Source organism: Taudactylus pleione, unplaced genomic scaffold (assembly GCF_031769625.1).
Source record: "Taudactylus pleione unplaced genomic scaffold, aTauple2 ptg000040l, whole genome shotgun sequence".
In the NCBI taxonomy this organism is placed as follows: domain Eukaryota; kingdom Metazoa; phylum Chordata; class Amphibia; order Anura; family Myobatrachidae; genus Taudactylus; species Taudactylus pleione.
Genome location: NW_028284442.1, coordinates 28319904 through 28550037, shown reverse-complemented (window position 1 = coordinate 28550037; position 230134 = coordinate 28319904). Strand labels below are relative to the sequence as shown.

Here is a 230134-nt window from a genome sequence, read left to right as displayed (position 1 = left end):
GGCAGAGTCTGGTTACCTGAAGGATGATCAGCAAGTAAAGCACACTGAAAGAGGCAGTGTTGTCATTCATAGAGACACATGAGATGCAACTATATTTACATATCTATATAGTCATATTCTGCGTATTGCATTACGAGGTGATTTCCTCATTGGTATGCACCATCTTTTTTCGTTTTAGGAAGGCACTACCCCCAAAGGCAGCTAGCTCCTATAGTGGTACTGCCCCCTAAGGCAGCTAGCTCCTATAGTGGTACAGCCCCCAAAGGCAGCTAGCTCCTATAGTGGTACAGCCCCCAAAGGCACCTAGCTCCTATAGTGGTACAGCCCCCAAAGGCACCTAGCTCCTATAGTGGTACAGCCCCCAAAGGCAGCTAGCTCCTATAGTGGTACAGCCCCCAAAGGCACCTAGCTCCTATAGTGGTACAGCCCCCAAAGGCACCTAGCTCCTATAGTGGTACTGCCCACAAAGGCAGCTAGCTCCTATAGTGGTAATGCCCCCAAAGGCAACTAGCTACTATAGTGGTACAGCCCCCAAAGGCACCTAGCTCCTATAGTGGTACAGCCCCCAAAGGCACCTAGCTCCTATAGTGGTACTGCCCACAAAGGCAGCTAGCTCCTATAGTGGTAATGCCCCCAAAGGCAACTAGCTACTATAGTGGTACTGCCCACAATGGCAGCTAGCTTCTATAGTGGTACTGCCCACAAAGGCAGCTAGCTTCTATAGTGGTACTGCCCACAAAGGCAGCTAGCTTCTATAGTGGTACTGCCCACAATGGCAGCTAGCTTCTATAGTGGTACTGCCCACAAAGGCAGCTAGCTACTATAGTGGTACTGCCCACAATGCATTGAAAGCCTGAGTAAATGGTTTGTGTTAGCAGCAGCAGCACAAATCTTCTGCTGTACTCCTAACATGCAGGGTACTTTACTCAAACCTTAAGCAACTGCACTTAATTGCTGAATATGTGCATCATCACTACTTACAAACATTTCTGTTCCAGTAGGCATTAAGGCACACATCCACTAGATGATTAAATTGAGTGATTGAACTATATAGTTATCATTCAATCGTTTGATAATCGTTTGCACATCTTTTAAAAAAAATGGCTAAAACAACCAGCGAAGCGCGCTCCTGCTGTTCGTGTAAACATCTATCATCGGGCAAATATGTTGTACAACCTGACTATAACGTCAGGTTCAGCATGTTTGCAGATGACTGATGTGCCTACACTGAATGACTGCTCGCTCAGTGTAGGCTCATCACAGACTGTAATCGTGCAGTCGTTTGTCAATGTAGTAATCGTGCAGACGTTTTCATGTCTTTAAGTGGATTTGTGCCTTTGGTCTGATTACCTCCACCAGTCAAGATTGGTGTCAGAGTATATATTTGTTTTCGGTCTAGTGAATTTTGCAATCTACAATTAAACTGCATTTGGTTTATTTGGTTTCATTTGCGATTTGAAATAAGTGAATACTTTTTTATGTTGTCAACCGTACAAGTTGTAGATAATAGTTTTTTAAAACATAAATGACCTATGGAAATTTATATGTAATTTGCAGTTGGACCCGAGAATGTGCACAGAACACCCTTAGTATAGTAAAACCCAACATTTCCAATGTCTAAAGATGGAGACTTTAAATTTGTTGCAGTGATACATTGTTCATAACGATGGGCACACTATATGGTAACCCATTTTTGGGTATATATTTAAATAAGACACAACTATGCACAGGTAAAATAACAGGGATAACTGACTTAGCAATATACAGGACATATGCTATTATAGATTTAGAAGCCAAACAGTCACTTTTGGGAGCCAGAGCAGGGTAGTCACTCAAACATAATAGACTGGAGGATATTAATTGTACTTGCTAACACATTGATATTGTATGTTAAATACGACCTTCAATAAATCTTTCCCAAATATTGTACGGAGAAAGACAAACTTGGCTATAAATGGTACATGCAGTTGTATATAATGTATAAAACTACATTATAGGCTGAATGAATGGCTTGAATCTTCCAATTACCATAAAGGAGCAATGTAGATAAAAGATTGCACTCTTTATCTCTCAGTTCCATATCTGCCCACACAAATACCTACACTGGCTCCCTCAGACCTCCAGGATCCAATTCAAATTACCAACATCTACAAAGTCCTCAACCACCCCTTCATAAATCTCTGGTCAAAATGCCCCCTCCCCTTCTAATGGCTACCTCTGACCTTTACCTGGTATCGTCTCTGGTAACCGACTCAGATCCCGCTTCAAACTTCTCCTTTGCCACTACCCACTTATGTAATGCCCTACCATGCCCGATCCCTATTCTCATCCATGTTACCCACACCAATGCAACTTCATAATCGTCACAATCTCTACTATAAGGGGCCCATTTATCATTGTATATTTGAGGTATAATCTCCCAAAAAAAACAGTTTTGTCTTGTTTTTGTTTTTTGGGTTTTTGTTGTTGTTTTTTTTTTTTTTGGGGGGGGGGGTAAGGTTTAGGGACAACCGGGGGAGATTAGCCTAACCCCCCTGCGGAGGGTTAGGCTAGGGGAAGGGAGGGTTAGTGTTGGGTACCTCTCCAGGATGGTTAGGTTTAGGGTGCAGGAGGGGGGGCTAGGGTTAGGCACCACTAAGGAAGGGATAGGGTACTTACCAGCCCCAGTCGGGATGTAGAACCTTCGGTCTTCTGTTGTCGGTATTTCATCCGGCGGCTAATCGGACACCGGCATTACATACCGATTCCATTTAGTCTACCTTGTTGATCCCCTGTTCTATGTATGTCCTGTTGTGCCCTACTGCCCGGCACTAGGGCACCTAACAAATCAGTGGTAATTGTAATTTTAAAAATGAAGAGGGCTAGAAAGCAAAAACATGTAAACCTGTTGAAAAAATTTATAAATGAAATACCAGATGCATGGAGAGCAAACCCCAAAATATGTACACAATGCTCACTGAAAATAGATAAGCCTCTCATAGCTGCAGTACAGGATGATACAAACCTTTATTAACCAAACTGCCTGTACTGTAGCTCTTGGAGGTTTGTTTTTAATTTTTTAATTATAATAATTTATCCTTCTCACTGAGCACTGTCCACTTGGGACGGGTTGTGGACACATTCTAGTGCTAGGCTGTTCTTTACATCACTCCGCGCCCCACAGCTATTCATGGCTGCACATATGGTACCTGTTCAACGTTGCTCTGATACGAAATTTTACTTTGTGAAGTGACAGCCCTCAAATCAGGACTGTCCTACCTATATCTGGACGGTTGGGAGGTGTCACCATCCATCAAATATGCAGTTTAAATGTTACAGATCAGTTCCCTATAATAAGTAACTATATCGTCTAAATGACGCCATACAAGTGGTCTGCATACACTATTATAAGGGTCTGTAATTACATTAAGACATGCTGAAGTACTCTGGAATTGTCAATGTAATAACATTGGTATCTGCACAGATACAGTATGATACTGATTGATTTGAAGGGCGATGGGGGTTCCGCCTTCCCAGATAACCTCCATAGGTTTTACAGCATTGGTTTTTGATTATTATTAGTCGTAGTTTTTGGCTGGTGAACCCATATATCACATGCAGCCTCTTAATGTACAGACATTCCTCACTTAATGACCGAGTTCCGTTCCTACGATTAGGTAGTTAAACAAATTGGTCACTAAACGAGGAACCAGGAGGTAATAATTTTTATGCATTCTGAATAAAGAAAATGTCTAAAGGAAACTTGATACTGTAACTGTTTTACTTTGCATAACTTACATACTGTACAGTACAATTAAAGTTATTAAAAAAAATACATTTAGATTAACATTTTAGTCATTGCAGTATGGGTTCCAGCTGGTCAGAGTGCTGGTTGTAAGTCCGAACGGTTGTTAACTGAGTAGGCTGTTAAGTGAGGAATGTCTGTATTTACAAGGACAGCGTTACAATATTATCCAGCAGATGGCAGCACTATCAAAATAATTACAGTAAGGTCGCTTGGGGTCTATTTACTAAGCAGTGTTAGGAGACAGAGTGAAAAGTGATAAAGGTGCCAGCCAATCAGTTCCCAACTCATTTTCAAACACAGCCTGTGAGATGACAGTTGGGAGCTGATTGGCTGGCATCTTATCACTTTCTTATCACTTTTCACTCTGTCTCCTAACACTGCTTGGTAAATAGACCCCTTAAAAAAAGACACTTATTTTAAATTGGATATGACCGCATTAGCTGAAATGTTTTTTTTATGGAGCTATTATAAAAGAATATATACTGTATATACCAATCCTGTATATAATTAGCCAGGTTTTACAAGTAAATATATTGCACCTAATTTTCCATTTCCATAAATGTTTCTAATGTTGCAATATGATACTCTTCACTCTGCAGTATATTACTAGTGATTAGTGAAAACACTTATCTCATGCACATGGCTGGTATACATGATTGCAAAAAACAATGTAAGAAGGGGTAGGAAGTGTCCCAGTTGTCCATAGCTGACATCGTCCTGGTCCTGGTCAACATTCAGAATGGCCTGAAACGTTTGTGTAGTTGTCAAGTTTACCTAATGCTCAAGCACAAGGTCTAGGGTTCAAATAGGTCATGTAGAGTAAGATGACCTCAAGAACATACCTATCACTTAACTACTGAGTGTACAGGATAGATGTCCTTACTCTACATGATGGAATTTAGCGCCCTCCAACGGCATAGATCTATTATCGGGTGCTAGATTCCTTTCACCTCTCCTTACTCTGCATGATGTAGCATGTAAAATCTATTTATAAAAGAAGTATTTTACATGTCTAGTAGTAATGTCATGTTCTGGATTTTAATATCCTAGTTTGGCAAGTAAGCTTGTAGGTGGTCTCTGGGTAGGCTACAAGGTCTAAATCTACAAACCCATAAGTCGTCTTTAATCTTGCCGATTCACCTCTGTTTATCCTGGCACTGTACAGGTTTTGGATTGTGCATATGAGCATAGGGACCCATAATCTATTGTGCATTATATGTATTGTCCAACTAGACCTGCGCCCATGTCCAGCATTCAACACCAATTTTGAAGTCCAATCAAATTACCCAATGAGGATCCTATTTTAGTGTTTTCTCCTTGTGTGATATCATTTCTAATGAAACCTTCATACAGTACAACTTGCCTTTAATATATTTTTTTCTGACTGATGTCACAGAGCATCTAACAAAGCTCATTCAAGCACCAAACTATAAATTGCCAAGAAAAGAATGTACAACGTAGCTTCAATGATAGTAACATGTAACAATGATATCAACATTGAGATATTGAACTGAATATTATAGAAAAGGCAAATGATTTAAATTGTTATACGAACACTGAAACCAAAATGAACACTTCTGATATGTTGTAAATAGAAATACGCTGCCCATAAGTTCATATCCTGGTCTGCCAGACCACATTGTAAGAAAGCCAATTGCCTATGAAATTGATTGTGTCCCGCTTTAAATGCAACACATGTGACTGCCTTTATCCAGTCAGAAACCTCTGTGAATGTACTTTTCCTGTCACTAGCAGAACGTGAATAGCTGTTATCTGTGGCACCCAACGTTCAGGTTGCCCCACTACTTTCTGCTCCAGGTAAAATCGGCTACAGCATTGTGGAGACCAATAAGGGCTTAAGGGGGAGATGTATTAACCGCCAAAGTGGCATCAACGCACGTTATGTGCGCTGATACTGCTTCTCCCCCATGTATGATTGGGGGTCTGGGCAGTAAATGACAGGGGTGCTATGCATTTTCGGCACTGCTATCTACAAGATAGTAGCGCCGATAGCCTGGGCTATGTATGAATGGTCAGTTTGCCTGATCGCTCTGCCTGCTGTGACAGCTGCAACCTGGCAATGCACTATCCCCACAGCAAGGACATCACTGTCCTTGCTGCAGGGGCTGCCGACTCTAGGGCTGCACGCGGGATCGGCCGATGAGATGTTAATACATCTCATCGTTAGTGTTTTCTGCTTTGCCTCGGTAAAGAGGCGAAGCAGGAAGCGATATAACGGCACGTTAAGTGTTGCTATAATATATCTGCTCCCTAAGAGCGCTATCACATTCTGAAATGCACCAACAAACCGGCGGAGAGCTGCCTACATGTTTTCCCTACACGTGCTCTAGGCTAATTCTATAAAGCACTAATGGTTCAATAATATAATTGGATACAATGTGCTGCACAACACCCCGCAATGTTTGGTTGTGTACCTATTTGCTTATTACAGTAGGATGGGCATCGTTAGGTTTCCTGTGCACCGCTATGGGGTGTAAGGAGACACTGGCGATGTTACTGGCCACAATGTGCCATCTCGGAAAGGCACATCTCAGCCTAGCAACTTATTGAATTGCCTCCTAGGACTGTTCTTGTACATGGCAACCAGAGCTGTGTTTAAGTGTTATTACAAAATGTAGTCAAAAGTTTGACTATTGTAATGTTGACACCACAATGTTGACAGTTAATGATGTTCACATTGTTGAAGTGCTGCATTCAATATTTTAACATTCTCAGAATGTCGACATGTGAAATGTTGACATTGTCAGAATGTCGACATTAGGATTAGACTTTAGAGGGAGGGGTAGGAATAAGGGGAGAAGTACTCACCGGAATGCTGCAGCATGCGATGTCGCACCCGGAAGTGACGGTCATATGACTGCTGGGAACCGGAAGCTGTGCTGGGATTGCAGCCTTCGGGAGCAGGTAAGTCACCATTGGGCCACCAGGGACGATATGTCGACATTCTAACATGTTGACATTTCATCGCTGTCTATATGGTCAAGGTCGACATATATCACACCCTGCAGGTCACGTTCATACATGAATAGTATAGGAGCTTGTCAATCCAATGTCCTCCATTATTTATCAAAACCCAATTCTGGATCTACATTTGACAGATATGTGTATAAATATCAGATTTCATGTTTCACTGAATCTAGAAGATAATATGCAGGGTACAAACAAACATGACCTATTTCTGCACAAATCCAATCCTAAAAGCTAATGCATACCTTCCAACAATCCTAATTTTGGTGGGTGGGGGGACCCACAGTTGGTATTTTCAGCATGACTTGCTGTAAGTTGACAGGAATGTGCATAGTGACTGGTGCAGCACGCAGAGTTGGCAGGTGCCTGTGGTGTTTTAGGAGGGAGAAACGTGCCTACATTATGCTATGGCCATGCCCTTGTTTTACAATTCAGAGTTTATAATATTTGGAGATACCTGTATGCTAACGTTCCAGCTTCAGAGAAAATGATGCTGGATAAGACAATGAACTAAAACATGACATCAAAAGCAACCATGCAATGCTTACAGGGATAAAAAAAACTACGGTTTTAGAACAGGCCACAGGCCTGAATATTTATTATAAATCTCTGGGGAGATCTCAAACATGGTGTGCATGCAAGAAGACAAGAATAATTCCTAACTAGAAAAGGTCGGCCAGGATGACTGGCCGAATAATTCCTAACTAGAAAAGGTCGGCCAGGATGACTGGCCGACTGGCCGACCTGTACATTACTATAGAACAGGCCTGGCCAACCTGTGGCTCTCCAGCTGTTGTGAAACTACAAGTCCCAGCATGCCACAGTTTTGCTATTAGTGAATGCTAAAACTGTGGCAGGGCATACAGGGATTTGTCATTTCACAACAGCTGGAGAGCTACAGGTTGGCCCGGCTTGCTATAGAAAGAATGTCTGCGTTATCCTGGACTTCTGGGAGTAAACTAGCCTCCCACATAATATGATTTGTGGTGAAACGCGTCATTGTGGCCCTTCTTCCCACTGCTCAATGGCACAATTGCGATGTTGAGGTGAGAAGCACGCTCATGAGATGCAATTCAAAGTGTGTCACTAACAAAAACCTCCTACATTTCCCCCCTGGAATGTTGGAAAGGATGTCTTAGCTGGCTAGCAGGAATGAATGGAAGCTATGAATTCTGCCACAAGAAGCGTTACAAAGTAATGACTAATGCTGGCCATACACTCTGCAATTATCGGGACGATCCGCCCGATATCGGCGGATCGCCGCGATAATTGCAGCGTGTATGCGGGCGACCGAGGGTTAAATATTGCTCGGTCGGGCATGCTGGATTGTCCAGCATGCCCGTCCGATGCGATATTTACCCGGGAAACTGTCGGCCGCATCGGGCAGTGTATGCACAGCGCGGCCGACAGACAGACATTTCCTGTGTTCCTTCCTACGGAAGGAACAGGGAAATGTCTCCTCCCCCGGGGCCGGAGCGCGGATGTCGGGCTATACACTGTGAGATTTCTCTCACAGTGTATGCCGGCGACATCTGCGGCTGGCAGGCAGCCAGATAAAATGTCTGTCGGTCTGACAGACATTTTATCTGGCAGTGTATGCCCAGCATAACAGAGAGCCTAAACATTTTGCGGCTGTCCTGGTCACTGTTTTATTTTTATCTGTTAAATTAAAATAAATATGATAAATAGTAATTGTGCAGAAAGATGTCATGTTTGAATTAGACACTTTCCCATTTTTTAGACTCAGTGACACATGCAATTTTCCCAAATAAATAGAGGGAGCAGCTAGCCGGCGGAGATGCAGATGCAGCCAGGTCATAGCGACTCACAGACAAGGCAGAGAGCATCAAGTGCTGGAGATCCTATCATACCCTGGGCAGTGCTGTATCTCTTCACTGTCTCCCATATCCCAAATTACATTTTACTACACCAATAACAGCAGTACCTAAGATGCTCCACTTCAACTGATTTGATAGTTGATCAGCAGTTGTCTATAAATACTATAATGGGAGCAGGACAGAGAACCTGAGAAAAGCCAGTGCTAGTGAGATGTCCTTCTACCCAATATATATCCTGCTTGCCCACTTGCAATGTCTTTGTGTAAAATAATAGAACGTCACATATGTGTTCTAAGTTAAGTTCTTATTGCATTGAGGTCGTGAGTGGATCTCATCCCTCGGCAACAGCTTCTCTGTTCTCCTGAGAAAGTTCAAGATGGAAAGAGGAAAAGACCAAGCAGACAGAAAAGATAAGGGCTCAGGTCCCTTAGGGAACGGAAAGTTAAAGGTTCAGGTCCAACAAGCCAAGGAATACAAGGAGGCGCAGGAACATCTTACAGGTTTTACTCTCATTGAGTCGTTCCTAAATCTTGAACATCATGTGGATCTTTCTATTTTTCCCCAAGAGGAGGAGTGCCATCTAGGCTGTTCTCGGAGCCCACTGACGAGTCCCGGGAGGACCGGCCTTGCAAGAAGCGAATGATCTTCTCAACAGTTGCATCCTGGTACTCGTGGGACCACCTGGTAAGAAAAATGTGCATAGTTATCTATTGGAAAGATCCTGATCACAAAATTACTTTTAATAGTTGATCGGAAACATTTTTGGTTTTGCCATCGCTGATCACACAAGTGACATTAGGTCTACCATTTCCAACTCTATTTCCATTCAGATTTCATTCTGTCTGACCAGGGACGCAAATAGGGCGGGGCTAGAGGTGCACCGGGCGCCGGATTTGAGGGGGTGTTGAAGGGCTGACTCAGCACACGCAGACCCCGCAGTGGCTTGGGGGCTGCAGATTTCATGTGGAATAGCCGTCCGCATGGAATCTGCTGAAAACAGCCCTCCAAAAATGGCTGCCGCCTAGGAGGAGACATATGCTAGAGGTCCTACTGGAGCTCTAGTGTATGTTAGGCCAGTGCATAGTACATAGCGTTCCCGCATGTGTCGGGAATGCTGGCGCTGCCGGGAGAAGATGCAGATAGCTGCATCTTCTCCCGTGAACCCCAGGCAATGAGCGTAAAACCCCTGACAACAAGCATGGAACCCAGAGCATGAGACCCCTGGCAACGAGCATGAAACCCCTGCCAACGAACATGAGACCCCCGGCAACGAGCATGAAACCCCTGCTAATGCGCATGAAACCCCTGACAACGGGCAGGTAATTTAAAAGTAATTAGAAGCCTTACTGTGGGGCATAAAATGGTGTCAGGGGCAAATATGTAAGTGGCACTTTGGTAATAGGCATTACAGTGTGTGGCATAATGTGTAATGGGCATTATGGTGTGTGGAATTTATTATTATTATTATCCTTTATTTATATGGCGCCACAAGGGTTCCGCAGCGCCTTACATAGTACATAAACATAGTGCACAAACATAGTACATAGACATAGTACATAGACAGTTGAGCAGAACAAGAAAACAGTGTCATACAGTTTAAGACAATGCAATACAAGTACATGGTATATAAACACTGCTGCAACAGACGCAGGATGGCAAAAGTCACGGGTTAGGTGCTTTTGAGTATAGAGCAGATAATATAAGTAAAGAAAGGATAAGCACAAGAGGAAAGAGGGCCCTGCTCGTGAGAGCTTACATTCTAGAGGGGATGGGCAAACAGACAGGGGTGACACAGATGGGGTAGACAGTGAGCATGGGACAGAGGGTTAGGATGACAGATGGGTGGATTCCTATTTTTACAGTATGTGTGGAAGTCATTTGAATTAAGATTTATGCCACTGACATTCTACTTTAAGAGGCAGTTTTTGTAGGTGTCTGTGGAAAGCCATGGCTGTTATATCAGTTTACGTGAAGTCTGACGGGTAGCTGAAGCCACTTCATGAAGGGCTATTTAGAGAGTTTGGTTAACGTATAAACCAGCAGTCATAGGTAAATGTAGAAATTGGTAAAAGTAGTTATTGTAAAGAGATGTTCAGATGTAAAATAATAAGTTGTGATCAAGTGTGAATTCTATAAGGCACATTTATTGATTTGGAGGGTGATGGGAGACATGTGAGGTTTGCAGGATATTTATTCCATAGTATATCCGCTGTCCGTGTGTGGGGCCTGGATTTGGTGATATGTCACCAGATAATAAAAGCAGAAGAATGGAGAAGTAGATATAGTTGTAGGTGTGTAAATAATTTATATAGTGATACAATGAGGCTGTAATAGTCAATTTTTGATGAAAAGAAATCTCATTAGTTTTTAGAGGAGGTGAGTGACTCAATAGGGGGGCAGTGTGCCCAGAGAGGGGAGATGCAGGGAGAGTTAGGGATGTTATGTCCTTAGAGAAAATACAAAGGAGGGAGTTGAAAAAAAGAAATGTGTAGTACATGGTGAGTACATGGAATAATGTAAATCACTATACCAGGGACGTTTGATTAGTGCACTGCCTTATGGAGGAGCTAGGACAAAATCCAGGTACGGGAAGGGAGAGGGCGCAAAATTACTGCCTTGCCCCGGGTGACAGATATCCTAGTTTTGGTCTGGTCCTGGTTTGACTATGGAATTTTTCCACTGTCCAATTCTTAATTGCATGACCCAATGCTTGTAGTGTCACATTAACTTCCTGCGCTGAACTTGTTTCCACTGATGACCCAGTCAATTTATTTTCTTTCATCCATGCACAGTTTTTTTAAGTTCAGACTAGAGGACTTATCAATAAGATCTGCATATTGCTTGAATAGACATCTAATAGTATAATCAGGATGGAGATTCGGTATCTAGAAGTACCATAGGGATACTTTTCAGTGTGTACGCCACAGGAATTGTTATTGGGCCACTAGGCTAAAGTTTTTTGTACTATACTGGTCAGTTATCAACAGCGAATTGAGAGGAGATGGTATTAGCACTGAGGGTCAAATGTGAGTAACTGAACATTCAATTTAATATTTTGCCAAGCCTAATAATAATCCTTATACAGTATTATATGGGGGATGATTTTTCCCACAGACTATGTGATATTGGGCTAATTGCCTGGTTTTAGCTGAGATATGGCAGAGGGTTAGACTCTCCCCTGCTACTAACTGTGATACTTGCAATCTACTGATGAAAGGAGTTATCTAAAAGAACCTTATGTTTAAGAAATTAAAAGTGGCACTGATGCCTTGCTAGAGTAATGGCTTTATATAAAAATCCCTACACCCGGGTTAAATTAAATGGAGTACTATCTGCCCTATTTCCAATTTTAAATGGGACTAAACATTAGTCTCCCTTGATTTTTATACTGACTATGGAAGCCTTGGCATGGGATGCAATGTTAAATTGGGGCCATGGAATATAAATTAGCTCTTTTTGCTGATGATTTATTAGTGATCATCTCCAATCCAGTGGTTTCGCTACCTAATTTATCTATGGAATTTAAGAAGTTTGGTGTTCTGGCAAACTTTAAAATCAATTATTCAAAATCCATGTCTCTCAATTTAAATGCCACCGACTCTATGATTTAAGCCCCGCGGTCGACCTTCTCATTTAATTGGCATCTGGTTCACATTCAATATTTGGGCATTAAGTTGATGAAGAATGTTAAGAGTTTATTTCAGGCCAATTTTACTCACCTATTACGTACAGTGGGTAAAAATCTTCAGATTTGGCAACCAAAGAATTTTTGTTGGATAAGGAGAGTAAATATTGTCACGATGGATGTCTTACCTAGAATTTTATATTGTTTACAAACACTTCCTATATGGATCCCATCATCCTTTTTTAGAGACTTACAGAAATTAGTGAGAGATTTCATTTGGTTTGGCAGGAAACCCAGATTTCACCATGACAACCTATATAAGGCTAAGGTAAACGGGGGGCTCCAATTACCCAACTTCCTACACTATTATCAGGTGGTTCATTTAAACAGAGCCGTCCATTGGTCCAAATTTAATTCTGATAAGAATTGGGTTTCGGTTGAGGACCATTCTAGCCCTATCCCAGTAGAAGTTCTACCCTGGGATCCAGTTATATCATTGATTGGCCTTTCAACTATGCCCGCTTTTTGGAAGAAATTGAGGGTCCAAATTCTTGATCTCCCTGACCCTTCTCCTTTAACCTCCCCTTTACATAACTCTGAATTCCCTCCGGGTATAGATGACCGTTCTTTCCGACTCTGGAATTCTCTCGGGATTTTAAGGTTAAGTCAGTTGGGTTACTCTGGAAGAGTCCATTCTTTTCCAGAGTTGAGAGAAGAACTGGGCCTTTCTCAGTCAGAATACTGGTCCAATATTCAACTAATGTCCTATGTTAGGAAGATTAATACACATGGTGTTTTGATTAGAGATTTGATGCCCTTTGAAAAGTTGTATTCCCAAAAGGAAACTATGCGCCACTCCATCTTTATCATTTATAAGATGCTTATAGATAATGCTTTTGTCTCTTTACCTAAACTTACAAATGCTTGGCACTATAACCTAAATATGCGGGTTTACTGAACATCAATGGTTTAAGGCTTTCCAATACTCTCATGTTTCATCCCAGAGTGTATCAGTTATTGAGACACAATATATGGTTATTACCAAATGATATTAGTGTCCCAGTGTATTAAATAAAATGTTCCCATGTCTTTCCAATATTTGTTGGAGGTGCAATGGAGTTGAGTTCTCCTCTTCATATATAGTGGCTTCGTTCTTCATTGACCTCTTTTTGGAAACAGGTCATCCACATTACTAAAGATATCATAGAGAAGGGGGCACCTGATGGACCAGAGTTCTGGATTTTGAATATGATATGAATGATATCTTGGCCTATGTCCGAGTATACAAATTCATAGGAATAATGCAGCTAAGGCATTTATACCAGTTAAATGGGGATCCGTGTCACCCCCGACCATCATAGATTGGTTGAGCCGTCTAGATATGTATATGTTTATGGAAGGAATTTCTCTGTCTGCAACGGATCGCCTTTCAACTTTTATAGCCACGTGGTTTTACTGGTTAGAATTTAAAGAATCTGCCCAATATAAAGCCTTAATGGTCTAATCTGATTATTATAGTGTGCCTTTCAGTTAGGTAATTGTTATTCTGTTGGAGACCTGAGACCCCCAACCCCTCCTTCATCCCTCTTCCCTTCTCCCCCTCTCTATTCCTTTTTCTCTTTTTATTTTTTGTCGTTTTCTATGTTTTCTTCTCTATTTTGTATTTGGTTTATAATAATATTATAGTGAAAATCTGGCTGTATTGTGGTTGAATATTTGTATACATTTGACATACAGTAAATGTGAATGTTTTTGATATGTACGTCCTTAAATAAAAGAATATATATATAAAAAGTGGCTTACTTGATGCCATTGAACTTTAACACTGCTCTCATGTCTTCAGGGAGTGTCATTGGATCTGGCCATTCAAACTTATCTGTGACTGGCACAATGTTCTTACCACAATTTAAGGCGGTGACAATTTCCTAAAATGAAGAAAAACTAGTAAGAGCCACCTGTTTAGACATGTACTTCATTCATAAGGGATAGGGAGTAACAGGGAACCCAGGGGCAGTACTTTATTCTTGTGTTATAGCAAATCAGTTGATGTTGGTCAGTGTATTAGGACAGGTCCACTGCACAACATGCATACAGGTCACTATAAGGACACACGGAGGGTTTAATTTACTGTATAGCAATTTCTTTAAAACTGTGTTCAATTTAATGACTATAAGTTATTGGTTTGCAGGCACAAACCATCGCTACTACGCTCTACCTATATATGTACATTGGCTATGAAATCTATTCACCCCTTTGGTAGTTTTCACAATTTATTTTCTTACATCATGGAAGCAAAATGGCTTTATTCATAAACTATTGCCACCATGCAATACACAATTCTAACTTTAAAGCTTTTTTTTTTTAATTACGGAAAAACAAACAATTGATTACATAAGTAATCACCTTATCTGCCCAGATACACATAAGTACATTCTGGGGCAATCATGTTTTTAGAAGTCATGTAATTAATTCAGTTGATTTAAAACCACACTAAAATGAAGCATAAAGCACGGCGTGTTTCACACTACATGTTAGTGCCGCTTTAAATTTTCACCTCAAACCCGACGAGAAGCAGAGGCTCACAAAAGCTGCCGCTTAGTAAATATTGTTCTTCCTGAGTATATTTACAATTTTTCAATTGAAATACAATTTGTGTGTTAAGTTCCAGTTGGCTAGTGCATTTCCAAGTAAGAGTTCATCATGAAGATCATTTAAAGGAAATCGGAGTAAGGGCCTGATTCAGAGCTGGGTGCTCTGACAGAGCGCTCGCTCTGAATCAGGGCCGGCCTTCTGTTTTTTTAGAGCGGCCTCCTGGCCGCTCGCATAGCTGTGGGTGACCACCCACAGCTATAGCGAGCGGCCAGCAAGATGATCGCGATGGTCAAGACCATCGTGACCATCGGGCTTGCGACAAGACCCTTGTGGTAGGGTCTCGTTGCTGCAAGCCCAAGAGAGATTTCGGCTCAAACAGAGCCGAAATCTCTCCCACTGACATCACTCGTGATGTCAGTGGGGCCAGCCCCAAACGGAGGCGTTCACATGGGAACGCCTCCATTTGGGCAGCCACTCCCCCAGCCCGCCCACCAAAAGGGGCGTGCTGTCACTCAACATCGACAGCACGCCCCCTTTGGTACGAGACCCGGAGTGACGGATTGCCCGTCGCTATCCGGGTCTCGCGCATGCGCACTGGGCCACCATCGACCCGCTCGCGAGCGTGTCTGAATCAGGCCCTAAGTCAGCTGAAAGGCAAAGGGGAGGAGAATTGTTTGCAGTTAATAAATGTTGCCACCAAGCCGGCACCTGCAGGGTAAATGGCAGGCACGGCGGCTATACCTGCAGAGCACTTGCCAGAGAGAACGTGGAGGAGGAGTGCAGGGGAAATCATGGCACCCTCCAACCAATCCTGAAGTGCACTGGAGAAACCAACTAGAGCACTAGAGAGGGAGAGAAGAAGGTTCAGACTAAAATTGCAAAAAAGGTTTCAGACTAAGGCTCGTATTCAATTAATTCGCACCCGCAATACTTTTTCGCATGCCAGACTTTTTTACTATATCGCGTATTTTAGCTGCAGAAACTTATCGTGCGCGCCCCCGCTATTCACCGTATTCAATTCCAAAACACGCAAAAATACAACCCGGTGAATGCAAACCAGGCGCAAAGTTCTGTCAGAATTGGGGAAATCCGCCTGACACCCCCTAAAAGATGCACTAACATTGGGGATCAATGTACATGCCCCCGAATAGCCCTAATAAAGCTAAAGTCGCTAAAGTAAAGTAAAAAAAACAACTTAAAAAACGCACCTGCAATCCAAAAAACACCTCACCAATATTTGCAGTCCCCCAAGAAGTCTATTTTGCTAGTTTTTAAGTTTGGACCCCCACTTTGCACTTTTTCAAAGTGCTTTTTTTGGGGTGTTCCACACTTTTTTTTAGGGGTTTTTTGATAGTTATCCTTTGGGGGACTGTCCCAAGGGTGCTGAGTGGTTTCCCCGCCTTTGCACCCCAAACTAGGGATTTTGCACTTCTTTTTACCACCTATTCAGAGGCGTGTATGCGAAAAGTGTTTGCAATTGAATACGGCGATACTTTTCCGACAGGCGAAAAGTCGCAATAAGCGATACTTTTCGCGGATCTCGGCTTTTTGCATCTAATTGAATACGGGCCTAAGGATGGCAGTGCCAATGGCAGTACCTCTTTTGCCATTTTAGTCTGAACCTCTTTCTCATTCTCTGATGGCATCAATCACTGGTGTATGGGTGATTCCAATCCCTAACTCCCGCAATTATGAGTCTGGGCACTAGGGGTCATAGCAGTGTATGTTGGAGGAGACTAACACATGCTCCTCTAGTCCCTGTTTTTTAGCCTGACGTGACTGAGAGCAAGATCTAGAACACAGGTTCTCAAAGTCGGTCCTCAGGACCCCAAACAGTGCATGTTTTCCAGGTCTCCTCACAGAATCACAAGTTGAATAATTAGTTCCGCCTGTGAATCTTTTAAAATGTGTCAGTGAGTAATGAGTACACCTGTGCAGCTGCTGGGTGACCTGGAAAACGTGACCTGTGTGGGGTCCTGAGGACCGAGTTTGAGAACCACTGATCTAGAAGACAGGACTTGGAGCCATTTTTGAGGACTAGACTGAGGATCAGAGAAATCCTAGAAGGACCACAGACGAAAGTGGATCAGGACTTATGTAAGTAGATTTTAACATTGTATTTTATATTGTGACGTTGTAGGTGTATTTATACATGATTGACTTCACTTGTATTCACTTTTATTTCACACAGTTTTATTAAGTTGAAATAATTTGTGTGTGTAAGTAAATTGTAATCTGGATGTAACCGAGGGGTCCCAGATCCGTATTATGACTCGGGCCCCATGGGGTCTTAACCCAGCTCTGTTAGGGAGGCCACCATCCATGGCAATTCTAACAGAGATACAGTCTTCTGTGGCAGAGATGTGACATTCACTTCCACCTGTCTTATTTACCTTGTGCACCCAATCCTTGCAGTCCTTGTCCTCCATGCACTTATCCAAAGATCCAGCAGAGAGGACCAGGACAAAGTTTCTAGCGCTGATCACACTCTGAATCAATTTATCCTCAAACTTCCCGGCCTCCAGCTTCTCCACGTCAATAAATGCAGTAAAGCCGTGCAGATACAAATGTACTTTGAGGAGACTGTCAGAATACCAGGTATTATGATTAGATGCAACCAAACAGAACATCAGAAGGAAAAGGCAGATATCATACAAACCCAGTGTAGCCAAACGCAATCCTCACAAAGCAATATTGTGTGTCTGGAAAGCAGCCTGAGAGACCATATATAGAACAATTTAGATTATGACAGTAAATGCACATTGGTTTCTATATTGCATAGAAACCAATGTACATTACTGTCGTAAACTAAATTGTACTATATAAGGTCTCTCAGGCTGCTTTCCAGATAAGACATAGACTATGTACAACACTAACCTTTCTGCACAGTACTTTGGAGAGCGGTTGTCGAAAATACTTATTCAGAAATGAATGATTGCTGATGTCATGCCCTGATCCCTGACAGAATACAGATGTGACAGTCTATGTAATGGGTCGCAGTGACATACCTGGCCAGCTGTGATCCTGTGCTCCGTCGGTAACTGATAAACACATCAGGGCCATCATAACTTGATTTACCTGCACTGCATGGCAGAGGTGAGTGCAGCATCTCTGGGATGACCAAGAAAGACAAGTTATTGCACAATGCCATAATATGCGCAACACAGGATACTTTTCCACGGCTTGATCAGAGAAACAAGATATGAAGTAGACAGGAATAGAACAACATGTAGACAGTCAAGAGTATTTAAATATTAAAAGCATCACAGAGTATTTCAACTGCATGTCCATGTATATGCACGGCTGTCATGGGTGGGGCTAAACCAACATAAAGTTACCTAAGTACCTGAATATTACCGACAGCAAAGTTATGTCAGCCTCCTGTTAAACTCATGGTAGCCTTTATTAAAGCATCTATTTCCTTGCAAAGAGCAACAATAAGGAAGCCCAGAGGTTCCCAAACACAGACCTCAGGGCACCCCAACAAGTTTTAGAGCTATCCATGGTTGAGCACAGGTGGTTAAAACAAACTGAGGTTCTAATTAAGTCACCTGTGGTCAACCATGGATATTCTTAAAACCTGGACTGTTAGGGTGTATTGAGGATCGAATTTGGGAACTTCTGATATAGCCTATCAATCAATGAGTCACATCACTGAGTCAATACTGTTATATACTAGTAAACAAATACTGACCTATTGCTCCTACAATCAATGTTTAAGGACTTCAGAAAAAGAACCGGAATAGGGATCATATTACAGATGGATGGCTGTTTCGTTTAACTCCTTGGGAATGCTGGGTGAAGACAATCTAGGACAGTATCTATATATCTAGGACACTAATCTATATAATAGTGGGTGACTACAAGTTTCAAGATAAACCATAAGATGTTATCTGACCTTGCACACATACGTTATCTTCCAAGCTGAAGCTATGTAAAAGTTCATACACACAGTCAAATTTTTCTTCAGATCTGAACGATAATGATTTTAAAAATCGTTCATATCTGAAGGAAAATCTGACATATCTGACATGTTTGTCAGATGAACGATGAACGATGCGCGTTCCCGCTTGTCAGATAACGATATCTGACATCTGATGTGTTTGCAGTCAGATTTGGACGATTCCATTCATTTTAATGCAGTCAAAAATCGTTCGTAGTTCAAATCGTTGTAAAATCGTTCATCAAATCGTTCAGATCGTTCATCTGACACATCTGACAAATCTGACCGTGTGTATGCACCTTTAAGGTGCATAAACACGGTCAGATTTTTCCTTCAGATCTGAACGATAACGATTTAAAAAATCGTTCAGTCGTTCATATCTGAAGGAAAATCTGACATATCTGTCAGATGAACGTTTTGAACGATGCGCGTTCCCGATGGTCAGATAACGATATCTGACATCTGATGTGTTTGCAGTCAGACTTGGACGATTTCCATTCATTTTAATGCAGTCAAAAATCGTTCAAATCGTTCATCTGACAGATCTGACCGTGTGTATGCTCCATTACAGTTATAAAATAATTGTCTTGACCGTAAAAAAAAAAGGATAATAACAAACAGCACGAAACATGATGCTGACAATGCGTAATGCAGAGACATGAGACATAAAAAGTGAGCAGGCACAAATCTAGCACACTGTAATGAATAATTACTGGGCTGTACAGGACATGATATCTTATGTCTACACTGTCTACAGGTAATTGAATGTGATGCTGCCTGCCAGACCATGAAGATTACCAGAGCTGTAACTAGACTTTTTGGTGCCCTGTGCCAGAAAGAGCTTTGGCGAACCCCTCATTTTTCAAATAGGGACATAACACACCCGAAAAAGGGGAATGGCCGCATGGGGAAGGGCCGGGGAAGAGATGGGGGAGGCCAGGAGATGCTGGGGATGAAATAAGAGGAAGCTACAATTGAGAATGATAATAAACAGATAATTGACAGACCTGAACAGCGCCCCTTGTCCTGCGGTGCCCTGTGCCATGGCACAGGCCGCAGTACCCTAGCTACAGCCCTGAAGATGACATCTTGTACTGTAACTAGCAATGCTGGAACCTGCACATTATGTAAAGCAGTTGTGCAGACTAGTGGTGCATTTCGGGGTTGATTCTGAGTCAGACGGATCTCTGTACATGGATGTAAATGGCGAGTTACTGCATACAGTGCATTGACCAGATGCAAATCTACAGTGTTTGCATTTCTCCATTCTATTCTGAGTGGGGTGGAACTTGGTCGGATCCATCTTTCCTTGATATAGGGCGTTCCAGGGCATGAGCTGGGTGGTGACAATGCAATTGTTGTGGGTGTATCGTGGGAGTGTAGCTACGCTCTGTGCCTGTTTCTGACTGATCTCTTGCACCTAGCATGGGCCTGGTGCTAGTGCATATACTAATGGTGACTGTTGCGTTGGCCGGCGTAAAACCAATGAGCGGCAGCTTGCAGACGCACGGACCCCCACATTAGCCCTATGGATTCATGCATTAGCATAAGGTAGTAAGTCAGGCCTCCATGGCTGCCATCCCGGAGCGTCAGAACGATTTTATGTTGGGGGAGGGGGGACATTATATCATTTAATTATATAATTAGAAAGCTATTTTCTGTTAACGAAATCCATGTATTTGGGTTAAAAATATCACCTGCCTGTGACTGCAGGTGGGAACTGATACATTGGGTTTATTTACACATCACAAAAAGACTGAAGTGCAGAGCCAAATCCTCTTTACTTAGAAGTCCACCAAAGTGCATCAATTTACAGAGCTGGATGGCAGGAGGGGGACCAAAACACTACACCGGTTCATGGGGAGAAGTGAGGGTATTAAATAGTAAGTTCTGCGGAGCATCACACAAAACATTCCACTGAAATGAGATTAAGGATCTGAGGGGCACATTTTTAGGGGCATTCCTAATTGTGCTGAGGGGAGTACCAGCATTTCCACTCAGATTACGCACAGCCCTGTGCTCGTAGTCATTGGGTATGATCCTATACATTACTGGGAAGAATTTTGTGCCTTTCATTTGCCCATTTTAAAACAAACCTTCAAACACACAAACATGCCATATGTAGGGGTACATTTACTAAAGTGCTGGTTTATAGAAGTGGAGATGTTGCCCATAGCAACCAATCAGATTCTAATAGGGATGTGCAGGCTCGGTTAGTTTGGGTTTTCCCGCCAAATTCGGATTTTCCCCGCCAAAACTCGGGTCTTTTTGGGTTTTTTAACCAGGAAAGATGACATTTTGCCTCTTTCTGAAACCTGATTTTTGGCGGGGAAAAAAAAAATTTGGTAAATGAGGTATATTGTCTTTATAATTTTGTTAACCAGATTACCATCAGGTTTTCATATGGCCAAACTGCATGAAATCTGTTTGATAACCGGCTCTTCCTTTATAATGCAGTAGTGTATGGTATGTTATATTACCATTATAATATAGCATTTTATAATTGACAAAATGGCATCAACAGTATCTTTCAAATTACATTCTGATTTTGTTCCTGAATCAAAGGCAGGCAGAATAGTTCTTGGCGGCTGGCAAAGGACTCACCTCTTGCTGCTGACAGAATACGGACTCGGTGAAAACCTGTCGTAATTTGACAATCCTTCTCCAGCTGCTGCTCAGTCACATGATGCAGGAAATTGCGGTCAATGCCACAGGTTACCAGATTATAGGTATACTGCCTGAACCGTGGCTCTACGCTACCGAGCCAGTCAGATAGATTACTGCGATCGCACGTTGAGTAGTTAGCAAAAGTCTTCAACTCCACCAATTCTCGCATGAACCTATAAAAGAGAAGAGCTGTGGCCTTTCAAGGTGCACAGTATACATAGACAGGACTAGTCTCTGTAAATTGCTTTCATTTACAGGTACATCCATAGCCAGGTCTGCATTTATAATTACACTGTACACAGTACAATTTACTATAAGACAAACGCAGACTCCGCAATATTAGCCACACCCACTATCACTATCTTCACCCAATCATTTCCATTTTGTTCTAAGTTAGCCCACACTGACATATAGTAAGAGCCCAATCAGGTTATCCACAGGTTCTCAAACTCGGTCCTGAGGACCCCAAACAGTGCATGTTTTCCAGGTCTCCTCACAAGTGAAATAATTAGCTCCACCTGTGGATCTTTTAAATGTGTCAGTGAGTAATGAGTACACCTGTGCACCTGCTAGGTGACCTGCAAAACGTGACCTGTGTGGGGTCCTGAGGACCGAGTTTGAGAACCACTGAGGTAATCTATAAATATGTTCATTTTATTTTACTTTAACTATAAATAATCTGGACAAGAGCACACAGACATTACTCTAGAATATGTTCATTTAGGTTGCAATAGCATTTGTTTTAATTAAATACAAATTATAATTAACCATCATGTTTTTAACACAACTCTTTTATTTTAGCATTATTCTAGCATAATTTATTTAATTTTTAGAAATGTGGTATTTCTCCTTCATCCAATGAGGGACACTGGAACACTAGCTATACCCCGTGCCCTGTATCTCCCATGGAATCACAGCAAATTGGGGACACTGGGGTATAGCTAGTGTTCCAGTGTCCCCCATGGAATCAGCTAAAAGGATTTTACACAGTATGTACAAAATGACATTTTGTCTCAGGCAAAATAAATCAGATAAGTACATAAAATAAAAATAAAAAAACTTTAAAAACATATATAGCTGGGATAATTCTGGCGTGACCAAGGTGTCAGGATCCATCTCCAGCTTGGCTACACATAGCAGACACCAAATGAGATGGATCAATGGCCAAATAGATTTACAGTCATGACAAGACATTATCTGATTGGGTTTGGGCATCAAGCCATGAATGAGTTGATATTTTCATCCAAAGCACTCCTACTGATGCAGAATGAAGTGGTATGTATTCTACTGGCACATTTAAAATCTAACAAACCTATAACTGGCTTACAATGTGCCTGCTCATTAATATATTTTTTCCTGTTAGACCAAAAGTCTAATGTGTATGTAGCAATCACTCAACTCTTGTCTCACAATCACATAATAAGATTAATACCTAAATTGTGTGTACAGGTATACCTAAATTGTATATTAATCTCATTGCTCATGCCTGCAAGTGTGCATTCTTAAGAGATTCCAGCTGCACTCATACAAAACATAGAGGTAAGCGTTATTTTAATTTTTCAATCACGAACTCCCTTACACTTTTCAGTTAATGAAAATATTGAAAAAAATCTTATTCATTTCAAAGCATGTTTCAGCCCCAGTGGCGTAATTAGGGTATTTGGAGCCCAGGGCAAAGTTAAAAATGGAGCCCCACCCCACAAGTAGGTGTGCGCTCTGAAAAAGAGGGTATGGCTACATGTCACAAGGGGCGTGGCCACATGGCACGATGCCACATGTCACAAGGGACATGGCCATTGGAAATTGGGGCGTGGCAACATGACACACCACCGTTTCCCGTCACTTCCTTTCCATTCCATGTGCACCTTAATGCCCCTCTTGCAATGACCACTGTAATAGTGCCCCTTATGCAATGTCCCCAGTAGCAGTGCACCCTTATACAGTGCCCCCAGTAGTGCACCCTTATACAGTCTCCCTTATTGCAGTGCCCCCAGTAATGCACCCTTATACAGTGCCTCCAGTAGTACCACTTATACGGTATGCCCAGTAATGCCCCTTATACAGTGCTGCTAGTAGTGGTCCACCTATGTAGTGCCCCCAGTAGTGGTCCCCCCTATGCAGTGCTCCCAGTAGTGCCTCTTATGCAGTGTCCCCAGTAGTGGTCTCCCCCTATGCAGTGCCCCTTATACAGTACCCCAGTAGTAGTCTTCCCTATGTAGTGCACCCAGTAGTTGTCCCACCTAAGCAGTGCTCCCAGTAGTGGTCCACCCTATGCAGTGTCCCTTATACAGTACCCCCAGTAGTGGTCGCCATTATACAGTGCTCCCAGTAGTGGTCCCCCTTATACAGTGCCTCAGTAGTAGTCCCCCCTGTGTAGTGGTCCCCCTTATGCGGTGCCTCTTACCTTTTAGTGGTCTCATAACTATAGTGCCCCCAGTAGTAGTCCCCACTATGCAGTGCCCACAGTAGTGGTCCCATCTATTCAGTGCCCCCAGTAGTAGTACCTCTTATATAGTGCCCCAAGTAGTAGTCCCCCCTATGCAGTGTTCCTTATATAGTGTCCCGAGTAGTGGTCCCCCCTATACAGTGCCCCTTATATAATGCCCCCAGTAGTGCCCCTTATAAAGTACCCCCCGTACTGGTCCCCCCTGTGCAGTGCCCCTTATATAATGTCCCCAGTAGTGGTCCCCCCCTAAGCAGTGCCCCTTATATAGTGCCTCCAGTAGTAGTCCCGCCCAATGTAGTGCCTCCTGTAGTAGTCCCGCCCAATGTAGTGCCTCCTGTAGTAGTCCCCTCCAGCAGTGCCAAAGACAAACATGTTGAAAAAAAAACAGTTACCTGAATCCCCCCTTCTGCTCCTGCACCCGCCGCCGACGTCCACTCCTCCGTCCTCCCAGGCTGGCCCGCTCTGCATTATGGGAGAGACGTCATGACGTCTCTCCCATCACCCACTGCTGGAGCAGGAATATGGAGCTCATGAGTAAGCTCAAGCCCGGCTCCAGCAGTGGGCGCAGCGCAGCAGTCAATGAGAGTCTGTCTTACTCTCATTGGCTGACTGCCAAAACAAACACACTGCCGCCGGGTAGTACGAGTGTACTAGCCGGCGGCTATGTCAAGTACTGTGAAGTGCGGACTGCACTCTGGGCCTGATTCAGAGCCGGACGCTCTGAACGAGCGCCCGCTCTGAATCAGGGCGTTTTTTTTTTTTTTTTTTGTGCAACCTCCTGGACGCTCGCATAGCTGTGGGTTACCACCCACAGCTTATGCGAGCGTCCATGATGATGGTTGACCATCGCGACAATCGGGCTTTCGACGAGACCCTTGCGGTAGGGTCTCGTTGCCGCAAGCCCTGGAGTGATTTTGGCTCTACCAGAGACAAAATCACTCCCTCTGACATCACTAGTGATGTCAGTGGGGCCGGACCCAGACGGTAGGCGTTCCCATGGGCTGGGCAGCCACGCCCCCGGCATGCCCACCAAAGGGGGCGTGCTGTCACTCACCATCGACAGCACACCCCCTTTGATGCGAGACCTGGAGCGACGGCTTCCCCGTCGCTCGCCGGGTCTCGCGCATGCGCACGACGGAGCTCCCTCCGTCGTGCACATGCGCACTTGGGCACCAATCGACCCGCTTGCGAGCATACAGCGCTCGCGAGCGGGTCTGAATGAGACCCTCTGTGCGGTCCGCACTACACTGACCACCCGTGTCCTGGACCGCGGTCGGCAGCGCCGCCGGCCCGATGGCGCTCAGGGCATGAGCACGACCCTCCCCCCTAGTTACGCCACTGTTCAGCCCACTCCCATAACTCAACATTATAATCTGGTCCAGTGAACAATAAAAACAGAATTCCCTATCTAACATATACATATAGCTCTAAATATATGTTAATGATGCGTTATTTGGATCAACCTGTGTGCTGGTTTTAGTGGTCTCATAACTATCTCTCTCTTATAATTGTGTACTTTTAATTGTTTTATAATCTACATGAGGGTCTTCGATCCCTTAATTAATTTTACATCTACAGGCAACATTTGGGACCACAGTGGGCCAGACACTGACCTCTTACGAGTGATGCTGGAGGTCATACCCAAATCTTCCTTCAGATCTGATTCAATCAGCCTCAGTAGCAGGTCACCATCAATCTGATGTTCCTGTTATAACCGTCACAGTGTTACGTGATGAAATTACAGTAGAGAGTACAGACATCTATGTGACACTTTCACAGCTTACCAAAAATACACCAGAATATTTGTTAAAGCCGATCTGCTGAAGCCAGTTTTGTACCTCCAATGGCTTCCAGTTAGGTACGGAACGTGCAATGCGGGATGGGACCTCTCCGCCCATCATCTGGAGGGCTTTTTTGGCCAGGGAGGAAACGGTACAATCTGCAGAATAACACACAATGCGTCTCAGGCTTTGTGTGGCTCCAATTTCATTGAACACCTAGAAGACAGGAAAAGGCATACAATATAGGCCAGTGTTATTAGGTGTCGATTCTATGCTAGTCAACATCTAATTAGCATCATGTGTGCATTATATAAAGCAAGATTAATATTATATATAGTTATTCTATATCATGCAATACAGAACTGTAGGTCTCTAAAGCATGACAAACTGGTAGGTTCCAGAAGTGACAGCTACTGTACCGTTCAATGTGGATGAATGCCAGGTGATGCAAATCTGGACACATTGGGGAATCAGAAAATGAGTGATACACACTAGTAGGCAATCTGCTAAGTATCAGCACTGCGCTAATGCATACTAGGGAGAATAAAGCACAAGCTTCCATTCATCTACCTTACATTTGGTTACATGGATAGAACCCTTCTCAGAACAATCAGGACATGGCATTTTTCTCTCGGTTTGTAAATGAATGCTCACTCTTCACTTTGACTAAATCCTGATGATAGACATCATAGCATATGGGCTCGCATATGGGAAGTACAGGTATATAGAAAGTAAGGTAGGTCTATTTATGCTTAATTGATTGGGGTTCAATGTAGGAGCCAAGGAATGAGCAGATCAGCAGGAGGTGGGCATTATAAGGGTGGGTGTAAGGTCATTTGTATGTCAGACCTCTATGTATTATACGGAGGATGCACCTACATTATATCATAGTCTGGATGGACCTGGGGCCCATATTTCTCCATCTTCAATCCCCCTCATGTCAGAAGCTGGCTATACCACTACCTGCAGTTGGGATGGGTATGGGATGCCAGCTCTCAGGATCCCGGCGGTCAGAATCCTGATGCCGGCATCCGGACAGGGTTAGGATACCGACACCTGTCGGTAGGTATCCTAACCCTCCCCCTCTCCCTACCTTAACCCTCCCTCCCCGGTGCCTGAACCTACCCCCCCCCCCACTAGTGCCTAAACCTAACCTCCTCGTACCCTAAACCTAACCCTCCCCCCTTAGTGCCTAACCCTAATTGCCCCCTAGTGCCTAACATTTAAGCTAACTAGTATGACAGGGGGAGTGAGTGAATCAGGAATACGCTGACTACCATGGATGAGACCAGTAAGGCATTTATTTTACGGTGCCTTGCTGGACTTTTGTTTTGCTTCCTCTGGATCAACACAATTAGACTTGAGGAAATCTAGAACTTGATAACTGACGCGCTTTACACTCACAGTAACTATATATATATATAGTTGATATGCCTTTGATAAAACATCAAAATATGGAAACATTATAATAAATATTAACAGATCTGCAGTAACTCTAAATGGTATATCTGATGGTTACGAGGTTAAGGGTAAATATGATTCACCTTTGTGTTCTTGTGCTCGGATTTTATAGCAGCCTCCACACACAAGTAGAAGGCAGCGATACATTGGGCTTCTAACCGGGAGCTGTCCAAAAGTGGCACAAGACGCTGCAGGTCCCCGGCTGTCCTTCCCTGTGTGTTGTCACTGTTGTCCAAAAGTGAGCGGGCATATTCCTGAGGGTCCAAGGTAGAGATAAAGGGTTCAACTAATGCCAGCGTTCCCGACCTCTCAACCTCTTTCTCGATTTCCTTGTTTGTTGCTAGTACAGTGATTGCAAGACAAGCATTAAAGCGAATCTGCTCGTCTTCTTTCGAAAAGACTAAAGGGAACAACCACTCAGCTGCTCTCTTTTCAATCATCAGACGCTGGTTGGAAGGTCCACTGTACATAGCGCAGTTTGCCAGGGCCATAGCACAGTGTCGCAGAACCACTGGGTCTGTCCAACGGCACCAGAAGAGTATGGAGTCCAGTCCTCCATCACAAATAAGCTGTTTGCAGGTTTCTTCAGAGTGTTTGAACATGTGCTCAAGAACGCCTGAGAGGCTAGGGGCTAATTTTGGGTCATCTCTTTCTCTCGCAATGTTTAGGATCACTCCCAGACCAACACGAGCAATGCGATCTCTGTGAATAGAGTTATGCAAAAGCGATACAATGAGAACATGCCAGGTATAGATGATCTGATGGGCCAATGTATAGAAATAATGAAATATATTTGTGACTTGCAATATATCCATCACGTCACTAAGCTCTGTAAAACATGAAGTGCAACTACAATGGCGAATAGATAAATCACACAAAACACTGTTTTTCTGTTGTTGTTTTTTGTAGGAGATTTGTACATCTTTTTATACAGAAAAACTATGTAATATCCATTTCAGGCTAATTGTTACTGTTTGCCTGTTTGATGTGAGCACCCAAACACATTGGCAGTTTTGGTTTTCAGACTCATTTGGTCCATAACTGACTATGGGGGTCATTCAGACCCGCTCGTGAGCGGCAGTACGCTCGCAAGCGGGTCGATGTTCCCCCACTGCGCATGCGCACGACGGAGGGAGCTCCGTCGTGCGCATGCGCGAGACCCGGCGAGCGACGGGCTCTCCATCGCTCCGGGTCTCACACCAAAGGGGGCGTGCTGTCGATGTTGATTGACAGCACGCCCCCTTTGGTGGGCGTGCCTGCCAGACGGAGGCGTTCCCATGGGAACGCCTACCGTCTGAAGCCGGCCCCACTGACATCACTAGTGTAGCACAAGGTATAATCATCACCAGCATGTAATTCATCAAGCTACTTAGATTAATTGAACATAAAATATTGTTTCGTAACATTTCGGAACAAAAAAAAAGAGTGAAAGTAAATATGCAACAAAGTAATAAATGAAAAAATAAATGAAGACTAACACAATAATACACAAGCTGTTCTCTGCTTACAAACCTTTTTTTAATTACATTATCAAATTATTTTCTATAGATTTTTTACACCTGTTTGCAGAAGAACAAACGAGCAGGGGCGTAAAATCGGCCTGGCTTGGGGACACCGGCAGAGGGAGCGCGGGTGCAACCATGAGGATTGGAGCGCTGAGGGCGGGCCAGGTAGCTGCTTGCTAGTGTGGCTTTTTGGAGACTCACGCCAAGACCTGCAGGCAGCCGCCCTGAGCTCTTGAGAGAGACAGTGGCGCCACCATCATTTTCATGTGGTGCCTGTGGCGAGTCAATCAGAGCTCGTAAGGGTCATTACTGTGAAATAATGTGTAAGGGGTATTAAGGTGGCTTAATGTGTAAATGGCATTATGGTGGCTTAATGTGTAAGGGACATTACTGTCGCATAATATGCTGTAAAGGGCATTACTGTGTGGCATAATATGTTGTAAGGAGCATTACTGTGTGGCATAATGGATTATAATAAGAGAGAGGGTAAGACCTTACCTTTGTTATCTCTATTTCTACGAAATCCATAGGTATCCACAGGAGACCTTGGGGTATAGGCTGATGACGTCAGTCGTCGAGCACCTCAACAGTTAAATTTTTGCTCCCAGGATGCAACGGGTCCCTCTCCTATACCCCGCCCCCATGCCAAGGCACCTCAATTTCGTAAAAGCCAATGGCCAGAGGAGGAGAAGAAATAACTTCTGGAACACACAAGTATCACATTCTCACATACAGAAGGAGACGGAAAAACCGGTGACCAGAACATAGCCCATCTGCAGCACAGGTGCGACAGGGTTTGGAGTCCTGTGGATCCCTATGGACTACGTAGAAATAGAGATAACAAAGGTAAGGTCTTACCATATCTATTATTTTCTACTGCAGGGTCCATAGGGCACCACAGGAGACCTTGGGGATGTCCCCAAGCAGTCTCCTTAAGGGTGGGGACGCTCCTGTGCAGAGAGAAGAATCCGCCGCCTGAAGGAGGCATCCTGAGAGGCAAAGATATCGAATGCATAATACCTTAGGAATGTATGGACAGTAGACCAAGTGGCTACCTTACACAGCTGAACAGCTGAGGCGTCACGATGAGCTGCCCACGAGGGACCCACAGACCGAGTAGAGTGAGCTCTGACAGAGGACAGAACAGGAAGGCCCTCATGAATGTAAGCCTCTGATATTGCCAGGCGAATCCAGCCTGCCAACGTCTGTTTAGTGGCAGGCTATCCCTTCTTTCGGAAACCAAAAAGGACAAACAATGAGTCCGACTTCCGAAATGAGTTGGTACGGTCCACTTCGGTCTTGAGAACCCATACCACTTCCAAGGAGGCCTCACCAGCTGAGAGGTCTGGGGAGTTAAAGGCTGGCACTACAATTTCCTCATTAATGTGGAAGTTGGATACCACCTTAGGTAGGAAACCAGGGCGAGTACGAAGAACCGCCCTGTCCCTATGAAAAATCAGAAAGGGAGGACGACATGAAAGAGCCTCCAAATCTGATACATTTCTGGCCGAAGCAATGGCCAGAAGAAACACAGTTTTAATAGTAAGCCATTTCAAATCCACGGAGCACAGTGTTTCAAATGGCAGTCCTTGTAGAGCCCTAAGGACCACAGTCAAATCCCACGGAGCCACCGGTGGGATAAAAGGAGGTTGGATGCGAAGCACCCCTTGCATAAAGATGTGTACATCCGAAAGGGTAGCAATCCTACGGTGAAACAGAACTGACAGGGCAGATACATGCACCTTCAGAGAAGCAAGGTGAAGACCATGATCTAAGCCCGCCTGTAGAAATGCTAAAATCCTGGACAATCCAAATGTCTGAGGATTATAACCTCTGGGTCGACAGCATTCAAAGAATGTGTGCCACACTCTGTGATAAATCCTCGCAAAAGCAGGCTTGCGAGCTCTGAGCATGGTGTTTACCACCGAGCTGGGAAAACCCCAGGAACTCAGGAGGGCAGTCTCAATAGCCACGCCATCATAGACAGATGACTCAGGTCCGGGTAGTGGCAAGGACCTTGGGACAACAGGTCCGGATGTTGAGGCAACAGCATGCTTTTGCTAGCCAAAACCCCCAGGCACCCGCCGCGATCCCTGGTGCCGCACCAGCATCTCGGCACCGGCGGGGTGTCGGAGTGGCAGCATGGGCGTCCTCCGGACAGCCCATGCTGACCACTCTGAAGAAGAAAACTATTTTCAGGGGCTGTCCACGCAACCCCCCTTGAAGGGACCCGACTCCGTGCTGAGCACCTACGAAATTGAGGTGCCTTGGCATGGGGGCGGAGTATAGGAGAGGGACCCGGTGCATCCTGGGAACACAAATTTAACTGTTGAGGTGCTCAACGACTGACGTCGTCAGCCTATACTCCAAGGTCTCCTGTGGAGCCCTATGGACCCTGCAGTAGAAAAGGGGCATTATTGTGTGGCATAATATGTTGTAAGGGGCATTACTGTGTCACAAAACCACTCACCTTCTTCGGAAGGCGTGCACAGAAAAAAAAATTTTTTTTGGAGGAGGGTTATCAGAAACTTTTTTGGCAGGGAGGAGCAAAATTTATAGTTTCGCCACACTCCCAAGCACATTAATGGAATGCTCCAAATTTGACCAGTCAGCTCCCCATTTGGTAATTTAAACACACTATTGTGAAATAACTACAGTGCTTTGTGAGTCTTCACTGCACTAGGCTAAATATACCATGGGATGCCCTTATCTGCCTATTGATCAGTCAAACTCTTTGTCCATAAAGTCACCACCTTCCCACACACACAATTAACACTATTAAGTTTGCAAACACAGACTTATACTGTAGATGCAGGCTGTGGTTTTGTAATCATGAATTACTGCCCACAGGTATCAAACACACCTCAGACGCAGCAACAACCTCATGGCTGCAAAAATAATCAGAATAAAAGCTCAATGAATTCAACTCATTTGGAGAAACAGACAATTGACTCATTTAGGGCATATTTATTAAACAATATTTGTGGGGTACCCCCCGAAAAACACCCATTATTGGGGACAACCCGCAAATATTAAGTATCGTCTAGATTTACCATGGAGGGCCCGCTGCCATCTCTCCATTACCGACCGCACCACAGCTCCCATACTGTAAATTTCTATGTGGGACTGATAGGGTGTCGGATTTACCAAGCTTGGCCCCAGTATGAAGACGGCTGTGCATGCAAAACGCAATCTGGAGCCAAACCATCTCGGCTCTTATAGGAGACCCTGTCCCTGCATGTGGTTTTTGACACATTCCTGCAAATGCTAATTTCTTATGACCACAAATCGCGGCCATAACAAATTACAGCTCATCAGGTCTAAAACCCAATAATTGATACATATGCCCTGAAATAACAAGGATAAATGAGAATGCACACATTTTCCCAGGACTCTGGCACACAGTGATCTCAGAGCTGCACTAGACCCCACTGCTGAATTTATAACCATTGGAAAAAAACAGAACAAAGTGAGCCCTGTAAATAGTGGATATCGTGTAGCTTGGATGTACTTTGGAAACAATAGCTCATAGTCAGTGAAAAGGAAGTGAGCCCGTCTGTCTGAGAGCTCAGTACATACTGTGCCCGTGAGCATGATGCATACTAAGAAGCAATAACAAATCAATACTGCAGGTTGTACCATAATAAACTGTGATTGCACACCTTGAGATATGTTTACATACCCTTTAAAACAATTGCAGCACACAGCTAGGCATAGTACTACTAAAGTACACACATGGTGGTTTCATTTATCATACAGGTGTAACAGGTAATCCTTATATATAAGAACTTTAATTATGTTACACACTCCAAAAATAGTAAGTGGTGCATGTTTATTGGGTATATATATTAATCAAACAAAAGGCAACAAAGTGCACACCTGTCCCCTGAAATGTCACAATCTGATACTGTATGTACTAAATATATGTATATATGCACACACATTATATATATATATATATATATATATATTTTATATATATATATATATATATATAAAGTCAGAAATCCACTGCACTCGCCACTCCCAGATTTGGAGTGCAGACCTGCACTCGCCATTCCCAGGAATGGGGTGCAAGTGGCTTATTTTTATATATATATATATATATATATATATATATATATATATATATATTATGATATGGTAAGAACTTACCCTTGTTATCTCTATTTCTACGCAGTCCATAGGGTTCCACAGGATACCTTGGGGTATAGGTGATGACGTCAGGCATCGGGCACCATAGAGTTAAGTTTTCAGTCCTTCCAGGATGCACTAGGGTCCCCCTCCTATACCCCTCCCCCGAGCCAAGACATCTCAGTTAGTTACCAAGCCATAGGCCGGAGGAGGAGAAGGAAGAGAGAGAAAAAAGATCTGGACACACACAAGAATCACATTCTCACCAGAGGGAGACGGAAAAACCGGTGACCAGAGTAAAGCCCATCTGCAGCACAGGTGCAACAGGGCGGGAGTCCTGTGGAACCCTATGGACTTCGTAGAAATAGAGATAACAAGGGTAAGTTCTTACCATATCTCATATTTTCTACTTCAGGGTCCATAGGGTATCCACAGGATACCTTGGGGATGTCCCAAAGCAGTATCCTTTAAGGGTGGGGACGCTCCTGTGCTGAAAGGAGAATCCGCCGCCCGAAGGAAGCATCCTGAGAGGCGAAGGTGTCAAACCTGTAATACCTCACGAAGGTATGGACAGAGGACCACGTAGCAGCCTTGCAGATCTGGACTGCAGAGGCACCACGTCGAGCTGCCCACGAAGGACCCACAGACCTAGTGGAATGAGCCTTCACAGAAGGAGGAACCGGCAGGCCTACATGAAGATAAGCTTCAGAAATAGCCATACGGATCCAGGCTGCCAAAGTTTGCTTTGAAGCAGGCCAACCCTTTTTACGGAAGCCATAGAGGACAAACAAGGCGCCCGACTTCCTAAACGAAGAAGTGCGGTCAACATATAAGTCCTTAAGGCCAGCACAACATCCAAAGTGGCCTCACCCACTGAAAGGCCAGGTGAGTTAAAGGCCGGAACAACTATTTCCTCGTTAACATGAAACTGGGAAACAACTTTGGGAAGAAATTCAGGACGAGTGCGCAGCACTGCCCTGTTCCCATGAAAAATCAAGAAAGGGGGTCTACAAGAGAGAGCCCCTAAATCAGAAACACGTCTGGCCGAAGCTATGGCCAGAAGGAAAACAGTCTTAGCTGTTAGCCATTTAAGATCCACTGAGCCCAGTGGTTCAAACGGCGGTCCTTGGAGAGCCCCCAGGACCACAGTCAAGTCCCAAGGCGCCACAGGTGGAACAAAAGGCGGCTGAATACGCAGAACGCCCTGCATAAAGGTGCGTACATCTGGGATTGTAGCAATCCTACGGTGAAACCAGACAGACAGGGCAGAAACCTGCACCTTCAAAGAAGCAAGGCGAAGCCCATGGTCCAGTCCCGCCTGTAGGAAGGCGAGTACCCGAGACAGACGAAACTCCCGGGGTGCATAACCTCTCGGTCGACACCACTGGAAGAACGTATGCCACACACGATGGTATATTCTCGCGGAAGACGGTTTCCGAGCTCTTAGCATGGTCCGCACTACAGAGCTGGAAAACCCCCTGGACCTTAAGATGGCCGTCTCAACAGCCACGCCGTCAAAGACAGCCGAGTCAGGTCCGGGTGAAGACAAGGACCCTGGGACAGAAGGTCCGGACTTAGCGGCAACCGCAGAGGACTGTCCACGGACAGACCCTGAAGATCTGAGAACCAGTGCCGTCTGGGCCATGCGGGAGCTATCAACAGGAGCGTCCCTCCTTCCTGTTTGAATTTCCGGATTACCCGTGGAAGAAGGGAAACCGGAGGAAAGAGATAAGCAAACCGGAACGTCCACTGGACGGACAGAGCATCCACCAGAGACGCCTCTTCGTCTCTTGTGTGAGACCCGTACACCGGCAACTTGCTGTTGTGCCGGGACGCCATGAGGTCGATCTCTGGAAGACCCCACCTGTCCACCAGCAGTTGAAAAACGTCCGGGCGCAGGGACCACTCCCCCGGATGAACGTCCTGGCGACTGAGAAAGTCGCCCTTCCAGTTTAGCACTCCCGGGATGAAGACCGCTGATATGGCCGGAAGATTGCGCTCCGCCCATACATATATATATATATATATTATGATATGGTAAGAACTTACCCTTGTTATCTCTATTTCTACGCAGTCCATAGGGTTCCACAGGATACCTTGGGGTATAGGTGATGACGTCAGGCATCGGGCACCATAGAGTTAAGTTTTCAGTCCTTCCAGGATGCACTAGGGTCCCCCTCCTATACCCCTCCCCCGAGCCAAGACATCTCAGTTAGTTACCAAGCCATAGGCCGGAGGAGGAGAAGGAAGAGAGAGAAAAAAGATCTGGACACACACAAGAATCACATTCTCACCAGAGGGAGACGGAAAAACCGGTGACCAGAGTAAAGCCCATCTGCAGCACAGGTGCGACAGGGCGGGAGTCCTGTGGAACCCTATGGACTTCGTAGAAATAGAGATAACAAGGGTAAGTTCTTACCATATCTCATATTTTCTACTTCAGGGTCCATAGGGTATCCACAGGATACCTTGGGGATGTCCCAAAGCAGTATCCTTTAAGGGTGGGGACGCTCCTGTGCTGAAAGGAGAATCCGCCGCCCGAAGGAAGCATCCTGAGAGGCGAAGGTGTCAAACCTGTAATACCTCACGAAGGTATGGACAGAGGACCACGTAGCAGCCTTGCAGATCTGGACTGCAGAGGCACCACGTCGAGCTGCCCACGAAGGACCCACAGACCTAGTGGAATGAGCCTTCACAGAAGGAGGAACCGGCAGGCCTACATGAAGATAAGCTTCAGAAATAGCCATACGGATCCAGGCTGCCAAAGTTTGCTTTGAAGCAGGCCAACCCTTTTTACGGAAGCCATAGAGGACAAACAAGGCGCCCGACTTCCTAAACGAAGAAGTGCGGTCAACATATAAGTCCTTAAGGCCAGCACAACATCCAAAGTGGCCTCACCCACTGAAAGGCCAGGTGAGTTAAAGGCCGGAACAACTATTTCCTCGTTAACATGAAACTGGGAAACAACTTTGGGAAGAAATTCAGGACGAGTGCGCAGCACTGCCCTGTTCCCATGAAAAATCAAGAAAGGGGGTCTACAAGAGAGAGCCCCTAAATCAGAAACACGTCTGGCCGAAGCTATGGCCAGAAGGAAAACAGTCTTAGCTGTTAGCCATTTAAGATCCACTGAGCCCAGTGGTTCAAACGGCGGTCCTTGGAGAGCCCCCAGGACCACAGTCAAGTCCCAAGGCGCCACAGGTGGAACAAAAGGCGGCTGAATACGCAGAACGCCCTGCATAAAGGTGCGTACATCTGGGATTGTAGCAATCCTACGGTGAAACCAGACAGACAGGGCAGAAACCTGCACCTTCAAAGAAGCAAGGCGAAGCCCATGGTCCAGTCCCGCCTGTAGGAAGGCGAGTACCCGAGACAGACGAAACTCCCGGGGTGCATAACCTCTCGGTCGACACCACTGGAAGAACGTATGCCACACACGATGGTATATTCTCGCGGAAGACGGTTTCCGAGCTCTTAGCATGGTCCGCACTACAGAGCTGGAAAACCCCCTGGACCTTAAGATGGCCGTCTCAACAGCCACGCCGTCAAAGACAGCCGAGTCAGGTCCGGGTGAAGACAAGGACCCTGGGACAGAAGGTCCGGACTTAGCGGCAACCGCAGAGGACTGTCCACGGACAGACCCTGAAGATCTGAGAACCAGTGCCGTCTGGGCCATGCGGGAGCTATCAACAGGAGCGTCCCTCCTTCCTGTTTGAATTTCCGGATTACCCGTGGAAGAAGGGAAACCGGAGGAAAGAGATAAGCAAACCGGAACGTCCACTGGACGGACAGAGCATCCACCAGAGACGCCTCTTCGTCTCTTGTGTGAGACCCGTACACCGGCAACTTGCTGTTGTGCCGGGACGCCATGAGGTCGATCTCTGGAAGACCCCACCTGTCCACCAGCAGTTGAAAAACGTCCGGGCGCAGGGACCACTCCCCCGGATGAACGTCCTGGCGACTGAGAAAGTCGCCCTTCCAGTTTAGCACTCCCGGGATGAAGACCGCTGATATGGCCGGAAGATTGCGCTCCGCCCATACCAGGATCCGAGACACCTCTACGAGAGCCGCCCGACTTCGGGTTCCTCCTTGATGGTTTATGTAGGCCACGGTGGTAGCGTTGTCCGACTGGACCTGCACTGGGCGACCCTGGAGAACCCGATGTGCCTGCTGGAGAGCATTGAAAACCGCTCTGAGTTCCAAGATGTTTATTGGAAGCTCCGCTTCCACCTGCCCTGGAACAAGTGTGGACCCGAAACTGCTCCCCAGCCCCGAAGACTGGCGTCCGTTGTCAACAGGACCCAATTCGCCACCCAGAACGGACAACCCCTGTTGAGATGGGTCATCTGCAACCACCAGGCAAGGGACAGACGAACCTCCGGAGTGAGCTCTATCGACTGGGATTTCAGAGACTGAGGCTGTCCATTCCATTTGGACAGGATCAGGTGCTGCAGAGGTCTTGAGTGAAACTGGGCATATACCACCATGTCGAATACTGACACCATGGGGCCCAGTAACCTCATCGCCGAGTGCAGAGACACCCGGCGGCTCTGCAGACAACTGCGTACCCTCGACTGTAAGGCAGCGATCTTTTCCCCCGTCACAAAGATCCTTTGCTGTCCCGAGTCCAATAAGGCTCCGAGGTGCAGAATCCGCTGAGATGGGATCAGGGTGGACTTCTGCCAGTTTATCAACCAGCCGTGCCGTTGCAGTAGCGCAATGGTCAGGTCCAAGTGTCGGAGAAGGAGCTCCGGAGATCCTGCCACTAAGAGAAGGTCGTCCAAGTACGGCAACATGCGGACCCCCTGCAGCCGCAGGGAAGCCGCCATGACCGCCATCACCTTGGTGAAAACACGTGGTGCTGTCGCCAGGCCAAAAGGTAACGCCCGGAACTGGAAGTGGTCGCTGCGGATTGCAAACCTGAGGAACTGCTGATGGCGCAAAAGAATAGGGACATGCAGGTAAGCGTCCTGTATGTCCAATGACACCATGTAGTCCCCAGGTTCCAGCACCAGAATGATGGACCATAGGGTCTCCATCCGAAACTTCGGTACCTGCAAAGATTTGTTGAGAGCTTTGAGCTTGAGAATCGGACGAAACGACCCATTGGGTTTCTGCACCAAAAAGAGATTGGAATAGAAACCCTGGCCCCTCTGGGAGAATGGAACAGGCACTATGACTCCAGCCTGGAGCATAGTGTGCAAAACCTTCCGCAGCTCCGTGGCTTTGTTCCGGTCTGATGGTAGACCCGTGGTGAAGAATCGAGCCGGGGGTCTGTGCCGGAAGGAGAGGGCATACCCGTGTGAGACCACCTCGAGAACCCAAATTCTTGTGTGTGTCCAGATCTTTTTTCTCTCTCTTCCTTCTCCTCCGGCCTATGGCTTGGTAACTAACTGAGATGCCTTGGCTCGGGGGCGGGGTCTGTCGTGGTGACCGACCAACACCGGGCGAACTGCAGCAGGCGGCCTCCCACTTTGGGATCCCCCAAAGGGAGGCCCGGACCGTCAGGCAGCAGGCGTGTCATCTGGCTTAGGGGCCGGATGTCTGGTACTCCAGGCCTGCTTCCGGGGCTTGGACGATTTTTTGGGGCCAGCCTGACGGGGAAAAGACTGTGCTTTAGGCCTACCCTGGGCCCTGTAAGCCCGAAAGGACGATGTACCTGAACCAGAAGGAACAGCAGCCGACGGGAGACATGCTGATTTAGCTGCCGCCAGCGTGGCTATAATCTAGTCCAGGTCGGACCGAAGAGAACCTCTCCGTTAAAAGACAATGCCTCCAAACCCTTTTTGGAATCAGCATCCGCCTTCCAGGATCGCAACCACAAAGTGCGACGAGCAGCCACCGCTGCCGAAGAAATTCGAGACGCCAGGGTACTAATATCTAAGGCCGCTTCGTTGATATAAGTGGCCGAATCCCGGAGATTGCCTATCAACTCCGCCTGCTCAGCCGAACAGTCGGGATCGAAGGACGCCTCCAACATATCAGCCCAGCGCTCCATAGCCCTGGCGACCCAGCAAATGGCCATAGCTGGCCATGCTGCCCCCCCTGCAAGGGAATAGACGGACTTCAGGCAGATCTCTACCTTGCGGTCCGTAGCAGCCTTAAGGGAGGACATGGATGGCATGGGTAACGTGGCACTACAGACAAGGCGTGTCACATGAGAATCCACCTGTGGAGGTGATTCCCACTTAGCAAAATAATTGTCCGCAAACGGATACGCCACTGCTAAACGCCTTTGAGGCTGATATCGTTTGCCTGGCTGTTTCCACGCTTCCTCTAGGTGGTCAACTAATTGTCCCGAAAGAGGAAACACTGTGGCATCTCCTTTAACCTCTTTGAAAAAGGCGTATTTGGACTTAGATACCGGAGGTTCCTCATCCTCAAAAACTAAAGCAGTCCGGACTGCACGAATAAGGCCAGGTATATATACCTTAGACTTAGGGTCCGACTCTCTAGGACGAGGAGGTTCCTGGTCAGAAAGATCCAGAATCTCCCCATCATCGGACGTCCCGTCGTCATCCTCATAAGGAGCGGACTGAGACGCCACCGGCCGCTTGTGGGGCCGCATCACAGACTCCCCCTGCAACATGTCTGACAACTGCTGTACAGAGCTTGTTAACGAATTAACCCACGCAGGCTCATGAGAGACCTAAGGAGGGGAAATAGGGAGACCGTGGGGTACCATTAATTGTCTCGGGAAACCCTGCATGGGTGACGACACCACTGACTGCTGGGACAATCCCATCTGAGTGAATGGAGGCTGCGGAGCTAACTGGCCCACGAGGGTTGTAAGCGCCTTGGCGAAACAAGCCCAGGGCGGCTCCTGTACCGGTGCTGTGACCATAATAGGTTGCGCCAATAAATAACACGGACGGCATAGCCCTTCCGCGCTACCCTCCCCCTCCGCTATAGGTGCCTTGCACGTAGCACACCGAAGCTGTACAGGGAAATCACTCTCAGACATAATGGTAAATATGTGACCCCTCTCAACAATACTTGTTCGTATAGAGAGAGACCACCCTGCAGCACCGCACCACAAGGGCTTTAGCAGAAAGACAGGGACAGTAATAAGGCTGACAGTAATAGAAGTAAAGTACAGGCAGCAGCGCTAGCACAGTCACATACAATGCAAAGAAAAATCAATTCCTGCACTATCAGCGCTGATTCTCAACTACCCAGACACAGAGTCTGGTAGGACACAGCACTGCATACACAGACCTGTACCAAATCGGAGGAGAGGTATGCGGGGGGACCCAGGCCACGATGCCTCCGATTCCAGGCTTCCAGCAGCTTTCACCATGCGGTTGCGAAGATGGCCGCCGAGGAGCTTAGAGGAGGCTGGCCTGGGGGAGGAGCGCTGCCACAGGGCCAGTCGGCGTGTGCAGAGAGGGCTGTGTGCAGCAGGGGAGGCGCCGGCTGTGAGACAGGGAAGGCGCGCTCCCCTGGCATGCATTTAACCCCCGGGACGCCGCAGCGCTACCGCTCTGCTGCGGTCCGCTGTCCCAGGGGGGTAGTGGAAGCGCAGGTTATATACCTGGCTCCACGCTGCAGCCAGTCCCCAGGGAGCCCCCTGCCTGGGGACTCTGGACCATGTAACAGCGGGGACCCACCGCGGGACCCCGCTGCTTACCTTGCTGTCCCCCTTGATTCCGGCCATGGTCCTGAACATCTGGGGTCACCGCTAGCTGTGACCCCAGATGCCTACCAGCATCCCCGGATCAGTACCGGCGTTCTGGTACCGGCGGGGGTGTAGGGAAGACAGCATGGACGTCAGGACTGACTGTCCATGCTGTACTTCCAGATGTGCAGCCACAGCTGCTTGAAGAAAACTTCAGGGGCTCTTCTTAGCCCCCACTCCAACAGGTGCACCCGACTCCGGCCGGGCACCAAACTAAACTGAGATGCCTTGGTTCGGGGGCGGGGTATAGGAGGGGAACCCTAGTGCATCCTGGGAGGACTGAGAACTTAACTCTATGGTGCCCGATGCCTGACGTCATCACCTATACCCCAAAGTATCCTGTGGATACCCTATGGACCCTGAAGTAGAAATATATATATATAAATTATTTGTCCGTAACATGTATGTTATTAACTTGTAAATTAGATGATATAGTTATCGAACTACTTGCATAGCAAGTACAGTAGCATCCTCTATGTGTCATAAGTTGCATTAGATCAGAGGGCCTGATTCAGAGCCGGACGCTATTTGCGGACGGTCGTTCTGAAAAAGGGGCCGGATATTTAAATTAAGCGCTCGCTCTTTGCGGTCTGTTGACGCCTCTATGTCTGAACGAGCGAACAAAACATGCGCTCGCTATTTTGAAAAAACGTCCCCTGGCCGCTCGCATCATACGTCATCTCCGCTATTTATTAGATTAATCGAGTACATCGAACGGTGTATGAACTGCTCGCTATTCTTGTGGTAGTATTTTCCTACCGCAATCATGCAAGCAGTTCAGACTAAAAGACAACCAAGTGACGTGGTCGATGACGCTGCTTTGTTAATTATGCACACCCTTAAAACGCCCGTTTTGACCGTTGGCACGCCTGCGTTCGGATCTCCACTCCCCGTTTTAAAGCACCTTCCCCTGTTACCACCCACAAACGCCTCATTCTGTCACTCAAATTAGCAGGCATTCGCTATTTTGCGAGCACACGAATTCTGACCGCACTGACTGGTTGGCGCATGCGCATTAAGACCCATACGCATGCGCAGATGTGCGAACATCGCTCGGAGCGAACGAGCGGCCGCTTACGAGCGGCTCTGAATCAGGCCCAGAGTCTGGTCAGTGTACTCTCATGTGACTTTCCAGTGTCTTTGCTGTAAGATATCAGTGCTAAATACTTAATTTTCTATTTGTGAAACATTTGTTCAAACTTTGATGCTGGTCGGTAAATCTGGTTGGCTGATGATCGGAGTGTGTGACTATGTGGTCATTGGTCATCAACAATATACGGGAGTCCTTGTTAGCTGTACAATCTGGCTCACTTTGTGTGCGACGCTCAAAATATTGGTCCTACAAATTATGCCGCTTATCCAGAGTTTGTGACTGGGTCACCACCCAGCTTGGCCATACACGTTGTTAAATGTCATGATTTCATAATAAACTGGGCTACAAATAATAACCTTCCTTTTATTTAATTAATGTTGAAGTTAGATGGATAATACAAATTTTTTAAAAAGTGTCAGTTCAATACTCAATAATTACCCAGTAAGATGGGTACATCACAGCACCCAGCACATCACAAACAATAATTATATAATCTTAAAATAGAGACAATGTTGTCACAGGGACAGTGCCAGGGATTCAGAGATGGACGGAATAGCACATACGCACACCCGCAGCTGTCCAATTCCAACCATTTAAAATACAAATGCAGAAGGAGGTATCACACGCATTTGCGTGATCCCAGCGCTGCGACCAAGGTCGCAGCCTGGGGATCCCCATCGGAACAATCGTGACCATCGGTCGCAATTGTTGCCGATGTTTCTTCGGCCAGGCTGCGGGAGCTAAAGCATCCCGCAGCCGGGCCAGGTCCTGGCAGCTTGCCAGGCCAGGAAGTCTGCGTGCACAGGGGCGATGCACCCCGTTTCTGTGAGCGCTGCCAGGGAACACCCCACTCAGCTTCCCAAATGCCGCAGCCTGTCAATCAGACTGCGGCTGGCAGACACTGCGAGCGGACTCACAGTCGGAGGGCTGCACATGCGCAGTACACCTCCTGTGTACTGTGCGCAGTCCTCCCACCATCGGAAATGTGCGCTAACCATCGGGTTAGCAAACATCTCTGAATCACTGTGCGTAAGTGATGCAGGGAGGACTACAGAAGCCTTCCACCGTGCCTGCCAAACTGTGTATTAGAGCAGATGCCGGTGTTTGATCTCCCACGGCCGTGGGGTGGAGTTGGGGGTCGGGAGGCCACAGTCAGGCTGCTGTAACAGGAAAAACAAATCCTGTCTACAGCAGTATAGCTGCAAGCACATGCTGTGGGCCTACTTTGATTGGCGGCCTTGAGCTGAAGCTCCACCCGCCCCATTGTTAATCCGGCCTTGCACAGGGAGTAATCCTACAAACAAACTGGATTCAAAAACATAGGTCTTGACTAAATTCATCATCTTGGAGTTTAGATGTCCTCTGCATGAGGCATATTCAATTGGGGGCGAGAATAGGAAAAATCCTGTACCTGCATGTGCGGATTTTTTTCTATTCAATTAGGTGCAAGTTTGTTTGTTTTTTTGAGCGCTGGGAGATTTTTTCCTCGCACCTCCAGAGCAAGCCTGATTGTTCCTAAAATCATTAATTTTAGGAAAAATCAGCGGGACTTGCTCTGGGACCCCGGTGGCATTCCCCCTGAGGACTGATTAAGCAATTGGCAGTAGTGGGTGTGAGTGTGTGTGTGACCCCCAGTGTGTGTGCCCCTCCCAGTGTAGTGTGTGCCCGCCCGTAATGGGCGCTGGGAGAACTACATCTCCCAGCAGCCCTTGCTATTTTTATACATTTTTAAAGAAATCCAAAACCGAACTAAAACACTTGAGGTTGGTTTTGCCAAAACCAAAACACAACGAAGATTTAGAACCAAAACACAGGGGTCTGCACACATCTCTGGTTCATGAGCTACAAAAATGCAACTAGGTTTAACCATATTGACTGGGACAGAACTTCAGTGTCTGGGCCCCATGGCAAAACTGTGAAGGGACTTTCTATGCACATCATTAAGTCATACCTGACCCACCACAATATCTATTCTACCCTCAGACAATATCCAATAGGTCAGAGCAGTTATGTCTAGAAATAGGTTGGAGCATACATGCCTACTCTCCCGGGAATCGCGGGAGGCTCCCGATTTTTCGGGTAACCTCCCGCGATCCCGGAAGAGTAGGCAATCTCCCGCATCCCGCCCACTTCCTAGTGAAGTGGGCAGGATGGGGAGATTTTACCTAAAATTATCGGGTCCGTCGGGAAGGGGCGGGGCTAAATTAGGCAAATCGCGTCATTTAGCCCCGCCCCCTCCTCACGGACCCGCGAATCACGGGGGGTTTCTGTAAAGGGGGCGGGGCCTAATTCCGTCTATCGTCTGGCCCCGCCCCCCGAAGAGGAGAGCAGCAGGTCCCCTCCTGCTGCTCCCGGAAAGCTGCCCAGCAAAGTAGGTAAGTATGGGTTGGAGCGTGTCTCTATGGCACACTTGGGGGATGTACATGTCATAGTAGGTGAGGCCAAACCCTCCCCTTGTGGGACTGGCCCACTGAAATTGGGATAGTTGGGAGGTATATACTCATACTGAAGCTCACATAGGCATCTCTGGGCTCTGCATATCCCCCACCATTCACCCCCTGCTTCATAACTTGTTTTAATATAATGCCCATATATATGCCCCTGTATGTGTAGAGCCTATATAATTGCCCATAAGGAAATGCCTGACCAGGCTGGAGAATGTTACATGATAACTTAACTAATGTGAGAACACATTAAGGACAGGACAATTCACAGATAATCTTTGCTTATTGGGCCTATTCCCTGAATCATTTTATGGGAGATTGAAAAAAGCTCTTGAGCTGTAATTGTGTGTTAACGGCTATGGAATGAATAGCGAGTATAACTGTAAAGTACACTGATGGTGTCTGAGGCACTGCATTGTGTGTTTTCTTCTTGCTGTACTTTTTCTATCTCAAGGAAAGTGCTGATGTATTATATATCATTTATCCACTTATAGGCCTGCAGTAATGTAATGGTGAAACCGCTGTAATAGAAATCTATGCTCAGCACACAGGGACTCATATCCTATCAGCCACATAAACTTTTCAAACGAAAAAAAAATGGCTTTTAACATGATTTTTGCCCGATGGTCACTATCGGGCTATCCAATTAGAGTACCCTTTTTTTTCCAAGAAAAATTACCCGTTTTCGTCCAAAAACATACAGGATCTGTGAAACCTGTGTGTTTTCTCGATAGCGGCAACAAAAACAGGCCTGATTTCGGGGATTTTGTTTCGCCTGTCTGAGGCAGGTGAAATCCCTGATAAGTGCGACTAATAGGAGATCAGCCAGAGACTGTAAATAACTAATACAGTGATACTCCCCTCAGAAAAACAAACAGGCTATTGTACCCTGGGCAATGCTGACCGTGAAACAAGGTACAGACCAGTAGCAACTTTGACTGAAGCTGCTTTTTAAAAAGCAAGTATGACCAGAGTCGGACTGGCCCACGGGGGTACAGGGGAAGTCCCTGGTGGGCCCCACTGCCTGAGGGCCCCACCTCCTCTTCTCATGTCAGGTTTCAGACAGTGCACGTGAATTATACATTGTTTTTCTATTACAGGGTCAGGTGTCTGGTAGAGCAGGAACATGGATGAACAGACCATAATATCCATGTTGTCTCCACACTATGTCCTCTATAATGGTTGGCCATGCCTCTGCAGAGACTAGCCACACCCTTTAAGCATGGGCCCCTACCACTGCCTTCCCCCTGTGGGCTCTTCATGCCCCAGTCCGACATTATATACAGTCAGGTGCATAAATATTGGGACATTGACAGAAATTTCATATTTTGGCCTCTATTCACCACCACAATGGCTTTGAAATGAAACAAACAAGATGTGCTTTAACTGCAGACTTTCAGATTTAATTTGAGGGTAACTACATCCAAATCAGGTGAACGGTGTAGGAATTACAACGGTTTCTATATGTGCCTCCCACTTTTTAAGGGGCCAAAAGTAATGGGACAAACTAAACAATCCTAACTCTAACTTTCACTTTTTAATACTTTGTTGCAAATCCTTTGTTGCAGCCTGAAGTCTGGAACGCATAGACATCACCAGATGCTGGGTTTCATCCCAGGTGATGCTCTGCCAGGCCTCTACTACAAATGTCTTGCTCAATCGGATTCAGGTCAGGGGATTGACTTGGCCATTGCATAACATTCCACTTTTTAGCCTTAAAAAACTCTTTGGTTCTTTTGCAGTATGCTTCGGGTCATTGTCCATCTGCACTGTGAAGCGCCGTCCAATGAGTTCTGAAGCATTTGACTGAATATGAACATATAATATTGCCCGAAACACTTCAGAACTCATTCTGCTGCTTTTGCCAGCAGTCACATCATCAATACAAGGGAACCAGTTCCATTGGCAGCCATACATGCCCACGCCATGACACTACCACCACCATGCTTCAATGATGAGGTGGTATGTTTTGGATCATGAACAGTTCCTTTCCTTCTCCATACTCTTCTCTTCCCATCACTCTGGTACAAGTTGATCTTTGTCTCATCTGTCCATAGGATGTTGTTCCAGAACTGTAATGGCTTTTTTAGATGTTGTTTGGCAAACTCTAATCTGGTCTTCCTGTTTTTGTGGCTCACCAATGGTTTACATCTTGTGGTGAACCCTCTATATTCACTCTTGTGAAGTCTTCTCTTGATTGTTGACTTTGACACATATACACCTACCTCCTGGAGAGTGTTCTTGATTTGGCCAACTGAAATAATTCTTCTATCATCCACCTCAGTTGTTTTCCGTGGTCGTCCGGGTCTTTTGGTGTTGCTGAGCTCTCCGGTGCATTCTTTTTTTTAAGAATGTTCCAAACAGTTGATTTGGCCACACCTAATGTTTTTGCTATCTCTCTGATGGGTTTGTTTTGATTTTTCAGCCTAATGATGGCTTGCTTCACTGATAGTGACAGCTCTTTGGATCTCATATTGACAGTCGACAGCAACTAATTCCAAATGCAAATGTCACACCTAGAATCAACACCAGACCATTTACCTGCTTAATTGATAATGAAATAACGAGGGAATAGCCCAAACCTGTCCATGAAATAGCTTTTGAGTTGATTGTCCCATTACTTTTGGCCCCTTAAAATGTGGGAGGCACATATAGAAACCGTTGTAATTCCTACACCGTTCACCTGATTTGGATGTAATTACCCTCAAATTACATCTGAAAGTCTGCAGTTAAAGCACATTTTGTTTGTTTCATTTTAAAGCCATTGTGGTGGTGAATAGAGGCCAAAATATGAAAATTCTGTCAATGTCCCAATATTTATGCACCTGATTGTATGACATTAATACATCTAAAAGGATGTGTATTACTGAGCTGAATAGTGTACACCAAAAAATTGGAGTGTTTATACATAACAAAACATGGCCACCCTGCTCTGGGATGTAGTTAAAATACCGACAGCCGGGATGCTCTCTGTTGAAATCCTGGCGTCGGAATCCAGACCCAGGACTAAACTACACACCAACGCCGGAATCCTGTCAGACAGCATCCCAATCAGGGGCTGCTGCGGCCATTTTCCCGGTGATCTGCACATGAGCTATAGACTCTGGGCACACTCTAGTCCACAAAGTCTATAAGTGCGGCGCTGGCCGCGCACCGCTCAGTTCGCTGCCGGCCGCCGGACAGAGAGGAGGGGGCCCGTGACGAAGACTGCATAAGGGACCCTTCCTCTCTAGAAATGCCCCTGATCCCAATCGAAGATAAGCGGGATGCCCTTAGCTGTTAGCCGCAGGGGGCGGGACGGTTAGCATTAGCCTGTCATTTAACCCCTTGCCGGGATTAGATAGTCGGGAAGCCGACGGTCGGGATTCCATCAGTTGGCTTCCCGATTGCTTCCCCCTTCCCAGATCCCTCCCACTTCATAGTGAAGCAGGCAAGATGGGGAGGAAAATGTTGGTAATCTGTGATGAAGGGACGGGGCGAAAAAGATGCAATTCTATTATAATTGTCTCATTTCAACCATGCCCCCTCTTATCAGACCGAGATTACCAGTATTTTACAACACCTAATGACGCAAATAGCCCAGGCCCGCCACCAACAGCTGCTACCTGCATCTCCTATTCAAGCTTCTCCGGTAAAGGAGATTATAAAAGTGGTAAGCATGCCTTGGACTGCTTGGGTCTGTTTGCCATTTATTCTTGCATAGTTCGAGTTCTGGTGTCTCAAATATTTATCATGCCAGTGACTGTCCCAGAATAAGCCTCTTTTACTGTGTGCACAAGACCTAGGGTCAACCAAGTACCGGGGAGCAGATTCAGCTCTAAAGAAAAGGGGGGTGCTGTCGACGAATACCACGACTAGCCAGGTTCTAAAGGTTCATTCTGGTATTTAGCATCTGGCACCACAAATGAAGCCGAGCAAAATACTTGAGGCATGATGCAAATTATAATATTAGTAGAAGAAATACCCCCACATCTAACAGCTGAATTTATTTGTTGCTGTTATTACTACTACTACAACTACTACTTCTACTACTACGTCTACTACTACTTCTACTACAACTACTAATAATAATAATGATTTGAATATAAACCAATATTTTAGTTAAGAAAACTTTTGATTCGGTCTTTAAGTGCATATTTATCTTTTTTTTCATTGTAAATATTGAATTATTCCTTTGTAATGATACTTATGCTGGCCATACACGCTGCAATTATTGGGACGATCCACCCAATATCGGCGGATCGCCGCGATAATTGTAGCGTGGGGGGCGACCGAGGGTTAAATATTGCTCGGTCGGGCATGCTGGATTGTCCAGCATGCCCGTCTGATGCAATATTTTCCAGTAAACTGTCGGCCGCATCGGGCAGTGTATGCCCAGCGCAGCCGACAGACAGACATTTCCTGTGCTCCTTCCTATGGAAGGAACAGGGAAATGTCTCCTCCCCCGGGGGCGGAGCGCGGATGTCGGGCTATACACTGTGAGATTTCTCTCACAGTGTATGCCGCGGACATCTGCGGCTGGCAGCCGGCCAGATAAAATGTCTGTCGGTCTGACAGACATTTTATCTGGCAGTGTTTGCCCAGCATAACACCTATCTGTAAATAATACATATTTAATGTTTTTTAAAGCACCAAAAGCTCAGAAAATATTGTTTTCACCTTCAGATGACTTTAGTGTACTAGTGTACATGTGCCTTCCTGCAACTCTTACTAGCTGCATTGTTTGTCACCAAGAACTTTACTTTATCTAAGTAGTATTTGTCTTTATTGTATTTGGACAGGACGCAGCTAAACTCTGCAAACTAGATAAAGTAGTGTCCACAGAACAGTTTTGTCGCTCAGGAATTTAGGGGCCCATTTATCAAAGTTAATTTGAGGTAAATTCCCCGAAAACACCTGTTTTCGAGGGTTTACCTCAAATATTAAGTATCCCCCGAATATATGAAAGAGGAACCGCAGCAGGTATCTCCGATACCTGCTGCGATCCCTCCATTGCCGCCCGCAGCCGCCTCCCCCATATGGGGGATGCGATGCTGCCAAATGTATCATTCCCGATATTGACCCCAGCAGCTAACGCTATCTGAAGATAGCGTTAGCCGCTGTAGTCTATGGGGACTTACCGCATTTCAGCCGGCGGAGGGATCTCCCAGATCCCTCCGCCGGCAATGGGCGCCGCTCATATGCAGTCCGCGGGACTGCGCATGCGCAGCAGTCCCGCATGCACTCCAGCCACATTGCAGGGACCCTGCATGTACCAGTACATACATTCAGCCGGTATGATCGCATTTTGCAATGAGATCATGGGCGGTACTGGATGCCCTGTTCAAAATGCGAACATTAATAAATGGGCCCCATAGTATGAAGTGTGCCTAAAGTCATAGATTAAGCATAACGATACGTGGTGGGAGGCATGGTACATCCGCTGCAAACAAGGGACCTGATTCAGTAAGGATCGCTATTGCAATTACGCACGCAATCGGGCGATTGTTGCATTCTGCACATGTGTATGCATCACAGTGCGCGTGTGCAAACACTCCACTGCGATCGGAACTGTGATCGCAGTGACTACGCAGACCCATCGCAGAGTGATTGACAGGAAGCACCATTTGGGGGTGGTGACAGGGGGGTGGTCGTCGAAACGCAGGCGTGCCAGTACGTTTGAACGCTGTTGCAGCAGCGTGCATAAATTAGCCACTGATGGCCTACGCACTGCGTGCGATGAGGTTAGCAATTTCTGAGTAAGGTCAGCCCTTGTGCAAGTGTGCGTGAGGCTCCGTTTGTACTCGATGTTGCCGATTGGTTCGCAGTCTTGCTAAGTATTATGGATGTGTGTAAGGTAAGGGGGCATCATTATGCTAGACTGCATATGGTATTGCGATTGCAATCATTAGCATATTTTCGCAGTGAGACTGCATGCTTAATCGCTATTGCGATCACAATAGTGATCCTTGCTGAATCAGGCCCAGAGTTTATGTTGTATGTGAGCAATAATATAAACATGTGTTCTAGTGTATGCAATATAAACAGAAATATCTGGATTCATTATAAATATTTAACGATTTCATGGACTGAATATATCACCTCAGTCGCCTATGAAACTGTCACATATTTGAAATGGATTGGTACATTTCTGTTTATATATTGCGTTCAGTATATAACACATTCATTACTGCACATGAAAAAGGGAAACCCCTCCGAACTGTGGTACAATAAACCATCTCTGAAGAGCCTTGGGAATCTATGCTGTCTCTGGGGTGTGTTATCTCTTAGTTATCACATTCACTATTTCAGAAAGTAACACATGCAATAAATGAAGATAATATAATAAAATAGATGGCATTTCAAACATCCAAGCACTGTCATAGTTGTTCCTCAAGTGTGAATTACATTTGATACCCGCCTTCCCCCGCACAGCCTTTTAAATATTGTTATAACTCTCCTTTAAAAATAATGGAGCTGAATAACTTAACAGAGTTAAAATGGGGCTGATGCACTAATCTAATGTGAGCTGGGCAGTAATTGTCAGCAATTACCTGTTTTCTGACACCAGGATCTGTTCCAGAAGCTGACATGCCTGATATTTCACCTCATTCTCAGTTGATTGAAGAAAACTTAATAGCAAGTCCAAGGCCCCCTCAAGTCTGATTGTATCACACAAGCCCTGGGCGACCTCTCTTCCCAGTGCTGGCATTACCCACGCCTCTTCCACAATTTGAAAAATTTCGGAGATAGTGTCACAGATACTCTTTGCACACATGGCTTGTTTCAGCTTAGAGATAGCAACATGAAGATCGGGCAGGGCCCTATCCAAAGCCATCTGCACATCTATGGCAACCCCGGGGGACACCTGCTGGACTCTGCTTGGTCCCCCAGAAGTCTGCCACCAGCACATATTGTTCACATATCCCGGCACGACCAGGCGCTCGCTGCTGAACATGCTGATGAATCTGCAGAGTTTATAGGCTGAGATGAGGAGGGTGAGGACCATGGGTCCTCCTATAGCATCTCTGAGTTGTCAGGATTGTTGCTGAGCACTCTATACAACCTGCAGATAAAGACAAATATAGGCTGGTCAGGTGAGAACATGCAATGCCTGGCTGTGCACCATGATCAAATACACCGTTTTCATTCTGTCACCTACAGGAATCTAACATTAACTCAAGGTGACAAAGTGACTTAAACATTTTACAAATGATAAGCCAGATGTATAATCGACAAAGGTGGGGGAAGAGGGTTTATTATATGCAGTTATAGCTTTCATTGTTTCCATAAACAAGGGTGAAAGAAATAGGTTTATATATACTCTACCAGAACTTACTGCTGCAAATGCACCATCCAAAACAACCCCTGCCCTTTACAAAGGAAAGCCTACACCGAATACAGGTGATTCCCAAACTTAAAGACAATCTTAAACTAATCTGTACTAGTCAGAAACATGCAATGACATTAATAGTTACAGTGCTGCAGTTCCAATGAATAGTCTGCTCTCCAAAAAACCTGTGCAGCTCCAAAGAATCAAATAATAAAAAAACAATCCCAGTCCCTGTGTGTATGGTCGGGACCTCCTCTGGCGTCTCCTGCTGCCCCCTCTCTACCTGTCTGCTTCCTCTTCTGTTGTCTCTGAATTCGCAGCATCTTACCAAGGCACTCAGCCGCAGGGTGACGTCACCGCCTCCCGGCCCCACCCCTTGGCAACATTCTGATCCCGTCTCCCTGGCGACAACATCCTCTTCTGCTTTTTTCAGCCATAGTCCCCGCAGCAACTCTGAGGGGCGTGATGAGTTCCCGGCCATGTCCAATCAGCGCGTCCTGTAATATGGGCGGAAGTGAAGCGGCTCTGGGTGCCATCGGCAGACACGCGCTGCCCACACTGTCTGTGTACTTTCCATGTTATCATCAGTGCAATGCTTGTCAGGAACAAAGAGAATCACAGGGACATCCTCCTGGGGTTTATAATCGCTCAGCTTTAGAATGCAGCCTTTGTAACTGAAAGTGCACTAGCTATGCAATTAGCCTATGAGTCCTGGCTGCAGTTTTGCATTTTCTATTTGCACCCGGATATATATTTACATCAATAAATATAATGTATGTGGTGTGTGTATTTATATTTGCAAGATTTATGCGTGTTAGCGACGGGGTTACCTGCAATTATAGAGAACACAAAAATCGGCACTATATTATCAAAGCTACCATCTTACTGGAGAACAGACTGTGCTGTTGGTACCCTGATGACACATCCTGCACAATAATAAACCATATTGGATTTCTGTGCAGCTATTTAAAGATTGCCGAGTCATTCTGCTATATGGTGAGCCATATGCAGTACCATGTGTTGTCAGTCTCACATTGGTTACCACCCTTATGATGACTTAGGTTATAGGATCATGCTATTTTCTCCATAGACTATACGCATAAAATTTGAATTTCTACTTAATAATTCACTTCTGGCTAAAATGGCCTCATAACTTGGAACAAGCATAATATGATTGTTTCAAGGTAAAATATTAAAAGGGAGGTGGATGCTGACAAATATAATTTATGTCTGCTCAGCGTCATCTTCATCCACCCATTTAAATATAGCCAATGTGCCAGATAATATACAGTCTATGAATACATTGTAACTCTATGTACTGACCAAACATACAGTATAATAAATCAGTGTCTTCCCTTTGAAAAGTTTACAAGCTGTGAAGTGGACACATTAATAATGTGTTAAGTTATATCTTTATCTTCACTGTCTTCTTTCTATTGAGTGTTGGTGCCCTTTCATGATCTCTGTGAAGCAGCGCTGTATGTAGATCTCAATGTCTCTGATCAATACATGATGATGTTATCTTGCTCGTTTAGGGCATTAGGTGAAAGCCGGACCAGACCAGAATCCGGAACGTAATATTTCATATTTTTAAAGTTGTTTTTTTAAATTACATGTAATAAAAACACTAGAAAAGGATTTTTTTGCGACCAACATGGCTGCTTGCCTCAGTAAAATTGTGAATAAACTGTACAACTGTACAAATGTTTTTAATGAAAAAGAATAAAACAATATTAACAATAAATTATCAACAAGTTTTATCATTCACGATAAATATGGTGCAGTATGATATATGGTGTTTCTGGCACAGATTTGAATAGGAGAATAAACACATGCTGTAAGCGCAAATTGAGGTCCTGGCCCCATCAATTTGCACTTATAGCATGTGTTTATTGACCTACTTCAAACTGCCTTAATAGAATTAGGGGCCCATTTACCATTCAATATTTGAGGTAAAATCTTCGAAAACACACGTTTTACCTCAAATACTAAGTATCCCCCGGAAGTATGAAGGAGGGACCGCAACAGGTATCTCCGATACCTGCTGTGATCCCTCCATTGCCGCTGGCAGCCGCCTCCCCTATAGGTTTCTGTGGGGGATGTGATGCTGCCAAATGTACCAAAATCCGTAATGCAAAGCATTCCCGATATTGGCCCCTGCGGCTAACGCCATTGAAGATAGCGGTAGCCGTTGTAGTCTATAGGCATTTACCGCATATCAGCCAGCGGAGGGATCTCCCAGATCCCTCCGCCGGCAATGGGCGCCGCTCATGTGCAGTCCGTGGGACTGTGCATGGGCAGCAGCCGCGAATGCACTCCGGCCACATCGCAGGAACGGGCTCCTTTTGGAGCCCGTCACCCTGCATGTGTCGGTTAATACATCCGGCTGCTATGATCGCATTTTGCAATGCGATCATGGGCGGTACTGCATATCCTGATCGCATTGCAAAATGCAATCATTAATAAATGGGCACCTTAGTGAGCAGCCAATAGCGCTCTGGTTGGAGAAAGATGTATTGCAACAACATCAATGTGCTTTTTTTACCCTTAATTTGAAATACCCCAGTTTAAGGGATAGATTACAGACATAAATAAGGGAAATACACTTTATTACATAAGTGTGAAGCATACAAAAATATTAAAAAAAAAAAAAAAAAAAGCTAATTTTCTGCATAATGTCTGGCACTGTTCTAAAAGCAAAAGGTTTTGGTATAAAGTGTATAACTTTATTGTTCAAATTACTGGAATCAAATTACTCGAATAAGTATTAAAACTTTATAATATGGCCTATTTCAGATATTTTATTATGTTTCAAATTCATGTAATAATAATAATATGGGCTACACATTTTGTATTTCAGTTGAAACTTTTTGTACATTTTCAACTTATCTATTCTGTTATATTGCAAGCGGTATTTCCTGCTCTATAAACCATTTGTCAACAGAATATATTTATATATTTCTCTGATGCATGTAACTCAGAAGTCAATAAAATTATTTAAAAAACAAAAACAAAAGATATAATAGATAGGTGTGGACAATTGGATCAAATGGCTCATACCATATGAGGATAGTGGTGCGAGCAGCTGATGGTGAACCAGCCTTAAATAAGGATTGCAGACGAGTTAGCATCACACCACATGGCTTGCCTGGTAAGAAGTTCTTAATGGAGAAGATTCTGTCCATATACCATATAGCACCATAGTTATCGGAAATGATAAAACTTGTTGATGACTGGGGAACACTTCACAGATTGTAAAAATCTGGACTCTCATCTGCCTCTAATAAGGCTGAGTATATAGTGGATGGGGAGCAGGTTGTATTGAGGTGGGTGTGGGAGCAGGTTAGGTGATGAGGTGGATGGTTAGGTGGATGTGGGAGTATTGTGTGATGGGGGAGCAGTGGTGCTGGTTTCAGGCCATGCCAGGCATGTATCAGATGCAAGGAGGCAGCTTTTCCCCTGAAATATCTCACAAGGCGCTCGGATTGGACTTGCTGGTCAGTGTCCTGGTGTCTCAGTGCACTGATCACATAAGTCCCAAAATGATCAAGGTGTTTTTACAAGGCTTCCTGAGCTTGCTTAATAAACACATCCTCTTGCTCCTGGTTGCAGGGCCGTAGCTAGGGTGGTGCACTCTGTGCCACCGTACAGAGGGCCTGATTCAGACCCGGTCGCAAGCGCTGAGTGCTCGCAACCGGGTCGATGGTGGCCCAGAGCGCATGTGCACGACGGAGCCGGGCACTCCGTAGCTCCGGGTCTCGCACCAAAGGGGGCGTGCTGTCGATGTTGAGTGACAGCACGCCCCTTTTGGTGGGTGGGCTGGGGGAGTGGCTGCCCAAACGGAGGCGTTCCCATGTGAACACCTCCATTTGGGGCTGGCCCCACTGACCTCACGAGTGATGTCAGTGAGAGAGATTTCGGCTCTGTTAGAGCCGAAATCTCTCTGGTGCTTGCGGCCATGAGACCCTACCACAAGGGTCTCGTCGCAAGCCCGATGGTCACGATGGTCTTGACCATCGCGACCATCAATCTGGCCTCTCGCTATAGCTGTGGGTGGTCATCCACAGCTGTGCGAGCGGCCAGGAGGCCGCACAAAAAAAAAAAAAAAACCACCCTGATTCAGAGCGAGCACTCTTTCAGAGCATCCGGCTCTGAATCAGGGTCAGAGCGCAACTGCCCTGAGGGTGGAACACCAGCCGCCCACCTCATTTTCTCTCTAGTAATTTTGCTGGAGCTGGGCGGACGCCGTTTAAAGCCCGATGCGCAGGAGGACAGTTAACAGCCACAAGTAGTAAAAATCAGACAGTAGTGATAATTTCTTGGCACTCAAATATACTTGAAAAAATGTTAAAATAAAATTATAGGCATTTTATTTTAGACATAAACAGCATAAAACATATAAAATCCACAGATAATAAAGTGCTATGTAGTCCTGGGTGTTAAAACATAGTCCTGAATAATATTGCACAAAATCCAAAGTGCTAGTTTAGATAAACATGAAATGAAATACAGGATCCTACCCAGCAGAGAATGTGGAGCCACAGGATGTTGTTAAAATACAGGGTACATCCGGATTACCCTGTATAGGCAAAAATGCCGCGAACCGGAAGTGCGCGGCCGTCAACTTCCGGTTTGAGGTCCATGTGCTTCAGCGTGTATACCGGAAGTGCGTCATCCCTCCTACCTAAATAAAAATAAAATGCCTATAATTTTATTTTAACATTTTTTCAAGTATATTTGAGCGCCAAGAAATTATCACTACTGTCTGATTTTTACTACTTTATGTTGTGGGATTTGGGAATCCCACATTGTGTTTAATTTCACCGGCAGACTCTGAGCATTTTGTGCGCTAAGAGGAGTTCTATATTATTATAGATCTAGTTAACAGCCACAGCCTTTGACTCCCCCCCTACATGTGACAGAGTGTGACTCACTCAGTCTGAGTCTCCGGCGCCGCCTCCTGAGTCCCGTAAAGTGCAACAAGCCCTGTATCTATTGGGACGGGTGAGACGTCATTACGTCTCTCTGCCCAATGCTCCCTACAGTTCAGTGGGTGAAGTCTCTCTGCGTAGGAGTTGCTGGTGTTGGGTGGGTCAGGCAGGGAGCTGCGCGCTGCGGCTGCACTGTGTGGACACCAGGACACTGCCAGGTGAGGTCTGGTCCACTGTGTTGTTAACACTGTTACAGACAGGGGCGGGCAGAGAGGCAACGTTGTGGCATAATATGTAAGTGGGAGAGATGTACTGTGTGGTATAATATGTAAGGGAAGAGGGGAGGAGTTGTACTGTGTGTCATAATATGTAATGGAGAAGGGGGGGAGTTGTACTCTGTGGCATAATGTGTAAGGGTGGAGGGGGGAGTTACACTGTGTAGCATATTATGTAAAGGAGGAGGGGGGAGTTGTACTGTGTGGCATAATATGTAAGGGAGGAGGGGGAGAGTTGTACTATGTGGAATAATATGTAAGGGAGGAGGGGGAGAGTTGTACTGTGTGGCATAATATGTAAGGGGGGAGTTGTACTGTGTGGAATAATATGTAAGGGAGGAGGGGGAGAGTTGTACTATGTGGCATAATATGTAAGGGAGAGGGGAGGAGTTGTACTGTGTGGAATAATATGTAAGGTAGGAGGGGGGGGTTGTACTGTGTGCCATAATGTGTAAGGGAGAGGGGAGGAGTTGTACTGTGGAATAATGTGTAAGGGAGGAGGGGGAGAGTTGTACACACCTCCTCTCATGCCAACTGGTTACTTCCTCCCACTCCCGCCTCCAAGACTTTGCCCGTGCCGCTCCCCACCTCTGGAACTCTCTCCCTCTCCCCATCAGACTCTCCACCTCTCTACAATCCTTCAAACGGGCTCTCAAGGCACACTACTTCATCAATGCTTTCTAGCTCTCATCCTAACTTGCTACTACATGCTCCTTCCTCCCTGTCTTCCCCATCTGTATCATGCCCATCTGTCTGCCCCTCCCCTTGAGAATGTAAGCTCTTGCGAGCGGTACCCTATACCCTCTTGTGCTTCTCCTTACTATATGCTCATCTACTTCTTACTCACCACTAAGACACCTAACACTTGGTGCCTATGCTTTGCTGCTTATGTGGGTGCTATGGCCACCTATGTATCAATGTATATTATCCATGTCCTTGTCCTTCATTGTATTGTATTTTACTGTAAGTCACTTTTTGGTTATGTACCTTGTAAGGTGCTGCGGAACACTTGTGGCGCCATATAAATAAACAATAATAATAATAATAATAATACTGTGTGGGATAATATGTAAGGGAGGAGGGGGAGAGTTGTACTATGTGGCATAATATGTAAGGGAGGAGGGGTAGAGTTGTACTGTGTGGAATAATATGTAAGGGAGGAGGGGGGAGTTGTAATGTGTGGAATAATATGTAAGGGAGGAGGGGGGAGTTGTAATGTGTGGAATAATATGTAAGGGAGGAGGGGGGGAGTTGTACTGTGTGGAATAATATGTAAGGGAGGAGGGGGGGAGTTGTACTGTGTGGAATAATATGTAAGGGAGGAGGGAGAGAGTTGTACTGTGTGGAATAATATGTAAGGGAGGACGGGGGGAGTTGTACTGTGTGGAATAATATGTAAGGGAGGAGGGAGAGAGTTGCACTGTGTGGAATAATATGTAAGGGAGGAGGGGGGGAGTTGTACTGTGTGGAATAATATGTAAGGGAGGAGGGGGAGAGTTGTACTGTGTGGAATAATATGTAAGGGAGGAGGGGGAGAGTTGTACTGTGTGGCATAATATGTAAGGGAGGAGGGGTAGAGTTGTACTGTGTGGAATAATATGTAAGGGAGGAGGGGGATTGTTGTACTGTGTGGAATAATATGCAAGGGAGGAGGGGGAGAGTTGTACTGTGTGGAATAATATGTAAGGGAGGAGGGGGAGAGTTGTACTATGTGGCATAATATGTAAGGGAGGAGGGGGAGAGTTGTACTGTGTGGAATAATATGTAAGGGAGGGGGGGGGAGTTGTAATGTGTGGAATAATATGTAAGGGAGGAGGGGGGAGTTGTAATGTGTGGAATAATATGTAAGGGAGGAGGGGGGGAGTTGTACTGTGTGGAATAATATGTAAGGGAGGAGGGGGGGAGTTGTACTGTGTGGCATTATATATGTAAGGGAGGAGGGGGAGAGTTGTACTGTGTGGAATAATATGTAAGGGAGGAGGGGGGAGTTGTACTGTGTAGAATAATATGTAAGGGAAGAGGGGGAGAGTTGTACTGTGTGGCATAATATGTAAGGGAGGAGGGGGAGAGTTGTACTGTGTGGCATAATGTGTAAGGGAGGAGGGGGAGAGTTGTACTGTGTGGAATAATATGTAAGGGAGGAGGGGGAGAGTTGTACTGTGTGGCATAATTTGTAAAGGGGGAGGGGGAGAGTTGTACTATGTGGCATAATGTGTAAGGGAGGAGGGGGGGAGTTGTACTGTGTGGCATAATATGTAAGGGAGAGGGGAGGAGTTGTACTGTGTGGCATAATGTGTAAGGGAGAGGGATAGGAGTTGTACTGTGTGGCATAATATGTAAGGGAGAGGGGAGGAGTTGTACTGTGTGGCATAATGTGTAAGGGAGAGGGATAGGAGTTGTACTGTGTGGCATAATATGTAAGGGAGGAGGGGGGAGTTGTACTATGTGGCATAATGTGTAAGGGAGGAGGGGGGAGTTGTACTGTGTGGAATAATATGTAAGGGATGTGAATTGGGGGTACTATAGTGTGTCGCGTAATGTGAATTGGGGGTACTATAGTGTGGCGGCGCCCTTTCCCTATGAGACCATGCACCTTATTTGGCCCACCCGCCTGCGGCACGCATTATCCCTATTTACGATGGGGGCGGGGTCACCAAAGCTCTTTCTGGCACAGGGCATTAAAATGTCTAGCTACGCCTAGTTTTGCCTGGTCTTTTGGTGGTTTCTTGGGGTTTAGGTGGGTTTGAAGATGAATAACCATTTTTTTCTAGTTCCCTACAAGCGTGGAAGAGTGGAAAGCCATTGCTGAGGATTTTGAAAGGCGTTGGAATTTCCTCAACTGCGGGGGAGCCATCGATGGGAAACATATCCAGATTATCCCACGTGCCAAAACTGGATCATACTACTACAACTATAAGGGGTACTACAGTATCGTGCTTATAGCGATGGCGAATGCTAATAACAAGTTCATCTTTCTTGATATTGGCAAGAATGGCCGTGCATAAGATGGTGGGTCCTTCAAAAATACGCCATTCTTTGAGAGGCTCACCTCCAAGACCCTGAACTTGCCGTCTGTGGAGGAAACCAAGCATGGGCTATATTTTGTGTTTGTGGCAGACGAGGCCTTCAAACTGCACGAACACAGCATGAAGCCATGCGCCAAGGCCGTAACTAGAGTAGTGCGACCAGTGCCATGGCACAGGACACTGCAGGGCAGGAGACCCTGTTTGGGCCTGTCAATTTTCCTGTTTATTATCAATCTCACTTGTAGTTTCCTCTTCTGTTATCCCCAGAATCTCCTGGCCTCCGCTATCTCTTCCCTGACCTTCCCCATGAGGCCATGGCCCTTTTTCAGGTGCACTATCTTATGTCCCTTTTTAAAAAATGGGGGGGCACCAATGCTCTCTCTGGCACAGGGTACCAAAAAGTCTATTTACAGCTGTGCCATACGCACAAAGGGCCTTAACCAAAGAGAATCAGATATACAATTACAGGCTTTTCAGGGCATGCCTTATTGTGGAAAACGCCTTTGGAATCCTCAGCAACCGCTTCCGAATCTTCCACACCGCCATAAACCTGCGGGTGGATAAAATTGACTGGGTAGTCTCTGCATGCTAAGTCCGCCGCAAAGCCACCCAGCAAATGACAGCAGGCACAGCTGTACCAAAAGACCCAGAACAGCTACAGGAGGTAGTACAACTGCCGTCTGTGGCAGCACCTGGAGTTTTGTTCACAGGAACTGCACTAGCAAAACAGGTCATCGAGGAGTGCCTGGCCTATTTTAATGGAGAAGGTGCTGTGCCATGGCAGGAGGACTCTATCGGATTAAATAGAGTGGACCATTAATTCTCACAATTAAACATTTCTCTAAAACTCTGGAATCTCACATTTCACAATTACACAATTACATTTAATTACTTTGTCTCTACTTACCAATAGTGCAGATGTTTCCCCCACATCTACAGGCTCCTCCCCATTCTCTCTGTCGGCCATTACCACCAGTCCTCTTCTCTGTGGCTCCTGGTCAAGGGTGAAAATGAGCTGGTCATAATACCACAGCGTGGGCTGGTACAATTCATCGGCCCCCGCACTGAACCTCCTGGAATTCTGTATTTTTTTGTGCTCCTTGACAAAATCTGTTTTAGTTCTGGATTTTTTTCCGTACCCAATCCAGTGAGGCAGCTTTTAATAAGGCATGCAGAAGTCGGTCAACTGTTGCAGAGCCTGGATACATTTGAACCTGTTGTTGTAGTCCCTGGATTTAATCCGCCAAAGACTCTCATGAGCCCTGTACATTTCAATAAAGCTTTGGATAAGTTCACGATCCTTATCCATTGACATATCTATGAGAAGAGAATCAAAGAAAAATAAATTATGGACTACAATTTGATATCTGGACACTCCCAACAGTGGGGTTGTCCAGCTTTTTGGACTATTGTGGCTCCCAATCAATGGAGTGGCCCTAACTCTTATTTTTATAATATAATACACATTTGGGGGTTAACATATAAAACACTTTTGGGGACAGTTATTTTAACTAGGGGTGTGCACCGGCCACTTTTCGTGTTTTATGTTTTGGTTTTGGATCTGGATCTTTCTTCGTGTTTTGGATCTGGATTGGTTTTGCCAAAACCACCCTTCCGTGTTTTGGGTTCTGGGTTTTGTGTTTTGGATCTGTATTTTTTTGAAAAAAAGCATAAAAACAGCTAAAATCACAGAATTTGTAGGTTTTTCTGCTCCTATGCTATTATTAACCTCAATAACCTTAATTTCCACTCATTTCCAGTCTATTCTGAATACCTCACACCTCACAATAGTGTTTTTATGTCCAAAAGGTTGCACCGAGGTAGCTGGATGACTATGCTAAGCGACACGAGTGGGCGGCACAAACACGTGACCCATCTAGGCGTGAAACTGCAGTGGCAGACAGGATGGCATTGAAAAACTAGGCCCCAAACTGTACATAATGCAAAGAAAAAAAAGAGGTGCAAGATGGAATTGTCCTTGGGCCCTCCTACCCACCCTTATGTTGTATAAACAGGACATGCACACTTTAACAAACCAATCATTTCAGCGCCAGGGTCTGCCACACAACTGTGGCTGAAATGATTGGTTCGTTTGGGCCCCCACAAAACAAGCTGGCAATTAATCTGTCCCTGCACAAACTGGCTCTACGGAGGCAAGATGTCATCCTCATCCTCCTCATCCACCGATTCCTCACCCTCTTCAGTGTGTACATCCTCATCCTCACAGAGTATTAATTCGTCCCTGCTGGAACCACAGGTCCCTCTGTACGTTCTGGAGGCTGGTCTCCCTGGAAGAGTTGATAATTCATTTTATGATCATCTTCTCCACATTTTGTGGAAGCAACCTCCTACGCCTTTCGCTGACAAGGTTCCCGGCTGCACTAAACACTCTTTCGGAGTACACACTGGAGGGGGGGCAACTCAGGTAAAATAGAGCCAGTTTGTACAGGGACCTCCAAATTGCTTCTTTTTCCTGCCAGTACAGGTACGGACTGTCTGACATGCCTACTTGGATGCTGTCACCGATGTAATCCTTTAACAGACAGACGCACGCTTGTCGCTGCTGCTTTGAGGATTCAAGTGCGGCTACAGCCCACACAATTCACAAAGACAGAAAAAAAAATATATATTTTTATTGTTTGTGGAGCACACTTTGAGGGTTACACCACCCTTTAACAGACAGACGCACGCTTGTCGCTGCTGCTTTGAGGATGCAAGTGCGGCTAGAGCCCACACAATTCACAAAGACAGAAAAAAGAAGAAGAATATTTTTATTGTTTGTGTAGCACACTTTGAGGGTGTCACCACCCTTTAACAGACAGACGCACGCTTGTCGCTGCTGCTTTAAGGATGCAGGTGCGGCTACAGCCCACACATTTCACAAAGACCGAAAAAAAAAGAATAATATTTTAATTGTTTGTGTAGCACACTTTGAGGGTGTCACCACCCTTTAACAGACAGATGCACGCTTGTCGCTGCTGCTTTAAGGATGCAGGTGCGGCTACAGCCCACACAATTCACAAAGACAGAAAAAAGAAGAATATTTTTATTGTTTGTGTAGCACACTTTGAGGGTGTCACCACCCTTTAACAGACAGACGCACGCTTGTCGCTGCTGCTTTGAGGATGCAAGTGTGGCTACATCGCACACAAGTCACAAACACATTAAAAAAATAGTTTTTTATTTTTTGGAGCACTTTGAGAGTTACACCACCCTTTAACAGACAGACGCACGCTTGTCGCTGCTGCTTTGAGGATGCAAGTGCGGCTACAGCCCACACAATTCACAAAGACAGAAAAAAAAAGAACAATATTTTAATTGTTTGTGTAGCACACTTTGAGGGTGTCACCACCCTTTAACAGACAGACGCACGCTTGTCGCTGCTGCTTTAAGGATGCAGGTGCGGCTACAGCCCACACATTTCACAAAGACAGAAAAAAAAAGAACAATATTTTAATTGTTTGTGTAGCACACTTTGAGGGTGTCACCACCCTTTAACAGACAGATGCACGCTTGTCGCTGCTGCTTTGAGGATGCAGGTGGAATCTAGACGGGATTTGGAACCGAGGACACACTACCTCCATCAATTGTCTAAATCCCACTGCACTAATGTCGGATACCGGACGCACGTCTAACACCAAAATAGCAGTCAAGGCCTCAGTTATACGTTTTGCTTCAGGATGACTGCTGTCGTACTTCATCCTCATCGCTAGGGACTGTTGGAGGGTCAATTGTTTAGTAAAAGTAGTGATGTTCCTACTTCCTCTCTGGGATGATGAACAACTCCCAGCAGCAGCAACAGCACTAGGAGGAAGTGGTTCTTGATCTTTCCCTATTTTATTTTTATCGGAGAAAGTTTGGTCCTCCATTTATGTTATATTGATATATATACGTGCGGCTAAAGCGCACACAAACACAGAAAATATTTTTTTATTTTTGCTGGAGAGTAGTGCACTTTGTGGGTTACACCACCCTTTAAGAAATGAGCCAGCTGGCTCTTTACTTATGGGACACAGGCGCACGCTTGGCGCTGCTCCTTTGTTGATGCACGTGCAGCCACAGTGCACACAAGTCACAAACACAGAAAATATATATTTTTTTGGTTTGGAGTGTACTTTGGGGGTTACAGAACCCTTTAACGGTCAAGCCAGCCGGCCCTTTACTTATGACACAGGCGCACGCTTGGCACTACTTTGTTGATGCACGTGCGGCTACTGCGCACACAATTCACAAACACAGAAAATAATTTTTTTTTTGGTTTGGACTGGAGTGTACTTTCGGGGGTTACAGCACCCTTTAACGGTCTAGCCAGCCGGCCCTTTACTTATGACACAGGCGCACGCTTGGCACTACTTTGTTGATGCACGTGCGGCTACTGCGCACACAATTCACAAACACAGAAAATAATTTTTTTTTTGGTTTGGACTGGAGTGTACTTTGGGGGTTACAGCACCCTTTAACGGTCAAGCCAGCCGGCCCTTTACTTATGACACAGGCGCACGCTTGGCACTACTTTGTTGATGCACGTGCGGCTACTGCGCACACAATTCACAAACACAGAAAATAATTTTTTTTTTGGTTTGGACTGGACTGTACTTTCGGGGGTTACAGCACCCTTTAACGGTCAAGCCAGCCGGCCCTTTACTTATGACACAGGCGCACGCTTGGCACTACTTTGTTGATGCACGTGCGGCTACTGCGCACACAATTCACAAACACAGAAAATAATTTTTTTTTTTGTTTGGACTGGAGTGTACTTTCGGGGGTTACAGAACCCTTTAACGGTCAAGCCAGCCGGCCCTTTACTTATGACACAGGCGCACGCTTGGCACTACTTTGTTGATGCACGTGCGGCTACTGCGCACACAATTCACAAACACAGAAAATAATTTTTTTTTTGGTTTGGACTGGAGTGTACTTTCGGGGGTTACAGCACCCTTTAACGGTCTAGCCAGCCGGCCCTTTACTTATGACACAGGCGCACGCTTGGCACTACTTTGTTGATGCACGTGCGGCTACTGCGCACACAATTCACAAACACAGAAAATAATTTTTTTTTTGGTTTGGACTGGAGTGTACTTTGGGGGTTACAGCACCCTTTAACGGTCAAGCCAGCCGGCCCTTTACTTATGACACAGGCGCACGCTTGGCACTACTTTGTTGATGCACGTGCGGCTACTGCGCACACAATTCACAAACACAGAAAATAATTTTTTTTTTGGTTTGGACTGGACTGTACTTTCGGGGGTTACAGCTCCCTTTAACGGTCAAGCCAGCCGGCCCTTTACTTATGACACAGGCGCACGCTTGGCACTACTTTGTTGATGCACGTGCGGCTACTGTGCACACAATTCACAAACACAGAAAATAATTTTTTTTTTGGTTTGGACTGGAGTGTACTTTCGGGGGTTACAGCACCCTTTAACGGTCAAGCCAGCCGGCCCTTTACTTATGACACAGGCGCACGCTTGGCACTACTTTGTTGATGCACGTGCGGCTACTGCGCACACAATTCACAAACACAGAAAATAATTTTTTTTTTGGTTTGGACTGGAGTGTACTTTCGGGGGTTACAGCACCCTTTAACGGTCAAGCCAGCCGGCCCTTTACTTATGACACAGGCGCACACTTGGCACTACTTTGTTGATGCACGTGCGGCTACTGCGCACACAATTCACAAACACAGAAAATAATTTTTTTTTTGGTTTGGACTGGAGTGTACTTTGGGGGTTACAGCACCCTTTAACGGTCAAGCCAGCCGGCCCTTTACTTATGACACAGGCGCACGCTTGGCACTACTTTGTTGATGCACGTGCGGCTACTGCGCACACAATTCACAAACACAGAAAATAATTTTTTTTTTGGTTTGGACTGGAGTGTACTTTCGGGGGTTACAGCACCCTTTAACGGTCAAGCCAGCCGGCCCTTTACTTATGACACAGGCGCACGCTTGGCACTACTTTGTTGATGCACGTGCGGCTACTGCGCACACAATTCACAAACACAGAAAATAATTTTTTTTTTGGTTTGGACTGGAGTGTACTTTGGGGGTTACAGCACCCTTTAACGGTCAAGCCAGCCGGCCCTTTACTTATGACACAGGCGCACGCTTGGCACTACTTTGTTGATGCACATGCGGCTACTGCGCACACAATTCACAAACACAGAAAATATTTTTTTGGGGTTTGGACTGGAGTGTACTTTGGGGGTTACAGCACCCTTTAACGGTCAAGCCAGCCGGCCCTTTACTTATGACACAGGCGCACGCTTGGCACTACTTTGTTGATGCACGTGCGGCTACTGCGCACACAATTCACAAACACAGAAAATATATTATTTTTTTAGCACTTGGGGGGAGCACCCCTGATGGACAGAGCACCCCCTGGACAACACTACAGCACCCCTTTAGGACTGGAACACTGCACAGGACTTTGGAGTGGACACAGCCCCTATGGAGAACTGACTGCACAACACAGTCCAGCCAGCCCCTATGGACTTTGAAGTAGTGGACACAGCCCCTATTAACAACAGCAGCACAGCACAACACAGCCAGCCCCTATGGACTTTGAAGTAGTGGACAACAGCAGCACTACACTACACTACACTACACAGCCCTAACTCCCACCCTCCCTCTTCACTGTCCACAGCTGAGTGAGAAAATGGTGCCGACGCGGGTACCTTATATAGGATCCAAAACCCGCGAGACTCGGAAGGCGGGATGATGACGTTTTGCCTCGATTTCAGATCCGAGTCAGGCGAGAAAAGTCGAGCCTGATTTAGATCGGACTCGGATCGGGGGGGCTCGGGGGGGTTCGGATTTCAGAAATCCGAACCCGCTCACCCCTAATTTTAACACAAGTAAATTTATTTATGCAAAAGTTACATTGTGTTTTTGTGTTACATTTTTTAAAATATTTTTAAATCTGTAAATAGTTACAGTGTCTTTAGTGTTGAGCTAATGTTTTTATTACTTTTTTAAAATAAAGTTTTATTTGTTTACTCATCTATCAATTATTTTATATGTATGTAATTGCCTTTTAATGTATAGGTACAATAAAGAGTGGCAAAACAAATTTCATTGACACAAAAGTCATTTTTTGAAGAAAAAAATCACAAAAAAAGTGTAAAGAAAAAAGCAGTGGCCTTTGTGTGAATGGAATCCATATTTTGGGTGTCAGTGGCCATCAATAGCATATGATATTCATTTTGGGGTCAGTGGTATAAAAATCACATATGGGGACAGTAGCATATACTACGCATTTGGGAGAGAGTAGCACATAAAACACAATTGCACATCATCAGAAAATATTCTACATTGGGTGACATTAGCATATACTACGCATTTGGGGGATAGTGTAAAATATTAAAATTAATTTGTTTTCACTAGACCATACTTTATTGGTGAGCAGTGGCATCACAAGGGGAGTGCGGGGGGTGCGGGCCGCACCGGATGTCACCCTCCAAGGAGGCGATACCAAAAGCAGCACAGTTCCACGCCGTCACACACAGCTGCCCACACACTCCTCCTGCCACACAGCTGCCCGCAGGGCCGCCGAGATGGGGGTGGAGCACCCCAGCAGCCACTGCAAGGTCCAGGGCAGTGGATCCGCCTGCTGCCAGCCCACTCCCCCACCCACTTCCACGGCCGCCGCCTGTCCCTACCGCAGTGAATTAAGTTTTTCTTTTAAACCTGATCGTACCCTCCACCAATGGTAGCCTTGTCACCTCTCAGCTGACTCTCTCCTCCAATGGACAGCTACCTAAGGGTATAAAGCAGGACTCCAGGAAACAGGAAGTCATCTGAACTATTTCTCTTCTCCAGTATCTGCTAGCTTCGGATCGCTGTTCCTGGCTCCACGCTGTTGTATCCTCAGTGCGCTTCACCAGTCTCTGAGATATTCTCCAGTGATATTCAGAATCGGTCACTACCGATATTCTCCAGTGATATTTAACATCAGTCACTACTGATGTTCTCCAGTGATATTCAGCATCGGTCACTACTGATATTCTTCAGTGATATTCAACATTAGTCACTACTGATATTCTCCAGTGATATTCAACATTGGTCACTACCAATACTCTCCAGTGATATTCTACATCATTCATATTCTTCAGTGTTATTCTACATCGGTCCCTACCGATATACTTCAGTGTTACTAACATCAGTGATTAACGATATTCTCCACTGATAATCTCCAGCCACTCAGTTGTCTTCCTTATCTCTCTGTCAGTTGCCTTTTCCTGTGTCCCTGATCAGGGTGCCGCGTCCTGCTTATTGGGTGCAGCAAAACCCATATCCCAATTGGAGAAGTCACTGTAGAAAACCACCAATGAGTTAGACTCCTACCATCTGGACATATATGTGGCACCTTTGTTGGCATTTTATGTTACTGGAATATTTGTTGTGATGTGAACGTATATCTGTCTTGTATACTGGTATTAGGAGTTACCATATTTATTACAGTATATGAAGTAAAAGACACAACAAGTTTATATAAATTTTGTAGTCATTTATCTATAACTTGTTTTTTTCTTCTTTGTTTCTTCCCTTTTTAGATCTCTTTTACAATCCACACATTTATTATATTGTTGTATATAAAGAAATATATTTTTTTACCTATTCTATCTAATTTCTAATAAATATTTAGGATTTTGAAAAATATTGAAATCTTGGAACATTATTTTATTTTATTTATGCTCATTTCTTATGAGTATCTATCAGCCACTTTATATGTTTTCAGTGCTGGTAGGTGTGCGCTGGGAATAATTTTCTTTTTAACACTTCTATGTTTTTGGAGTTTGTTATGTCCCCATCCATTCCCTATTCCCATAGCAGCAACCAAGTATACCGCATATCCTTTTATGTGTGACAGAACTAGCACTTCTACAATTATGTGTCAACCAAGAATCAGGAAGTGCTCGAGTGACCATTAGAAATGGTGGGACCAAGTGATGATGGGGGAGGGGTTATTATGCCAGTGAGGAGTGGGAGTTAACAAGAGTCAGGGGGTGGGAGATAGGCAGGATTACAGTTAAAGTCCATACCCCTGAGACAGAAGGCTGCCCCCATGAGCATATTTCATTTATATGACATGATTCCCAGAGAGTTATTGTGAACTTTCACAATGAAACAATTGAACAAAGTGATAATGATGAAAAAGCATTGCATTGCAAATGAAGTTTATGGTTTATCAGCTATTGATGAGACAGTAGTGGGAAACACACTGATACTGATAACCAGTGAGCCATCACATATGGCAATGCACAACAGTTCTGCACCCACAGCATACAGAATGATTGGGGAAATGCTGTTTGATAACAGAGAACAACAGAGAAAACATTGGGATGTAAACACAAAGCCAATTGTGATTAGTAAGAAAGATCAGACCCCAGTGTATTTCTTTACAAAACCTTATCAGTCAATGGTTTTCAAAGAAGCACAGTCACCAACAGCAATTACCAGGGGTTGGGTATGAAATCCCAGCTGACGGAATGCCACTATACAGAATACCGACAGCGGCATCCTGACAGCCAGAATCCCAACACCCAAAGGTAAGTATTTTCTCTACCCCTAAATCTAACCCCTACCCTTACCCTAACCCTCCCTCCCTGGTGCCTAAACCTAACCCCCCTTCCTAGTGCCTAAACCTAACCTCTCCACACCCTAAACCTAAGACCCATTCCCCGGTGCCTAAACCTAACCTCCACCTAGTGCCTAAACCTAACGTCCCCCTCCCCACACCCTAATCCTAACACTCCCTCTCCGGTGCCTAACCCTAACCCTCCCCCTAATGCCTAACCCTAACCCTGCTAGCTAACGCTAACCTCCCCCTAACACCCTGATACTTGCCTTTGTAATGCCGACGGTCAGGATTTCAGCACCTTTATTTGGACCGTCGGCATCCCGCACGCCGGGATGCCGATTACATCCCATTACCAGAGTTGACATGTCAATTGCTGTAGAGTTCAAAGCAGAGGAATGAATGTGCATAACAGAGGGATGCTAAATCAGACTTTGATACATGGACGATGGTATTTACAACAAAATATATGCATAAAACAACAAAGCCCTTATGCTGCACCCATTATCAGGGGGCGCCGAGAGGAGGGGGGAGCGGGTACAAATTACCCGGGCCCGGGCTTCCTGAGGGGCCTGGCGGAGGCCCGGGTCCGATGCCGCCCCCCCTCCCTCACAGCAGCCCAACACACAGCGTGTGTTGAGCTGCAGTGGGAGACTGCTCATGGCTGCTGAGCGGCAGCCACAGCAGTCTCCTATGCGTGTGGGGGGGAGCGATCACACTGATCACGCCCCCCCTAGCTTTGCACTGGGCTGAGTTTTTTTTCCCGAAGGGGGCATGGCCACACCTCCCACGAGTAGGCCACACACCCCCTGTTACCCGGGCCCGCCGTGGCTCTTGGTGGGCCTGCCCATTATACCACAGCCACTTGCTGGGCTTGTCAAGTTTAAACCATTGTTGCCAAATATACCAGGACTGGATTATGGTGCTGCCTGCACTAATACAGAACTTTCATGAACTCTTTCTGTAGCAATGCAGCCATATATGCAGACTGTCAGACAGACAAGTGAAGAGAAGGAGCTACCCCTACTGGAAATAGGTGGGGGACCAGTTCAAGTGGCAGAGTCCTATGACAAATATAAAAGAAGACCAACAGCAATTTGTGTGGTTCACTGATGGATCAGCCACATTGAAATCGCAAATGCGCTGCTGGACAGCCTCAGCATTCCAGCCGGCTACACAAGAACTGTTGCATGAGAGCAGTGAAGGTGGATCAAGCCAATATGCAGAACTGCGAGCTGCGCTAATGCTGCTGGAAGAAACCCAAAGCCCTATGGTCCTCTACACAAACAGCTGGGCCATGTTCCAAGGCCTAACCACTTGGATGATGCCGACATGGAAGCAGAACAACTGGCAAATGAATCTGGGTTGACACTGCCCTGCAAAACAAAGATTGGAATATTTGCAACTGTAGGCCTGTGTCAGTGGGCCATGTCAATTCCCACACTGGACTAGATGGCAATGAAGTTGTGGATGCATGGGTGAAAGTTAGAATATTGGCGCTTACCGCTGAAGAACAAACATAACTGTACAATCTGTTAAGCCTGAGGTATGATTTGTAGGATATTGTCCCGTAACCGCCTTGAGGGCTGGTATCATCTTGGCTAGATGCGGCCGTGTGACAGCTTGAACAGCTGATTTGGAGAGTGGCTGTCGCCTGGGGGCCAGTAGATGAGATGCGGCCTTTGGGCCGGTAGCAGCCTGTGGGCTGGGTAGCAGCCTCTGGGATGTGTAGCAGCCTTGAGGGCTGGGGTAACTTGGCAGGTTGCGGCCTTTGGACCATGGAGCAACCTGTGGGCTGGTAGCAGCCTCTGGGTTGTGTAGCAGCCTTGAGGGCTGGAGTAACTTGGCAGGTTGCGGCCTTTGGGCCGTGTAGCAGCCTCTGGGCTGTGTAGCAGCCTTGAGGGCTGACGTAAATTGACAGGTTGTGGCAGATGAAGATCAGTGCAATAATAAAGTCACTGGCATTGGTACGCCGGATGGCGCACTGAATAAGCTGGAGTGTGGCCTGTGTCACTGGGTTGACACAAGCAGCTGACACAGTTATGCGACCTGTGCCGCCGGGTTGACACAGGCAGCTGATGCTGTGCTGCATACTCTGGACACACTGTCCATGCCGCCTGGATGACACGAACAGCAGAGGACAGGTATGCGAACCGTGCCACCAAGATAACATGAACGGCAGGTAGATGATAAGCGAACCATGCCACCTGGATGACACAAACGGTAGAACACAATACAAACAACTGGAGATCTGGAGCTCGACTGGGTGACAGGAGACTAAGCCAGAACCGGAAACACGAATACTCTATCACCGGCATGGAGTGAAGGACTGGCTGTAATTTAACATATACAGGGTACAATCAGAACAACCCTGCAAGCCTCCTTAATGATAGACTAGTGTGCACACGGACAAGACATTAATAAGCATGCAGCTGATACTGCACACAGACAGACAGTGATTAATGAACACATGAGATCAGCACACAGACAGACAGGAATGACAGGCTAACAGCTAAACACAGACAAGACAGGATTACATGCAGATCCTAACATAATCAGGGAGAATGGGCTCATGTGTAGTGTGGCCACAGAGGAGCATAAGGCACGTATGCCTGGGCCCATAGAAAAGGAATTCCAATGACACAGTTGATGGCAAGAGACATTGTGGAGAAATGTCAAACCGGTCAGCTGGTGAACTACAGGAAAAGGTTAACTGAAGATATGGGCTCTATATACAGAGGAAAACGAGCAGGACAGGTGTGGCAGATAGCTTTCATTGGCCCTGGACGTGGGGGAGTCAAATTCTGCTGCATGCGGTGGACACCTACTCTTCGGTGCTTGTCGCTCACCCATCTGTACATTCATATGTGGATTGAAAGATCTACAGTAAAAAGGTAGACGATGTCTAGATAGACACCAGATGTTAGACAGTCAATAGGTCGACAGTGACAAAAGTTCGACACGCTAAAGGTTGACATGTAAGAAGGCCAACTGGTACAAATGATCGACAGGGTCAAAAGGTCGACATGTATATTGTTGGCACAAAAATGGTCGACATTTTTTTTTCTATCTCCAATCTTCACCCTAACCCTCCTCTTGGTGCCTAACCCTAACCTTCCCTCCTGGTGCCTAACCCTAACCGTCAGGGTAGGTGACTGACCCTAACCGTCCCTTCTAGTGCCTAACCCTAACCCTCCGGTAAGTGCCTAACCCTAACCATCCCTCCTGGTGCCTAACCCTAACCATCGGTGGTAAGTGGCAAACCCTAACCATTGGGGTAAGTGCCTAACCATAACCCTCTGTTAAGTGCCTAACCCTAAACCTAACCCTAACAAAATAATGTGTCGACCATTTCTGTGTCGACCATTTTCATGTCAACCTTTTGACCCTATCAACCATTAGTACATGTCAACCCTTTGTCCCTGTTGACCTTTTGACTGTCTAACATCTGGTGTCTATCTAGACATTGTCTACCTTTTTACTGTAGATCTTTAGTCCAGATCCTGTACATTCTGACACACATGCCCATAGCCTGAATGGTGTGCAATTTATAGCAGACACAGCATGATTGTGCAAGTACTTGTGAGCCATGAAAAAGCTGAAGTTCCATTCCAGCTAGCCTTATTCCAAACCATGGACAGAGTGCCTGATTCAGACCGCTCGCGAGCGCATAGCGCTCGCAAGCGGGTCGATGGCTGGGCAGTGCGCACGGGAACTAATCCGAACTAATCCGAACCCGCTCATCTCTAGTTTTGGATTGTGCATATGAGCAGAGTGACCCATAATCTATTGTGCATTATTATACGTTTTGTTTAACTAGACCTGCGCCCATGTCCTACATTTAACACCAATTTTAATGTCGTATTAATTGATATTACCCAGTGAAGGCCCTATTGTATTTCAGTGTTTTCTCCTTGTGAGATATCATTTCTATATAAACATATGTATACCGTACAACTTGCCTTTATTACACAGTTCTTTTTTATGATTCCTTTTATGCAACATAGACATCACTGAGGCCTCATTTATCAATGAGTTTTATCATTCACAACGCGTGATAAAACTTGTGTATTATAAATGGTGCTCCAGCCAATCAGATCCTGACGGTCATTTTCCAAACAGATGACAGTTGGGAGGTGATTGGCTGGAGCACCAATTATCATACACAACAAGTTTTATCACTCGTTGTGAATGATAAAACTCATTGATAAATGAGGCCCTGAGTATCTATTCTAAGCTCTTTCAAGCACCAAACTATACATTGCCAAGAAAAAGATTTACAAAGTGGCTTCAATGATAGTAACATGTAACGATATTAACATTGAGATATTGAACTGAATATTACAAACAACGCAACTCTGATTTAAATTGTTATATGAACACGGGTGAAAGTAGCATCGGGAGATGCACTATTAGGGGGCAGCATCTTAAGCTAGACGGATGCACCCATGTCCAGGCGTCCAGGATAGCGGGGAGCACAGGGGGGGTTGATGAAGGGGTACACTGCAGTGCATGGGGTTGCCCAGCAATTAGGGATAAGGCCTGCAAGGTGTACGTTGGGGCTAGCATTGCCAGGAGCGCTTGCATGGATGAAAGGGCTGGCTGGGGCCTGTAGTTCTATGGTTGAAAGTAGCGTCAGGGGATGCACTATTAGCGGGCAGAGTGTAGGATATGTATACCTTTTTGCTTTTTATATTGTCTAAAAGTAACGTGTCGATCTGTTATCTGTCGATCTATTAACTGTCAACCTATTTGGCTTCGATCTTGAACTAGTCGATTTTTGATATGTCGATCTATTCACTGTCTACCTATTTAGCTTCGATCTGTTATTCTGTCTATCTTGTTTGTTGTTGATCTGCTTATTGTCTATCTGCTTTGTTTCAATCTTATGTTGTATCGATCTCATGTCCGTGTCGATCTTTAAGTGGTAGATCTAGGAGTCTGGTCGATCTTTGGTTTGTCGAGCAATTGTTCCTGTCGAACTAGGTGGAGTCGATGTACTGTTGTCGATGTATGTATTGTCGATCTCAGTTAGGTCGATCAAACAACTAGATACCGTTTGCATTGCAGTCTCTCATCAGTGCATGTTGTAATTGCATTCTATAATTTATATTCACAGTTTGCTCTATGTACAATGAAAACATAATTCTTCAGATCATCACATCTGACTGGGATTATTGAATTGGTTATACTGTAGAGTTGGTTTTACTGTACGCTTCAAACTTGTCAAGAGACTTAGAGGTATATTTACTAAAGTGAGAGTTTTTAGAAGTGGAGCACTTAGCATAGTGAGAGGCAGAGAGGTGCTAATACACCATGTAACAATGACAAAAACCTAAGGAGACAATATGTAACAATAGTAATCACTTAATTGTATAATTGGTAAATATGACATAAAAAAGTAATGTTACTCTGTGTAAAAGTCCATTAAAACTCCATTGAACACTCAATATGTAAATGAAGTTCACAATTTGATCGTTTTTTTTTCTGTATCACAGTGAATTGTTAGAAGATTGGGAGTCCATGGTAATCTGTAAATATACCTGCTCACCAAAAGATGATCACTAAACAAATGGCCATATGCCAAGAATTAGTATAATCTTAATTGATTTAGATTTTTTTAGATATCAAATTTGTACAAACATAAAATACAGTTTACATAAAAAAAATGCCACTTTGGAGAAGGCGTAACATAACATTAGATATTTCAAAAGAAAATTTGCACAGTGGTCATCACATTGAATACATTACCCTTTGCATTTTCTCCACACAAGACTTCTTCTAGGGTAATATTAAAGGGTGAGAGTTTAGAAAATGCGAGAGTTTAGCAGTAAACGTACGCACTTTTTAATCTGGCCTAATGTAAGAGTCCACGAGTACAGATGTTTTCCCATTTTGAAGATAACGTCGACCAATGTGAGAGTTTACTGCTAAACTCTCACATTTCTAAACTCTCACCCTATTACATTTGGCCCTTTGTTTCTAATGCAGAAAGGGCCTGTTAAAATCATGAAGTGTGGTAACATCAAATAACCATGTAGTTTTAAATTGATTAAAATATCATATAAAGGGACATCTATTTTATCGGTAAAAATAAATGTACATACTTGTTTAATAACACACAATGTGCTCTTGCCAGGGGCGTCTTAAGAGAGGAGGGGGCCCGTGTGTCCTCCCCGTGCGGGGCCCCCTCCTCTCTCCCCAGTGGTCAGCAGCCGACTGATGCGGCTGGCCAGCCACTGGAACATTAGTAGACTCCGGGCACTAGAGTGTGCACGGAGTATACTGCGCATGCTCAGAACACCGGAAAACTGTCCGCAGGGGCCATTTTCCGGTGTTCTGAGCAGCGCAGACAAGCAACGCGGGATGACGGACAGGTATGTTTAAACCAATATTGATGCAGGGTGTGCGGTGCGGGGCTCCCCTGGACCCGGGGACCCGTGTGCCCCGCACACACTGCACCCATTATAAATACGCCACTGGCTCTTGCACTTAAAAAGATCCATACTTTTGAAAGGCTTGTTTTCTTGTGTAGGTATGAACCTGTCAACTTACATTTTTACATTTAAAATATATAATATAACCAGATCAAAATATTTATATGTGGTTCAGTATCAGTGTTGGACTGGAGTATGAAGGGCCAACCTGGGGAATGCAGTGGTAGGGGCCTATACTTTGGAGATGAGGTCAGACCCCACAGAGGCTTGGACAGATATTAGAGACCATATAACTGACCCTCTAATAGAGTAACAATGTATAATTCAAGTGCACAGACTTGATCCTTACATTAGAGCAAGTGGTGGGACCCTCAAGCAGAGGGGCCCGCCAGTGATTTCCCCTATAACCCTGTGAGCTAGTCCAACCCTGTCCGGTATATATTAAGTACTCCATAGTAGCAAATCCAGGTATATAATCTATTCATATATTCTATAGTGACGGGTAGTATAATAAAATAACTAATATTGTTAATAATTAGAACTAATGTAACTAAAAACAGCAAAAGCACTGTTTCAGTGCGCATATAGGAATTCAGCAAATTAATTGATACATTTTTACCACATGGTGTTTTTAAAATACTCCCACCAGCAATCACCACCTGGAAGCTGTCAGGTTCACACACCCCGCTGCTCACCGCTTCTTAAGAGGTTGCCACAGGTCGGCCCACGTCGCTGCTAACAATGCAGTTGGGGGGAGCCGATGGAGTCTCAGTGTCACGTCACAAGGCCATGCCCTAATGCATTTCGTCAGAGGCTTGATCTTTTTAAAAGGGGAGCTGCGGTCCAATTTATGAAGGAATAACAATCTGGTGTCTTTAAAGAATGAACTGACCAATACACCTGGTCTTGTTGCTGGACTAATATGGTATTTTTATTAACATTTGCAGATCAGCTGGTTGTGAGCACATGGTCTGGATATTTTGTTATTTATATATATATATATATATATATATATATATATATATATACATATATAAATATAAAACACTTTGAGACAAGACAGCACTCCTGAAAAAAGTTCTTTAAAGATGCAGTGCCTGGTTCATACAAAATAAAAAATATGCACTCACTTCTTTTTGGAAAAAAAATAAAGAAGGCAACAAAGAGCCAGCACTCACGTTTTGTAGATTTATTGTGAAGGTCACATATGAAAAATACAGCGTCCAATAGTCAGCAGCAGCAACCGTTTCATCCATATCCTAATTGGATTTCCTCAGGGGCTCCTCACATTTTCTCATGCATCCATTTTAACCTGTGTAATCTAGCTTGTGTCAGCTGTGTTCCTAGGTGCTTTGCAACAGGTGTGCTAGGTGACTGTCTCACCTTTAAAAGCATAGTTGCTATGAGCTTTAAACCAGATAGCATACCTTGAGTTTAACACTAATGTGATAGCTATTTTCATGTTATAATGCTGAGCAATACAGTAGGGACTTACAGTAAAGTGGGGTCCCTTGACGGGAGCTGCAAGCTTAAATGCATTGATCCCCACTGTTTGTATTATTGTTAGTTATTATGGTGAGTGCAGAGCCCCTGTGATTTCTATTTAAACAATGTGGTCACATACAGCATATCAGCTTGTGGTATCCTACTGCTGCAAAGGTGTATGTGGAATTGACATAGACTTTCTTATAAAGAGCACTAAGTGGAAATTGACCCTCCCCTAATTAGTGCTCTGATTTAACTCAATGGTGTCTCAATATAACACCACTAATAAATATATCTTATGTGTATATATGTTAAGAAATATAAATCAACATAGAGACTCCAGATTAATTTATTTTTATTTTTAAATAGCAGCCTATTCTAAATGTTTTCACCGGAGTTGGCTCCAAACAGGTGTACGGGAACGCTGCTTCCTGTTTGTGTTTCAACTCCAGCGATTAGCGTTCCACGGCTAACGTCATGGCGCCGTGATGCAGCACGTGGGTGATTAGTGAGACTCGGCTATCTTCCTAATCAGCGCCATGCGATGTATGGGGCGGTTCCAGTATGTGCTGGTGACAGGCATACAGTTCTTAATCACACATGGTGGAAAACTTACAGCTTCCTGCATTCACTCACCTGGGGGATGCATATTCTTTACGTACATGCCCCGCTCACTTCGCTGAAACTTCCATGGAGACAATATAATTGTATGGACTGCATATCCTTCCTATTTGAATAACACCTCTAAAATTAAAGGGGACAATACCACATGATATTTCTATGTGATTATAATAAAATAAAGTGTACTTTTACAATTTGTGTTTGTTTTGTGCAATAAATTAAGGGTTTAAATAATTAAGGAATACCATGTGTTACTTCTAGTCTTACAATTAGTACATAATCCATACAGTTAATGAATAATGCAAATGGTTTAATAAATATATAAATCCCTAAGTATACAAATAAATGTGACAATAATAATACATGGAATAATATACAAGGAAAAAAATTATTGTACATAGAAAAATTGATAAAAAAATATAAAATATAACAGATTCAATCAGAAATTAAGCTATATCAATACCTTCATTGAGACCTTTTGGAACCAAAGTGTCTAACGTAAAATCGAAAAAGATTCTTTTTTTGACAAAGTTAATTCTCTGTTACCCCCCCTTTGGGTGTTCTTAAAAATGTTCTATTATAGTAAAAGATACATTATTTGGGTCCGAATTGTGTACCTCAGTAAAATGTCTAGGTAGACTATGCACTTTTACGTTGTTTTTTATATTACGCAGATGTTCTTGAATTCTTTTTTTTGTGTTTCTTTTTGTTTTACCTACATAAGATAATCCACATGTACAAGTTACTTGTTACGGTTTTCCAAGGATACCCTGCGTAATCCCCTAGAATTCAATGGGTGAGATCTTCTGCCACTAACAACCACCCATTGCTCCCTTAGAACTAGACACGTTCACCGGTACTTAGGTGGCCGCCTGGACTAAAGCTCGGAGTAGTAGGGGTTTACACAGATCTCCCAGGGGTACCAGAATAAAATATGACACTAACAAGAGCCGGTAGCAGAGATGCGGCTAGTGCAGCACTGGTGGTATATATATGCAGTGGCGTAACTAGGGTATTTGGAGCCCAGGGCAAATTTGAAAACGGAGCCCCACCCACTAACATACCGATATGTGCGCGCGCCTTTGGCGTGCGCCTGGGGGAAATGGGCGTGGTCACTTAAAAATGGGGCGTGTCAACATGACACACCCCTTTATTTTCACGCTGAACATTCCTATCCATATGCACCTTAACTCCAGTAGTACCCCTTATACAGTACCCCCAGTATGCAGTTGTGGTCCCTCTTATGCAAAAATGGGCGTGGTCACTTAAAAATGGGGTGTGTCAACATGACACACCCCTTTATTTTCACGGTGAACATTCCTATCCATATGCACCTTAAATCCAGCAGTACCCCTTATACAGTTTTCCCAGTAGTGGTCCCCTTATGCAGGCACCCTGTAGTGATCCCCCCTATCCAGTGCCCCCTGTAGTGGCCCTTCCTATTATTTCCCCCAGTAGTGGTCCCCCGAGTGCAGTGCCTCTAGTAGGCCCCTTTTATAATGCCCCCAGTGGTAGTTCCCCCCCAAGTAGTAGTCCCCAGTAGAGTAGGTCCTCCCAATGGTGCCCCCGGTAGTAGCCACCCCTCCCCCAGTAGAGGTCCCCCCAGTAGAAGCCACCCCTCCCCCAGTAGAGGTCCCCCCAGTAGTAGCCACCCCTCCCCCAGTAGAGGTCCCCCCAGTAGTAGCCACCCCTCCCCCAGTAGAGGTCCCCCCAGTAGTAGCCACCCCCCTCCCCCGTTGTGCAGATAGGTTAAAAAAAAAATATATATATATCTATAAAAATATACTTACCTGAATCTCTGCTCCTGGTCCTGGTCCTGCTCCTGCTCTCGACGCCGCTCCCGCCCGGGCGGGCGCGGTCAGCATTATGGGACAGACATCATGACGTCATGACGTCAGTCCCATTACCCACTGCAGGAGCCGGACGGAAGTCCGGCTCTTGCAGTGGGTGCTGCAGCAGTCAATGAGAGTCTATCTGACTCTCATTGGCTGCTGTTTAACACACGCATGTGTTATGCACAGTGTTATGCACAGCCTGAGCCCGCCTCCTGGCGCTATTGGGCAAGCGCTCAGGGGGAGGGAACGGGCTCAGGCGTGACACAGGACTGGCGCTGGAAGCCTAGCGCCGGTCCTGTGTAAATGTGTTGCGCTGACCGCACTCACTGCGGTCAGCGCTACACTGGCTAACTAGGGCGGGCGGGCTGGTACCGTGGCCGGCGGCGCCCCCCCGCGCCGCTGGTCCAACGGCGCCCAGGGCACGAACCCCGCCCGCCCTGCCCTAGTTACGCCACTGTATATATGGCTAATGAAGCACTGATGCGGATAATGTAGCACTGGTGGTATAGATGCAGCTAATGAAGCACTGGTGGTACAGATGCAGCAATTGCTGCTGGTGAAGTAATGCAGCTGGTACAATCTGTGGAATCAATGCAGCTAGTAGCTTGTGGAATTCATGTGGCTGAAATAGCTTGTTGAATTGATGCAGCAAGTAGCTGGTAGAATTTATGTGGCTGGTAAGGCCTGTGGAATTGATGTAGCAAGTAGCTGGTAGAATTGATGTGGCTGGTATAGCCTGTTGAATTGATGCAGCTTTGAGAGACAGACATGCGACTGAGAGGCGTTAGTGTGGCTTGAGAGCAGTTGATGTGATATGGCTTTGAGAGCTTTAGGTGCGGCTGAGGGCCGGTAGTGAGGCTTGAGAGCCTTTGATGTGATGCGGCTTTGAGAGCCGGAGGTGCAGCTGAGAGCCGTTAGTGTGGCTTGAGAGCGGTTGATGTGATGCGGCTTTGAGAGCCGGAGGTGTGGCTGAGGGCCGGTAGTGTGGCTTGAGAGCTGTTGATGTGATGCGGCTTGAAACATTGATTCTAGCAACAGGAACCAGAAAGGCATGTACGGAGAGGCTATAGCCGGCAAGCCTGTGAAGATGCTGTCAGATATTTAACAGACGAGGAACCAATCACAGTAACGGAAGATCATTCTGTGTTACGGTAACACGTGATGTTGTCCTAAAATAGGATCTTTTAACAAAATACCCCAATGGCAGTCAAGTTTTTTATTTTATTTTAACATTCTCTCTATTGAATTGTGTTATTTAAGGTCGACCCTGAAATTTATTTTCAGGATTTCTATTTTTCTTAACCAAAAGTTAATCTCTTGTACAAGTGAAAGATCTATTTCTGGTCTCTTCAATCATGTTCAGATCATAACCTCTTTCTAAAAAAACAGTCCTTAAGCTATTGAGACTGGACTGCTGCCAAAAATCTTTTTTTCGTGTTCTTAAAAATTGAGCGTATTGAACACTATTTTTCCAAATAGGATGGTGACCATTTGTAGAGGGTATATAACTATTAGCACCAGCATCTTTGAAGTAAGTTTTTGTTTTTATATTTTCCCCTACATTGCTCTCTAGGATTAGATCTAGATAATCAATGACTGTAGAATGGTATTTGAACGTAAACTTTAAGTTAGTAATTTTTGTGTATATAAGTCATTAAATCATTTATGGAAGAGGTTTTTCCTTGGCAAATGAAAATAAGATCATCAATATATCAGTAAAAACCAATATTGTTAGAAAAGAATACAAAGTTATAGATCAGTGGTCAGGGAACAGGGGTAAATTACCCCACATGGGGTAAAAATGAAATTCCTGGGGGTAATGGACAGACAGTCGGGCATGCATATAAATCATTCTATAATATAGAATGATTCATATGCATGCCTGGCTGTGCCGCAGGGAGACTCTAACCCGGACACCCGCTGAGATGTTATTACCAGCGGGCGCCTGGCTCCTTCCCTGCAGTGCAGCGTTAGCCAGAGGCTGAAGTTCTCTTCTGAACTCCAGCTTCCGGCTCTCTCCATGCACACTATGGGAGAGATATCATGACGTCTCTCCCATAGTTCCGAGGAGCAGCCAGACGGACAGGACGGCGGCGGATGCAGGAGCGGGGATTAAGGTAAGTGGGTTTCTTTTTTGTACAAGCTGCACTACAGGGGGATTATATGGGGGCACTACTACAGGGGCATTATATGGGGGCACTACTACAGGGGCATAACTATGGGGGCACTACTACAGGGGCATAATATGGGGGCACTACTACAGGGGCACTATATGGAGGCACTACTATAGGGGCATTATATGGGGGCACTACTACAGGAGCATAACTATGGGGGCACTACTACAGGAGAATAACTATGGGGGCACTACTACAGGGGCACTATATGAGGGCACTACAACAGGGGCATTATATGGAGGCACTACTAGGGGCATTATATGGGGGCACTACTACAGGGGCATAACTATGGGGGCACTACTACAGGGGCATTATATGGGGGCACTAATACAGGGGAATTATATGGGGGCACTACTACAGGGGCATTATATGACGGCACTACTATATGATTTCCTTCCTTTCAAATGAAGGGGGTAACATTGGCGTATCTAAATATATTTTTGGGTAAAAGGTGAAAAAGTTCCCTGACCCCTGTTATAGATGAACCACTTCTCCCACTTCCCCATAAAGAGATTAGTGTATGATGGGGCAAATTTGGTCCCCATAGCTGTCCTCTGTTGCTGAAAATAGTATGTACCCTCAAATTCAAAATAGTTGTGATCTAAAATAAATTTTATACTATGAATAATAAAATCTATTTCTAGTTGTAATTTTTCAGGATCCTTTTCTAGAATTTTTCTTATTGCCTCCAAACCTTATGTATGTGGAATGGAGGAATAGAGGTCTTGCACATCTACTGTTAGCCAATTTAACTCTGATGTCAATTTTTTTGTATCTAGCGTACTAAGACTAGTTGAATCTTTTAGAAAGGATTTTTGTTTTTTAATATATGGTTGTAATTTTAGATATATGAAATGTGAAAGGTTGGATGTAATTGATTCATTTTCAGAAATGATCGGCCTACCTGGGGGGCAATTTATGTCTTTATGAACTTTTGGTATATGATAAAATATTGGTATTACAGGGTGAGTTACAAACAAATAGTCAAATTCTTCCTTACATATAAGATCATTGTTTTTTGCCCTATTCAATAAGCTAAAAAGTTCTTCCTTAACCACTTGCCTGGCATGGACATAATTTTCTGACCACACCAGGCAGTTCTTTATCTGTACTGGACGTAAAATTTCATCCAGTCAGATAAACATGAGGAAGGCTGCAGGAAGAGAATCTTCCTGCAGCTGCTGCTCTCAGAGGGACCTTCCGGTCCCTCTGCTTGCCAGCACCCTCTCCCCCTGTGTCTGCTGTGCTGCTGATCACTGCTGATCGGTCAGCAAAGCAGGACCCCCTACCCAGTGCCTGCAGAACTGAGCAGCCGCTGGGGAAAAAAAAAGTTAACCTCCCCCCTCACCACCCCTGACATATCTGGTTCCTGTATCCAGTCTCAAATTGAACGTCACGATGTTTCCGATGTTCTGATGGTGGTTCCAAGGTTCAGTTATTTTAAAAAACTATTTATTTTTTTTACAAATCTTCAAAAAAAAATCCTTTTTTTTGTATGAAACCATTTTGGATAAGTTAAAATGGATGTTCCTCACCTAATTCACTCATAAAAAAACCCTGACAATTTTGGAGCTGTTTTTTGGGAAAAAATCATCAGTTAAGTGGTTAAAAGGTTCTAAAAGATTATAAAGGAGCATTTCATAAGTGATTGTGTCTCTTAATATCTTATATGCTCCTTTAAGATATGTTTCCCTATCATGTACCACTACTGCACCTCCTTTATCTGCAGACTTAATCACTACACTCTTATCATTCTTGAGTGACTTTATAGCTTTTCTTTTCAGAAAAATTCAATTTGTTACTAAAATTGTGATTTTTTAATTTTTATATTTTAACTGATTCATAAAAAATATATAAATGACTACCTCTTGATTCTACCGGGTAGAATTTTGATGGGGAGGCACTAATGGTTTAGTTTTAGGAACATAAGATAGTTTGGGGACTGGATTTTATAGAAAATGTCTCTGGATTGTGAGATTTCTTACATATTTGCTCAAATCAACAAAGAGATTTATCTACATGATGGTCCAAAGCAAACTTTAAACCCTTCTCTAAAACCTTGGTCTCTGGGGAAGATAAATCCTTCTTAGAGATGTTGATGATTACTGTTTGCTTGAGTCTTGGGGAAAGAATAATCCCCTTCTTTTGGGGGGGGAATTTTCCCCTGCCTCTTTGCCTAATTTGCTCCTCAAAATCCCCTTTTTATTCCTTGGGGGGATGCTATATGGACATACAGTTCTTTTCTTCTCTTCTCTGGTTGTGTGGTAATGAGAGGAATTCTTTTCCTCTAAAAAAATTTTGTCTAAACACAATTGGTGAATGGGATCTTAGTTGTTGATACCTGTTATAATGAGAAGGAATACTATCTCTTCTCTGACCATAATAAAATGGAAATATCTCTTTGTCTAATAAAATGGGACGCTATTTTTTCTCTTTGTCTGCTATAATGGGAAAGTGATCTGTCTCTTTGTCTCCCATAATAATGTGATTGGTATAACTGTATCCTTTTTTTATATTTAACTTATTGCCATTCAAATTTGCTTTTTGGACCATATCTGTGTCGGGTCATCATATAACTCATTCCTTGCTTTACTCCTATAGAGATTATTTTCAAATTTAAGTTAAAAATTTGACCAATTGTGGATTTTTCCATTTGCGTAATCTTCTTTTTTTCTCAAATAATTTTTTTTGTTTCCAAGGGCTCTATTTACTACAATCTGCATATTGATTGCAGATTGTAGCGTGATATTACCGAGTGAATTCGCATTGTGAATTCAGGCAATATCACAGGGATTTACTACAAATCTCTTACAGGGACAGAGCTTGCGATAAAGCTCTGTCCCTGCAAATCCCCTTCGGAGCCTTATCATGGTATTTTTGCAAAAAATACCGTGATTAAGTGCCTGCGCATGCGCCGACCGGTCGCCGCTGCTACCCCCCGGCGCTAAGCCCCGCCCCCGCGATCACGGACGCCCCGACGACCTCCCCTCCCCCCCGTGACCCCCCCTCCCTTAATTACACTTACCTGCATGCTCCGGGCCTCCGATGATGTTCTCCATTCCTCCGGTCAGGTGATCTCCCATACTGCACTGGGGCCCAATCACCTGATGACCGGGCAGCAGTGTACTATGGGAGACCAGCTGACCGGAGGGGAGTCATCACCGGAGACCCGATCACGGGTCCTGGAGTCAGGTAAGTGAATTTTTTTTTTTTACTATTTTTTTTTTCTTTTTTTTACAGTAATCAGCTTGCGGTCTGTTTAGACCACACAGCTGATTACTGGGACCGACTCCCGGCTCTGCTCTCCCCGTTAGAGCAGGGCAGGAGGCCGGTAACCGGGGGAGACCCTGGATACCGCCACCTCCAGGTGGCGTTATTATCACAGGGCTTCCCCCGGTATTTTTTTACAATTTATTTTTAGTAACTTTGGTCGGATCACATTTCCCATTACAATTATGGGAAATGCGATCTAATTTTCTAAAAATAAGTGATACTTAGGGATTGGAGTAGAATTTTACGAATTCTACTCCAATTTCTCTGTAATAACTGTAGGTGATACTAAAATAATGTGAAAAGGGTGTGAAAACACCCTTTTTCACTTTATTTTAGTCAAAATAATGTTAATAAATAGAGCCCCAAGTGACTATTTCATTTTCAAGACTGTCTAATTTATATTGAAGGACACTCACATCCCTTTTAAATTCTTCACTATTCTCAAATTTTGAGACCACTGTCTATAATTTGGCTAAATCTTCCAATTTAAGTAACTCCTTTTTACGTTCTGAGATTATCAACTCAATTAGTTTTACTGAACATTCATCTAAACTCGTGTTTCAATTTGTTAAAAAGGTATAATGTTGGGCCCCAACAGTGGGGTTTTTAGATAGCCTTAATCCCCTTGGGATGTGTCGTACCATCCTTTTAGTTCTTTGCTAGTTAATTTTTTCATTGAATTAAGATAATTATAATAATCATCATCATTGTTATCTGTTTCTAGCGTTTTTTCTTTTATATATATATATATATATATATATATATATATATTTAGGCCCTCATTCAGAGCCGCTCGCTAGCGGCAGTACGCTCGTTCCGAGCGATGTTCGCACATCTGCGCATGCGTACGGTTTTTAGTACGCATGCGCGAACCAGTCAGTGCGGCCGAAAATCGTTTGTACGCTATATAGCGAGTGCCTGCTTTTTTGAGTGACAGAATGAGGCGTATGTGGGTGGTAACAGGGGAAGGTGCTTGAAAACGGGGAGTGGAGATCCGAACGCAGGCGTGCTTAAAGGCCAAAACGGGCGTTTTAAGGGAGTGCATAATTAATACATCAGCGTCATTGACCACGTCACTTGTTTTTTTTTAACTCAGAACTGCTCGCAAAATAGCGGTTGAAAACACCAACCACAAGAATAGCGAGCAGTTCATACGCTGTACGATGTACTCGATTAATCTAATAAATTGCGGACATGACGTATGGTGCGTGCGGCCAGGGGGCGTTTTTATCAAATAAACGAGCGTATGTTTTGCTCGCTCGTTCAGACTTAGAGGTGGGAACAGACTGCAATTTGCGAACGGATCATTTGAATAGCCACCCCTTGTTTTTGAACGAACGACCGCAAATAGCGAACGGCTCTGAATCAGGCCCTTAGTTTTTTAGTTTTTTGTGAACTTTTAGATATATCTTTAAAAATTGGCATGGTGGTTGGCAGCAAGTATAAGATTAAACTAACAGTTAAATAAATAGATACAATAAAAATGCAACCTCTATCTGCGCCTATAACTAGTTAGCTGCACCTCTTAGGGAAGATCTACATAAGATACGAATCCTAACTCTAAACTAACCCTAAGCCTCCCCCAGCAGCCTAAACCTAATGTTGGCATTCTGCATAATGTCAGTATTTCACATGTCGACATTCTGCAGATGTCAACATGTTTCATGTTGGCATTTTAATAATGTTGATATCATAACTGTCGATATTATGACTTGTCGACATTTTGAATGTCAACATGGTGACTGCATCCCTCTTAAACCTCTGTGCCTGTTTTTTTTCTTTTTGAAATAATAAATCTGTTTTATTTCCATTATAGCTACGTAGCATCATAGGACATTGTACAGTAACGTGCATAATTTATTCCATTAAATGATGAGGTATGTAAGATCTCCAGCGATTCAGACAGAAAATTAGGAAATTCTTACAACATTATTTTTCTTAAGTGACTGTTAAAAATTATAGATAATTCCAGTGTTTTTAATGTTTCTTTTTGTTGCAAGTTGTGTTTGAAGGCTATAAATGCTCTGCCTAATATTTAATTCTAAGAGCATTGCTTTCATTTGTGGTGTATATTGTGGTGAAATCTAAGAGTATTATCTCTTTGTACGCTGGTCATTTGTTCAGTGCTCTAAAAGATTCCATAAACATTTGTTTATCATGTCTTACATTAATACATTATTTTATCCACACAATATAGTTTTTGTAGTTGGATTTACAAAAGCTTAGTGTAAGTGCAAAAGTAAATTGTAGCTCATTAACAGAAAATGTAATACACCATCATTATATACAGATCTCATTGTGTAAATATTGGCTGTTAAACACATTTACACAATATATGGAGCAACAATAATTGCTTTTAAGGGATTTTATACAGAAGCATTATTTAAAAAAAAAGTACTACGCATGATACTGTGACATGGTGGTGTATCATGTAGGGGGCATCTCTCCTCCTTCACAGTTGGACTGGGGCCCTCAGACAAACCCGGTCTTGGGTAATTAGTGCATGAATTTTCCCACTTGGATAGAGGCAGCTGGCTCCCATAAGGAAGCATAGAAACTATAGCTCTAGAGACAGTTATCCACATGGCCACGACAGGGGGATTGAGACCCCTTAAACCCAATAGTCCAGATTCGGTTATGTCAATGGTCCAGAGAAGCATGGCCCAGATTGTGGGTACACCACAATTAGTGGAGAGTTCACTTTCATGTTTGGAGGTCTAAGAAAAGTCACAAAGATGTAATGCTCTTAAGATAGAGAGTATAAGTTACTGTCACCATGTCCATATTTGCTTGTTTATAACTGAGGGCCTGATTCACTACGGATCGCAAATCTGCTTATACGCATGTACCGCAGTTGCTAATATTAGTGGTGCTACTTAAATGTTTGCATTCACATTGCGATCGTAGGCAAATATAAGGACGCTCACTTCCCCCTACTCACATCCGTATACTAGGGCAACATAACGAAGCAATCGGTAACATCGAGTAACATCGGACCTATATGCACACTTGCACAAGCCCTGACCTTACTCAGAAATTGCTAACAGCCACGCACGCTATCAGTGCTATGGCTGCTTATGGCCACGCAGTGGATAACAAACTACCGACTGCGTGCGTATTAGCAACTGCGTTCCTTACTGAATCAGGCCCTGAGTTACTGCAGAAATTATGCTGTTGATTTTGCCGTAATGTACAAGAGTCTGTTCTATGTTGGACTTTAAAAGTTTGCTTATTTGCGTGAGGACACGTAACATTTCAGCCGGGAGGCATGTGATACTATGGGGGCACTACTACAGGGGCACTATATGAGGGCACTACAACAGGGGCATTATATGGAGGCACTACTAGGGGCATTATATGGGGGCACTACTACAGGGGCATAACTATGGGGGCACTACTACAGGGGCATTATATGGGGGCACTAATACAGGGGAATTATATGGGGGCACTACTACAGGGGCATTATATGACGGCACTACTATATGATTTCCTTCCTTTCAAATGAAGGGGGTAACATTGGCGTATCTAAATATATTTTTGGGTAAAAGGTGAAAAAGTTCCCTGACCCCTGTTATAGATGAACCACTTCTCCCACTTCCCCATAAAGAGATTAGTGTATGATGGGGCAAATTTGGTCCCCATAGCTGTCCTCTGTTGCTGAAAATAGTATGTACCCTCAAATTCAAAATAGTTGTGATCTAAAATAAATTTTATACTATGAATAATAAAATCTATTTCTAGTTGTAATTTTTCAGGATCCTTTTCTAGAATTTTTCTTATTGCCTCCAAACCTTATGTATGTGGAATGGAGGAATAGAGGTCTTGCACATCTACTGTTAGCCAATTTAACTCTGATGTCAATTTTTTTGTATCTAGCGTACTAAGACTAGTTGAATCTTTTAGAAAGGATTTTTGTTTTTTAATATATGGTTGTAATTTTAGATATATGAAATGTGAAAGGTTGGATGTAATTGATTCATTTTCAGAAATGATCGGCCTACCTGGGGGGCAATTTATGTCTTTATGAACTTTTGGTATATGATAAAATATTGGTATTACAGGGTGAGTTACAAACAAATAGTCAAATTCTTCCTTACATATAAGATCATTGTTTTTTGCCCTATTCAATAAGCTAAAAAGTTCTTTCTTAACCACTTGCCTGGCATGGACATAATTTTCTGACCACACCAGGCAGTTCTTTATCTGTACTGGACGTAAAATTTCATCCAGTCAGATAAACATGAGGAAGGCTGCAGGAAGAGAATCTTCCTGCAGCTGCTGCTCTCAGAGGGACCTTCCGGTCCCTCTGCTTGCCAGCACCCTCTCCCCCTGTGTCTGCTGTGCTGCTGATCACTGCTGATCGGTCAGCAAAGCAGGACCCCCTACCCAGTGCCTGCAGAACTGAGCAGCCGCTGGGGAAAAAAAAAGTTAACCTCCCCCCTCACCACCCCTGACATATCTGGTTCCTGTATCCAGTCTCAAATTGAACGTCACGATGTTTCCGATGTTCTGATGGTGGTTCCAAGGTTCAGTTATTTTAAAAAACTATTTATTTTTTTTACAAATCTTCAAAAAAAAATCCTTTTTTTTGTATGAAACCATTTTGGATAAGTTAAAATGGATGTTCCTCACCTAATTCACTCATAAAAAAACCCTGACAATTTTGGAGCTGTTTTTTGGGAAAAAATCATCAGTTAAGTGGTTAAAAGGTTCTAAAAGATTATAAAGGAGCATTTCATAAGTGATTGTGTCTCTTAATATCTTATATGCTCCTTTAAGATATGTTTCCCTATCATGTACCACTACTGCACCTCCTTTATCTGCAGACTTAATCACTACACTCTTATCATTCTTGAGTGACTTTATAGCTTTTCTTTTCAGAAAAATTCAATTTGTTACTAAAATTGTGATTTTTTAATTTTTATATTTTAACTGATTCATAAAAAATATATAAATGACTACCTCTTGATTCTACCGGGTAGAATTTTGATGGGGAGGCACTAATGGTTTAGTTTTAGGAACATAAGATAGTTTGGGGACTGGATTTTATAGAAAATGTCTCTGGATTGTGAGATTTCTTACATATTTGCTCAAATCAACAAAGAGATTTATCTACATGATGGTCCAAAGCAAACTTTAAACCCTTCTCTAAAACCTTGGTCTCTGGGGAAGATAAATCCTTCTTAGAGATGTTGATGATTACTGTTTGCTTGAGTCTTGGGGAAAGAATAATCCCCTTCTTTTTGGGGGGGAATTTTCCCCTGCCTCTTTGCCTAATTTGCTCCTCAAAATCCCCTTTTTATTCCTTGGGGGGATGCTATATGGACATACAGTTCTTTTCTTCTCTTCTCTGGTTGTGTGGTAATGAGAGGAATTCTTTTCCTCTAAAAAAATTTTGTCTAAACACAATTGGTGAATGGGATCTTAGTTGTTGATACCTGTTATAATGAGAAGGAATACTATCTCTTCTCTGACCATAATAAAATGGAAATATCTCTTTGTCTAATAAAATGGGACGCTATTTTTTCTCTTTGTCTGCTATAATGGGAAAGTGATCTGTCTCTTTGTCTCCCATAATAATGTGATTGGTATAACTGTATCCTTTTTTTATATTTAACTTATTGCCATTCAAATTTGCTTTTTGGACCATATCTGTGTCGGGTCATCATATAACTCATTCCTTGCTTTACTCCTATAGAGATTATTTTCAAATTTAAGTTAAAAATTTGACCAATTGTGGATTTTTCCATTTGCGTAATCTTCTTTTTTTCTCAAATAATTTTTTTTGTTTCCAAGGGCTCTATTTACTACAATCTGCATATTGATTGCAGATTGTAGCGTGATATTACCGAGTGAATTCGCATTGTGAATTCAGGCAATATCACAGGGATTTACTACAAATCTCTTACAGGGACAGAGCTTGCGATAAAGCTCTGTCCCTGCAAATCCCCTTCGGAGCCTTATCATGGTATTTTTGCAAAAAATACCGTGATTAAGTGCCTGCGCATGCGCCGACCGGTCGCCGCTGCTACCCCCCGGCGCTAAGCCCCGCCCCCGCGATCACGGACGCCCCGACGACCTCCCCTCCCCCCCGTGACCCCCCCTCCCTTAATTACACTTACCTGCATGCTCCGGGCCTCCGATGATGTTCTCCATTCCTCCGGTCAGGTGATCTCCCATACTGCACTGGGGCCCAATCACCTGATGACCGGGCAGCAGTGTACTATGGGAGACCAGCTGACCGGAGGGGAGTCATCACCGGAGACCCGATCACGGGTCCTGGAGTCAGGTAAGTGAATTTTTTTTTTTTACTATTTTTTTTTTCTTTTTTTTACAGTAATCAGCTTGCGGTCTGTTTAGACCACACAGCTGATTACTGGGACCGACTCCCGGCTCTGCTCTCCCCGTTAGAGCAGGGCAGGAGGCCGGTAACCGGGGGAGACCCTGGATACCGCCACCTCCAGGTGGCGTTATTATCACAGGGCTTCCCCCGGTATTTTTTTACAATTTATTTTTAGTAACTTTGGTCGGATCACATTTCCCATTACAATTATGGGAAATGCGATCTAATTTTCTAAAAATAAGTGATACTTAGGGATTGGAGTAGAATTTTACGAATTCTACTCCAATTTCTCTGTAATAACTGTAGGTGATACTAAAATAATGTGAAAAGGGTGTGAAAACACCCTTTTTCACTTTATTTTAGTCAAAATAATGTTAATAAATAGAGCCCCAAGTGACTATTTCATTTTCAAGACTGTCTAATTTATATTGAAGGACACTCACATCCCTTTTAAATTCTTCACTATTCTCAAATTTTGAGACCACTGTCTATAATTTGGCTAAATCTTCCAATTTAAGTAACTCCTTTTTACGTTCTGAGATTATCAACTCAATTAGTTTTACTGAACATTCATCTAAACTCGTGTTTCAATTTGTTAAAAAGGTATAATGTTGGGCCCCAACAGTGGGGTTTTTAGATAGCCTTAATCCCCTTGGGATGTGTCGTACCATCCTTTTAGTTCTTTGCTAGTTAATTTTTTCATTGAATTAAGATAATTATAATAATCATCATCATTGTTATCTGTTTCTAGCGTTTTTTCTTTTATATATATATATATATATATATATTTAGGCCCTCATTCAGAGCCGCTCGCTAGCGGCAGTACGCTCGTTCCGAGCGATGTTCGCACATCTGCGCATGCGTACGGTTTTTAGTACGCATGCGCGAACCAGTCAGTGCGGCCGAAAATCGTTTGTACGCTATATAGCGAGTGCCTGCTTTTTTGAGTGACAGAATGAGGCGTATGTGGGTGGTAACAGGGGAAGGTGCTTGAAAACGGGGAGTGGAGATCCGAACGCAGGCGTGCTTAAAGGCCAAAACGGGCGTTTTAAGGGAGTGCATAATTAATACATCAGCGTCATTGACCACGTCACTTGTTTTTTTTTAACTCAGAACTGCTCGCAAAATAGCGGTTGAAAACACCAACCACAAGAATAGCGAGCAGTTCATACGCTGTACGATGTACTCGATTAATCTAATAAATTGCGGACATGACGTATGGTGCGTGCGGCCAGGGGGCGTTTTTATCAAATAAACGAGCGTATGTTTTGCTCGCTCGTTCAGACTTAGAGGTGGGAACAGACTGCAATTTGCGAACGGATCATTTGAATAGCCACCCCTTGTTTTTGAACGAACGACCGCAAATAGCGAACGGCTCTGAATCAGGCCCTTAGTTTTTTAGTTTTTTGTGAACTTTTAGATATATCTTTAAAAATTGGCATGGTGGTTGGCAGCAAGTATAAGATTAAACTAACAGTTAAATAAATAGATACAATAAAAATGCAACCTCTATCTGCGCCTATAACTAGTTAGCTGCACCTCTTAGGGAAGATCTACATAAGATACGAATCCTAACTCTAAACTAACCCTAAGCCTCCCCCAGCAGCCTAAACCTAATGTTGGCATTCTGCATAATGTCAGTATTTCACATGTCGACATTCTGCAGATGTCAACATGTTTCATGTTGGCATTTTAATAATGTTGATATCATAACTGTCGATATTATGACTTGTCGACATTTTGAATGTCAACATGGTGACTGCATCCCTCTTAAACCTCTGTGCCTGTTTTTTTTCTTTTTGAAATAATAAATCTGTTTTATTTCCATTATAGCTACGTAGCATCATAGGACATTGTACAGTAACGTGCATAATTTATTCCATTAAATGATGAGGTATGTAAGATCTCCAGCGATTCAGACAGAAAATTAGGAAATTCTTACAACATTATTTTTCTTAAGTGACTGTTAAAAATTATAGATAATTCCAGTGTTTTTAATGTTTCTTTTTGTTGCAAGTTGTGTTTGAAGGCTATAAATGCTCTGCCTAATATTTAATTCTAAGAGCATTGCTTTCATTTGTGGTGTATATTGTGGTGAAATCTAAGAGTATTATCTCTTTGTACGCTGGTCATTTGTTCAGTGCTCTAAAAGATTCCATAAACATTTGTTTATCATGTCTTACATTAATACATTATTTTATCCACACAATATAGTTTTTGTAGTTGGATTTACAAAAGCTTAGTGTAAGTGCAAAAGTAAATTGTAGCTCATTAACAGAAAATGTAATACACCATCATTATATACAGATCTCATTGTGTAAATATTGGCTGTTAAACACATTTACACAATATATGGAGCAACAATAATTGCTTTTAAGGGATTTTATACAGAAGCATTATTTAAAAAAAAAGTACTACGCATGATACTGTGACATGGTGGTGTATCATGTAGGGGGCATCTCTCCTCCTTCACAGTTGGACTGGGGCCCTCAGACAAACCCGGTCTTGGGTAATTAGTGCATGAATTTTCCCACTTGGATAGAGGCAGCTGGCTCCCATAAGGAAGCATAGAAACTATAGCTCTAGAGACAGTTATCCACATGGCCACGACAGGGGGATTGAGACCCCTTAAACCCAATAGTCCAGATTCGGTTATGTCAATGGTCCAGAGAAGCATGGCCCAGATTGTGGGTACACCACAATTAGTGGAGAGTTCACTTTCATGTTTGGAGGTCTAAGAAAAGTCACAAAGATGTAATGCTCTTAAGATAGAGAGTATAAGTTACTGTCACCATGTCCATATTTGCTTGTTTATAACTGAGGGCCTGATTCACTACGGATCGCAAATCTGCTTATACGCATGTACCGCAGTTGCTAATATTAGTGGTGCTACTTAAATGTTTGCATTCACATTGCGATCGTAGGCAAATATAAGGACGCTCACTTCCCCCTACTCACATCCGTATACTAGGGCAACATAACGAAGCAATCGGTAACATCGAGTAACATCGGACCTATATGCACACTTGCACAAGCCCTGACCTTACTCAGAAATTGCTAACAGCCACGCACGCTATCAGTGCTATGGCTGCTTATGGCCACGCAGTGGATAACAAACTACCGACTGCGTGCGTATTAGCAACTGCGTTCCTTACTGAATCAGGCCCTGAGTTACTGCAGAAATTATGCTGTTGATTTTGCCGTAATGTACAAGAGTCTGTTCTATGTTGGACTTTAAAAGTTTGCTTATTTGCGTGAGGACACGTAACATTTCAGCCGGGAGGCATGTGATACCTCCAAACCAGCATGGAAAGGGTTAACGACTGGGAGTTTGGGCCTTGCTGTTCCCTTGGAGATGGATCTGCCAGCCTTAGGAGGGAAACTAGAGAGAGGCTGTTGAGGGGCAGAGCTAGAGAAGCCCAGTGAGTCCTGCATAAGCCTGGTTGGGGAGCAGTAGTCATGGGCAAAGCGAAACATTGAACTACATTACTCAGCTCAGTGGAGTGTCTTGGGTCACGGCTCTTCTAGAATGAAGACTGCAGTAGTTTTGGTGGGCTTGGGCTTATAATATTGTCCACTGGCCTCCAGGGGGTGTGCCACTGAGCACTGAGAGCACGCAGGAGTGCCGCCGACTCAGAGTAAGTCACCGACAGCTCCGCCACCCGCAGCCCTGCACTGCTGATGATCCGTCTGCACTGAGTCTGCAGTGCACTCAGGGCACTACCGCACTGTCTTGAGTCTCAAAGCAGCAGCCATGAGCAGCAACATTCACTATTCCCTCCCAGAGGGATGTCACCCGGAGCGCCACCACCCAATCACAATGTGGCTGCACGCAGTGAGTGCACACAACCCGGGCCCTGGTGCTAGTGACGTGACGGCGGCCACAGCATGGCCACACTGGCAGGATGGATCACATCCATGATGACTCTCCCGAGTCCCGACTCCCGGAGCTGCCACAGACTACAGGTAAGGTATTACTATGACTAGTATGACACTGACAAACTGTAACCTCTGCCTTCCCTGGGACACCATTGATATAATCGCGTGTGACTGACTAAAGCTGGCCACACATCTAAAGATTATCTGTCCAACCAGCCAGCTAGTTGATTGGTTGGAATGAAAATCTGGTGAGGTATGAAAGCAAATGACAATCAGCAATTTGTTCCCAAACACCGGAAAATGGACAAAAACTGTTGTTTGAACAAATTATTTAGATCAAACATTTAACAAACTTGTCTGAACGACCATTTTCATCTGTTTTCTGGCATTTAGGAGCAAATTGCTGATCATCATTTACTCCCATACGTTACCAGATTTTCATTCCAACCAATCAACTAGTTGGCTTGCTGGACAGATAATCTTTAGATGTGTGGCCAGCTTAAGAGAGACTAGATAAGCAGCTGGTGGCATATCTATAATGGGTGCAGTGTGTGCGGGGCACACAGGCCCCCAGGTCCAGGGGGGCCCCGCACCGCACACACTGCACCCATAATATTTTAAACATACCTGTCCGTGGTCCCGCGGCGGGTGTCAGTGCTGCTTAGAACACCGGAAAAATGGCCACCAGGACATTTTTCTGGTGTTCTGCGCATGCGCAGTAGACTCCGGGCACACTCTAGTGCCCGGAGTACTAATGCTCCGGTGGCTGGCCAGCCGCATCAGTCGGCTGCCGGCCACCGGGGGGGGGAGAAGGGGGCCCCGCACAGGGAGTGCACACAGGCCCCCTCCTCTCTTAAGACGCCCCTGGAAGCAGCTGTCTCGATACATCAAACTTTGAGTGTCTCGAATCATTTGAACATCTAAATTATTTGAGTCATTATGTCTAGACATTCCCTCACTAGCCATCTCTAGGGGGATGTAGTTAATATACAATGCCGGAATATCGCCGCCCAGCAAAATGCTGATGCCGATATCCCGAAGGAGATCAGGACACCAGCGTTGGCATACCAAACGCCATAATCCTGAACATTAGGACCCAGATAAGTTTTAGTTTCCCCGGGGATGGGGGGGTTAGGGTTAGACACCACCGGGAGGTTAGGGTTAGGCACCCCGCTGGTGAGGTTAAGGTTAGGCACCTCCCCCAAGGAGGGTTAGGTGCAGGATGCGGGAAGGAGGGGTTAGGTTTAGGCACCACAGGGGGAGGTTAGGATTAGGCACCACCACGGGAGGGTTAGGGGGGGGGAGAGGGGAAGGGTTAGGGTGCTTACCGCCCCTGTTGGGATTTACACCGATCGGGTTTTCGGATTTCACCTGGCGTCGGCATTTCATTTCCAATTGGCAGAAGACACAACTGTAAAAACTGTAATAAACCACACTTTTGCCGTAATGTTAGTGTCACAGCGTGGCCGAACCCAGGGTTCTCTTACCGGGTCTGGCGATGCTGGGGGTCCAGGCTGGCGAGGGACAGTGGGCGGGACATCCCCAGCGCCTAATGTCAGCTGTTCTCTCTCTCCCCTGGTGGCTGTGTGCAGGCGGCCGCGGCTTCCATAGGGACGCACACGCCGCTCTGCTGAACATTTAAAGAGACAGGTACAGGATTAGGGAATTGCTGATTGGGGCTGGGTTGAACCCTGACCTATATAAGAAAGTTCCTGGGAGCACTTCAGTGCCAGATTATAGGCTCCATTACCATGCTCCAGCGTTCCTGTGCATATCCTGATTATTGGGTCTGACATTGGCTTTATTTGTGACTCCAATTCTGTCTGAGCCCTGGCTCTGTGTTGATATCTGGTTCTGACCTCGGCTACTCCCTGTGACCTGCTTACGCCTGCTCCCTGGTACCATCTCGTCTGTTTGGTTTTGACCTGGCTCGTCAACTACGCTAAAGTCTCCTGAACTCCAACCAAAGTTCACCATAGGGAAACCTAAACTGAGGGCAGCGACCTGTGTGTCGGATGCAGCCAAGTCCATACATTCTTGCGAGGGTCCCTGGTGAATACCACCGGCACATTAGACTCCGACCCTCGGGTATAGGTCAAGCCGATTCCCTAAATATGGGTCGCATCCACAATCTGTCCAAGAGTTTGTGACAGTTAGAGACTATGAAAATACTAGTCAACGCACTGGCACATCTTATCCTGAGGGCATAAGGTCTAAAACATTGCACAGATATTCACCAGTGACCCCTGCAAGGGCATGTGGGCTTTCCTGCTACACTATGCTGGTCATAGTTCCCCTGGTAAGTACCGGACAGGACTGGGTGAGATGAGCAGGACACCAAAGTACTGTGAAAGCAGCAGGCAAATTCATATTCAAGGCAAGATCTGGACGGGATGTAGGCAAAAGGTCAGCAATGACAATGTTGACAATCACAATGTCAACAGTTATTATGTTGACATTGTAAAAATGTTGACAGGCAACTTGTCGACAGGCTAGCAAATTTCGACATTAGGGTTAGGCTGCTGCAGGCGGAGGGTTAGTGTTAGGCTGCGGGGGGAGTTTTGGATTAGGCTTCAGGGGAGAAGAGGTTAGGGATATGGGGGGGAGGTTAGACACTAGAGGGGGGCGTTAGGGGTAGGGATTAGGGTTAAAGACAGCCAAGGCTATTTTTATGGAAACATTTTTTGGAACTGTGGTTGGTGCTACTGGGGGTGGAGCTATAGAATAACAATTATATATATATATATATATATATATATATATATGTATAGTATTTAGAAAAGGAGGCAAGGGACTATAAAATAAACTTATTTTATGGAAAATACATTTTGGCCCAGGACATTACGTCATAGTTAATGAGAGGTTTAGGAACGGAGTTCCTGCTTGTTCCCGCTGAAAAATGGCACTGGAGATAGCAGGAAAATACCCAAATTGTTTTGTGGGGACCCAAACAAACCAAGGTCACAAAATTGTCAGTCATTGTCACTGAAAGTGCTTGGTTTGTTAAACTGTGCATGCCCTTTTTAATAACCAGCATAAGGCTGGGTGGGAGGGCACAAGGACAATTCCATCTTGCACCTCTTTCCTTTGTATTATGCGCTGTTTGGGGCATTGCTGACTGGCATTTTTATAGTTTATTAAACTACCATCCTGTCTGCCATTGCTGTGTGGCAATGTTTCATAGATGACCTATATTTTTTTAAACTGCCATTTATTTGTGCCGCTGCTCTGTTGCTTACTTTAGCTATCCAGCTCGCTGCAGCCTTTGGCCTGTATTGGTGAAAAGTAGTGAAAACAATATTGTGAGCTGTGAGATGGTCAAAATTGACTGGAAATAACTGGAAATTAATGTAATTAAGGTTAATAATACTGTAGGAACAAAACAGGCCCACATTATGTGATTTTATCTGTTTTTATAATTTTTTAAAAACTGAAATGAAAACGTGTGAGGGTGGTTTTGCAAACCCACAACCAAAACCAAAACCACGAAAGTTAATCCAAAACACGTGGGTCGGTGCACATCTTCAGTAGGAATAAGTGCAGCTCTGCCAATTGTAATTGCTATGTATGGGAGTTCTCATTGCCAAGAACCAGATCTAATTTATCCTAGCGGAAACGCTGCAATGGAAGCAGGAGAGAGAATAATTAGGAAGCACAAGCTGCTGCAGTGAGCTCATTGACGGCACAGGCTAGTGCAGTGTACTGATTTAGAGCAAAGGCTGTTGCAGTGCATGATTGGGAGCACAGGAGCTCATTCAGACCCGTTCGCTATGCTGTGCTCTCATCTCCCGGAAGTGCGGCAGCCGATGAAGAGGGTGTGACACCAAAATGCCAGCTACTCCTCAGTGACAGGAGCTGGGTGCTGCAGTGTGATCCTGCAGCACTCTGCCACAGAGGAGGAGCCGACAGTGTAGGCAGGCACTAGCCTCTGGGCAGGGCAGAAACTAGGATATCTGTCACCCGGGGCAAGGCATTAATTTTGCGCCCCATCCCTTCCAGTACCTGGATTTTGTCCTTGCTCCTCCATAAGACAGTGCACTAGTCAGACATCCCTGGTATAGTGACTTACATTATTCCCCACACCATAATGCCCATCACTCATTAAACCACACTGTAATGCCCATTACCAAAGTGCCACTTACATATTTGCCCCCTGATACCATTTTATGCCCCATAGGAAAGCTTCTAACTACTTTTAAATTACCTGCTCGTTGTCAGGAATTTTTTGCTCATTATCAGGGGTCTCATGCTCTTTGCCAGAGGTCTCATGCTTGTTGCCAGGGGTCTCATGCTCATTGCCAAGGGTTTCATGCTCATTGTCAGGGGCTTCTTGCTCGTTGCCAGGTGCCAGGGGTTCCATGCTTGTTGCCAGGGGTTGCATTTCATGCTTGTTGTCAGGTGTTCCATGCTCATTGCCAGGGGTTTCATACTCGTTGTCAGGGGTTTAATGCTTGTTGCCAGGGGATTCACGCACGTTGCCAGGGGTTTCACGGGAGAAGATGCCGCTTTCTGCATCTTCTCCCGGCAGCACCAGCATTCCCGGCACTTCCGGGAATGCTATGTGCTATGCGCTGGCCTAACAGACACTAGAGGTCCAGTAGGACCTCTAGCATCTGTTTCCTCCTAGATGGCGGCCATTTTTGGAGGGCCATTTTCAGCAGATTCCATGCGGATGGCTAGTCCACATGGAATCTGCAGCCCCCAAGCCACCGTGCCCCACAAGGGTTAGGCTGCGAGGGGGAGGGTTAGGTTTAGGCTGTAGGGAGGGTTAGCTTTAAAGGTAGGGTTAAGTGTCCTAACCTTGTCAGGATTCCTAGCTCCGGTATCCAAACAAGGCCGCAGCGATGCTGTACAGGGGCATGAATCAGAAATTAAAGTATAGTGCTATGGATTGTTTGAGGGGGGGAACCCAAAACTGGTAGAGAATTTCCGCAACGATCACGGGTCCCCGTGTATGGGGCGGGGCTTAATGATGTAATTCTTAATGAATCGCATCATTTAGCCACGCCTTCTATTTAAATTTGCAACAATTTTCCATGAAGGGGGCAAGGCCTAATGACGCAAATCATCAGACCCTGCCTCCTTCGCAACCCACCTGCTTCTCCTCCCCTGGAGAAAAAAAGAGTAAGCAAGTATGTTTTAAATTGGTGTATTAAGAATCACTGTATGCACGCTGCAAGTATGTTCTATACAGCACTGCTTTTATATGGTTTCTGTATGTGTATAACCAACAATATCTGACTAAATGTGACCATCCACTAGCAGACATGAAAACAACTGCACGATTACGAGATTGTAATCGTGCAGTCGTTTGTCAGTCTGTGATGAGCCTACACTGAGCGAGCAGTCGTTCAGTGTAGGCACATCAATCATCAGCAAACATGCTGAACCTGACGATATCGTCAGATTGTCCAGCATGTTTGCCCGATGATAGATATCTAAATGACCAGCGGGCACACGCATCGCTGGTCGTTTAAGACATTTTTACAAACGATTTGCAAGCGATTTGCAAACTATTTATGAACGATTTATGAACGATAACGTTATTGTTATCGTTCAATCACTCACATTAATCATCTAGAGGATGGGCACCTTTAGGACAACATTTACCGAGCTGATCTGTCTGACATGCCTCAAAATTAATATTTCTTAATTTGAAAGCCTGCTTATTAGAGCTATGCAATGAAAAAGGCAGTAATATAGTGTTTCCACGCATACACAGAGCCCGTCCCATCCCACAAGTCATTAGAATTAGTGAGTATGTACTGGCACCTTCCCTGTATGACTCCTGACATGCCTATATGTACATAATTGCTGGTCTGTGCAGAATTACTGAACATTGAGAATGTCTCTTGCTACCATAGTTCTGTCTTTGGTCATAAGGTTTGATATGTTGAAAATGCATGCAGGTCCGCACAAGTTCACTATCTGAGCATGTGCAGAGCAATGTACCTCAAGATACGCTGGGAACACAGAAGAGGGGCTGGCTGGGGACACCAGATCCCCTGTTTGAGTAGCCATGCCCCTTTTTTGGAGCGAGCAGGCAAACGTTCCCTGTTCCCTCATCCCTATCAGACGCCATACCCCCTGCAAAGCTAGATTTTATACTGTACATATATATACTGTGTGTATGTATATATATATATATATATATATAAATATATATATATGTATATATATACATATATATATATTAGCGTACCCGCTAGGCTGTTTTAGCGGGGCGCTGTGTCCTGCCCTATTTCTAAAGGGCAAAAAGCACCCTGCCCTCCGGCGCAGAGCCCCGATGAAACGGCCTGTGGGTGCCATCCCCACCCGTAGGTGGTGAAAACTGCGGTGTAGCAGTCACCACTGGTGAATAGGTGCCAGGCACATGCACTCAGCATTTATTCACGCTGACAGCAGCGCTTGTGGGCAGCCTGGCATGTCTGTAAGTACTGGGTACGCCCCCAAAAGTGATGAAAAGGGGGTGTGCCTTAAAGATATGCCCCTTATCCCTTGGCCATGCCCCCTTTTCAGGTGCATGCCCTTTCTCTAGGTCCAGCACACTGGACAGTAACACAATATCTGACATGGCATGGTGCTAAAACTGGGACCACCCATTACCAGATCTCTAGTTTCGCCTATGGTGCCTAACCCTAATACCCCCTATCCCGCATCCTAAACCAAAAACTCCTGGGGTTGTGCCTAACCCTAATGGTGGGTACACACTACACTATATGCTTCCTGAGCGATATCGTCTAGTGTGTCCCCGGCAGGCTGTGCTCAATGTCGTTCATGACATTGAGCACAGCCGCTGAACGATATCATTAACGATATCGTTCAGCGCCTGGCTCTCTCCCCCATTCCCTGACATGCAGCAACCTAACGAGATCGTCAGGTTGGCCTGCATGTCAGCCCGATGAATGATAATGACGAACGACCCGCGGGAACGCGCGTCGTCGTTATCTTTCATCTTTTTGGGGTTAAAAATGGACTTTATCGTCCAGTGTGTACGCACCTTAAGTCCCCCTGGGGGTGCCTACACTTAACCCCCCTCCCCCCCGCGGCTAGGGGCTAACAGTGCCTTCCATCAGCAGCCTGTCTGTCTAGATTCCGACATCAGGATCTAGATGGGCGTCTTTAGTCCCTCGTCAGGATTTAGATGCCAGGATTTAGTCAGACAGCTTCCCTACCATCGGCATTTTGACCGCATCCCGTTGTCCATATGTGTCCCCTCCATCAGGTACTTTGTGATAAGTACCCAAGTATTCAGGTGCCCTACTGGTCGTGGATGCCATACCCATGCCATTGCCAGAGTAGAGGAGAATCACCACAAGGGGGTGAGCCACATTACATTTGGGACTTAAAGTAAGTGTACCACAGCACCATTAGGGTTTCACATACACAAGATTCGATGCACTGAACAAAATATTGTTTGTCGGCAGTATGAACGATATATCGTACAGTAGGTCTGAGTCAGAGATGGACACTGTTAGCAGGAGGCAACTGATAACAAAAATATGCCTCCTGCCAGCATTGCAGATCCCAATGCCATCCCTACTTCTGCTAGGACACGTCCGTTCCAAATCTAAGGGGTCTATTTACTAAGCAGTGTTAGGAGACAGAGTGAAAAGTGATAAGAAAGTGATAAGGTGCCAGCCAATCAGCTCCCAACTGTCATCTCACAGGCTATGTTTGAAACATGACAGTTTGGAGCTGATTGGCTGGCACCTTATCACTTTTCACTCTTTCTCCTAACACTGCTTAGTAAATAGACCCCTAAATCTCTTTGTACATTTAAAATCTGATCCAATTGCACTGCAACATAGTTTTCCATGTTTTTTTTTTCTGTTGCTTTGCTCCCAACTCAGAATCAGCACCTATATGTGCACATCTAAAATGTCTATGACTCTAAAAAGGAATGTCAATGTAATTTCTCTCAAGTGAAACAATGGAAAACTCAAACTGTTTTTGAACTGTGATGAAACAGTATAAATGTTATTTGGAAAAAAGTTAAACTTACTGTAAGTCTATTATACCTAATCTACTGATTACAACACATTGCAAACACTAACCTGACCTCAGTGCACAAATATTAACGTGTGGGTTTATAGAGTGATTCAAGCCTTTTGTCTGTTTGAATATAGGCACCATGACAGACTGAGTATGCACTATAGAAGCATATCCCGTTTACAGTATCTCTGTTGGCCAGAACGTTGAAGCTGTTGAACGCTACTGCGCATGCTCCACGTTAGCTCCTTTTAAGGACCTTTCAATCACTTTACCAAGATGGCTGCCATCTGTACTACTGCATATGTGAGGCGCCATCTTGTCACTGTGGGGGGAATTAAATTCAGCACGATCTAGAATAGCCCGCTGGAGGGAGCTCCAGCTTCAATTCAATTAAATTCATTTGTTTGGGAGGCTAAAGGATTTTTCTAGCACCCCGATGGGGATGCGAGGAGAAATCCGACAAAAGTGCCGGGCATGCAGCTATTTGCCAGCTTAGCATGGCGCTAACAGCTGCGCGCCCAGGCACTTTAGTTGGAGAATGCAGGTTACCGCACCTTAACATGCACCAGAGTCTGTGTATGCATAAATGTGAGTATGGCTGTACCATTCACAATACTGCTAAATCCCCACTGGCTAAGTACTGGGCTGTTCATTGAGTCAGGGCATCCGCTGGTGTGTACTTATACTCTGCCATACCACCGCCGATTGTACACATATATTCCAAAACAGAAACACATTGCACTACTGATCAATAGTGTAAATTCATGCAAAGGCAAAATAGATGGTGGTATTCCCCTCCCCCTGATGGTTCTGGCTTGCTCCAGGCTCCCAGTGTCTCAAGAGCTCCAGTCATCCCCCTTCTGTATCTCCAGCCAGCACCCCGAGTGTCTCTCTGGCCAGCACCCCCAGTGTCTCTCCAGCCAGCACCCCCAGTGTCTCTCTGGCCAGCACCCCTAGTGTCTCTCTGGCCAGCACCCCTAGTGTCTCTCTGGCCAGCACCCCTAGTGTCTCTCCAGCCAGCACCCTCAGTGTCTCTCCAGCCAGTACACCTTGTGTCTCTCCAGCCAGCACATCTTGTGTCTCTCTAGCCAGCACAACTTGTATCTCTCCAGCCAGCCCCCACTGTCTCCCCAACCAGCCCCCCAGTGTCTCTCCAGCCAGCCCCCCAGTCTCTCCAGCCAGTCCTCCCAGTGTCTCCAGCCAGCACACCCCATGTCTCTCCAGCCAGCACACCCTGTGTCTCTTCAGCCAGCCCCCTTCTGTCTCTCCAGTCAGCCCCCACTATCTCTTCTGCCAGCCCCACTCTGTCTTTCCAGCCAGCCCATAACACTCTCCAGCCAGCACACCCTGTGTCTCTCGAGCCAGCACAGCTTGTGTCTCTAGTCAGAACACCTTGTGTCTCTCTAGCCAGCACACCTTGTGTCTGTTGAGCCAACACCCTGTCTCTCCAGCCATCCCCAAATGTCTCTCCAGTCAGCCCCCACTGTCTCTCCAGCCAGCCCCCACTGTCTCTCAGCCAGCCCCCCCAGTGTCTTTCCAGCCAGTACCCCCAGTGTCTCTCCAGCCAGTCCCCCCAGTCTCTCCGACCAGTCTTCAGTCTCTCCAGCCAGCACACCCTGTATTGCTCCAGCCAGCCCCCATCTGTCTCTCCAGTCAGCCCCCCTGTCTCTCCAGTCATCCCCCACTATCTCTCTAGTCAGCCCCCCTCGGTCTCTCCAGCCATCCTCCACTGTCTCTCTAGCCAGCACACCCTGTGTCTCTCCAGCCAGCCCCCCTCTGTCTCTACAGCCAGCCCCCCTCTGTCTCTCAAGCCAGCCCCCTCTGTCTCTCAAGCCAGCCCCCTCTGTCTCTCCAGTCAGCTTCCACTAACTCTCCTGCCAACCCTCTCTGTCTCTCCTGCCAGCCCCTAATGTATCTCCAGCCAGATCCCCATTGTCTCTCCAGTCAGCCTCCACTGTTTCTCCTGTGAGCCTTGTAGTGTCTCCCCAGCTCCTGCTCCCACATCCCTCTGACTCCACTTACCTTCTCCCAGGTCTTCTAGCTGCACCTGCCTGCTCCTCTACATACTGCGGCCCTCTGACTGTTGTGTTGCATACCTTCAGACACCAGCGGTGGGTGGTGCAATAAAGTTTTTTTCTGCTTATTGCGACTCACAAAATGTTATTGCACCAGCCGGCACTGGTGGTGCCTGAAGACAAAACAGCGGCTCTCTGGACCCCACAAATAGATCCATCTATTACTTCCACCTGCACCGCTGGCAGCAGTTGTAGATGGATTTATCTGTGTTACCCTGGTGACCAACTCACAGCAGGCGCCCAGTGGCAAGTTCTGTTTACTGATGTTAATACAGTATAGGAAGGTAATATATGCTACAGTCCCCCAAATTTATCTTGACAAGCTTGATACACTGTACAACTCACTTTACAACTCAATCTGCCATTGTGGTTTGCTGTGTAATTATAACTGTGATGTGTTATCAGAATAGGTATGCTCTTCCCGGAAACCAGATGCAGAGTAAACTGTGCTACCTGTCTAAGGAATTATAAGCCTTCTGTCACTCTGTCTTATAAGCACGTTTGTGATTGTCCTGTAATAGTAATGGTCAGCTTTTCTCTATAACTAGGTCACTTTTGTATTTTAAGTATCCGGGACATACATGAGATGAGACAAGATGATTATATTTCTTCATGGCAAACTACTATCATTATTATTATTATTATTATTATTATTATTCTAAATACATTTAATTTTCTGCAGTCTCTGACTAAATGGGAGTTTAGTTTTGTTTTTGCCTTGTTTTGTATTTGATTATCTCTAGATTCTAGTTCCAAGCACATCAATAATATCCTCTGGGTACTATTATTCCAAGCAGCTAGCTGATGTGATCAATGATCTTTTGAACAGAGTTGTGTCATGATCTAGTATAGCAATTAAGGCCTTAATAATTAAATAGGATCAAAAAGATGGAAAAGACATCTGGTTTCTCTCGGGTGTCAGCTCTGTTGGAAAGGAAGCAAACTGAGCTATAAACTCCATATTGATCACTTACAAAGCTGTAAAAATGCTTGCACATAGCACATAATGGCTGACGTGTATCAAACCTTCGAAAAAGAAAAAAAGTGGGGAGGTTGCCCATAGCGACCAATTAGCTTCTGTCATTTTATAGACTGTGCTAAATAAATGCTAGTTAGAAGCTGATTGGTTGCTATGGGTAACTTCTCCACTTAATATCTATCCAAGGTTTGATACATCTCCCCTTATGTGATGTCATGTTCCTGTTTTTCACAATTATTTGGTTTCTATGGGAAACTCATGAATCTGTGTGTGCAAACGGCAGAGTTTAAAAATCCATTTGATGAAGGAGCTGTGCCTGGTTGAATCTGATGGAGAAGCTGTGCCAAGAAGTGCTGGTTGAATGTGATGGAGGAGCTGTGCCAGGGAGTGCTAGCTGAATGTGATGGAGGAGCTGAGTTTTATTGAATATAACAGGTTACACAAGATAGAAGACAAACAGCAGTCAATACAATAAGTTATCAATCTCTCTTGGGCTAAGTACTGTACAGCCGTACAGCACTGTGATGCTCCAAGTACACAATGTCAGACTTCTGCACATGCAGATCCTTTTGTAGAGCCATGTAAGTGAGCCTGGAGTCTAATCAGTCTTTTAGCCTGTTGACACAGATATGTGATGTGCCAGGGATTGCTAGCTGAATATGATGGAGCTGTGCCATGGAGTTCTAGCTGAATGTGATGGAGGAGCAGAGCCAGGGAGTTCTAGCTGAATGTAATCGAGGAACTGTGCCAGGGAGTTCTAGCTGAATGTGATGGAGGAGTTGTACCTGGAGTTTTAGCTGAATGTGATAGAGGAGCTGTGCCAGGGAATGCTAGCTGAATGTGATGAAGGTGCTATTCCAGGGAATGCTAGCTAAATGTGATAGACAGGGCTGGCTCGAGGCATGTTGTCGAACAGGGGTGCCACTCCATAGAGGGAGCACCCCTCCCAGCCATTCCCGATTTCAGCAGGACAGCCCCGTTTTTACGGGCACTGCTCCACTGTTTCACCCGCGGGACGAAGCTGAATGTGCTGGAAGAGCTTTGCCAGGGCATTATAGTTGAATGTGATGGAGGAGCTGTGCCAGGGAGTTATAACTGAATATGATGGAGGAGCAGAGCCAGGGAGTTCTAGCTGAATGTAATCGAGGAGCTGTGCCAGAGAGTTATAGTTGAATGTGATTAGAGATGTGCGCCGACCCCCGTGTTTTGGCTTTGAATCTGTATCTCATTGTGATTTGGATCTGGATTTGGTTTTGCCAAAACCGCCCTTTGCGTGTTTTGGTTTTGGATCTGGATTTTTTTTTTTTAAATATATAAAATATGCTAAAATTAAATAATTTGTTTTTTTTTTTGTTTCTACAATATTATTAACCTCAATAACATTAATTTCCACTTATTTCCAGTAAATTTTGACCACCTCACAGCTCACAATATTGTTTTCATGGCAGTTCAACTTCCAAAATGGCACATCAGGATACAAATGTTTTTATTATTCAAGATATACAGAAACAAGCAATCTAGCGCTGAACTTAGTATATAATGAAACACACAGTTGTTTTATAAAAAGGCCACAAGACTGCAGCTTGAAATATCACGACAGGCTGTACTCTACCTGTCAATATGATCAACAACTAATACTAATAGAACAATGAAGGCAATCAAATATTTATTGATAAAAATTGTATGATAAAAATATCACAATGGGAAAAAAATGCCTCCCCTAGACAAATGCTAACTTTGAATCAAAAGATGGATATTGGTTAGACAAAAAAATAAATGTTTTAAAAATATGACAACTGAACTTATTTAATATATAAAATTCAGACACAAGAAAGATCAAATATTGAGTCCAAAAAATCCGGAATTATTGAGGTAAGATATTTGATAATATCTGTAGATGTGGATAATGAATAGACCAGAATATCCGAAGTATAGACACCTTAGATAGTTTGTTGCAATGAACTGTAAGATAGCGAATATCCGTGAATTGCTTCAATGTAGCTAGCTCTTATTAGCGCTATCTTTACTTCAGTCCCATAATAAGTCAATACATATATATTATAAACATAATCCTCCAGGAAGATAGGATACTGCACAATCAGTCCATATAGAAAAGGTATACTGTTTAACAACACGTGGTGCACTCACGTTTGTAACGGATACCGGGTTTTCCTCTTTCTGTTATCCGGAGGTATGTATACTTGTATTTTTTGCAGCAGCAATAGCCGATGAAAGTGTCAGGTGGACTGAACCTGCATAAAGTGCCAGGTCTATCTCCTCTATCCTCCGGAGGCCTGCACACCTGTAATCTCCACGGCGGCAATGTATCAGACACCTGTATTTCTGTATTCTCCGCAGCGGCAATACGGAAGTCGGGTTGAATGAGCCGGCACAACAACGGACAGTGTGATCACACGGGCAGTATATAGCTTACTGCCGTCTATTCTACGCGTTTCTCCGCCTGTATAGAGATCAGCGGCTTCATCAGGAAGTGAATAGATGTGTGGCTCCGAATTTCCCATGTTTAAATAGTACCTCAATTGCCATCAGCTGCATATAATTAAGAGTTACAGATGTCAATCAACACCCCTAGATTTATCTTGCACGGGGTTTGTACATTTGCCAAACTTTAATGTAGTAGTATTAATGTTAAATCATTGTTTAACATAATCTCATATAAATATATCAATACTGACTAATTGCAAAAATAAAATAAAAATAAAAATAGAAATTAAAAATATATACAATTGACACCAATGAATTTGTATATAAAAGAAATATAGCCATAAAAATTAATAAATAGCTCAAAAATATAACCTAAACAATAAAATATGCATATACACCTAAATATAAACAATTAAATAAATAATTAATAAATAGATAACTAACCCTTCCTAATTATATGCTATATATTAACCATTAAAATATAATATAAATCTAATAAAAAAAATTCTGTATATACGACCATATGCTTAGACATATGCTCTTTGACATGTGTATAGAGTACCATTAACCTATTTTGTATAGAATATATAAAGAAATATAGTAGGACTGGCTCTCAACTATAGACAGCAGTTGCAACCGTTATATAACATATAACTCTCTATCTATACAATGATGCATATGCCCAAATATAATATATTGTTAATTAGATTAATATGTGTCCGGTAAGGGTTCCGCATAGGGGGCATCACCCCAAGATATATTTAAACTCGGGGATATCCCCCCATGACAAAGCCCTATGACCGGGCCCTTATAATCCATCACTAAAACCAGCTATTTAGAATACATCGGGAACCAGAGGGTTCACCTTCACACAACCGAGATATATTTAAACTCAGGATGTGCTACAACGAACCTCCAAGTTCCTAATCAAATATTGTTAAGTTCAACCATATCATTTAAACCCTGCGGTGTTAAAGTTTTAAGGCGAAAGATCCAATACGCCTCTTGTTTGCATAGCATATGGAATCTATCACCACCTCTAAGTGTAGGTGAAATTACTTCAATGGCTACTAACTTTACATCTTTAATATTTTTCCCTTGACAATTGATTATATGTGTGTTTTTATCTGTTTTAACCAAGATCGTCTGTGTTCCATAAACCTCTTATGTAGAGGACGTGTGGTACATCCTACATATTGAAGACTGCATTTACACTGTATAACATAAATTACATATGCAGATCTACAGTTTTAAAAATTTTTTATTTTAAAACATTCTTTAGAGACATATGACTCAAATTGTGTTGTTTTTCTCATGGTATGTTCACATGTAATACATCCATTTTTCCAACACTTAAAGTGTCCCACTGATTGTTGTGGGAGCCAATTTGCTGATCCTTCTTTTCTCTCTAATCTATTTATCTTACTAATAGTTTTGTTCTTAAATAGACTTGGTGCAAGTTTTAATTTTAAGTTTTCGGTCCTTCTAAATATTACATTATCTGTTAATTCTATTGATGAACTTAATATATCATCTAGCCTAAGAATAGGTAAATTTATTTTAATAATTTTCTTAATGTCGTAATAATGAGTGTTATACTGAGTTATGAACATGGCTGATTTGTCACCATATATATCCTTACCTCTCGTATTACGTGAAAGGGACCTTTCTTCGAATAGAGAGGATCTGTCTATATGTTTAACATTTTCATATGCCCGTTCCAGTATATCATTTGGGTATCCCTGTTCGAAAAAGGAGCCAAACATTTTCTTGACCTGTCTCTCAAAAGTCTCTGTCTCTGAGCAGTTACGTTTGATCCGCAGGAATTGGCTTTTTGGAATATTATTCCGCCAGTTCCTGAGGTGACTGCTCTGATAATGGAGATAACGATTCTTATCTACATTTTTAATAAATGTTTCAGTTATTATACTGGATCCTTCATATGCCGATAGTGCTATATCCAAAAAATTTATGTGATATGGGTGAGAGGTACTAGTGAAGTGCAATCCATAATTATTACAATTTAGACTATCAGTGAATGTGGTAATTGAATGGTGATCACCCTCCCAAATGAAAAATAAATCATCTATATATCTCCCATAGAGAACCAGGTTCGCCCCAAATTGCCTGCCCCATATGTGTTCGTCCTCGAACCTGCCCATATAGAGGTTGGCAAAACTCGGGGCGAACCTGGTTCCTATGGCCGTGCCCAAGATTTGTATAAAAAAGTGAGAATCAAATAAAAAATAATTGTGTTTAAGAATAAACTTAATAGACTCCAAAATAAAATCCAATAATGCATCGGAAATGGTGTCATCGGTTCTTAAATAATATTCCACTGCTTTCAACCCAAGATCATGCGAGATATTGGAATATAATGATTCAAAATCACACGTGATGACATAATAAGTAGATTTCCATCTAATGTCTTTAATTAATCTAAAAAAATGTGAAGTGTCTTTTATATAGGATTGTAATAATTTAACGTGTTTTTGCAAAAAACTATCAACAAAGAAAGATAAATTATTAGTGAGAGATCCCACACCTGAAATTATAGGTCTCCCTGGTGGTGAAGTGAGATGTTTATGAATTTTAGGTAAATATTAAAACGTGGGAATAATCGGGTGAATTGAAAACAGAAAATCAAACGTATGTTTGTTAATAGCACCGTCGGCAAAACCCTTTTTCAATAAAATATTCAATTTTGTTTGGAATAGTGTAGTGGGATTGTTGGATATTTTCTTATAGAATCTGTCATTATTCAACTGTCTATATGATTCTTGTAAATAATCCTGTGTGTTTAGTATCACAATTCCACCACCCTTATCGGCGGGCTTAATAATGATATCAGGGTCTGATCTTAAATTCTTTAAGGCCTTTCGTTCATCCCAAGATAAGTTATCTGTAATATTCTTATTATTAGCCTTGTCACACATAGTCTTAAAATTCTCTAAAGTAGATTTATAGAAACTTTCTATATAAGGTCCTCTGTATTGCATGAGGTAAAAATCTGACTTACATTTGAACTTATAATTACCATTAGTTGAGTCTCCTGTTATATTAGTCATAGCATCAAAGATTTTTGTTGGACTTTCACATCTCCCTTCTTCCAGTAATGATTCAAGAGTTTTAATCGACTCATCATCGTGCAAGATAAATCTAGGGGTGTTGATTGACATCTGTAACTCTTAATTATATGCAGCTGATGGCAATTGAGGTACTATTTAAACATGGGAAATTCGGAGCCACACATCTATTCACTTCCTGATGAAGCCGCTGATCTCTATACAGGCGGAGAAACGCGTAGAATAGACGGCAGTAAGCTATATACTGCCCGTGTGATCACACTGTCCGTTGTTGTGCCAGCTCATTCAACCCGACTTCCGTATTGCCGCTGCGGAGAATACAGAAATACAGGTGTCTGATACATTGCCGCCGTGGAGATTACAGGTGTGCAGGCCTCCGGAGGATAGAGGAGATAGACCTGGCACTTTATGCAGGTTCAGTCCACCTGACACTTTCATCGGCTATTGCTGCTGCAAAAAATACAAGTATACATACCTCCGGATAACAGAAAGAGGAAAACCCGGTATCCGTTACAAACGTGAGTGCATCACGTGTTGTTAAACAGTATACCTTTTCTATATGGACTGATTGTGCAGTATCCTATCTTCCTGGAGGATTATGTTTATAATATATATGTATTGACTTATTATGGGACTGAAGTAAAGATAGCGCTAATAAGAGCTAGCTACATTGAAGCAATTCACGGATATTCGCTATCTTACAGTTCATTGCAACAAACTATCTAAGGTGTCTATACTTCGGATATTCTGGTCTATTCATTATCCACATCTACAGATATTATCAAATATCTTACCTCAATAATTCCGGATTTTTTGGACTCAATATTTGATCTTTCTTGTGTCTGAATTTTATATATTAAATAAGTTCAGTTGTCATATTTTTAAAACATTTATTTTTTTGTCTAACCTTAATCCATCTTTTGATTCAAAGTTAGCATTTGTCTAGGGGAGGCATTTTTTTCCCATTGTGATATTTTTTTCATACAATTTTTATCAATAAATATTTGATTGCGCTTCATTATTCTATTAGTATTAGTTATTATTCAAGATGCCTAAAAAAAGAATTGGAGTATGTATGTAGTTGAAGGCAGGGACAGAAAGGGTTGATCGGTAGTAAATTTAATTAACTTTTTTGATTCTGAAGTAAATTTATGAGGGAGGAGGGGAAGCATTTACAAAAAATATTTTACTCATTCACATCAGTTCATGCACCAGAAAAATCCTTGAGCACCATGCCTGCTGCTGGGAGTGTATTTTAATCCCAGAAGGGGACCAGGAAGACTACTAGTAGTGTTTTCCAAAACAATTGACTGTTAAATAATCCTTTGCAAAGATTTAACTTGAAAAGCATTTCCCAACCTGTGCAGGGACATTAAAAAAAAATATAGTTAGTGGCCTCCAAAAGGGATCAGTATGAATGACTGCCGGACCTATGTCTGGCGGTTGAAATCCCAACACCAGAAGACTGGCAGCAGTGAAGATTCCGACAAGGTAAGTTACTATCTTTCCCTAACCTATTTACCCCCTAACCCTAACTCACCTTTAGGGATGCCTAACCCTAACCTCCCCCCTAGTGCCTAACCCCCCCTTAGTGCCTAAACCTAACCCCCCTCCCCGCAGCCTAAACCTAACCTTCCCAGGGGTGCCTAAACCTACCCTCCCCCTGGGGGTGCCTAACCCTAACCCCCCCTCCCTGGCGTAACCCTAACCCTCTCGGGGGGTGCCTAACCCTAAGTCTCCCCCTGGAACCCCTAACCTAATCCTCCCCCCACACAGTTGTCCGCACCCGCCGTCCGGCTTACCTTCGTTCAGTATACCGGGCATCAGGATCCCGGTGTAGGGATAATGATAGGCATCAGGATTTCAATGCCTATCATTAGTCCGCTGTCAGGATTGCATAGTCGGGAAGCCGGCAGTCAGCATTTTGACCGTTGGCTTCCTGACTGCATTCCCTCCAAAATGCCATTGTACCCACTGTCCACTTAACCACAGATATGTGGACAAGCTGAAAAGAGCAAATGCAAGATTTAAGATTTAAGTCTTACGTTGTGTCTTTCTTGAGAATCCTTGAGTGCCATGCCTGCTCCTGCTGCTTGGAGTGGATTTTTTATCCCAGAAGGGATGAAGTAGTTGTGTCTTTCTTCCCAATGGACAAATATATGAAGAGATGCAAAAAACTGTTGGTAAGAAAATTGTCAGCTCAAGTGGCACGTGATGCAGCGATGGCTTCTCCTTCAGTTTCTCCAGCAAGTGCATCTGCCGAGAAAAAACTAAACTTTCAAAACACCCACTGGTGATGCAGATGAGTCAACACAACCAAGTTTTGACATCTGGTCAGGTCAGAATTGCCTACAATTACTGACACCTCTACCGTGACTCCATCTGATATGGTCACCATTCAAAGAATGGGTGCGGTCTATTTAAAAAAAATAATGATAGCATCCAAAATTCAAATAGACATGTCAGACAGTCTGTTTAACTACTGCCAGAAAAAAAAGGTAATTTAGAGGCCCTTGCACAAACTGGCTTTGCTTTAGCTGCCCACCTCCAGTGTGTACTCAGAAACAGTTTTCAGCACAGCCAGGAACCTTGTCAATGATCGACCTATGAGGCTACTTCCCCTAAATGTGGAAAAGATGATGTCAAAATTAACAACAAATTTTACAAGAAAGACCTTTACCGTCAATTATGCGATGCATCTTGCCTCTGTAAAGCCAGTTTGTGCACGTAGAGTTAACTACCAGCAATGTCAGCTGCCCATTAGTAGCTTGTTTTGTGGGGGCCCAAACAAACCAATTGCTTCATGATTGAGGATATTGTTGATGAAGGTGTTGGTGGTGAAGATGGCAGGTGCTTGGATCTAGCAGAGAGAAAGGATCTAGCTGATTCTGGACTGCTTGTTACTTTTTCAGCCAAATTTTCTAAATTTTGAAAAACATTTTTGATGGATGCGCTGCAGATGCCATAACAGGGTGGAGGTTCCTAGATGGTTAAGGTCCCTATCTCCACTAATTTTGCCTTTACATATGGTACAGAATACAGATGCCTTTACAACTGTTGTCAGGATTTGGGTTAAAATAATTCCACACCCAAGATGTGGCTTCTCTGGTCTTATGCCCAGGCATCACCCCAGCCTATAACCCCAGTTTATATCGTTACCCTAGCCCATACCATCACCCCAGATTATACCAGCACCCAAGCCTATATCGTCATCCCATCCTGAGTTGTGTATAAATTACAGCTGTGCTCCTTTTTAGATTGGGGATTCATTGTCCACTTTAGTGGATGTGAGCTCTATTTTAGTCCATATTACGACACCCCTACACATTTTCTGACCTGGACTACAGGAGGAGCAGCTGCACTCTGGAATACGGTTGCAAGAGTTGCCCCTCTGACTCGCTGAAATTCAGGTAGAGGGGTCATGAATAGGGAGTAGGGACACTATATCAGAAAACACAGTTTTAGCTGCTTTATTCCATTTTTTAAACCATATCCTCTATTTTCACCTTTTGAAAATATGTTTATGTGAATCTCAGCAGAGACATTTGTGATGTCATTATGTATAATATATTATACACGTTATTTAGCACTTTGTTGTGGTCATGTAGTTGGCGTGTAGACTAATCACTTATGTATGATTAAGGAAAGAAGTGAAAAGTTGCGTTTTTTTATTCCTAACTTTGTATTATTAAATTGTAAAATTGTGAAGTTCCCATTTACAGTGTCACAAGATTTTTTCTGAATAAGAAAAGTATAACAAACTGTGCTACCACTTACAGTGTCACAATATTTTTTATGAATACACTGCGTTTCCACTAACAGTGTCAATATTTTTTACAAATACACCGATTCCACTAACAGTGTCACAATATTTTTTACAAATACACTACATTTCCACAAACAGTGTCAATATTTTTTACGAATACACTTTCCACTTACAGTGTCACAATATTTTTTACAAATATACTGTGTTTCCACTAACAGTGTCAATATTTTTTATGAATACACTGCATTTTCCACTTACAGTGTCACAATAATTTTTATGAATACACTGCGTTTCCACTAACAGCGTAACAATACTTTTTACGAATACACTGCATTTTCCATTTACAGTGTCACAATATTTTTATGAATACACTGCATTTCCTCTAACAGTGTCACAATATTTTTTAAGAATACACTGCATTTTCCATGTACAGCGTCACAATATTTTTTTATGAATACACTCCGTTTCCACTAACAGCATCAATATTTTTTACGAATACACTGCGTTCTCCACTTACAGTGTCACAATATTTTTTATGAATACACTGCGTTTTCACTAACAGTGTCACTATTTTTCATGTACACTGTGTTTTCCACTTAGTGTCACAATTTTTTTTATGAATACACTGCATTTCCACTGACAGTGTCACAATATTTTTTACGAATACACTGCATTTCCACTAACAGTTTCAATATTTTCCATGGATACACTGCATTTTTCACTTACAGTGTCAAAATATTTTTACTAATACAATGCGTTTCCACTAACAGTGTCACAATATTTTTTACAAATACACTGCATTTTCCACTTACAGTGTAACAATATTTGTTATACTCTGCGCTACCACTTACAGTGTCACAAACAATAGATGTATGAATATTACACTGCAGTCTGACAGGCAGCGTCACAGTAAAAAAAAATAATAATATAGTACTGCATTATGCGTATTATGCCTTGCACACATTCCAAATCTGGGAAATCGCATTTATAGATGCAATTTCTCTTCTATAATAACAGAAGGCCAAATTTACAAAAGGAGAACATTTGGGGTGCAACATGGTATGTGACATTGTTTAAATAGAAATCACAGGGGCACTGCACTCTCTTTGCACCCCAAATTTAGGAATGGTGAGTGTCGTGGATTAGTGCTTTTTGTTTATTATGATTAATTTTTATAATTAATCATTTTTGTGATCACATTTTCTCATGCACCCCTTTTAACTAGTTATCTAACTTGTGTCAGCTGTTTTCCTAGGTGCTTTGCAACAGGTGTGCTTGGTAACTGTCTCACATTTAAAAGCAAAGTTGCTGTGAGCTTTAAACCTTGATAGCATACCCTGAGTTTAACACTAATGTGATGGCTATGTCCATGTTATAATTCTGAGCAATAGAGTAGGGACTTGCAGTAAAGTGGGGTCCCGTGACGGGGGCTGCAAGCTTAAATGCATTGATCAATTCATAACCAAAACCCCACTGTTTATTATTAGTTATTATGGAGAGTGCAGAGCCCCTGTGATTTTTCTCGCTCTCTCTCTCTCTATATATATATATACAACACACCAGCACTCCTACACTCCGTGTAATAGGGCATACAGCCGTAACTTTCTCTGGTGCCCTCCAAGGAGGACAGCGGCCCCAAATTACTATATCCACAATGTATAGGCGGCACTCGGAGTCTAGTGAAAAAAGTTACCCTCGCCGGAGGGAATTTATTGGAATTTATTGGGTCAACGTTTCAAAGGTGCAGTTCACCCCTTCCTCAGGACAACATATATAAATATATATATATAAGCAACCTGAAACCATTAGAGGTGAAATCCATGGAATGTACTAAACAGACCAAAGGTTTCTTTTAATGCAACAGCTGAAATGTCTGCAAGTTCGTCAGTAATAATATTAATAAATTCTCCAATCATGATAATACAAGCTCTTTTAAAATCAAGAGTCTTGTGAATTGCATGAGTAGTTGGGTCATATATGTTATTGAATGCCCATGTCATTTGAAGTACTTGTTAGGAAACGGAGGTTTAGTCAAGGAGGGTTATTGTTATGCACTGAGGTATTATATAATAAATAAAGTCCCTTGAGGGCTGGTATACTTGGCTAGCTGCGGCCGTGGAGCAGCCTTGAGGGCTGGTGGTGGCCTGAGGGCCGCAGAATAAGATGCAGCCTTTGGGCCGTGTAGCAGCCTTGACAGACTGTGGCCTGTGCCGCCGGGTTGACACAAGCGAATGTTGCCTGTACCACCTGGATGACACAAGCAATGATATGCTGGAGTGAGGCCTGTGCCACCTGGATGACGCAAGCGGTGGCATGTTGAACTGCGTATGCTGCACGCTGGAGTGCGGCCTGTGCCACCTGGATGACACAAGCGGTGGCATGTTGAACTGCGTATGCTGGACGCTGGAGTGCGGCCTGCACCGCCTGGATGACACAAGCGGTGGTACACTGCACTGCATACGCTGGACGCAGGAGTGCGGCCTGTGCCGCCTGGATGACACAACTGGCAGGTAGTAGATATGCAAATCGTGCCACCTAGATGACACAAACGGCAAATAGCAAAAGGACGACAGAACTGGGTACTCGACTGGATACAGAAGACAACACCAAACCGGAAGCACGTGAATGCTATCATCGGCATCAGAGCAGCGTTCGCACCAGGAAGAAATAGATGCCGGAGCCAATCCTAGAAGGATCCCAAAATGATGGACAGGTAGCAGGAGGAGCTTCAGCGAACGATTCGCCCGGCGTCTGCTTCACCCTGCATTTGCAGTGTGGCGGCTTGTGACAGTACGCTGGTAAAACTAAAAGGAAAATCAAACTGAGAATCCAAGAACATGTACGTGCTATTAAAAATAAAATGGACAACCTTTCTGTCCTAAAAACACGTCAGCAAATATCACAATGCCGATCCCTCGGGCTTAAAGATGTTCTGGGTGTTTTCCTTAAACATCATGGTTCTATTTGGCCTAAATGAGTCATATGAGATTGCACCTTTTCTATAACCTTCATATGACCCATCTAAAAAAACCTGCACTTTATTTTTAGATTTATACTTACATTTATATTTTAGATAAGTAGTCCAATTGTTAAAATTTAGATTGTATATTACCTTTTAAAACAACTATATGCATATCATGTCATTATGATAACCTGTTTTATACATTATTTGCCATCTATATATCCTTTTATATGTACCATTTTTTACTTTTTTAAACTTAGGTTTATATACCTTTCTATATATATTTTTATAAATCGATATATATTTTTATAATCGATATCTTATATGCATCATTATGAAGGCATATGTTTTAGTATATTGTAAATATAACCTGCTGACTCAATTGTGTATATAACAACACTGTCTTTTAAAATATAAAAGGTGTGACAGTGACAAAGGGAGGATCTTAGATAAAATAGAGTCTCCTAGTTTACTATGGAAATACTTCAACTAAATGGCCGCCGTTAGGTAGACAGTTTTTGGGAACAGCATTATGTAAACATGCTTTGTGCCCATACGTGAAAATCCATCTAAAGACAGGTTGGTCTAACAGGTGGGAACATGGATGTAGGTCTGACCTCCCTAGTGATGACGATGAGCACCGTATATTCAGCACATCGGTTTACCACGCATGCGCGGGTAAACAAGATGGCACCAAACTTCACGCTCACAGCACTACAGGATGGGGATTACTGAGACTCTTGCGGTATTATTTTAATACCCGCGCATGCGCAGTAGTAAGCAAAATGGTGGCGATAACCGTAAACGCCACGTATGGACCTTTGCAATCATTTTTAGGGTTAATAGGGCAGTGTTGTGACTTCATATGCATCCTCCTGATGAAGTCCAGATAGTATTATACAAAGGACGAAACACATTGAGGACCTGGTTGTATGGGTGTACCCAGATATTTATGACCAGCTACTATCAGATAAGCTTATTTTACATCTTCTAAATTACATTTTCATCCTTTATGTGTGTGTTTGCTATATTGTGAATAAATCTTTTATAAACCACTACACTATGAGAGTGTTCCTCTCACTTTTCTTTTTCTTATTCTATGATTTGTAGTGCATTGCTATATGCATTTGGGTCGGTAGAGGAACCATCCTTGTGGAGTCAGGAAAAGACAAATAATCCAATGCTTATTGTACTGGGTTGATACGGTACGCATTTATTAAATAAGAGTGTGCAGCATTGTACTAACTACTACACTATAAGGCGCTTGTTCTCACCTTTTATCATATATATATATATATATATACATACATACATACATACATACATACATACATACACACACACACACACACACACACACACACACACAGTCCAAAAGGTATGTAGGCAACACAGACCTGTCGTCAGGAATATATAACAATATATAAATATATATATATATATTTATATTAGCAAAATAAAAAGAAGAGAAGGGGCGCTCACAAACACATATTAAATATGAATATTTATAAACCTAGATATAGTACAGTCAATATAAATAGCAATCTAAGTGCTCAAACGAACAGTCCCAGATGAAGAAATAGATGGTAGATTCTCTTTTATTTCCTCAAGGATATTCTATTATTTATTTCCTCAAGGATATTCTATTATTTATTTCCTCAAGGATATTCTATTATTGAGTTTTTGAGGTTTTAGAGAAAATGGATACACTGTTCTTAAGGTATACGATTGTTCTTTGTAGTCTCGCTGAAAGTTACCATTACACCAGAATACACCCAAACAAAGAGGGCCAATATGGCCACTATCAGTAATAAGTAAGACACTTCCTCAAGAATACACTAAAATAATGTTTATTCCATAAAAACAGTAAATTCTATATGAAGTTGCTTACAATAAGTGTAAATTCACAGATATAGATGGAAACCCAATGCGTTTCATCCCAAAGTGGGACTTCATCAGGGGCATATCTTTAAAAAACGAATGGGTGTATGTAAGTAAGGGATACAAAAGGGCTTATAATAAAAATATCCAATGATTTTATCATTATTGGCTAATAGATTTTATATTATCAAAGCCTGTTACAAAAAAGTGTATATGGTGACATCTTCCATACATACCATCATGACACTGGATCAACAGTCTTTTTAACCAGAAAGAATCACAGCACAATAATCAGGTGATTTCGAATTAGCTTATAGGAGACGAGGTAAATGAGCACTCTCAGCTCAATAGACAGATTTTTAATCCATAGGTAGAATGCACTTATATGTAATATTGCATATAAAAAGACATAATATGTATAATGAATATTTAATTTTATTATCTCTACCGTCTAATACATGTTTTAAAATTATAATAGCAATCACCCTAATTTTTTACAATATTTTCCTTCTAAATCTCTCATTAATAACAATAATAGTTGGTAACTCATAGTTATTCAACTAATTAGGATAACTGATATGGTTATATCACACTTATTGGCTCCAAAAAACTATAACGATAGGGACATATAAATATCATAACATCACATCAGTCATTCAACATATTGAATAGTATCTCAAAAATCACTACATTTAGACATAGTAATAATAGTAAGTACATATTAATATATAAATAACATAACAATGATAGTAAATTATATAGTGAAGTAATAAACAAGAGTACATAGATTACGATTGCCTCACATATCCAACTGACACTGATGACAAACTCTAACTAGTACACAAGTTAACCCACAATATAATCACAGCATTGTAAGTTTTACTCATCATAATGCATATTTGGATGAACATTCATATTGTGACTAGCCATATCCTAAATAGGGAGTCTCACAGCAAAAATCACACATAGATTATATAAGTCTTAAAACAATGTTACTTATAACTCACTCCTTCAGGTAGCAGCTACTGTTAGCTTAACCTTTTAAACCCCTTCCTAGGAAGTGATGTCATTATATCCCCATGAGCAGTTTATAGTCTATATAAAGCTTAAGAATGAAATAGCAAGTGCCAATCTACTAGCATCTAATAATATTTTTATGCTAGATCATAAATCTGGAAAGGCTAAAATGTAGCCAGCCAGTAAATCTCATAATGGGGTTAATTACTTTATTATCCAGCATACTCTGGGGTATAATCTCACCTAATAGTCATGATGATATACGCGCTCCACCTATCGGTGTTCAGCGCTAACCTACTTCCGCATTCCAGTATATGGAACGCACCCCGGAGGTCAATAGTCTCACCTATTTAGTGTACAAATGTACACGCTCCACCTAATGTGTAGAGTGCTAGCCCAGGTGGCTGTCTCCTTAACATCCGCATTCCAGTGTATGGAGCACAACCCGGAAGTCAATATGGACTCAGCTACCTTCGTTACCAGGGCTTGCGTTCCACCTAATGGAACGCAAACCGCGGGACCCGATACACAACACCGATATAAGGCTAATCTTCAGTATATGTTCAATATATGTTTTCTAGGGGATAAATGTGTTGCAAGATGAAACATATATAGTTTATAATCTCTAAATACTTAAAAGGTGGATCTTAATGATCACAATAACCAATTATAAAATATTAAACTAGCGAATCCTAATCTTCCAAAAAATAAGATGGAACCTATTGAGGTGTAAAATAAATAAATACATATATGTGTATTGTGCTGCTGAATGTTAAACTACAATTGTTAAAAAATTAAGATAAATGGAGCGCAACCCAGAAGTCAATACGGACTCAGCTGCCTTGGTTACCAGGGCTTGCGTTCCACCAAATGGAATGCAAACCGTGGGACCCGATACACAGCACTAATATATAGCTAATCTTCAGTATATTATATATATATATATATATATATATATATAGGCAAAAGTTTTGAGAATAACACAAGTATTGGTTTTCACAAAGTTTGCAGCTTCAGTGTTTTTAGACCTTTCTGTCAGATGTTACTATGGTATACTGATGTAATATTACAAGCATTTCATAAGTGTCAAAGGCTTTTATTGACAATTACATTAAATTTATGCAAAGAGTCAATATTTTCAGTGCTGACCCTTCTTTTTCAAGACCTCTGCAATTAGGCCCTGGCATGCTGTCAATCGCCACATACTGACTGATGGCCGCCCATTCTTGCCTAATCAATGCTTGGGAGTTTGTCAGAATTTGTGGGTTTTTGTTTGTCCACCCACCTCTTGAGGAGTGACCACACGTTCTCAATGGGATTAAGGTCTGGGGAGTTTCCTTGCCATAGGGCACTGCAGACATGTGGCCCGGACTCAATGAAAGAACACAGGTGAGCCGGGCTAAGGAGATGAGGTGGCCGGAAGTAGGGGGGCCGGACACCCTCGGGGGAGGGGGGGTCAGATACCTGTGGAGTTGGGGAGGAGGGGTTCCAGATCATACACACGCACACATCTTGTGAGTTGAGAGGGCGCTGGTTTGAATTTCATAGGCTTTGGAACTCCTTGGTTTTCTGTTAGTTGGGGAAGGAGGATTTACCATGGTGGACATGTCTACACAAGTATGTAATAAAGGGTCATAAGCCATAGGCGTAATTTCTGAAAACTTGTCTACAAATCGTACAATTACTTTTCCCATTTACACCACTGCTAAAATGTCATTTCATTTTACAACTTCTTGCCATGTACCTCTTTTATCTCCTACACAACTTTTATACATGCCCCACCCCCAATGTTCCAGCACTAATAGACCAGAATGGGTATCAAATTAATAAGAACAAGACAGATACAAATGTTAGAAGACAAGCAATGGTTAGTATATCTATATATAGCCACCTGCACCAAAACCTGACTTCTTTATATGCACAGCTGTAATATTACAGGAGGGATTCATATCTAGTTTCTATAAAATATGCAGAATAAGTACACATTATTATTGTAGTAAATATCTATTATGTGACTCTTTCAGAGCTCTCGTCTTCCATTCTGCCTTTTAAAATGATAATTGACTTTGCTTTGTTGTTAATGGTCCTCATATAACTCTTCCAGGATTCAGACTTTTTCATCTCCATATAAGCACCTTTCCATATAAGCACATTTCTGCTATTTTAACCCATTCTCCTTACAAATATTTAATGGGTTGCTGTGGATGAAATATAGCATTGCTATTTTCTGCTGTATGATTGTAAAGCAAATGTCCAGAACTTATGTCCTGCATGGACCAAAGAACCTCTCAGTGCATGTCTCAGTGCTGTGTGGCAGAATTTACAATGTTCTATCCTTTTCTTGAGTGCCGTTCATGAACAGTACATGTCTACTTCTGTAGATCTGGATGGCTTTAGTCTTGGGAACAGTCGATCTCTGCTGATCTCATCTTCCACCCTTGTGCTCTTATACCAATTCCAGGCTGTCAAGGTTTATTTACCTACAGTAGTAAACTTCTTGGAACGATTCTCAGCACTGAGATCACTCCAGCATAAAATAAGGGTCTCATTCTGAGATGCACACAATTCCAAATACAGGCCCACTGAGCGACTTTTAGCAAACAGTGCATGTGTGAGGACTGCATACTCATCTTGAAGTATTTATGAGTATTTTGGATTGTTCAGAGAAATTTCTGTTAGTTTTCACTTGAGCTTGGATGGGCATTACTGGTTGGCAATGGGACATTCGCACCTAGAATAAATTAGCTGTGGGCGTGTACATATTGTTGCATCATATATACACTTACCTTTCCCAGGACTTGTATAAGCAGAGTCTGCACACACCATCTGAATGAAAGAAAGCAGGATTTATTCTATATCAAATAGACAGCAACATTATATACAGCACCCAAAGTGCTGTTTCAACCACCTCAATGTTGTGGCTTCTAGTTACAGTATATAGGGAATATTTATCAAATCCTGGAGAGAGATAATGCAGAGGTGGATAAAGTTTGTGGAGTCGTTAATAGAGAAGAAGGAAGATCCTCTGGAACTGCCGTCTCAGCTGTAAGGTACCATCTACACCTAACTTATTTGTGCCCACACCGACACACGGGTACCACAGATGCATTACAAATGGTTATTCCTGTAATGTTTAATCCCATTTCACAACCTCAACAGGAGACTATGGGCCAAAATTAATTGGCTGCAAGTGGCAGAGATTGTCGTTGTTGCCGCAATTTAGTAGCAAGACTTGAAGTAACAATATTTTGTAAGGCAAAGCCATCCTGCTTTTGCCTTTACAACGTGCTTGTGCTTACGGCACACCATAGGCTATTACGGTTGGCACTGTATGATATAGATAGATACTTTTTTATATTTTCTCTGAAATTTAGCATTCTGCTCCTGCCGGTACACGGCCTCTGATAAGAGCCCTCCCAGCGAAGAGCAAGAAGCAGAGAGATTGCCTACGCTGTTGCTCGGATTTGGCACTTGTACGGTGCATGCATGGCTGGCGGCTAGCGGATGCATTAGAGGGGGTTGACAGATGGATCCTTCTCCAGTTAAATGTGTGATATAGTAGCCCATAGACTTCTTCAGGTGGCGCTAGCAGCTGGAGCCAAACTCCGGAAGGTTTAGAATTCAGGAATTTGGTAAGTCCGGTAGCATATCAGCTCCCCATAGTAAACCTATGGGGGTTGCTTTTGGGTCGGAACTGGAAGGACCATGGGATATATCAGAGAAATCTGCTGCGGCAGGGCCATCTTCACATATGGGCACACTGGGCCCCATTATTCTAAAGACCTTTGAGCAGGGGCGGGCTCGGCTGGGGGCCATCTACATGGAGTGTGCGGCCACTTGCTCCGTGCAAAGGCCAGCAGGCTGAGAGGCAGGCAGAGAAAGATGCTCCCCACCTGCTCTAATCATGAATGACAGACAAACAGAGCGGCCAAGCAGGTTTCTCTACATGCTTCCCAGTCTGCAGCCACGAAGCTGGATTAAGGGGGGCACATCCCCCCATGCCCTCTTCTTTCAGGGGACCCCCTATACTTTAATCACAGCTGTAATGCAGAACAGGAACTGCACTGCAAGCTGGAGAAGAGAAGAGGGAGGTGGAGGGGGCAGGGCTACATAGTACTGTGCCAGCAGCATCATGGGAGAGAGGAGGGGGAGGAGCTGCTTGCCAGAGTGATAAATACTGTCTAGCAGCCAGCCTATAAAGGTAAGAGGGACTCAGAGAGGGGGCACTGTCTATATGTATGCATATGTATGTAACCATGTACTGAATGTGTGACTCTATGTATGTATGTATCTATGTATAAGTCAGTGGTTCCCAAATTGTGTGCCGTGGCACCCTTGGTTGCCTTGAGGCACTTACAGGGGTGCCTCAGGTTGGTGGCCAAGCACCAAATCACATTTTTATGGTCAATATAATGTAAATATGCGGACAAAAGGAAACACAAACCTGTCCACGTCCACATAACTGAACCTAAGAATAACAGGGTAAGTAAACTTTACAGCACTTTACTACTTTTCTACATTTTCTTCTGAATTTCTCAGTAACAAAATTTTGGCTTTGGGGTGCCGTGAAGACTAGGGTGCCTTGATTCAAAAAAGTTTGGGAACCACTGGTGTAAGTGCATGACTATGTATGTGTGTGTGTGACTGCATATACTGTGAGTTTATGTGTGTGACTGTATGTATGTGTGTGGCTATGTATGTGTATATGTATCACTGCATATAAGCATTATGTATGTGTATACTTACCGTGTGTAATGTATTTGTGTATATGTATGTATATGATTGTGTGTGACTCTATGTATGTGTATAAGTGTGTAACTGTATGTATGTGAGTGATTGTACATATTGAAGAAACCGGATTGCAAACAAACGACTCTTCACACGGGTTGGTAATGTCAGGGGCAGTTCATTGGCGGAGTGTTGATTCTAAATTGTAAAGGTAGGGGAAACATAGGGGTACCCGAGCACAGGTGGATAGAGGATGGTAAATAGAGTAGGTAAGTAGCAAGCAATGTAAAAAGAAGAAAAGGTGGTCCCAGCACTAGATTTACTTATTGATAACAGTCGGGTTCATAACCCCAATAAACAGAATAGTGTAGATTGTACACAAAACTAAAAAAGGTGCTCCCAGAAGCAACATTTTATTAGAAAGAGAGGACACAAGAAAGTACTTCTATATGTGGCACACTTTGTATGAAATTATCTTGGAGGTTTTGGCCAAAGGGGCAATTATCAACCTTTATAGTTGGACTCACTTTTACAATACTTATACAAAAAAAGAGACATGTAACACGTATTAGGATGGAGGAACTAAAGAAAATGAATAATTCTAATATTGGTCCCTTCTAATGCATATTCCCATTAATACACATTCATAAAAAACATATACACTAGACTTTTTAGAAAAGGCGAAAATATGTTAAATACATGAAGGTATTGAAAAAGACAACATATAAAGACAGTATAAAAACCAGCCACCTTTCCTGAGAATAATATTCAGATATTATATCAATAATTTATAAAGGGGCCTATCCATTTGCCGACTTTCTGCACGATTCGATTGAAACCAGGAGGTTTGCTAGTGGATAGCCGGCAAGGACCAGCAATGCGCGTGTGTGAAAGATAGGGAAAAGCCATTAGCCAGCACTCACCACTTCCCCCATGGCAGGGTCCTGGAGTTCTCGTTCCCAGTTGGCCACTTGACCTATAGTCTCGATCCTTCTTCGCCGATTCATTATCAGGTTTGAACACGCCAGAGGCTATGAGAGAATCGGACAATCAGTAATGGTTCCCCTGCCCTTGGTGACACTGTAAATGCTAAAGATGACTGCGACCTTCACCGGTTAGGTGAATGGTCATCATTGGCACGAAGCCTCAGCTACACAGTATTCACCTATGCAGTGCTCGTATGCACCTATGCAGTGCAGTATCTTCTTGGTAATACCACATAGTAGTTTAAATTAATAGTGGTATGAAAAAAAGTGTGATTTCTAGGATTAATAATGTGATATCAATTCCTTTTGGAATGGTATTTAGATACATTTTAGGTTAATGGATATATTCTCTCCCTCTGAAATCTCTCACCGATATATATGTACATATTTTTTAAAGTAGAGAAAATTGCTCAAGCCAATTGTTTAAATGATTAATGCTGTATTAAATCAGGCCAATTAGGCATACTATTTAAAGACTGGAAACTGATCACATTGTATCTGCCTTGACAAAGACGCCCATGTGACGGCGATACGCGTAGGCTCCCGTCTGCAATCTCAGGATTTCTGGCACGGCTCACCTGAACTATTTGCCTGCTCTGTTCGGCTCATTTGAACCTGACGATGGCTCCTGCACTGCACGCGCTGAAAAATCTTTCAGGTGACGGCCGCCACACTCCCGCCCGCACAGCAAGCTTAGCTGCGTGGGAGTTGGAAGGACGGACCTTGCTACACACCTGACGGCGGCTGCTTCATAAGACAGGAGTGTCATGTACGCTTTGGGGAATCCTCCTACACCTGACCATCCATTTATACTGCTGGAGCAGACCGGACGGCACGGAGGTATTATCCCCACACTGCAGCAATTTAATAGCAGTATTTATTCATCTCCATCTAAGTCGCTCCCAGCTGGCCGGGTTGAGTGCAGTACCAGTCTGGTACTAGGGTGTCAATACCCTTCTTCACCATATGCTGCAAAGGACTGGAGCCCGCAGGTAACACTATTGGAATTACCTGTTTAATTAGCTTCCTCTATTCAGAGCCTGCACTATAAGATCTTAACATTATATACTTACTATTCCATTTTTTCAAGGAAAGATTTATCACTTGAATCTCCTCCTGAGATTATCACTGCAGTTGTTTTAATATTGTTGTATGTTTAGCTATTCATTGGTCTAATATTGTGGATGATGCAAGATTACATGTGTGATCTATTTGCCTTTTATAACTAATAAATGATATGTAATATCAACAACTGGTGATTGGCTTGAGTTATATACCCTTTAATGTCTGCGACTGCTTTTACATACACTTTACACTGTAAGCCCACCTACTTGGGGGCAATCTCTAGTTATCTGGGCCTAATGCCCAGATCACTTTATACTTTAAGGCCTAAAGGAAAAAAAACTATAGGGCCTAACGCCCACCTATAGAGCCTGGGCCTACTGCCTGACTATATGCCCCCAGGCCTAGCGCCTGCCTGCGCCACGGGCCTAATGCCCGAACCCTGGTAGCCTAGGGAGGAGTTATATGTAAGTGAAGGTGGCCCACGCCGGCCTACCCTTCACACTGGGAGAGTCTGCAGTGGGGAACTTCGTGGAGCTCTTTTCCTTCCCATCACTGCAGATCTCTCCGGTCCTCAACTTCAGATCCGCCCTCCGCCAACAACCGCCGTCCTCCTCGTTCAGCCGCGGTACTTCTGGCCTGGAATGTTGATCGCGGCATCTTGCTTCGCCTCTGAAACTCTTCTCCTCTGCGGGTGATCCTCTTTTCTCGATCCCCGCCGACGGACTGACTCACCCCGCTCAGCAGTGCCTAATATACAGAGACGCGAGGGGGCGAAGCCATGATGTGGCGAGCCGCAATTTGCTCACCGTGCCGGAACCGGATTGGTTGTCCCTGGCTTGCAAACAGTGCCAATTTCAAAATCAACATCTCTGATTGGACGAGCTTGAATCTTTTCAGATGCAAGCTCATCCAGCCCCATCTCTCGCTGCCGCACCGCGCCGCCCGGAACGTCACCGCTTGCTGGTCCAGTGGACACTGGATTCCGGCATGGACCAGGTCTTGCACCGGTGACCCTGCTCACACGTGCACTCTGGGTCCTTACCGACTCCAACTACCTCTCCAACATGCCGGTCAACCTGACGACAGTCGTCAGGTTCAGCATGTTAGGAGATAGGAAGCCGGACGTGCAGCAACGAAAAGACGTTCGGTGAACTTCTTTCAGTGCCGCTCAGCACCCGGCGACTTGAAGGTCTGAACGCTAGTCGTTCAGACCTTCAAATCTATAACTGGATAGGCCCCTTAAGAGATCCTGTCCCACTCTGTCATTACTCCCACATAAGAGGCTGCAAGATAAATTCTATAGAGATACATAGATTATGGCACTCTCTTTCATGTACTGTTGCTTAGTATACATATTAAGGGCAATTTCTGCCAACCATATTGTTACAGCTGAATTTTTGATAAATGGTGATAGTAATTATATCATGAGAGGTATCCAGAACATGAAATATGGATTTCAGTTATTTCAAGGCAGAAAAGCACATCTCTTATATCACTGTAAATTAACATATGTCTGCTAATGGTTATATAGATTTAGCAAAACTAAAGGATAGAATTGTATAAGGAAAAGGGAGTATTGATCTAAGCACTTACAAGTCGCTGACTGCTGCTGCCACTGTTTTGCCTAGGCATTGAACAGTGATGAGCGGGTAGGCACGATGGTTCAGAGAAAAATAGTATGGAAAGGAGTAAAGAGCAGCATCTGCTGTTAGTTCCGGGTGCTGGGTGCACTCCTGATGCCAAGGCAGCGCAGGACTGGACCCTACAGTGGACACTAATGAGAGTATAGCCGAAAATGAGAATGGTCCTTAATCAATGAAAATATCATCATATACACATGTTCAGTTTCTGCCAGATAATGCATATTCAGCAGCACAGTGTGAGTGATCCAAAATATCTGCCACAATTTGCATACATAAATTCACATCAGTATATAGCATGCAGGTGCAGTAACCCACTTATAGTAGCTGTTCCAAAAGGATTAATCAGGTGCTAATGCTAGTTATGATAATATGGCATGCTAGTCATGTTGCATACATAATAATTTATCAATATTTGCTGTATTATTGCCTATAAATTTTATAAGACTCAATACTAAAGGTGCATACACACGTGACAATTTTTTGAACGATTTAACTATAACGATGTCGTTATCATTCGAAAAATCGTTCAGTTTCTGAGTTATAACGTTGAACGAAAATCGTTTAAGCGCGCTCCCGTTTGTAGTTCATTTCAGACTGACCAACATTCATTAAGTGAAGGAACATTTTTTGTTCATCGTTGTAAAAATCGTTCAGTACACTTCAAAAAATTGTTCACTTTTCAAGGGATAATCTGACAGATAATCTGACAGATAATCGTTTGTTACAAAATCCTTACGTGTGTATGCACCTTTAATGATTAAAGCAGTAGTCTTTACAGTCTATATACACAGGAAATAATTGTATATAAGGCATCCATGGTATGGTTTAGAAAAATTATACGTCGTAATTTAGTGAATAATATATATATATCACTAAACATACTAGTGCTTGAAGCTAATGTATTTTATACCTGCATCCCCTGCAGCCAGCATAGAATAAAATAAACACATTTATCTATGTAGAGAAAAGCAGGTAAAACCAATACTATGTATTTTCATTAAGTGATCTATAGTCAACTGCTGATTTCCACAGATGTTTAAGTGATCTATAATCATCTGCTGATTTCCATAGATGTTCCTATACAATAAATAAGAGTCATTAATTATCACACTCCAATGTGTGCAATATGTGGTTCAGATAGATTTGGAGGTGACAAGAGGAAATTATAGATGTCTATCACATAAGCTGCATACACACAACGATTCTTTTAATGATTATCGTTAAACGATATCATTTAACGATAATTGATGGCAAAAATCGTTGACTTTCTGAGTCAAATGATGAACGATTATCGTTCATGCGCGTTCACGTTTGTAGTTTGTCGTTTGTAGTTTGTCGTTCAGTCAGACTTGTCAACTCAACGATTTTCATTAAGGGAATATGCAAAAATCATTTGTAGTTCATAAAAATCGTTCATGACATTTAGTAAATGAACAACTTTAGTAAACGATTTTATTAAATTTTTTCAAGGGAAAAAATCGTTTACTCAAATCGTTCATTAAAAAAATCGTTGTGTGTGTATGCAGCTATAGTATTAAGCACATTATCTGTGCAAGTGAGAGGCACATAAACCAGTTCTATGTGTTTTCATTAAGTGATCTATTGTCATCTGCTGACTTCCACCTATGTTCATATACCATAAATAGAGTAGTTAATTATCACACTCCAGTGTGTGCAGTATGTGATCTGTGGTTCAGACAGATTTGGAGGTGACAATAGGAAATTATGAGTGTCAAATTATTAAGGTGTATATAATGTGTCACACAGAGGCAGTGACAAAAAAATATTTGAGATGATATCAAAAAGTATTAAACAACGCCACAGCATGACGCATATACTATAGAACACCGTTCATAATTGCCAGCGTTCAAACACACATAGAGGGTCATTCAGACCCGCTCGTGAGCGGCAGTACGCTCGCAAGCGGGTCGATGTTCCCCCACTATCTCCGTCGTGTGCATGCGCGAGACCCGGCGAGCGACGGGCTCTCCATCGCTCCGGGTCTCGCACCAAAGGGGGCGTGCTGTCGATGTTGATTGACAGCACGCCCCCTTTGGTGGGCGTGCCTGCCAGACGGAGGCGTTCCCATGGGAACACCTACCGTCTGAAGCCGGCCCCACTGACATCACTAGTGATGTCAGTGGGAGTGATTTTGGCTCTGATAGAGCCAAAATCACTCCAGGGCTTGCGGCAGCGATACCCTACCGCAGGGTCTCCGTCGCAAGCCCGATGGTCGCGATGGTCAAGACCATCGCGACCATCATGGACGCTCGCTATAGCTGTGGGTGGTAACGCTCCAAAAAAAGGCAGGAGGGCCCTGATTCAGAGCGAGTGCTCTGGTCAGAGCATTCAGCTCTGAATCAGGCCCATAGTACATTCAATGTTAGTATTGAAAATTAATGTGTTTGAGGAATCAGCAGGGAAAAACATATATATAAGAAAATATGATAATGGGAGTATCATCTCAAAGATTTTTTGTCACTGCCTCTGTGTGACACATTATATACACCTTAAATATTCTGTGACTGACATTGTTTTAACTGGTTGAAGTAATAGACTTGCTGTATTCGCAAGTACTCAGTTGCTGTGCTCTATCATTTACCAGTCCTACGGCCTCTATCACTTCATAAGAACTTTGCTCATGCGCATACAATTTGCCCTCTTTGGTGGCTACCAGGAAAAGCACCTTGTTACCTGTATTAAAAGTGCGTATGATGGCTTGGGTATTGTAACCCCTCCTGTGCTCCCTATAAGTGTTGCTTTACTAACAGAACTGGGATTATAGGAAGAGATAGCCAGCGAGAAAAGTAAACAGATTTAGGGGCAGTTCATTGGCAGACTGTGCAAGCTTGGCAGTATTTCTTGACCGCCATGCGGATGCCCAGCCAGTAAAACCACTGAAGCATCCAATTGAGAGTTTTCTTCTCTCCCAAATGCCCTTCCATAAGGTGTATATGGGCTGCTGCCAATACCAAAGGTACCTGTGGCACCAAGAGCTGATCAACTATTTTCTCTTGTACCACCGCTACCCTATATAGCAGGTCCCTTTCTTTATAAAGTATGGTTGTCTCTCAGCCAGTCTCTCAGCCTTCCATACTCCATTCACTTTCATGACATATCTGTAGGCATTTTCCAATGCACCATCATTTAGCTGATCTCAAGAAAATTCTTGGAGTGATACAGTCCTGGACACTGGAGACCAATCTTCTCCACCAACTGACAAGGTTTTTGTTTCCTCCCATCCTTCTCCTTGATAAGGGCTACAGAGAGCCGAAACGCATTGGTGTGACGATCACTAAACACTTACCTGAGCCCTTAAGGAATACACGCTGATGGGGACTTGAGGAGCTCATCCGGGTATACCATCTACCCTCCATATACCCTCACAGTGTGCCTTGCTTTATAAGGCCTCATGAGGCCATCATCTCATTTAAGAAACAGATACAGTGCATCTTTAAATACTCCATCACTTTGGGACCAAGAAATCCACCAGGGTAACCAGTACCTGAAAGTGATACCATATCTCATACCACTGACTTTATTGTCTAACAAGGGGAGCGCTTATCCAGAACTTTGCTTTTCATTCAGAAACCCATGGATGCATGGATGAGGATACGCATACTAAAGGGAAATGTGGATGATGCCAGAGTGGAGTCAGAGGGGACAGGTAAGACGCCAAATCCAACTGTGTTTAGTTCGTCCCAAATTTGCAAAATAGCCTTCATGCAAAGAACTCCCTGAAACGAGGCCGGTCTCATATTCGGAGAGAGCCAGGGGAGAAAGCTCACAGGTTGGTCACAATATGGCTCAGCTGTGCTGCATGAAAAAAATCGTTTAAAGATGGGCAATCCTAAGCCACCATTAATTGTGGATTTTGCTAAGCACGTTCTACGAAGTCTGGGTATTTTATTGGACCACACAAATTAACCACACAGTGACTGAACTTAACAAAAATAAGACAATGGCACTTTTATTGGGACCATCTGGAAGAGATATAATAATCTGGGCAAAATGTTAACCTTAATAGAATTAACAGGACTGATCCAATAAATACAGAGGGAGGCCCACTTGGTAAGATATTTTATGAGCGACCAAAGTAAAGGGATATAATTAGCCTGGTACAATTGATCCTAGGATTTTGCAATAGATATGCTCAAATATTTAAGAGAGTTTGGATATCAAATGTAATCAAAGTTAAGCTCTAATAGCTTCCTTGTGGTGGCAGGGGGGGAGGAGGTAACAGGCTGTTTACCTTATGCCCTGAGCAGTCCCCTTCCTGCAAGTTAGGGAAAGAAGTCAAAGGAGGTGACAATGTTAACAGCAAGTCATCTGCAAACAATGATAATTTGTATTGTGAACCTTATAGAAGAAATGTGAATACATACCTGCACACATTATATTTTCATATATATTGATGTAAGGGAATGTTCATATAGACCTGTATCATTTATACCATACAGGTGATATTTTCTTGTCAGGGGTGCTGCCAAAAAACAACAGAGAAATAATCACAAGAGAAAGAAAGAAGCATTGTCCTGAAAATGGTGCGCTAAGTTATGTAATTTAGTTTAGAAACTAAAATTTTTATTTTATTGTATTCACTTTTTAAAATTAACCTAAAAGGCTATTGATTCCTAATAGTCGCTAGTCGCTATTTAGCGCTGCAAGTAGTTTAAGAAAGAATTGCTTTCCAGTCCAATCGTGTGGTTCCAAAGCACAAAAAGTTATTTATGTAAAGAAAAAGTAACACGATGAAAGATTTAACAATTAGAGTAAAATGCAATCAATAATAGTACAAGCCGATACATACGCATGCGCACTGGTCCCAGCATACAGTCATCAATCCAGAAGTCTGTGATCATCAAAGAGGATGTCTGAACACTGGGACCGGGACACCGCTTATATACCTTACAGAGTTGGACGTTAACAAAAGAACTAGTCGACAGGTTTCCATTGGTTCTTGCTTCTGGATAATCTGGTCATTGGTCGATTCATACGGTGTCATTAGTGGCATGGCTCAGTCCTCAAACAGTCACATTGTGTAGTTTCCCGCCAAACAACTGGTTAATACTAGCTACAACACTGCATACAGATAATAACATTCTATGCAATAACTCCCTATTATCCATAACTAGCGGACGCAAGATGCGACTCCTTTGCCGATAAGAATGGAAGTCTGCAAATAAACAGGGATTTTTGTATGATACCAAACATGACATGTCCACTATGTTCTAAACCTTAGATCTCATTTAAGTGCATATTACATCATAATTATTAGTTAAAAATACCTTTAATAACTCTGGTTAGTAACTATTGTGAATGGGAAGTTGGGAACCATTTTATACATATGCGTTCGCATATGTGCATTGAATAGGAAAATGCTCGTATGTATGTATGTGAATACACATGTGAGCGTCTATGTGTATGCATGTGGATACACATATGAGCGTCTATGTGTACGCATATAAGTTTATGTGTGTGCGTTATGTGCATCAGTGTATGTGTGTGGTGGATTTGCATTTGTGCACATCGGATTGCGCCGACGCAAAGTAGCCTCGTGGTTTACTCAACATCAGACTATAGATGACCAGATCGTCAGATAATAATTGCAAGCGATCATATTCAATTATTTAACTTCGACAGTCCACCCTTTGATAGCAAACATAAAACTATCACACTCTAATCTTAACCTTTCCAGTCATACATAATAATTTCTTATTCAATGTTCTAAACGGTATGACACAAATTGGTCATTGAACCATCAACAATGCGTTTTAGGAAAGGGTAAAACAACCCTTATACACTATCTGCGGATCTATAGGGGATCATTGGTAGGATGTGGGATCTCATCGAACCTATAAAGGAAGTTTGGGGGGGAATTGAGACTACATTATCTAGGATGTTTAATGGAACATTTACAATAATTATTATTATACATGACTTAACCTATTCACATATTATTATCTGATGGAACATTCAATTTCAGGATTGTAATTCAGTTCTTTATCAACCTTAATACCTATACCACCACCACTCACCACCATCATGATTTCATTTTCATGATTTACCTTCATGGTACATTTTCCATCCTTTGCCACAGTAAGAACACATCTGACACATAAACCAATTAAAATGACAACAAGTATAAGAATAAGGAGCTTACCTATACTAGCAACCATCTCCTGCACCCAGACCGGCAAAATATTTTACAGGGTTTAACCAAGAGAACCATTTCTCTACCTTTACCTCTGTCTCATACAGTGAAGTATTATGGTCCTTCCGAAACTCCCACTTCAGTTGTAGGATTTCATCCATTTTCCGGTCTATCACCTCTTTGGGGTCACTAGTATTATTGGTGATGTACGTTCAACACTTGACACCAAATTGGGTGGCCAAAGTCACACAATATCCACCAGTAACAGCTGTCAGGTAGTTTAACAGTAGCCTATGTTGTACCAATTCCTGTTTATAAGCCTGTAACTCCTTACCAGTATACTTGAAAGTGTCATCATACATCATGATGATATTGTCTATTAATTTAGCAAGGTCTTTTATATATCTAAAATTTTAAGTTCCCCGAGTGAACCTGGTGGGATCTGATGCTACCAAAATTGGGAAGTCAGTAGTTTCACTAATCAACTGTGTGGCTATATGTTCTTCACCAGGTATCATATTTCTTTTGTCATGATGTTCATACTGTGAGTGTATGTATGGAGGTGGTGCAGTTTTATGGATACCAATCATTTCATCATGTGTAAGGGTCATAATTTCTGGTACTACCCTTCCAAGATAACATAAACCTTCAGAACTCGGAGAGAGCCACTTGTATGCTTTCCTCCCACAAATAAACTACACATCATCTGGGAGAATGTAAGAAACAGAATGCATCATTATCATCGAACACATTATTCTAACAAAGAATCCTGCCCCTATTTCTCTCATTTGGCTGCTACACGTTTCTGGCTGTATAACGTTTGCACAGTATCCTAATGATACACTGCCAACCATTAAATTGTCGTAACTACGCGTGTACTGATGCAAGTTCAGAATTGATAGGCTCATTATCAGCTCTGTGTGAAAAGGTCATTGTTTCATTGTTCCAGATCACCTCCGGATTTCCTGATTTTCCAATAGTTGTGATATTGAAGCATACCGGGGATCTATATACGTGGTACTGGTGGAGCTTAAGACTATGGGGTCTAGATATATTACATTTCTTGTCCACCGGTCTTCCTCCCTGTAATTCAAGTACCTCTGCTAACTTTAATGGGTATGGCACTAATCCTGAATTACTATGTCCTTGAGGTACTTGTGAGCACACCCAACATTCTGTCTGGTTTAAGACCTTACTCACTAAGGAATGGTAGTCCTCTAAAGGATGCCTGCCCAAATACAGGTCACTCTTGGACTGGCATCGTTGGATGTATTTCTCATTAACTAGGGATCCACAGTACTCACAAATACAGTATTCCTCAGACAATAACCCCTCACACCATCTCCGAGTTTCATGACCAACAGATCTCTTAAACATTCCTGTACTGAATTTGACCATATACCGCCCTGATTGTTTTATCGCTCTCTTTCCTGACCCCACTCCATCGACATCACTATAGGCCTCCTTCTTCGTCATCTGTCTTCCGCCACAGAAACAGGAAATCCCAAAACAAATAAGGATGATGAGAACCCTGGTAGGAAGTAAAGACACTAACACAACCCGCCATTCCATTGCTGGAATAGTGGTCTGCACACTCCTCTGGCTCAGGTGTTTTACACTGCAGTCTCTAGCTCTCCTGGAACAGGCTTGCAATTGACAGGTCCACGTTATCTGTCGTGACTCGCACCTGCTTCAGATGGTTGACCTTTCTACAGTGAGTGGAATGGACCTAGGTATCTCTTTCTGCTACTTTCAAAGATGTCGTACTTGTCATCAACACCTGATACGGGCCTTCCCACCAGTCTGTCAAACAGCCTGAATGTAAGAAATTCCAGATCATAACATTTTCTCCAGGTTCAACATCCTGACAGTTTGTTACTGGCATATCAGGTGACAACTTTTTAAATTTCTGTTGCTGCTGTTTCAGCTGTTTACACATTTTTATAAGATATTTCACAGTAACCTCATTATTACTCTTCAAATCATCCCGTGGACTTACAATCAAATGAGGTTGCCTCCCAAACAGTATCTCAAAGGGGGACAGATTAAGAGGAGATCTAGGAGTGGTTCTGATGCTATGGAGGACGAGCGGTAAGGCTTCTGGCCATCCTAATCCAGTTTCAGTCATGATTTTACTCAGTTTATTTTTAATAGTCCCGTTCACTCTCTCCACCTTTGCACTGGCTTGCGGTCGGTAGGGGGTGTGAAGTCTACTATTGATACCCATAAGCTTACACATGTTCTGGAAAACATCACCAGTGAAATGAGTACCCCTGTCACTTTCTATGATTCTAGGGATACCGTATCTACATACAGATTCATGAACAATCTTTTTAGCAGTAAACACAGCAGTATTAGTGGCAGCTGGATATTCCTCTACCCAATTAGAAAATACATCAGTACAAACTAATACATACTTGAGATTCCTGCAAGGTGGTAATTGGATGAAATCAATTTGTATTACCTGAAAAGGACAGTCTGTCGGAGGGATATGGGATGGCTCAGTGGTTATCGTCTTCCCGACATTTTTCCTCAAGCAAGTCAAACATGACATTGCTCTCTTTCCAGCTTGAGAAGAAAAGCCTGGTGCACACCAATATGCTCTGACCAACTTGCACATACCTTCTTTTCCTAGGTGAGTCAGACAATACGCTGCCTCACCCAAGCTTGGGTAGTATGCCTTGGGAGCAACAGGCTTACCTTGTCCATCTCTCCAGAGTCTGGAGGACTCCTGAACACATCCCTTCGATCTCCAGACTGCCTTTTCCTCTAGGGAACACAAATTTTGCATCTCAATTAATTTCAGCGTGTCTATTGTTTGGAAGACCATTTTGCAGCTTCATCTGCTCTGTTATTGCCCATTGACACTGTGTCTTCTTCGCATGTGTGGGCTTTACATTTGATGACAGCTACTGCCTTTGGTAGTTGGATCGCTGTAAGGAGTCCTTTTATGTGGTGTGGTGTGAGTGTGTGACTGGTGTGCCTGGTGCAATCATAAAATTTCTAAGATGCCAAAGAGCCCCAAAATCATGCACTACCCCAAAGGAGTACCTAGAGTCAGTGTAGATATTAGTTGGCTTACCTTCTGCCAACTCACATGCTCTCCTTAATGCCACCAGTTCAGCCACCTGTGCTGAGTGAGGTGGACCAAGTGGTTCAGTTTCTACAACATCCTCGTCATTTACAACAGCATAACCTGTGCATAATTCTCCTGTGTCAGTTTGTCTATGACAACTCCCATCAGTGTAAAATGTCAAATCTACATTTTCTAATGGTTTATCACGTATGTCTGGTCTTGCAGTAAAGGTCTGATTCAGATGCTCCATACAATCATGTGTGTCAGTATACCTGCAAAACTCACCTTCAACCAGAGACTCACCTTCCTCCACCCTTTGTGCATCTCGTGGCACATATGGTAAGTACGTTGCTGGATTTAACGTATTGCACAATTTAATGTTGATATTTGTAGGTGCCATTAGAGCTAGTTCCCATTTCATGAACCTAGCTGAAGAGACATGTCTGGTTTGGGCAGAATTCAACAAAGCAGATACTGCATTTGGTGTATAGACAGTTGTATCATGCCCTAATACTACATCCTCGCTCTTATTTACCAGAAGAGCAGTTGCTGCTACACTTCTTAAACACATTGGGAGTGATCTTGCTACAGTGTTCAGTTGTGCACTGTAGTATGCTACAGGTCTGCTAGCATCACCATGTTTTTGTGTGAGAACACCTGCCGCACAGCCATCAGCTTCCATACAATATAACTCAAAGGGTTTTTCATAATCTGGTATTCCCAAGGCAGGTGCTCTTGTCAGACTATCCTTAAGGTTAAGGAAAGCCTGCTCTGTCTCCTCAGTGTGTGTGACACGGCCGGGTTTTAAGGATGAAACTAATTCCTACAATGGTAATGCCAAAATAGAAAAACCTGGGATCCAAGTTCTGCAGTATCCACACATGCCCAAGAAGGTATGGATTTGCTGCTGGTTTTGCGGCAGTGTCATAGTCGGTATGGCCTGTATTCTGTCAGTTGTCAAGTATCGTGGGTTAGACAGTGTCCCAAGTATTTAACCTTAGTCTGGCATGGCTGTATATTTGTCCTTTGCAACCTTGTGCCCTGTTTGTGAGAGATGAAGTAACAACAGTTTAGTATCATTTAAACATGACATAAATGAATCAGAGCACAACAACAAATTATCTACATACTGGATGAGGACAAACCCATTGCTTGGTTGAAAAGAATGCAAACAGTCATGTAGGGCCTGAGAGAAAATACTGGGGCTATCTATGAAACCCTGGGGCAATCGTGTCTATGTATATTGTAGCCCTCTGTAGGAAAATGCAAATAGATATTGACAGTCAGGGTGAAGAGGGACAGAGAAAAATGCAGAACATAGGGCCTGATTCAGCTCGCTCTGAATCAGGGCGGGAACAGGTTTTTTTAGTTGCGGCCTCTTGGCCGCTCGCATAGCTGTGGGCCATGATGATGGTCGCAATGGTCAAGACCATCGCGACCATCGGGCTTGCGACGAGACCCTTGTGGTAGGGTCTCGTGGCTGCAAGCCCCAAAGAGCTTCTGGCTCAAATAGAGCCGGAAGCTCTCTCACTGATATCACTGGTGATGTCAGTGGGGCCGGCCACAAACGGCAGGCATTCGCTTGGGAACGCCTCCGTTTGTGAAGCCACCCCCTCGCCACACCTACAAAATGGGGCGGGCTGTCGATCAACATCAACAGCCGCCCCTTTTGTAGTGAGTCCCATATTGAGCGCTTTTTGCGCTCGCTCTGGGGCTCGAGCACACGCAGTGCAAACACCGCGCATGCGCACTGGGCAACCATCGGTGCCCTTGCGAGCGCAGTGCGCTGGCGAGTGGGTCTGAATCATGCCCATAGATCAATGACAGTGAAGTGGGTTGCAGATGGTGGAATCTGCATGAGGATGACAGCTGGATTGGGCACTACGGGGGAATTGGCTCTCAACATCTTTGTTAACACCCCTAAGGTCCTGTACTAATCTATAACCCCTCCCACCAGCCTTCTTCAATGGAAAAATGGGGCTATTGGCTGGACTAGCTGTACAAATTCAAATACCTTGTTGCAGCAACCTTTCAATTATGAGATACACCCCTAACTCCACCTCTTTCTTTAATGGGTACTGAGGGATTTTTGGAGCCTGCCAACCATTTTTCAAATTTACCATTACAGGGGATACATTTGCCATCAATCCAGTGTCCTGTCCATCTTTAGTCCAGAGTGAACCTGGTATTTGTAATAACATTTCTTTTACCTGAGATGGACTGTGTTCTAGCACAGCAGAGTGTAACATTAACCTTTGTGGAATATCTAAGATATCCTGTACCTTATGCGCAAACTTTTCTGGTATATCTAGGTATATACCATCAGGGGTACAGTATATAACACATCCCATTTTACACAGCAAATCCCTTCCCAGCAGGTTAGTAGGAGCCACCACTGCTAGGAGAATGCTTGGTGTGCAGCACCCGATAGTAACTTCTGCAGATCTGGTTAGAGGGTAATGCTGTACTCTCCCCGTTACTCCCATTGCTGATATGGTTTTGTTAGTAACCTGTACATTAAAAGGAGAATTTATCACTGATCTGGTCGCCCCTGTATCTACAAGAAAATTGTGTTTAATACCAGATATATCAACTGTCATTGTAGGTTCTTCCCTAGTATTCTCACTTAATCTGACTGGCTGTAGACTACAGGTATGACCTAACCTGTAGCACTGACTGTCACTCTCCAGTAAAGCGTTTGCTGTCACTATGTGAGCAGGTAACTGTTGGAATCTTTCTGAATCTTGTAAGTGCCCTCTCTGTGTGTATCTGGGTGTTTCCTTCCTAGGTGGCCCGAGTTCTCAATTTACAATCCCTTCTCATGTGTCCTACTTTATTACAATTATAACACTTTACTGTATAATTCCGCTGCTGATATGTGTTGTAAGACTGTGGCTGTGTATGTGATCCCTGTAGAGCCTGAATGCTCACTGCCATTAATTTTTCACTCAGTGCCTCTTTCTTCCTGCCAATGTTCTTGTCATGTTCTATGGCTGACTCTCTAAGTGCATCTACAGTAATCCCTCTCCAGTTAGGTAGAAAGGTTTGCACTCCAGTTTTTAGATTGTCTTTGAGACCATCCATTAATACCGTTACAGCTACTTCCCTGTGGTGTACATCATCCTTTATATCTGCTATCCCAGTGTACTGGGTTATTGCTAGCAGCGCTCGGGCAAAATAATCTGATGCCAATTCACTATCCTTTTGTTTAATAGTGAAAATTTTGCTCCAGTTCACTACCACTGGGAAATATATGGCCAATTGTGTTATTATACGCTTTGTGTTCACCTGATTATCCTCATCAGTTAAGGGTTCATTCTTCTCCAATCCTTAACAAACTTTTGCACATCAGTATTAGAAGGAAGACAGGCCCTTAACACCACTCGCCAATCCTTATTTGTTGATTCATGAGCATTACCCAAATCTTTAATACATTTCTGGCATTTGGATAACTCTTTCCTAGGGTCTGGGAAGTCTGACATAATGGAATGTAATTCTGCTCTCGTCCATGGACTGTGCATTTCTACATTCCTGATTGGAACTATACCTTCTTTGTCTGGTTTCCTATTTGGAACTGCTATGGTACAGACAGGATGCATACTTACCACCTCACCATGTTCAGGGATTGCTGGACTTACTGTTTCAGTACCAAGAGGGTTCCCTCTCCTACTACGCTCTACACTAGTCTCACCAATTTCAGCTGCTGCCCCTGCTGGTTGAATCACTGCCTTTCCTCGTCTCTGTTGAACATCTAGTAAATTAACAGCTTGGGAACTGGCAGAAATTACAATAGGTTCATCATCTTCTATAATTACATTTTCCTTGAGGTGACTTAAAACAAGGTATAGGTTACTTATTACGATTTTTTAATTATTTTAATATCGGCTGTACTTCCACCTGCAGCCGCATAAGGCGGAGGCGGTGCGCATGTGTGACCTTCTTTATGCACAGTGGCGCTACCTTGCAGCGTGGGTACGCTTATGGGCGGCATCTTGCTTTACGGCATGAGTGCCCTGTTTTGCGGCGTGCTATGCCACGTGTGTGCGCTATTTTGTGGTGTGAACACGCTACTTTGCGGTGTGTGCACGCTTCCTAGTGGTGTGAGTATGCTGCTTTGCGATGCACATACACCACCGTGCCACGTGTTCCCTTCGTGCTGCCATAACTTTAAACAATCATTGTATTTTACTCTTTTCTTTAGATATTTGACTAAACATATGTTATCTCTAACAGTATTCAGTACCTCCAAATCAAAACTGCCAACTTTGGGAAAGGGTTTCTCACATCCCTTGGTCATCTTGACCCATATATTCATTATATACGTTGCTGACCCGGTCGGCCCATTCATAAACAGCACCTCATCGACCACCCCTAGCGACTGCTTAGCACCCATTCTGGGACAACGTTTTGCTTCCTTCTCTAGAGATTTCGATCTGTGGACGAATTACAACAAGCTGCGTCCACTCACTTTCACCCACTGTGTACAAACCAACCGCTAAGCGTGTTCTGCCAGTTTTACACAATGAGGAAACAAAATCTAGCCTATGCTATACTTCTGCTTTCCAGATGAATTTATACCAAGCTTCGTCTGCCGCTTCCTACTTTGAGGTACTCTACACTAGTAGCATCTAAGTATTCCTTAGCCTTGCCAGTGATTTCCTCCACCACAACCAATTCCACAATCACAGTTTCACACCATTGTGCGGTCTGATAGCATTGCCCAGAGACACTAAGTTATCAATGGACTTTGCAATTACAATTGGAAGTTGATCGAGAAACACCCTCCGGTTTCTCGCCCAGCTATACTTGCTGTGTATAACTGCTCCAGCTTGCCCTAACAACCTCTTGGACACCTTAGCCGGCCCTGTCTAAATTTCAACAGTTCAAAAAGTAAAAGCCTCTCCGCTTTCTTTTACCTTATCCTTATCATATCACAAGCATACGTTCACATTCAAATACCTTTGTTTCCTGGCCAGAAAAATGCTTTCCCCTTGGCAATACCTATTCAGAGGATTTTAACAAGTGATACAAGACTATCTATTACAATGATTGTTTAAACATACGGCAGTAATACAGGGAAGACGCATACACTATTTGCGAATCGCCTATTGCAGCGCAGTGACAATAAAAGAAACTGACTTTTCTCTCTTGTCCCTAGGTCCTAGTTAGCGCTTCTTAGATCACCCAAAAACAGATATTCGATTTCACAACACTGAGTACGGAACAGGCATAAAACACATTGCGTTCTTACCCGTATATGACGCGTCAACCCTTTGTTGAGGTATCGAAATCCGGTCGCTTCAAGTAATTTCCAGTAGCGTAACCTCAGGCACAAGCCCCCCATCTATTGATACGTAATAGTCGCTATTTAGCGCTGCAAGTCGCTTAAGAAAGAATTGCTTTCCAGTCCAATCATGTGGTTCCAAAGCACAAAAAGTTATTTATGTAAAGAAAAAGTAACACGATGAAAGATTTAACAATTAGAGAAAAAAGCAATCAATAATAGTACAAGCCAATACATACGCATGCGCACTGGTCCCAGCATACAGTCATCAATCCAGAAGTCTGTGATCATCAAAGAGGATGTCTGAACACTGGGACCAGGACACCACTTATATACCTTACAGAGTTCGGTGTTAACAAAAGAACAAGTTGACAGGTTTCCATTGGTTCTTGATTCTGGATAATCTGGTCATTGGTCGATTCATACGGTGTCATTAGTGGCATGGCTCAGTCCTCAAACGGTCACATTGTGTAGTTTCCCGCCAAACAACTGGTTAATACTAGCTACAACACTGCATACAGATAATAACATTCTATGCAATAACTCCCTATTATCCATAACTAGCGGATGCAAGTTGCGACTCCTTTGCCGATAGGAATGGAAGTCTGCAAATAAACAGGGATTTAGTATGATACCAAACATGACATGTCCACTATGTTCTAAACCTTATATCTCATTTAAGTGCATATTACATCATAATTATTAGTTAAAAATACCTTTAATAACTCTGGTTAGTAACTTGTGAATGGGAACCATTTTATACATATGCGTTCGCATATGTGCATCTGTGCATTGAATAGGAAAATGTTTGTATGTATGTATGTGAATATGCATGTGAGCGTCTATGTGTACGCATGTTTATACACATACGAGCGTCTGTGTGTAAGCATATGTTTGTGTGTGCGTTATGTGTATCAGTGTATGTGTGTGGTGGATTCACATTTGTACGCATTGGATTGCACCGACACAAAGTAGCGTCGTGGTTTACTCAACATCAGACTATAGATGACCAGATCATCAGATAATAATTGCAAATGATCATATTCAATTATTTAACTTCGACAAGGGTCAAATGAGGACAACATTTTTAACATGACCAGCGAAATATGTTAAAATTACAAATAAAGTGTATAGATGAAAATAAAAAGTGCTCAGAATTGAAAAATAAAATTAGATTAAAGCTATTGTTTTATTGAGTGTCTTCATCTCATTTGTGTTAATTCATTTGTATTCTGTATTTCTTATTGATCATTTACCTAGTTTAATATTTCCTACGGTTGTCCTATTAGGTAAGGAATAGATTAGGCAGAGCTGACAGATGATTATTATTTATCATAAAATTCCTGCTGTAGAATGTTATTGCTGCTCTCCATGATGTAACAATTCTAATATAATTTAGGGATGCAAATATTAACCTTATTGTATCGTTGCACCCATATATTTACCTTATATTGAGTCTATATGGTTATTCTTTACCTATTTAGAACTTAGGGGGGAATCAATTCAACGCGATGTTGAAGAGCCATGGGAGGGAGCTCCCACAGCTATTCAATACACCGCGCTGTGTGGTCTGAGAATGCCGGTTATAGCGCCTATCGCGCCTTAACAAGGATGTTAAGGCGCGGTAACCGGCATTCTCTGACCAAAGTGCCGGGCACGCGGCTGTCGGGGAAATGCGGGCGTCTACATCTAGACCCCCGGCATGTCACCCTTGCCGGGATATGACAGTCTGGATGCCGGCTGTCGGTATTTAGGCAGTCGCCTTCCCGATTGCATACCGTCCTGACATATTATATTATATTTATTTATGTTGTATTATAGTGGCTGTCATTAATTTAATTGTTGCCTTAGCATCTCGGTGTGTTCCAGTTCCCTTATTTGTAGTGCTTCCTTCATTATCAAGTATGTCCATTCAATTTAAGGACTTTAACAGGAAGATGGCTAAGGTTTCCGAGGTGTCCTATTCTGATCTGAACCTACTACTGATTTACAGCCACAGTTTAATTGCCTTCATTAACCCTTATCTCAAATCACTCTATAGCCGGAGCCCTTAGTTCTGCTCGCGGCTTTTTCGTAACATGTCAGGCTAGGTACTATTAATAAATCGTGCCACTTCAGTGTAGTATATGTGACATATATATATGCCATCTCTCCTGCAAAGTGATTACTTCATCCCACTCTCGCCTCCAAGATTTTGCCTGTGCTGCTCCCTACCTTGGAACTCTCTCCCTCTCCCTATCAGACTCTCCATCTCCCTACAAATCTTCAAAACAGGCTCTCAAGACCCACTTCTTCATCAAAGCCTTCCAGCTCTCATCCTAACCTGCTGCTACATGCTCCTTCCTCCCTGTCTACCCCATCTGTGTCACCCCTGTTTGTCTGCCCCTCCCCTTTAGAATAAAAAAAAAAAAGGGATTTAGTACCCGTACAAGAGCAGTTAAATTCTTTACATATTATTATATACTGCACCCATACATATGGTCATATATATATATATAATTTCACGTGGGAGGTGCACCTTAGAATAAATATCACATGTAAGAAAAAGGGAGTAGTATTCTATAGTGGGGCACTCAAATAAGCAGTATCTCCTAAAATGTAATCTTTATTACATTAATTATACCTGAAAATGCACTTCTATCTGCTAGTGACTCTTATATATTCTTAATCCTGCTGGTTACTAGAATGAAACTGCCATGCAAATATACATTGTAACTATTTCTTCTGTTACAAAGATGCTGCTGTCTGTACAGCTGGAATCAGGCCCTCATTCAGAGCCGCTCGCAAAAAGCGAGCACTCACGCTGAATGAGGGCGGATACTTTTTTTAAAAGCCGGCTTCCTGGCCGCTCGCTAAGCTGTGGGTGACCACCCACAGCTTTTGTGAGTGGCCAGGTGATGGTCGTGACCAATGCGACCATCGGGCTTGCGACAAGACCCTTGTGGTAGGGTCTCGTCTGCCGCAAGCCCCAGTGAGCTTCCTGCTCTAATAGAGCCGGAAGCTCACTACTGACATCACTGGTGATGTCAGTAGGGCCGCCCCCAAATGGCAGGTGTTCTTTCAGGAACGCCTCCATTTGGCCAGCCACCACCCCTACCCCGCCTACAAAACGGGTCGAGCTGTCGATCAACAGCCACCCCGTTTGTAGCGAGCCCCGGAGCAAGTGAATGTCTCACTCGCTCCGGGGCTCACGCACGCCGTGCGTCCGCAGTGCCCGACCATCGGCCCGCTTGCGAGCGGGTCTGAATGAGCGCCCCAGTCTCCACTGCCATTCATTTTGCTGCTCTCAGCAGTAACTCATCTCTGTTACGGTGCGTATACACGGGACGATCAACGATAACGATATCATTGAACGATCTCCCGAGTGTGCTGGATGATCGATATTGATCATTCAGCACACCACCAACGATGGCTAACGGGAAGTGATCAACGATCGCAGGTCCCTATAGTAACCTGGTCTTTATCGACCAGGTTGACCTGCATGCACAGTCGATGGACGATATATTTATCGTCCATACATGCTCGCACATCGGAGGTCGTTGGTGGGTTGGAGGCACCGAAAATGCACGATATGAACGATAGCGATATGACAGTGAACCGGGAGTCTCCAGCAGGATTCGGGAGTGTCAGCAACTATGATTCCCTGCGGAATGTTCTTTGACTGATGCAAAGGATGTCGGGTGGCTAGTGTAGTTGGTGGCAGGGCCAGCCTGACCCGATTTTTTGAGGTAAGCAAAAAAAAATGTCAGCGCCCCCAGAGGTACTAAGCACACGCCTGAAAAAACTAAGGGGGCACGGTCCCATGAGAAAAGCCATGCCTGGTGGTCACACAGTCAGTGAGTGCAGGCAGTGCCACACTCCCAAGAGCCTCTCTGCTGCATCTACTGTGTGTGTTTGTGTATGTGCGTGTGTGTGTATATATGTATGTGTGTGTGTGTGTATATATATATATATATATATATATATATATATACCGGGAGTGTGGTGCTGCCTGTACTCAATGAGTGACCACCAAGCTGGCCATGGACCAGCACCCAGGATGGACTCCCACCTGCATATTTTACTTACATTACTATTGGAGCTGCCGAAGGCCGCATTGCCGCCCGCATTCTCCAAGTCCTCACATCCGGGACTCCTCTTCAATGATAGCTGCAGGTATCCAGGCTGGCCAGCCCCAGCCTTTTTTTGCGCACTGTGAGTGCGACGTGACATCAAGTCGCCTTGCCAACCTGTCCATAGATACCGAGGGAGTCAGAGCCACAACGCAGCTCCAGCCAGCCTCTAGTAATAGAATGGCAGGCAGCTGTGTCATAGTGACACAGTCTGCCATCCACCAGCCTGACCTGCATGTCGCTGGCCACCGCGGGTCAGGATGCCCTCCTGTATGTGGCGCCCTACTCGGCTGCGTAACCAGCGCATGGGTAGAACCAGCCCTGACTGTAGTCTCCACTGTAAGTCACATTATGCCACACTGTACAACCCTCAGTACATACCTCCCAACTTTTGAGAACGGGAAGGAGGGACAGGGCGTGCTCGTCCGAAAAAGGGGAGTGGCTTCTGAAAAGGGGTGGAGCCCATTGAAAACAGGGCAGAGCCTCACGGCTTCCACCCGTTTTTGTCACTATAGGGGGCGTGCCCAGCACTTTCCGAGATGCTGGGCAGCCCCCCAGGCTCTCCCTACGCTAGTGAACAGATGCCGTGCGATGCGCACAGCATCTGTTCACCTTCTGCACACCTGCTGCTCTGCTAGGCAGAGCAGCGGGTGTGCTCTCCCCAACTTCCCCCCCACCGCGGGACACTGTGGCCCGCAGGCGGGACAGCGGGACAGTCCCAGAAGAACGGGACTGTCCCGCTGGAAGCGGGACAGTTGGGAGGTATGGCTGTCGATATCGACAGCTATAGCCGGCCGAACGGTCATGCGGTATGACCGTTCGTACATGGCCCTGCCGCTCGGCGCTGCAATCTTGTAGATAACAGCGCCGATAATGACAGGGGCGCATAGCGGCCCTGTCATTTACTGGCCAAACCCCCGATCACACATCGGGGAGAAGAGGTACATAACGTGCGCTGATACCGCTTCAGGGCTTCATACATCTCCCCCAATGACTATAAGCAAAGTACAGTAGATAAAATTAAAGTGCCCAGCATTATTAATTTTGGAAAAAACAAATCAGTATATATATATGGTGTCCAACGTCATTCCCTACCATCCAAGTGGGCATGGAGGAGGAATATATCCATGTTGCGAGCGAAGCGAGCCACCATGCTCGCAGCGTGGCGAGCCCGCAAGGGGACGAATGGTATTTCCTCATCTTTACACTACTTACGTATCTTCACTGAGGGCTACAGCAGGGGGCCGCAAAGATGAGGAAGTACCAAAAACTATACACATAACTATAAACCTGCATTAATGTCCAGAGTACAATATAATATAACTAAAATGAACACATAACATATAATAAATACTTAATGTTCATTATACTATAAAAAGAATCCCCCTCCCAACCACAGGTAAGGGTACCACGGCTTTTCTGCGCCCTAAACCTTCCACGACCCTAGAGCCTCTTGACTATACCAACACGGTGGTGTGTACAGGGAGGGGGCGGGTCTCGAACCCGTGGACGTGGCCGCCTCAGGCGGGGACTTCCGCCCCGCACCACCGTGTCAGCCGTTAAGCAGAGGCTGCTTTGTGCAGTTGTCTTGAAACCGAGGGGATGACGTCATTGGTAGTGAGCAGCGGCGCCACCTGGTGTTAGCTGCTGGAAGTGCAGGAATTATCGCTATTTCACTATTATCACTATTTCCTCACAACATTGCTCAGAGTCTCCGCATGCAGCCCACACTATAGGCACATCTAGGGCCGGTGCAACACACTCAGTAAAACCTGCATAGCAGGGAGGCGTCAAAGAGGCGATCTCCCTGCCTGCTGCAGCTGAGTCTCAGTTTAGTGTTGCTGTCACACTCACCAGCGTCACCGCCTGCCTCTGCCCCCTCTGTTCGGGTCCCTCCCCTCAGAGACACAACCAGTGCCTGCCCGCCTGTTGCGCCGGATACGTGGCCGCGCTGCAAACGCCAATGTCCCGCTACCGCCGCCAGTTCCCACGCTGTGCAGGACCCGGCAGGTACGTTTTCTACTGATGGGGAGAGAAGGGGGCTATACTGTGCTTTTGTGTCTGACCCTGTAATAGCCGGGATGGGGACTGCCGTGCAGGGGCGGGCTTGGCTGAGGGAGCAGGGGGCTATGTGCTCCACAGGCGGTATTTAACCTGCCTAATAGAGTTTGATGCAGCCATTATGGGGCCGCCATGAGGGAAAGCCGCAGATAGTGTGGCCAATTAGTAGCATTGCTGAGCAGATAGGGGTGGAGGAGGCGGAGCTGAGGTGTCATTACCTGAGTCAGTGTAACTGATTGTAATGCCGGCGGCTGTGGGGGAAAGCACAGCTGCGGGACTCAGGAGGTGACGCCCTTATAGCATGGCGCCATACGCAGCTGCGTACCTGGCGTAATGGGCCGGTCGGCCCTGGTTGGGGGCAGTGACCTGCAGCATGGATACATACAAGGGCAGGTCTCTCTTCAGTGGGCTCTCGTCTAGCCACCTCTCTTTTCACCTACATGAAGAGACTCGGCAGAGCTAATGGTAAGTACTGACTGACTCCCCAGCAGTGCTGCTATTTCCCCTGCTGATAAATTCTGTCATTTGTATATGCAGGTGTTGAGGGTACATGTGTGCAAAGTCCGCCCTAGGCATAGACAAACTAAGCAAATGCCTAGGTGCACCCAAACCCGCCTAGGGCCAGGGGTGGATCTAGACTGTTCTTTTAGGGGGTGCAATTTAATGATTAATTCAGACTCCTCCTCTTCCTGTACTGGCACCTCCCCTTTCTGGTCCAACTCCTCCCCTTCACAGGGTTTATATTTGTGGCCACAAATGTATATGTTTATGTATACACTATGTGTCAATACACAGTTTTAGCACCAGCAGCCATCTCTCTGCTCCCCTATCCCCCAGCCATTTCCCTGCCCTCCCTATGTCCGAAGGCAGCAGAAGCCACCATCCCTCCTCCACTCTCTGTGGGGGCTGTAGCAGCGGGGTAGGACAGAGGCTGTAACGTCTCCCTGCCCAGTGTCAGTAGTGCACAGACAATGCCACTGTGCAAGGATTACAGTCTCCGGTCAGTCCTGTAGCAGGGTGCAGGGAGGCGGCTGTGATGTCTCACTCCGCGGTTCCCTGGTGACAGCCTGTCATTGACACACCCATGGTATTTGGTAAAAGTGCTTGTTAAACTTGTTTAAATGTATCACTAAAATACATATAAAGGACTTTAGTTTTAATGTGAACAAGCCCCAAGTCCATACAATTCACACTCCTAACAATCTCAATATGAGTAATGAATATAACAGAATCACAAATACTGCCTAATTATTATCCTTGTATTCTACAGACTGCCACGTATTAGCACTTGGACATTACAAAGCAGGGGCTGGCTGGCAACTTTTAGCCTGGGGGGCAAATGCATGCAGGCGGCCCTGGCAGAGGAGTAGCGTATAGCCAGGGTGTCCGAAGAATATGCGTGCTACGGCGCCCCCCCCCCCCCTGCAAGTGTTCCAGGGAGGAGGCGGGTCCATATGGGATTAATGTAGCGGGGCTTAATGACACAATTTTCCATGAATTGTGTCATTTAGCCCCACCCCCTATTTAAATTTAGCCAATCACGCCAAGTTGCCTTGAAGGGGCGGGGTTACTGTCAGGCCCCGCCCCATCACAGCCCATCTGCTTGTCCTCCCCAGGCTTCTCCCGGGGAGGACAAGCTAAAGGTAGGCAAGTATGAACCTATGGCTTTTCATCTTATATGATATTACAGGATCCAATCGCCTCCACCCCCCCCTGGATCCCCCACTGCCTAGGGCCGGCAGAGGTTTGGGGCAGGAACGGCCGGGGGACCTGCTGCTGTCTGGGCAGAGACTATGGCAGCTGCTAATGTCACTGTGCAGTGTCCATGATCAGAGCTTAGCTGACAGCTCCAATCGGGCCTGGCAGCACCAAACAGTGAGTGGGCAGCGACGGTTTGTGGGGTCGGGGCACCTGGATGATGGCTAGTGGTTAGCAGAGGTGCTGTGCTGGAAGAGGGATGAAAGGTGCTGTGCTGGGTGAGGGTTGCTGCAGGGCCGGATTAACCATGGGGCGGATGGAGCTACAGCTCCAGACCCTACATTAAAATAAGCCCACAGACCAGTGGCGGAACTCCCGGAGACAATGGAGTCATTTGCCGCCGGGCGTCAGTCCTGAAGGGGGCACCTGGCTCCATTGTCCTCGGGAGCTGCATGGAGAAGGAGCGCTGCTGATTGGTGCTCCACCTCCATTGGTGTAACTACGGAGGGTGCAAGGGGTGCGGTCGCACCCCTGCACCCTCCATTTGCTGGGCGCCCGCTGAGTGTGTTACCAGCGGGCGCCCGGCTCCTATCCTCCTGGCGGTAGCCGGAGGACGGAGCTCCCTCCGTCTTCCGTGTCCCGCAGGGTACTATGGGAGTGATGTCATAACGTCACTCCCATAGTGCCGAGGAGCGGACGCCGGGGACGGAGCTCAGGAGTGAGCTCCGTCTTCCGGGTCCCGCATTGCACTATGGGAGTGACGTAATGACGTCACTCCCATAGTGCCGAGGAGCAGACACCAGGGATGGACGGCAGCAGCACTGGAGCGGGGATAAAGGTAAGTGTTTTTTTTTTTGTGTGTGTGTGCGCGGTGGGGGCTATCACTACTGGGGGCAACTACAGGGGCCTACTACTGGGGGCAACTACTGGGGGCAACTACAGGGGCCTACTACTGGGGGCAACTACAGGGGTTCACTACTGGAGGCAACTACAGGGGTTCACTACTGGAGGCAACTACAGGGGCCTACTACTGGGGGCAACTACAGGGGCAACTACAGGCGCCTAATACTGGGGGCAACTACAGGGGTTCACTACTGGGGGCAACTACAGGGGCCTCACTACTGGGGGCAACTACAGAGGTGTCACTAATGGGGGCAACTACAGGGGCCTACTACTGGGGGCAACTACAGGGGCCTACTACTGGGGGCAACTACAGGGGCTCACTACTGGGGGCAACTACAGGGGCCTCACTACTGGGGGTAACTACAGAGGCCTCACTACTGGTGGTAACTACAGGGGCTCACTACTGGGGGCAACTACAGGGTGCTCACTACTGGGGCAACTACAGGGTGCTCATTACTGGGGGCAACTACAGAGGCCTCACTACTGGGGGTAACTACAGAGGCCTTACTACTGGGGGTAACTACAGGGGCCTCACTACTGGGGGTAACTACAGAGGCCTCACTACTGGGGGTAACTACAGGGGCCTCACTACTGGGGGCAACTACAGGGGCCTCTCTACTGGGGGCAACTACAAGGGGCCTCACTACTGGGGGCAACTACAAGGGGCCTCACTACTGGGGGCTCACTACTGGGGGCAACTACCGGGGGCTCACTACTGGATGTACTGCATAGGGGGACCATTACTGGGGAGCACTACATAGGCGGACCACTACTGGGGGCATTATATAAAAGGAACTGCATAAGGGGGGCGGCGGCAGCTGGGGCTGGCACAGGTGCTGGGGGGTGGTACATTTTAGTTTTGGGGGGGCACCAACATTTATCTTGCCTCCGGGCACCTGGGATGAAGTTACGCCACTGCCACAGACAGCCACTGCTGTAAACAGGACTTTTTTTTTTCCTGCTACAGCATTAAAGCACCAGTCCGAGGCTCCACCCACTCAAACATTGCAGGTCGTCAACCCCCATTCCCGGAATCCCGCCATTGAAAAACTGTGCACACATGACAGCGCAATGGTTAGCTTCTCTGGCCCTCACTGCGCTGCTGCTGCATACTGACTCCAGTGCAGCGCGTCCTCCTCACTATGTGACATGACATCATATAGATGCCGCCCCATCACCGTCCGGACTCCGCGCCCTGAATAGCTGTCTATGCTCATGCATGCTCTGCGAAGGCAGCCCAGCCAAGAGACCTGCTGTTGCTGAATGATTTGTCGGTGAGTCCTTAGCAGGGGTGGGCTGGGGGACCGGTCCCATTTTTAATGACTTGGGCCGGCAGCGATACAGCGATACAGAGACCGGGAGGTAGCATGCACTCATTAAGCTTCCACTAATACAGCGGCAGCGCACACAGGTGGTCCCGTCCCCTGGGTATGCCTCTCCTCTCTACCTGCTTTCTCTCTCAAACAGGCTGATTTTCACACTGACGGCTGCGGCTAATATAAGCCGCAGCCGGTGCTATACAAGCCAGGGCCGAAACTAGGATCTTTGTCACCCGGTGCGCACGCACCCCTAGCTCCCCCCTTAGTTGCGGCCCTGTACAAGCCCACACATCAGGATGGTCAGCCCTAGCTGCACATTATTTACTATATGAACAACACAAAACAGCTGCCTGCATGTGGTTCTATACGGCTCCGTAGCCTGCAGGAGGTGGAGCCTTTTATGTCAAGGGGCGGGGACTCAGAGTTCTGTCCTCTCAAGATAGAGACAGGCAGCAGGACACGGTGGGTAAGACTACATGCACTGGAACCCAGCTGTGCATTCAAGGTGAGAGAAGCTGTGGAGGGATCCTGGGAAGCTGAGTTACAGTCTGTAGGAGCTGGCTCACCCCCTCCACATAGCCAAAGCTGTCATCTGTGTCCCAACTATTATATCCACCCAGTCCACTACTACTTCCACCTCCCCTCTTATTATGTGTATTCCCATTCCCATCCAGTCTGTACTACTTCCACCCCAGCTGTCATCTGTGTCCCTGCTACTACTACCCCCAGCATCTGTGTCTCTATTACTAATACCCCCTGCTGTCATCTGTGTCTTTTCTACTACTGCCTCCATCCACCTGACATATGTTCCTACTACTGCTACTCCAGACCCTACTCCAATCCTACCCACCTGTCATTTGTCCCTACAACTACCCAAACACACCTGTCATAAGCCCCTACTACCATTATTACTACATATCTGGACAGTAATCACATTTATTGTCATATAAAGCATTTTTTCTTTTATTGATAAAAATTGTGGTGGTAAGGGATTTTTTATAGCTGCAATACTGTAAGTGGCATTTAAAAAAATGTGCATAGAAAGCCCATGTTCTCTATGGCCCGTATTCAATGTGAGGCGAAAAGCCAGAATCCGCGGAAAAGTTTCGCCGATGACGTCATTTCGCCAGGCGGAAAAGTATCGACGTATTCAATTTGAAAGACTTTCCGCCTAGGTGGAAAGTCAATGCAATGTACTAGGCAGAAAAGTTTTGCCTATGAATAGCAGGCGGAAAAAGTGCAGAATTGGGATTTTGGGGTGCGACGTTGCGGGAACCCCCGTGTAGCCTTCAGACAGTCCCCCAAAGGTAAACTGTGTCAAAAAAACACTTAAGAACACCCCAGAAAATCACTTTGAATTTGGGCGCGAAAAAAAAAATGTTGGGGAACAAAGTTAAAAACTAGCAAACTAGACTCTGGGGGGATCCCCAAGTGTGCCCCAGGTGTTTTTTTCATTGCAGGGGCTTGCGGCAGGTGGATTTTTCACAATTTTTTAAACTTAACTTTAGCAACTTTAAAATATGCTGGCCCTCATTTTCAAGCACCCCAAATTTGCTGGGATAAGTTATTTTCTGCAAAAAAACCCTCCTGAATACTATTCTGCATCACGTATACAAAAATGCTATTTAGCAGCTATTGAGTCCATTTAAAAACACCAAATACCTCCAGCAAGCCAAATCGGGGGTAACCATAGCTAACCCCCATATCAGAGCATCTTTTGGGGGGTGTCAGGCTGTTTTCCCCAAATCTGACAGTATTTTCCGCTTGTTGCAGGGTCCCGTTTTCACGTACTTTCAAATTGAATACGGGGATACACGGGCACGCGCGCGATACTTTTCCGCCTGCAAAACACGGGATGTAGGCGAAAAGTCAGAGAGTCGGAAAAGTATCACTGGTCCGCTCAAATTGAATACTGGCCTGAATGTTGATCCATTTTTGGATGGGCCACTGCTTGTGGACAGTGCTGTGTGCTTGCCCCCTTGACTTAAATTTGTCAGCCAGCACCCGGTCCTTAGCAGTACTGCTACCAGAGGTGTCCCACAGGCTTCAGCCTGAGCATAAGTGTCCGTGTACTGCAAAAGCAGAAATCATTGAATGGGGCACAGAACCTTTTATAGACAATAGCCATCTGGTGCTCTGTATGGCAAGAATAGTCTCAGTGAAAGATTTTGTCCTCATCACACGTGTTACAGGTTAAAATTGGATTTCTACAAGAACCTTTCTCGTAGAACCTTAACACCCACCCCCCACCCCCATGTAAAGGCCCCCATACATCAGAGATTGATTGCAGCAATCGTGCAATTTGCAATCGATTGTGTATAAAAATCTTTCCCTTTTTCAATCGATTGTGGCAATTCTGCAATCTGCAATTGATTGAAAAAGGGAAAGATTTTTATACACAATCGATTGCAAATTGCACGATTGCTGCAATCAATTGCTGATGTATGGGGGCCTTAACAAAGAAATATTGTGTAAAAGTTAAATTGACACTTTTATCCAAAGCCCATTTATGCATTTATCATGTGTACTTGTCTGAGACCGTACTATGGACCTGATTTAGAGACCGAAGCAATGCTGATGTTTTGTTGACCAGTTATCGGTAATCTGCGCGTGCATCTTGAGTTCCACTGCGCATGCATCAAGTTTCATTTTTGCTGGCAGTGGGCATATATTCACAAAGTTATTGACAGGCAGGGACTGTTTGAGTGGTGGCTCAAATGCAGGTGTGTTGGGACCATCTTAAGGGTTTTTCTTCGCCTGCGACTGTGATCCCATATGCAGTAAAAATGGCTCTGGCAGCTCAGCCATTCTGCGCCACCATAGGGTTACTCAGAAGGTCGATTTATCCACTGATCTGCAACCTGTGCAGTCCTAAGCCCCACGGTACTGATCGTACACCCGACATCACTACTCACACCCCCGTGGCGTTGGTCACACCCCCTGCGGTAGCACACAATAGGCCCTTTACAAATTTCAGCTCCAGGCCCATGTGGACCTTAATCTGGCACTGAGTTGCTGTGTTGGGTAAGGGTTGCTGTGTGCTGTGCTGGGACAGGGGTGCTGGGTGAGGGGTACTGTGTGCTGTGCTGGGACAGGGGTGCTGGGTGAGGGGTACTGTGCTGTGATCTGTGATGGGAGAAGGGTGCTGTGATGGGTGCTGTGATCTGTGCTGGGTGAGGGGTGCTGGGAGTGCATCACAATGGGGATATGGGCCACAGCAGAGTGAGACCACACATATTCTGTAACACCACACGCTTTTTCAGGATCCCAAGGGGGGGGGGGCAACACCCACAATCCTAGGGCATTAATTTAGCTAGGCTAGCTCTGTCTGTTTGCTTGTATGTATGTGTGCTGAGCCTACATATGTGTCTTTGTTTGTTTACTGAGTCTGCATGTTGTGTGCATGTGTGCTGAGAGAGCATGTTGTGTGTCTGTCATACTTGCTAACTCTCCCTGATTGTCAGGGAGACTCCCTGAAACAGTAAATCTCCCTGTCTCCCTAAAGAGTCTAGCAATCTCCCTGATTCTACCTTACCCCCATTATGAATATGTTATATATAGCGATATATACATTCAAATGGGATCATTAGTATAATTTCCTTGCATTGGTTATAAGGCACAATGAGCCCTATGGCTACATGCATTTTCTGAAAAGTATCAGTGTGTTTCCATCAACAAATAGATCTTACTGAATGCTTTTGGGCTTGTTTAAATTTGGATGTAAGTCAATATTATGACACGCCCCTCAGATGTAGCAATACACGCCCACTTTACCACCGTGCTCATAGGTGTTGCTTTCACAATCTCCCTGAAATGCTTTTTCAAAAGTAGGCAGGTATGGTGTATGGACCTCATTCAGAGGCACTCGCACTGAATGAGGGCGGCCGCTTTTTTTTATTAAACCAGCCTCCTGGCCGCTCGCTAAGCTGTGGGTGGCTACCCACAGCTTTTGCGAGCGGCCAGGTGATGGTCTCGATTATCGCGACCATCGGGCTTGCGACAAGACCCTTGTGGTAGGGTCTCGTCAGGAAGCTCACTACTGACATCACGAGTGATGTCAGTAGGGACGCCCACAAATGGCAGGCGTTCCTTCAGGAACACCTCCGTTTGTCCAGCCACCCCCCCCTCCCCACCTACAAAACGGGGCGAGGTGTCGATCAACATCGACAGCCGCCCCATTTGGAGTGAGCCCCGGAGCGAATTAAGTTCTCCCTCGCTACAGGGCTTGCTCACGCGTGTGGCATGCGCGGCACGTACGCAGTGCCCCACCATCGACCTGCTTGCGAATGGGACTGAATGAGGGCCTATGTGTGCTGAGAGTGCAGGGTCTGTGCATGTCTGTCGAGACTGCATGGTGTGTGTATGCATATGTGCTGAGACTACAGAGACTACATATGTGTGTATGCTGTGACAACAGTCAGTCTATAAGTCTGTGCCTTCTGGCTGGAGCAGTCATTCCATGCACATAGCAAACCCTGCATAACAGTTACTGGAAAAGTAAAATTAAAGTTATGTCCCTTTTTCTTTGGGGGGGGGGGGTTCGGGGTTGTCTACAATACTGTTGAGACAGCCCTGGTCTTAATCCCAAAAAAGTTGAATAGCACATGTATCCCACGGTTTGTGCATATAGGGCATGATTCATCAAGCATCAGTATTGCTCGCAGGTCTGCTGCGAGAATATGCTAATATTGCAGGCCATACTCTGGCAGAGATTCTGCACCTAGCATGGGGCTGGTGCAAGTTTCGATGGTATGTCCTATGGTTGCGTCTAAAGACGCACAATTTGGGCGCCTCATTCCTTGCACTTCTTCACACGGATGTACACCAGGGATGGGCTTATACTAATATTAGCATAAAGTCAGGGGCGTGTTTATAATGGGTGCAGGGTCTGCGGGGCACATGGGTCCAGAGGGGACACGCACCGCACACCCTGCACCCATAAAACTTACCTCTCCGGAGTCCCACGTCGGCTCCGGTGTCTGCGCCTGTAGAAAATGTAAAAAACATCTGGTAAATGGCCGCCGCGGCCATTTTCCCATCCTTTGCGCATGCGCAGTACAGGGAAAATGGCCGCCGCAGCCATTTTTCTGGTGACCTGTGCGTGCGCTATAGACTCTGGGCACACTCTAGTGCCCAGAGTCTATAAGTGCGGCGCTGGCCGCGTACCGCTCAGTGCGCAGCCGGCCGCCGGACGGAGAGGAGGGGGCCCATGTCGGAGACTGCATATGGGCCCCCTCCTCTCTAGAAACGCCCCTGAATAAAGCCGTAGATGCAAATGTGGCAAAAGGCGCAAACATGGATGCCTCTCAGACTCTGGCCCTATGATTCATTGATAACTATAGACAAACAGTCACTGTTCAGTGGCATATGATTAAAAACACCACTGAGATTCCAGGAAACCATAGAAGAAGTGGGAAGTCTGGTTATCTTTTCAATGTCTGCAAACAAAAGTGGTGAAACCTCAAACAAACAGGATGATAAACCCAGAGGTCAGAGACCAGCAAGCTCCAAAGTGGACTGGAGAGTCCAAGAGACCAGTGATGAGAGTCCTGCTGCTCCAAGCTCTCCTGCTGTTAGGGGCAATCAGTTCTGCCCAAGCTGCTGAAGGTACGTGAATTATAGGTGTCAGAGTAATGGGCTAGGTGCACAAGGGCTCCATTATGGAATACATGAGATGTCTCAGACTCGTGTTGAACACATGTGTTGCACACACCTTACACTTTCTTTTTATGGACACTTGATCCACGAAAAGAAAGAACCAATTGTACAGGAGAACGCTCATAAACTAAGTGAGACTTCCAGGAAAAGGGCATTTTGTACACTGTGGAAGGGGTCATGTTGGAGGGTCTGTAATAAACAGGTGATCACAAGAATAATCAATCTGTCCACATGTCATATAAAACGTAGAAGCCATTGTTGATGGTTTCATAAATATCTATGTAATAGATGCAGTAGAGGGACTGGGTGGAAGGAACGAGAAATATTTAGGTATAATGCTTTGTCTGTTTTTTTAATAATACTTAATTTGTAAATTATTTAGTAGAATACTAATTTGGGGGAGATTTATTAAAACATTCTAAAGAGGACTACAGGATTAGTTGTCCATAGCAACCAGTCAGATTGTAGCTATCATTTATCTAGTACATTCTGTAAAATGATAGTTAGAATCTCACTGGTTGCTATAGGAAACACCTTCACTTGTTCTCTTTAGATGGTTTATGTAGAAGTGATATATATTCATACAATGAATAGATACTGTTAATAACTAAGATGACATGTTGCCTCAGTTTAGTGTTATAATGCTTTGTTGCCTTTTAATAAGTGTGCTCGTATACAGTTATCAGTTAATTCTTTTATCAAGTTGCAATATGTTTCTGCAGTGACAAAACTAAGGATCAAACTGTAAGACTAATGGTGGAATTGAACAATTTTTACATGAAATTGCGATACAGGGGTTAAGTATAAAAGATCTACATAAAAAAGTGAACAATGTCTAGATAGACCCCCACATAGTAGATAGTCAATAGTTCGAAAGGGACAAAAGGTCGAAAGGGTTGACACACAAAGGGTCGACATGGATGAATATAGACAGGTACAAAAGGTTGACAGGATCAAACTGGTAGACACAAAAATGGTTGACACATTTTGTTTTGTTTTTTTAAACCTAATCTTCACCCTAACTCTTCCCTTGGTGCCTAACTCTAACCGTGGGGGTAAGTGCCTAACCCTAACCATCCCTCCTAGTGCCTAACCCTCCGGTAAGTGCCTAACCCTAACTGTCCCTTCTAGTGCCTAACCCTAACCGTCAGGGTAAGTGCCTAACCCTAACCATCCCTCCTAGAGCCTAACCCTAATGCTGGCTCGCGCTGTCACTGCCGGCATTCGTGCGGTCCCCGCAGACCGCACGATATGCCGGCTGCCCCCTCCACCACTTGAATGGGATCGTACATCGCATCCCAGGTCAGATGGTTTTGCAGGAAGACCTGGGGATGTACGACCCCGCGGGAGCGCGCAGCGCGATATCAGGTACGATATCGTGCCCATATACGGCACGATATAGCACCTACTGTATATCGGCACGTATATTGTGCAGTGTATGGCCACCTTAACACTAAACCTAAAAAAAATAATTAAAAATCTGTCAACAATTTTTGTGCCAACCATTTCAGTGTCAACCTTTTTACCTGTCTATCTTCATCCATGTCAACCTTTTGTCCCTGTAGATCTATTGACTGTCTACCATGTGGTGTTTTTCAAGGAACTGCAAACCTTTTTAATGTAGATATATTGATTGAACCCTGCGATATATCCCACTCTCTTTCACTTTTAAACGGCATCTGTGATCGGATATACACTTACCAGCAGGGACTGCCCTTCTGATAAGTCCTTTATATACCCGGAAGTACTTTTACGTATGCGTGGCATCGGCCTGTGCGTACATAATCTCCCCTCTCTGGGGGCTTCTTGTGAAAAGAAGCCCATAGGCTTCTATAGCCCATGCCATCTACAGATGGTGTCGTCTATGGTGCAGAAGCTCAGGAATGTTTTGTTTTCCAGTGCTTGCTGCATACTGGCACATCACAGCCCTATCAAATTTGGAGGTTTTAACACATTATTGTACCCCCTGCTCCTATGATAGTTATACCTTTTAATCAAGCATTTCAATGTCTGTTCCTTCAAATTAGTGAATACACTATGATGGTGCAAAAAAATAATAATAATGTAAACAAATGGCCCCTACACGTACGATGCATCTCTTTAGTTTCGCTGTTGCCTTTAGCACTGACAGGGACTGATTCAGCAATGGACGCAATGCTGTTATTTATGCAGATCAAGCAATTGTTTGCCATTGCACATGCATGTAATTGGCATTGCACACACGTCGCGATTGCTTTATGCTTATATACGCGCAGAGGATCCATTTGCAAACTGAATATCATGTGGTCACTGTTGTACGGAGGTAACGGGGGTGGTTAGGTAAATGCAGGAGTGTCTAATCGTTTAAACAATGTGTCATCAGGCCCGCCAAGTGCCGCGCTGGGCCCCGGTAAAAAAGGGGGCGTGACCTAGTCATGTGAGGCGTGGCCACGCTCCCTTAGGTTTAAAATTAGTTTTGCAGCGCTGCACTTTGGCGAGGGGGGCGCAGTGAGTCCCCTCAGCCCAGTACATAACCAGTGGGGGGCGCAATCATCTTGATCGCTCACCCCACAGACATAGGAGACTGCTGTGTCTGCTTCCTAGAAACCGCGAGCAGTCTCCCAGTGCAGCCCAGCACACAGCAACGTGAGCGGTGCCGGACCCGGGCCCCTCCAGCAAGCCCAAGCCCGGGTAATTAGTACCAGCTCCCCCCCCCCTCTCGGCGCCCCTGTGTGTCATGGTCGTGGATAAATTAGCCATTGCAATTGCATTCGTAGCATGAGAGTCCTCTGTGTGCGAGGAGAGCTGCAATGTTTGCGCCTGGCCAGACTTTCCATACCTGCTGCATGGCTGCATGAGGTGCATCAACGTTACCGATGTTTAAGCAGGAGTGCGACACTGGACGTATATGAGAAGCCAGCAGGGGGCGTCTCTATGCCGGCTGTGCTTTGGCAGGTATTAACATATTTTCACAGCAGCGTTTTATGCGAAATCGCAGTTGCAATTGCATTAGCGTCCTCTGCTGAATCAGGCCCTCAGTCCTTCATGCTCAATAAAATATAGCTGAATTCTATTGGTGCCTGTTACATTGCTATGCAAATAACACAGTTCATAGTACAGTATGCTTCCACGTATGTTGATTTTCAGTAGTCATGTGAATTGAGCCTGAAGGGTAAAATGCTGCTTTTGTTTCCCAGCCTGGACTCCTCTGAGTCAACAGAAGTGTTGAAACTGCAAATAAATGTGTGACTAAGCCAAACAGAGTCATGACGATCAGACAGACAGGGGCAATAAAAAACGGACATACTACATGACTTAAATTCATATGTAACACAATATCTGTGTGGGGTTATAATTAGCCTTGCCATATCATCCCTTTAATTTGGGACAAACATGAAATACACCGGTGCTGTATCGCCATTTCACCTGGTTTTAATCAGCCACAGAACTTCTGTAATTCAGGTGTCCCAAATTAAAGGGATGATATGGCAAGCCTAGTTATATAATACACAAAAGACCATTGATCACGCTTAACATCAAATGAAATATATAGAAAATATATACACGGCCATCAAGAGCTTATAAGGGCCAGGGTACTGGAGGCGTGACAAATTCTGGTCAGGTCTGCAGCTTACCTGGGCCACCACTGGGCCCATCCAACAAGCTCGGGCCCAGGTAGTCAGTACTTGTCCCACTCTCAGCACCCCTGTTTATATATGACCAATTTGGTGCCCTAGGCAATTTTAGCTGGTCCACCTCCCCAGAAATAGATGCCAGCACAAAGTAGCACCAACATCTTAAGTTGTAGAAGTATCTACCTCTAGGAGGCGCTACTGTCGGGCGCTCACACACTATGATAGGGGGAGACAGAAGGCTGTTAACATCTCACCATTAGTAGGCTTCACTACATATTATTAAATATTATGTAAGCATAAGCACACAATAACACAACAGCAGAATATGAATAAATATTCTTAATAGTATTTAATGTGCGGCCCTTGTCCATGTTTTGGGTGCTTTTTTTGTGTGAGGATCTGATTTCAGATTCCACAAAGACGTCTTTTACATTCTTTACTCTACCATTCAAGGAAATACTTTAGAAAGGAGAATTTAATCCTCTGCTGTATCCTTTAAAGTCTCTGGGTCCATTAAAAGAAATTGGAATTACAGATGAACGTTTGCTTATTCAAAGTGACAGCAAGCCAATCTGAGGTCTCAGTCTCACCGTGCCTCAGGATCCCAGGCGGCAGATCAATCCTGCAGGCACTGAGCAGCACCATGTAATCTTTTCCACTCCCACTGCTGAGAAGCTCCATCTCATCCTGCACCTTATCAAATACCTCCTCATCACTGGTTGGCTGAAGCTTGCGTCCACCCGCACCCAGGACATCTCTCACCCACATATTCATAATCCTTGACTAGCGAGTTCTTCACAGATGGTCACTCGGTGTATGATGTATAATCACCGTGACTGCCTGGTGTCTAATGTGACAGAGAAGGAAGCAGGTGGGAGGAGGGCATCCCCTTTGGAGCTAGGTTGACATAGGCTAGTGTAATGGAGATGGTCAGTAAGGAGACTTCAGTTACAGAGGTGCAGAAGAGTTTCACTTGGTAACTCTCTGTAGCAGGGTCGGTGCAAGCTGTCTGTGAGCTCTAGGCAACATTTCATCCACCGCCCCTGCTCCCTCCAATACTATGCCACATATTAGTGATGCCAATTTATAATATGCCACACAGCAATGTCCCAAATTCATAATGTACTATATAGAAATGCCCCAACTAATATGCCACACAGCAGAGCCCCAAAATCATACTGTGCTTCATAACACTGCACCAATTCATTATATGCCATACATCTGTGCCACAAATTCATTATATGCCATACATCTGTGCCACAAATTCATTATATGCCATACATCTGTGCCACAAATTCATTATATGCCATACATCTGTGCCACAAATTCATTATATGCCACACAGCTGTATTCCCAATTCATAATTATGCTACACATCATTACCTCCAATACATATGCCACACAGCTGTACACAAAATGTATTGTATGCCACATAGCCATGAATTATGCTATACAATGCCCATAATACATATAATGTAACACACATGTGCCACAAACACACACACACGTGCATCAGCCTTGGTCATCAGTAGACCCAGCAGGGACTGAAAGAGACATCCTTGCTTTTTTTTATGGACTCAGCGGCATCCTCCAGTGGCCAGCACCCCTAGGTAGCCGCCTAAAGCTGCCTAATGGTAGCACCAGATGCGCCCTGTAGTCACAAGTGGCCTATCCTACACTGTCGACCTTGTAGCCTAAGATGGTTGGCCTCACGTGTTATTGAATCGCTGAAAATGGGCCGGATGATAAGTTGGAGCAAGTGGAAATACGGACAGTTATCACAGATTTCAGTATACTGCGCAACTACCAGGCATACACACACATAGATCGCTGGTGTGTACTGATTGAGCTGTCTGTCCACAGACCACACTTTCCATGAAATGGGGATTTATGGGTGGTAACAGGGACTATGCACGGAACTGTTCGCTCTTGTAGTGGGAGTATAATGGGAATGTTGTGGGGTTGTAAGCCCTGCTTCCACGCTCAATCATAGCAGGCGGATGGAAATTGGATGCCTGTTTCAGATGGACCCAATACTAATGATGATGATTGCACCTGCGAACGTAAAAACACAGGGCCTAATTCAGACCCGCTCGCGAGCGCTATGTGCTCGCAAGCGGGTCGATGGTGGCCCAGTGCACATGCGCACGATGGAGCTGGCTCCGTCGTGCGCATGCGCGAGACCCGGATAGCGACGGGCAAACCGTCGCTCCGGGTCTCGTACCAAAGGGGGCGTGCTGTCGATGTTGAGTGACAGCACACCCCCTTTGGTGGGCAGGCCGGGGGAGTGGCTGCTCAAACGGAGGCATTCCCATTTGAACGCCTCCGTTTGGGGCCGGCCCCACTGACATCACGAGTGATGTCAGTGGGAGAGATTTGGCGCTATGAGAGCCGAAATCTCTCGGGCTTGCGACAACGAGACCCTACCACAAGGGTCTCGTCGCAAGCCCGATGGTCGCGATGGTCTTGACCATCGCGACCATCTTCCTGGCCGCTCGCTATAGCTGTGGGTGGTCACCCACAGCTATGCGAACGGCCAGGAGGCCGCTCTAAAAAACAAGAATGCCGGCCCTGATTCAGAGCGAGCGCTCTGTCAGAGCGTCCGGCTCTGAATCAGGGCCACAGTGGGTGAAGCAGGCTTCCACATGCAGATGCAGGGATCTTTGGCAAACACAGGGCAGATTTGCATGTTAGTAAGTAAGTAACCTGCCAAAGGTCCAATATCTGCATATTGGTCTGATCTTGAATCCTGACAATGATGTGACTGAAATCATTTGAGTCATCACTGGACATGTACCAAACACAGCCAGATTTCTCATTATGTAACCTAGGCTCACACTCTCTCTCTGTAATCCAGTTTTGTGTTTTCTTGCCTAGGGGTCTATATCCATAAAGATAGCAGAATATTGCGTTAGTCGTCTTCCGAACACTCTACCATATCTCATTGTGACTTCCGTTAGTGTGTCAGGGCCCATATGCCCAGATAATATTCCAGTCCATTTCTTCCCCTGTATTGTAGTAGTTTATTTTCCCATCACTCTCTGAGATCAGATAGGCTGCAGCATGAACTGATCTGGACTGTGCTTCACTGTTTATAGAATTACATATTACATAGATATTCTGTGGTTAAAGAAAGTGTTTTACTTTTTACTCAACATATTAAAAATATGGCCCTCATTCAGAGCCGTACGTTCTGAGCAGAGCGCACGCTCTGAATGAGGGCCGCCCTCCATAATTATGGAGCGTCCTCCTGGACGCTCGTATAGCTGTGGGTCACCACCCACAGCCTATACGAGCGTGCAGTTTGATGGCCGCGATGGTCGTGACCATCGCGGCCATCGAAACTGCGAGCCGGAGCCTGCAGTTGAGGTTTTCAACCGCAAGGCCCGGAGTGATTTTGGCTCTGTCAGAGCCAAAATCACTCCCACTGACATCACTAGTGATGTCAGTGGGCCGGCTTCTGATGGGAGGCGTTCCCTTGGGAACGCCCCCGTCAGGGAGGCACGCCCCCGGCACGCCCACCAAAGGGGGCATGCTGTCAATCAACATCGACAGCACGCACCCTTTGATCAGACACAACGAGCGAAGGAAAGTCCTTCGCTCGTCGCGTCTGGCGCATGCGCACGACGGAGCTCCCTCCGTCGTGCGCATGCTCAGTGCAGACCATCGACCCACTTGCGAGCGGACAGCCGCTCGCGAGTGGGTCTGAATCAGGCCCTATATGTTGATAACAGGTTTGCATGTGACTGCACAAGTCTGTCTGAACTCTATCGGCCTGATTCTGAGCAAATTAAAAAAAGGGGTAATTTGCACCTTAACAAAACCATGTTGCACTACAAGTGGGGCGGATTTATAATGTGCAGAAAGATTCAAAGTTGGGAAGTGGTCTTAGCTTAATTATAGCTTTCAGGGTAAAAACAAAACTGTCCAGTATTTGTTTGATGAATTGAAAAGCAGCCATTATTTACCTTTTATATATGTATTTGCACCCTTTCCGTTGCAAAATAGTTTATTCCAGGAGCAAATTGCTCCGTGTTTGCTCCTACCTCTCTATGGGCGAGATGCATGACGCATCACATTCGGGATGCGATCCATCCGGCTGCTCTTCTCATGCATGCCGGCATTGGTAACGCAAGTATGCATGAAGGAATGCACAAAGGATCGCTCTCTCAGTAAGAGCGGTTCTTTGCGAAAGAGGGACTCCCGGGTCTAAGACGCAGAAGCCCCTCTGGCGTCCTTCTGCACCATGGGGGGAGATGGGAGAGATCTGATTAGAACCCACTCACAGCACTCTCCTGATAGAAGCCTGTATCTATGGACGTATTCGCTGACCGCAACACGCACGCTTCTGGCTAGCCACCCAGCTATTACCACCCATAAATGACACCAAAACATACTTGCCGACTCTCCTGTAACCTGCGGGAGGCTGCCAATTTTTCGGGTAGCCCCCCGCACCCCCGGAATAGTAGGTACTCCTCCCGCATCCTGTGGGCAGAATGGGAACAGTAATACCGGGATCCGCAATCCATGAGAAGGGGGTGGGGCCTAGTGATGCGATTCTATGATATCATAATTTGGTCACGTTAATCAAATATGCACAATTCATGGCATTCTGGCACCTATTGATGGGAATAGTCCATCTCCGCCCCCTCACCACCCACCTGCATCTCCTTTCTGGGCTTGTCCCGGAGAGGTAACTACAAAAGTCGCCAAGTATGCACCAAAATTGCATGGTTCTGCATGCAACTTCAGTATGAGTGTTTGTGCAGTAACCATCAGGGTGCATGTGCTGTGCGACTTGGATGCATGCGCAGACTGAAAACCTCCGCCACTTACATATGGCATTGCCACTGCGTGCATCTCTGAATCATGCCCTCTGTGTTTTATGAGCTTGTGAGAGATGCAGACATTTCTCTATGGAGAAGTGAGTCATATTCTACTCTTACAGCTATTTAATACTAGCTGGGATACCCGGCGTTGCCCGGGTTGAAGACTAGGCCCTGAAGTACACCTGCAACCTTTATTTGATTACATTGTCCTTGCCTATAACCCCATTCCATTGATCCTGAGAGGGACCCCACTGCTAACATGCATGCAAACAGTGGCGTAACTACCTTGCGTGCAGGAGGTGCAGTTGCTATGATGCCCAAGCTGACTTTGTGGCCCACCGCTCCCTCTGCACACAGCCACGCACACAAGGTGGGCCGGTCTAGTCAGGGCTGTCGAGAGGGGCCCGGGTGTCAGCGATGTTGATTTGGTGCCGGCCCGCCAGCTGATTACAGCTGGCGCACTGGCAGGCAGTCATGGAGAGGCAGCGCCGCCAGTCGCGAGCCAATCAGAGCTCACGGACCGGCAGCCAATCAGCAGTGGTGGCTCCTGATTGGCTACCGGCGAGCTCCGATTGGCTTGCGACCGGTGCCAGGTGTAGATTGCGCAGGCGCTGTCTGCCCATGTCCACCGCTGCCTGCTGTTGCGCAAGCTGTAATTAGCTTGCGGTCTGGCCCAAAATTCACACCTGCTGGCTGCTGATGGCACACAGGGGGAGGCAAGAGGCTGCTGGAGGGACAGGTGGAGGTGAGTTGCTGTGTGGGCATAATGTGTAAGGGGCACTACTATTATGTGGAATAATGTGTTCTATGGGGCACTACTACTATGTGGCATAATTTGTAAAGGGCATTACTGTGTGGTATAATGTGCAAGGAGCATTGTTGTGTGGCATAATGTACTGCATGGCATAATGTGTATGAAGTGTACTACTGTGTGGCATAACCTGGATGGCCTCTGTGTGGGGGCAAATATATGTGTTTTTTTACATCCTGGGGGGGCCCTTTTATGATCTTGCTATGTGGACCACAAAAGTTCTAGTTATGCCCTTGCATGCAAACACAGAGGCTATGGATTTAATATAAACGCTTTTTTGCTTGTTATATAGATAACATTGGTTGTTATTTGTTTTACTTTATGGGCGGCTCAGATTACATGCATAAATCTAGTAAATTAAGTCCTGAGGAGCAAATCAGTACATGGGCAAAGATCATATTAAACTGCTGTTTAACTTTTCTCAAGGTATTTCTCCTAATTGCAATGTCATGTTTTTGTTACAGAGTCCTGCGCAGGGCGATGTTTTGATGGGTTCAATGCTAGCAGTAAATGTCAGTGTGACACGTTATGTACTTTTTACCAGAGCTGCTGTAGTGACTACAAGTCAATCTGCAAACCTAAAGGTAAGATTAGCATATGTCTCTTGTGTACTGATTCAGAGATGTGCGCTAACCCTATGGTTAGTGCACATTTCCAATTGTGACTCCTCTGCGCTGGCACATGACCCATACTGCACATCTGCAGGAAGGGTCTGCGATCCCGCACGCAGCCCGGCAGCAGACTGTCAGTGATTGAGAGTCTACTGCCGTTTGTGGGCAGGGAGGGGGCGGCGATGGCCTCAATTTCATAAAACGGTGGCGTGGCGCTGCTGTTGGGGCAGAGGGAAGAGGCCAAGATCTCCATCGACTGACGGAAATTTCCTGGACTCTTTTGTGTATCTGCGGCAGTCGGCTAGAGTGACCCCCATGGTCACTCAGCCGGCTGAGGATCACACATAGTTTGAAGCTGCGTCCATGGATGCAACTCGGATTGGTAATACATGCAGGAGGCGTGATGCTGTGTATGGCTTAAACCTAGCCTGATCTCATGGTGTGTGATCAGCAATTATTCATATTGAATGTAAATGGGCATTTATCCTTTTATTGGATACCTCCTATTAACCATAGATAGTCCAATACTCGGGCAGAATGAGATAGTTGTCTCAGGCAGCAATGCTTGTAGGACAACGACCTGCAGTAATGAGGGTTTTAGGTCTAATACTGACTAAAGCAGCTGGTTTTTTGCAGTGGATATGAAGAGTGATATTTTAGCTGCTGCTGTCTGTAGTATAATGGTCAGGGTCACCATTTCTAGTAACCACACAATCGCCTGCCTGAAAGACATATATCAGTAGCTCCAATGGAGTGGACTCTGGGCCAAGTACTTGAACTATATTATAATAAACCAGCAAGAAACCTAAATGCTGAAAACATTACATTGACTAAACCCTCTTCTGTTTCAGAAACACGTGGAGATGTGTTTGACATTCCTGAAGATGAGTACAACTATGACACATTTACCGGACATCCCCTGATGCTGTCATCTGTAGGACAACTTGTGGAAACCATGGAAGTGACTTCGCCTCCTGTACTTGAGACTACAGAGGAACAAAGAGAACCGACCACGACCGAGCAGCCTGTGACGTCTGTGACAGAAGACTACACCGAGGAGCTGTGTAGTGGGAAACCCTTTAATGCCTTCACTAACTTAAAAAATGGCTCCATCTATGCCTTTCGAGGTACTTAGACGATGAATATGATAAGCCAAGCTTAACAGAAATGACAAATTGTCTGACCATTATTTTCTATGTCCAACAAGATCATAAGATTGACTGATATGATATGATATGATATAATCTGCTATACCATCTATGTACGTATAATAACTGCTGCACTCTTTTCTAAAGGCAAATACTTTTATGAGCTTAATGAAAAACGTGCGCTGGATGGATACCCAAAGCTCATTAAGGATGTGTGGGGTATAGAGGGCCCAATAGATGCCGCCTTCACGCGTATGAACTGTCAGGGGAAGACCTATCTTTTTAAGGTAACTGCGGTTGTAATAATTATATTTAAATGTCATTATCTCATCCTGCTTGTAAGGCTCGGTTGGAAAAAATGTACCATGACAGGATTCTCTCATGGGCGTAGTAATGGATAGTTTGGATGAAGGTAGATATTTACAAAATACAGTGGAGCTCTTTGTTTGCTATTAAGTTACTGCCCATAGGTACTGTGTCTGTCTCTGGGTCTTTATGCCACCACAAAGCCCTTCCCTTGTGTACAACCATGCTGCCAAATGTGCAAGGACTGTGATGCCGACTGTCAGCGTCCGCACACGCCATAATACCGGTTGGTGTGTCTTTAGACGCATCAATGGTTGCGCCATCGAAACTTGCACCAGACCTATGGCAGGTGCAGTTTCTATGTCCATGTATGATGCTGATTTAGCAAGGATCGCTACTCTGCTTATACGCACGCAACGCAGTTGCTAATATCAGCGGTGATATGTAAATGTTTGCATTCGCATTGCGATCGCAGCCTAACATACGGACGCCCACTTCCCCTAAACTCATATCCGTATACTTTGGCAATATATCGAAATAATCGGTAACATCGAGTAACATCGGACCCATACACACAGTTAAGGCAGGTCAGACCTCACTCAGAAATTGCTTACTTCAGAGCACGCTATGAGGCCTCAGGCTGCGTATGGTATCGCAGTGCCCATGCAACTGCATTGAAACGCACTGGCACGCCTGCGTTCGTCCGACCACCCCTTCCTCACCACCCACAAACGGCACTTCCTGTCAATCACTCTGCAATGGGTCTGCGTAGTCACTGTGATCGCAGACCCGATCACAGTGGCCGGTTCGTGCACGCGCACTGTTATGAGTACGCATGCGCAGTACGCAAAATCGTCCGATTGCGTGCATATAAGCAACTGCGATCCTTGCTGAATCAGACCCTATGTACCCACAACATGCTCATAAGATGGACCATCTCCATGAGCGTGCTAAAACATCTTCCTGTCATGCCCAATACATTTTTAATGCATTTCTCCGCATACAATCACAAACCATGTATGACTTAGGCACATGTGCAGTAGCGAAAAATCTATCTACTACGTCCGACATGGGCAGTGCGTCTACCGCTGAATCAGCCCTATAATTTGCAACATGTATAATTTCTGTTTTAAAAGAAATCCACAGGCCTGAGAGAGAAATGTAAAATATGGAATGGAAGAGACAGAGGCGTGTCACAGTTTACAGACAATCAACAGAAATGTATATGACCTACTCTGAGACATAGCAGTCATATAGGGGTCTATGTACTAAGCCTTGGAGAGAGATAAGGTTGATTTAGAAAAAGTACCAACCAATCAGCTCATAACTGTCACTTTACAGGCTGTATTTTAAAAATGATAATTAGGAGCTGATTAGTTGGTATTTTATCTCTCTACACTTTATCTTTCTCCTTAGACACCCTCAATGCAACACTAACAGTACAATATTGTCAAGAGCAGCCAGGTCTGGATTAAGGGCCAGATGGACCTGGGGCTGAAAAGGATCAAGGGCCTATTCAAAGAAGAGACGGAGCTATGACCAGTGCTGTGTGGGCGTGGCCAGTGCCCTGTGTGCGTGTACACCCCCTATACCAGTGGTTCCCAAACTCATTCTTTAGGGAGCACTAACAGTGCTTAGTTTCCATGTGTCATATATATATAAATCTAGGCTTAGGCCAAATCTACTGTGATAAAGGGCATACATGCTGACATTCAATTCCCGCCTTCCGGGAGGGAGCTGAATGTCTGTGCACAGCAGGGGGGGGGCGTGGCCGGGTAATTACGTGATTTTAGAGGCGGAGCCACACGATTGCGTCATTGTGGCTCCGCCCCCTCTTCACAATGCCGAAAATATTGGCATTGTGAAGCAGGGGGCGGAGCCACGATGACGCGATTCAGCGCGAATCGCATCATCGGGCCCCCCACTGCGGGGGTTTCTTGTAGTAGTTGGGGGGCTCAGGCGGCAGCCGGGAGGCTTGCCTGCCTTTCCGGGGGATTAGGAGCGGCACCCGATATTCGGGAGGCTCCCGACAAATTGGGAGGGTAGGCAAGCCTGAAAAGGGGCAGTTAACTTTTTAAACGAAGCAAAAGTGTTATACTGTGTTTTGAACATTTCAAACATCTAATTTTCAGTTCCTGCACTAGTACGCGTGCAGGTTTCTGGCTTAAAAGGAGCCACATGGGGGCTAGTCTTGCCACTCAACAGGACATGTGTGTTGGGAAGTGCCAGAGTCTTGCTGAGAGCGCTGTATGCTTGACTTGAAAAATTGTCCTGCGTAGAAGAAAGATGTCCTTGTAAACTCTATTTACATTTTGCAAAACTATTGGTTAATCATCTGTCCAATCAAATACTGTATGCCCGATCTTGCTATCCGCAATGGATCACAATGGTCAACGCATAGTGTGTACACCCAAATCCACCCAACTCATCGTTTGAAGATTCGGGTAGGTCGCATATTCCTATCTGATGTGCTGCACATCCGGTGGGATGATGCCGCAGATGATGCGGTGTTGTTACGGTAAGCATGTAACGATATATTGCGTTATTGCTAGGGGTGAGCGGGTTCGGATTTCTGAAATCCGAACCCCCCCGAGCCCCCCCGATCCGAGTCCGATCCGAGTCAGGCTCGACTTTTCCCGCCTGACTCGGATCTGAAATCGAGGCAAAACGTCATCATCCCGCCTTCCGAGTCTCGCGGGTTTTGGATCCTATATAAGGTACCCGCGTCGGCGCCATTTTCTCACTCGGCTGTGGACAGTGAAGAGGGAGGGTGGGAGTTAGGGCTGTGTAGTGTAGTGTAGTGTAGTGTAGTGCTGCTGTTGTCCACTACTTCAAAGTCCATAGGGGCTGGCTGTGTTGTGCTGTGCTGCTGTTGTTAATAGGGGCTGTGTCCACTACTTCAAAGTCCATAGGGGCTGGCTGGACTGTGTTGTGCAGTCAGTTCTCCATAGGGGCTGTGTCCACTCCAAAGTCCTGTGCAGTGTCCCAGTCCTAAAGGAGTGCTGTAGTGTTGTCCAGGGGGTGCTCTGTCCATCAGGGGTGCTCCCCCCAAGTGCTAAAAAAATAATATATTTTCTGTGTTTGTGAATTGTGTGCGCAGTAGCCGCACGTGCATCAACAAAGTAGTGCCAAGCGTGCGCCTGTGTCATAAGTAAAGGGCCGGCTGGCTTGACCGTTAAAGGGTGCTGTAACCCCCGAAAGTACACTCCAGTCCAAACCAAAAAAAAATTATTTTCTGTGTTTGTGAATTGTGTGCGCAGTAGCCGCACGTGCATCAACAAAGTAGTGCCAAGCGTGCGCCTGTGTCATAAGTAAAGGGCCGGCTGGCTTGACCGTTAAGGGTGCTGTAACCCCCGAAAGTACACTCCAGTCCAAACCAAAAAAAAAATTATTTTCTGTGTTTGTGAATTGTGTGCGCAGTAGCCGCACGTGCATCAACAAAGTAGTGCCAAGCGTGCGCCTGTGTCATAAGTAAAGGGCCGGCTGGCTTGACCGTTAAGGGTGCTGTAACCCCCAAAAGTACACTCCAGTCCAAACCAAAAAAAAAATTATTTTCTGTGTTTGTGAATTGTGTGCGCAGTAGCCGCACGTGCATCAACAAAGTAGTGCCAAGCGTGCGCCTGTGTCATAAGTAAAGGGCCGGCTGGCTTGACCGTTAAGGGTGCTGTAACCCCCGAAAGTACACTCCAGTCCAAACCAAAATAAAAATTATTTTCTGTGTTTGTGAATTGTGTGCGCAGTAGCCGCACGTGCATCAACAAAGTAGTGCCAAGCGTGCACCTGTGTCATAAGTAAAGGGCCGGCTGGCTTGACCGTTAAGGGTGCTGTAACCCCCGAAAGTACACTCCAGTCCAAACCAAAAAAAAAATTATTTTCTGTGTTTGTGAATTGTGTGCGCAGTAGCCGCACGTGCATCAACAAAGTAGTGCCAAGCGTGCGCCTGTGTCATAAGTAAAGGGCCGGCTGGCTTGACCGTTAAAGGGTGCTGTAACCCCCAAAGTACACTCCAGTCCAAACCAAAAAAAAAATTATTTTCTGTGTTTGTGAATTGTGTGCGCAGTAGCCGCACGTGCATCAACAAAGTAGTGCCAAGCGTGCGCCTGTGTCATAAGTAAAGGGCCGGCTGGCTTGACCGTTAAGGGTGCTGTAACCCCCGAAAGTACACTCCAGTCCAAACCAAAAAAAAATTATTTTCTGTGTTTGTGAATTGTGTGCGCAGTAGCCGCACGTGCATCAACAAAGTAGTGCCAAGCGTGCGCCTGTGTCATAAGTAAAGGGCCGGCTGGCTTGACCGTTAAGGGTGCTGTAACCCACGAAAGTACACTCCAGTCCAAACCAAAAAAAAAATTATTTTCTGTGTTTGTGAATTGTGTGCGCAGTAGCCGCACGTGCATCAACAAAGTAGTGCCAAGCGTGCACCTGTGTCATAAGTAAAGGGCCGGCTGGCTTGACCGTTAAGGGTGCTGTAACCCCCGAAAGTACACTCCAGTCCAAACCAAAAGAAAAATTATTTTCTGTGTTTGTGAATTGTGTGCGCAGTAGCCGCACGTGCATCAACAAAGTAGTGCCAAGCGTACGCCTGTGTCATAAGTAAAGGGCCGGCTGGCTTGACCGTTAAAGGGTGCTGTAACCCCCAAAGTACACTCCAGTCCAAACCAAAAAAAAAATTATTTTCTGTGTTTGTGAATTGTGTGCGCAGTAGCCGCACGTGCATCAACAAAGTAGTGCCAAGCGTGCGCCTGTGTCATAAGTAAAGGGCCGGCTGGCTTGACCGTTAAAGGGTGCTGTAACCCCCGAAAGTACACTCCAGTCCAAACCAAAAAAAAATTATTTTCTGTGTTTGTGAATTGTGTGCGCAGTAGCCGCACGTGCATCAACAAAGTAGTGCCAAGCGTGCGCCTGTGTCATAAGTAAAGGGCCGGCTGGCTTGACCGTTAAGGGTGCTGTAACCCCCGAAAGTACACTCCAGTCCAAACCAAAAAAAAAATTATTTTCTGTGTTTGTGAATTGTGTGCGCAGTAGCCGCACGTGCATCAACAAAGTAGTGCCAAGCGTGCGCCTGTGTCATAAGTAAAGGGCCGGCTGGCTTGACCGTTAAAGGGTGCTGTAACCCCCGAAAGTACACTCCAGGCCAAACCAAAAAAAAATTATTTTCTGTGTTTGTGAATTGTGTGCGCAGTAGCCGCACGTGCATCAACAAAGTAGTGCCAAGCGTGCGCCTGTGTCATAAGTAAAGGGCCGGCTGGCTTGACCGTTAAAGGGTGCTGTAACCCACAAAGTACACTCCAGTCCAAACCAAAAAAAAAATTATTTTCTGTGTTTAGCCGCACGTATATATCAAATCGATATAACATAAATGGAGGACCAAACTTTCTCAGATAAAAATAAAATAGAGAAAGATCAAGAACCACTTCCTCCTAGTGCTGAAGCTGCTGCCACTAGTCATGACATAGACGATAACATGCCATCAACGTCGTCTGCCAAGGCCGATGCCCAATGTCATAGTAGAGGGCACATACAATCCCAAATGGCAAAGTTCAGGAAAATGACCTTGAAAAAGACATTTAAATCAGCTGAAGAGAAACGTAAACTTGCCAATATGCCATTTACGACACGGAGTGGCAAGGAACGGCTAAGGTCGATCCCTAGTATGTTCATGACTAGTGGTTCAGCTTCACATGACGATGGAAGCCCTCCTCCCACTAAAAAAATCAAAAGAGTTAAGCTGGCAAAAGCACAGCGAAGAACTGTGCTTTCTAAGAAGATATCACAAATCCCCAAGGAGAGTCCAAGTGTGGTGGTGGTTGCGATGCCTGACCTTCCCAGCACTGGACGGGAAGAGGTGGCTCTTTCCACCATTTGCACGCCCCCTGCAAGTGCTGAAAGGAGCACCCACAGTCCACTTGCTGATATGCAAATTGAAGATGTCACTGTTGAAGTACAACAGGATGAGGATACTGGTGTAGCTGGCGCTGAGGAGGAAGTTGGCGAGGAGGATTCTGATGGTGATGTGGTTTGTTTAAATCAGGCTCCGGGGGAGACAGTTGTTGTCCGTGGGATGAAAAAGCCCATCACGGTCATGCCTGGGCAGAAGACCAAACATTCCACCTCTTTGGTCTGGCAATATTTCTATCCAAATCCGGACAACAACTGTCTTGCCATATGTACCATATGTAAAGGTGAAATAAGTAGGGGTAGGGACGTCAACCACCTAGGAACATCCTCCCTTATACGGCACCTGCAGCGCGTTCATAAAAAGTTACTGTCAAGTTCAGAAACTTTGGCTAAGACCGTAAGCAGTCCAGGGACACCTAAATCCCGTTGTCCTGTTGTATCCAAGCGCCTGCAAACCACACCGTCAACTCCCTCCTCGTCAATTTCCTCCTTAGTTAGGATCGGAAGTAGTCCTGCAGGCCATGTCACTGGCATGACTGACTCTCCTATCCGGGATTCCTCCGGAGGATCCTGCATTGCTACGCCTACTGCTGCCGCTGCTGCTGTTGCTGCTGCTGGGAGTCGTTCATCATCCCAGAGAGGAAGTAGGAACACCACTACTTTTACTAAACAATTGACCCTCCAACAGTCCTTAGCGAGGAGGATGAAGTACGACAGCAGTCATCCTGAAGCAAAACGTATAACTGAGGCCTTGACTGCTATGTTGGTGTTAGACGTGCGTCCGGTATCCGCCATTAGTGCAGTGGGATTTAGACAATTGATGGAGGTAGTGTGTCCCCGGTTCCAAATCCCGTCTAGATTCCACTTCACTAGGCAGGCGATACCGAGACTGTACAGAAACGTCAGAAAAAGTGTCCTCAGTGTCCTGAAAAATGCCGTTGTACACAATGTCCACTTAACCACGGACATGTGGACAAGTGGAACAGGGCAGACTAAGGACTATATGACTGTGACAGCCCACTGGGTAGATGTATCACCTTACGCAGCAACAGCAGCAGCGTCACCAGTAGCAGCATCTCAGAAATGCCAGCTCGTTACAAGGCAGGCTACGCTGTGTATCACCGGTTTCAGTAAGAGGCACACCGCCGACAACCTCTTAGAGAAACTGAGGGAAATCATCGCCCAGTGGCTTACCCCACTTAGACTCTCCTGGGGATTTGTGATATCTGACAACGCCACCAATATTGTGCGGGCATTACATCTGGGCAAATTCCAGCACGTCCCATGTTTTGCTCACACAATAAACTTGGTGGTGCAGAATTTTCTGAAAAGCGACAGGGGCGTGCAGGAGACGCTTTGGGTGGCCCGAAAAATTTCTGGCCACTTTCGCCATCCAGCGACTGCGTGCCGAAGACTGGAGCGCCAGCAAACACTCTTGAACCTGCCCCGCCATCACCTGAAGCAAGAGGTTGTGACGCGGTGGAACTCAACCCTCTATATGCTTCAGAGGATGGAGGAGCAGCAAAAGGCCATACAAGCCTATACATCCACCTATGACATAGGCAAAGGAGGGGGTATGCACCTGACTCAAGCGCAGTGGAGAATGATTTCCGTGTTGTGCAAGGTTCTCCAGCCCTTCGAACTTGCCACACGTGAAGTCAGTTCAGACACTGCCAGCTTGAGTCAGGTCATTCCCCTCATCAGGCTTTTGCAGAAGCAGCTGGAGAAAGTGAAGGAGGAGCTAAGACGGAGCGATTCCGCTCGGCATGTGGGACTTGTGGATGAAGCCCTTCATTCGCTTTGCCAGGATTCCAGGGTGGTCAATCTGTTGAAATCAGACCACTACGTTTTGGCCACCGTGCTCGATCCTAGGTTTAAAGCCTATGTGGTGTCTCTCTTTCCGGCCGACACAAGCCTGCAGAGGTGCAAAGACCTGCTGGTGAACACACTGTCAGCTGAAGCGGAACGTGACACGTCAACGGCTCCTTCTTCATTTTCTCCTGCAACTGGGGCTGCCAGGAAAAAACTTAGGTATCCTAAGCAACCCGCTGGCGGTGATGCAGGGCAGGCAGGACCAAGTTTGGACATCTGGTCCGGACTGAAGGACCTGGCAACAATTTCTGACATGTCTACTGTCACTGCATATGATACTGTCACCATTGACAGAATGGTGGAGGATTACATCGGTGACAGCATCCAAGTAGGCATGGCAGACAGTCCATACCTGTACTGGCAGGAAAAAGAGGCAATTTGGAGGCCCCTGTACAAACTGGCTCTATTTTACCTGAGTTGCCCCCCCTCCAGTGTGTACTCCGAAAGAGTGTTTAGTGCAGCCGGGAACCTTGTCAGCGAAAGGCGTAGGAGGTTGCTTCCACAGAATGTGGAGAAGATGATGTTCATCAAAATGAATTATCAGCTCTTCCAGGGAGACCAGCCTCCAGAAGGTACAGAGGGACCTGTGGTGGTGGATTCAAGTGGGGACGAGTTAATACTTTGTGAGGATGAGGATGTACACACTGAAGAGGGTGAGGAATCGGTGGATGAGGAGGATGAGGATGACATCTTGCCTCCGTAGAGCCAGTTTGTGCAGGGACACATTAATTGCCAGCTTGTTTTGTGGGGGCCCAAACGAACCAATCATTTCAGCCACAGTTGTGTGGCAGACCCTGGCGCTGAAATGATTGGTTTGTTAAAGTGTGCATGTCCTGTTTATACAACATAAGGGTGGGTGGGAGGGCCCAAGGACAATTCCATCTTGCACCTCTTTTTTTTCTTTGCATTATGTACAGTTTGGGGCCTAGTTTTTCAAACTGCCATCCTGTCTGCCACTGCAGTTTCACGCCTAGATGGACCACGTGTTTGTGCCGCCCACTCGTGTCGCTTAGCATAGTCATCCAGCTACCTCGGTGCAACGTTTTGGACATAAAAACACTATTGTGAGGTGTGAGGTGTTCAGAATAGACTGGAAATGAGTGGAAATTAAGGTTATTGAGGTTAATAATAGCATAGGAGCAGAAAAACCTACAAATTCTGTGATTTTAGCTGTTTTTATGCTTTTTAAAAAAAAAATACAGATCCAAAACACAAAACCCAGAACCCAAAACACGGAAGGGTGGTTTTGGCAAAACCAATCCAGATCCAAAACACGAAGAAAGATCCAGATCCAAAACCAAAACACAAAACACGAAAAGTGGCCGGTGCACACCCCTAGTTATTGCATTGTAATTTGGCAGTTTGTGTAGTGTGTACAGCAATGCGATATAGTCACATAAATCCCTGGGTCAGCACATTGTTAAGGTGTGTATCCAGCTTAAGCCATAATTGCCGACTTTGTGGTTGGGGGCATCCAGGTTGGCGCAGCATAGAGCCTGGCACTGGCATAGATGTGTGGCGCGGCAGTATGGCATCACGAATCACGTCATCGCATCCACACACACTCACAAAAACACACTCCCTGCGGGAGGGGGGTGCGGTCCAGGAAACTTGCCCTCTCTTGCGGGCGGCCGTGAGTAGCACCCGATTTTCGGGAGTATGCAAGTATGGCTTAAGCTGTCAGCAAGTGATATACACATATATTAGGGGTGTGCACCGGCCACTTTTCGTGTTTTGTGTTTTGGTTTTGGATCTGGATCTTTCTTCGTGTTTTGGATCTGGATTGGTTTTGCCAAAACCACCCTTCCGTGTTTTGGGTTCTGGGTTTTGTGTTTTGGATCTGTATTTTTTTGAAAAAAAATCATAAAAACAGCTAAAATCACAGAATTTGTGGGTTTTTCTGCTCCTATGCTATTATTAACCTCAATAACCTTAATTTCCACTCATTTCCAGTCTATTCTGAACACCTCACACCTCACAATAGTGTTTTTATGTCCAAAAGGTTGCACCGAGGTAGCTGGATGACTATGCTAAGAGATACGAGTGGGCGGCACAAACACGTGGTCCATCTAGGAGTGACACTGCAGTGGCAGACAGGATGGCAGTTTGAAAAACTAGGCCCCAAACTATACATAATGCAAAGAAAAAAAAGAGGTGCAAGATGGAATTGTCCTTGGGCCCTCCCACCCACCCTTATGTTGTATAAACAGGACATGCACACTTTAACAAACCAAACATTTCAGCGCCAGGGTCTGCCACACAACTGTGGCTGAAATGATTGGTTCGTTTGGGCCCCCACAAAACAAGCTGGCAATTAATCTGTCCCTGCACAAACTGGCTCTACGGAGGCAAGATGTCGTCCTCATCCTCCTCATCCACCGATTCCTCACCCTCTTCAGTGTTGTGTACATCCTCATCCTCACAGAGTATTAATTCGTCCCCGCTGGAATCCACAACCACAGGTCCCTCTTTGTACGTTCTGGAGGCTGGTCTCCCTGGAAGAGTTGATAATTCATTTTATGAACATCATTTTCTCCACATTTTGTGGAAGCAACCTCCTACGCCTTTCGCTGACGACAAGTTTCCCGGCTGCACTAAACACTCTTTCGGAGTACACACTGGAGGGGGGGCAACTCAGGTAAAATAGAGCCAGTTTGTACAGGGACCTCCAAATTGCTTCTTTTTCCTGCCAGTACAGGTACGGACTGTCTGACATGCCTACTTGGATGATGCTGTCACCGATGTAATCCTTTAACAGACAGACGCACGCTTGTCGCTGCTGCTTTGAGGATGCAAGTGCGGCTACAGCCCACACAATTCACAAAGACAGAAAAAAAAAGAAGAATATTTTTATTGTTTGTGGAGCGCACTTTGAGGGTTACACCACCCTTTAACAGACAGACGCACGCTTGTCGCTGCTGCTTTGAGGATGCAAGTGCGGCTACAGCCCACACAATTCACAAAGACAGAAAAAAGAAGAAGAATATTTTTATTGTTTGTGTAGCACACTTTGAGGGTGTCACCACCCTTTAACAGACAGACGCACGCTTTTCGCTGCTGCTTTGAGGATGCAAGTGCAGCTACAGCCCACACAATTCACAAAGACAGAAAAAAAAAAAGAATATTTTTATTGTTTGTGTAGCACACTTTGAGGGTGTCACCACCCTTTAACAGACAGACGCACGCTTGTTGCTGCTGCTTTGAGGATGCAAGTGCGGCTACAGCCCACACAATTCACAAACACATAAAAAAATAGTTTTTTATTTTTTGGAGCACTTTGAGAGTTACACCACCCTTTAACAGACAGACGCACGCTTGTCGCTGCTGCTTTGAGGATGCAAGTGCGACTACAGCCCACACAATTCACAAAGACAGAAAAAAAAAGAAGAATATTTTTATTGTTTGTGGAGCACACTTTGAGGGTGTCACCACCCTTTAACAGACAGACGCACGCTTGTCGCTGCTGCTTTGAGGATGCAAGTGCGGCTACAGCCCACACAATTCACAAAGACAGAAAAAAGAAGAATATTTTTATTGTTTGTGTAGCACACTTTGAGGGTGTCACCACCCTTTAACAGACAGATGCACGCTTGTCGCTGCTGCTTTGAGGATGCAAGTGCGGCTACAGCCCACACAATTCACAAAGACAGAAAAAAAAGAACAATATTTTTATTGATTGTGTAGTACACTTTGAGGGTGTCACCACCCTTTAACAGACAGACGCACGCTTGTCGCTGCTGCTTTAAGGATGCAGGTGCGGCTACAGCCCACACATTTCACAAAGACAGAAAAAAAAAGAAGAATATTTTTATTGTTTGTGGAGCGCACTTTGAGGGTTACACCACCCTTTAACAGACAGACGCACGCTTGTCGCTGCTGCTTTGAGGATGCAAGTGCGGCTACAGCCCACACAATTCACAAAGACAGAAAAAAAAAGATGAATATTTTTATTGTTTGTGGAGCGCACTTTGAGGGTTACACCATCCTTTAACAGACAGACGCACGCTTGTCGCTGCTGCTTTGAGGATGCCGGTGGAATCTAGACGGGATTTGGAACCGGGGACACACTACCTCCATCAATTGTCTAAATCCCACTGCACTAATGGCGGATACCGGACGCACGTCTAACACCAACATAGCAGTCAAGGCCTCAGTTATACGTTTTGCTTCAGGATGACTGCTGTCGTACTTCATCCTCATCGCTATGGACTGTTGGAGGGTCAATTGTTTAGTAAAAGTAGTGATGTTCCTACTTCCTCTCTGGGATGATGAACAACTCCCAGCAGCAGCAACAGCACTAGGAGGAAGTGGTTCTTGATCTTTCCCTATTTTATTTTTATCGGAGAAAGTTTGGTCCTTAATTTATGTTATATTGATATATACGTGCGGCTAAGGCGCACACAAACACAGAAAATATTTTTTTATTTTTGCTGGAGAGTAGTGTACTTTGTGGGTTACACCACCCTTTAAGAAATGATCCAGCCGGCCCTTTACTTATGACACAGGCGCACGCTTGGCACTACTTTGTTGATGCACGTATGGCTACTGCGCACACAAGTCACAAACACATTAAAAAAATAGTTTTTTATTTTTTGGAGCACTTTGAGGGTTACACCACCCTTTAACAGACAGACGCACGCTTGTCGCTGCTGCTTTGAGGATGCAAGTGCGGCTACAGCCCACACAATTCACAAAGACAGAAAAAAGAAGAAGATTTTTATTGTTTGTGTAGCACACTTTGAGGGTGTCACCACCCTTTAACAGACAGACGCACGCTTGTCGCTGCTGCTTTGAGGATGCAAGTGTGGCTACAGCCCACACAATTCACAAAGACAGAAAAAAAAGAACAATATTTTTATTGATTGTGTAGTACACTTTGAGGGTGTCACCACCCTTTAACAGACAGACGCACGCTTGTCGCTGCTGCTTTAAGGATGCAGGTGCAGCTACAGCCCACACATTTCACAAAGACAGAAAAAAAAAGAAGAATATTTTTATTGTTTGTGGAGCGCACTTTGAGGGTTACACCACCCTTTAACAGACAGACGCACGCTTGTCGCTGCTGCTTTGAGGATGCAAGTGCGGCTACAGCCCACACAATTCACAAAGACAGAAAAAAGAAGAAGAATATTTTTATTGTTTGTGTAGTACACTTTGAGGGTGTCACCACCCTTTAACAGACAGACGCACGCTTGTCGCTGCTGCTTTAAGGATGCAGGTGCGGCTACAGCCCACACATTTCACAAAGACAGAAAAAAAAAGAAGAATATTTTTATTGTTTGTGGAGCGCACTTTGAGGGTTACACCACCCTTTAACAGACAGACGCACGCTTGTCGCTGCTGCTTTGAGGATGCAAGTGCGGCTACAGCCCACACAATTCACAAAGACAGAAAAAAAAAGAAGAATATTTTTATTGTTTGTGGAGCGCACTTTGAGGGTTACACCATCCTTTAACAGACAGACGCACGCTTGTCGCTGCTGCTTTGAGGATGCAGGTGGAATCTAGACGGGATTTGGAACCGGGGACACACTACCTCCATCAATTGTCTAAATCCCACTGCACTAATGGCGGATACCGGACGCACGTCTAACACCAACATAGCAGTCAAGGCCTCAGTTATACGTTTTGCTTCAGGATGACTGCTGTCGTACTTCATCCTCATCGCTATGGACTGTTGGAGGGTCAATTGTTTAGTAAAAGTAGTGATGTTCCTACTTCCTCTCTGGGATGATGAACAACTCCCAGCAGCAGCAACAGCACTAGGAGGAAGTGGTTCTTGATCTTTCCCTATTTTATTTTTATCGGAGAAAGTTTGGTTCTTAATTTATGTTATATTGATATATACGTGCGGCTAAGGCGCACACAAACATAGAAAATATTTTTTTATTTTTGCTGGAGAGTAGTGTACTTTGTGGGTTACACCACCCTTTAAGAAATGATCCAGCCGGCCCTTTACTTATGACACAGGCGCACGCTTGGCACTACTTTGTTGATGCACGTATGGCTACTGCGCACACAAGTCACAAACACATTAAAAAAATAGTTTTTTATTTTTTGGAGCACTTTGAGGGTTACACCACCCTTTAACAGACAGACGCACGCTTGTCGCTGCTGCTTTGAGGATGCAAGTGCGGCTACAGCCCACACAATTCACAAAGACAGAAAAAAGAAGAATATTTTTATTGTTTGTGTAGCACACTTTGAGGGTGTCACCACCCTTTAACAGACAGACGCACGCTTGTCGCTGCTGCTTTGAGGATGCAAGTGTGGCTACAGCCCACACAATTCACAAAGACAGAAAAAAAAGAACAATATTTTTATTGATTGTGTAGTACACTTTGAGGGTGTCACCACCCTTTAACAGACAGACGCACGCTTGTCGCTGCTGCTTTAAGGATGCAGGTGCGGCTACAGCCCACACATTTCACAAAGACAGAAAAAAAAAGAAGAATATTTTTATTGTTTGTGGAGCGCACTTTGAGGGTTACACCACCCTTTAACAGACAGACGCACGCTTGTCGCTGCTGCTTTGAGGATGCAAGTGCGGCTACAGCCCACACAATTCACAAAGACAGAAAAAAAAAGAAGAATATTTTTATTGTTTGTGGAGCGCACTTTGAGGGTTACACCATCCTTTAACAGACAGACGCACGCTTGTCGCTGCTGCTTTGAGGATGCCGGTGGAATCTAGACGGGATTTGGAACCGGGGACACACTACCTCCATCAATTGTCTAAATCCCACTGCACTAATGGCGGATACCGGACGCACGTCTAACACCAACATAGCAGTCAAGGCCTCAGTTATACGTTTTGCTTCAGGATGACTGCTGTCGTACTTCATCCTCATCGCTATGGACTGTTGGAGGGTCAATTGTTTAGTAAAAGTAGTGATGTTCCTACTTCCTCTCTGGGATGATGAACAACTCCCAGCAGCAGCAACAGCACTAGGAGGAAGTGGTTCTTGATCTTTCCCTATTTTATTTTTACCGGAGAAAGTTTGGTCCTTAATTTATGTTATATTGATATATACGTGCGGCTAAGGCGCACACAAACACAGAAAATATTTTTTTATTTTTGCTGGAGAGTAGTGTACTTTGTGGGTTACACCACCCTTTAAGAAATGATCCAGCCGGCCCTTTACTTATGACACAGGCGCACGCTTGGCACTACTTTGTTGATGCACGTATGGCTACTGCGCACACAAGTCACAAACACATTAAAAAAATAGTTTTTTATTTTTTGGAGCACTTTGAGGGTTACACCACCCTTTAACAGACAGACGCACGCTTGTCGCTGCTGCTTTGAGGATGCAAGTGCGGCTACAGCCCACACAATTCACAAAGACAGAAAAAAGAAGAATATTTTTATTGTTTGTGTAGCACACTTTGAGGGTGTCACCACCCTTTAACAGACAGACGCACGCTTGTCGCTGCTGCTTTGAGGATGCAAGTGTGGCTACAGCCCACACAATTCACAAAGACAGAAAAAAAAGAACAATATTTTTATTGATTGTGTAGTACACTTTGAGGGTGTCACCACCCTTTAACAGACAGACGCACGCTTGTCGCTGCTGCTTTAAGGATGCAGGTGCAGCTACAGCCCACACATTTCACAAAGACAGAAAAAAAAAGAAGAATATTTTTATTGTTTGTGGAGCGCACTTTGAGGGTTACACCACCCTTTAACAGACAGACGCACGCTTGTCGCTGCTGCTTTGAGGATGCAAGTGCGGCTACAGCCCACACAATTCACAAAGACAGAAAAAAGAAGAAGAATATTTTTATTGTTTGTGTAGTACACTTTGAGGGTGTCACCACCCTTTAACAGACAGACGCACGCTTGTCGCTGCTGCTTTAAGGATGCAGGTGCGGCTACAGCCCACACATTTCACAAAGACAGAAAAAAAAAGAAGAATATTTTTATTGTTTGTGGAGCGCACTTTGAGGGTTACACCACCCTTTAACAGACAGACGCACGCTTGTCGCTGCTGCTTTGAGGATGCAAGTGCGGCTACAGCCCACACAATTCACAAAGACAGAAAAAAAAAGAAGAATATTTTTATTGTTTGTGGAGCGCACTTTGAGGGTTACACCATCCTTTAACAGACAGACGCACGCTTGTCGCTGCTGCTTTGAGGATGCCGGTGGAATCTAGACGGGATTTGGAACCGGGGACACACTACCTCCATCAATTGTCTAAATCCCACTGCACTAATGGCGGATACCGGACGCACGTCTAACACCAACATAGCAGTCAAGGCCTCAGTTATACGTTTTGCTTCAGGATGACTGCTGTCGTACTTCATCCTCATCGCTATGGACTGTTGGAGGGTCAATTGTTTAGTAAAAGTAGTGATGTTCCTACTTCCTCTCTGGGATGATGAACAACTCCCAGCAGCAGCAACAGCACTAGGAGGAAGTGGTTCTTGATCTTTCCCTATTTTATTTTTATCGGAGAAAGTTTGGTCCTTAATTTATGTTATATTGATATATACGTGCGGCTAAGGCGCACACAAACACAGAAAATATTTTTTTATTTTTGCTGGAGAGTAGTGTACTTTGTGGGTTACACCACCCTTTAAGAAATGATCCAGCCGGCCCTTTACTTATGACACAGGCGCACGCTTGGCACTACTTTGTTGATGCACGTATGGCTACTGCGCACACAAGTCACAAACACATTAAAAAAATAGTTTTTTATTTTTTGGAGCACTTTGAGGGTTACACCACCCTTTAACAGACAGACGCACGCTTGTCGCTGCTGCTTTGAGGATGCAAGTGCGGCTACAGCCCACACAATTCACAAAGACAGAAAAAAGAAGAATATTTTTATTGTTTGTGGAGCGCACTTTGAGGGTTACACCACCCTTTAACAGACAGACGCACGCTTGTCGCTGCTGCTTTGAGGATGCAAGTGCGGCTACAGCCCACACAATTCACAAAGACAGAAAAAAGAAGAAGAATATTTTTATTGTTTGTGGAGCGCACTTTGAGGGTTACACCATTCTTTAACAGACAGACGCACGCTTGTCGCTGCTGCTTTGAGGATGCAGGTGGAATCTAGATGGCATTTGGAATCGGGGACACACTACCTCCATCAATTGTCTAAATCCCACTGCACTAATGGCGGATACCGGACGCACGTCTAACACCAACATAGCAGTCAAGGCCTCAGTTATACGTTTTGCTTCAGGATGACTGCTGTCGTACTTCATCCTCATCGCTATGGACTGTTGGAGGGTCAATTGTTTAGTAAAAGTAGTGATGTTCCTACTTCCTCTCTGGGATGATGAACAACTCCCAGCAGCAGCAACAGCACTAGGAGGAAGTGGTTCTTGATCTTTCCCTATTTTATTTTTATCGGAGAAAGTTTGGTCCTTAATTTATGTTATATTGATATATACGTGCGGCTAAGGCGCACACAAACACAGAAAATATTTTTTTATTTTTGCTGGAGAGTAGTGTACTTTGTGGGTTACACCACCCTTTAAGAAATGATCCAGCCGGCCCTTTACTTATGACACAGGCGCACGCTTGGCACTACTTTGTTGATGTACGTGCGGCTACTGCGCACGCAATTCACAAACACAGAAAATATTTTTTTTTTTGGTTTGGACTGGAGTGTACTTTGGGGGTTACAGCACCCTTTAATGGTCAAGCCAGCCGGCCCTTTACTTATGACACAGGCGCACGCTTGGCACTACTTTGTTGATGCACGTGCGGCTACTGCGCACACAATTCACAAACACAGAAAAAATATTATTTTTTTAGCACTTGGGGGGAGCACCCATGATGGACAGAGCACCCCCTAGACAACACTACAGCACCCCTTTAGGACTGGGACACTGCACAGGACTTTGGAGTGGACACAGCCCCTATGGAGAACTGACTGCACAACACAGCCCAGCCAGCCCCTAAGAACTTTGAAGTAGTGGACACAGCCCCTATTAACAACAGCAGCACAGCACAACACAGCCAGCCCCTATGGACTTTGAAGTAGTGGACACAGCCCCTATGGACAACAGCAGCACAGCGCAGCACAGCACAGCACAACACTACTCTGCACTACACTACACTACACAGCCCAGCCAGCCCTAACTCCCACCCTCCCTCTTCACTGTCCACAGCCGAGTGAGAAAATGGCGCCTACGCGGGTACCTTATATAAGATCCAAAACCCGCGAGACCCGGAAGGCGGGATGATGACGTTTTGCCTCGATTTCAGATCCGAGTCAGGCGGGAAAAGTCGAGCCTGACTCGGATCGGCCTCGGATCGGGGGGGCTCGGGGGGGTCGGATTTCAGAAATCCGAACCCGCTCACCCCTAACATATATAGCACAAGAATAGCTCATTCATGTCTTATATCATCTTATTCTTCTTCTTATGCTACACAATCGCCACAAAATTGGCCCAATGTCTTTGTGTGTATAAGTGGAAAAGTAGAACAGAGAGTTGCTGATGGGGCTGTCTGTGTGATTTCCAGTCACAGTAAGAGCCACTAATGCATGAAATAGGTCCCCTGGAGGATGACACGAGCATTTTCCCTTATGCATGAAGTTGACATGATGTGACTCCTGAGGATTGCATCCAGAATGAGATGTGAAACTATCTAGTAATCTGAAATATACACATAGCTATGCTAAAAGCATCTTTGAGCGATCTTATTTTGTCTTTTAGCACAGATGTGTACTTTTTGATATACAGTATCATCTTTTTAATTCTGGGTATCATACACACAAGATTTATATAGGTCTCCTCTGTTACCAGCATTAATGTACTGTATGGAGTCCAAATGTTATGGCATTAATAGACCCAATTTAGTATTAGGGCTATCTGGAAAAGGAGACTTGATATAGGTTCTGCGTAAGCATTCTGTTACATGATGGTTCTCTATGGGCAAACGTGCATTGTACAGGTGCTTAGTTTTGGTGGAATGGAGGTGTAAGGGATGTTAGTTTGCAGATATAACACATAAAGATCAGATAATAATATCCCTTTCAGACTTAAATCCCCGGGTCTCAGCCAGACCCTGGTAAAGAGCGGGGTCCTGGACGTGGGATTTCGTCCCAGGTTGTTTCTTTTCACATATACCAATATCCTGGGTCGCTGCGCATTCACATGCAAAAACCAGAGATTTCCATGTATGTGTGAAAGTGGTATAACTGATTACATCAGTACTCACCTCTTTTTTAACACATGGTAGAAGTACCATCCGCTGCAGTTACAGCTCTCAGTGTACAGTACATCTTTGCCCATTCTTCTTTGCAATAATGCTCGTGTTCCTGGGTGTGGACCGTTGGTGAACAGCAATTTTCAAAACATTCCACATATTCATAATGGGACAGAGATATGGGTTTAGACCGCCCCCACTCAATAACATATATTTTTAATTAAGCCACTCCAGCTTGCCTTTTGCTTTGGGTCATTGTCCTGCTGGTACATAAATGATCGCACGAGTCCTAGGGGGTCTATTCAGCGTGCAAACTTGTAGTTAAATTATGAGGAAAGAAACGTTTCCGCATGATTTAAGTATCCCTGCTATGCACAAATGGGTTAACGCAAGGCCGGCTCCAGGGGTCGGAGCACCCTGTGTCTACTCAGTTAATAGCGCCCAATACTTTGCAGCTCGCGACCGAAAATGGGGGTGTGGTCTAATTACCATGCCTCCATTAACGTCAGGCTGGGGATAAGCGCAGCACTCTGGCACTAGCTGGGCTTCCCCCAGCTCTGTAGCGGCACTGAATGGATGCCGTGCACATGCGCGCAGTATCCATTCAGCTACTCCGGGGTCTGGCACCGCCTCACAGCTGCGGCAGTGGGGGTTCCCAACCTCCCGATTTGACCACCCACGGGCCACTGCAGCCCACGGGTGGAACAGCGGGACAGTACAGTACTGCTGAAATCGGGATGCTGGGGAGGGGTGCGCCCTCTATGGTGTGGCGCCCAGGTTCGACCGTACTGGTCGAACACCCCAAGAGCCAGCCCTGGGTTATTGTTAATGTGTTAAGATTTTCCTACTATTCAGGTAGCAGAAAAACTTACTTTATATAACGCCATCTCAGAACGCCATTATATGAAGACAAACACTAATTTTGGCCAGAAACTGCAGAGACAGATAGATATCATACAATCAGTCCTTGCAGCCTGCTGAAACCCCGCGCACTCTCTGCCCTTGACTCGGTAAGTACACTGCCAGTATTCCCAGGACTATAATTACACAGTTTTGTAAAAAAGCAAACATGTATATAGTGTATATATTAATACGTACACCATACTTACCTACTTTCTTATTTTCCTCTCCGGGAGAAACCAGAGAGAAGATGCAGGTGGGCGGTGATGGGGGCGAGGCCAGACTATCAGCATCATTAGGCCCTTCCCCTAACAGTAGAATGCATAGAATCCTGCATATTTAAATAGGGGGTGAGGCCAAAATATGTGATTCTCCGCCCCCTACCCAAATTCTTCTCATACTGCGCACTTCAAAAGAAAGTGGGCGGGATGCGGGAGAAGTGCCTGCGCTGGGGCATCCTGCAGTTCTGGGAGAGTATGCAAGTATGACGTACAATATATATATATATATATATATATATATACAACTCCAGTTATAGGATGGCACTCCCAATACAAAATAGTAACAGTCCTGGTTGCCCTCTGTAAGCCTGCCCACACGTGGCGGCACATATACATACACAATATATATATAGCCCTGGCCCCTGCCCAGATATTCTTCATACTGCTCCTTCCCATGCAACATGGAAAGTTCACTTGAAGACGGAGGAGGGAACAATATGTATTCAAGTCAGAGAAATGCAGGGATATATACAGTCAGGTCCATAAATATTGGGACATTGACAGAATTTTCAGATTTTGGCCTCTATTCACCACCACAATGGTTTTGAAATTAAACAAACAAGATGTGCTTTAACTGCAGACTTTCAGATTTAATTTGAGGGTAATTACATCCAAATCAGGTGAACAGTGTAGGAATTACAACGGTTTCTATATGTGCCTTCCACTTTTTAAGGGGCCAAAAGTAATGGGACTATCAACTCAAAAGCTATTTCATGGACAGGTGTGGGCTATTCCCTCGTTATTTCATTATCAATTAAGCAGGTAAAAGGTCTGGAGTTGATTCTAGGTGTGACATTTGCATTTGGAAGCAGTTGCTGTCGACTCTCAATATGAGATCCAAAGAGCTGTCACTATCAGTGAAGCAAGCCATCATTAGGCTGAAAAATGAAAACAAACCCATCAGAGAGATAGCAAAAACATTAGGTGTGGCCAAATCAACTGTTTGGAACATTCTTAAAAAGAAAGAACGCATCGCAGAGCTCAGCAACACCAAAAGACCCGGAAGACCACGGAAAACAACTGTGGTGGATGACAAAAGATTTATTTCCCTGGTGAAGAAAAACCCCTTCACAACAGTTGGCCAAATCAAGAACACTCTCCAGGAGGTAGATGTATATGTGTCAAAGTCAACAATCAAGAGAAGAGTTCACAAGAGTGAATATAGAGGGTTCACCACAAGATGTAAACCATTGGTGAGCCACAAAAACAGGAAGACCAGATTAGAGTTTGCCAAACAACATCTAAAAAAGCCAATACAGTTCTGGAACAACATCCTATGGACAGATGAGACAAATATCAACTTGTACCAGAGTGATGGGAAGAGAAGAGAAGGAAAGGAACAGCTCATGATCCAAAACATACCACCTCATCAGTGAAGCATGGTGGTGGTAGTGTCATGGCGTGGGCATGTATGGCTGCCAATGGAACTGGTTCCCTTGTATTTATTGATGATGTGACTGCTGACAAAAGCAGCAGAATGAATTCTGAAGTGTTTCGGGCAATATTATATGCTCATATTCAGTCAAATGCTTCAGAACTCATTGGACGGCGCTTCACAGTGAGGATGGACAATGACCCGAAGCATCCTGCAAAAGCAACCAAAGAGTTTTTTAAGGCTAAAAAGTGGAATGTTATGCAATGGCCAAGTCAATCCCCTGACCTGAATCCGATTGAGCATGCATTTCACTTGATGAAGACAAAACTGAAGGGAAAATGCCCCAAGAACAAGCAGGAACTGAAGACATTTGCAGTAGAGGCCTGGCAGAGCATCACCAGGGATGAAACCCAGCGTCTGGTGATGTCTATGCGTTCCAGACTTCAGACTGTAATTGCCTGCAAAGGATTTGCAACAAAGTATTAAAAAGTGAAAGTTAGATTTAGGATTGTTTAGTTTGTCCCATTACTTTTGGCCCCTTAAAAAGTGGGAGGCACATATAGAAACCGTTGTAATTCCTACACCGTTCACCTGATTTGGATGTAATTACCCTCAAATTAAATCTGAAAGTCTGCAGTTAAAGCACATCTTGTTTGTTTCATTTCAAAATCATTGTGGTGGTGAATAGAGGCCAAAATATGAAAATTCTGTCAATGTCCCAATATTTATGCACCTGACTGTGTGTATATGTGTATATATATATTAGAGATGAGCGGTTCGGATTCTGTGGAATCCGAACCGCTCCGAACATTGGGGATCCGAGTCCACCCGAACCCTGTTCGGGTGTTCACCGCCTGACTCGGATCCCCGTTCGGGGCCGAACGGCGGCCGCCTGATGTCGGATTCTCACTAGAGAATCCGACATCAGGTCTCCTCGCGTGTAGGGCAGAGCGCAGTGATAGCGCTCTGCCCTACACAGACACACAGCCGCCAGCGGCAGCTGTGTGTTTGTTACAGCAGCCAATGAGAGTCACACAGACTCTCATTGGCTGCTGCACGGAGGGAGCCGGCTGGAGCTCACACATGAGCTCCGTCTTCCGGCTCCCTCCTCAGTGTGTGACAGAGTGGACGGCGCGGGAGCGGGGATACAGGTAAGTTTTTATTTTTTAATTTATGCAAGGGCCGGGGGCGCTACTGGGGGGGTCTGCACTACTGGGGGGGGGTCTGCTACTGGGGGGGGCTATACTACTGGGGGGGCCATACTACAGAGGGGCCTGCTACTGGGGGGGCTATACTACTGGGGGGCGTCTGCACTACTGGGGGGGGTCTGCTACTGGGGGGGCTATACTACAGAGGGGCCTGCTACTGGGGGGGGGCTATACTACTGGGGGGGCCATACTACTGGGGGGGTCTGCACTACTGGGGGGGCTGCTACTGGGGGGGGCTATACTACTGGGGGGCCATACTACAGAGGGGCCTGCTACTGGGGGGGGCTATACTACTGGGGGGGGTCTGCACTACTGGGGGGGTCTGCTACTGGGGGGGGCTATACTACTGGGGGGGCCATACTACAGAGGGGCCTGCTACTGGGGGGGGCTATACTACTGGGGGGGGTCTGCTACTGGGGGGGCTATACTACTGGGGGGGGGTCTGCTACTGGGGGGGCCATACTACTGAGGGGCCTGCTACTGGGGGGGCTTACTACTACTGGGGGGGGGCTGCTACTGGGGCAGCCTACTACAGGGGGGGCCATACTACAGGGGGGGCTACTACTGGGGCAGCCTACTACTGGGGGGGGCCTGCTACTGGGGCAGCCTACTACTGGGGGGGCCATACTACTGGGGGGGCATACTACAGGGTGGCATGCTAATGGGGGGCATACTACTGGGGGGGCCTGCTAATGGGGGGCATACTACTGGGTGGCATGCTAATGGGGGGCATACTACTGGGGGGGCCTGCTAATGGGGGGACTTTCAGATTTAATTTGAGGGTAATTACATCCAAATCAGGTGAACGGTGTAGGAATTACAACGGTTTCTATATGTGCCTCCCACTTTTTAAGGGGCCAAAAGTAATGGGACAAACTAAACAATCCTAAATCTAACTTTCACTTTTTAATACTTTGTTGCAAATCCTTTGCAGGCAATTACAGTCTGAAGTCTGGAACGCATAGACATCACCAGACGCTGGGTTTCATCCCTGGTGATGCTCTGCCAGGCCTCTACTGCAAATGTCTTCAGTTCCTGCTTGTTCTTGGGGCATTTTCCCTTCAGTTTTGTCTTCATCAAGTGAAATGCATGCTCAATCGGATTCAGGTCAGGGGATTGACTTGGCCATTGCATAACATTCCACTTTTTAGCCTTAAAAAACTCTTTGGTTGCTTTTGCAGGATGCTTCACCACTTTCCCATTTTCTTTGTTTCACAATGGAATAAAAATAGATTTATTTGGAAATTACTATTTACCACTGCAGCTCAAAATACTTTGTAATATCACACATGGGCCTATGTATCAAATAATATTTGCATGAGGTGCCTGAAAATATTAAGTATCCCCCGCAAATATTACGTTTCTAACACACTGCAGGGATGGGCTTCTTTTGGAGCCCCTGTCCCTGCGGGTGGATTTTTTAATACATTCCGGCGATCGATCATTTCTAAGATCCGATAGTGAATAAATATGCCCCTAAAAGACAACTCCATAGACGTCACATAAATTGGATTATGGGAGCTGCCCTGTGTACAAATGGGGAATTTCAGTTAATTTAAAACTACATACACCAGTCTATGAGAGGCCTCACGGATGGTTAATGCATTTGCAAACGAGCTTCATCATGAAGCTCAAACAACATTCAGAGTAAATCCAAGAAAAGTGTATTTTAAATTACCTATCTGGATAAGGCTATAAGAAAATGTCATATACATTTAATTTATCCTTGAACCTTTGATAAATCCACCAGAAAAGCAGAAAACATGGCACAATTACGTTGCACAAAAATACTGCCTGCTCTGCGCAAGCCCCATCCCTTCACAGCATACATATGTATAGTGTATATATTTATATGTACACTATATATATATATATATATATATACACATATACATATATATATTAGGGATGTGCGCCGGACCATTTTTGCCGGATTTGGAATTGGATTTGGTTCTAATTCGTCGTCCGGCTTTGGATTTGGATTTGCCAAACTGCGGTGACTGGCTTTAGATTTGGATTTGGATTTGGATTTTTTTACAAAAATTGACAAAAAAAGCTAAAATCACATAAATTGGTCTTTTTTTTCTTCCTAGAGTATTATTAACCTCAATAACATTAATTTCCAGTCAATTTAGACCATATCACAGCTTATATAGTACTACCGGGGGGGCCATACTACTGGGGGGGCATACTACAGGGTGGCATGCTAATGGGGGGCATACTACTGGGGGGGCCTGCTAATGGGGGGCATACTACTGGGTGGCATGCTAATGGGGGGCATACTACTGGGGGGGCCTGCTAATGGGGGGCATACTACTGGGGGCATTCTACTGGGGGCACTGCATAGTGGACCCTACTACTAAGGGGACTGCATAGGGGGCACCACTGCTGGGGGACATTGTGTAAGGGACACCGCTACTGTGGGCATTGTGTAAAAGGGTCACTACTGTGGGCATTGTGTAAAAGGGGCACTACTGTGTGTCGTAACATAAATAAGAGACACTACTTTATGGTGTAATGTGAATCAGGCCCTATGTGCGGTGTAATGCTAATAAGATTGTGCACTGTGACTCCTAGGGCCGTAGCCCACTTTGTAAACAAGTACTGTGACTCTGCTGGCCGTACCCCACTGGGTGGGTGCACTACTTTTCATTTCTGCCACTGCTGTGTGGCAATGTGTCATAGATGTGCTTTATACTGTGGTGTCTGTGTCGTTGTGCCGCTGCTTTGTCGCTTAGTAACCAGTCAGCTCACTGCAACCTTTGGCCAATAATGTTGAAAACAATATTATAAGCTGTGATATGGTCTAAATTGACTGGAAATTAATGTTATTGAGGTTAATAATACTCTAGGAAGAAAAAAAAGACCAATTTATGTGATTTTAGCTTTTTTTGTCAATTTTTGTAAAAAAATCCAAATCCAAATCCAAATCTAAAGCCAGTCACCGCAGTTTGGCAAATCCAAATCCAAAGCCGGACGACGAATTAGAACCAAATCCAATTCCAAATCCGGCAAAAATGGTCCGGCGCACATCCCTAATATATATATGTATATGTATATATATATATATATATATATAGTGTACATATAAATATATACACTATACATATGTATGCTGTGAAGGGATGGGGCTTGCGCAGAGCAGGCAGTATTTTTGTGCAACGTAATTGTGCCATGTTTTCTGCTTTTCTGGTGGATTTGTCAAAGGTTCAAGGATAGATTAAATGTATATGACATTTTCTTATAGCCTTATCCAGATAGGTAATTTAAAATACACTTTTCTTGGATTTACTCTGAATGTTGTTTGAGCTTCATGATGAAGCTCGTTTGCAAATGCATTAACCATCCGTGAGGCCTCTCATAGACTGGTGTATGTAGTTTTAAATTAACTGAAATTCCCCATTTGTACACAGGGCAGCTCCCATAATCCAATTTATGTGACGTCTATGGAGTTGTCTTTTAGGGGCATATTTATTCACTATCGGATCTTAGAAATGATCGATCGCCGGAATGTATTAAAAAATACACCCGCAGGGACAGGGGCTCCAAAAGAAGCCCATCCCTGCAGTGTGTTAGAAACGTAATATTTGCGGGGGATACTTAATATTTTCAGGCACCTCATGCAAATATTATTTGATACATAGGCCCATGTGTGATATTACAAAGTATTTTGAGCTGCAGTGGTAAATAGTAATTTCCAAATAAATCTATTTTTATTCCATTGTGAAACAAAGAAAATGGGAAAGTGGTGAATAGTTTGTATAGTCACTCTGTTTATTACATTTGGATTTGCCTGACTCAAATTGTCTTTGTGGGCTGCTTAATCTACCATATATTGCTATAAGACAATGGTTAGTCTTTGCTGACCTTCATGTGTTTGGCGTCTGTTGTACCATCTTTACTGTCACTACGTTCCATCTTTAATGCCACATTACATACCTTGGCAATAAACCCACCCGTATTTGGAACAATGGGCCTGGTTCAGCTCTGGTCCGACCTGGGTTTTTGGACATTGTACCAACCCAGGTCAGACCCCATTTACACTGCACCTTTGATCTGGGTTACTCCCAGGTCAGCTCTGTTCACACTCAACTCAGGTCTGCCCTGCTAAACCTGTGAGATCATAAAAAGTGGGAGGTGACTGCTCCACAACCACCAATCAGCTCATTTTAGGCATGACCCAGGTCGGATAACACGGGTCGCACCGTTTACACTGCACCATTACCCGGGTCCATCCTGGGTCCAACCCTGGTAGTTACCTGGGTTGGATTGCTGGGTCACTTGACCCGGGTTATTTTTCAGGGACCCTTTTACACTGAGCTGCGACCCGGGTAGACCCAGCAAAAACCCAGGTTTTTGATCTGGTGTAAAAGGGGTTTTACTGTGAATCTGGACAAACCATGTTGCAATGTAAGGGGAGCAGATACCTTAAATTTTATTTGCATGCAGGATAAATACTGGCTGCTTTTGCATGTTGCCCACAAATACTGCACAGCTTTATTTTTACACTGCAATATAGATTTCAGTTTGTCTTTTTAGGTTATAGTGTTAAATGTCATACTCACTCTTGCTTTTTATTGTGATTTTGTAGGGTTTTCAGTACTGGCGATTTTCTGATGGGGTTCTAGACTCTGACTATCCTCGTAATATTGAAGATGGCTTTAAAGACATCCCGAACAATATAGATGCTGCCTTTGCTCTGCCAGCCAATAATATCCAGGGCACTGAGAAAGCCTTTTTCTTCAAAGGTATTGTTTATATTTAATATAGACTGTCTTACTAGCTAAAAGAAAAGATGTCATACATGCATGCTGATAATGCTGAAGCACTGGAAGGCACAGGATAGTGGATGAGAGATTCCAAACATAACTAAAAGACAATGATCATCGTTCATGTATATGGTGCCACAGATTCTATAGCTCCGAACAGTCAGAAGTACAAGAATGGTGTCAGAAATACATAATTACAGTTAGAAGATAAAGTAACACGAGTACAATTAAGTGTAATAACAAGTACAAGAATATATGTAATAGACAAACAGAAATACAATACACAGAATAACGGCATGTGGTACCAGCATAAGGCATAGGAGCACAGTTCAGCATTATACATAACAGGTGCATATCATAATAACACATATTGGCAAACATAGGCATGTTATGGATCCCAATTCACCTGTGGTTTTGTGAAATGGTATATATATATTTGGGGGTATAAGGTATACATAGCATACAAGCGTACTGTACATACACACTACTGTGTATATATATATATATATATATATATATATAATATATATATATATATATATATATATATATATATATATATATATATATACTGTTCTACAACCCTCATTTGTGATAATAGTGTTTGAATGAAAGGCTTGCTCCACCACCTACTGGCCCTGAGTGGTAATGCAGAATTTTTTAACAGGATCTTTTGGACAATGTGAAGGCATACTGTATGACTATTAAATTAACAGCTGTTGGCCCATTGAAAACATCACATTGGGTGCTATTTGCTAACAAAATGCAGTAACCCACAGCAACAAATATTAACCAGCTTTGATTAGTTTATCTAGTTAAATATTAAAAACAAATATCAGATGACCTCTGCACATTCGCATTTTATTAATAAATAATCACAGTGACTCTGACTCTGCATATTCATATGACTAACAAGTTAGATACATTTTAGTAGCATTTTGATGTAAGTAAAATTGAAATCAGAATAGGCGGTATTTCTATTAAGATTACTGGAATACGAGTATATATTATCAAACCTTTTAAAGAGTGGAGAAGTGACCAAGTGGAGAAATTGCCTATAGCGACCAATCAGCTGTTACCTATCATTTTATAGAATGTACTCGATAAATGCTAACTAGAATCTAATTGGTTGCTATGGGCTCCATAGAAATAGAAAGTTTGATACATTTCCACTATAAAGTGTGTTATTTTTAGAATGAAACATAAGATGATAGTGACAGAACAAGATAAAATACAATATACATCAGGATTTCCCTTAAGTCCATCAGTGTATGTTTGACGAACAGTGCTCTTACCCACTGCACCACACCTTTTTTAAGCATGTTATAGAAGAACCCTTCTGTATAATGTATAAGCATTTTTTATGTACTGTTTATATATAGACCGTAGACGTCGCTTTGTCATTTTGAATGAACACAATGACCACTAGGCAATCTAAGGAACAGCAGGCGCCGAACAGTTTATAACTGAGCACATGCACATAATACAAAGATAACAGCTGGGCACATGAATGATATAATTACGTTTCCTAGAGCATGCTCCTATCATCTACCTCATTAGAACTATAAAGTGATCCGCACATACAACAGCGTGTGTTATATGAGCCAGTGTTTCTTCATTACAGGTAACAAGTATTGGCAGTATGGATTCGCTAACCAACCCACCATGGAAGAGTGCCTAGCCTCATCCCCATCGGAGAAATTCACACAATATGTAGAGATGCAGGATGACAGCTGGGAATTGTTCACCTTACTGTTTGGAACATGGTTAAGAGGTGAGTCAGTAATGTTCTTTTGCATGTATTTACACAATGAGACTACTGTACTTGTCAATGTGTATAGAACAGTGGTCGCCAGCCCGTCGCTCGTGAGCTACCAGTCATAATTTTGGTAGCTCGCCTTATGGCAATCACCTGACGACGCATAACGGCAATACGTGATGGACACAGCCAACAGCCACGCTAACCACATCACAAGAGACCAAGCACTTTGGAGGGCATGGCCTAACTTGAGCCTGCCACGATCTGCATAGGAGAATCTCCTGCTGAAGAGCTAAAAGCTGAGGTCCCGGGTTGAGGAAGGAATCGGAGGCGAAGGACCTGGATGTAAGTCCTCCTCGTCCACGAGTAACGGATGTTGGCGAGACCTGACCAAAGGCGCAGAGTCTAACTTGCTGCGAGGTGTTCACCAATGACCCCTCCAAGCGGTATATGGGTTTGGTCAGTCATCCGATACAAGTGGGAAATGGAGAAACGTAACACCGGGGAGGCCCAGGAGAATGTACTTCAGGGTGAATGTACTTCCGTCGTGCGCATGCACGAGACCCGGATAGCGACGGGCACTCCAAAGGGGGCGAGCTGTCGATGTTGAGTGACAGCTCGCCTCCTTTGGTGGGCGGGCCAGGGGGGGTGGCTGCCCAAACGGAGGCGTTCCCATGAGAACGCCTGTCGTTTGGGGGTGGCCGCACTGACATCACAAGTGATGTCAGTGGAGAGATTCTGACTCTGTTAGAGCCGAAAGCTCTCTGGGGCTTGCGATGAACGAGACCCTACCACAAGGGTCTCGTCGCAAGCCCGATGGTCGCGATGGTCATCATCATGGCCGCTCGCTGTAGCTGTGGCCCTGATTCAGAGCGAGCACTCTGTCATAGCGACCGGGTCTGAATCGGGGCCTCTGTACCCTGCTGCTAATGTATTGGCACAGTAGAATAACTTCTAGGAATTGTATAATGGTGGGAAATGGAGGAGGCCCTCTGTGGACCTAGACGCACCACTGGCACAGGAGAGAGTCACTTGTATTGTACTCGGATGGTGTACTGAGTACGCGGCTGAGAACTCAGACGCACCACTGGCACAGGAGAGTGACACTGAAATGGTACTTGAATGTTAGACTGAGGGCCTGATTCAGACCCAATCGCGAGCGCTCGCAAGCGGGTCGATGTTTCCCAAGTGCGCATGCGCAAGAGGGAGCCGGCTCCGTTGTGCGCATGCGCGAGACCCGAATAACGACGGCCAAGCCGTCGTTCTGGGTCTCGCACCAAAGGGGGCGTGCTGTCGATGGTGATTGACAGCACGCCCCCTTTGGTGGGCGTGCCGGGGGCGTGGCTGCCCAGACGGAGGCGTTCCCATGGGAACGCCTACCGTCTGGGGCCGGCCCCACTGACATCACTAATGATAGAGCCAAAAGCTCTGATAGAGCCAAAAGCACTCCAGGGCTTGCGGAACAGACTGGAAATCCAATCGCAGGACGAACACTGGAATGAATCACTAGGACTCATTACCATGGGTGTATCTAGGCATCCGAGTGCCCCTGGCAGTGTAATGGACTAGCACCCCTCTCCCCTCATAATTTCAGGCAGTGCCCCCAGTAGTAGTCCCCCCCATTGCAGTTCCCCCAGTAGTAGTCCACCCTCTGCAGTGCCCCCAGTAGTAGTCCCCCCTATGCAGTGCACCCAGTAGTAGTCCTCCCTATACAGTGCCCCCAGTAGCGGCCACCCCCCATGCAGTGCCCCCAGTAGTAGTACCCCCTATGCAGTGCCCCCAGTAGTAATCCCCCTATGCATTTGACCAGTAGTAATCCCCCCTATGCATTGCCCCCAGTAGTAGTCCCCCCTAGGCATTGCCCCCAGTAGTAATCCCCCTATGCATTGCCCCCAGTAGTAATCCCCACTATGCATTGCCCCTAGTAGTAGTCCCCACTATGCATTGCCCCCAGTAGTAGTCCCCCCTATACAGTGCCCCCAGCAGTAATCTCCCCTATGCTTCAGTACCCCAGTAGTAATCCCTCCTATACTGCATTGCCCCCAATAGCAGTCCCCCCTATACAGTGCCCCCAGTGGTAGTCCCCCCTATGCAGTGCCCCCAGTAGCGGCCACCCCCCCATAAAGTGGCCCCAGTAGAGGCCCCCCTATACAGTGCCCACAGTAGTAGTCCCTCCTCTACAGTGCCCCCAGTAGTAGTCTCCCGTATGCAGTACCCCCAGTAGCAGCCACCCCCCTTCATAAAGTGACCCCAGTAACGCCCCCCTATACGGTGCCCCCAGTAGTAGTCCTCCTTATACAGTTCCCCCAGTAGTGGCCATCCCCTCCATAATGTGCCCCCAGTAACAGCCCCCACAATACAGTGCCCCCAGTAGCATCCATCCCCCCCCATAATGTGCCACCAGTAGCAGCCACCCCCTATACAGTACCCCCTAGTAGCCACACTCCCCCACTGTGCTGTGCCGGAAAAAAAAAGCAACTTACCTGATCCCCGCTCCTGCCAACGACCGCCGCTGTCCATTCCTCCGAGCCCGCTCTCTCGCTCTGCACTATGGGATGGGAGAGACGTCAGGTGATACAGCCAAGATGGCTGCGCCCATGACCACTGCCGCAGGAACTCCGATATGGAGGATTGCGTGGAAGTCACCTGGGCCCCTGGGAGAATACTCAGCGCATCACCTACCGCCGCACCTGACGTCTCACTGCGCTGCTAGTGAGGGGAAGCCGATGCTGCGGTAAGTAACAGCCGATCCCAGACTGAATCCTGACAGAGCCTTTGCAGATGAGCTCTTCGTTAGCGGCACTCCTAAGCCCACTTTAGATGAGCCCTCCACTCACCATCTGGATCGGAACCCGCTCTGCTGGCAATATACTCCACCTGCTGATCTGAGAGCCATCCATAGCCGCGGCCCTGTCATGCTGCTGAAGCTGCAGGCTAAATTTTGGGGCCGGAAGTATCTCGCGCCTCCGCCGGACACCACAGAGTTCTCCTGCAGAGGCTCTCTGGTTGCGACCGGGTGTGTCCACTTGCCCTGGGGAGCAGTTCCGCTTCTTCAGGGGCTGTAGTTTGCCGCTTTTAGGGGTCTATTCATGAAGGGAAAATTATCCCCTGTGATAATTAAGGATTGAACTCGCTGCGAGTTCAATCCTTGTATTGGAGGCATTCATCATGCCTCCTATACTTATCACTTCCGTAAAACTGCTCTTTTTGCGGAGACAGCTTTTCAGAAAAAGGGGGACATTTTCCCTACTTCACTGTGAATGTTGGGATCTATGTTTTGGTGAACGGGTGCCACCTGCGTCTGATGCTGGAGCCCCTGGCAATGTATAGGAGGTTTCAGGGGAGTTGAGGGAGTTTGGTGGAGCCTAGCGCTTCAGATGCCCATATTTAGTGTGATGCCATCACCCATGCACCCCATTGGAGAGATTTAGAGCTCTATTTACTACAATCCGCATATTGAATGCGGATTGTAGTGTGATATTACCGAGTGAATTTTCGGAAAAAATACCGCGACTAAGAGCCCGCGCATGCGCCGACCCACCGTCGCTGCTACCCCCCACCGATGCTAAGCCCCGCCCCAACGTGATCGCGGACCCCCGCGACCCCCCCTCCCTTCATTACACTTACCTGCATCCTCCTGGCCTCCGGTGATCTTCTCCAGGCTTCCCGATCAGGTGATCTCCCATACTGCACTGGGACCCGATCACCTGATGACCGGCTCGCAGTGCACTATGGGAGACCAGCTGACCGGAGGGGAGCTATCACCGGAGGCCCGATCACCGGTCCCTGGATTCAGGTAAGTAAAAAAAAAAATGTTTAAATTTTTTGTTTTCTTTTTTTACAGCAATCAGCTTGCGGTCTGTTTAGACCACACAGCTGATTACTGGTACCGGCTCCCGCCTCTGCTCTCCCCGTTAGAGCAGAGTGGGAGCCCGGTAACCGGGGGAGACCCTGGATAACGCCACCTCCAGGTGGCGTTATTATCGCAGGGCTTCCCCCGGTATTTTTTTACAATTTATTTTTAGTAACTCTGGTCGGATCACATTTCCCATTACAATTATGGGAAATGCGATCTGCTTTACTAAAAATAAGTGATACTAGGGGTTGGAGTAGAATTTTACTAATTCTACTCCAATTGCCCTGTAATAACTACAGGTGAAACTAAAATAATGTGAAAAGGGTGTGAAAACACCCTTTTTCACTTTATTTTAGTAAAAATAATGTTAATAAATAGAGCCATTAGGGTGGGATAGACTAACGCTAAAATGCGTTCAACCTCTAAAAACTGCGGTTTTCGGAGGTTTGACCGCATTTATGTGAGCATCCATAGATTGCCTTGTCTAATAGAAGCCCATGGGCTTCCTTTCTCAATATTCATCGTGAGGGATCCAATAGGATCCCTCCCAAGATAGCCCCGCGGCTCGCCCATGCACTGGCCGACGACCTTGCATGAGCAGAAGGACTCCCGGGTCATAAACCTGGAAGTCTTCTCATCTCAAAGGACAGCTCTTTTTGGAAGCTTATGTTTGCAACTACCTATTGCATTGTAGCTTTTTGTTTTTCATTTATTTTACACTTTTTGGGAGAAACCCTCTGTACGTGGCGACCATTGAGCGAACAATAGAAGGATTCAAAGAAACCTTTATGTGCCTTTAATCCTTTGGCCCAAGTAAGATTACATGTAAGATCATCACAGTGTGAATTTCTGCTCACGTCTTGGTGACACCATACGGCAGTGGGACTACTTGAACTTGGGAGAGGACTTATACACCTGTTTCCATGCTTCATTTGGACACATCTGCCCTGTGTTTGCAGTAATATTACTATTGTGTGTTTTTATTTTATTCTATTTGCATGTTTTGAACCACATCATTGGAGAAATTTGGACATTACTCATAAAGACTCTAGGGGGGAAAATGTACTAAACTGAGAGTTTTTCGAAGAGAGTTTTAAAAGTGATGTTGCCCATAGCAACCATTCAGATTCTAGCTATTATCTTCTAGAAGGCGCTAGTTAAATGTTAAGTAGAATCTGATTGGTTGCTATGGGCAACATCACTTTTAAAACTCTCTTCTAAAAACTCTCACTTTAGTAAATTTACTCCAAGGCCTGATTCAGTAAGGATCGCTATTGCGTACGCTGCAGCAAATTTCGCATGGAACCCAGCTGCGAATGTATGCTAATGCCTGCCATAGCTCATCCAGCATAGAGACGCCCACTGCCGCTTTCTCACATCCATAAAACCCTACACTCCTGCATATACATCGGTACCATTGACGGACATCGGCCTGTCACGCACAATTTACACCAGGTCTGACCAGCTGCAGAAACTGACAGTCTCGTCGCACGCAGTGAGTACTCAAGCTGCGCACGCCCATGCAACGGTGTTCCAACAGACATTCACTCCTGCGTTCCTACAACCACTCCCCCGTCACCACCCCCAAACGGTCACAGCCTGTCAATCACTCTGCAATGTATTCCTTTGTGCGTACAAAACCACAGTGCGATCGCAGCGTACGTGCAGTGCGGCTTACACCATACTTGCCTACCCTCCCGATTTGGTCGGGAGCCTCCTGAAAATCGGGTGCCGCTCCCGACCTCCCGGGATGGCAGGCAAGTCTCCCGGCTGCTGCCGACCCCTCCTGTCCCACCGCCGACCCCTCCTGTCCCACTGCAAGTCTCCCGGCAGCGAAGGGGGGCGGTGACGCGATTCGTGTCATTTTGGCACCGCCCCCGCTTCACACTGCCTGTAATATCGGCAGTTTGTAGCGGGGGCGGGGCCAAAATGACACGCTCGCATGGCTCCGCCCCTGCCCCACCCACAAGAACTTATCATGTTGCTTGCCCCACCCCCGTCTGCTGGCCACGCCCCCCCCAGTAATGCCGATCTGGCTGCTCCCTCCCGGAAGGGGCAGCCAGATAGTCGGCATGTATGGCTTACACACATACGCAGTTGTGAACAATCGACCGTTGTATGTAATTGCAATTGCATACACTGCTGAATCAGGCCCTCTGTCAGCTGCTGGCACAATTCATAGCACAATTGAGGTCGTTTTTTTTTTGTTTAGAAGAGATTTAAAAACTACTCCTGCCCAAGCTTATTATTTATTTCTGATGTAGTGTGATGAACCGTTACCACAGTCTGCTTAGGTCTCTGAAGAATTTGGTCGTCCAGTATCATTTTCTCCTTCATAATTCCTATAATAGTTTGATTTAAGCAGCATTTCCCTATTACTTCCCCTATATGCACTGATAAGTTCAGCCTGTGCATTTCTTTTATAAAGTGCTCCCAATGCACCTTAGTTTTGTACCAGTATATCTGGAGTCTGCATCCAGTGCACTTCAAGGTACAGTTTCACCCTCTGCTTTTGGAAGATACCTCCACTCACTGTGATACAAATGAAAATGGCACTAGTATTTATCGATACTTACCCCTCCGGCGTTGGTGGGGTCCTCTGCTCACTGCTGGCAGCCTAACGCTGCCAGCGCCGGGCGCCGGTGTAATGCACATGCACGACGGTCCGTCTGCGCATGTGCATGACAGGGGGACCCGGCAGTGCCTGGAAGGCTTCAACGAAGCCGGAAAGCCACCACCGGGTCTCCATTGCTGGCTGTGGGGAGCGCATTACTCTCACCATCTAAAAGATGGTGAGAGCGATACTTGACAAACAGCGGTAATCTTAGATTACCACGGTTTGTAAAAACCAGAAAGGGTGGCATATCCCCGTAAGCGAGCGCTAAAGGGGTTATACTTCGTTGTTAAATGGGGGCCTATATTTACCAAGATACAGCATTTGTAAGCCGCCTCTTCTTGGCAGGTAGGAGTTGAAAATTTAAAGCGCCGCTCACATTCAGTGTAAAGTACGGCGTGCATTACACTGAATTTTATTGCTGCTTTAAATTATCATCTCCAACCTGCCAGGAAGCCGCAGCTTATTAAACCGCAGTTTCATAAATATAGCCCAAAGTCTAACTTGTGATTGGTCTCTGCTTCACTGCAAGTTTTAAGCCTAATTATAATGTTAGGAATGATTCCTACTGATTCTAGACTATTTATAGGCAGGTCTCATATCTTCTTGTACTGTTGTTATATGTGTTTAACATTTGACTTATTCATATTTTTTTATGAACCCATTTTCATAGACACACCATCTAGAAGTGAAGGCCCTAAATATATATACAAGAACTGGAAAGGGGTGCCCAATGGTGTGGATGCTGTGCTGCCTAGCAGGATCTATGTTCCAGAAGAGAAAAGTCCATCCTTGCGTCGGAGCTATAGACGAAAGTCTAAGCACAGGAAAAGCCGCAAGGGAAGATCCATCAGTTTAGACGACCTGTGGGATGTTTTGCTGGATGATTATGAAGATGATCCGGACTGGCTTCCTCCTCCAAGCCGTCCCAAATGCCAGCCAGTCCAGAGCGTCTACTTCTTTAAAAATGGTGAGTAATGCCTGAAAGCAAGGAGCCTGCTAATTATAGGAATGTGTTCCCAGGGGGCAGGAGCAGTAAAGGCTACTTAAATTCATAATCTGTTGGATCATCCCTGTCCTGCCAGACCTTATCCTATAAGAGTGTCTGACTAATACAAAAATTTATATTATTACATAATATTACTCTACTCACACATTATGGGGCATATTCAATTAGCCGCGAAAAAGTCCGGTCCTTTTCGCCTGCCGGACTTTCCACCTACATCGCGTGTTTTTGGAGAAAACACTTTTCGTGCGCGCCGCCGCTTTTCACCTTATTCAGTTCCAAAGGGCGCGAAAACGTGTCCCGGCGAAGCTCAAACAGACGAAAAGTGTTGTCAGATTTGGGGAAATCAGCCTGACACCCCCCAAAAGATGCACGGACATGGGGGATCACTATGGATACCCCCGAATACCTCTGCTAAAGGTATTTGTTGTGCTTAAATGCTCTCAAAATCTGCTATTTAGCGTCTTTGCACAAGTGGTGAAGAATAGGTGTTTTTTTTTGCAAAAATAAGTAGTCCCAGCAAATTTGGGGTACATGAAAATGGGTGCAAGCATGGTTAAAAATCGCTAAATTGAGGTTATCAAAAAATTTAGAAAATGCACCTTCAGCAAACACCTGCAATAAAAATACACCTGGGGCATACTTGGGGGACCCCCTGGAGTCTATTTCGATAGTTTTTACATTTGTCCCCCAACTTTGACCTTTTTCACTCCCAAAACAAAAGTACTTTTTAGGGTGATCTGAAGTTTTTTTTAAACTTTTTTTGACGCAGTTTACCTTTGGGGGTAATGGGTGCTGGGGTGTTCCCGTAACTTTGCACCCCAAACCCCCAATTCGTCACTTTTTTTCACCTACATTCAGAGGCGAATATTTTCCGCTGGTTACAAGGCGCAGACTTTTCGCACCGGCGAAAAGTCTTTGGAATTGAATATGGAGATAAGTTATCACCTAGCGAAATGATGTCAAAAAGTTTCCGCCGAAAATGGCTTATCGCGGCTAATTGAATACGGCTCTTAGAGAGAGATTTACTAAAGCTTCTAAAACAGACAAGTGGAGATGTTGCCCACATCAACCAATCAGATCCTGTTTATTATTTTCTGCAATGCAATGCAGAGAAAATGTTAGCTGAAATCGGATTGGTTGCTATGGGCAACACCTCTACTTTTCATTTTTAGAAGCATTGTAAATCTAGCTGTCAGTCTGTAAACAGGTAAAGCACCACAATCCAATGGGGTCTATTCATGAAGCAGACAAGATCCCTGTTTTGTTGAAATCAGGGCTCTTCTATGCTCCGTGCTATTCATGGAGCAAGTTTACCATGGAGAAGTGTGTTATTTCTCCAGCGGCACCCCCACTCCATGCCTGCATTCCATCGCATCACTATACTATTGTATGGTGAGTGCGATTCATACCTTTATGAATGCTCCGTTCACCATCTGAGGAAAGCGTTATCTGTACCGCAAGCCGAACAGAGCAGGGAAGCTGCATACATCCCTGCTGTCTGCCCGCCACCCGGCGCTGGCTCCGCCCCCTTTTCCCAGTGTCCTTTGCAGCAGGTCTGACTTGACCTGCTGCTCTCGGACGCCGGGGCATGCGCAGTAAGAATACAGGCATATCGGGCTCCCGATATGTCTGTATTCTCACTTTGTACAGGGATCGCGGAGGGGCCGGATACCGCAGAAAGACGTCGGAGAGGTAAGTATACATGAATGGCTAGTAAACTGCACTATATATCGCATCAATGTGATGCGATACATACTGATATCTATTTGTAGCCACTTCATATTGTACATGAATAGACCCCATTATTTGATGTTAAAGGAATGTCTGTAATATTTCAAATACTTTATTGCAATATAAATACTAAGATAATTATATGAGGCTGGTTCAATAAGTAAGGTAACAAGACCTCTCACGTGTGTAATATTCTCTAATTCATCCTAATTTCCCGCCAGGCCAGACCAGGAAGGCCATTGCTTCCCCTCATGGCCAATAGACTGCGCCTCATGTCAGTCATATTGTCCCTACATCAGTTGTAAGATGGCGGGGCTGGGGGAAACATGGTCACACATTAAGGTGCATAGTGTGATCAGATTTCTGCGTCTAATGGGCACAGTGGCAGCTGAAATTCATCGCCCACTTGTTGAGGTGTGTGGTTATAACGTCATGTCACGGAGACAGGTTTGGGTTTGGTGCACTGCCTTTGATAATGGCAGGACAGACGTCCAAGATGAACAGCAATCCAGCCGACCAAGCACATTTACCACAGATGACAATTTGTGCCGCATTGAAGGTCTGATTTAGAAGGTCAGACGCATTCGAGTTAGTGATATTGCTGAGGAACTGAACATCTCAGTGGGCCCTGTGCACAACATCATTCATGGTCAACTGGGGTACAGGAAAAAGTGTTCACGTTGGTTACCAAAGCAATGTCTCTCATGCACTTGACGCGGTACCATGGCTACATCATTGTACATTGACACTGGAGATGTAGCGAGCATCCATGACATGGAATCACGCATCGTCCCCACCTTCAAAGAAATTCAAAACAACTCCATCAGTAAACAAGGTCATGGCGACTGTGTTTTGGCACCACAAGTGCATGCTTCGTTGATTGCCTCACCAAGGGGGAGATGTACTAAGCCTTGGAGAGAGATAAAGTGGAGAGAGATGAAGTACCAACCAATCAGCTCCTACCTGCCATTTTGCAAACACAGCCTGTAAAGTGACAGGCGCTGATTGGTTGGTACTTTGCTGTCTATGTACTAAGACTTGGGGGTCTATTCGTGTAGATCTTGCGTTATGAATTGTTACTTTTCACTTCAGCTATATACAAGAAAGCGTGGTGGCAGGGGTGAGGGCAGAGCGAGAGTGGATGCACTGGGCAGACCAGTCAAGCAGAGTGAGGTGACCCAGCATATGCTGAGTTACTTCACTATTATACTCTCCAGGAATGTCCCTGTAACACACAGGGAGCAGGGAGTTTTTCTACCTCCAACTTTCTCCCTGGGCACCGCTGATTGGCTGGTGTCAGGGAAGGGGCAGGGAGAAGGCAGGGAGACAGCTGTATTGCCTGCTCTTCTCCCCTCGGGAGGCTGTCTACACGGGATGCAGTCGGGATGCCGACGGTCTAAATGCCGACAGTCGGCATCCCGACTGTCTAATCCCGGCAATTGTATAAAGACCTGCATCGAAATCCCGACGCCTGTCATTAGACCTACGCCGGGAGCCTGACAGCCGGCTTGCCGATCGAAGGTAAGTCGGGCGCCGGGCGCGGACAGCCGTTAAGGTTAGAGGCTCCCGGGGGTTAGTCACCCCCCCCGGGAGGTTAGGGTTAGGCTAGGGAAAGGGGTGGTTAGGGTTAGGCACCGCCCTGGGAGACTTAGGGTTAGGCTGCGGGGAAGAGGGGGTTAAGTTTAGGCACTTAGAGGGGGGTTAGGGTTAGGCACTTGAGGGGAGGTTAGGGTAAGGCAACCCTAAGGGAGGGTTAGGGTTAGGGGTGGGAGGTTAGGTTAGTAAATAGAAAAAATACTTACCTGTCGGGATCTTCACTGCCGGGCTTCCTCTGTCGGGAATTGAACCGCGTAAATCATACTGATTCCGTCTACGCAGTCCTGAGAAGGAGAAACATTTTTTAGAAGCGAAACAGAAAGCTGAGCTTTCCATGATTCTATGAATTGTGTTGTCTGCACTAATCAGGGGCACAGCTGGAGAGATCTGAGATTTCTCCACGGTAACCCCTTCTATGAATAGGGGGAGGCAGTGAAAAGCCTTGTTATCGCTGATAAAGGGCTTTTCACTGCTACATGAATAGAACCCTTGGAGAGCGATAAAGTGAATGGAGATAAAGTACCAATCAAACATAGCCTGTAAAGTGACAGTTAGTAGCTGATTGGTTGGCACTATATCTCCATCCCTTTATCTCTCTCCAAGACTAGTACATAGACCCCTTTATCTCTCTCCACTTTATCTCTTTCCATACTTAGTACATCTCCTCCCAAGGGAGACATGTGAATGCTATTGTGACACATAGAGCCATTTGCGTAGTGCAATTAGTCGACAATTACCTGAATTGCTCCATACAGGCTGCATATTGCTGCACAAAGACTCCAGGCCACACTTAGCCTATCGCACGTGCGAACTGTTACAAAGCTACCATTAGGAGTTACTGGACCATCTTCCCTACAGCCCTGTCTTGGCACCTAAAGAGTCCCATCTCTTTGGACCATTGAACAAGCACTTGGGTGGAAGGCGATTCGCAACCAATGGTTAAGTTCAGCAAGCCGTCATGTCCTGGCTTAGGGCGCTTGACACTGATTTCTTCTATGCTGGGATAGATGCCTTGGTGTACCGATGGAACAAATGCTTAGACAAGTACGGAGACTACAGTATGTGGAAAAATAATCTATACCAAGGCCATACTATTGATTTATACGTATATGTACGAGTTGAATAAATTGATGCAATGAGAGTTCTTTTTTAGAAATGTGCGCCGGACCATTTTTTGCTGGTTTTGGTTCTAAATCGTCTTCCGGTGTTGATTTTCCCAAAAACGCTGTCACTGGTTTGGGTTTTGTGTTTTTTCCAAAAATGTAAAAAAAAATCTAAAATCGCATAATTTTTACCTTTTTTTTGTTCCTAGAGTATTATGAACCTCAACAACATCAATTTTCACTAATTTCCAGTCAATTTTGACCACCTCACAGCTCCCAATATTGTTTTTATCCAGTATAGGCCAAAAGGTTGCATCGAGCTAGATGGCTGACCTAAGCTAAGTGACAGCAGTGGGCGGCACAAACACGTGGCAGTTCAACTTCCAACATGGCACATCAGGAAACAAATGTTTTTATTAATAAAGAGGCCCGAGGGAGATGGAGTATTATTTAGTTGAAAGCAGGGAAAGGAAGGGTTGATTTGTAGTAAATTTAATTTAAGTTTTGGATTCCTAACCAAATTTATGAGGGAGGAGGAAGATCCGACGGGATCCGAGCCCCAGGTGGGGTTTTCCCGCCAGACTCGGATTCAAAATCAAAGCAAAAGTCATCATCCCGGCGTTGGATATCACAAGTTTTGGATTTGATATACAGTGCATCCGGAAAGTATTCCCAACGTTTCACTTTTTCCACATTCTGTCATGTTCTAGCCTTATTCCAAAATGGAATAAATTAGTTTTTGTCCTCAAAATTCTACACACAATACCCCATAATGACAACGTGTAAAAAGTTTTTTTGAGATTTCACATGTACATAAGTAATTACGGCCTTTGCCATGAAGCTCAAAATTGAGCTCAAGTGCATCCTATTTCCACGGATCATCCTTGAGATGTTCCTACAGCTTAATTGGAGTCCACCTGTGGTAAATTCAGTTGATTAGACATGATTTTGAAAGGCATACACCTGTCTATATAAGGTCCCAAATAATCGTCAGAGCAGCGGCACAAACGCACGGCAGTTTAAAAAAAATATAGGACATTTATGAAACATTTGCCACACAGCAATGTCAGACTGGATGGCAGTTTAATAAACTATAAAAATGTCAGTCAGCAATGGCCCAAACAGCGCATAATGCAAATAAAAGAGGTGCAAGATGGAATTGTCCTTGGGCTCTCCCACCAACAGCAGTAATGCCAGTGTCGCACCTGCCCATTTCGATTCTTGAATGGGTGGAAGAACTATTAATGTGGCAGCACACAAAACGGATTATATATGCACGTGAGCAAAACAAAGCACACAAAACAGTACAAACATTCCTGCGTGGACTGGAGCCACAGGGCTTACACTGTATATGCACGTGAGCAAAGTGCACAAAACAGTACAAATAATACAATTATTTATGTTTTTGATGGCGCAGCTGTATTCCTACGTGGACTGGAGCCACAGGGTTTATATATGCACGTGAGCAAAACAAAGCGCACAAAACAGTACAACAATACAATTTTTTTTTTTGTAGTACAGTACAGCATACAGCAGCGTACACCTCCTCTACATATTGACTATGAAGCACAGCCACTTCTGACATGTGAGTCTGGACACAGCCTATACAGCAAAGTACAGCACAGCATACAGCAGTGTGCACCCCCCTATATACTACACGACTAAGCAGCACAGCCACTTGTGACTTGTGAGTCTGGAGTCTGGACACAGCCTATACAGCAGAGTACAGCACAGCAGCGTGCACCTCCCTATATACACATTAACTAAGCAGCACAGCCTATAAAGCAGAGTACAACACAGCAGCGTGCACACCCCTATATACTGTGTATGTATATATATATATATATATATATACAGTATACTGTATATACACATTCCTTACACAGCACAGCTTATACAGCAGAGTTAAGTGCAGCATACAGCAGCATGCTTAACAAGGAAATGATGCCAAGTCCTGTCCGTGGCGCCTTATATAGAATCCAAAACTCGCGAGGATCCTACGCAGTGAGGATGACATTTTACCTCGAAGTGGAATTCGAGTAAGGTGGGAAGATCTGGGCTGGATCTCCAATGTCCAAGGAATCCGAACTGCTCATCTCTAGTCTTTTTACCTTATTTATTTTATACCCCTTTCACAGTGCGCGTTCATGTGCAATAACCCAGGTTATTTGATGGCAGTTACCCTGGTTTCTGTGCAGTGTGAAAGGGCCCAGTTGAAATAACCCGGGTCGAGCGACACGGCATTTCAACTCGGATAACAAGCAGGAGTTCCTGTGTGGCCACGCCCACTTCATTAACATATTATTTTCAAAGTGTTGTCCGTATCAGTCCTTACAGTTCAGCCATTTGCAAATATCATCTGATCTCATGGCTTCTTGTTTTGTTCTCTTGTCCCACAGACAAATATTACCGAGTGAACCTGCAGACCAAGCGTGTGGATTCTGTTTCTCCTCGTTACCCACGGCCCATTGCTGAATACTGGCTGGGATGCAAGAACTCTCTTAAGGAAAAAAAGTCAAGGGGTTAAATTTCCTTCCTTATCAACATATATTCAATAAGTATACCCCAAGAATATTCAGCTTGTATTTCTGTGACATAATAAAAACTGATAGATACGTGTTTCTCTCTGTGTACTATTTAGAAAATATCATCTGCTCATACACGTACAGTAAAATGACTACAATTGTATGCCCAACAATTCTTTGGTGCCTCTAAAGGTATATTAATGATTTACCTAGTTGATTCGAAAAACACCTTCCACATTTAAAGCTCTTCATATCAGTACAGACTGTAAAAGGGGACATGACCACATCATGATTCGGTGTGGCAGCCAGCTGCACCACCTATATTGTACCATGCGGATCAATGCATACCTTCCAACTGTTGGAAATGATGTGTGTGCAGGTGTTGATATTGCAGAGTTATGTAGGCACACACCAGCCCAGTTACTTAACCAGTGTTAGTTTATTGAAGTATAGTAGGTACTGGTTTATTGAAGTACAGCGGTTTATTGGGCAGAACAGGTTGTGTAATGGTTAGCATTACTGCCTCACAGCACTGAGGTCGTGGGTTTGATTCCCACCACGGCTCTGTGTGGAGTTTGTATATTCTCCCTGTGTTTGCGTGGGTTTACTCCGGGTGCTCCGGTTTCCTCCCACATTCCAAAAATATACTGGTAGGTTAATTGGCTCCCTACAAAATTAACCCTAGTGCGTATGTGTGTGTGCATGTGATAGGGAATATAGATTGTAAGCTCTTCTGGGGCAGGGACTGATGTGAATGGCCAAATATTCTCTTTAAAGCGCTGCAGAATATGTGTGCACTATATAAATAACTGGTAACAATAATAGTTTTGGTGTTGGTTTATTGAAGTATATTGTTGGTTTATTGAAGTATAGTAGGTACAACCGTACTCACTGTTACATGCACACTGGTGATGGACCAGAGCTTGAGCGAAGCAGGGTTCTATACAGCTCACCAGCCGGTGGGTGTATGTTGCTTGAGGATATCAGTGCAGGATGCTGGAATAGCTTTATATGCAGGTATTAACGAGGTTCTCTATAGAAGCTAAGTAGGAGACATTTGTCTCCCACCATGTCACTCTAACACAGTGCAGACAAGAAGGCTGCAGTAACATGTACAGTAGCACATCAGGTTGGAAGTTGGACCCCCCTGCAGACTATGGGTCATATTGCCCAGCATGTATGTACAGTGAGCAGACAGTGCAGGAGACTGCTATGTAACACCAACAAAGCTGTCCACTGACGGAACAGAACTTTTAATTTGGACAGTCCTGTGTATGCTGTATGTTTAAAATATGTAAATTATAAAAAAAATATATAATATTTTAATTATTAACAAATTTACAGAAGCATATTCCATTTTAAGCTTTATACGTCTCTGAGTAGCAGGGGAGACACACTGGATGATTATAAGTAAAGAGCTTCTTACCTGGTGTTCTTCAGGAAACAAAATAACATAAATTGAGCTGGGTACACATTAAACAATATGTGTACCCAGCGATGCGACCGGTGCCCTCCTCCTCATCGATGGGCCGATATATCGGGTGACCAGTACACATTAGACAACCAACCAATATGTTGCCCCTGTGCATCCCGCTGCATGGTGTCGTCAGCCACATCACCAGACTGAGCTGCATGTAGGGACTACCTGACGATGCGGCTGATGACAAAACAGGAGCGCGCAACAGCTGACATAGTGGGCATAGGCAAACGCAGAGAGGGTTTCCGTATGCCTGGAAACCCCCCTCCCCAGCACATACCATGACCACAATACAAATAGTAATATAATAGAATTTTACTAGTGCTGCATGTTCTCAGTATCACAAATGAAATAATTAGCACCACCTGTGGATCTTCTAACATGTATCAGCCAGTAATAAATAACCTGTGCACCAACTAGGAGATCTGGAAAATATGCACAGTTAGGGATGCACTGCTATAGACCCCAATATGTACATATATGTCCAGGGAAGTGCTAGGTTCTTCTGCTGCTCCTCCAGGCTCCCAGACTTGCTCCCATGGTCTGGAATGGTGCTCACATCTAAAATAAATACATTCAGCTCAGGCAGGATGGCTTACTGCCGCATCAAATGACTTACTGTGATCCTGTATATGCTGGAATTATGACACACAATACACATTGTATGACGCATATTAAAGCTGGATAAGTACTAATTATGCCCTCTTTATGTACTGGCTACACTCGCTCTAAAATCAGGCATTTGGAACCCCCCCTCTAGAAATCCTGCATTTGCCACTGGTGGGTACACACTAGATGATTTTGTACATATGTCGGCCCGATCCTTTAGAATCGGACATATCATCAGGGAAATCGTCTAATGTGTACCCAACTTTAGTAGGAACAACCAAAAAGTATTCGGAGTACATTTAGTAAACTGCAAAAAGGCGTTTCTCCAGCATATTAGCTGGAGAAAACCTAAAAAATGCATCTTCCTCTTCTTTTGTCATGTCAGGCTCCTGCAGCCCCCATAGGTAGCAATGAAGGATATTTATATAGAGTAGAAAAGCAAATATTTTGAACAAAACATAGCACCAGCTCTGGATGGCGTCATGTCTGCTTCCACTGGAGAAAAGAAGGGAAGAGACAGGTTTTTCCTGCTTTCTCGAATGGGGTAAAGCACCTTGGCCAGAACCTAGTGCCTTAGATTATAGTGTAATGGCAGTGCTGTATTCCTCTGATGAAACGGCCACGTGACTAAGGTGGAGAAATGCATTAGATGACACAATCACCTGGCTTTTGGATACAAAGAGACAGAAGGCAGCTATATATACAGCACCAACTTTAAGGGGTCTATTTACTAAGCAGTTAGGAGACAGAGTGAAAAGTGATAAGGAAGTGATAAGGTGCCTGCCAATCAGCTCCCAACTGTCATTTTTCAAACACAGCCTATGAGATGACAGTTGGGAGCTGATTGGCTGGCACCTTATCACTTTCTTATCACTTTTCACTCTGTCTCCTAACTGCTTAGTAAATAGACACCTAAATCTATTCAGCCTTGGATATACACCGGCAACAGACAGGCAAGTGCTCCAGTATTGCCCGCGACATAGATGCAAATGTATCAGAGCTTATACACAAGCTTCAAACTTTTCAAGCATTTGATACACGCCGGCATCTGACAGACAAGTGATTTACTGTTCACCCCACCACAGATGAAACTATATTGGAGCTGCAAACTAAGTGCCGGTTTAGAAACTTTCAGCCATAAATACAGGCTGGTTATAGACAGGTAAGAGGAACAGTGTCTTGGTGCTGCCACTGAGGATTAAGAGCCCTTTTCTCTGAAATGAGTTTATATTGGTGCCACAAGCTAAATGGCTAAATTATTTGCTGCCAAGAACTGAAGGTCCATATTTCAGAAAAACATAGTAATATCGGCAGAGCAAAAACAGCTGGTCTGGCACTCTGCACATCAGTGCCTAATTTACATAAAGCCTGAATTGTCTCAGCGGGAATTTTTAAGACCTTCATAACTACAAAAGTGGTCCCCAAACTGAAACTTCTAGGGCAGGATGCATGATGATCGCAATTTGCATGCAATGCATCCCGCCTCTCATCGCATGCATGCATTAATTCTACCGGTATGCATGAAGTAAAACTCTGCCAATAAGAGCGGTTTATGACCCAGAAGTTCCTCTGGCATCCTTCTGCGCATGCCTCGGTGGTCCTGAGTGGGATCCAATTGGATTTCCCCCGAGGGGGCGTCACGAATATAAGCCCATAGGCTTCTATTGAGCCGACCGCTTCCAAGCCCCAGAAAGTATCGCATGTGGGGGCTTGGAGCATATGAGAAAATATTTTTTATTTGTGACCTAATACTTCATATTAGGGCTCTACAAACTATCAGTGTTCACTGATTTAAAACAATATTATTGGCAAATTGCGCCTGTAAAAGAAAGCAAATAAAACTATGGGCCTGATTCAGACCCGCCCGCGAGCACTGAAATACAGCGGGTCGATGTTGGCCCAGTGCGCATGCGCACGACGGTGCCGGCTCCGTCATGCACATGCGCAAGACCCGGATAGCGGCGGGCGAGTCGTCGCTCCGGGTCTCGTACCAAAGGGGGCGTGCTGTCGATGGTGAGTGACAGCACGCCCACTTTGGTGGGCATGCCGGGGGCGTGGCTGCCCAGACGGAGGCGTTCCCATGGGAACGTCTACCGTCTGGGGCCGGCCCCACTGACATCACAAGTGATGTCAGTGGGAGTGCTCTCGGCTCTGATAGAGCCAAAAGCACTCCTGGGCTTGCAGCAACAAGACCCTACCACAAGGGTCTAGTCGCAAGCCCAGTGATCGCAATGGTTTTGACCATCGCGACCATCTTCCTGGCCACTCACTATAGCTGTGGGTGCTCACCCACAGCTATACGAGCGGCCAGGAGGCCGTTCTAAAAATTAAGAAGGACGGCCCTGATTCAGAGCGAGCGCTCTGTCAGAGCGTCCGGTTCTGAATCAGGGCCTATGTTCTATCCAAAATTAAGTAGTAGAAGCAATACGTCATCAAGCCTTTGTATGGTTTTTACTTGCAAATATAAAAATAAAAAAAAATAGACATAGAAAAACAATAAGAGGCACCAATTAATACATTTGAATAAGTAGCTGTAGATGTGCAAGGGTTAACTAGCCTTGGGCAACAAATGTTACACTTGGAATCCACAGAGGGGGTTAACTTACATAAAACCCACACGAAATTGGCCATGCCCAACAAAAAAAAAATTGGAAAGAGCGTCGTTGAACTCCTGCGATGCTGCATACACAGCTGATGGGACAAGCGGCTGCGCATACGTAACAAGGGAGGCGGAACTACTTTTCACGTTAACTTTATGTAAAGAAACCAGATGAAGTCAGCACCACCATTCGAGAGCTTACACCGCGTCGGTAAGCTTTGATACATCCCGCCCAGGAACTGCTGGGGGTAAAGGGATAGTGGGCAAAGTGCATGTGTGCTGACAGTGTCGGCAGTGCAGGGGTGCTGGTGGTGTCCTCAGTGTGGGAATGTCGGCAGTGTCAGCAGTGTGGGGGTCGCTGACGGTGTTCTGACTCCTCATTACGTTGGGCAGGAGAGTCAGCAGCGGTGATGTCGGTAGCGGGGGATGCTGCCAACGGGGGTGCCGGCGATGCCAGCAGCAGGAGGTGCCGGCGGTTTCAGATGGCGGGTGCCATCTTCTTTTTCTCCTTTGTGCTGTTTTCAATGGGCTTAACGCTGATTGGCTGAGAGCCGTGACAGCCAATCAGCGTTAAGTCCGCTCAAAACAAAACTTCAAGACTCGACAGCGGGGTCGCAAGGTTTTGCCTCGGGTGAGGGATCCGGGGCAGGCAGGGAGAGCCGAGCTTCGCTCGGATCGCCCCGGATTCCCAAAATTCGTGCGGGTTCAGATCTCTGAGATCTGAACCCGCTCATCTCTAATATATATATATATATATATATATATATATATATATACACAAACTGCAGCCAGGCAGCACTTACTGCGCAACATGAATTTCAATAGCCCAATGCCAGGGGCGTTTCTAGAGAGGAGGGGGCCCGTGTGCAGTCTCCGATCCGGGCCCCCTCCTCTCCGCCCGGCGGCCGGCAGCGCACAGAGCCTGCGCACAGAGCCGCGGTGGCCATTTTCCCTGTACTGCGCATGCGCAAACGACGGGAAAATGGCCGCCGGGGCCATTTTCCAGTCATTTTACAGCGCCGGACCCCACGCTGACGTGGGACTCTAGAGAGGTAAGTAGTATTATGGGTGCAGGGTGTGCGGTGCGGGGCCCCCCTGGACCCAGGGGCCCGTGTTCCCCGCACACCCTGCACCCATTATAGATACGCCCCTGCCCGATGCCTTCTGAGAGAACCCTGTCATGCAGAATCCATATACACCACTGTCGGCGGCACAAAGGGAATAAAACAGCACTTGACATAGGTAGTAAATATCGATACGTTGGAATACTTCTGTGTCAAGAGCTGTTTTATTACCTGAGTGCCACCGACAGTGGTATATGTATATATGTATAGTTCAATGATCTAGAAAATAAGGAAATAACTTACACAGCTCTAACGGCTATAGTAGTCAACATTCCAGTTATTTACAGTATATAACCTGATATATCCTAAAAACAGTAGATAACTGAAATGTTAAATGAATAAAGTACCTGGCGCTTAATGAGTGGATATCACAACGTAAAATTCACAGCTGATAGGGTTAGTCAATCCCAATAGTCAAAAAACATGAAATAAAAGAAGCAGCTGGAAAGTCAGGTTGTGTAAACAATGTAACAGGTTCGTTAGTTTTATATAATATTTATTGTCAAAAATGTATCAAAACATATATTATGCCTCTATTAGTACATGTTTTAAAATAAACAATAAAAACACAAATTGTTGCAGAGTATACAGTCTTGCGACTCACTTGGAGTCTGTGTGGTTTCTGGTATATTAAAAACAAGTTCAAAAGGTATAAATATACTTGCCAGCCAATCGGAAAATTGAAGAGGTATACTTCTATGAAAAAAGGTTTGAATAGCACTGACAGCCACAATCCTTAGGAGCGAAAGGAGTATTAATCCCGATGTCACTGAAGGCTCAAACCTAATTAAAGGAAGCCTGGATCTCCGTGAATCTCCTGAACCAGCAGAATTTGTCCTGAGTGGGGACACTGAACTCCTCGTCCGGCAGCTGCCCCCGTTGATAGCAGGGGGGGATGTGTAGATGTGCCGTCATTTGTAAATGTCCTCTGTTGGAGCAGCGGAGTTTACGGTGTCACTAGTAGGGCTCAACCTTATTGCGGGAGCCTGGATCTCCGTGTAGTTTCCGCAGGAATGACGGGTCTCTGTGAGGTTACAGGTGAATTCACCCAGCAGAGATCCCGAAGTGAGCAGGAGTAATGAAGCGCTGGTAAGAATGTCCAAATGCAGGAGAAAAATCATGTGGGCTAGTCAGCAAATGGTGTAACCGGCTTTTCAGTGAAGCGGCAGGTGGAAATAAACCTGTGGGTTTAGTCAAGGGATAATACCCTAAAAGCATCCATGCTTGAAAGTGGCTAAAATGGCAATGTGTCCTTTAGTAGATCTCTGCAGCAATCAGGAAATCTTGGCAGGGGAATCACCTACGCGTTTCAACGCTGTTCTGGCGTCTTTGTCAAGGTGTGAGTATTGCCTGCCTCAGGCTCTATTTATCCTCCAGGATAACCAATTTGGCATAATTAATTAATTAAAATAATTAAAAACATGTGTTGGTAGTATTTTAACCAGAAAAACTAACGAACCTCGTTATTTATAGATCCTAAATATCCATTTATACATATTATTTATTTCTCTTTATGAAGGAATTTAAATTACAATTAGAATTGAGGATTTAAAGAGTTAGAATAGACTTAAAGAAATCCTGTAATGTCTTATATTCATTGATAGAGAGAGTGTTATTGGATTAACCCCTTTTGGGTATGTATTACCATATATTTAAATGTTAATTTCAAAAGAGGTAAATATCTAATTGTTTAATGGTAGATAGAGAAGAATTACTACATCAAATGATGATCTTTATTAATAAGGCTTTCATATATAATCTGTCAGACAAAAAATTAACTGAAAACCAATTACAACTCCTTAAAAAAGGTTTAAAATTCTCACCCTCATCTGAACCAAATATTTTTGAATTATACGTAGATTTAAATAGATACATTCGGAACTTATGTCGACAACTTTATTTTGCAAACAAAAAGGATGTAGTTAGTGGGGTTAATAAACTAGCTATCACTCTGGACAGTGGAGACGAACTTGCTTTATCTATCCTAGAGGAACTGGCAAATGATAACCATGATACTTTGAGTGAAACGAAGATATTTGATATCAGAGAGAAAGATCATAATTTTAAAACTAAGTCTGAATTTTTCCCTATAAGGAATAAAAGTGCGAATATTGAATGTTTCTATAAATCCACCTTGGAAAATTTTAAGACTATATGTTCTAACAAAAAAAGTACCAACTCTAATTTGACCAAATGGGAAAAAATAGCACTTCATGAATTAACCAAAGATCAAACTTTGGTAATAAAAGAAGCAGATAAGGGAGGAGGAATTGTGGTTCTAAATAGACAAGATTATATTAAAGAAGCCCTTCGTCAATTACAAGATAAAATATTTTATCGTGTTTTGGATAAAGATCCCTCTATTGAATACACCGCAGAATATTCTCACTTTATAGATTCAGCACTATCTACGGGTGTCATCTCGAGGGATGTTCACAGGTTCCTGTCAGTTCCTTTCCCAGTCACTCCCATCTTTTATTATTTACCCAAAATACACAAAAATCTCACCTCACCTCCCGGGAGACCTATTATTTCAGGAATTCATTCCCTCACCTCCAATCTTTCTTATTATGTAGATTTCTTCCTTCAACCCCATGTTGCTCAGTTAAAGTCTCATCTCAAAGACACAACCCACTTTCTCAATCGGATACGAGAAGTGGAGTGGAAAGAAACATATGCCTTTCTCACGCTTGATGTGAAAGCGCTATATACACATATCCCCCATGAGTTGGAGATAAATGCAGTTCAAAAATATCTCTCTGAGGATGAGTCCTTAACCGATCAACATCGAGAATTTATTCTTCAAAGTATTCGGTTTATTTTGACTCACAATTATTTTTTATTTACTGACACTATTTACCTACAGGTCATTGGGACGGCCATGGGGACCAGATTTGCTCCGAGCAACGCCAACCTATACATGGGGGACTTTGAGTCCTCCCATGTGTGGGGCGGGGGGCTCGGGGGGTCTCTGGTCCTCTATGGCCGCTATATTGATGATCTTTTTATTATTTGGGATGGGGATCACTTTAGTGCACAAACCTTTGTCACGTCCCTCAACTGTAATTCACACAATCTGTCTTTCACATACACTTATGACAGGAACCAGATACACTTTCTAGATCTCACCCTAACGATTCTTGATAATAAAATTGTCACGACTAATTACTGTAAAGATACTGCAAGTAATAATTATCTTCACTTCAAAAGTTCCCACTATTTACCGTGGAAGATAAATATTCCCAAAGGACAGTTGATGCGCATAAGACGCAACTGTTCAGATCTTAAATCCTTTCAGATACAAGCTCAATCATTCTGTAATGACTTCTTAGAAAGAGGTTATCCAGATCAACTTTTTAAAAAAGCCATAATGGAGGTAGAACATATGGATAGAGAACATCTTTTACAACCCAAACCAACAGCAAAACAAATAAACAAAGAAAGTTCAATATCACAAAATAAATTCAATAATAATTTAGCATTTATTTCCACCTATAATAAATCTTCCTTTCAAATTAAATGTGCAATAGAAAAAAACTATTCCATCCTAAAACATGATAAAATTTGAAAAGACATTTTGCCCGATAAACCATTGATAATTTACAGAAAAAACAAATCACTTAAAAATATCCTTGCTCCAAGCTGTCTAAAACCTATTAAAAATCAAGAAACGAGTAATATAGGAACTTGGCTAACTGAAAAATCGAAGGGGTGTTTCAGATGTGGAAAAACTAGATGTATAACCTGTAAATACATTCTACATAATACAAAAGAAATTAACACAGCGTACAATGAGAGAATTATAACGTTGAAATATTTCATCAATTGCGATACTAAATTGGTTATATATATGTTACTATGTAGCTGTGAAAATATTAGATATATAGGACGCACCATCAGAAGCCTAAAAGAACGTTTTTTAGAACACAGGAGAAATATCCTGAAAAGTAATATGCTGCATAGTGTCTCCAGACACTTTGCAACTTTCCATGATAGTAAAGACAGTTCCCTTAAGCTTGTGGGTCTTGAATACATTCCTCCAACAACTAGAAAAGGAGACCGCTTTAGGTCACTATGCCGTCAAGAGCTGTTCTGGATATTTCAGATGAACAGTCTATATCCAGACGGCTTAAATGAACAAGTGGAATTAAATTCTGTGTTTTAATTATTATTTGTATTCTATTTACCAATTAGATTGTTGGTTATGGTATTATTAGTATAAATTACTCCTATATACTGTTCTATGATTATCTTACACCAACGGCCTATTTGTGATTACATCAAATATGCAAGATATTATAATAGAATAATATAAAATAACCAAACAAAATTAAATAATATAATAAAATAATAAATCTGCATGACTGTTTATATGTATGCACATGCATTATGTATGCACATACATTAGCTAATTGATAATAACACAAGGTTATCATATATGTTTATACAATAGAGGTATCTTACATGTAGCTAATTATCTATTTGTATGTAGAGCCCATAATATTGTGATGTACTCTTTATAATATGAGAGTCTGTAATCATTGGATGATTGGAGAGAGTGCTATTATAGTAGAATTAGTATAAACAATAACCTCAGCTTTTGAAAGCCTTATTAATAAAGATCATCGTTTAACTGAAATGTTGACTAGTATAGCTGCTGTAGCTGCAAAATATGCATCCATATATCCCTATATATCACAATACAACTTTTAAAATCTTTGGTAAGTATCAGAGAACTCGCAGAGGGAGCATACCTTTTAGAGGCTTTGCACTCATGCTCCAGGACACGGACACCAGGTTCCTAAAAAGCAGCAGCCTATCCCCGAATAGTAATGCACAGCTCGGTCACGTTCATGGACACCAGCAGCCCCTCACCACCTTCATGGAGCTGGGGGCCTGATTCAGAGCCGGGCGCTCTGACAGAGCGCTCGTTCTGAATCAGGGCAGGCCTTCTGGTTTTTTAGAGCGCTCGCGAGCGGGTCTGAACCAGGCCCTGAGATAGTTGCTGGAGTTGGGCATCATGGTAGCAAGAGTGGTGGTGTTCGAGTGACGTCACGTTGCCCAATTACTGTGTGCAGTGCAGAGAGGGCTTATGAATCCTTCTACTGCCCCACAAGTATTATGCCCGGTGGGTGGGCAAGTGGAAGTTCAACATTGCGATTTCAGTGAGCAGGGTCTTGGGCCGCTAGTTACCAGACTTTGGTCTGTCGCCGGAAGCCCATACATCGGCGGAGTGCCGTGTTCTCCCTAGGCAGCTGCCAAATGGTAGCACCAGCCCTGTATAATATATATATATATTCAAATATATATATATATATATATATATGTATACATACACACAGTGTGTATGTATATACAGTCTATATATATAGTGTGTGTATACTTTTTTTGTATTCCAATGCAATTTTTTCTTATCATCCAATGTGAATTATTCTTAATTTACCACGTAGAGTAATTCCCAGGATTCGGGATTGAAAAAAATCTTAATCCCGAGATTCCCAGGATACCCAGGATTGAGTTGATCAATTAAAATATTATTCATGGCCATAAATTCATGGGCCATGAATGTGATTTATTCCTCTGGTGGGGGGGAAATGTGAAAGTTTTTTTTTTTCCTGTGGGCCTATGCTTCTGGCCCAGAAGCAGAGGCCCACAGGAAAAAAATTAATCTTTCATGGTTCCCGTCCCGTCCCGTCCCCCACAGGAATAAATTAACTTTCATGGCCTCTCCCTAGCCAGCCCAGCTCAGCACTAAGAAAAAAACATTAAATTGACTCACCCTCCTCCAGAGTCCACTCCAGTTGAAGTATAGTCTCTGCAGCAGCGCACACAGCCTCCTCAGCTTCAGTCCAGGCTTGCCTACCCTCCCGATTTGGCCGGGAGCCTCCCGAATATCGGGGGCCGCTCATGGCCCCCGGTAAAAGCAGGCAAGCCTCCCGGCGGCCAGTGGCCTTTCCAACCCTCCCCAGAGAAAATAGAGAAAACCCTGCAGAGGGGAGGCCCGGTGACTCGATACGCACTGAATCGCATCATCGTGGCCCCGCCACCTGCTTTACAGCGGCGTTTATTCTGGCATTGTAAAGAGGGGGTGGGGCCATGATGATGCGATCTCATGGCCACGCCCCCTGCCCACCCGGGCCACGCCCCTGCAACGGCATTAATTTGCGGCCACGCCCCCCGCTGTAAACTGACATTCAGGTCCCTCCCGGAAGGAGGGAGCTGAATGTTGGCAAGTATGCTTCAGTCCAGTATCGTCACAAAGGGGGTGCAGGCCGCACCCGGGTGTCACCTGCCAAGGGGTGACACCAAACCAACTCCTCCTCGGTGACAGGAGCCGGGTGGCAAAACCACGCCCCTACCCGCAAAGCCATGCCCCCTATCTCACGAGACCATAACCCCTAACCCATCTCCACCCCTGCCTGCACCGGGTGTCATCTCAATGAGGGACGCCACTGCTTTAGTCCACTCAGCAGCACAGCTCAGTTTGCAGAGTGCAGGCAGGACCAGCCCATGTACTCACAGTGACTCCGTCCAGACTCCCCAGACCCAGTCCTCCCCCAGAGCACTGTCTGACAGTGACAGTACCTCCCACTCCGAATCTAACCACAGACGCCTCTTAGATTCACTGTCACCACACGGCCATGGCACTGACTTGGCACTCACAGAGACCTCCGCGGGTGGGCACGGCTGTTGAAGGGGCGGGCTGGTATGGGGCTGCACAATATGACTTCTGACATCACGCACAGCCCCTCAGCCTGCCCGGGCCAGAGCAGCCTCTGAGCTGAGTGCTCAGCTCTGCCCGGGTAAATACAGATGTGCACATGCGCACTCTAATCCTATAAATCCCAGGAATGAAGGCACCAATCCCAGGATTCAATCCTGATGTTTTTTGGGCCAAAATCACTACTAAATTGCATTAAAAGTGACTAGCGGGACATCGCAACTCATCTTTAAGTGTAATTTTAGATTCAAAGACAACTTCACTAGCAAAACAATATCCTACTCATCAGGATTTGTAACTATTAGCATTTATATCTGCTTTAATATACTGAAGTTCAAACTTCAAATTCAAAGCACTATTCTGGAAAACAGGCTGTGCATCACCACGGCCACAACAACCTATCATTGTATATTGGGTTCTGAACTGTACCAATCATAATCTTGCATTTAGTGTTTTGCATGTGTTTATATAAGAAGTAAAGTATACACCTTTCCATTTACCCTGTCTATTTACTTGCTACATTATGCACCCTATAGAAGTTTAGGGGCTGAGCGCAGTATGTATTGTTAATATAACTAACTCTGCTCATGGTGATATAACTTTTTCTGTACCACATCAGAGATCACCAAAGGAGGAGCAGAGCTAGCAGCAGCCATGACAGCTGAGCTCACTGGGTCCAGCAGCAGAACTGAGATGGTTTTAGTAGAGGCCCCAAACCGCCCTGTTCTTGGTGTGATGACTCCTCAGCACTAAGCTGTCATTTCCCACTGATTTCCCATAGGTGTATCTGTGTGATATCAGTGGGCAGATGATGATGTGGGGTATAGGGCAGAGAGCTGATGTGAAGCACAGCCATCACCAACTGCCGCCCGCATGCCACATTCAAATGTAAACAACAGCCATGGTCAGGTGCCCATTGTATGGCCGGGTATAAAACCCCAGCGCATGGCAATATCACTGGCATTTCCTCAGTTGAAGCTGTTGCTGACACGTGAGAAAGGCCTCACAAGAGAGAACAAGTTTTCCCACTAGTGTCTGCTTCCAGCGATTCACCAGTGACCGGAGCTCAGCGCACAATCACACCTGTGCTTTTTGTTTCTGTTTGTTGTTTTTTTGTTAGTTTGTGCACCCACCTTTCATCTTATTTATCAGCAGCTACAATGAGCTGACCGGAGTTAGCTCAGCTGATTGGAAATGAAGGTAAGAAACATGTTGATCTTAGACCAGTTTCTCATTCTTTAGCAGTTGTCCTTTGAAGTGGGAGGAATTATGATAGTGGTCTTTGGATGGTGCCCCTGTGTTACTGGGTGGCGCCTTCCATACTGTTAGTCAGTTACTGATCAGGAACCGCTAAACATTTGAGACCTGCATCCATACACTTATACTACTGTAGCTCCTTTTTGATGAATAAGTTAAGATAATATATAAATCATGTTATTGTGTAACTCATACTAACAATATTTGATTTTTACATGGTATATATGGCTATTTGTTATATCTATAAAATCAAATGTCCTGAGACTGCTGACTGACTGACTGACTGACTGACTGACTGACTGACTGACTGACTGACTCAAAGATTCACTGACTCATCAATGCCCAGCCCAAACCCCTGGACCTAGAAACATGAAAGTCAGGGAGTATATTCCTTTCATGACGTACTGTAGGTACCCACAATGAAGGGATTTTTCGAAATTCAGCTCCTAAGGGGGGTAAAAAAGGCTAAAATGTTTCCTCCCCCTGTGCAGTGTCCTGACTGACTCATGGTGGCTACAGCACAGTTCAATATTCAAATACCAACTGTCATCCTAAAGGTGCCCACACACATACCGATGTGTACACGATCAGCCAATGTATACGATTTCCCTTGAAACTCTCCCCGGCAGCTCTGCACATGATCTCCACATGATCTGCACACAATTTGGTGTCCAATCTTCTTACTATAGGGGTATGGGAGAGGAAATGTGTTACTACACAGGTGAGGGAGGGGAATGTTTTACTACACAGGTGAGGGAAGGGAATGTAAAATATGTTACTACAAGGTGAAGAAGGGGAATGTGTTACGACATGGATGAGGGAGGGGAATGTGTTACTACAGGGGTGAGATGGTGGGGGCAATGTGTTACTCCAGAGGTGAGGAAGGGATTGTATTGCTACACAAGTGAGGAAGGGGAATGTCAAATGTGTTACAACACAGACGAGGGAGGGAAATGTGTTACTACAGAGGTGAGAGAGTGGAATGTGCTAGTACACAGTTGAGGGAGGGTAATGTCTTACTATAGCAGTTATGGAGGGGATGAATTACTGTAGAGGTGAAGGATTAATGTGTTATTGGAGTGGTAAGATGGAATTGAAAACAGTACATATCTAAGGTCTACCCAGGTGAAACCGGGTACATCAGCTAGTATAGATTATATGAATGTATTTTCAGATGGACCAAACCAGAGCATGACTGGGACATGGCTGAGGTCAGGATGCCTCAGACCATCAGCTGGAAGAAGATCAGCAAGAGTGAGAAATGGAGCATCCTCTAGAACAGCAAGGAACCAGCCAACTGCCATCCAATACCAACAGGTT

General features: G+C 44.7%; 2 protein-coding genes and 1 pseudogene across 3 annotated transcripts; 1 reads left to right on the top strand and 2 right to left on the bottom strand.

Annotated features, from left to right (window-relative positions):
• Window positions 1–9015: 9015 nt before the first annotated feature.
• SARM1 (sterile alpha and TIR motif containing 1) lies at window positions 9016–50967 on the bottom strand. The gene is made up of 9 exons (XM_088453948.1): window positions 50513–50967; window positions 27212–27830; window positions 25671–25883; window positions 25500–25591; window positions 21378–21613; window positions 17839–17941; window positions 17224–17413; window positions 14042–14163; window positions 9016–9294 (listed from the first exon to the last, which is right to left on the bottom strand). The coding sequence occupies exons 1-9, from the start codon at window positions 50965–50967 to the stop codon at window positions 9165–9167; spliced, it is 2160 nt and encodes a 719-aa protein (XP_088310074.1). The 3' UTR covers window positions 9016–9164.
• Window positions 50968–51015: 48 nt separating this feature from the next.
• LOC148538470 (uncharacterized) lies at window positions 51016–129055 on the bottom strand (annotated as a pseudogene).
• Window positions 129056–159860: 30805 nt separating this feature from the next.
• On the top strand, window positions 159861–215029 carry VTN (vitronectin). 2 transcript variants are annotated; one of them, XM_088453926.1, is made up of 8 exons: window positions 159861–159993; window positions 169763–169882; window positions 170761–171036; window positions 171205–171344; window positions 198657–198813; window positions 200459–200608; window positions 207737–208033; window positions 214902–215029. In XM_088453926.1, exons 1-8 carry the CDS (start codon window positions 159861–159863, stop codon window positions 215027–215029), a joined length of 1401 nt encoding a protein of 466 aa, XP_088310052.1. The 2 variants fall into 2 exon arrangements, with proteins under 2 accessions (XP_088310052.1, XP_088310060.1); XM_088453934.1 differs by having other exon boundaries at window positions 159927–159993; window positions 200459–200612; window positions 207750–208033.
• Window positions 215030–230134: the final 15105 nt, after the last annotated feature.

Bases quoted from the DNA above. Each gene is read 5' to 3' on its own strand.
- SARM1 (XM_088453948.1), bottom strand. From the start codon at position 50,967: ATGGTCCTCACCCTCCTCATCTCAGCCTATAAACTCTGCAGATTCATC. The intron at 27,831-50,512 runs GTAATTGCTGAC...CTCTATTCACAG, and splicing joins ATCCTGGTGTCAGAAAACAG to AGATCGCATTGCTCGTGTTG. The intron at 21,614-25,499 runs GTCAGTGTCTGG...TCTCTTTTATAG, and splicing joins TCCAGCATCACTCGTAAGAG to GTTCATGCGAGAATTGGTGG.
- VTN (XM_088453926.1), top strand. From the start codon at position 159,861: ATGATAAACCCAGAGGTCAGAGACCAGCAAGCTCCAAAGTGGACTGGA. The intron at 200,609-207,736 runs GTGAGTCAGTAA...CCATTTTCATAG, and splicing joins GTTTGGAACATGGTTAAGAG to ACACACCATCTAGAAGTGAA. The intron at 208,034-214,901 runs GTGAGTAATGCC...CTTGTCCCACAG, and splicing joins CGTCTACTTCTTTAAAAATG to ACAAATATTACCGAGTGAAC.